The 280,278-nt window shown below is 52.0% G+C and overlaps 8 protein-coding genes, 3 long non-coding RNA genes and 1 pseudogene across 25 annotated transcripts in view; 7 read left to right on the top strand and 5 right to left on the bottom strand.

Annotated features, from left to right (window-relative positions):
• The window catches only part of PLEKHG4B (pleckstrin homology and RhoGEF domain containing G4B), an 86,800-nt gene extending 43,846 nt beyond the window's left edge, over positions 1–42,954 (top strand). The window contains exons 4-22 of the mRNA XM_042998256.1: positions 4,350–5,523; positions 9,746–9,937; positions 10,469–10,592; positions 15,394–15,487; positions 20,520–20,606; positions 22,571–22,687; positions 22,952–23,050; positions 23,710–23,852; positions 24,552–24,690; positions 28,168–28,913; positions 31,391–31,643; positions 33,357–33,446; positions 33,527–33,757; positions 34,945–35,115; positions 35,714–35,894; positions 36,464–36,571; positions 36,809–37,069; positions 40,208–40,344; positions 42,003–42,954. Coding sequence (XP_042854190.1) covers positions 4,350–5,523; positions 9,746–9,937; positions 10,469–10,592; positions 15,394–15,487; positions 20,520–20,606; positions 22,571–22,687; positions 22,952–23,050; positions 23,710–23,852; positions 24,552–24,690; positions 28,168–28,913; positions 31,391–31,643; positions 33,357–33,446; positions 33,527–33,757; positions 34,945–35,115; positions 35,714–35,894; positions 36,464–36,571; positions 36,809–37,069; positions 40,208–40,344; positions 42,003–42,008 — 4,353 coding nt within the window. The 3' untranslated portion in view covers positions 42,009–42,954. The remainder of the gene's footprint in view (positions 1–4,349; positions 5,524–9,745; positions 9,938–10,468; positions 10,593–15,393; positions 15,488–20,519; positions 20,607–22,570; positions 22,688–22,951; positions 23,051–23,709; positions 23,853–24,551; positions 24,691–28,167; positions 28,914–31,390; positions 31,644–33,356; positions 33,447–33,526; positions 33,758–34,944; positions 35,116–35,713; positions 35,895–36,463; positions 36,572–36,808; positions 37,070–40,207; positions 40,345–42,002) is intronic.
• Positions 42,955–43,449: 495 nt separating this feature from the next.
• Positions 43,450–47,613, top strand: LRRC14B (leucine rich repeat containing 14B). The gene is made up of 2 exons (XM_007087273.3): positions 43,450–44,339; positions 46,971–47,613. The coding sequence occupies exons 1-2, from the start codon at positions 43,450–43,452 to the stop codon at positions 47,611–47,613; spliced, it is 1,533 nt and encodes a 510-aa protein (XP_007087335.2).
• A 6,153-nt stretch (positions 47,614–53,766) lies between these two features.
• CCDC127 (coiled-coil domain containing 127) lies at positions 53,767–64,912 on the bottom strand. Of its 2 annotated transcripts, none has more exons than XM_007087275.3 (3): positions 64,818–64,912; positions 62,924–63,054; positions 53,767–55,042 (listed from the first exon to the last, which is right to left on the bottom strand). In XM_007087275.3, exons 2-3 carry the CDS (start codon positions 63,042–63,044, stop codon positions 54,381–54,383), a joined length of 783 nt encoding a protein of 260 aa, XP_007087337.1. In that variant the 5' UTR covers positions 63,045–63,054; positions 64,818–64,912; the 3' UTR covers positions 53,767–54,380. The 2 variants fall into 2 exon arrangements, with proteins under 2 accessions (XP_007087337.1, XP_007087338.1); XM_007087276.3 differs by having other exon boundaries at positions 64,751–64,883.
• Positions 56,996–57,914, top strand: LOC102952267 (annotated as a pseudogene).
• A 49-nt stretch (positions 64,913–64,961) lies between the features above and the next one.
• On the top strand, positions 64,962–95,098 carry SDHA (succinate dehydrogenase complex flavoprotein subunit A). Of its 2 annotated transcripts, none has more exons than XM_007087278.3 (15): positions 64,962–65,079; positions 72,234–72,320; positions 73,547–73,708; positions 75,904–76,047; positions 76,331–76,495; positions 77,367–77,515; positions 78,170–78,294; positions 80,526–80,694; positions 81,337–81,532; positions 82,346–82,517; positions 85,522–85,640; positions 90,096–90,207; positions 90,409–90,539; positions 92,763–92,876; positions 94,772–95,098. In XM_007087278.3, exons 1-15 carry the CDS (start codon positions 65,017–65,019, stop codon positions 94,856–94,858), a joined length of 1,995 nt encoding a protein of 664 aa, XP_007087340.2. In that variant the 5' UTR covers positions 64,962–65,016; the 3' UTR covers positions 94,859–95,098. The 2 variants fall into 2 exon arrangements, with proteins under 2 accessions (XP_007087340.2, XP_007087339.2); XM_007087277.3 differs by having other exon boundaries at positions 72,231–72,320.
• A 3,825-nt stretch (positions 95,099–98,923) lies between these two features.
• LOC122241733 lies at positions 98,924–100,284 on the bottom strand. The gene is made up of 2 exons (XR_006221960.1): positions 100,059–100,284; positions 98,924–99,155 (listed from the first exon to the last, which is right to left on the bottom strand). It is a non-coding gene; the product is annotated as an uncharacterized LOC122241733 (long non-coding RNA).
• An 86-nt stretch (positions 100,285–100,370) lies between these two features.
• On the top strand, positions 100,371–122,031 carry PDCD6 (programmed cell death 6). Of its 6 annotated transcripts, none has more exons than XM_042998252.1 (6): positions 100,371–100,545; positions 101,504–101,565; positions 110,671–110,715; positions 111,718–111,870; positions 117,491–117,600; positions 121,466–122,031. In XM_042998252.1, exons 1-6 carry the CDS (start codon positions 100,451–100,453, stop codon positions 121,562–121,564), a joined length of 564 nt encoding a protein of 187 aa, XP_042854186.1. In that variant the 5' UTR covers positions 100,371–100,450; the 3' UTR covers positions 121,565–122,031. The 6 variants fall into 6 exon arrangements, with proteins under 6 accessions (XP_042854186.1, XP_042854185.1, XP_042854187.1 ...); XM_042998251.1 differs by having other exon boundaries at positions 111,718–111,876; XM_007087279.3 differs by lacking the exon at positions 100,371–100,545 and adding an exon at positions 100,800–101,128 and having other exon boundaries at positions 111,718–111,876.
• Positions 122,032–133,109: 11,078 nt separating this feature from the next.
• AHRR (aryl-hydrocarbon receptor repressor) lies at positions 133,110–215,574 on the top strand. 2 transcript variants are annotated; one of them, XM_042998249.1, is made up of 11 exons: positions 133,110–133,185; positions 142,866–142,938; positions 149,011–149,192; positions 167,697–167,800; positions 195,072–195,161; positions 202,307–202,436; positions 203,885–203,997; positions 209,289–209,488; positions 213,221–213,282; positions 213,461–213,599; positions 214,468–215,574. In XM_042998249.1, the coding sequence occupies exons 2-11, from the start codon at positions 142,874–142,876 to the stop codon at positions 215,519–215,521; spliced, it is 2,139 nt and encodes a 712-aa protein (XP_042854183.1). In that variant the 5' UTR covers positions 133,110–133,185; positions 142,866–142,873; the 3' UTR covers positions 215,522–215,574. The 2 variants fall into 2 exon arrangements, with proteins under 2 accessions (XP_042854183.1, XP_042854184.1); XM_042998250.1 differs by lacking the exons at positions 133,110–133,185; positions 142,866–142,938 and adding an exon at positions 161,863–161,912 and having other exon boundaries at positions 149,119–149,192.
• Positions 212,951–217,243, bottom strand: LOC122241646. Its single transcript, XR_006221890.1, has 3 exons — positions 217,120–217,243; positions 215,568–215,717; positions 212,951–213,085 (listed from the first exon to the last, which is right to left on the bottom strand). It is a non-coding gene; the product is annotated as an uncharacterized LOC122241646 (long non-coding RNA).
• On the top strand, positions 217,237–244,553 carry EXOC3 (exocyst complex component 3). Of its 7 annotated transcripts, XM_042998246.1 has the most exons (14): positions 217,237–217,524; positions 218,305–218,375; positions 223,877–224,067; positions 224,949–225,168; positions 233,189–233,870; positions 235,512–235,629; positions 236,463–236,588; positions 237,646–237,746; positions 239,466–239,576; positions 239,669–239,819; positions 241,093–241,215; positions 242,550–242,711; positions 243,143–243,270; positions 244,034–244,553. In XM_042998246.1, the coding sequence occupies exons 3-14, from the start codon at positions 223,924–223,926 to the stop codon at positions 244,203–244,205; spliced, it is 2,238 nt and encodes a 745-aa protein (XP_042854180.1). In that variant the 5' UTR covers positions 217,237–217,524; positions 218,305–218,375; positions 223,877–223,923; the 3' UTR covers positions 244,206–244,553. The 7 variants fall into 7 exon arrangements, 5 of the variants coding, with proteins under 5 accessions (XP_042854180.1, XP_042854182.1, XP_042854177.1 ...); XM_042998248.1 differs by lacking the exon at positions 218,305–218,375; XM_042998243.1 differs by lacking the exons at positions 217,237–217,524; positions 218,305–218,375 and adding an exon at positions 222,280–222,385.
• LOC122241657 lies at positions 219,027–221,940 on the bottom strand. The gene is made up of 3 exons (XR_006221900.1): positions 221,609–221,940; positions 220,564–220,622; positions 219,027–219,715 (listed from the first exon to the last, which is right to left on the bottom strand). It is a non-coding gene; the product is annotated as an uncharacterized LOC122241657 (long non-coding RNA).
• Positions 244,554–252,475: 7,922 nt separating the features above from the next.
• SLC9A3 (solute carrier family 9 member A3) lies at positions 252,476–278,715 on the bottom strand. The gene is made up of 20 exons (XM_042957197.1): positions 278,670–278,715; positions 274,911–274,963; positions 273,803–273,881; positions 273,594–273,685; positions 272,459–272,594; positions 267,548–267,850; positions 264,178–264,338; positions 262,235–262,313; positions 261,449–261,626; positions 260,621–260,841; positions 259,497–259,699; positions 258,945–259,034; positions 258,775–258,845; positions 257,665–257,794; positions 255,435–255,550; positions 254,661–254,790; positions 254,268–254,444; positions 253,964–254,036; positions 253,270–253,383; positions 252,476–252,949 (listed from the first exon to the last, which is right to left on the bottom strand). The coding sequence occupies exons 1-20, from the start codon at positions 278,713–278,715 to the stop codon at positions 252,702–252,704; spliced, it is 2,700 nt and encodes an 899-aa protein (XP_042813131.1). The 3' UTR covers positions 252,476–252,701.
• Between the last annotated feature and the right edge of the window lie 1,563 nt (positions 278,716–280,278).

The raw sequence follows: 280,278 nt of genomic DNA, 5'->3' as shown, positions 1-280,278 counted from the left end.
AGAAAGCACCCAGTTCTCGGTGTCTGTGAGCCTCTGCTCCAACCATGGGGCTTTTGTCCTTCACACTCTGCAGTGAGAGAATTCCTCCTCTCCATCATTTAGCCAAGAGTCAGCAGGCATCTTATCACCTGCAGCTGATGAGTCCCAACCAGCATATCTTCTCATGGAGTAAGGGTTCAATGCCATCATGGATGCAAAGAGCTTAGCGTGTTGTTGGCCTTCACTCAGTGTTGGTTAAAGATGACTACTGCTATCACAGCTGCTCAAGGCCATCCCACAGCTACTACATCCCACTGCAGAGACAGAAGATGCCAGCAACACATGCTTGGCACATTTTCTCCCCTGCCCAGCCACCCGACAGAGGGAAGCACATCTGCCAGGGCTGCTGTTTCACATCTGCCCCCAGCCTGCAGTGGCATGAAAGAGCAGAGGAGGAGAGGGGCCAGCTTCTCCCCAGCCTCGGCGGTTTCTCCCTGGCAGTGCCCTTTGGGGTCTGGGCAGTAGAGCTGTTTTCATGCCAGGCGGGGGAGCGACAGGGCTGGGGTGTGAGAGCTGCACAGTCCTCCCATACTGCCCACCTTGAGTCTGCTCAGGCCACCCGGGAAGGGGTCACCTACCAGTGATGGTCGGCCTTGGACCCTCTGCTTCCAGAACTTTCTGTCATGAAGCTCATTCCTGGGGCTCACACCACTGACCCCAGCTGCATACCTTTAGGCCACAGCTCAGGTTGGACTTCTCTCCTTGGGAGAGAGTGGTCCTTGGGAATCTCACTGCTGCTGACCACAGGGCTGGATGATGTCCTGGATCTTCGTGTCCAGCGTGAGGTGGGTGCTGACCATATAGCAAGGACACTGGCCACACCTGTGGCCACCCAGATTGGTGGGCACTGGCTCCACCCCAGGGGCCCTGCCATGGCCACACCCATCAACCTGCTCCATGGCCTCAGATTCCACAGAAGCATGTGACACCCAGGTGGGCCTCCAGGCCCAACAATGGGCATGGTATTTTAATTTGTCAGAGCAAAATTGGGGGAAAATAAATATGCAGCATTGAAGTGGTCTGGGCGAAGAGTTTCTCATAGCACAGGAGAGGCTGATGAAATACCATTAGGTGATAAAATTACCATGCACTGCTGTATTTTTGTGATGTGATCTCAGCCATTAAACATACACGGGAAAAGGGGCACCTGGGTGGCTCAGTCAGTTAAGTGTTCGATTCTTTGTTTCAGCTGGTTCATGGGTTCGAGCCCCATGTTGGGCTCTGTGCTTGCAGCGTGGAGCCTGCTTCGGATTCTCACTCTCTCACTCTCTCTATCTCTCTGTCCGGCTCCTGTTTGTTCTAACGCGCGCGCGCTCTCTCTCTCTCTCTGTCAACGTTTGAAAAAATACACAGGAAAAAATAATGAAATGAAACACACATAAATGTCAACAATTCTGACTTCTGGGGGTTGGTGTTGGGATTGTTGTTTTGTTTTTTCTGAACCCTCCAGTTTCTGCAATGCACGAGTATTATTTTTCCAATCTGAAAATCTTAATTTAAAAAAATAATTAATCTTTATTCACTTTTGAGAGAGAGACAGAGCACCAACAGGGGAGGAGCAGAGAAAGAGGGAGACACAGAATCCAAAGCAGGCTCCAGGCCCTGAGCTGGCAGCACAGAGCCTGACGCGGGGCTTGAACTCACAAACCATGAGATCATGACCTGAGCTGAAGTCGGATGCTCAACCAACTGAGCCACCCAGGCGCCCCTGAAAAATCTTAATTTTTAATTAAATGGGGCCACAGGTGTGAGGGTGCCTGGAAGGTGCTCAGTAATTACTAGCTGTGTCTGCACCAGACCCTCACCTTCCTCCCAGGCCGTGGCTCCTGGAGGTTGGACAGTGCCTCCCCCTTCTGGCGACCCAGTGTGAGTACACGGCAAGGACCTGCTTAATGAGGCCTTCACTCTTAGGAATACACCAGTGTGTGGGGAGCCTGAGTGGCTCAGTTAGTCAAGCATCCAGCTTAGGTCATGATCTCACGGTTTGTGGTCAGTTTGAGCCCCACAACTGGCTCAGTGCTGCCAGCTCAGGTTCCCTTTCTCTCTGCCCCTCCCCTGCTCAAGCTTTCTCTTTCAAAAATAACTAAACGTTTTTTTAAAAATCTAAAAAAAGAATATACCAGTGTATTTAAGGTACAATTTCCAACTCCAGGTATATGAAAACATTAAGTATTTTGTAAACCTCAACTCTTAGGAAAACTAACATAAATGCGAAAGGCAACCTTCAGTAAGACATCAAACTCTAAGTTTTAAGGTGACAAAAGATACCACAAAAAAGTCAAGAAATTCAACTTGTATAAAATTTAAGCTTCTATAGGAGGAAAGAAACATAACTATAAAGCAAGTAAACTGGGACAAATATGAGTGCCTAATAGACACATAACACAAACATTTGCTAATGGTGGGTAGAAAAAAAATTGTCAATTTTTTTACAAACCTGACAGCAACTAAGAAGGCAAAAACAAGGCCACAATTCATAAAAGGAACAAAAAGACATACAGAAAATTTACAGAAAAAACAAATATCGAAACAGTGTTGGCTTGACTATCACATAAGTGCAAATTAAAACAACAATATTCCACAGTATATATACTAGTTTAGAAAAAGATTCCTCAATGTAAAGGCTTGTCCTGGGGAGCCTGGGTGGCTCAGCCAGTTAAGCGTCTGACTTTGGCTCGGGTCATGATCTCATGGTTCAGGAGTTTGGTCCCCGTGTCGGACTCTGTGCTGACGGCTTAGAGCCTGGAGCCTGCTTTGGATTCTGTGTCTCCCTCTCTCTACCCCTTCCCCGCTCATTCTCTCTCTCTCTCTCTCTCTCTCTCTCTCTCTCTCTCTCTCAAAAGTAAATAAAAAACATTAAAATAAATTTTTTTAAAAGCCTTGTCCTACTGAATCTTGGTAAAGTGACTTATCACTGCTGACAATGTGTCTTTTGATGGCAAATTGGTCATACTGCCAAGAATCATGAAAGACACTCATTCCCCTCCTCCCCTGCTTGCGCTCTGTCTCTCTCTCAAAAATAAATAAACATTTTAAAAAGATTAAAAAATAAAGGAACAAGAAATGGTATCATGGAAATGTTGCTTGCATTTCTTATTTATAGTAGAAACAGATAACCACCTGGGTGGCTCAGGTGGTTAAATGTCTGACTCTTGATCTCAGCTCAGGTGTTGATCTCAGAGTTGTGAGTTCAGGCCCTGTGTTGGGTTTTGCACTGGGTGTGAAGCCTACTAAAAAGAGAGAAAGAAAAGAAAAGAGAAGGGAAAAGGAAAGAAAGAAAAGAAGCAAAGTCCTGTAGATTTCCCACGGAGGAAAGGAAGGAAGGAAGGAAAGAAAGAAATAAGGAAGAGAAGCCCTGTAGATTTCCCACAGAGGACAGGAAGTCACCACCAGCATGGCCACTACGAAAGAGGAACATGGAGAAATGTTGGCTAAGGATGACTACAAACTGGAACATTAAGTTATATGTACATTGTTACTGCAGTTTAGAGAAGTTGTGTCCTGCGTGGATAAGGTAAAAAAAAAAAAAAAAAAAAAAAAAAAGTAAAAAACCTCAAGATATATCAGAATGAGATCACTTCTTTTTCATCTTCTCGATTATTGTAATAATGTATGTGCAATACGTCAGTGCTGGAGTGGGGAGAAGCAAAGTGTATTGTAACAACCGGTACCAAAGAGTGTGCTCCCCTGTTAGGGTGTGAGCTGCAGCTACTGATACATTGGGGGTCCCACCCCTTGTTCCCCAAATTGCCAAACACTCTCTTGCCCATGCCAGACGCTGCCTGTGTTTGCCTGTGTCTTATCCGTCCTGCCATCGAAACCTTTTCTACAGCAAGTTCTTTCCAAAGATATGCTTGGGAACTCACCTGCATAGTCTACAGCTGTGTTGTAAACTTCATGGACTCCTTCAAATAAGTAGAAGGACCCACTGTATTCGGTGGGAGATTGCAGCCGGTATTGTTGGTGTCCCTGTGGGTCCTGGCACCCCCTCACTGTGCCCCTGACCCTGTGATTCCAGAAGTAGCCCTGCTCTCGGGGGGCTGCTTGTGGGCACCTAGGAGAGCCAGAAATGCTGTGAAGCTTAGACCAGGGGCTGGCGTGGTGAGCTTGTGAGGGCCCAGACCCTTCCCCAGGTGGGGACGGCTCCTAGGAGAGACTTGGCCCAGAGCCCCCAGGCTGCCTGTGGTAGGACTGCCTGGGTGGCTCCTCCAGTGGCTTCCTCCCTCCTGTCCTATTGCCCGCCTCCCCCCAGCCTCCCACGAGGAGCTACCACGAAGGTCTAACCTCCTTCCCTCCCTCTCTCATCCCAGGCCAGGTACACAGGCCTCATCTTCTTCCATGAAGGCTGGCCACTGTGCATCCATGAGAAGGTCGTGGTGCAGCTGGCATCCCTCCGAGGAGTTAGGCTCAGGCCTGGGGACTTCTATCTACAGGTCACATCAGTGGGGAAGCAGTCAGCCAGACTGGTTTTAAAATGCCTCTCTCAGCTTGGACGGGGCTCAGAAGAAGTTACTGTCCCTGAGGCCATGTACAGCTGCGTCTTCACAGGAGAGTTCCTGGAACAGCTGAACGGGGAGCGGAACGGTGTCCCCTTGCAAAACTGCTTGCTGACCTCAGGCTCCGCCGTCTTCCGCACCCCATGGAGCAGTGTCACAGACCCCATCTTTGTCCCAACATTCAGGACCGCCCTGCCCCACCGCAGCTGCCCCAGGCCTGAGCAGCCACCACCTAGAAGTGCCTCCAAAGCTCTGGCCCCAGCACCAGTCATGGCCAGCACTCGTCCCCATGAGAGTACCCCTCCCAGTGACACCCCCACCCTGCCCCACTGTGGTGGGCAACCCAGCAGTGACCAGCCCATCCACCAGCCTTCCGCAGGAAGGGCTGGGTGGGAAAACCCTAGAAGCACGTTCTGGAGCTCTGACGGAGGCCTTGTAGGGGTTGGGCCCTCAGAGCCAGGCTTGTGGGAAGGACCAGGAGAGAGCCTGGACCCCACAGACCAAAGAGACGGTCCCCAGGCCCTCACTGTCCGTGAGGACATGGGCAGCCCAAGCTCCAGAAGGCAGTCACCCAGGGACCCAGCCTGCATGGAGGCCAGACGTTGGTTTAGGAAGTCCTATATGGAGGCCCTGCGGAACCCCATGCCCCTGGGCTCCAGTTCCGAAGAGTCCCTTGGGGATGAGGCCTGCAGCTCCGAGACCACAGGGGCTGGGGCAGCAGCCAGCCGAACCCAGAAGGAAACCCCCAGCCTCTGGGGAGACCACGGGGAGATCTCAAGTCAGGAAAGCCATCCAGGAGCCGCTAGGAGCACCCTTCCCAGGCGGTCTCGGTCCTATGACAGGTCCTTCAGGAGCTCCCGAGGTGAGGCCCAGCGGTCCTCCCACCACTCACTCGGCACCAGGCCTGGAGGTCTTTTAGGAGGACAAGCTGAGGGGACCAGAAGCGCAGGCTCCAGCGGCCCCTCCTGCACCACAGGGGAGAGTCCAGGTAACGGCCCCAATCCCGACCCTTCCTGCTCCTCCCTAACCCACCTTCCACATCCCACCCCCACCCCTTCCCCTCCTCCCTTCTCCCACTCCATGCTGTAACTTTTCTCTGGTCAGTGACACAGGAGAAGCCTGTGTCCACATCCATATCGACTGTTGAAAACAATGTTTGTGTGTGCCCCGACCCTGTGGCTGCTACAAGGAAGTAACACAGACAGTGGGGCTGAGGACATTTATCCTGTCAGTTCTGGGGCCAGAAGTCTGACATCGAGATATTGGCGTGGCTGTGCTCCCTCCAGAGGCTCTAGGGGAGGGTCCTTCCAGCTATAGGGGGCTCCCCCACCCCTCCATCTTCTCCCGATGTCTTTGTGCCTCAAACCTCCTCCTTTCTCTTAAAAAGACACCTATCTTTGGATTCAGGGCCCACCCAGCACTTCAGTTATTCATATCTACAAAGACCTTTTCCAAGTAAGGTGACGTTCACAGGTCCTGGGAGTAGACACATCCTTTTGGGGTCACTGCTCACCCTGTCACGTTGCATTAATACCCTTTTCCTGTGGGTAAGTTGGGTGCCACGCTCATAGTACAAGCTCCTAAGTTACGCACACCTCAAAGGCCCGCAAATGTGCTGAAGTACAACCCTGAGTACTGGAATCGTCTCCCATAATGCTCTGGAGGGAAGACATTATTTAAAGGAGTGTTTGCAGGGCATCAAGAACAACAAAAAAAATGACAACATATTTCTTAAGTCAGTTATTTCCCGTTTCTCGAACAAAGAAATGTTCTGCGAAGGACAAAAGCAACAACTTTGGAGGAAGTGAAGAAGGCAGGGTCAGCCCCGGCATCCCGCACAGTGAAGAAACTGTGGCTTCCTCACCTGGGCAACACCTGGCCTGCCCACTTGGCCCAAGGAGGGAGTTGCCCATGCCTCTGGGTGGGCCTGTCACCTCGGAATTGAGGGTTTCTGCTCATGCCTGAAATTCTGACAGGATTCCCACAGCATAGAGCGCACACAGACTTACTGCAAAAGATGTTAGAATGAAACTACTGGCTTAGGGGCAGCCTTTTTAAAGAACATTCCACCTCCTTGCAGTTCAGTTAAAATTTCAACAAAGCAAGAACTCCCTGGACATTGTTTCCAGGGCCTAACTTTTCTTGTTGGTATAGGGCAGAAAACGCAGTCACACACCTGCTGGATGACTCAGTGAAAACCCATGTTTGTAGCTCATCTCAGCGAGGATGGCCTCTGTCCTCACAAGAGTCACTCTAAAGTGTAATTAAGTAAATGTTCCTCCGCACAGAAATTCTGGCTGTGCAAATGCTACTGTGGACATTCAGGCACAGCATCTCGGACAGAGCGGCACATGGGGCACAGACGCTTGACCGCAGTCAGGATAGCTGGCGGTCACGGAGGTGGCGGGTTTAGTTCACACAAATCAGTGTTGCCGAGCGGAAGCGTGTTTAGCCTGCTGGCTCCCTGGGTGTCCAGTAGCACGTCTGCAAACATGAGTCTCGTCATCAGAGGCATGATGCTCCCAAGTGGTCATTGCTCCTGGGCCCCAGGGGGCTTTGCCTCCTCAGCTCCAGAGATTATACGCTAGTTTGCACTGAGGGCTGGTGGGGAGAGAAGTCTTGTCTCCCTCGCCTGAAGTTGGGCGTTCACTTCCTGGGAGAGCACTCTTCCCCTCTTCCTCCTCCTGTCTCCTCTTGCTGATGGTGCAGGGAAGGAAGAAGAAAGACCCTGTGGTAAGAGGATGCTGCTTACACCCAGGAAGCACTGGGCTGTGACACCAGAGGTCCAGGCAGAGGAGCCTCAACAATTGGTCACCCAGCAAGCAGCCAGTGGCTCGTTGATCCAGCCGTTCCCCTCCATCCTTGCTGCCTGGACACACATTTGTCCCTGGAATGCACAGTTGGTGGTGTGGTCCTAGGCCTCATGTCTTCATCAACACAGGAAAATGCCTCAGCTAGAACCGCCTGCTAACACGTAAATTGAACAAGTGACAGAACACTCATTCTTCCACAGTGCAAGCAGTTTCTTCCTCAGTTCCAGCTGCTTCTCCTCTTCTACCTGGTTCTCCTCTGTTCCAGCTACTCCTCCTGTCCTAGCTGCTCCTCCTCTGTTCCAGCTACTCCTCCTGTCCTAGCTGCTCCTCCTCTGTTCCAGCTGCTCCTCCTGTTCTATCTGGTTCTCCTCTTCAACCAGTGGTAACTGAGCAGCTATTTCTTGTGAGGTGAGGTGGGGGGAGCTATTTCTTGATTAGCCACATAAGGGTACTGCTTTTATTCCTGGCCATTTTAATATTGTAGCCCCAGGACCTCAGACCCCTCCTCTCACTCTCCCACAGTCTGCAAGCTGAATTCAAGAAAAGCCCACATGAATGACCTACTCAAACTAGGAAGCTGTCTAGTAAGAAAAGTGCCACATGAAGGTGTTATCTGCTTCCCCGTCCGTGTGAGAGAGCTTGGGCTGGGTGCAGAATTAAAACATTAAAACACTTGGGCACCCAAAGATTTTACAAGTAGCGATGTATTCTAGAAAATATTTGGACATACATGAAAAAATTCAGTCTCAAGGATACTGTAATCAATCAACTGGTAAAGGGACAGACAAAATGTGGTCCACCACACAATGGGATGAGACCCATGGAAGGGGTGACACAGGCGACATCAGCAAAAGTAGTTGTGCTGAGTGAAAGAAGATAGACACAAGACACCCTGCAGTGTCTCATTCCATGTGTACAAATGGTCAGGACTGTAGACAGGTGGCTGTGAGGAGTGGGAGTAGGGATTCCCAATACATGGGCACGAGGGGTCTTTCTGGAGGGATGGAAATGTTCTAAAACCGACCTGTGGTGATGGTTGCACCGCTTGGTAAAACTGCTAAAAATCTTAATTATATACTTGAAAGGAGTGAGTTTTATTATATGTAAAATATAGCTCAATAAAGTTGTTTTATTTTTTTTAATTTTTTTAAGGTTTATTCATTTTTCAGAGACAGAGCGTGAGTGGGAGAGGGGCAGAGAGAGAGGAAGACACAGAATCCAAGGCAAGTTCCAGGCTCTGAGCTGTCAGCACAGAGCCTGACGCAGGGCCTGAACTCACAGACTGCTAGATCATGACCTGAGCTGAATTCGGACGCTTAACTGACTGAGCCACCCAGGCGCCCCTCAATAAAGTTGTTTTAAATATATAGAGGGAAAGGGAGAGAATGCTGTAGACTTTTCTGGTCCAACTATAATGAGAAAACTCTTCACAGAGTTGTGAGACACTAGCACTGAAAGAAGTTACAGAAGAAGCTGAGGGACAGGAAAGCAAAGCCTCGATTGGCTCAGGGTGCCCCACAGGGTCTTAGGTGCCAACCAGCTCTGGCCAAGACCATCCTTCCCCCACTGGGGCAACACAGACCCTGGAGGATTGCAAGGCTGGGGTGTTGAATCTCTTTGTCTGTGTTATGGCTCATCTCCTGTGAAGTGAGGTGTGGAAACAGGGCTGAGGAGCAAGCCCAAAAGCCATGGCCACTGCCATCTCCTTCAGACTGATGTACGAACATGAGCCCTTCCCTCTAGGGTGATACAGGAGAGCCAGGTCCCCCCTCTCTGGGGTGATGCAGGAGGGGGAGGCACCCCCAACTATGATGATGCCTGCCCTCAGGGTGCTGTCACCCTCTGTGGATATATTTTGATGATACTCTTTGGGAAATCTGTATGAGAAAATAAAGTAGGATGACATTATTCAATATAACAATTTTCTCCCTGGAGTGCCTGTGTGGCTCAGTTGGTTAAGCATCCAGGCCTCGATTTCAGCTCCGGTCATGTTCTTATGGTTTGTGAGTTCAGGCTCCACATTGGACTCTGCACTGACAGTGCAGAACGTGCTTTGGATTCTCTCTCTTTCTCTCTCTCTCTCTCTCTCTCTCTCTCTCTCTCTCTCAAAATACATAAATAAACCTAAAAAAAATTCCCCTGAAGTGTGTTTAGGTACTGAGCACTCTTGATGCAACTAGAGTAATCAGTTTTTCCATATTTATTCGTGCCCTACTTTTCTAGAATGCACCTGTCCTGTAAGGTATGACATGCTGACGTTTCCCACCAAAAATGGAACAAGTTCCCATTAGACCCACTACTTTCACACATGACTCTCTCCTTGTGTTTGTGGCAAGTTGAGCAGCTGCCTTCAAACCAGAGAAACAATTCATCTTTGGGTGTCTTTCTGTTGTCCAGCCAGTGTTAACACCAACAGCAACGCTTTCCGGGCTCGTGCTGCTGGCTGGATTTCAGATGTGCTTGCTGAGCCGTTGTGCCCAGAGGGAGAAGGACAGTCGCCCAGCACAGGAGACCTGCCCAACCAGGTACCCAGGAATGTGCTGGAGGTCAGCCAGGAGCTCCTGCAGTCCGGGGTCGTCGTCCTCCCAGGTAAGCATGGCCACCTGACTCTGTTTGGGCAGCTATAACAAAACACCACAGACTGGATACCTTGTAGACAACAGACCTCTATTTCTCTATTCTGGAAGCTGATAGTCCAAGATTCCAGCACAGTTAGGTTCTAGTGAGGCCCCCTCTTCCTGGTTCATACTCAACACCTTTTCCACTGTGTCCTCACATCGTGGAAAGGGCAAGGGAGCTCTCTGGGGTCTTTTTTTAAGGCATAAATTCCATTCATGGGACTCCACTCTCAAAATGTAAGCAACTCCAAAAGGCCACACGGGGGTTAGGTTTCACCATAAGGATTTGGGGGAACACAAACATGCAGCCTTTAGCAATGCCCACCTCCCTTTTAGGTGAGCATGGCTGCCACCTGCGCAGGTGACCTCCTCTCCTGGCAGATCTCACATCTAAGCCAATACATCAGCAGTGTGCAGGCTCTAGCGTGGTATTTCCCAAGCTTGAAGCCATGCGTGTCCCCACTGGAGCTTCCCCCTTTCACGATGCCCTCTGTCTCTGCAGGGACCCGGGACCACCAAGGGAGAGCAGTGGTACAGGTCTGCACAACGAGCCCGCTCTGGTCCAGCAGACACAGCTCCAGCGCCGAGCTGACCCGCCTGTTGCGGTACCTCCACGGCATCCCCAGGTGGGACTGAGGCAGGTTCCCCCCCTTTCAGACCTTTGGGGTAATGCAGTGCAAGCTTGTGTCTTCATGCAAGGGTCTCTGTCTGCAATCTCGAGGGCCCCTCGTGGCATGGGCAGCAAGCTCCCACCTGCCCTTCGGGCTCCTGCCAACTGGCCCCACCTCCCGTCCCCCCACCCCTCTTTTCCAGGTCCTCGGCTGTCCCTCATGTGTTCCTCTCCTCCTGCTCACCCTGACCTCTCCCCACTGAATCAAGGCTCTGACACACACTCGAGCCCTGAATTCTGTGTTGCTCTGCAGTGTTCAGTACTTGCTCTAAGCATTATGTTTTACACTCCATGTCATTTGGGATAAAGACCTGAACTGATATAAACAGAATATTTAGAATAAGTAGGTGAAGAAATCATACCAATGAGCAGTACCTGGTTCCCAAAAGCAGGAAGGACCGATGCATTCTAACTGAGCCTCATGTTCAGCTTGGCAATGCCACATGCCAGGAAGCAAGTACAAGCTCCTCGAGACAGACATGACCTCCCTGGCACAAAATTCTGGGAAACCACACCTCCTGGATCCTGCGTGACAACAACGTGTGGAACAGGTCTGCATAGGTGACTTTCTCTGGAGCGTGGCTTCAGATCTCTTACCGACCAAGGACAGAGACGGGAGAGCGGGAGTCAAGGGTGGCTGAAGCGTGTTCTTTTGTAGTACTTGACCCCATCAGATGCAGGCATGCTTTGGATGGCCCTTATGGCGCCCAGACCAAGAGTCCCCTAGGTGCTGGGTGGAGGCAGCCTGTGGAGGAGGCGGCATTGCCCAGCCCTCGAGCTTGGTTCTAAGGTCAGACAGCCCGGCTCCAAATCCCAGCTGTGCCCTTACTGGCTAGGGTGGATGGTGCAACTCCATAAGCCTGTTTCCTCCGCATAACCGGGGATGGTACTAGTTGTCGCAAAGGTGCACAGAGGGATTAGAAATCATCTGTGTAAAGTACGTGGAGTCCAGAGCATCATTTTCGTGACCCATCCCACGATGCAGTCTCACTAAGTGCCAGTGACAGAATGCATATCACATGATGTGAGCTCATGTGGGGAACATGTTGCATGAAGCCTCATCACATGTGATCTTTGCTCTTTGTGCTGCCTCAACTTTATATTGAAATTTCTTCTGAAATAGCATAGGTGGAATCAGTGTGGGAACAATTAGGCAGGAAAAGAAAGTGCGCTCCCTGACCCCCCTTTCCCAGAGCAAGGTTCCCCGTTATCTGAGAGCATTGGTTTTACCGCCCTCGGATGAGCCTGGGATTTCAAACTTATCTTTCAGCACAGATTTCAAACTACAAAAAAATACCCTGAAAAAAAAAAATACAGATTCACCCTCACATTAGCTTATACTTAGTGAACCTCAGGTAAACACCAAAACTCTAAGTTAATGGCATTTTGTATTTGCCAAAAGCTTTCTTTTAAGGGAGGGTCAAGAATTGACTTGGGGCCACACTGGAGAGCAATCCTGATTGACAAGGACGAAAGCCTCCTGTACTTTTTGGGGTGTGTACCATTCTGTATGCTCAGCCTGGTTTACCTGTAAGGCCGAGTGCTGTTCTCTCCCTTCTATAATGAAACACCAACAATGGGGGCCAGGGTACCAGTAGGGATTGGCAGGGCCAAGACTTGACCTTGGTTCTGCAGCCCTGTGACTTTTCCACAGAAAATTCAGATGACCCCACTCCCCTCCCAGAGCAGATATGTTCACCAGCTCGTGAAGCTCCGGGGGAAAGCCTATGTCGAGGAAAACCTAAATTAGCTAAAGCACTTAGGGTAATTCAGGCTGGAGCCTCATGGCTTGGCTGATTATTTCTCCACAAGCATTGTAACTTGGCCAGCATCCTGGTTGCCTGTTGCACCTTGAGGAGCTGAAATCCACCTTGTGGGATATGACACGAGCCTTCGGCGGTCAGAATGAAGTACCCGAGGTGTCAGCACTCATTACTAGGAAGAGTGTCCAGCAGTGTGTGGTCAACTGTTACTGCAGCTGAGTTATAGGGTGAGCGTGCCTTGTGCATAGACTTCCATCAAACTCTTAGATACACAGAATCTTAAAATTCGAGTGGATCTTGGCTATCATCCATCTAACGTCCTGTGCAATGGAGGAATCCATCCATCCGTCCATCCATCTACCACTTACTTGGGAATACAAAAGAGGACAGGATATGGGTCTTACCCTCTAGGAGACACACATGTGAACGAACCCAAACTGTCGTGTCTCCCGACATAAGACAAGCCCACAGTGCTGGGAGGGAGCTGCAGCCTCAGCCAGGGGTGGGGACTTCCCGACATGTCTGTGTCCTTGAGCATGGCGAGGGTCTGCAGACAAGAAGGGAAGGACATTCTGAGCAGAAGGAAGAACATACACAAAGCCCCAGAGCGGCTGGTCACTTTCTGAGCAGGAGGCAGGAGTGGGGACTGAAGACTCCATGCGGGCAGCCTGTGCCCCTGGCATGAAGGCCACACTTACCCAGCGTGCTGCAGATGGAGAGGTCAGGGTGGCGCAGGAACGCAGTCCGCAGCAATGCAGACCCAGGGTGTCTAGGGCAGGTCCGCACATTGCCAGGGGCCCCAGGGGAGCCAGACTGGGGGCGGCTGCAGGCTGCCTGTGCATGAGCGTGAGGCAGGGGGCAGAGCAGTTAAGCCAGCCAGCTCCATCTACCACAGGAGGCAGGCAGAGAGAGAAGCCGGTTTTGTGTGGGGGTTCACGCTGGGTGGTCTGGGGGCGTTCCCCCCCCTTCCAATCCCGAACTGGTGTTTACACGGGAACGAGTCAGTGGGTCCCTCCCAGCCAGTGGAGGACCCAGCAGTCCTCGAACCCAGGAAGCAGCCCCCAGGGAAGGGCTGGCTTGTCCCCTCAGCGGCCTCCCCTTCAGCAGAGCCGCCAAGTGGACGAGATGGGTGGAGGAGAACGTGTGGTCTGGAGCCTGCAGGGGTAAGTTCCCACGCTGAGCGAGCCTGTGTGGCGGCGGCAAGACCTGGTCCTGCCTCTGAGGCCAGAAGCAGACTTTGAGACGCAGATGCAGGCACCACGGGAGACTTCAGGGATGAAGAGAGAGCGGGGTGGGGGTGTCAGAAGAGGGAGGCCGCTGGGGACCAGGAGGGACACCGGAAGTGGAGGTGGGCGTCACGCCCGGCTCCTGACAGCACTGCCGGGACCGCTCCCGGAGACGTAGACTCCAGCGCTCCAGCCACCCAGGAGGCAGCGTGGTTTCCGCAGCAGAGGAGGCCTGGGCACTAAGCTGGCAGGCTGAGGGGGGCGCCGAGATGGGGGTGTTCTCCCAGCTTGTCTTTCCTGAATCCGGCTTTGATGCCGGAACACCGCTCTCTACTCTGGCCTCAGTACACTCGCTTCCCCGGGAAGCACCCCCTTCGGAAGTATTCTTTAGCAGCCACGCCGAAATTGAACACACCCTGACTGTGGGGCACACTCGCCCTTTTGGCCAGGACATGGCTTTGCTGTGATGTGCAGTTCAACCAGCTTTGTGTGAGCGGGCCGGAGTGAGCATGCTGTCTCAGACCGGCACCCACACATACGGCTGAGGTAGAATATTAGTGATCCTGGAAGGTGGGGCTGGAGAAGCTTGCCAAGGAGCAGAAACTTTGGGAATAGATACATCGCCTCGCCCTAGCCTATTGTTTTGTCCTATTTAGATCTAGAGTTTAGGGGCGCCTGGGTGGCTCAGTCAGTTAAGCATCCAACTCTTGATTTCAGCTCAGGTCATGATCTCATGGCTTGTGAGATCAAGCCCCGTGTCGGGCTCTGTGCTGACAGCATGGAGCCTGCTTGGGATTCTCTCTCTCCCTCTCTCTCTGCCCACCCCCCCTCAAAATAAATAAATAAACTTAAAATAACTAAAGCTTACCATCATCACAGTGGGGAAAGAGCATTTTTTTTTAATTTAAAAAATATTTAATGTTTATCTTTGAGAGAGAGCACAAGTGGGAGAGGGGCAGAGAGAGAGAGACAAGAATCCGAAGCAGGCCCCAGGCTCTGAGCTGTCAGCACAGAGCCCGACGTGGGGCTCGAACCCACAAACCAGGAGATCATGACCTGAGTTGCAGTCAACACTTAACCAACTGAGCCACCCAGGTGTCCCCTTTTTTGTTTTTGTTTTGTTTTAGAGAAAAAGTGTACGAGCAGGGTGAGAAGGGAGGCAGAGGGAATCTTAAGCTCCATGCTCAGCATTGAGCCCGATGTGGGGCTCCATCCCACAACCTTGGGATAATGACCTAACCAAAGTCAATAGTCAGCCACTCAACCAACTGAGCCTCCCAGGCACCCCAGAGCTTTTAAGTGGGGTTGTGAAAAGCACCTGGCAGTATTTTCAGCTTTAGAGGATGTTCTGCTGTCCCACTTTAGCTCTGAAAGTGTGATGAGCCAAATGACTGGTCTTGAGAACGGCCTGATCCTTGTTCACACCATCAGAGTGAATTCCATGTCGTATTAAAGCCTGAACAAACAATCAAAGCTCTGGGGGAGGGTGGTGGGGACAGAAAGCAACTCCAGGAGATGCAAACATGCGGCCAGCTCCACTTGCCTGGAGAGGCTATCGGACAGGACTGACCCACCACAATGGGCTCCACTGCCCTTTCTCCACCCAGCAAGCAGCTTGATTCCTCCGAAAGTATAGACATGTGTCAAGAATCTTGAACTTGTAGAGCCAGGGGCATCTAGGCAAGGATGTTATCTTCCTGAGAGATGAAGAAGCTCATTTTGGAAGAGATTTCACCTGCAATGGTTAACACGGTCTTTCTCTCTCCAGGAAGGAGGTGCGGGAGCTGGGGCTGGTCATTCTGGTGGACGCTCGCAAGGGTCCGGCCACGCCTGCTCTCTCCCGGGCCCTGGCAGGACTTCAGGTGAGTCAGGGCAACTCCGGTCCTTGGGGGGCTTAGCATCTCAAGGCTGCGTGGGCCACAAGGGGCGCCCTCATGACCCAGGAGCAGCTGAGTATGAATCTCAGGATGAGGTGAGCATCCTGAGTGTAGACACCGAAAGCAGCCAAGAGCCCACTCCTGTATCCATCAACAGTGTGCTCCCTCGAGGTCGGGCAGTTACCAGGTAGGAGTTTCCTGCCCACCTCCTGGGGTCACCACCGCAGACCTTAAAAGAGGACCAGCCAGGACCGGCCCATGCAGGCATGACCCCTTCCCTCCACAGCAGCTCCTATCCAGCGTCACGTGCAAAGCACTGTGCCGGGGTCTGGGGTCCCACCTTCCCCCTCAGCTAAGAGCTGTTCTCTCTGTTGGGTCTCTGCTGACGCTGCCAGACTCGGGTCACCGCTCTATCCAGATTCCTGAGTCTGGGGACGTCGAATGGAAGTTCTTCCCGGGAAGGACTCCATGGTAGAGGATGGGGCGCATCTGGAAGTGCACGGGGTCAGCTAGAGAGCAGTGTGTGGGGAAAGGAGAGGAGAGCCCCGGGCAGGCAGGCCGACTATGCATGGAGCAGGGGCTGGGGGAGGCCAGGCCCAGGTGGGAGCGCGGCAGCGGGGAAGGTTAGCCGCAGAGGACGTGGCTGGTCAGGGTGCTGGCGGTGGTGCAACCCCTGTCGCATGCACGAGTGAAGTAGCAGATTCCCGAGGAAGAAACCGCCGACCCAGAGGTGCGGGTCAGGGCAAGAGCTGGCTCTCAGAACAGAGCTCACTGCATTTCAGTGGGAGAAGCGGGCTCTCAGCAGAAGGGCGCACAGTGCCTTCCTTCAAAGCCCAAGTCAGCAGCTCTAACGCGGAGTGACAGGTTTGACGTACTAGAATTCAGTTTCCACGAGGCACTTTGGAAGCACATAATCCCTGTTGCTCATTTCCCCTGCTTTCAACCAACCGTTCGGCTCAAAAATCAGAATCCGGGATATAATCCAACTTGATGCTCATGTTCTGCTCAAGGCTTTGAAATCCCTTTGAGGTTCTGTTTTGTTTTTTTTAAACCACGTGCAATTTTGTGTACCAACAAAGACTGAGAAGTTGCTGGAAGTCTTCTGGGAAGTTAGGGGAATGTCCGCTTTTCGAACATTTTGGGGAAGGTCTGCTGAAAGGAGGAACAGCCGTGTTGGTGACTACAGGGTTTCCTAGGCGTCCTGTGATTTTGCACAAAGAGGGTGTTAATCTGGAGGCCTGGGCGTGGCAACCAGAGTGGACAGTAGGGTGTGCTTTATGCGTGTCTGAGACGCACCCTCCTCAGGAGCGAATGCCTCACACCAGTTAATCGCCTCAGGACCCTATACGTTGCAACTTGTGAAAGCAGGGGAGAAAAACAACTTTTCTTTGGTTTTGCCTTCAAAACCAAACTAAAACGTCACTGTGGCTGACCTGAGTTTGAAGCTGCAACCGGAAGTTGTGACCGGAGTCCTAGAAAGCGTCTGTCTGCTTCCTGTCCTGATGAGGGGGTGTGGGCGCCGCCCGGTCGGCCAGCGGAGTCCAGCCGGAGCGTGAGGGAGCGTCTCTCGGCCTCCGCCTGCCTGCCGCCCGCGCTGTCTCCTCAGAGTGTCCTCCACCCTCAGCCCCAGGGGTGGCCGTGGGGAAGGGGTCCTGCTTCTCATATGCCGGGTCCCTGGGCTCCTCCTCCTCCTCGGACCTTTTCCAGCCCCGCTCATCCGGGTCACTTTTGTCCTTACTGCCTGGAGGCGGCTTTTGATGAGGAGGGCTTGAAACTTGTTTTCAGGGGAAGCCTGGAATCCAGCAGCAACTTGCCGCCGGGCCCAGGACAACACCCTCCCGGGCCAGCTGGTGGTGATGGAGCCTCTGGCTCTTCGCCGGCGGGGGTGGGGGGGCACGTGCGGGGCGAGTCTGAACCCTGTGGCCAGAGCCCTGTGAGGCCGGCGGGGGCTGTGCTGGGGCACCTTTCACAGCAAGGGACTCAGGGAACTCTGATAGCGCCTTGTCATTCCCGGACCGGTATTGAGAGCCGAGGTACGGATTCCAGGGCAGGATCGTGGGCACACACCCGGGCAGGTGCACGGTGAGGCCCTGTGCCCAGGGTGGGGCTGGTACGGAGGGATCAGTATCACCATCTCCGCTCCCGCAGGATGTCCCTGTGGTGCGCCCAGCATGGCACTGGCCTTGTGAGAGGTTACTTGAGTCCTAGGAAGAACGCTGCACACGCAGCCGCCTCGCCGTGCTGTGTCACATGCATGATGCGTGTGGGACCTGGAGCACAGCGGGGCTGCGTGACCAGGAAGATGCTGACGCAAGTCTGCAGCGTCTGCGGGCATTTCCTGAAGTCAGGACTGTGGCGGTTCTGCTGCTTCGGCACCCGATAAAAACTTGCAACTTAAGTGTCTGGTCTCAAACAGAGATGGCTGAGCCCTCCCTGCCGATGCACAGGCTTAGCGTCCGCTTGTTCTGCTGTGCGTGAGACCCAGGCAGGGCCCACCTGTAGGCCTAGAGCTCTTCAGCTGTCGACCAGAACCGCTTACCTTTTATCTTTGTAAACACACCCCTTCCCGACGTTTCTGTTTGTTCAGACTTCCCTTAAGTCCTGTGCCACTTGGGTCCCACAGCGGGACAATGAGCCCCAAGCAAGATGGCCCCCTCCACCCACAGTTCTCCCAAAGCAGAACCTAGAGAAACTTCTGCTGCGTCTGTAACTTTTTATCAGAAGCAAATCTTGTAAGGAACTTCAGGAAATCAACTTCTCTTCCGTTGTCTGGATGCTGGCATTTGGACTGCCCTGAGGCCTGGAGGCTTCCCGTTGTGGCAGGTGTCGGCCTCCCAGCCCCCTGGCTTTGGCTCAACAACAGCAGGGTTTGTACTCCGAGTGAGAGGCATGAACATAAGGTCGAGTTTGAGGGTTATGCTTCCATTCTCAATTTCATTTCTGAGTTATATACAGAAGTAGTTAAATTTTCTCACAGAAACTACCTCAAGAAACTATACTTCAGCTTTTTTTTAATTATTAAAGTTCAAATACCATGAGAAGCTTTCCATTTCAAAAAGTAACTAGTGATTTCTTCTTCTCTTGGTAGAAGAAAATGCTAACAATTGCTGATTCCTACCCCATCCACAGCACAACTTCTGCAAACTGATACCGACAGTTGTCCTAAGGCACTAATTGTGTTCTCACTTCTTGGCAATAGCAACAAATCCTAATAGTAAAAATTCACTCAAGGAGTTATATATGAGAAATATAAAACACTTTGCAAAACTGTTTGTAGTTTTGATTCCTTATAACTGAAAATTGTAGCTAAACTGCGTGAGAGAAATAGAATATGACCATGAAATAAAAAAGCAAGAATATTTTTCTATGGGTTTTTCTATGGCTTATTCACTCAACAAATATTTATGGAATGTCATCCACAAGAAGTCACATAAAAATGTAAATATATAAGATGAATCTGATACAAATAAAAAATATCAGTAAGTTCTGAGGCCTATCCAGTCAAAATAGCGGATCAAAATTGGAGATTACAAAAAGTGTAAACTCTGTTTATCACTATGAGAAAATATTAAAAAGTAAAGCTTTGGGGAATATGAGTGAAGGAGCACTATGTACATAAAAGAATTTCATTGCTGAACAATCTGGCCTCAATACAATCTAGCAAACAGAAACGGAAAAGGTTTGTTTAAAGTCATAAACACATCAAAAAAAAAAAAACAAGTAAGGTTGGAACAATTGGACATCTCTATGCAAAAGAAACAAAAATCCTCAACACATACCTCATACAATATAAAAAATTACACGTGGCTCATAGATCTTCATGTACAATCTAAGACTACAAAAGCATCAGAAGGAAACAGGAGAAAATCTTCGTGTCCTTGGTCAGGTAAAGATTTCTTAGCTACGACAACACCATGATCCTAAAAGAAAAACAGGATAAGTTGGACTTCATCAAAATGGAAAACTTTTCCGCAAAAGTCACCATTACTAAAATGAAAATGCAAGCCGCAAGCCAGGAGAAAATGCAAAACAGATCTGATAAAGTTCTGATCTGTGTATATCTGGAATATACAAAATCTCCAAACCCAGTAATAAGACAAACAACCCAATGAAATAAAGGCAAAGATTTGAACACACTTCACCAAAGAAGACATATGAATGGGAAATAAGCACATACAAATGTGTTTAACATCAGCAGTCATTGGAGAAATGCAACTTAAAACCAGAATGAGGTAACACACACACACACACACACACACACACACACACAACAAAACTTGGCAATAGCAAGGGCTTGGCGTTGCTCATGGAAATGCAAAATGGCACAGGCACTCTGGTTTCTTCAGAAGTTAGACATGCATTTATCATATGACCCAACAATCCTACTGCTAGATATTTACCAAGAGGAATGAAAACTCACGTTCACATGGAGTTTATAGTAGCTTTATTTATGATTGCCACAAACTGGAAATAACCCACATGTCCTCCAGCTGGTGAATGGGTGAATGCATGCTATGGAATACTACTACGTGGTAGAAAGAAATGAACTACTGACATCTACAGCATGGATGCATCTCAGATGCATTGTGGTAAGTGAAAGAAGTCAATACTATCTGAATCTATGTATTTGATATCCTAAAAAGACAAACTTATTGAGATAGAAAACAGATCAGTAGCTGCCAGAGGTTGGTGGGCTCAACAAAGGAGATAAGGTAATTTGGGGGACGCTAAACTGTTGTGTATCTTGACTGTGGTGGTAATTACGTGACTATAAGTTATATCGAAATTCAGAGAACTCTACATTAAAAGGGTGAATTTTATTATGTGTAAATTATAACCAATAAACTTGATTACATTAAAAATTCATAAGAGCAAGAGCAAGTACATTTAAGGCACAATTACATATTATGCATTCTAAGTACCAAGGAAGAAATAGTACCCACCTAACCTAGACAACTCTATAAACTCAATGAAGTAAAAAATTACAAAGCTAATCAGTATTTCTTTCTTATTTCAGAACACAGCTCCTCCCATAATTCATAGTATTGTGTTCTTGATGAATAAAGAATCAGCATTTAGGCCTGACAAGGATGGAATAATTCAGGTAATAGTTTCAGACCCTCAGCATTAGATATGACTCTGAGTGATGCATACAAGTAAATATTACAGTACCTACTTGAGATAAAACAAATGGGAAGCTTCATGTAAGTTGTGACTGCATCCATATAAGAGCCTGAAAACCCATCTGTGATTCCCTAATTATTTGCAGGAGCCGTACAGAGCAAAATATCAGAAAACTTGTGAAAATCTAATTTTTCTTATCCACCTCATTTGTTTTCCCTCCTCTTTCTTCTTGCTTCTTTCTCTTTTATCTAAAAACTCTTTATTATGCCTTGAAGGGTTTTTTGCTAGGTATGGGATTCTGGCCTGACAGTAGTTTTTTGTTTGTTTTCCCAGCACTTTACAGGTGTCGTTCTGTTGTCTTCCGGCATCCATAGTTTCTGATGAAAAGTTTGTTGGAATTCAAATAATTGTTCATCTATAGAGTATGTGTCATTTTCCTTTGGTTCCTTCCAAGATTTTCTCTTTCTTTTCAGCAAATTGACTATAGTGTGATTAGGCATGGTTTTCTTCATATTTACCCTGTTAGGTTGGGTAAACTTGAAGTTTTAAATTTATGTCTATCACCAAATTTAGGAAGTTTTCATTCATTATTTCTTGAAATGTTTTTTCTGCCTCATTCTCTCCTCTTGCTCTAGGATTTCAATTACACATACTGATATTGCCCCATAGGTTTTTGAGAATCTTTTTTTTCCCCCAATTTTTTTCTCTCTCTTCTTCAGATCAGATTGTTTCTGTTGATCTGTCTTCAAGGTCACTAACTCCATACTCTATTCACCTCCATTCAGCTGTTAAGCCCATCCAATGAATTTTTAGTTCAGATATTGTATTTTTCAGCTATAAAATTTCTGGTAGGTTTTAAAATACATTTGCTCTGTCTCTGCTAAGATTTCCTATCGTCTCATTAATTGCAAGCATTTTTCCTTTATACCATTGAGCATAGTCATAATTGCTGCTTTAAAGTCCTTCTTTAATAATTCTAACATCCAGGTCTTTTCTGAGTTGACCTCTATTGATTGTAATTGCCCTTGAGAACAAGTCACATTTTTTCTGCTTCTTCATACGTCCAGTAATTTTGTGTTGTATTCTGGACATGTGAATGTTCTATTGAGTATTGTTCAATATACTGACTCTGGATTCTATTACAAACCTTTAGTATGCTGTTAACTTGGTTGCACTTGAACTGAAAACTGCCCCCTGTGTAGGTCCAGCTCATTTCTTTTTGCCTTCAGCTGCCCAGAGTCTTTCCCATGCATACTTGGTTCAAGGTCAGCCAGAGTCCTGGGTAGGGTTTACATATGACTGGAGCTCCCTTTCCCTGGCTTTCCACCTTGTGGGACTCAATGTCCACATTCCTCCCTAGCTCTATTTTCTGGATCTTCAGGCCAGAAAGATGCCTGTTTTCTATCAGAGCCTTAGTCAATCCAGTCTCAATGTGTTGGCATCCCACCTTCAGGCCACAGCCATGCAAACAGGGAGCTCACCCCACACTGATCCCTTCATCCACGTTTCAGTTGCCTTGCTCACTAAGTCTGGCTTTGTTCACCCTCCAGAGCTTTCCAGTGGTTCTTATACTTTGTCTAGAGTCATCTGGGAAGGGCCAACTCTGCCCTCTCAGAGTGATGCATCTCTGATTCCTCACTATCTCTTCCTCCTCTTGCCCATTCCCATCTCCCCTGTTATCTTGCCCTCTCTTTCTTTTCGATTTTTCCATTTTTTGGTCTTAGTTGGAAGCTTTCTATCACTCTCTCTGCTGCCTTTTTCTTTCATTCTCCACACCTTCATTCCTATGCCCAACCACATGCAGCCCATTAATGCCACCAGCACTGGATCCTAAACCTGCCTCTCAGCCCTCTTGGTGGTAGTTCTCCCAGGAGTGAGCCATCGCAGTGGTCTTTCCGATGGATGCCTCTGTGGCCATAACCAATAAACACTTCTCCTTGGCAGTGTGAGGTGGTGGGCTCCCTGAAGGCCTTGCACAAACTTGTTGACAGCTCCCAGCTGACCGCAGACCTCGATGGCTCTTTCCCCTACAGCCACAGTGACTGGATCTGCTTCCGTAGGGTAAGGTGCAACTTACAGCCACCGTACCTGCCAGTGTCCTAGGACTTCTCCTCATGCAGATATTTTTACTCACACCTGAAGCAGGTGTCCCCACCCTGAGTGTCACGCCTGTCACAGCTGCCATTCACAGGCTGTTGGACAGCCACACTGTGGCAGGCTTGGGAGTGCCACTGAAGTCCAACCCTGGGTGGGGAGGGTGCTGCACCCCAGTGCATCTGTGGGCACTAACTGTATTATTGTCTCTTACCTCTACCGCCACGGTAGAAGCTGGAGCCCTTTACCACAAACTGTGAGGATGCCATTGTTTTCCTGCAAAATTCAGTCCGATCCCTAAATACCCACAGGACTCTAAGCACAGCACAGGTAGGTTCTCATGTATTTTGTTTTTTATTTTATTTTATTTTATTTTATTTTATTTTATTTTATTTTATTTTATTATTTTATTTTATTTCACAGGTAGGCAGGTGGGAACATAGAGGCTTAGCCAAATCCACCATTCTTAGCAGAGATTTTCAAACCCTTTTTGATTTGTAAATCCCTTTCACTTAGCAAAAGACTTCCAAAAAACCCACTTCCTCCCCATTGTGACCAAAAAAATCCCACCATGCCCAGAAGAGAAACAACACCACTATATTTGTTGGTGTGCCACCGAGACCTGAGTGATTGCTACTGGGACACAGAAGTGGACTGTCCAGAAGGACCTCAACAGCCCAGAGACCTGGGGCTGAGATGCCTTGGGCTTTCCAGGGTGTGTGGGTGAGGTCTGTGCATCGCTGTCCAAATGCCAGGCTCTCCTGCTGCCAAATTTCAAGCTTCCCTCCTTTCTCTTGCCCCAAGTTTCACCCATCCTTGGGTGAGAGCATCTGGGACTCCGTTGCCTTCCTGCTGGGGCCGATGTCAAGTGTGGGCACGGCCAGCCCACCCTGCTTTCAGCTTGACTGATAAACACGGGAGTGCGGGTCACACTCCAACGCTCCTCATGGAGGAGGCGGTTCTATGTATGCTTCTCCCACCCCGTGCAGGAGGTCACAGACCTAATCAGCCAGCACAAGGAGACAATGAAATGTGTGCTGGAAGACGCACTGCTGGTCGCCCTCCGCTTGGAGGGTGGCACTGTGCTGGCGCGGCTGAGGAGGGAGCAGCACGGTGCCGGCCAAGACTGCCGGTGAGTGTCTTGCTGGGGCAGCGCGTCCCAGGGGTGACGCCTGTCTCTGTCACACGCAGCGTCTCCCAGCTGTTCAAACTTCCTTCCTTCTGGCAGGCACTCTTTGGACGGGAGCCTGTCCACACTTGTATCCTCTAAGGAAAAAGTAGCAGGTTCCTTGGAATGCTCAAGTGGAGGGCAAAACTCATCATAATGGGATTCAGGGATTCAGCAGTCAGAAGTCCTGACCGAATGCTTCTCTGACTCCGTCCTGGGGTGCCACTCGTTCACTTTTCCCTACCCCTACCACCTCGGAGGCACCTGCACTCGTGGCTCCTGGGCTCGTTCCTGTTCCTGCTGTGGCTGTGGACCTCCTTGGGGCATTGTTTGTGTCAGATGCGAGGGATGCAAAGAGGGCGGTTGTGACTCTTTAACTTGGGGTATGTTTAGCATAGTAACAAGTTTCAAAACTGAAAATGCTGGATCCATTTTTCTTTTTTTTTTTAAAGATTTCTTTTTTTTTAATGTTTATTTATTTTTGAGAGACAGAGACAGAACACAAGTGGAGGAGGGGCAGGGAGTGAGGAGGACACAGATTCTGAAGCAGGCTCCAGGCTCTGAGCTGTCAGCACAGCTGTAGGTTGTCACCAATAGCACGTTCGCTGGGTGATTGCCTGTGAACAACTAGTGGTCACGGGTTGCTCTCTGACACCCTTCCAGGGATGCCATCGAGGTTGCCTCCAGGCTGTACGATCAAGTAGACGAAGAGGTCCACAAGGTGGTCCTTGCCTCCAACAGGTGTCTGCAGGAGCTGGAGAGGCTACGGGAAGCGAGGGTGCTCCAGGAGGGACAAGGGCAGGTAAGTGCTTTCAGTCAGAGGAACCAAAAGAGAAAAACGTTTTGAAACCCTGCGCCTGAAATAACCGATGTTAACGTGCAGTGTGTTATAATCCGGACTTTTCTCCGTGTACATATGCATGTAAAAGCTTTTCAGAAGCCTGCACACATTCTTGCTTAAATCCTTGTGCTTTTGTCAGCCACTCTTTCCATGTAAGTGAATGTGACACAGGAGCCCACGCACAGCCAGCGGTCAGTGTAAGGCAAGGCCAAGAATGGCTGGAGGCCCATGTGTCCCTTTGGGGCAGTTAGGGTTGGGGGGATGGCCACTGGCAGGGCATCCCCAGGCTCAACCCCCAGCAAGCACAGTGGCATGTGGAGGCCTCCCGTGGCTCCGGCTCTCCTCATATACATCAGTGACTGCATTTTCGCACTTCGTGATCGTTTGCTGTGGACAGGTTCCTAGGCTTGAGACGGCTGGGTCAGGGCCCACAGTGTCTGAGGTTTGTACACATTTGCCAAATGGTCCTGCAAACAGCCTGCCCAATTTAGATTCTCAGCAGCAGCCTGGAGCACCCCTTCCTCACTGAAGTGAAAAGAAGTACCTCCTCCTTGTTTGCATTTGGGTTTCTTATGCTAGAGGTGAACTCTTTCTTCATCTGTTTATTGTTATTTTTACTTATTCTCTAACAAATGGCTTTTCCCTGCACTGGCCAATTCCTGCAGGTCAGAAGTTTTACTACTAGGCATATTACTCACACTGAGCCTCCGATTATGTGGCAAATGTGTTCCCCAGCTTGTCATTGTCCCTCAACTTTGCTTGTGATTGAAATAGCTTTTGCTACCTTAAGGTCACAGAATGACTAATATAGTCCATCATAAGACTTTCATGGTTTGAATTTTCCCAATTACATCTTCCATCCAACCAGAATATTTTTCATGAGGTTGGAGGTGGGATCCCGTCCCTGAGGGGCCTCTGCTCCATTGATCATTTCCCACTCTTCTGCCCAGGGGCTCTCATGCTGCTTGTGTTTGTAAAAACCCAGATTGGACATTTTTCTATATGACTCTGTCCACAAAGAGTGTGTGCTGATCTCTCTTCTCTGCATGTGCATCAGTGTCACTAAGTACGGTTATGTGGCCTTGGACCCAGCCCGTCACCACGTTGGTGAAAACCTCTTCTTGGGCCCCTAACAACCAGGTGTCCTTGGCCTTGCTATCTAACGAGAACATGCATGAAAATAAAGTCTTAACCCCCAACGTGTTCACTGTTCATGAGTGATCTTGCCACGGGATGCTGTGTGGTGCAGGCAGGGCCACCATCAGCCCCTCCGGCTCCCACAGGCAGCCCCTCAGGGTCCTACTGCCACCAGCCTGAAGAGGATTCTAGGGTATGCTTAGCATAGTAACAAGTTTCAAAACCGAAAGTTCTGGATTCATTTTTCTTTCTTTCTTTTTTTTAAACAAGATTTCTTTTTCTTTTTTTTTTTTTTTGCATAGTAACAAGTTTAAAAATGGAAAGTTCTGGATCCTTTTATCTTTCTTTCTCTTTTAAAAAAGATTTCTGTTTTTTGCATAGTAACAAGTTTAAAACCAAGACGTTCTGGATCCTTTTTTCTTTTTTTTTAAAGAAGATTTTTTTTTTTTTGCATAGTAACAAGTTTAAAAACGGAAAGTTCTGGATCCTTTTTTTCTTTCTTTCTTTTTAAAGAAGATTTCTTTTTTTTGCATAGTAACAAGTTTAAAAATGGAAAGTTCTGGATCCTTTTTTCTTTCTTTTTTTTTTAAAAGAAGATTTCCTTTTTCTTTTTTTAATGTTTATTTTTGAGAGAGAAAGAGAGACAGAGTATGAGCAGGGGAGGGGCAGAGAGAGAGGGAGGGAAACATAGAATCGGAAGCAGGCTCCAGGCTCTGAGCTGTCAGCACAGACCATGAGATCATGACCTGCGCCTGAGACGGCGCTTAACTGACTGAGCCACCCAGGCACCCCTGGATCTATTTTTCAGTGGATCTTAATCTCCATTTATAAACCATGAAAAAGTTACAAATCTGAGCCATGGAGACTTGTGGTCAACCCTCTTCAACCAGAGCATGTCGATTCCCATCCACAGACTGAAGGGAGCGTGTGTGTAAAAGCAGGGGCCACGGATCTTGTGGCGTGGCCTCCGTTGCTATGCAGCTGCTTCTGATTTATTCAAGGTGCACCGCTTGTGTGCATCAGGATGGGGTGTGCGGGCTGTCGGAACCAGGTGAGCCAGTGCCTGAGTGGCATCTGCTGCTTCCTGTGTCCCCACGATCACAGAGCTGGACTCCTTCACATGGTTAAAAATAAAGCCTTGTTTTTCCTACATAGATCAAATTGTGGTTTGAAAAAGGAGAGAAATTCCTGGCCTCGTGGAGCTGCTCTGTCTTGAGAACACGCAGCAGCGGTGGGGGTACTAGACCTTCCACAACAGGCTGATGGCATGCACACAACAGAGGACACACACGCAAGAGCAGAGTAAGCACCAGGCTCATGCTGGTAGTTTGCTCCTTGGACGACTGCAGTATTGTCAGAAATATTGCAGCTGGTAGAGAACAGCTCCCAAGGCACAGGGAAAGCCACCCTGGACTTGAGAAGGTGGCTGCGCACCGTGTCCAGCTGGGCTGAGCAGAGGGAGGGGGAGCTGGCCGGGGGGCCCACCTCTCTGACTCCTGTGAGGCTGTGAGAGACCCAGCGGAATCACCTCCAGGGAATCTGCATGTGCTGTGGACATTAAGTGAGCACCGTCCCCTGCAGGCCTGAGTGGGTCAAGCTCTGAGACAGCTGGCCAGCATGCCCCAGCACTGCACCCCAGGCTCTCAACCACCATGTGAGGAGTTTATTTATTGTACCAGGCAGAGAGGCAGAACGAACATGTGAACTTTTCTCCGCTTACCGGCTCAGCTATAAAAGTCCACTTATTGCCAGAGACCCCCAAACAGTCGCTGCAACACAGCCCATGGCTGGAAATTCACCAGCACCCCAGAATTGTCTGGCTGTTAGGGCTGCCGGGGCCAGAGCCCTCAGGAGCACAGCTCCTTGAGTGGGATCCAAGTGGTCAGGGAAGGCCAGGGCAGGGGTAGGAACTCTGTCCCTCCCACTGCCACGGCCTCTCACACCCGTCAGAAGTGTGGAATCGCTGATTTCATGGTCTGTCCGGCCCTGGCATCCCGGGGCCCTGGGACAACCCCACCTGCTGCTCTTGGGGACTGTGGAGGATTCAGACCCCTTTGAGCTCATGCACAAAATCATCTTGCCTACTCTTGGGCTGAGTCTGGCTAGCAGCTGCCTCTGTGGGCAGAGGGGTCTTCCTCTTGTTCTGACCATCTGGCTCTCCCTGGTGCTATCTTGATATGGAGAACCTGGAGAGCAGAAGGAGCATGACCTGGGTTCACTTGAGCTGTTCATCGGCTACATGAGTTCGGGTGGGGCCGACAGTGCTCCACTGCCCTGACCAGCACCCTCTTTGCTGTGTAGGTGGATGGGTGGATGCCGCAGTGTCTGGAACACCTGGGTCCCGAGCCGGTCACTGAGTATCCGAAGAGCTGTCACCAGGAGGCCACAGAGCTGACTGCGTGGAGTTTCCCCGGGGCGAGCACGGTGGAGGCAGGCCTGGGCAGCTGGCGGGCACTGCCGCAATGGCACAGCTTGTGGCTGCAGAGCCAGCAGACTCGACTCTGCTTCCAAGGGGCCCTTTCTGGGGCTCCCCCCGACCCTGGGGCCCCACCTCTGAGCCCGAGCCCCCTGCAGTACGAGCTTCCCCGGGGGGCTGAGAGGAGGCACTGTGAGCCTTCTTGGATCCCCCACACTGATCCGGAGGGCCACACTGGGGAGCGTGCCCAGCTGCTGCCCGGCCTCCCTGAACAAGCCGCTCTCTGCAGGCAGGAGGGTGAGCACCCGGCCCCAGACAAGAGCCCTGCCTGCTCCTCCGAGCCCATCCACACACCCACAACCCACACCAAGAAATATCCCCTGAAGAAAATTATGAGGAAAACACAAAGCTTTGAGATTCCACAGCTTGACAGTGGCCCCCGGGACTCCCCCTGGCCAGGCCACACTGGGGTTTTCATCAGGGGCCTGGAGGTGACCAGCACTGTGGCCTCAGAGAAGCAGCCCCCACCGAGGCCACATGCCGAGAGCCCCCTGGGTACTCGGACCCGGAGTCTGTCCTCTCCCTCCAGGATCCACCCATCCGAGGAGGACAGGAGGAGGCAAGCAGGAAGGTGAGGTGAACGTCCTCCAGCCTTTGGGCCTCGCGGTCAGTGGGGTGCCAGAGAGCTGAAGCCGCTAAATGCACTTTCGCAAAATAGTAAATCCACAAACATCTCTCCAGGCATCTTGTCCTGTCCAGGCAGCACACTTGTGTTCGATTTTAGGCAAGATGTTTTTTACCTCCTGTGTTCAGGACGGTCATCGAAAACTGCTTCCTATTTCGTAGCCCACCCGCTCTCATCATTTGAGGCCAATTATAGAAAATCACAATAAGCAAATCACACCTACAGTGTGAACAAATTACCTTAAGAATTACTTTGAAAAAAAAGAAAAGCCTTTCAGCGTTGAGGTGAGAAGTAGGTGTGTGCTTTTATCCATTGCCCAAATGATGTCTGTATTAACTTGTTAAATGTTTAAGAAGATATTTGTAAAAACATACTTGTTATTCACGGTAGGATTAAAAAGTGGGCAAGAACTGTGCCCCATGCTAAGGACAGGCAGTGAGTCTCACCAGGCACCACGGCCTGCCCCTCGGGTTCTTAGTCCATTTTTATAGTGAGCAGGGTGGGCCACAGGTGGGCTGTCGTGGTCTTCCTTGCCCATTTGGTTGGCGGACGTGTTTCCTCCTCACGCAGAGAACACCTCTGACCCGAGACGATCACCGAACACTCTCCTAAAACGCACGTCTATGTTTCAGACTCCAGGCGGTTACAGTGCACCTAGTTCAGGGAGGAACCTTAGGCGGAACAGGAAGGTTCCATTTGGGAGCACATGAGGTGGGTCTCCCTGGGGGTTGGGATCCCTGGGAAGGCTCCAGGAAGAACCACTCTCCACCTCCCCGGAGCTCATCTGAAACCTCTCGGAGGCACAGAATGCCCTCCACTCGCTGAGAGCCCCCCTGGTCACCTGCAGTGGACGTCCTCGGTCTGGAGGGAACAGGTTTGGGTAGCCATCCTGCCTTGCCCCTGGGGACGGGTACCCTCTTCCACCTTACATGATCCACGGACCCACCAACCCAAGGTTCGGTAGCAGATTCCACGGCACACCAGAGACGGAGCGCTTCCTCCTCAGGCAGGAGAGAACATGTAACCCTACCTCCCATGAAAACCCTGGCCCTTCTGCCAGTTGTCCAGATACAGTTCCTGTCACTTGGTCCATTTCCCCACATCTCTCTAGCCATTATTTCCTAGAGAGTCAATTTCCAATTAACTTGTTCCAAACCCCCAGACCATGCTAGTTTTGTTTCTGAGTATTTAAGGGTGCTTATACTGGGCAAATGTTGACAGGTGGTGTGCTGTGGGTACTGGGGCCTTGGGTTGACTGGGGGCACCTCCAGGCCACATGTCCCAGCAGTACCACGAGGTCTGCGTGCTCCCAAGCAGCCAGCACGTGCCGCCCCCTGAGAAACAATAGGTATTTGTAAATCTGTTATGTGAGTGTGATAAGGAACAGGCACGCCAGCTGCAAACGGGGTGCATTCGGCAGCATTTCTGACCACAGGTGTCTTTCCTATCATTGGTTGCTTTTCATTGTTTTCCATTTAAAAAAAACAACAAGTAAATACAAGTAATGGCAAAAAAAGATCTACCAGCCCCCATTAGTATTATCGAGATTGAGTAATGTAGGGAGGTTGCTGGCAGAATGCTGTCAAACAGGGGTAAGACTTTTGTGCCTCATTACTAGCAGGGTGGGGCTCCCAGCTCACCAGCTCTTCTCGGTGCCTCCAGAAGTGCTGTGTGCAGCAGAGACATGGCCCCTGCTTGGACCACACCAGCAGGAGCCCAGGGAACCCTCTGCATGGCAGGGAAGAGACAGCCTCCCCACTGCTGCCCTCCTTTGCTCCGTCCTGGGCCCACCTGCTCCGCATCTTCTACTCCAGCAGCTTCTCTTCGGCCTCTGGGTCAGACGTCTCTACAGCATAAAGCTGAGTTTTCAGAAATCCCTTCTGGTAGGTTAGCAGTCCGTGTGCATCAGAAACCCTCTTCTCATAAATCCTCACCACAGCCTTCTATGCAGTGTTCAGATCTCCCTACTCCCAGAGCTCTCCATGCAGAGGGTGCCAGAATCAAGCCATCTGTGAATGAGAAACCTCACAACTCTGGGTTGGAGTTAGGGGGCCTGGGAATCTCTCCTTTTCACTTTCCGAAAGGATCTTTTGTCCCAAAAGGCCGTGATCAATAATACAGAAATGTTTCGTGCAACCAGTTTGTTTCTAATCACGTCCCTGCCCCGTTTTTCTCATCTCATTCATCACGTCAAAGGAGCAGCTCCAGGGAACAGAGCACACTTGACAGCATTCGTTGCTGAACAGAAAACTTAATCACAAAGGTTCTCCTGCCCACGAATAGTCATGTTTATTCCTCTGGGTTTGCAGAGCATTCTGTTTCTGTGTGAAGCAGCAACAGCGCGGACGAAGGGTCTCTCGAGGCCTGGAGTAAAGCTGTGACCCGTGCACAGCTGAGTAGCCACCTGCTTCTCTGTCTTCCAGCAGCCGACTGCAGCACATAATGGCCGAGATGGTTTCCACAGAGAGGGAGTATGTCAGGTCCTTAGGATATGTCATCGACAACTATTTTCCAGAAATGGAAAGGACAGACCTGCCTCAGGACCTTCGAGGGAAGCGCAGCATGATCTTTGGGAACCTGGAGAAGCTCTATGACTTCCACCGCCAGCATTTCCTCGCAGAGCTGGAGCGCTGCCAGCCCTGCCCCTTGGCAGCGGGCCGCGGGTTCCTGAGACACGTGAGTCCCTCCCTCCTGGGCGCTGACACCAGTGTGGTAGACCGAGGTGCCATCAGCCCAGGTCGCCCTTGGAGAGGCTGGGTCTGGTGACGCCCACGTTTCGGATCCTTTGGATCTGTCTGCAGACCAGACATAGGCAATGTGTCACTAATAGTATGTAAGACCTGCCAATAAACAGATGACCAAAATAGACAAGATGCTTGTGGGTCTGATCGTACTGGATATTTTGCTCCGTGTCCCCTGAAGGCACCCTTGGCTCCCCCAAACCGTATGACACTGGGGGCTTCACCTGCATCATCACCCCTAATTCTGTCGAAAGCCCCACTTCTCACTTAAGGTAATTGGCCAACAGCACCTCCCCCAATCAGCTTGCTTCCTGTACTTAGGAGCCCCCCTGGTCCCCCGTCAGGTGGAGCCCGGGCCAGCCCAGGGAGCTCCGAGCCAGTCCAGTCGGACTTTTGACAGAGGTTCATGGAGTGTGCACGTTAACTCGAGAAAGGCTGCTCTCTCCTTGATAAGTGTCTTCTCAGCAATGAATATGGGATGTCTCCCTATCTGCGTCTTTAATAAAATTCTTAATTCACTCTGAAAAGAAAATGCTTTCGCCAAATTACCAAGTAGTGTTCTAGGTACTGGGGACCTAGTGGCATCTGTGTTGTGGGCAGATGAGACACTGACCTCAGCGTTATTATGTAAATTACCACAACAGAAATGTCCAAGGATGAAAGAAATCCCATGTGGCATCTTGTTTTAAAATTTAAGCTCAAGTTAGTTAGCATACCTTGTAGTCTTGGCTTCAGGAATAAACCCTGCTTACCCGTCGCTTACATATGACACCCCATGTTCATCCCAATAAGCGCCCTCCTAGCCCATCCCCCACCTACCTACCTCCAAAATACCTCTCTGTATTTAAGAGCCTCTTATGGTTTGCCTCTGTCTCTTTTTATCTTATTTTTCCTTCTCTTCCCCTATGTTCATCCGGTGTGTTTCTTAAATTCCACATATGAGTGAAATCATATATCTGTCTTTCTGTGACTGACTTATTTCACTTAGCATAATACCATCTAGTTCCATCCACGTTGTTGCAAATGGCAAGGTTTCATTCTTTTTGATGGCTGAGTAGCATTCCATTGTGTATATATACCACGTCTTCTTTGTCCATTCATCAGTCAGGTGACATTTGGGCTCTTTCCATAACTTTGGCTACTGTTGATAATGGTGCTATAAACATTGGGGTGCATGTGCCCCTTCGCACCCGCACTCCCATTTCCTTTGGATAAACACCTAGTAGTGTAATTGCTGGGTCGTAGGATAGTTCTATTTTTAATTCAGCTATTTCTAAGAAGGTGCTTTTAGCCGTAAGGTGAACTCTGTTGTTTTATATGATCGACAACGGTGAGAATTTTACCGGTTGACACAACTTTGGTTCTTGGCCATTAAATGAACAAAGGCTCTCCATGCCCCTTCCCAGGCCAGCCTCATGAGGACTCCCTCTCCCTCTTCCCCCAAACCCTATATGGTAAAGACCGATTCTAGAACTCTGGCCCCGAGCCGAGCAGGCCCCGCAGGCTGGGAAGCCTAGAAGATTGTAGTGCAGCACCGAGGCTCCTTCTGTCACGCCCACAGGGGGACTGAACACGGAGGGTGAGCAGAGAGGCATAGACTCTGACCCCAGCCCCCGACTCAGATGCATGGTGCCCTCCCCTTTTGCAGGAGGAACAGTTTGGCATGTACGCGCTTTACAGCAAGAACAAGCCCCGGTCAGATGCTCTGCTCTGCAGCCACGGCAACGCCTTCTTCAAGGTCACCCCCCCCCCAACCCCGCGAGCCGCGCCGCCCCCCACCCGGCCCAGGGGCTGACCCTCTCACCCTGGCCTTTGCAGGACAAGCAGCGGGAGCTGGGAGACAAGATGAACTTGGCCTCCTACCTGCTGAAGCCCGTGCAGCGTATGGGCAAGTACGCACTGCTTCTCCAGGACCTGGCCAGGGAGGCCAGCGGCTGCCCTGCCTGGGAGCAGGAGCTGGGCGAGCTCCGGGCTGCCGAGGGTGTGGTCCGCTTCCAGCTGCGCCATGGCAACGACCTGCTGGCGATGGATGCGGTCCGAGGCTGTGATGTAAGTGCCCTGAGGCCCTGATGGGCTCTCAGGAGTTCGGGAAAGATGTGGCCTGGTGTCAGAACACATCCGCTTCCCTTTGGGGAAGTCTCCCGAAGCTCGAGAACTCTCAAGAGGCTGGCAGGCGAGGGGAGCAGAGAGCGGCTTCCCGTCCAGGTGACTGGAGCAGCAGCTGCAGGGTGTGAATGGCAGGCCATCTGTTTGTTAGGGCTCCTTGAGGACAACTGGCTGCATGAAAATGTGGGCCATCGGGCTTGGGGCAAGCCAACGTTGGCTCGTCCCATGCTGCCAGCCTCTCTGCTGGAGTGCTGAGGGCCGGCATCCATGCCCCACCCCACCCCAGTAGCATGGTAGGACCAGCAGAGGCAGAAGAGGAGCCCTTTCTCTGGCAGAGCCCCTATGTCTGACATGCAGAGGGACAGCCCCAGAATTCCCAGCACAAAATGAAAATGTGGGTGCCCTGCTTAAAAACAGCACTAAGAGTTTCATGAGCAGTAATCTGAGCGCGGGCCCTTCTGGCCACCATGATGCAGCACAGCCCCCAGGCCACCACCCATATGGATGTCCTCCTACTGCCAACGCTGGGCACCTGCAAGGTGAGCTGGCCTGTGCGTGGGCTTGGCTAGGGATGTGCCCACGTCCTGCCCTGCCTCTTCAGCCACGCAGACTAGCAGGAGCCCCGACCCTGAGGGTTTGGCACCAGTTACAATGTGTGGGTTTTTCCCCCACACATCCGAGCAATTCTCAGATACCAGCTGGATGTCCTATAATTCAACTCAATGCTGACACCATCTGCCTGGACATAGCATGAGACCCGCACAGGTGAAGGGCTCCCCTTCCTGTGGCAAAGGTCAGAACCCAGAGAAGCAGTGTACTTATGACCTCACCAGTGTACCGTAAAGGGCACAACTCAGGAACAGCCAGATGGAAGAGAGGCACGGGGCCAGGTGCATGGAAACGGGTGCAGAGCTTCTGTGCCCCCTCTGAGCGTCTCACCTCTTCACCAAGCAGTAAGCTCTCAAAGCCTGTCTTTTGGGGTTGTATGGATGCCTCATTATAGGACTCATTGATTGAGTCACTGGCCGTTGGTGATCAATTTCACCTCTAGCCCCTCTCCCCTCTCCGGGGGCCGAGGTGGGGTCAGGTCAGGTCCCACTGTCCCTGAGGGAGGCTGGTTCCATCTGCAGGTAAATCTGAAGGAGCAGGGGCAGCTGAGATGCCAGGACGAGTTTATCGTCTGCTGTGGAAGGAAAAAGTATCTGAGGCACGTCTTCCTCTTTGAAGACCTCATCCTGTTTAGCAAGACCAAAAAGGTGGATGGAGGCTACGACACCTACATGTACAAACAGTCCTTCAAGGTAACACGCCTGCCTCTCACCGGACGCCGCTGGGTGTCAGGTCCTGGTCTGCTGGGTGTGAGCAGGGACACGTGCTATCTGTTGTTTTCTGTGATTCTGTGTCTGGGCTTCGAAAACCTCAGACCTTCAAAAACTGCAAGGAGACACTTGTCCTTTATAGTTCCATGTACTGGTTCAGTGGCTGGAAAAAGTCTCCTCAATCGGAAACTCCATTTCAGATTTTGGCATGTCTATAGGTGTGGCCCTCACCTGACTGAGCTTCTGAGCTCCTGAGAGGGTCCCACAACCACAATGCCTTACCTGCCCATGCCAAGGAGCATATCAGGGAGGGTTCTGTAGTCCCATCCGGTGTGGCAACCACAGAACCTTCTAGTCTGGCCTTCCTTTCTCCAGTGGGGGAACTGAGGCCCCAAGAGGGAGCCATTGCACATGATTGGAACCCGGTTCATCCACTGGGCGCCAGGCCTGCCTCATCCCTACCATTTGATGTCTGGGTGAAGAGACTTCCAACACTGAGGTGCTGGGGTCAGTCAGCCGGGGAGTGGTCAGTTGGATCAATGGTTGCTGATGCGGCTGCCACTCACTGCTTGTGGTGCAGACAGCCGAGATTGGGATGACGGAGAACGTCGGAGACAGTGGCTTGAGGTTTGAGATCTGGTTCCGCAGACGGCGGAAATCCCAGGACACCTACATTCTCCAGGCCAGCTCTGCAGAGGTCAAGACAGCCTGGACCCACACGATAGGGCAGATCCTGTGGCGGCAGGCTCTGCGGAACAGAGGTGGGCAAAAAAGGGCTATCCAGAGCCAGCTCTGTGTCTAGGGGTCTGGCCTTGGAGTAGAGGTTTGGGGCCAGGGGTTAGGGGCTAAGTTCAGGCCAGGGGTATGGGGTCAGGGGTTGCGGTCAGGGGTTAGGGGGTTGGACCTGGGTAGGTGCTTGGGGCCAGTTTGGGCCAGGTGGCCCTTGGAGAGCTCTAGGCCCAGGTGGCCCCTGGGAGGCCCCTTCAGTCAGCACCATTTATGTGGAAGTGGCTGGATCCTTCCATCAGCACACAAACACGTATTTCCCCTTTACTCATGTATAAACAAGACCCCTGTCCCCACACCACGGCAATTCCAGAGATGTCATGACAAAGCACCATGCCCTCCTGGATGATAGCACACTGTTGTCTCCCTGAAGGTGAGGGACCTCTTCTGTAAGGCCCTATGCTCCATGTACCAGGACCCCACCTAGGTTTCTGCCCCGACATGCTCCTGGTCTGGATTGATGGCGTTGGGTGCAGAGCATCAACAGGTGTGGTGTCAAAGCCAAGCCATTGCTTGGAAAATGTCCTACCTGCTTCTGTTTTAGAGCTCAGAATGCAGGAAATGGTGTCAATGGGGATGAGCACCAAACCGTTCGTGGACATCCAGCCCAGCGATGCAGCCATAAGTGATCGGGCCGTCAAGAAGGGGGCAGGTAATGTGGCCTCAGCCCTCACTCTCACTCTGTTCCGCCGACTCAGACTCAGGTCCTGGCGCTCACTGTGGGCCCCAAGGGCCAGGACAGTGGGCTGGATGAGTGGTGGTCACATCATGCCTGACATGACTGCAGTGAGAGGGACCTGGTCAGTTTTCAGATGGCCATTTCATTCTCGAGTCTGGACTACGCTTTTGGAGCCAAAACCGGACCGACCTGCTTTCTGTCCCCTTCCAGAGTCATGGACGCGAGCACCCATAGCCGTGCCCCCCTGTGACCACGCCACCTCCTTTAAGAGGCCACACTCTACCATCTCAGACAGCAGCACCTCCTCCTCTGGCAGCCAGTCCTCCTCTGCCCTGGGGCCACCGGGCCTGCATGCCACTGCCAGCCCAGCCCTGCGGAGCTCTGCCTCCTGCCCCTGGCCGTACGACATGCGCACCTGCTTCGAGGAGGAAGATGAGCTGGAGCAGGAGACCGGGAGCCAGCCTTCCATGAGTGAGTGTACTTAGCACTGGAGCCTGCACGCCCCGGCCTCTGACAGCCGGTCCTGGGCGTGGGGGGGGCAGTTCACGGGCTCATTGATCTCCCTTGCTCCTATGTACTTCCAAAAGTTTTCAAACGCATTCTGATTTTTCTTTATAAAGAAAAATTTGTTAAAAAAACAAACACCAAAAACTTTTACTTCCACCCAAAATGAGGTAATAGGGGACAGATCTAAAACAAGCAAGCAAACAAAAACAAGACGAAACAAAACCTAAACAGACAAAAGATGAGAATCAAGATTTTGAGACATAGGACATCCAGCACCACAGGTAGTGACCTGAGAGGCAGGAATGTGATGTCACACATTCCTGTGATTGGTCCGATTTCTGCCCTGAGAGGGGTGCAGTGAGGGGAGCCTGCAGACCCCCAGTGGAGGAGGACAGACCAGGGGAGCCCCATGCAGTGTGAGCCCTCTAGGGTCTGGGCCCAGCAGAGTGCTGGTCAGCACCGCACCTGAGGAGGCCGCCCAGGCCTGAACCTCTGGGGGACTAAAGAGCCTCCCACGGCACAGACAGCAGCAGCCCCATCCCGGGGCGGCTGCAGGTCCTCGGAAGGGCTTGCTCAGGGGAGGGCGTTGGACTGAAACTGCTGCTGAGCTGCCAGCACGTCACGGATGGAAGACGTTTGCCGGTAACCTCACTGCATCCTACAGCAAACCTCAGGGAGGTTTATAGGGTCACAGAAACATCCAGCAGCCAGCAGGGTAGACTCACACTGTCCCGTACCAGGCCTGCAACGATGTAGGAGACAGACCATGACAAGGGCAGTAATCAATCAGGCAACGTCAGCTGGAACTGACGTGACTGTTAGAATCACCGATCCTGGTGGTCACACCGTCATCCTGTGTCTCTGCTGTCCACCACATTAAGTCACAACAGGGAAGATAGGGTGGACTAAGCTTAGCAAGATAAAAGGCCACAATGCCCGAGGTGAACATGTCACTGGGTGGGGTTGCCAGAAAGTAAGACTTGACAGAAGAAAAGGTTAGTGATGTAGCAGTAGAAACTGTCCAAAATGACACAGAGAATCAAGGAAAAAGAGCAGTGAGCTGTGTGACAACTTCGAGCAGCCTGACAAACACGTACCAGAGTCCCCAAAGTGGAGGGACGACAAAACTCTGAGGGAACAATGGCTGAATATTTCCCTGACTTGATGAAGGGTGTAAACCCAAGATCCCAAGAAGACCCCTGAACCCCAAGCACACAGAATGCGCGTTGTAAACTGTGGAAACCCAGTGACGACAGACATCTTGAAAGCAGCCAGGGGAGCCGGCGTGTTCTGTGCAGAGGGACTTCTCACGGCGGACAACACGTTGGGCTGGCATTGTCTGACAACCATCGAGTTCAACGTGACAGATGTGTCTTTCAGGAATAGTGAAACAAAGCGAAACAACATGCTCGTGCATATGAAAGCTGTAACTGTTCCTTACCAGCAGACTCCAAGGAGAAGGGCAGTGACACGGGGGGGGACAAAGGCTGAAGAAAGGAGGGCTCTTCTGTTTAAATCTCTGTAAGAGACAGTGGCTGTTTGAACAGCACAGTGTCAAGAGAACACGGGGTTAACACGCCGAGGCCGTGGTGTCTGTGTACATAGAACGTATGGAGATGTGGCGGTTCTCAGCTGTGTGGTTCTATATGATTGCTGAGGTGTGTAATACCACCAGGGACAGATTGTAAGTCGTTAGGTATACATTATAACCCCAAATGACCCCTAATATAACAAAGCAAAGATTTGCAACTAATATACCAACAGCGGAAATAAAATGGAACCCTAAGAAAAGCTCGATCCAAAAGAATGTAGAAAGAGGAGGAGAACAGAAAGACTAACGAGAAAATAGGGACAGAGGCTCAGCGTACCCGTGACCACAGGAGTATGCACGGGGCACAAGCAGCCTTCTGTGACTGACACACGTGTGCTGTGCAGACCGTGTCCATGCTGTAGGGCCTCACGGCCACCCACATGGGTCCCCCCCTTGTCCGACGGCGCACTGGGAGGCCTGCATTCTGAGAGCGCCGGCCTCCACGTGGAGGGACGGGTGTGTTGGCTGGGCCCACGGTGGTTGGTTTCTCGTCTCCTGTGTGTGGGGAATCACCACACACATGGTGTGGAGGGTCACAGGTGTCTGGTTTTCCACAGAAATCCTTCCCACAGCCCCAGTGAGGCCCTTCCTCGGCGACACTGCCTGGGACACACGTCCTCCCAAGCCCCCATTGTGCCACCATGACAACACCTCCGAGGGCACCGCTGACCACAAAGGCATGTCTGCCCAGATGGAGGCATCGTGCCTGAAGCCTGCTGGGGGTGCCCAGGTGTGCCAGGTGCCCCGCACCTGCTCAGAACAGCAGCAGCCACCTTCGTCGGGCCTGTGCTCTGGGCGGGCCCACAGGGAGCGTGGCTGGGGGTACACCCACGTCGCCAGCCCACAGCCACTGCGGTTTCCTGGTGCCGCCCTCCCTAGCTCCCATGTGGGCTGGTGCATCTCCCAGTGAAGCCCAGGTCTGGAGGTGGGGCTCTCTTCTCCTGCGATGTAAGACTCAGGCAAGAGTCTGTGCGGGAGGGCTCTGCCCAGCCGTCGTCAGCTCTGTGCAGAAATGGCCCTGTGATCCCCACGTAGAAGTGTGTGGGAAAGCCCACACCGGCCACACGGAGGTTGTGCCTATGCAGCAGGGCCGTGGCCGTGGCTCCGCCTGTGGTGATACGGTTCGGGCCCCCAGCAGCCCTTTAGGGCCGAGCCCTCGTCCTGTCCTATTTATTTAAGCCGTGTGGCCCTTCTTGGGCCTCATTTTTTATTTTTCCCCTTTGACTGATGTGAGCCAGAGGCGTCCTGCTGGTGGAGAGGTCACCGGAGCACCTCCCTCCCTGTCTTCTCTGATTTCAGAAAAGCAGGGTCAGGAGACACTTGCTCATAAGGGTGTCCGCTTGCTCCGGCAGCACTGTCCCATCTGTTGTGACCCAGCCTCACAGGTGTCCCGTCATAACTCTGCGTGCATGACACGTGCCTCACTCTCTATTTACACGCTTCAGGGGGCCCTGAGTGCTGCGTGCAGAGGCAAGGGGGCCAGCCACCCCTAACCCAGCCCCTCTTTGCAGTGACTGAGTGCACGTCGTTGGGGGCCGGTGGCCTCAGGCTCCCAGGGCTGTTCTCTGAGGAGGGCCCCCAGAGCACCTGCCCTGCTGTCCCCAGGAGGGGCTCCCAGCAGCAGCTCCACAGCCAGTTCACCACAACCGTGAGTACCCTCTCCTGAGACCTCCCTGTGAGAGGCCTGCCAGGCATGCTCAGGACCCGCCTGGGGACCCTGCTGGTGGGGCTTCCTGCTCAAGGGTTGGCCACTCTTTGTCCTAGTCAGCAGGGGCGCCAGGCTACCGTTGGCAGCACAGGAGAGCCCGGACGCCGCTCAGGATGTTCACACAGGCACATCGCCCCGGAGAGGGCGGGACTGGAGTGACCAGGGCAAGAAGTGGGGGCGCCACTCAGACACAGAGCCCTTCTCAACCAACCTTCACCCAGCCCCGGGTCATACACCTATCCACTGCAGGAAGCACCATCCTGGTTCTGGGAGAACCCCCATTCCCCCCGACTCGTGAGAGCCATCCCCCAGTTCTTAGGAGACACCCCCATTCCCCCACTCTGTGAGAACCGTCCCCCAGTTCTGGGGAGACACCTCCATTCCCCCCACTCTGTGAGAGCCATCCCCCAGTTCTGGGGAGACACCTCCATTCCCCCCACTCTGTGAGAACCGTCCCCCAGTTCTGGGGAGACACCCCCATCCCCCCCATTCCCCCGCTCTGTGAGAGCCGTCCCCCAGTCTGAGGGTATGCTGAGCCAAGAGTGTATGGAAGACAGGCCTTTGGCCCACGCGCCCTAGATTGCTGGTGATGACCGGTGACCTGGGCTCTCATCGGTGATTGCCTCCCCTTCTGACAGCGGTTTGACTGGCAGACAAAACAGGCCCTAGGTGTGGGGCTGTCCCGGCTTCCCCTGAAGTAATGGGAGGGTTCTCTCGTCCACTGTCACCCTCAGATGCTGGACACGCCACCACCAGCCAGGGAGCCTGGGTGTCTCCGCCTTGTTCCATATGCTCCCACACACAGTCACGTGGCTGGACATTAACAGCCCCCCGGGAGGAGCACCCTGGCCAACGAGGCTGCTCCCCTGTTACCTCTGTTCCTGGACCAACCTCCCTGGGACCTCACTGCCTGTACCCCTGGGAACCACATGTCAAAGAGGGTGGCGTGGGGCTATTTCTGAGAGCTCAGGCATTCCTCCAAGAGGAAAGGGCCCGCAGACCCAGGCCCAGAGGCCTGGCCACAGAAGCTGATGGGGACCACTCCCACTTGCCCCAACCCCCGGACACCCCTTTGGAGTAGCTGCTGGGGAACCTGGCACCCTGTCCTTCTGAGAACTGGGTACCTCCCCAACACCCACTCATATAGCCCGTGCCCTGAGCCTTGCCCTGACCTCGCCAGTGCTGGCCCCAAGTGCTTCTTCTTTTTTTTTTTTTTTTTTAATGTTTACTTATTTATTTTTTGAGAGAGAGAAAGCACAATCGGGAGAGGCAGAGAGAAGGGGAGAGAGAGAATCCCAAGCAGGCTTCACACTGTCAGCACAGAGCCTGATGTGGGGCTCGAACTCACGAACCATGAGATCACGCCCTGAGCCGGAACCAAGAGTCTGTGGCTTAACCGACCAAGCCCCCCAGGGGCCCCTCAAGTGCTTCTTAAAAATGGATGTGTGTCCATGAGTCTGAGAGCACCTTGCAGGGTACGAGGCCTCACGCAGCACCTCCCAGACAAGGACTCTGTGCTGTCCACGCCTCGGGCACCAAGCAGCTGGATTGGGGGGAGGCCTGTGGGGTACGAGTAACCACCCTCATTCTTTCCACAGCTGTGAGGTATTTGGATGAGACTCAGCCCAGGGAGAATCCCCGTCAGAGGGAGCAGAGGACCCTCGGCCCAGACCTGTGCCTGAGGTCTGGGAATGAGGCGTTCATGCTGGGAGCTCCTGATGCACCCCTACCGCAGCTGCTGGCCACCCCACCCTCAGCACGCCATGGGCCCTGCCTGCCTCGCCATCACCTGGCCTCCCTCCACTCCTTCTGGGGCTCCTCAACCCCAGTCCACAGGCTCAGAGGGCTAGCCGGCCCAGATCTCCACACCCGCACTGCTCTGAACTCCCCTGTGCTCCGAGGGCTGTGCCAAGGTTGGGGTGGAAACACACGGACCCCTGGTTCCGTTGGGGAGGTCCAAGCAGGCTTGGGGTCTCTCAGAGCAAGGTGGGCCCTCTGCAACCCTGTTTCCTGCAGTTCCAGGCCACACAGGCCCAGGGGCGACAGTCCCCTGGAGTAGCCCTCAGTGAGATGTGTCCCAGACACAGAGGGTGCCTCTGAGTATAATTGGAATGTTGGTTCTCTTTCCTTTTTAGCAAGGCATGTGTAGACAGTGGGGCTGCCGGTCACCACCTGTGGGCCTGGGTCCCAGGTTGGGGGGAGGGCACAGCAGCTAGGCCTGAGGTCTGGGGTGTAGAGAGCGCCCCAAGAGGACCACCTCTCTCCAAATGGAGCAGAATAATAATAAGCAGGGAAAGCCTAGGTAGACAGAAGACTTCAGTGAGTTTCCTGCTGCAGGTGTCTTCCCCATGAGACCCCCATTCTCCAGGCGGCAGCACCACCAGACCAGCCACCTGGAACAGGGGCGGGTGGACAGGCAGGGTCCACACCAGAGGGACTTTGCGACTTTGCGTTTCCCAGCTGCTTTGAGCTGTTTCCATTGTTACTTTGTTTCAGTGCTGACTTGTTCCGAACTCCAGGAACATAAATAAATGGGACCTGTTTTTCTAAGACACGTTCACGCTGCTCTTACTTGGTTCTGTTGTGCCCAGGGACGTCACCAGCATGCGTCATCCAGGGAGCCTGGCTCCCGTGACTCTGCGGGGACATGCGCAGCGGGACCTTTGTCTGGGGTCTCCCCGGTCCACGCCCAGGGCCACGTTGCCCGCTGCAGCTCCCAAGCACGGGCCCCCCTGTGGTGGGCACGGGCGGCAGTCTTCAGGGGCCCGGTGCTACTTCGCCAAGCACTTGGGCAGCTCTGCTTTCACCAGCTGAGCGCTCCAAGGACAGGCTGGCCACTGGCAGACGCCTCCAGGGCCAGAGGCAAATAAGCACCCACGACCAAAATAGCTGTCAGATGACCAGAGGGCCCGCTCGCCACCTTTGGCCCAAAGGCGAGCTGCTCGCAGCAGCTGCAGCTAAAAATAAGCCAGAAGGGCACCCATCTTTGGGAGAATCGCAACGGGAGAGCACCGTCCTGCCTCCGGGCCGCCACAGGCAGGCACAATGAGGTCGCTACGCTTCATTTCTGCTGAGGCCCTGGTGTCGCACCCCCAGGTGGCCAAGCAGAGCCTGGATGGCGTGGCCCACAATCTCTACCCACTCCTGTTCAAAGCCAGCTACTTGCTGGAGCAGGCAGAGGTGATCCGCACCCTGCTGGAGCGCTGGCCGCTGGAGGAGTTCTGGCTGAGCGCGCTGCTCGGGCCGCGCTCGGAACCCCCGGAGGACTTGCGGGACCGCGCCTGCCGGGCCTGCCTGGAGGCCTGTGTGCAGGGCCTCGCGGACCACGCGCTCCGGGCCGGCGGCCCGAGGCAGCTGCGGGTGGCAGACCTCACAGGCATCCGAGACGTGCAGGTGCAGCAGTGCCCCTGTGGCAGGGCGCTGGGCAGGTGGGGCCGCACGGAGCTGCTGGCCAGGACCTGCTGCCGGCTGCAGGCAGAGCCCCTAGTGGCCCAGCGCCCCATCCAGGTCTTTGCTGACCTCTTTGTCACAGAGGGCAACTTCAAGGTGGTGGTGCAGGCCCTGGGGCCATCAGGCCCTGCCCCACTGCGTGTGCGCTGCCTTTCTTTCCGCGCTGACAGCCTGGGCCCCAGCCAGCTGCTGCACGTGCTGCGTCTGGCCGGGCCGGGTGAGCTGCGCAGGCTCGAGGTGGTGCACAATGTGCGGCTGCATGCGGGACACGTGCAGCAGCTGCTGGCCCAGGTGGGCTTCCCCCAGCTGGCCTCGCTCACCCTGCCTGCCAAGGCCTTCGATGCGCCCCCCACCAGCACCCCAACCCCCGACGGCGAGGACCGCCTCCTCACCTCCATCGCCTGGGAGCTCAGCCAGATGACCCAGCTCACAGAGCTGAGCGTGGCCTTCTCCACCCTGACAGGGAAGATTCGGAAACTGCTTGGGTGAGTCTGGGGTGGCAGGACGGAGGGCAGGCCGGGTTAGTGGTGTCTCTGTTCACAGCTACTCAGCGTGGGTCTGGGTGACACAGGGCCCTCTCAGCGGCCAGGCGGAAGATGCACAAGAGACCTGCAGATGGGACCTGGCAGTTTACAAGGGCACAAGTTTCCCGGCTCCCTCCATCTTTACTCTGTGAGGGCCCAGAGCGGCAGGAGGGCACAGACAGAGGCGTGTGACCCAGGGGGGTTAGGTTGTGTGTAGCCTGGCAACACAGGGAACTCAAGGAGGACTGGTTTTGGTTAGTGGGCAGAAGAGAAAATTAGCAAAACAAACAACGTACAAGTGACTATGTTATATTGTATTAATTATCTGTCTCATAACAAATTACCCCCACACTGGCCTATGGTGGGCCACAAGCTCCATCAGAGCCCAGCACAACTTGGGTCTACTTTTGTGGTCTCCTCTGAAGGGCTTGGTGGGCCGGGAGGGTTAGGCCATCCACTTCCAAGTTCAGTGTGAGGCTGTTGGCAGGTGGCCTCTGCACCTCGGCTGCTGGGAGTCCTCACGACAGAGAGGCTGATCTGAGAACCAGAGGTCACCCAGCTAGAAGCTCTTGAGACCGATGTGTCCACACTTCTGCATACTTTGTTGGTTTGGAGCTAGTCCGTGGGACCATCCACGTGAGGGGAGGACACCACACAAGGGTGGGAGCACCAGGAAGGTCAGGGTTCCACCTGGTTGGTGACTGGCCATGAACATAGAAAATTAAACTTCTTTCTTGAGCCAGTGGGGGTGAAGATGTGGCTTCTAGTTTAGGGAGTCCTTGGCTTACAGATGTTTCTCTTTTATACAAAGGAACCCCAGAAGCTGCTGGCCAAGGGCTGCACTCACCTTTCCTTCTCTTTCCTAACCCTCCTCCTCCACCCTGCCTACCCCAGAGCCCCCCATCCCTGGTCTTCTGTCCCAGGTCTTCCAGAGAGAGAAAAATGAGGGCTCCCTTCCTCCTTTCCTCCTGTCCCCAGTCTCCTGACATAAGAAAGGATGGTTCTGAGCTCATGTATGAATAAACTCTGGCATATATATGGTGGCTGTCTCTTTGAGACCCTCAGGACAGTCCTGCATTTCTGGCCTAGGTCCTCAGCCTGGATGTGCCTTTGCTACTGGGGGAAATTGGTTCCACAAGCCAGATGACCCATCACCGGCCCAGCAGGGCCATCTTGCTAGCTCAGCCCCTGACAGGCTTTCCCGTCTCCCACCACACTCTGACCCTCCACTGGTAGAGTACGTGCTCCCATATGTGTTTCAGTCTGGCTGATTGTCAACAGCCTGGTGAGGCCCCAGGGAGGTCCCAGCATGACGTGTGTCAGGCTAAACAAGTGTGAGACTGGGGGCGGGGGGGCGGGGTTGGTGGTGGTGGTGGTAGTTGGGGAAGGCTCACTCCCTGGCGTGACTTTGAGCAGAGACCCAGAGCATTGAATAGGCAGACTGTGCAGTGGCCTGGACAGAGGCACAAAGGGCCCAAGCTGGTAATATGGAGGGATCAGGCATCAGCAGGGAGAAGGTTGGGGTTGGTAGGCAGGACAGTGTGAGAGAGGGGAGTAGGGGAGGGGAGGAAAGGAAGAGAGAAAGTCCTTGGAGGTTCTGAGCAGGAAGAAGATGTGATCACGTTCGTATTCACAAGGGCTTCTCGGGCTTATTTGGCCCACACGATAGACCTGGATGGAGGGGCCAGGAAAAGGACAAGCATGGTGGGCTCTCAGCACCCAGGAAGTACAGGTGCAGGGGCAGGGGGCAGGAGGGGTGGCAGAGAACAGGACCCCATATACTCTCCTGCACTGAGTGCTCAGCCTGATGGCACCAGACCCAGGCCCAGCATCACCCGGGCAGGGTGGGCTGAGAATGTGCATTCTTCACAAGTCCCAGGGTGCAAGGGCCCTTCCTGACTTTGAGAACTGCCCACCAGAGCAGGGTTTACCCCAGCTGTGCATTTGCTGATGCCAGGCCACCTACCCCACCTACATTAGAACACGGGAGGGTCTTTAGGTCCCAGCAAGGCTAGGGCTGGACTAGATGGCTCCATGGCCCTTCCCCACCTTAAAGTTGTGAGGGCTTCCTCTCTTTGTTCATAGTGAAGCTAGCTGTTTTGTGCCAGCTCACGTGCACCTCACTGCCCCACGGCAAGTACATGAGCAGACACAGTGAGGGGTTGACAAAACAGATTTAACATTTTAGGAACTGATGACAAAGGCCAGACCTGTCTTGGGCTAAGTTAATTCTTCTCTACACTTGGTCACACCACTGGTTCAAGACTCAGCTCTGCCATCACAGCCCCAAACTGTCCACAGACAGCAGGCAAATGAATTACCCTAGTTCTAACAACACTTTATTTATGGACACTGAAAACTGAATTTCGTATTATTTTCACATGTCACAGAGTATCTTTCTTCTTTTGATTTGTTCCAATGTTTACAGATGTAAAAACCATTTTAGTCTTAGGCTGAATAAAACAAGGCAGGAGTGGATTCAGCCTTTGGGCCATGGTCTGCTGACCCATGAGATAGAATTCACCTTTATTCCTCCCAGAGCTCCTTGCGGGGATCTCCTTTCACCTGTGCTCTTTTCCGCCCTGCCCCTAGCCCCCTGAGGACACCGCTGAGGGTCCTGGACCTGGCCAACTGCTCCCTGAACCACGCGGACATGGCCTTCTTGGCAGACTGTGCCCACAGCATGTGTCTGGAGGTGCTGGACCTCAGTGGGCACAGCCTGTTCAGCCTGTTCCCCTCAACCTTCTTCAGGCTGCTGGGCCGGGCCGCCCAGACACTGAGGATTCTCACCCTGGAGGAGTGCAGCATCGAAGACAGCCACATGAGCATGCTGATATTGGCCCTGGGCCCTTGCCACGAGCTCTGTGAGCTTCGCTTCCTGGGGAACCCACTGTCGGCCCGGGCCCTGAGGCGCCTCTTCACAGCTCTCTGTGAGCTGCCCAAGCTTCGGTGCGTAGAGTTCCCAGTGCCCAAGGACTGCTACCCTGAGGGCACCGCCTACCCCCAGGATGAGCTGGCCATGTCCAAATTTGACCAGCAGAAATACAATGTGATTGCTGAGGACCTCCGGGCTGTGCTGCTTAGGGCTGGCCGGGGGGACATCCAAGTCTGCACGCCCCTCTTTGGAAGTTTTGACCCAGATATCCAAGAAACAAGCAATGAACTTGGAGCTTTCTTGCTGCAAGCTTTCAAAACTGCTCTAGAAAACTTTTCTAGAGCGTTGGAACAAATGTAGTAGGCCCTTGAGCAGGCCAAAGGGGGCCTTGTAGTTCAGCTGCACGACACCCCGGGCATCCTGAGTCAGCAGCCTTGGGCATCCGCTCCCCGGCCACCACGATTTGAAGCATCTCTTAGTGAAACTCGTGTGTGACATCCATTAAACACTAGAGGAGTGGAAACTCTGGCTCCAGGAAAGGTGACTCAAGGCCACTTTGGTGTCAGAGCTCCACGGGGACCCACGAGCTGTCCGCCACCGTGGTAGTGGTGAACAGTGGAGCAGTGCTGGGCAGGATGGGAGCAAGGAGAGGGAGCCCAGACATCAGGCCAGGGCCAGGAAGACACCAGAACCTGTCACAGAACAGGTTGTCTGTACCACATCGGTGGTTTGAGTGATTGAGTCCTGGTGCATAAATGCTTAATTACAATGTCGGGGCTAGGTTTCTGTTAAGATCTGACTCATACGAAGGGCTGAGTGTTAGGCTGATTACATACTAATAAAACAGCAGTGTGACTTATTCGGACGTGGCTTTAATTTCAACGCAATTTGTATTTTTTTAAGTAGCTAAGAATATGAAAATGAAACGTTTTCTCAAGACAGAGGCTAGGGCTTGATGGGGCCACACCTCCTCACACCATAACCACCAAGTTCTCAATGGGGGTTTGAATGACTGTGTGAGCAGGCTCTGTCTTGTGTCCAACAGCAGGTCCCTCCTCCCCCCCGGTGAGTCCCTGTCCAGGTATGTCCCATGCCTTTCTCTCCACAACCAAGTGGGGCTCCCAAGTGACAGCTGTCTCAGGATTCTGCTTACTGAGGAAGGCAATAAGGTTCCTGCCGGGTCTTTCAGGAAAGGAGGACATCCAACAAGGGGGCAGGAGGGAAGAGGTGACGTCTAACTCCCCTTGCCCCTCAGATCTGCTTTCTGAGCCACCACCCTCACTGCACTGCTCACCCTCGGCCATCTCCACAGGTCCATCCTGCTGGCAAAGTCTCTGAACCCCATTTCAGGCACATGGAGTTTGTTATTTTAAGAAGGTCTCGAAAAGAGGGTAGTCACAGAGCAAAATTTTGCAGTGATTTCATTCTAACTCTAAAGAGTGAATAAATTGAAACTGTTTGTCTGTGGCTGGCAGGATAGGACCCAGCATGTACATGGGCAGCTGTGGTGGAGATGGGCCCAGGGATGCTGTGGTGACTGAAGCAGGAGGTAGGCATGCAGGCATCTACTGGTGGTGAATGTTCCTGACGGCTCCCGCTCCTGGTGCCCCTGAAGAACGAACGTATAAAAGCCAAAGAGGATGGTGGGGGTGGGAGGCACATTTAGAGCAACTCTGAAGCATGTGAAGCAGCCAAGCAGGACCTATGCCTCCCTGTGCCATCGTGGTGCCTGTCGTTTACTTGTTCCTGTGGACCTGCTGGGCCCCAACCCTGAAAGTGCCATTTCTGGCCACGATGGGTTTTTGCCTCACCTGCCCAGCCTGGGAATCAGAGGCTCTGACGATGCCCATGTGATGTCGGTCACAGGAATCCTGCCAGGGCCCAGGCACATCCCTGTGCTTTTCATGCTGGGGAGGGCACGGCTCCAACCCAAAGGCAAACCGTGGGGACAAGAAAACTCATCACGCAGGTGGAGAGCGGGGCAGAGGGCCGGGGGTCAAGAGGTTGCGAAGGTACCACATGGCAGCTCGACTGTCTCTCCTCCTGGTGAAGCTCAGGGGCCTATCACTGCCCAAATCTACCCGGTCTTCCTAGGGGCCAGACACCTGAATTTAGCAGGAACAGTGTGAGGACCGTGATGGACACTGGGAAACGTCTTTCCAGGACATCAGGGACATGGTCTTTGCTCCCCCCAAGTCCTTTGTGGTGGGTTAACCATTGCACATCCTCCAGGAAGTCAGCGCTGCTTCCTGTTGCCTATCCTGGCAAAGAGGGGATGCAGATTCAGGGGCTTCCACTTGGTCCTTCCTACCCTGCTTTTGTTCCAGATGTTTCTTTCCAGTTATACACTCCAGACGAGGAGAGATCGACTGATCCAAGGAACCCTCTGTGCGGGGGACGTGGCCAGAAGACCTGGAGACGTGAGCCTGTGGCTCTTAGTATCACTGACGCTGTCTCTTTCCATCTCATTTTGTGGCCTGAGCAACACCCTGATCAGTTGCCACCCACTAGACCCTATGATTCCATCTCTATCATTGGCCACCGCGGCAGCTCCCTATGGGTGAAGGCTGTCTTCTGGGTCTTGATGCCCATCACAGTGATTCCACCCACCTGCCCCTGCCAGTCCTGAATGCCATCAGCCTGGGGCCCAAACCCACCCACAACATCACCGCCACCAGTGGGCCTCACTTACAACAGCAGCCCCGGCCTGTGGGCAGCAGGCACTGCCGAGCTACTCAGTGGTGCCAGAGCCCTTTTCTCAGCACCTCAGTGGAGGCAGCAGCATCTGCCCTCGTGTGATAAACCCTCTCAACACCCCCTCCACGCCTCCATGAGCCTCTGTGCTTCTGGCTCCGGGCAGCCTGGCACTCATCCCCCACTGGCCGCAGGTTGCCCACAAGCGGCCAGTGCCCTTGCAAGGACATTATACGCAGGGATACAGGGGAGTCCCCCACGGTGGGGTGCCCTGCCCCACCCTTAGACGCACCCCCCACCCCCGCCGTGAAGCCCAGGTCCTCTTAGGTGCAACCATTTCCCCCTGGAGCAGGGACTTGGCCAGTGGCGGGGGCAGGGGGTCTGCGGGAGGGGCTCAGACGCGATGCTTCCCTGCAGTCTGCACCCTGACAAGACCCTGACTTGCCAGGGAGTCTGCAGAAGGTGGATTTCCCTCAGAGCTGCCGCAGAGGCAGTCGATGGTTGGCACACGAAGCCTCGTTTTCTCGTCAAGACTTCCTCTGACGTTAACAAAGGCCACACACCTTGACTTCCCTGCACCCTCTCCATTCGAATGCCGTAGGAGCATAGAACCCCCCCCAGTTCCCAAACTGCCACGCACGGGAATAGAACAGGTAATACGCAAGCTCAGGAGGCCCCGGAAGAGAAAGACCGAAGCAAACATGCACACGCGAAGCAGGGAAGCCACTGAGCCAAGGCTGCTGACAGGTGTTGCCGTTTCTGGCTCCTCTCTGAGGGACTGGCCTGCACTGTCCACTCCTGCCCTGAGGGTTCTGTGTCATGTCCTCGAGTAAGCCACCCCCTTGTTACTGTCTCACGTAGCTTGGATTGATCTCTGTTACTTGCAGCCAGAGTCCTAATCCGGAGAGAAAGGGAGCAGCTGTTTTTGTCACTGCTGGAAGAGAGGAGCACCTTGTGTCGGTGAGCAACAGCCCACTTAGGCGGGGCCGGGCACATCCGGAGGCCCGGCTCTGGCTGCGCACAGCCCTCCCGGCAAGCTCTGTGACATCTCTCTGGCCTCTCCAGCTCCGGCTGAGCTGGGTGGGGTCCCCTGCTCCCTCACAAGATAGCCTAGTGAGCACACGCCGTGGCTGAGTCTTTACCAGTGCCCGCGTGTCTACTGCAGATCGGCTTTCCTGAAGTGACACTAAAACGGAGGAACTAATGACAAACTTTTCCTCCCTCTCCTTAAAGAGATGATCTTGGTAAACTGTTCGGCCATCAGACCTTTGAACAATCCCACACAGAAATACTCCATTACGTAGTTTATTTATTTTTTTATTTTTTTTAACGTTTATTTATTTTTGAGACAGAGAGAGACAGAGCATGAACAGGGGAGGGGCAGAGAGAGAGGGAGACACAGAATCCGAAACAGGCTCCAGGCTCTGAGCCGTCAGCACAGAGCCTGACGCGGGGCTCGAACCCACAGACCTTGAGATCATGACCTGAGCCGAAGTCGGACGCTTAACCGACCAAGCCACCCAGGCGCCCCTCCATTACGTAGTTTAATTAAATATAACTTCTCTTTTCAAAAACACAGGTTCTTGGGTGAAGACTTCCCTGTCATAACTACGCATCGTTGGTGCGTTTGCAGAATTACTTTGTCATCATGAAATCAACAACTTCCTCTGCCAGCCCGTATACATGTTATAGACAGACACAACTGTAAACACACAAAGAAATACGTGGAAGAATTCTGATCTGTCTCTTTGAACTTTAACAAGGCGGGGAAGGCATGTTTAACATAAATTGAGTGGGATTAATCTATAGCACTGTTTCATTTTGGGGACATTCAGGTCAAACCCTGTGCCTTCCAACTTTATTCCAAAGTGAAGCACACTGAAGTAGGCACTTCCACAGGAAGCAGAGGCTGAACACAGCCCCGCCCCTGCCCCGTCCAAGCCCTTCCTGTGGAAATCACTGCAACCCCACCCCCAATAACCTGGTGTCCCCAAATCAATTAAAATCACAGGCTGTGAAATGACCCCTCTTCTTGACTGCCACAGAGACAGGCTCCCTCCAGGGACAGGAGCGTCAGTCTGAGAACTTCCAGAAAGCAGCCTGGACAAATGATGATGTTTGACTCTCAAGTCCCCACAAATCTTGCACACGTATCAAACAGCTCCTGGCTCCGATCCTTTTCCTGTTTTAAACCCTTTTCTTTCAGTAATGTTCTACTGTAGCGTCTTAGTCCACACATATTTTGCTGTATCTGTGAAGTCATCACATAGGCACGACATGGTGTAAACATTTCGAGCCTAATAAAAAATCAGCGTGAAAAAGGGATGGCATCAGACTAACCCTCAATGAAACTTGCTAATGGAAGGCAGCTGTGCCACAAGATGCAAACGTGGCCTAACATAACTTTCTGTAGAAAGTTTGTCTTTCTGATTTTGCAGTATCAAGCCAGTGTCTAAACTGCCTTGAATTATCTGAACATAGTTATCGAGCTATCGGAGGCTAGGCTGAGAGCACATTGGATATTAGAAAATAGGATGAGGGTTAATAATTCACCTTGAAAGTTACCTGCCGAATGGCTGGCTGAACTTTCCTCATTTTAAAGAAAAAACCAAGGGGAAAGAATTAAGTGGTTTATGCAAGGACACCTGAAAAATCAGAGTAAGACTGAATGTACACCACTCCAGGCAAGGATATAATGCACCAGCAAATACAAATAACCAGAGTTTTTTAGTTCAGGTTTACCTGAATAAGTTATTTCTGTTTGGATCGAGGAGTGGCAATGGAGCAGAAAGGTGACATTAGGAGTCGCTGGAGAAGAAAAGCAGGCAACTGTCCTGCGCAGAGCACAGCAGCTAAGAGCAGAGCCTGGGGCGGGGGACCCCGGCTACTCGGGGGGACTTACTGCAGCTCTGAGCCACTTTCTCATGTCTGAAATGCTCCCAGTGATTCAAAACCACACACAAGCATAAATGATGCAGATCCAGAGTGCCGCTAAGTACTCGGCAAAACTTGGTCCCTAGCCCGAATCCAGCTCGTGATATTCCCCTGCTATTAAACGTTTTTTGTCAGCCTGCATTTGTACAAGTTTGTCTCCCTACCACAGACAGGCGGGAAGGCTGGGTGGAAACAGGGTTCAAAAGCAGACCTCAATCTAGCTGCTCCTGGGCCTCTCACAACCAAGCAACTGGGTGTAAGCTACCGGCAGTTCCGGGGCCACACTGCCCGGGCAGCCTCTCCTGACCCTAGCGCAGCTGCCTCGCCTGTACGAAGGCCACAGGTCTTCCGAAGGACTGCTGCAAGGCTGGTCCCTGGCTGGCACAGGGAACCTGGATCTGGGGAGGGTCCCTCCGCCACGACCAGTAAGAGCAGCCCAGTGTCTAAACTGTGCAGTTTGAGGTAACACTGACTTCCCTTCTGCGAGTCTGCAGTCTGGGACTCCGGGCAGAGGGCACCCACATGACCAGCCGTCAACACAGACCCTGGGCTGTCTCTGGGGTCCCAGGTTGGTGACAGTTCATAGTCCTTGCCGGTGTGGGGGACAGGGGAGCACGCCCATGACCCCCCTGGGAGATGACTCTGGAAGCTGCATAAGCTCCTCACTTGGTCCCATGTGCCTTTCCTGCTGCTGCATTTACTACACACCCTTCCCATGTACTGCTAAGATTAGGGGTGGGATTATGGGGCGATGTGTGAAAGGCTGATTCACATTAGCTTTGTGAAAAATGGACCACGAGTGCCTACCTTTTTTTAGTTTGTGGCGAAACGGGAGATAATCTATGCAAAAACATTTTATAAAGAGTGAAGAATTACACACGTAAGTGGCATTGTTGCTTTTATATGGCAAGTGTTTTTATTAGATGTCATTGCAAATACATAGCATGTGTTAACTGAACATGGACACAAGCCAGATGCGAAACACATACCAAGGTTATCAACTGAATACAGGAAACACTTTCTTTCCCTTTGGTGGGAGAGACCCTCACAATAGCATGAATCCTCAATAGTATTACTATTTTCTGTCATCATCATTAGGCAGTTCTGTTACCTGACAACTTTTATTTATAATTCTAGGAAAGAGAAAATTGGAGGAGAAAACGGAATTTATTTACGGAGTGATAAAAACAGACAGAACACTACTGAGAATCAGTACTGTACTTGACTTTCTTAAAAACAATCCTACCCTATAGCGCAGATATGAGGTTACACTGTTCAGCCTAATAAAATATTACAGCTTAAAAAAAATCCTCCTGAGAAACTGCATCTTGAAGAGCCGAAAAGCATCAAGGAAGCGGGACCCTGTGTCCCGCTCAGAGGGTGGTGGGAGTGGAAGAACACTCGGTCGACAGTGCTACACGCGCACGTAGCAGAAGGAAACCAGAAAATGATACCCCGAAATGCCGCAGCGCGGTGAAGAGGCACGCCTCACTCCTGCCCTACTTCTCTAGTATGGCTTTCTCGACCGCCTTGTACTTCTTCAGTTCAACAATCAGTTCCCAGTATTTGAGATACAACCACATGAGTCTCCCATTCTGGCGTCTGTTGGTATTCCAGACATCGCCACAGTATGTGTCGTGCTTAAATATGTCGGTCAAGCCGGCTGCCATGTGCAGCTCGGCGGCAACTGGGTCAGCGGATGCCCGGACCAGTAACCTCTTCTCTATTTCCAGCCGCCTGCTGCGAGGGAGGAGCAGGCTGCAGTAGATGCTCTGTCTTTCCGTAAGAGCATCTTCAAACTCTCTCAGCACAAGCCTGGCCCTCCTCTGCCAGTCTTCTTCCTTTTCCAGGAAGCTCAGGTATGTGCTTCTCAAGGGCTGCAGCTGTCTCTTTTCTTGCATGACCTGAGCCCGCTCCTGTTCCAGAAGCTTCTTTTCTTCTACCAACTTGCGCCCCTGAGAGATAAGGGCTTCTCGGTAACTAGTCGTTCTGTTTTGTTCTTTTTCAAGTTCCAAAGACAAGTGAGCAACCGCACGCCGGTTTTCTGAGATCACGGCGTGGTACTTCGCTTCAAGATCCCGCTGGAAAGCAGCCGTTCTCTGACGGTACGCTTCTCTCTCTTTTTCTATTTCTTTCTGGGACTCCCTAGACCAAATCCAACCTGACAGCAATAAATTAGAAGAGACATTTAATGAAAAGTCAGAGTTGAAGTTCTAGAAGCTTTATTTTTAAAAAGCATGGAAACAAAAAAGCATAAAGCAGCTAAGAACAACATTTCAATAAAATCTTAAGCCCTGAGAGATACAGATGACATTTGGTATGAAACCACATAGCAAGCGAAGTCCACATCTTAAAATCAGACAGGGGTTCCCAAAAGGCAAGTGTGACAAGGCTGCTGACAGTTCCCTTTTCAGCCTCATCTCCTACAGCAAAGCAAATCTACCACTGCTTTCTTTTGCTCTCAAACCCACCGCCACTGCCCACTCTGACTACAGTGCATATGCTACTGGCAAGGTTTAAAAGTTCGGAGCGCCTGCGTGGCTCTGTCAGTTAAGTGTCCGACTCTTGATCTCAGCTCAGGTCATGATCTCGTGGTTTGTGAGTTCGAGCCCCGTGTCAGGCTCTGCACTGACAGCACGGAGCCTGCTTGGGACTCTCCGTCTCCCTCTCTCTCTAACTCTACCCCACGCGCGTGCACACACTCTCTCTCTCTCAAGATAAATAAACAAACTTATAAATAAATAAATAAATAAATAAATAAATAAATAAATAAAAGTCAATATAGCTATGCTTCATGTATTGTTGGCTGGTGATTACAGAACTGAGTAATTTCAAAGTGCACTCAGCCTTGCCTGGTCATCACTAGTAAGCAGCTGAAGTCCAAGAGGCTTGCTTCTATTCTGACGAGGGGTGCATAAAAATAAGGTGGAGTAAGAGGTTCAACCTCAAGACAGGCCTGGCCCCCTTTCCCCAGCAGGGAAACTCGAACGTCACAAACATGGGGCAGACCGAGGGGCAGCCAGGCCTCTGCCCTCTGCTGTGTGGACAAATTTCAGCCCCGGGGAGGTTCTCTGGGGGTTTCCATCCCCCAGCACTCAAGCTGGTGTCCTTGCGATTTGGTTCTCCTTCTCCCAGGTCCCTTGGGAATCTTCACTGGTCTATGACGCCTGCGGCCACCCCAATTCTATAAGCATAGAAACAAATGTATTCCTTCCTCAACTAAAAACAGCCTCTAGTCCTATTTCACTTGGTAACTGACACTTGAAAGCACATCTTTATGTCTTCCTCTGGCCCAAGTTCACAGGCAGGGGAAGTGACCAGTAGAGCAACAGTTACAATACCATTTGATCAGCACAGAGAGGTATGTGTGAAGAGGGGAGGAAAGGACTATTTCAGCGTGGAGTGCAGTCAGGGAGGGCACAGGTCTGGAAGAATGAGGAGCAGCTGGTAGGAAAGGTCCCTGTAGGTAGAACAAACAGGGGCAGGAGCGGGCACCACGTGTTCTGAGCCGACTGCTTCCAGGAGCCGACAGGCCTGGGCTGCAGGGATCATGTCAAGGAGGAGCTGGAGCAGACTCTGGACGTCAGCAGGTGCTGAACAGAAGTCCTCACAGACGCTCATAAGAAGTAGGAGAGTTGGGGGTGCAAGAGAGAGCAGAGGGTCAGGGAGGGAACCAGAGTCAGGGAGCCACTCCTGCCTTAATCCAGGTATGATCTAATAAAAGCACCACGACTGAAACACAGAACAAGTGGCGACTGATACAGAACACACAGAACTGAACATCAGGCCACGCGGTGCAGGCTGATGACTGGGAAGTTTGGGGTAGGTGGCACTGAATCACGAAGGCCTCCATGAAGAGATGGGACAGGGACAGGACACATATAGGTAAGATTACCAGGGAGGTGTGCAGAGGAAAGTGTGGAGGCAGAATGGAAGTCTGAGAAATTTTTTTTTTTAATGTTTTTGTTTTTAAATATTTATTTAGAGAGAGTGAGTGAGCAGGAAAGGTGCAGAGAGAGGGGGAAAGAGAGAATCCCAAGCTGGCTCCATGCTGTAAGCCAGAGCCCAATATGAGGCTCAAACCCCCAAACCGTGAGATCGTTACCTGAACTGAAACCAGAGTTGGGTGGTTAACCAACAGAGCCACCCAGGCGCCCTGGAAGTCCGAGAAACCTTCAGTCTGGGTCTGATCTTGGAGAACTCTGCCTTAGGACTCTGGCTAGACAAAACTGTTTGCAGTCCCAGTTTCAGAAGGCAGAGAAGAAAGTTGGGGATCCTGCTTAAAGATATAGAAGTACTCTTTCCTATTCTTCCTCCTGAGTATTGCCAGAAACCCGGGAACTCCCCTGAACACCACCCGCTGCTCCCCTTGGACGCCAGTGTGATTAAAAGTGAACTAAATGTGACTCTCACCATTTGGCTGCTACGCATGGAAAGGAAATAGGAAGCATCGTTGGGAAGAAAGGGGAGTTGGTTAAGAGGATCCATGAGGAGAGTGGCGTATGAACATCAGATCAACACCTGGGAGGAGAATTGTCCAGACAGAATCATTACTCCACCCGCCCCACCAATGTCATCTGTAAGGCCTTTGCTATGATCATTGACATGCTGGAAGAAGATATTAACAGCTCCATGACCAACAGCATAGTGGCCAGTAGGCCCCCAGTTACCCTGAGGTTGGTGGTGCCAGCTACCCAGTGTGGCTCCCTGACTGGAAAAGGCAGATATAAGACAGACACCCTGGGGGCCCCAGGTCCAGGCGGCGAGGGGCATGCTGCCCAAAACCACCGAGCGTGCCATTACCATCACTGGTGTGCTGCAGCCTGTCACCAAGTGTGTCAAGCAGATGTGTCTGGTGATGCTGGAGACACTCTCCCCGTCTGTCCAAGGCAGAGTCATCACTACTCTGTACCAGCCCATGCCGGCCGGCTCTCCAGTCATCTGTGTGGACAGCTAAGATCGGTGCAGCGAGTCTGTGGGCTACCCCCATGCCACCCATGACCTGGAGGGACCACCTCTAGATGCATACTCAATTCAAGGACAACATGCCATTTCTCCGCTTGATCTGGCCAAGCCAAACCAGGTGGCAAGACGATAGTCTCGCTTTGCCATGATGCACGGCGGGACTGGATTGGCCGGAATTCACTCCAGCTCTCCAGAGGTGAAAGGCTATTGGGCAAGTTTGGATGCATCTATTCAAACTGCCCATGAACTCACCATTCCAAATAATTGGCTGCATAATCAGGTACCAAGGCGCCAGCATTAATGAGATCTGCCAGATGCCCGGGGCCCAGATCAAAATTGCCAATCCAGTGGAAGGCTCTTCTGCTAAGCAGATTACTATCACTGGTTCTGCTGCCAGTTATTAGTCTGGCCCACTATCTAATCAATGCCAGGCTTTCCTCTGAGAAGAGCATGGGGTGCAGCTAGAACAGTGTAGGTTCACTCGTAACCCCTTTCTGCTGTTTTCCCGTGATCCAACTGTGTAACGTCTGGTCAGTGATTCTAGGTTTCAAATAATTTGTAAGTCTTTAGTTTCTACACAACTTTATCATCTGCTAAGAATTTATTTATTATTATTTTTTAATGTTTATTCATTTTTGAGGGAGAGAGAAAGAGAGGGAGAAGAGTGGGGGAGGGGCAGAGAGCAAGGGAGACACAGAATCCAAAGCAGGCTCCAGGCTCTGAGCTGTCAGCACAGAGCCTGACATGAGGCCCGAACCCATGAACCACTAAATCATGACCTGAGCTGAATTTGGACTCCCGACTGAGCCACCCAGGCTCTATCATGTGCTAAGAATTTAAATATCACATTCTCTGTTCAACTGTTAACGCTGGGATCAAGATTTAGTTTTATATGCTTTTCTCTCTTTTTAGTTTTATTTTGGGTTTTTGGCTCATGAATCTCATTTGTTGATAAGAAATGTTAAGAGTGAAATACTAATAAATTTCAGTTTAGTTCTGTAAAAAAAAAAAAAGAAAAGAAAAGAAAAAGAAACCCTGGCCATCGTACATACAACAAACATAAGAAGACTCTCGAAGGTAGAGAACCGCAGGCAGACTGGCCAGGGACCTTGGCACCCAAGGAACACCGTGATGGTGAGTCCCCCGGAGTTTCATTTGCCTCACACATCCCAGACTTGGAGGTGAAATGGCAACGGTGAAGACGTTCTTTTAAAAAGCCCCAGCAAAAGTCTGCTCTCCCTGGCCAAAGGACTAGGAAGGTGGCCTAGCAAGACAGAGAGCTTGGACGATAACCACTCTACTCCCACCAAACAGCACAGTCGCTGTGGCTCCATCCCCACCTCACTCGCTGGAGTGGAGGCTGATGGGTACCCCTCCCACTCAGGGGGATGGTGTCAGAGGCGCCATGTCCCCAGAGAATGGGGAGTAACAAGACCCTCCCACCTCTCCCAGCCAGGGAGCATTGGTGGAGACCTGGGGGAGCTGTACCTCCTGCCCAGTGATAATGAGGGGATCGATCCTTCCTTCTGCATCTGTGGACCAGTGGCCGAGTGGAGAGCCCGGACTTGCATCCATAGCGGAGAGCGAGGCGGCAGCACCACCCTTCCCCTGCCAGAGGCCTGTCCGAGAAGCCTGCCACAAAATGTCCAAATAAAGCGTCAGGCTCCTAACAGCCAAAATGCACAGGTTTCAGTTGAAAATCGCTTTTCCGGGGTGCCTGGGTGGCTCAGTCTGTTCAGCGTCTGACTCTTGAGTTCACCTCAGGTCATGACATCATGGTTTGTGAGACTGAGCCCCAGGTCAGGCTCTGTGTTGTAAGTGCAGAGCCTACTTGGCATTCTCTCTCCCTCCTCCACTCACGCTCTCTCAAAATAAATAAATAAACGTTAAAAAAAAAAAAAAAAAAGAATAGCATCCTCTTCCCCACTGAGCAGTTTAAAAACAAAAACAAAAAAAAAATCACTCTCCATACCCCAAATCGGAAATATCTCAAATTGAATTTAAAAAGAGTATTGGTAGATTCCAATACCGAGATGACAGAGACGTTAGGATTACCTGACAAAGAGTTTAAAGCAGGCATGATAATATACAGCCTAAGCAAAGAAATAGAAGATAAAAAAAAAAAAAAAAATGAAAAATTTAAAACTGAAAAACACAATAAATGAAATAAAAAAACACAGGAAAAAAAGTGTGGAGAAGGGAGAACCCCGACAAATGGCTAAAATAATAAAATGCAGATGAACACAGACATAAAACACTAACAAATGTAATTCTACAATGTGTGAGAAGGATTACATGGCATGACCAAGTGGAGATTATTCCTAAAATGTAAGACGGCTTCAATATTCAAAAACCCATCAGTGTAATCCGACATGAGTAGTCTAACGAAGAAAATCACATGATCCTATCAATTGCTACAGAAAAACATTTGACAAAATTGAACACCCATTCATGATAAAAACACAGAAAGAAACATAAAAACAGAGAGGACCTTCCTCGCCTTGAAAAGGAACACCTGTGAAGACCCACAGCTAACAGTGCACTTAACGGTACAGACTGAACGCTCTTCCTCTAAGATAGGAACTTCTCAAGGGAGGCCTGTAAACGTTAGCCAGTGCAAGAAAAAAGAGGAAAAGGAAATAAAAGACAAACAGATTGGAAAGGAAGGAAGAAAACATTAAATCTCATACCTTATACTCATAAAAAAAAAATTAACTCAAAATGGATCGTGGATTTACGTGCAAAACGTTAAGACTAAACTATCAAGAAACAAGAATCTTCAGGATCTACGGATAGGTGAAGAGCTCTCAGGAGGAAAAGCATGACCCATGAAAGAAAAAGTGACACACTGGACGCCATCAAAATTAAAACTTTTGCTCTGTGAAAGCCTCCGTTAAAAGAACGAAAAGACAAGTTACAGAGTGGAAGAAGATACTGGCAAACCAGATACCTCGCAAAGTATGAGAATCTAGAATATAGTAAAAACTCTCAAACTCAACACGAAAAGACAACACAACTAAAAAATCACTGTAAGACTGGAACAGACACTTCATGGAAAAGGCAACGTTATCAGCCATTAGGGAAATGCAAATTAAAGCTAAAATGGGCGTAAAATAAAAACAACAGTGACCTCCCCAAACGCTGTTGAGGATGCCAAGAAACTGGATCACTCACACACTGCTGCTGAGGATGCAAAATGGTACAGCCACTTGGGAAAACATTTTGGCATTTTTTTTTTATTAAAAAAGTTTTTTAATGTTTACTTATTTTTGAGAGAGACAGAGAGAGAGAGAGAATGCAAGTGGGGGAGGGGTAGAGAGAGAGGGACACAGAATCCAAAGCAGGCTGCAGGCTCTGAGTTGTCCACACAGAGCCCAATGCAGGGCTCGAACCCACAAACCGCGAGATCATGACCTGGGCTGAAGTTGGACACCCAACCGAATGAGCCAGACACGCGCCCCCATTTTGGCATTTTTCTAAAAAAACTAACCGTTGATTCTCAGGGAGGCTGACAAGAGCAAATGCTTTTTATGATTCAGTGTTCTGCACAGTGCCAGCTTCTAGGTCAGAGCCTGGGCAGACCCAAACCCAGCCCTAAGGGTGTTGCCACTTAGAAGCCTGCCATCTTGCAAAGCACTCCTAACCCTCAGGAACGCTACCTGTTGCCTGTGGCTAGGGTGAGTGAATTGGAAGGCTTAACCTTACACTGACTAACTACGATTAATTAGTTTTGAGGCTGGGACAGGCCCTGGAGGGACTCTCATGTTCCCTTTGTTTTCCAGACTCGTTAACTTTTATAGTTTTTCATAACAACTTTTACTTTTGAGGTTCTTGCCTTCTCGGACTTTTGAAATGTTGCTTTTTGTCCCTGACAAGGTTCATGGAATACTGTGCCTTTTCTTCTTGGTTGTCTTGTTTAGGTAACATGATATGAGAAAACTTTTAACTTGGCATTCTTATAAAGATTCTCCAGTAACATATTATTACATAGTTTAGAAATTATAATGCCAAATATGGGTCTTAATTAGCCTCCTGGCACAGTCAACATTACAGGTGATAAGTGAACAACTGATAAATGCTACTCTCCTCACCCTTCACTTCCTCTATGGTAAGCCCTTCGACCTGAGAAATCCAGGCACATAAAAAGACACTCCGTAAAAAGTACCACTGCTAATAGAGGGCAGCTTGGACTTTTCTTCCATTCAATTATTCAGTTTCTCATATTCTCTTTTAATTAAAAAAATTTTTTTAAATATTTATTTATTTTTGGCAGACAGAGAAACAGAGTGCAAGCAGGGGAGGGGCAGAGAGAGAGGGAGACACAGAATCTGAAGCAGGCTCCAGGCTCTGAGCTGTCAGCACAGAGCCAGATGCAGGGCTCGAACTCACGAGTCGTGAGATCATGACCTGAGCCAAAGTCGGATGCTTAACCAACTGAGCCACCCAGGTGCCCCTCAGTTTCTCATATTCTTAACTGCCAACCCAGAACTGTGGGATATGACAAAATATAAAATCAATTCCTGAACATCGGGAAATGTATCGCTGTAGTGGAAAATAAAAGCTAAGGGCTGGAATACTTATAACTGGCAATTGGTCATTTCCCCAAAGTGGTACAAAGTCAGTTCAAACTAGAAAGAATGTGGCCAAGGCTGAGCAGAGGCTGAATGGATAGTCTCCCAAAGGCTGATTTTCTAAAGACAACCAAAAAGGTTTTCTTTTATGCCTGTTTTATTTATTCTTCCCTGTCAGTCCTTATGAGGGCAACTGAAGCAAGAGAGCCCCCTTCAGAGCAGTGAAGTCTGAAATGGGAGCTAACAGTTACTAAAACTCACCCCACACACGATGCTTCTGAATATCCTGTTTTATTTAGCCTTCACAACGCATCGAGGTAATTATGATTAGCTAGCTTCAACGGATAGGGAAACCAAGGCTCAGGGGGTTGAGTAATTTGCTCAAGACTCACTGTATGGATAACACTAGAATGTACACTGGCATCTGTCCGTGCCCAAAGGCCAAAGTCTTTGGGCTCCACACTTTCAGTCCCCAAAATGCAAATGTTAGGAAAACCATGACTTACGAAAAGCAGCCAATCCCAGCATTGGAACCAACAAGGCATAATTCCATCTGCTTCCATCACCCCCATCAGCCCTGGAATTAGGCCGGATATTCCAATTTGGAGGGTCATTTAAATTATTCATGGAGATATACCTTGAAGTGAATAATAAAATCATTAATCACATGAAAGGAATAAAATACATCTGGCACAATCGTGTCATCCTCTTGGCTCAATTCTACCTATGAGCCAGCCACATAGCACTGAGTCTTACAGGATTAAAAGAAGAAAACAACAAGGCCTCAAACAATAGCAACTCCCCATGATACAGTGGGGGCAAAGACACGTCCCAAACAAGTGAAGTAGAAGGAGAAAGAGATAAGGTCTCCAACACGAACAAGCTTTAGAGTATGGCTGTATACAAAGACTATCAGTAGGAAGGTGTGAAACCACTGGCTGCTTCAGCAAATGAATGACATTGACAGGTCCAGTCAGCGGTGTGTTGGGGAAATGGGAACAGGCTAGGAAGGCTCTCCTGCCTCCCCACAAACACCACACTTAGAGCTCATGCTGTGTCTCAGTAACTAGCCTGGGGTCTAATGTTAGTATGAAATGTACCAATTTACTAAGTATCCACAGGAGGTTGGGCATTTTCACAAAATAGAGCAATGAGACTTTCAGCTTATCTCTATGTGATGGCCACAAATAATACACACTGATTACAAAAGAAATAAAGCAAACACAGGAAAAAAGGAATCTAATTCAATTTCGAAAGATTTTAATGGGGTTTTCAATAAATACTTAACATCTAAAGATAAAGAATTCTAACTGGCAATAAAGAAATGCCAAAAAAATTATGTTAAGGAGTTTGTGGTAACTATACAACAAAAAACTAGTTATCTGAAAGTACTAAACTGCAAAACTCTCAAAGTAGGGCTGGGAAGGACAGTGTTCATTTCCTTCAAGCCAGTAAAGTCCCCTTGGTGGGGGGGGGGGGCGCACAGGGCCTGAGGAAACATACAATCCTAATAAAAGCAGCCGAATCCTAAATAAAGACAAAGGGTTATACACAATTGTATTCTTTATGGTCTTATTTAGTACTAGCAAAGACTTGGAAACAACCTAAATGCCAATAAAATGGGAATGGATCATTGTAAACTTACTCAGTAAAATAATCCGAAATTATATTGCACAAAATTGTGCACGAAAAAGATGCTAACAATACAAAACGAAAAGCAGGATAACGACTAAACGACTAAAACTATTGATTTCCCATGCCACCTCCTTCCACAAAAGATTTCAGGTAACTTACATAAACACACACGAAAATTAAAAACACTTCCTAAATCTGAGGCGAAATCAGGCGACTTGGCGAAGACACTTAAACCTCGGGAGCTGCCCTCTCCACCGCTGGAGCCCCCCGCCCCGAGTCGACTGCGCCCGGGAACACTATCTCCGGAATCCCTGAACACAGCCTGGCGCCCTGCCTTACTCCGACCCCAGCGCCACCCCCGCCCTCCTGACCTGCCCCCCGGAACCCCTGATCCGCAACCTACCCCTGGCCACCCTCCGGAGCTACCTCCGGAACACCCGACACCCCTGATCCCCAACCTACTCCCGGCCCCCCTGACCTCCCCTCAGGCCCCCGACCTAATCCTGGAACCTCAACCTACCCCAGGAACCCCGAACTCCCCTCAGGCCCCCGGCCTACCCCCGACCTACCCCCGACCTACCCCCGGAATCCCAGACTTCCTCTCAGGCCCCCGGCCTACCCCCGGAACCCCCGATCTCCCCTCAGGCCCCCGGCCTACCCCCGGAACCGCAACCTACTCCCGGAACCCCCGACCTCACCCAGCCTCTCCCAAATGCAGCCCAGGCCCTGGTCCCGCTTCGATCACGGACAGGCCCTCCGACCTACCCCCGGGCGGGGAGCGCCGGGCCCCGGGTCCGTTTACCGCCACTGTCTGATCCTGTGCGCAGGCGCGAAACCCCCTCACGCCCCGGGGTCGCGGCGTGGTGCGCAGGCGCGGTGTCCCCTTGTCCGGGCCTGGGCGCTACTAGGTGCGCAGGCGCAGTCTGGCGCGGGGGTTGGTGGGACAGCACCGTGTAAGGCAGACATGTCGGGGGTCCGGGTGGTGTCGCGGCTGCTGGGCGCCCGGCGCCTGGCACTGACTAGGGCGGTGAGTCGGCGCCGTGGGGCGGGCAGGGCGCGGGGAGCCGAGGAGGGGCAGGACTTCCCACGGGGCGGAGCGGACGCCGAGTCCCCCCGGCGCCGGACCGGGACGAGGTCGCGAGGGTCTTGGGGAGGATGCGGTGAGGAGGCCGCCCGAAGGAGTGGGGCCGACCCGGAGGGCCGCGGGACTCCTTCTGAAGCCAGCGAGTCGCGTCCCGGTGAAGGTCATGACCCCGCTTGCCGTCCCCGGGGACCCTTCCCCAGAGTACTAAGGTCGCCCCCGCCCCAGCCTTCGGCGCGTGGGGAGGCGTGTTTGCCCGAGGTCACCCTGACAGGTGGCGGCCCGTGGGTGCCCCGGGCCTCTGAATCCAAAAGCGCCCTTAGATCTCCGGCGGAGGCGGGCCGGCAACCGCAGGCGCGCGCTGGCCGGGCGCTGTGCCGATCGCCCTGGGGACGGTCCGTCGGGCGCCAGCAGCCCCGAGGACCCGGCCGGGCTCGGCCCTCCCGCCCCAGGCAGGGTAGGTGGCAGGCACGTCTGACACCGGCGCTGGCGCTTGCCTGGCAACTGTTTGCAAAACCGCGCGTCTTCGGGGAAAGCGAAGACCCGTGTTTCACACCGGGATCTGGCAACTTTTGGACCTTCATCTTGGGTTTTGTGTGGTGGCCTTTTGCGCACATTAGAAAACCAGGCGAAGAACGTCAGCGCTCTGACCGCAGACCACGTTCGGGCGACGGCGCCCGGAAGTCTGATTTCCCGTGCGTTGTCTGCCCGGACTCCGGTCAGTCGTGGATGGCCGTCAGGGTTGTGCCTTCTGGAGCCCTTGCTTACCGGATTGTGTCAGATGTACTCCTTACACTTACGTCTTCAGGATCTACCTTTTCAGGTTTTATTTCAGCACTCTAAACTTGGAGGGGTTGTTGTTTGGGTTCTTTTATATGATCCGCCTGCCCACCTACTTAGTAATGTAATTACAGAGTGAAAATCCCAGTGGGAACCGAGGCATTCAGCAGTATCGACTGGAGTTATGCCTGTAATTACACCTGCAATTTTCTCCATTTTGAAATACAGACACTAAAAATTAAGTTAAATGTGAGAAGGTTAACTTCGCCATCCTGCCAATGCCAGGGAACGTTTTCAGTGCTTTCTCGTGCTGCTGTGGTTGATGCTTCCTGAGCAGAGGTCCCCACTCTCCACACCCCACCCATCTTGGGCTCTGAGTCCACAAGCTGGATGGGCAGTGGGGTATTCTTCGCAAACGTGAGCAGACTTCTTAGTGCCTCCTGCTTGTTAAGTGCAGTGGCCAGTAACTGGCGGTGCCGGGAGAAGAGCCAAACGTGTGTGTGCCCCGTCACCCCAGCGTTCTTGTGCAGACTGAGACCCCTCCAGTCTGTGGAACTCCCTAGACCACCTCCCTGCCCTTTGTTTATGACCTTGTTGTCCTTTATGTAAACTGGACTAGAATTCTAGCTCTGAGCTCTTAGCTGCAAGTGAGAAAGAGATTCTGAGCACCACTGGTCAGAGTGTGTAAACCTGTACTTTTGTATTGGCTTGATTGGAAGTTATCTTGGTTGAATCAACTATTAGCTGCCAGCATTTACCCTTCTTTTTATCTTGATGAAGATAGCTTTTCCTGTGGAAATTAATTCTGCCCCCAAGCAATATGTGTAGTGGAATTTAGGATTGGCAAAAACAAAAGCGTCAACTTAGAACAACAACAACAAAATGTATGATCACCAACTGAGAAATGTGCACGGAGAGTAGATGATGAGGGTAATTTGAAGAAAATCCACAGAGAATTTTTCTGGATTTAATTTTGTTCAATTCTCTGGTGTTTCCAAGGCAGTTTATATTTACAGCTGCTTTCAAGTTGCAAAATCATCAAACCTATTTTGCGTTGGTTTCATTTTTAGTTATCTTACTGCACTGACATAATTTGCAGACTGTTCTGGTGTATTGAAAGGAAAAGTAAAAGCAAGGTCCTTAAATAGTTGCTGGTTAATTGCTTCAGATGAGATTTTTCAAATTCTTTAACATGGATATCCAAAGTACTGTTCTAGAGTCAGTTTCTTTTCTTTGAATGTATTGTTTTGAATTGGGTTTAATGATGTATCTAGAATTACACTATTTAGGCCATTGTGGTAACCTTTTTTGTTTTCCTTTTTGGGGGAATTATACGGCTGTGGCATTCATTTCTGCATTCTGTGGGATGTTTTTCCTGGTTCACTGGAAAAATTGTGGCTTGGTTTTGATATGTAATCTGGATATGCATCTTATTTTGGAGTCCCAGAGATTTTTCCTAAGGCTCCTTACCTAGGGGGAGTGTACTGAATCTGGTGCCAGCCAGGCAGACCAGAGTTCAGACCCTGGATAGACTCCATTTCTCTTGCAGGAGGGTTCTGTGAGGTAGCCTGTGACGCCCTGGTGTGGTGATCATTCTAGCCAGGACCTACACCTACAGCCTGTGCTCGATAATCTTGTGAATTGTATTCTAAGCATCCCTGTTTTAAAAACCTTTAAACTTCTAATGAAAATAATTACACATAGTTATAAAAAAAAAACCTCAAGGAATACAGAGGCTTTATAAATGAAAAGGATTGAGACCCTCTCCTAACCTCAGACCTGTTCCCCAGTGAAATCACTTCTGAATTGTTTCTGTTACTGGCCGCTGGTGTTTACCTCCATGTCTCTAGCAAATGTGCAGGCTTATTTTCATCCATTTTGGACTTTGACTTGCGGCTCTGAATGAGGACTCAGTTACCTTAAACCATCTTCCCCCATCCTCAGTTCTTCCCATGGCCTTCCAAGGCACTTTCAGAGCCTTTATGGGCTGCTTTTCTTATTATACAGATTGTACTTACAAATAGTTTCTTGTCTGCAATTCGTAGGTGAATGCTATCAGATGGGGACCCGTACTTCGCTAGATTAAGGTTTTCAATATCTCTGCCCTTCTCTTCAGTTTTCTCCCTTTTACCATTTAAGTCATTCACTTGTGCTTTCATGTCATTAAAAGCTCTGTTTCTTTTAATTCTGCCTCCAAGGCAGATTTCCTCACGCTTCTTTACGTTTCCCTGTTGGAAAATGTTTGATAGTTTTACTTCAAAAAATAGTTTTATTTATAGACAAATTGGGTTAATTTTGGGCTCTCCAGATTCTAAAATTGCTCCTCAAATCCGATTTAGATAAAAAGCTAGTATTCTATTTTCCACAGGGAGATAGTATGACAATTTGTTAAAGATTTCATTATAACAGCTGCCAGTGTTTGAGATGGCCGTGTGTGTCTGTCTATATTTAACGTGAGCATCCTAGAAAGAAGAAATAAATACTTAGGGAATCTCACTGTTACTATTTTACTTTTTTACAGTTCAACTTAAGCAGGTAAGTTTAATGATCAGAACAAAAATGGGATCGATTAGGAAAAACTATATAAAAGACGCTTTACAGTATAATATGTCCTTTTCATGTTGATTATTTTTATAGGATTTAATATGTGATTAATCTTCAGTTTTCTGAATTAAAATTGTTCAGGTGGCCATAAAATCTGGAAACATAGACAAATATACATAATAAATAGTCGACTCATATTCCAACAAATGTTCAATGAATGTGCTGTTCCTCATTAGCATTTCATACTTTAACAAGTTATGCAAAACTGCACGTGCACCAAAGCACTGTTTCCTTCAATCCTCGTACATCCACCTACAACGAATCGCCTGAGGGGATTTGTGTGTCTCACTTTCACTGAATAAACTTGTGCCTTTAGCACACCCAAGATGTAATTAAGGAAGAAGTGTCTGTCATCTGTGTTTCTGGATTGTGTGGTCCTGTTTTTGGTTTTGTTTGTTTTTAAGTTTCACCTACTATAAGTCTTAAAAACATTTTTGACCATTCGTATTATACCAAGAAAAAAGATGAATACTAAATACGAGCTAATGGAAAAACAAAAATTCATTTGTTTTACCTTTCTATTCCACATCACAACATTTTACTGAAAATGAAGGGATTTTTAATCTATAGATAAAAGACTCTAAATGGTACTTAGGTTGTTTTACAAGTTTGATTTTAAAATCGTTTAGAATTCACAATGGGTCTTACACACAATGATTTCAATAAATCAGGCACTCCAGAGCACAATTGGAGGTGTAACAATTATGTGATGACTTCTTAACAGTCCAAGGAGATAAAGACCTTTTTTTCAAATATGGAAAGAAATTAATCTTTCTGCAATATTAACCCCTAAAAGCTATCTTCCTTTATAGACTACAATATTATTGTCAATTTCATATACTTTTATTTTTTTTAATCTTATTTTTAATGTTTGTTTTATTTTTGAGAGATACAGTGCGAACGGGGGAGGGACAGAGAGAGAGGGAGGCACAGAATCCTAAGCAGGCTCCAGGCTCTGAGCTGTCAGCACAGAGCCCGACACAGGGCTTGAACCCATGAACCCGTGATATCATGACCTGAGCCGAAGTCAGATGCTTATCTGACTGAGCCACCCGGGCACCCCCATATACTTTTAATTTTTTTTTTTCCAACGTTTTTTATTTATTTTTGGGACAGAGAGAGACAGAGCATGAACGGGGGAGGGGCAGAGAGAGAGGGAGACACAGAATCAGAAACAGGCTCCAGGCTCCGAGCCATCAGCCCAGAGCCTGACGCGGGGCTCGAACTCACGGACCGCGAGATCGTGACCTGGCTGAAGTCGGACGCTTAACCGACTGCGCCACCCAGGCGCCCCTACCCATATACTTTTAAAAAGAACTCCCAGAGGAAGAAATTTCTGGAGGCTTTCCCAAATATATACAGCTACTTTTTCTGTCATGCTTACAACATCTGCAAAGTACGGAATGTTCAAATGCAGATTCTTATGATCAAGGGGCTCCATAATTGCCTCCTCCATATACTCTTTGAGGTCAGTCACTTTCATAACTATTCCTGTAATAGGATCAATCTCTCCATGTACTGTCACCACAACTTTATAATTGTGCATGTGGCCATTTGGATTGTTGGAATTCCCAAACAATTTCAAGTTTTCTTCATTACTCAGAGATGTGCTGTGGAGCCAGTGGGTCGCTCTGAGGGAGATGAGGTGGGACAGTTGCGTGGTGTTCTTGGCTTGCCTTCCCACTTGGTTGGTGGTGGGGCTGAGACAGGCTCTCTGTTTCTATTTTGATTTCAGTTTGGTATTGTAAAATGTACTGTTCTTTTTTGGAACTATTACCTTTATCTTGTACTTTATTAAAATTTCATGAACATTTGTATTTTGCTGACTTGGTTCTTTGTTAAGATGTGATTTTTACCATTTAAAAATTATACTAAAGCAGAAGAATATTCTTTTTAAGTTTTTAAATTCGTTTACTGGACAAAAAGTTGACTTATGTCAATAAAAACAAAAGTACTTAGGGGCGCTTGGGTGGCTTAGTCGGTTAAGCATCTGACTTTAGCCCACATCATGGTCTTGTGGTCCATGAGTTCGAGCCCTGTGTTGGGTTCTGTGCTGACAGCTAAGAGCCTGGAGTCTGCTTCAGATTCTGTGTCTCCCTCTCTCTCTGCCCCTCCCTGGCTTGTGCTCTCTCTTTCTCAAAAATAAATAAACATTAAAAAATACATATATACTTAAAGTTGAAATTGGAGAATTCAAGAATATTGCATTTATCAGTTCAGATCTACTTAGAAATTCAGGAAACTTCTTTGTAATTGGAACTGTTAGCATAAAGTCAACTATTTGTGGCAGGCATCATTTGGTCTCAGTGCTTAAGAAAGTCTAAAAAAATATTTTTAAGTTATTCTTGAGAGAGAGAGAGGTGGGGAGGGGCAGAGAGAGAGAGGGAGAGAGTGAGCATCCCAAGCAAGCTCTGCACTGTCAGCACAGAGCCCAGATGCAGGCCTAGAACTCATGAACTGTGAGATCGTGACCTGGGCCAAAACCAAGAGTCAGTTGCTTAACTGACTGAGCCACTCGGGTGCCCCTAAGTGCTAAAGAAAGTCTAGAGGTTGGAGCCACCTGCTCCATTTGCTCCATTTGCAAGCGGCCAAGCCCTCCAGCCTGGCCTGAGGCCATTAATCTTCAAAGAAAGTCCTTCTGTTCAAAACCACTCAGAGTTCATTTTGTATTTTGCCAAATTCTCCTCCCTGAATTCTCCACTTGTTTGTCCTACAGAATAATTTTTTTACCCCACAGAATAAATAGCATCTCTTCCAAACTGCAGAATACTCGAAGACATCTCTCATATCCCCTTTGTCGTTGTTAAACATACTTAATTCCTAAAACTGTTCGTGAAATCGCTAAGACTTCATTTTATCAGTAGCCCTCTAAAATGCAGTCAGTAGAACAGAAAGACATGCCTTATAAGTTGGTTTTCATATAAAGAAGATGGCCTCTCAGGCTGGGCTGTGATTTCATTAATACCAATTATCTTGAGTAAACGTTCATAGGGTGGAACATTTAAGCCAACACTTGGAGAGTTGTAGAGATTAGCCAGGGAATGGCCAGGGACGAGTGTTCAGACAGGGAACAGCACCCTGGAGTATGACAGGAGAGGGGATGTGGCTACAGCCCAGCGCAGGTGTGGAGAGTGGTGGAGCAGGAGCATCTCTAGGCCTGGAGTCTTCACATTCACAGTGAAGGGTTGGTTGGTCCCACTGGTACCCAGTGTCGGGGTAAGCAGTAGAGCCTCTTGTAAAAGATGGATCTCCCAATACACTGTCCCAGGCCTTTTCCAGTGAACCACAAAACCTTGCAGACGTGTGGTGCTATAGTGTGAAGAGGGTCATGATGGGTCCAGTAAAAGTGCTTCATTGTAAACTACCACTTTCACAAAATAGATGGGTTTCCCATTGTCCACTAAAAACCATAAATTAAGAAATTAACGTGACATTGTGTCCTTTTCATTTCCTGCTGAGTCTGTGCGTGTCCTGCTTGGAGACAAGCTTCATCTAGAAGAGCTTTTCTTGGAGTGCCAACTCCTTGCCACTTGGGCCTGCCCTGGGTCCTTAGTCCGCTTCTACCCTGCAGGGTTACATAGAGGACCCCAGGTGAGCTGTCTAGGTGAAGGAGCAGCTGGATGCATAAAAAGGTTGATGACTTGGGAAATTTTGGTGATTTGTTATTCTTTTAAGACACTTACGTGCTCTCCATCTCTCCATCTCTGTCTCAGCAGTGGCCCGCGACATGGCAGGCAGGCACCTGCGGTTTTCACTTCACTATTGATGGGAATAAGAGGTCTTCAGCTAAAGTTTCAGATTCAGTAAGTTTACAACTTTTTGTTCCCTTGTAAATGATATGCTTGTCTTAGAGGAATAATGATCTATGCCAGTCTTCAATATATTGGAGTAATACACAGGTCTTATTTAAAGGAAAACATTCTGGTTCCAATAATGCTCTAATTATTTTTAGTGCATGGCACTTAACTGTAGTACAAATGTAAGCATAGTTACTAACATTTTTTGCTTATAGTTCTTAAGTATCTATAAACCAGATTAAAATTTAAAGCAGCAAAATAATAAAATACCAGTGACCACTGAACATTATTCATTGTGACAGATGACATAGGACCCTGAAGCCACTTGTGTGTAGGCTCTTGGCGTTTACCGGGTCTGTTCTGTCCTCTGCTGAAGGCACTAAAATTTGTTTACAAATTCTTTTCTCACAAGCTCACAATAGTTACTGAATACTAGTTGGCACCTTCTCAGTCCAACACAAACATGGTCCTGAAACAGGGTGGTGGTCCTCAGTGCTGAGGCAGTTGCCCAGATGAATCGGAATGTGCCTACCTAATTAAAACAACATATTGGGGCACCTGGGCGGCTCAGTCGGTTAAGCATCCGACTTCAGCCCAGTTCATGATCTCGCGGTTTGGGAGTTGGAGCCCCGCATCAGGCTCTGTGCTGACAGCTTTCGATTCTGGGTCTCCCTCTCTCTGTCCCTCCCCTGCTTGCACTCTGTCTCTCTCTCCTTCAAGAAATAAATAAACATTAAAAAAAAAAATTAACCTTTTCTTGAGAAACTTGCTGACCACAGGTGGAGAATCATGATCTGTATACTGCATTATGAGCTTAGATTCACACAAGCATGTGTATGAATATATGGCTGTCAGCGGAAAAAGATGAACAGAAAGGATAACGGAGTAGGAAAGCCGTATTTAGAACTAATATTTTGATTTGGGTCGTTGCTTTCCTTTGCTTCCACGGTTCCCTGCTTTGAGGCCGTACCTCTTGTTTTCAACATTTCACTTCATGGTGGGTGTCCCAGGTGCTAGGATGCGTGCTCCCTCTTCGTCGGGTCTGTGTTTCGGTCCCGTCGGTGTGGGGTGTGCCAGCCGCGCACTCTGGGTCCTGGCACGGGGGGAGGCCCCTCTGCTGCGGTTGCTCTTTCATCGCTTCTTCCATTTTGTCTGAGCTCTTGCGCTGCACCCACCGTCCCAGTGTGTGGCATCGGTAAATGGGTGGTTGACAGGTGAATTGTTCCTTCCAGATTTCTGCGCAATACCCGGTAGTGGACCACGAATTTGATGCGGTGGTGGTAGGCGCTGGAGGGGCAGGCCTGCGAGCTGCGTTTGGCCTTTCCGAGGCAGGGTTTAACACGGCCTGCGTCACAAAGCTCTTTCCTACGAGATCACACACCGTCGCAGCCCAGGTAAGAGAAAGGGGCCCCCTTAATGGTTTTGGCGCCTGCACAGCAGTGCTCAGTCTTCTGCCACAGGCCTTCTCACTGCACGCCAGCCATGTTCCTGTCTCTTTCTGCTCCTTGCACCCACCTGGCTTACTCGCCTTGGGAGTGTGTTCCCACACTGCCTCCACCCCCACTGCCAGAGTCCCTCCTGGGGCCTCTTATCGCTCTGCCGCTCCGGTCACACTCAGGTCTTCTCTGAGCACCCACCTAATCCTCTGGCCCCCATCATAGTTTGTCTTCACTGTACTTTCCCAATCTAAAATGAGCCTATCTCTGGACTGATTCTCCTGGCCCTGCTGCATCCTTGGCGTGGGCCTCGTTAAGTATGATGATGAGCTTTGCTGGTGGCATGAATGTGCAGGACAGAAGAACATTGGCCTTTAAATGCTCAAAATTTAGGGAAGAGGATAAAAGTAAGATGAAAAAGAACACAGTGATTTTATAATTTTGTTTTCTTTCCTGGCACACTGTAGGTGGTACGCAGGTTGTATACAGGTAGTATTCCAAAACTGGAATGAATTGAACTGTTTTTTCCAGTATTTGGAACATATTTCCTCATAGAGATAGCAGAGTGTGGGGTAACTTTCCAGGAACCAGTAAAAGCCACCCTAAATACTGTTGTAGCCTGTATTCAGTATGCAGCAACATTCTTCAGGCACTTAGCTACACAGATACTTTGTTCTAAAACTATGTGTTATAAACTGAAAAATAAATAATACATACTTTTGAAGATTACATTGTGTCTAAACGGAAAAATGGATGTAAACATAAGTCTAAATAATGAGAAATAATAGTATATTCAGATAGTGCAATATTAAAACAATAAAAAGTAAGAAATGGATAGCTTAACTTGAATGCTGGTTGGAGAAAGTAAGGTTTAATTGGGGGGATAAGACAGGTGGGGACTGGGCAAGTCTAAAGTGTACTCCTGGCAGGGGGGGGGGGCACATGGCTGGCTCAGTCAGTAGAGCGTGCAACTCTTGATCTCAGAGTCGTGAATTAGAGCCCTGGGTTGGGTATAGAGATTGCTTTTTATTTTTCTTTGAGTAGGCTCTGTGCCCAGCATGAAGCCCAGCATGGGGCTTGAACTCTTGACCCTGAGATCAAGACCTGAGCTGAGATCAAGTTGGACACTCAACCGACTGAGCCACTGAGGCGCCCTGAGATTACTTTAGAAAAACAAAATTGTATTTCTTGGGACTCCTGGAAGACCAGCTGTCTGTGGCCCTGATTCTTACTAATAGTAGCAATAAAATAATAGCATGGACATGTGCACTGGGCCAAGTATTTAGTGTTGTTTTAAACTAGGTTTCTCTCTTCTGCTACTACTCTGGTACTTAACAGTTTTTACTAGGACTGTGTTTGGGTTTACAATCGGTGGGGTCGGAGAAGGAGGAGGAAATAACTTGTGACTTTTGCTGCTTGTCTTGTTAGGGTTCCTGGCTTTGTGCTGGTGACTCTTTTCTTGATAACTGAAACATAATGGGAAACTGAGGCACAGCAGCACCAAGCGGGGAAAGAATTCCTGCATGGGTCTGCTTGACTCAGAAGCTTGATTGAGGAACATTTGCAAAAAAGAGGGAAGTCAGAAAATGTGCCTTTTCTTCTCAAAAAGAGATGAGTTATCCGGTTTTAAGTTGCGGAGGAAAAGTGTGAGTGTTACATTTGTCCCTGTACTGCCCTTTTCTGTGACTCTGAGAGACAGACACGGTAGAGAATGTGACTCTGAGTTTAGAGTTTATTCCTTGACAGTAAGTACTTCTTTAACACATGTCCATAAATGCCACTGGGAACATTTTGTCATAGAATTATCCCAGATAGATTTGCTCAGTGCCTTTTATGTGCCAGGTTTGGAGGTGACGAGCATTGCACATAAAACCTCACTTAACCCTCCAGATGGCTCTCAAGTTCAGCTTCATGTCCCTTCATGGGTAAGGGCACTGAGGCTGAGGGAGGTAAGATTTGGCATCTGTCATGCCTCTCCCTGCTCAGGACGGTCCTGTAACCAACCGGACTGCAGTCAGGTCCCTCACATGCCATTGTTGTCAAAATTAGTTGGCTTTCTCTGAATCCAGTTTTGGGCAGTGGGTGGAAGGGGGATGGGCCTGGAAGGTCCAGGGTTCCCTTTCGTAGCCTGTAAGTCTGCCCTGTGTTTACAGGGAGGGATCAATGCTGCTCTGGGGAACATGGAGGAGGACAACTGGAGGTGGCACTTCTACGACACTGTGAAAGGCTCCGACTGGCTGGGGGACCAGGATGCCATCCACTACATGACAGAGCAGGCCCCTGCTTCCGTGGTAGAGGTACTGTCCTTGCATGGTCTGTTTCTGGTAGAAAAGAGAGGTCAAGGCAAATGTGGTCAGCCCAAGGAATGGTAACGAGTTGATGTAACAAGGGAAATCTTTCCTATCATTAACCATTCAGTTCATTTAATAACAAAGTTTTTCTCTTTTCCTGAAGTGTTGAAATTTTCATAGAACGTATTGGTTTGGGTTTACAGGTTTATGTTGAAATTGTTTAGTGTAAATCAGCGATGAATATCCCGATTCCTTCAAGGTACTAGGTGTTTGTTTTCATATTTCACAGCTGGAGAATTATGGCATGCCATTCAGCAGAACTGAAGATGGGAGGATCTACCAGCGTGCTTTTGGTGGACAGAGCCTCAAGTTTGGGAAAGGCGGGCAGGCCCATCGGTGCTGCTGTGTGGCTGACCGCACTGGCCACTCGCTGCTGCACACGTTGTATGGAAGGGTGAGGCCACCCTGGGTGCATGGGGTGACAGGACATGGTCTGGTTAGGCCAGGCATGTGGTGATGAGCTGGAAACAGGCCACTCTGGGACAGGTCAGAAGGTCAGCATGTCAGCCCTGGGGTTGCTTAATAAACAGCAGACTAACATGGCAGGATGTATATTTGTTAATTATTAATTTGAAAGTGTCTATTTTAGAAAATTAAATTGATCTGCCATACTGAAAGTATAAGAACAGAGCAAGTATTTTAGGACTCAGCACCTCTGAGTTCCTGAACTAATTGATTTAATACTTAAGTGTTCAAACTGGACTAAGGTTTGGGGGACAGTAGTTACTAGATAATCAGGGCCTACTTTGGCATAGCCAAGTAATCAATATTTGGAATCACTGATTCATAATAATCAGTATTCTGAATTCTTGCTCTCAAATGGGGACAGATTCTTGATTTGCAAATGTTAGGACCCTGGTGGCAGCTTCGGCTGAGTGCATTGACACATGTGTGCCAGGATCTGCCCATCCTGCAGTATACTGTGTCATGTTGGGGAGCTGGTGGTTTTGTGAGAGCCCTTCATGTTTACTGAGCAGCTACAGCATCTTCTCTGACATGCATGACATGTGTATGTCCTTGTTACGATCTGATCATACACCTGAGAGCAGGGTACCTTTCATGTTGATCCACAACAGCATCAGCACTATGGTTGATGCAAGTAAAGTCTGTGGCTTCTTTTGCAACCCAGGGTTTACCCTGTCCATTTGTTACACACCACATCAGAGCCCTGAACTTGTTCATATGAGCAGTATTGCTGAAATGTTAGTTTCACACCCTAAATGCAATTGAAACTGTGGGATTCTTTTTTCTTTCATGTTTTTTAGTCTCTGCGATATGATACCAGCTATTTTGTAGAGTATTTTGCCTTGGATCTCCTGATGGAAAATGGAGAATGTCGTGGTGTTATTGCGCTGTGCATAGAAGACGGGTCCATCCATCGCATAAGAGCAAAGAACACTGTTGTAGCTACTGGGTAGGAGTGTAACTTGTATTTAGTTTTTCTGTAGGAAAGTTGGGTCTCTGAGTTTCTTTAAAAAAAAAAAAAAATGGAGGCAGTGACCTAACCCAGGAGCATAATAAACTTTGCCAGTCTCAGTTCCATGTCTCCAAAGGGGACAATCATAGCATCTGCCTCAGGTAGGTGAGGAAGTATCTGTCTTCAGCTTGCACCTGAGAGGACCCTTGAGGAAACGGGTCTGGAGAGTCACGTGACACTTCCTGGCTTAACCTGTCTTTTGCTTTAGTGGACACTGTGTTTATACTGATTTCTGGTGTAGATAAGTGCTGTTTGTTCACACGATGAAACTAAATTACATTTCTTACATTGTCAGTCCGTTATTTTAACCCTTTACAAGAGTGAGTCCATAAAAAGCAAAAATTTCAGCATTAAAGCAGCACACGCTTCTCAGGGAGGTCATTCAGATAGCATGAAAGTGCCTTGAAGTATAAACGAGAGTGCCTCCTCCGTCTCCCAGGCTCCTGCCCCAGTTGCCCAGGGTAGCGCATGCAGACAGCACCTGTCATGGTGCTGCGGGCTGCTCTGTCCACTCTGGTGCCACTAGAAAGGCGATCCTGACGGGACACCATGTGTCACTGCTTTCTCTCTGCTGGCCCGTCTGTTTTCCAGAGGCTACGGGCGCACCTACTTCAGCTGCACATCTGCCCACACCAGCACCGGTGACGGCACCGCCATGGTCACCAGGGCAGGCCTTCCCTGCCAGGACTTGGAGTTCGTTCAGTTTCACCCCACAGGTAGGACGGGACCACTTTCATGGGGTCAGGACTCTCATACCTCTCGATGCCCCTCTGTAGTCCCACACACTAGCACATTCTCAGAGCCCAGCTTGTCATTTGCTCAAGAAAGTTTTTTCCATTTCTCCCAAGGCAGTTTAGGCCACCACCTTGCCTTGGCGATACCTGCTCCAGTCGTAAAGCTGGAGCTTTATGTAAAGACTGTTCAGTGTCCCTCTCCCCAACTCGATTGTCAGCTCCCGGAGGTGGGGACAGGTGATGCAGTTCACAGTGCCTGGCACATAGTAGGACCTCATCAGTGTTTCCTGAGTGAATGTCCCGAGAGCTGTTGATCAGAGTTGTGGCATGGGCAGATTCCAGTGTTACAGGGAAAACATCAGGGTGTCCAGTAGAGTAAAAAGTCGGGACGAGCTATGGCAGATGTGGCCCCCTGAGATGTTAATGACTATGGTGCCAGTTGTGGGCACATTGAGCTCATCTTGCGTCCTCAGACAGTTGAGTGTGCAAATGTGGAGTTCAGACGGGAGGTCTAGGCTGCAGGTGCAGAATTGAAAGAGTTCATTATTCAGATATGAATTGGAGAGAGAGATCTGCCTCTTGGGACAGGCAAGTCTCATTCTGGACTTTGTTTCTAGTTGCTTTTCTGACCTGTCAACTGAGGGGACACCACACTTTGTGGAAGTAGCCTCACACCATGCTAAAGAACCAGACCTGGGTTTTCTCTTTGCTCTGTCAGTATATTTTTTCTGATCCCTGGCAGGGATAAAAAGTAAAAAATGTTTTAGGTAGTTTTTTAATACTGGTTTTGGGAGTTTTTGTTTTGTTTTAAAGTTTACTTATTTATTTTGAGAGAGAATATGTGAGCGGGAGAGGAACAGAGAGACCAGGAGAGAGAATCCCAGGCAGGCTCCCTCCTGTCAGCATGGAACCTGACTTGGGGCTCTGCCTCCCAAACTGTGAGATCATGACCTGAGCCAAAATCAAGAGTCAAAACACAATTGACTGAGCCACCCAGGTGCTCCAGGAAATTCTTGTTTTGTTTTTTGTTTTTTTTTTTCTTTTAAAAGTTTGTTTATTTTTGAGAGAAAGAGACAGTGTGAGCAGGGGAGGGGCACAGAGAGAGACACAGAATCCGAAGCAGGCTCCAGGCCCTGAGCTGTCAGCACAGAGCCTGACTGGGGCTCGACCTCACCAACCGTGAGGTCATGACCTGAACTGAAGTCAGATGCTTAACCAACTGAGCCACTCAGGTGCCCCTGCTTTCTTGTTCTTAAAGCAAGAAAACTCTTCTGGTGTGGTAATGACAGTTTTAACTTTCAGGTGACATTGACATAGGTGTTTGTCTCCTTGTTAAAATTCAGGTGCTTGGCATTCCTTATTGAAGGGACAGTGAGATTAAGGGCACAGACCTGCCTAGTTGCCAGGTGTGCATTTGGCTCTGCCTTCCCAGCTGCAGAACACTGACAAGTTCCTAGGCTATCATCGCTTTCTCTGAAAATAGGGATATTTCCTGGGGTTGTTACAAAACTTAGAGTTGTATACAGCAAGTACAGTACAAGTATGAACGGTGGTAATTATTGCTGTTGTTAACCAGTTTTTATTTTTTTTTAAGTTTTTATTTTTATTTATTTTCAAGAGACAGAGAGAGACAGAGCATGAGTGGGGGAGGGGCAGAGAGAGGGAGACACAGAATCCAAAGCAGGCTCCAGGCTCTGAGCTGTCGGCACGGAGCCCAATGCGGGGCTCGAACCCATAGACCGTGAGATCATGACCTGAGCCAAAGTCGGACACTCAACCGACTAAGCCACCCAGTCGCCCCATTAACCAATTTTTAGATACGAATTTTCCAAGCTGGTTTTTCTTACCTAGTCACAATTTCATGCTATAAAAGAACATTCTACAATTAAAACAAAACCTGAGATATTTAACTCATGCTTGGTTGTGCTGAAAGCTGAAAAGCTGTTGGAATTGGAATATTCAGCCAAGCTGTGTTGTTACTACATTAGCTGCCCTTTCTCCTCACTGCTGCTTCATTGGTGCTTTTTGTTGTCAAAACGTCCTACTATTCCTTACTTAACCTGTCCTTTGTCTTATTCTGTTGTGAGCATCATGCCCCTTGCATACCCTTTTCCTTTCCACCCCCAGAAATGTATTGGAAAAAAATTTGCATTTGAAATATTGACCTAGCAATTGTTAGGTTATAATCATCTAATTAACTGGGTTCTTTGCAGGTATATATGGTGCCGGTTGTCTCATTACAGAAGGGTGCCGTGGAGAGGGAGGCATTCTCATTAACAGTCAAGGCGAAAGATTCATGGAGCGATATGCCCCGGTTGCAAAGGACCTGGCATCCAGAGACGTCGTGTCTCGGTCCATGACTCTGGAAATACGTGAAGGAAGGTCTGTGTCATTCTATCCAAAGGTGTCTGAGTGCACACACACACACACATGCACACCCTCCTTTCTCTTTGGTGGCTGCTATTCATGTCTACATGTGCACATGGGCTTGTGTGGCTTCTGTGTGAGTTTTAGCAACTCACCTACCCCACCCAACTCTGCGTAGGCTACCTCTCCTCCCCTTCGATGGGCCTTCGATGCTGTTTGGGGACCCACATGCGTTCGAGACCTTCACTGTGCAGGCTCTTGAGTGCCAGTGCTGCCTTACGATGGTGATCTTTCTTGTATCTTTGATGTTATAACTTCTAGAGATTTTATATTTGGAGTGTTTGCATTAAAAGGACTTTCTAATGCATTTACCAAGGAAAACAGCTAATTGTGACTTCCTAAGACTAGAGTATGAACTCAGTGAGGGCTGGAAGTCTGTCCATGTTCTGGCTGTGTCCTACCACATTCAGTCTACCCTGTCACAGAGCAGGTGCTCAGAGGAGATGCTGTCACAGAGCACGTGCTCAGAGATGTGAAGAATGGATGGCCACAAGTGAAGGGAAATTTTGTACAGCATAAAAAAATGTGAAACTCATAGTCTCACATTTTCTATAATTGCCGTTTTTTGCCTCACACCGTGATGTCCTTTTCCACCAGAGGCTGTGGCCCTGAAAAAGATCACGTCTACCTGCAGTTGCACCACCTACCCCCAGAGCAGCTGGCCATACGGCTGCCTGGCATTTCAGAGACGGCCATGATCTTCGCAGGTGTAGATGTCACCAAGGAGCCCATCCCCGTCCTTCCCACCGTGCATTATAACATGGGCGGCATTCCCACCAACTACAAGGGGCAGGTGACCAAACCAAGACCCTTCCACGGTGGGAAAGAGGGCGGGAATGATACAGGTGCCCTTGCGAGCTCAGAGAAGACCGATGTTTTCCTCAGAAGGCACTGTGTTGTTGTACAGGCTGCACTTCCCTTGAGTAGATGCTGCCAGAGGGCAGGGGGCTCGGCCACCTTTCAGCTTTCACTTTTCACTCCATAGTGATGAGTAGTTACTGATAACTTACTGATCCCTCCATAGTAGGCAGTCATAGATGTAATATCATTGTTTTTCCCAGCTTATAATTTATTTTACCGTATGATCTCTTGTTACTTTTACTGCAGCCTTGTAAATTGTATTCTCTTTACAACAAGTACCTTCGAGGGGTTTGTAGTTCACCCAGAGCTTTTTGGTTCTTGACTTTTTTGGCCTGTCCTTAGGCGAGGTGACTGGAGATTACGTTCATAGATGAGTAATAGGCTGGAAGCATCTGAGTTACAACTCAAGTCTGCCCTACTCCCTTCCCTTCATTCGAATCCAGAGTCAGAGTGAGGGAGTAGGGGATCAGTTAGAGGTGATGAGTGAGGTTTCTCGTGAGCAGTAGGTGTGGGATTAAAATCACAGGTGCTGCCACATGGGATCCTTTGATCTCTCTTGGCCTGGGGTGGCTGAGTGTCTGGGTGCAGAGGGCGGAGACTGGACTGACACAGAGAGTTCCCTGTAGGTGAGAGCAGATCTGGCCTTCACCTGCCCTCCTCCCTCTGCCCCTGCATGCAGACACCCCACCGCAGGAAGCAGTCCTGTGCAGACTTTGCTCCTAAGTCTTCAGTCTTCCTTCCACAGGTTCTGAGGCATGTGAATGGCCAGGATCAGATCGTGCCCGGCCTGTATGCCTGTGGGGAGGCTGCCTGCGCCTCCGTGCATGGTGCCAACCGTCTTGGGGCAAACTCACTCTTGGATCTGGTTGTCTTTGGTCGGGCGTGTGCCCTGAGTATCGCGGAGTCCTGCAGACCCGGTATGTGTTTCTCCAGGCTGTTTCAGGAGGCAAGAGGTTACCATGTCTTGATTTGTAATTGGAAATTTGTTTAGTGATCATGAAGGGGGTAGTCTCTTTTTACCCCCTATAAGTGAGGAAACAGAGCAATCAGAAATTTATATGGTGATAGACTTGAGACTAGACACAGGTTGGGTGAGGGTCTTAACAATTAAGAAGGTAACCTGGTTTTGGTCAGATTCTGTCCTATAGTCCTTGTGCTCTGCTTAGAAAAGTCATTGTTAGGGAGTTATTTTAAGGGGAGGTTTATCACATAGTTGCTTGCTCGATATAAATTACTTATTTGTAGTAAAATATTTTATTTTATTTATTTATTTTTTTCAACGTTTTTTATTTATTTTTGGGACAGAGAGAGACAGAGCATGAACGGGGGAGGGGCAGAGAGAGAGGGAGACACAGAATCAGAAACAGGCTCCAGGCTCCGAGCCATCAGCCCAGAGCCTGACGCGGGGCTCGAACTCACAGACCGCGAGATCGTGACCTGGCTGAAGTCGGACGCTTAACCGACTGCGCCACCCAGGCGCCCCTGTAGTAAAATATTTTAAACAGGTATGACGATAGAGTAGTTTTCAGTACTTATGGAAAAGTAATTTAGATTCTAAAAACAAAATATAAATACCCTATTAAAGCAGAAAGGGAGGACGTAATGTACACAAACAGAGGATTGGGTCCTATCCGTCCCTGCATTGATACAGTGGATTCAAGTCAGTGATTGCGTTCTTCTGTTAAAATAATCTGCTGAGGAAAAAATGCCATGTGCTAGAAGGGTGAGTCCCACTGTGAACAGGACACTTACTGTCGCTTTGACATTCAGAGGGTCTTCATGTAGATTGTGTTGGCCCATTTGCTCAGAACAACATGTGAGGGGAAGTCACTGTTTCCAAGGGAAGTGTCGTGGGATCCCCAGGCCTCTGCTCTTCTCGTTACGCTTCATTGACGGTGACTATTTAGTATCAGTTGTGCTATTTTTATTGTACAAAAGCTTTTCGTATGGACTTTTAAGTTGGTGAAAATCTTACTATCCCATTAGTTAAACACAGCCCTTAGTATACCATGCCGTGCTCCCCTTTACGTCTGCAGTTAGCAGATATATGTAAGGAGAAGGACAGCTGTATTTTCAGACACCCTCTCCCTTGCTCTGACTACAAGTCCAGGCTGTGAAGGGCAGATGTGGGGCCCTGTCCCAGTGTTTGCTGCAGAGGCAGGAGTTGAACCCACCTGGTCTGATACCAAATCTAATGCTCATTTCACTATAGCAGTGAAGCCTGAAATCAGATCTCAGAGGAAAGCAGAAAATTCGAGGTTTCTTTTCTTTGAAAAAGAGAAAAAGGAAGTTTTGTAAGAATATCTTTACTTTCGGGGCATCTCACTCTGATCCCAGGGTCATGGGATTGAGCCCCACATTAGGGGCTTGGAACCTGCTCAGGATTCTCTCCCTCTGCTCCTTTGCTCACACACGCACTCATTCTCTCTCTCTCTCTCTCTCTCTCTCTCTCTCTCTCACTCTCTCAAAAAAAAAAACAAATTTTTTTTTAATATTGTTAGAAAAGATGAATATCTTGTACTTTTGTATCTGAAGGATCAGTATACAGTTTTAAAACGTTTTTTAAACTTAGCAGTAAAAAGGAACAAATTACTCCTACATGCAACAACACAAATGCATTTCAAAACATATGAGGTTGTGTGACCCAAGCTTAAAAGGCTATATACATACACCTAACTTTATTTACATAACATCTTGGAGGAGACAGAACTAGGGAATAACACGGCTTGGTGGTTGCCGTCCTGCTCATGGTGGAGCTTGTGTGACTCTGTGAGGCAAAATGTGCAAAACTCTACACCAAAAATGATAATTGTACTTTAACTTTTAAAAACAAAAAAAAAGGAAGAGCATCACTATATTTTCCCAAATATGAATATTTTAAACATTAAAATGTTTAAACCTTAATCTGGATCCTATTATGATGGTTACAGGAATCCATACCATGTGTCAACATTTGTAGAACTATGCACCTAAAGAAAAATAATTTTGGTAAATGATCACTTTTTAAAAACGTTAAAAACAAAAGCAGAAGAAACCACAACCAGGGGCACCTGGGTGGGTCAGTCAGTTGTGTCCAACTTCGGCTCAGGTCATGATATAACAGTTCGTGGGTTCGAGCCCCGTGTCAGGCTCTGTGCTGACAGCCCAGAGCCTGGAGCCTGCTTCGGATTCTGTGTCTCCCCCGCCCCACTCCGCTTGTACTCTGTGTCTCTCAAAAATGAATAAACATTATAAAAAAAAGAAGAAGAAGAAACTGTAACCGGCCTAAAATTGGGGCATGTCACATGAGAGACCATTGCCCTGGCCCCTTGCAGAGAGCAGCTGTGAGCAGCCCAACTTTACCTGCAAACCTTTGTTTCCTGTTTTTCATACCTTCTGCCCCTTTTACCTCTTGAAAAAAATACATTTCAAAACATGTTACCCCCCCCCAAAAAAAAAACCTTTAAAAAATCTTCAAAACATTTATCTTTATTTTTTAGAAAAGCAAGAAGAGCAAATCTTGAGGTTTGGGTAAGCAGATATAAGGGTCTGAATCAGCAAGAGACTTTTAAACGTGCCAGACCAGGTCCTCCCTCATCTTTGAATGAGGACCACGTCATGGGTGGGGGTGGGTGGTGGTGGCAGAATTGTTGGAAACTGCTCACTACCTGAAGGTGCCAGTTCTCCCTTCTGTAGAGTAATACTGCAAGGTGTCTTTGCATAAATCTAATTTTTAAGCTTAAGAATAGTTTCTGTTTTGTTCAAAGATTTCTTACTGGATACCTCCTCCTTGCCAGAAATTTTGTCTTTATATGTTTATGGCCCCAAGTCAATATGTGGTGCTTCAGTTAAAGGGTGGCTTGGGTGGAACATTCGCTCAGGTTATGGGTACATTTTCCAAAAGCCATTAAATTCTAGCTTTTTGTTTGTATATTTTTTAAGGAGATAAAGTTCCTCCAATTAAACCAAATGCTGGAGAAGAGTCTGTCATGAATCTTGATAAGTTGAGGTTTGCTGATGGAACCCTAAGAACATCAGAACTACGACTCAACATGCAGAAGGTAAGCACCTGTGCTCTGAAGTGAGCAGGCCATTGTGTCCACAGTCCTGTGCCAGGCCCGGGTTGAGTAGCAAGAGGACACATTACACACAGAAGACCGCAGGTAGCAGCCCAGGGCGGAAACTACAACTTCTACATCCCACCGTGCTTGTATGTGGCTCCTCAGACCCTCTCTTCTGTTGTGTGTATGTCACAGCCTGAAGGGGGAGAGAGAGTGGAAGGTCCAAGAAGGTCCCAGCTGGGAACTTCCTTATACCAGGCTTCCTGAAAGCCCAACACATCTCATTGCCAAGAAGTTAATCCTATCATCACACCCAGCTTCTAGCAACTCTGGGAAATGTCTTTAAACTGGGGCCATTGTATCCCCTAAATAAAGTCAGGAAGAGTGGAGAGTGTGGGTTTTGGGGGGAAATGGTAATCTGTGCACTAGTTGTCGTCACAGTATTTATCTTCTAGATCAGCATGTCTGATGGGATGTTCTCTGAGGATGGGAACATGTGTCTTTGACCACATGTGACTGTGCAGCATGTGAAATGTGGCTAGTGTGACTAAAGAACTGAGTTTTATTCAGTTTCAATTTAATATAAATCGCTACACATGGTTACTGCATTGGATAACGCAGGGTTAGATCAATAAAAGTAGTATGTAAAACAGCTAGGGATCCATCAGGTTCTTCGACTACAGAGATCCTTGGTCCATAAGTAAGATCTCTGTCCACTTGAAATTATTTGTAAGAATTTGTGGAGGCATTTTCCAAAAAGAAGCCACCCTTTGCTTTAGTCACATTCTGATAAGGAGTCCAGTGGCACAAATGCTCACCACCAAAAGTTGCACCATGCAGCTTTTATAGGACTGTGTGGTTCTGTGTTCAGGTGAGACTGGGCTTCAGGGAGGCTTCCTGGAAAGGTAAGGCAAATAGCATGTGTGAAGGACAAAGGTATGTTTAAGGAAACCAGTCAAGTGATCTGTGCAGGACTTTTGTGGGGTACTGATACCAGGAGTTGGGAGGCCAGCTAGGACAGATGTAATCATTGCACTGGATAGTAGGAACTTCCGTTTGGATATGGAAATGGTGAATCCATGAGAGATTTTGAAATAGGAAACCTTAGAGGTATTCCCACTAAATAAGGCACGTACAGATCTTTGACTCACAATGGGATTATGTCCTGAAAAAATGCATTTAACACACCTGTCTTACTGAACATTCGCCTAGCTGGCCTTAAATGTGCTCAGAGCACCTAGGTTAGCTTGCAGTAGGGAAAGTTCATCTGACATGAAGCCTATTGTATAAGAGGGTGTGGTCTGTCTCACGTAATTTATTGAATACTGTACTGGAAGTGAAAAACAGTGGTTGTGTGAGTGGAGATGGTTATTGAGCCTCAGGACCATGGGGCTCAGTGGGAGCTGCAGCTGCTACCACCACCCAGAGTCATGAGAGTGTGCCCTAATGCACACTGCCAGCCTGAGAAAAGGTGACAGTTCCCGGCACGGTTTCTCTGAATGCAGATCCCTTTTGTTTCCTTGTAAAGTGGAAAAATCATTGCTCAAACCCTCATAGGTTAGGGACCATCTGAATTGGTATCTGCTGTGTGCCAGGCAGTATTCTAGATGCCCGAGTCATCCAAAGAAAACAAAAAATCCTGCCCTCGTGGAATGGACACTTGAGTTGGGGGACGGAGTAATCATTTTGCTGATTCCAGTAAATACAGTAAGAAAGAGAAAAGAAATGACAAATGTATTGAAAAGGAATAGACAAAATTACTGCTTACTGATACAATTAAAAATTCCAAGATGGTAAGTGGAAAACTAATAAAAACAAGAATGAAGTAAAGCATCTGGATAAAAGATTCATATATGGAAATGAGTAGCTTTCCAGTATACCTGCAGGAATCCATGTGAAAATGATCTTCACGGTGCAGCCAAAAAGTTTAAAATACCTTGAATAACCCTAACCCTAAAGAGTATGACAACATGAGCGCTGAAGAACATAAAAGAATGTGTTAATTAACATTTACCAGATTCTGAGACAGCTTTTTCCCTTTGCTTTCGCTGAAAAGCCAAGACGTTTGATGGTATGCTTTATAATTTTTAAATTATGTATCTTTCTAAAGAAATAGATGAGGTATCTGTTAAATAGAACTAAGTCAACAAGCTGTGTTAGTCTGTGATAGAGAAGGAGACATCTAGATCAGTTGCATAGAGTCCAGAAGTAGGCCCGGGCACATGCTGTGATTAAGCATGGGATAAGGGGGTTTTTCAAGCGTGATGAAAGGTCATTCGGTGAGTGATAGGAAACAAAGGTAGATCCTAAAATAAATTTCAGTTTTATTTCATGTCCCATTTCTTATGAGCATAAACAAGAAAACCATACAGGAATTTGACACATGAGGAGTTTTTACAGTATTTAACCAGAAGTCCACCAGGGAACGCTCCCAGGCTTCTCACTTCTCCCTCTACTTTATGACCATCCACTCCAGGCTCACTGCAGACCACCTCATAATCTTAGCACTTCTTAGTTTGTGTCAGCAAGGAGCCACCTGCTGCTCCTAGAACATTTACCACCAGATCTCGAGGGTGGAGCAAGTCTAGGAACTGCTGTCTCCTTGGGAATTCGAAGGTGGAACCCTTACGCCTTTCTGCCACCACTCAGTACATTATGCCTCAGAAGTAAGTCTGCTTGGAATCACAGATCTTGGCCAAGTTCCACAAACTGCCTTCCCTAAATGCACAATGTTCCATTTTAAATAACGGACATGGATTTAAGACATGTACTTAATAGGAACATAGAATCATGTTTTAAAAGCATTTATCAGGGGCACCTGGGTGGCTCAGTCAATTGAGTGACTGACTTCGGCTCAGGTCATGATCTCACTGCTCGTGGGTTCAAGCCCTGCATCAGGCTCTGTGCTGACAGCTCAGAGCCTGGATCCTGCTTCGGATTCTGTATCTCCCTCTCTCTCTCTACCCCTTCCCCATTCACACTCTATCTCGTAAAAAATAAACATTAAAAAAATTTAAAAAGCATTGGTGTGCCTGGGTGGCTCAGTCAATTGAGCGTCTGACTTCGGCTTAGGTCATGGTCTCGCAGTTCGTGGGTTTAAGCCCCACGTCGGGATCTGTGCTGACAGTTCAGCCTGGAGCCTGCTTCAGATCCCGTGTCTCCCTCTCTCTCTGCCCCTTCCCTGCTCACTGTGTCTCAGAAATGAATAAACGTTAAAAAAATTAATAAAATAAATTAATAAAAAAGCATTAATCAGAACTTCATTTAACATCTATTTATGATAAAACTCTCAACAAGGCAGGTATAGAGGGAATGTACCTCAGTGTAATCAGGGCCATATGTGACAAGCCCACAGCTACTGTCACACTCAGTGGTGAAAAGCTAAAAGCTTTTCGTCTTAACATAGGAGCAAGACAGTGTTCACTCTTACCACTTCATTCAACACAATACTGGAAGTCCTAGCTAGAGCAGTCAGGCAGGAAAGAGAAATAAGAGGTGTCCAAACTGGAAAGGAAGAAGTAAAAGTCACTATTTATAGATGTATGAGATATTTGACACAGACTCCACCAAAAAAACTTAGACCTAGTAAGTGAATTCAGTAGTGTTGAAATATGCAAAATCAATACATAAAAATCTGTTGTTTCTGTATACAAAGAATAAATCTTCTGAAAGAGAAATTAAGAAAATAATCCCATTTACAACTGTATCAGAAAGAATAAAATACCTGGGAATAATAAATTTAACCAAGGAGGAGAAAAATCAGTACACTGAAAACAGTAAAACAGTTTTCTCGTATAGAATGGGAGAAAATATTTGCAAATTATATGTCTGATAAGGGGCTAATATCCCAAAATATATAAAGAACTCCTACAACTCAGTAGTGCAAAAACAGCCTAAGAAATGGACAGAAGGGCTGAATGGATGTCTCTCCAAAGAAGACCTATGGATAGGCCAACAGATACATGAAAAGATGCTCAGTGTCACTCATCATCAGGGAAATGCAGATCAGAACCACGATGAGCCATGGCTGGCTGGCTTAGTCAGTGGAGCGCGCAACTCCTGGTCTTGGGCTTGTGAGTTCGAGCCTTGTGTTAAAAATAAAATCTTTTTTGGGGCGCCTGGGTGGCTCAGTCAGTTGAGCGGCCAACTTCGGCTCAGGTCATGATCCCGCGGTCCGTGAGTTCGAGCCCCGCGTCGGGCTCTGTGCTGACAGCTCAGAGCCTGGAGCCTGTTTCAGATTCTGTGTCTCCCTCTCTCTCTGACCCTCCCCCTTCATGCTCTGTCTCTCTCTGTCTCAAAAATAAATAAACGTTTTAAAAAAAAATTTTTTTTTTAATAAAATAAAATCTTTTTTAAAAAGGTGAAATGCATAAGAAAAAATCTAAAGGGTTTAATGGTTCTTGGCATGGCTTTTCATATGAATTGAAGATTTACAAATGGTATTTTGTGTTACAGTCGATGCAAAATCATGCCGCAGTGTTCCGTGTGGGAAGTGTGTTGCAGGAAGGTTGTGAGAAAATCAGCCAGCTCTATGGAGACCTAAAACATCTGAAGACATTTGACCGAGGTGAGCATTTCTGTGGGCCCCTGCACACAATTGGGGTGCTGGGCATTTGCAAGGGAGGCTGCCTCAGGGTCCTGTGCATCCCACTTAGTGCTGACTTACCTGTCCTTGCTATTTGTGTGGATGCTGGCAAGCCCATAGCTACAGCCTGGAGTACCCATCTGACTGGATCCTGTCTCTCATGGGTGCCTTGTGTGTCCTCAGGAATGGTCTGGAACACCGACCTGGTGGAGACCCTAGAGCTGCAGAACCTGATGCTTTGTGCACTTCAGACCATTTATGGAGCGGAGGCTCGGAAGGAGTCACGTGGTGCTCATGCCAGGGAAGATTATAAGGTGCGCCTTCACAACATACCCTATTTGCACATCATGCCTTCTCTCACCTGGCCTTGCTTAGTCCCTAACCCTGTACTTTCTCTGCATTTCACTCAATTTTCCCAAAAGTAAATTTTAAAAAGTAAGCCCTTTTTTTCCCCCCCTGATAACTTTTACACTTTGGTATCACTGTGTTTACTACCAGTGTGACCTTTTTCTTGGTTTGGATCAGTATTTGCTGCTGCCAGTAGCAGCCTGAGCAAAACACACCTGAACTTTACTTGGTCAAAGGTTGCTGTGCAGTCCGAGTATTATTGCCAGAAAATGCTAACTTACTGACTTAAAATGATGAGGAAATCATCATTTGAGACCTGATCTCATCTTGGGTCACTTTTTAAAAAATTTTTAATGTTTGTTTTTTTTTAATGTTTATTTTTGAGAGAGAGACAGAGCACAAGTGGGGGAGGGACAGAGAGAGGGAGACACAGAATCCGAAGCAGGCTCCAGGCTCTGAGCTGTCGGCACAGAGCCTGACACGGGGCTCGAACTCATGAACCGAGAGATCATGACCTGAGCCGACATTGGATGCTCACCTGACTGAGTCACCCAGGCGCCCCATTGGGTCACTACTTTTTTAAATGACGTGATTTTTATGCAGAGTACAGTTGTCAGATTTTTCCAGAACAGAGCACTCAGCATATGACAGCAAAACATCAAGGAAATGGGCACTCGGGAACAAACACGAACTTAGGATGGAATATCGGCAGGACCTGAGCCACTTTCCAGACAGACAGGCTTTGGTCTGGGACAGTATTAGTGTTCCTGGTAGCAGGCTCACCAGTCAGCTGTGAAACTTTGTTAATTTACCTTCCACTGACTGGAGCTGGATTAGATTAATATTAATTAAGCACGTTTGTCACATGTACTGAGAACTAGAAGCTTCTCTAGGCTGTTGGTTGGCAGTTTGTGTGATGAGATGAATGAGCTTTCCTTCAGTGTTAGCAGATAAGCAGGTGGAAGCTGCTTCCCAGGGAGAGCTCACCTGTAGGTATGTGTTCAGAAATAAGGGAAGGTGGGGCACCTGGGGGGGGGCGCAGTGCTCAGTCAGTTAAGCATCTGACTTTTGATTTCGTCTCAGGTCATGATCTCACCATTTGTGAGATCAAACCTTGTGTCGGGATTCTCTCTCCTCTGTCGCTCCGCCCCTCTCCCCCGCTCATGCTCCTTTCTCTTATAAAATAAATAAACAAAAAGGGAAAGAAGGTGCTAGCCCCACTTGCTTGCCTTTCCCCACCACCACACTCACCTCACTCAGCAGAAACAGAAGCAAAGTGTTTTTATTTTATTTAATTAATTAATTTTATTTTTAAGTAATTTGTCTCTACACCCAACATGGGGCTCAAACCCATAACCCTGAGATCAAAAATTGCGTGCTCCACTGACTGAGCCAGCCAGGTGCCCCTGGTTTTCATTTTAAGAGGCTCTTGTACATTCTTATTCATTACTATGTGCTGGGTATTCCTTAATTGTGTTCAGCTTCTCTTTGAGAGTTTTTGAACAAAATTTTAATATAATTGCTAGAACTGAAACATTTCAATAAAAGCTGAAAGAAGATGAAAGTTCCCAGAGTACAGAGCAGAAAGACAAAGTATTTGATAAACTTTTAAGTGCATAAAAGATCTGATTTCCACACCCAAACCACCCACTGGTTGTAGAAATGGAGCTCTGAGCTCATGGTGCTGCAGACCCACTGCTAGCTCTGTGGCCTCGGTGGATTCTACCCTTGTTGGGACCCGCGCCGTGGAGGCCCTGGAGTGAGGAACCGCCTGTCTGGGAGCCCCAGGGTGGACAGGTCCTCTGGAGGACTGACCACTGGCAGATGGATCACATGTCTCATCTCTCCATCCCACCTGCATTTGGGACTCAGTTGCACTGTTTTTCACATTGTGTGTTGTTTTAGATCAGATCTACACAAAATGGTGTTTCATTAGGGATTGTAGAAGGAAGGGGCATGGGTTGAAAAATGGACTAGGAATGTCCCAGCTCAGAACAAGGTCTGGTTGGGTCCGTGAATAGCTCCTTGTTGGGTGGGATCTAGGGGAATTCATAGCAGACTGGTCTCTCATGTATCATTTCAATGAGTTTGCCATATTTTCCGGTTAAATTGCTGTTAGAGAAGTAAGAAACTTGAAGTGTGATTGTTAGTGGTATTTTCTGAAATACACTTACTTTCTCTGGCCTCAGGAGCGGATTGACGAGTATGATTACTCCAAGCCCATCCAGGGGCAGCAGAAGAAGCCATTTGAGGAACACTGGAGGAAGCACACCCTTTCCTATGTCGACATCAAGACTGGGAAGGTATATGGGGGCATGTTCTGTTCACATATCGCTGACAGATACGCTGTCCCACATGTTCTAGAGTTCAGCGTGTGATGGACTAGGAGAAGCAGCATGGATTTAAGTCGACCATTGACAGATCTGAGATACCACTGGAAAAAACCTTGTCAGTCAGCTTCTGTCTGGAGGCAGAATTCAGCATGGGCAGGTGGTTCAGAAGGGCTGGTCGTCCACAGCTTAGCACTGGGCAAGGAGTGAACACCCAAGCCTGGATAGCAGGGGAGGGGATGAGGATTCTGGAGCCCATAGAGAGCAAGATCAGGGGGTGGGGGTGGGACGGGAAAACACTCCTTTCTTCCCATTGGTCGGACCACCTCAGGGTGCAGCCTCAGGGAACCCAGGGTATGCTGTGCAGCCCTTGGCATTGGCCTGGGCACAGCAAGAAGGGGAGGGGGTGAGGGTGCTGGGAACAACCAGCTACAAGTACAATAAAGGCTCACAGTCTTACTCCACCGAAGGGTAATTCACCCATTTGACTTTTCTCCTGGGCATTAAGAGTCCGAAATAAGATACAAAGTGTGTACCCTTAAGCTTTTCAGGCTTGTAAGGGATCATCTCAATCATTTGTCTCAGTCTGCGGAAATTGCATTGTGCTTTGTTGTCATCACTTTATACAGAGTGCCTAGTGTCTGCTATTTCAGGCAGGCAGTGATTTTCATAATTTTGCATGAAGGCTATTTTCTGACAGTGTATGTAGAAAGATATCAGACTGGGGCCACCTGGGTGGCTCAGTCAGTTAAGTGTCTGACTGTTGATTTCAGTTAAGGTCCTGATCTCACAGTTTGTGGGGTCAAGCCCCACATTGGGCTCTTCACTGATAGCACAGAGCCTGCTTGGGATTCTGTCTGTCTCTCGCGCTTTCTTTCTCTCTCTCTCTCTCTCTCTCTGTCTCTCTCTCTCTGTGCCCCTCCCCCACTCTCGCAATCATGCATGCTTTCTCTCAAAAAATAAACAAACATCAAAAAAATTATTTAGAAAGGTATCAGACTTCTGTCTCAGTACAATCCTATTTTTGGTAATGTTCAAGACTTTTTACAATTATATAAGAAGTAAGTGCTCATTTTAGAAAGTATAGACAGTGCAAGATAAAGGAAATTAACATTTGTAAGATCACCAATCACAGATACCCCTTATTATTATTTTGAAATTTTTATTTCTGAAATTTTGAAGTTTATTTTGAAAATTTATTTTGAAATTTTATTTTATTTCATTATTATCATTTTGAAATATTTCCTTCAGGTTTTGCATGTATGTTTATACACTTTTCCTTATATGTATGTTTATATACTTTCCTTAAATATGAGTAGAAAAATATATAGTTTAAATGTAATTAAAGGATGACAGTATATACAGGGTTTCACCTACTTCTTGAGCATTTGTGTAAAGCGTCAAGAATTTTGTACATTGTTATTTTAATTGTTGTATTTCACTACATGGATTTACCATAATTTACATAGCCAGTCCCCTGTTGTGCTTTTAGATCCTTTTTGAGTTTGTTAGTGAAAAATACTCTAGTACATATTTGTGGTTTTAAGTTCCTGAAATTTGCCTTTTTTTTTTTTTTTTTTTTTTTTTTTTTTTTTAGTTTGAGAGAAAGAGAACAGGGGAGGGACAGAGAAGGAGACTCCCAAGCAGGCTCTGTGCACTGTCAGTACAGAGCCCCATTCAGGGTTCGAACTCACGAACTGAACCGTGAGATCATGACCTGAGCCGAAATCAAGAGTCGGGTGCTTAACCGACTAAGCCGCCCAGGTGCCCCTACAAATAAGTTTTATAGTTAATTTTTCAAAAGAGCATAAGAGAATGCTGTTTGTGTGGTTTTCTACAAATTTTGTCTATCAATTTTTCTTTTTAAGGTCTCCTTGGAGTACAGACCCGTCATTGACAGAACTTTGAATGAGGCAGACTGTGCCACAGTCCCTCCAGCCATTCGCTCCTACTGATTGGGCCAGAGGTGACCGACTTTGTACCCATGTATAATAATAGCTCATGTGTGCTTTTATATCATAACTGTCCTATTGATACCCTGTCCTCAAGGGAACAAGGGTCACCATTCGAATAGGTATCATCTACCTGGTGGCCAGAAGCTTGCCAGTAATCAATAGCCAGGAAGTGTGAGGCTTCATTCTTGTGAACTAATAAAACTGGGCATGATTCTTAAATAAACATAAATTACAAACCTATTTCTATTCCAAGTCCATTTATGAGGTTATACTGTTTGACTTGAGGCCTGTTTGTTGACCTGAAGTATCGAAATCCAGAAATTTTGTTGTAGTATATAATTAAGTAAAAATGAATTTCGATGCTGACAGCACATGAAAGAAATAAACATATTCTCCTTGTTCTTAGTAAGCAAATGGTTTAATATGTGAACATGTGTCCTAAAGTATTTAAATAACCGGATACTAAAGGAAACAGATGGATTTCTTCTTTCCCTACTTGCTTTCAGCTGCTACTTGGGGTCTCCTTCCTAGTAGTTGTCTCAGGGCTGGCTTCTGTAGACTCCAGTCCACAGCAGGTAGGGTCATTGATATTACTGTCTGTTTTTCAATTTTAAGGATGGTCCTTAAAAACTTACTTTGCAAATATGTAAAACATTTATGTTCTTTCAGAGTCCCTTATATTTGGAGCTAACCTCCTTAATTGTTCCTGCATTCTCTCCCTTCTCTCCCTCATAGCAACCACTTTAGTTATCTTCTTAGCTAAATGGTTAAAGAGAAGAAGAAAGCAAATCTGTATTTGCATTATGATGTATAGACCATTGTGCATTCCTTGTCTGCATATCTGGAGGTCACTCCTTATCAGTGAGTCTTTGTTCCTTCCTTTGGCTGCATGAGTGTACCTTACCCTCCATTGATGGGCATTTGTGTTATTTCCAGTATTACAGATGCCACAATGAGTAACTGTGTGCTTGAAGTCATTTTCTTCGCCAGTTTCTTTCAGGTGGAGTCCTAGAAGTAGAATTGCTGGGTCCAAGGGTAAATGCACATATTGTTTTGTTAGACGTTCCCAAATTCTCTTCCTTAGGGGCTGTGATGGAGGAGAGTTGCTGTTTCCCACAGCTTTGCCAAGAAAGTATGATGGCAAGTAAGAGTTGCTGATTCCTGGGCTGGGGGAGGAAATGTTTAAGATGAGCCTAAAAAGGTCTCTGAGCTGGAAACCGTCAGGGAGCACTGGGGCCAGAAACATTGGAGCCAGAGCATTGGCCCCAGGGAGCACTGGGGCCAGAGCATTGATGCCAGCAAACAATGGTGGCTGCATTGATTGAGACTGAGTGACTATATTAAAAACATGCTGTTGATTTATAATGACAGTGTAAAAACTCAGCCAAAACTGAACAAACAGAAACACACAATTAAGCAAGTTAGGCACTAACTACTAACACTGAAAATGGGCAATTAAAGGAAAATCATGATTATCCTGCCTTTTATCCACACATTGCCATTCAGGGTAACCTAGTTAATTAGGAATGTATTTTACAAAGGAATTCCTTCAGATAAATGAGTAAGGACTGATAGAATTTAAAGACCCCCTTTTTGCAATCCCTAATGTGGTTCTGGAACTTGCCTGTGAATCAGAGTCACCTGGAAGGATTGTTGAATAATTCCTTACCCCACCACAGGACTTCTGGTTCCGTAGGTCCTGGGGTTGGGCCTGAGAATTTGCATTTTTAATATGTCCAGGGACCACACTTTGAAAACCACCTGCACAGGATCATGTGGTTCAACAAACATGAAGGGGGTGATTTTCAGGAGAAAACAACAGATGCAAAGACTGCTGACAACTTCAGACCTCCATCCCAACCAGCAGATGGAACAAGGTATAGCCAAAGCATTTTGCAGAAGTGGGAGTATAAACATAGGCACCTCAGCATCATTTCAGTGTTAAGACAGTGAATGAAAAGGTAGCGAAGGCATGTATGTGAAGCATGATAAGACAACAAAAGTGCTGATTGGTTCCAAAGAAGCAACTGAGGGTGGCAGCCTCTTTATGTCTGTCTGCTACTTCTCAACATTGTGAGACCAAGAAAACCACTGGGGAGTGGCTGGTCTGGAAATGCACATTTCTATGGGACAGAATATTTCATACTGGAAATGTTTTATACATTGTGTATTCAAGGTTTCTAGGAGAACCCACACGTTGAAGGAATTGACAGACCAAAGATAATAAAAAAAAAATGCATCAAAGTAAAAAACTAGAGTACTGCCCAGAGAGATGTGAATCATTTCTAATCTGGATAAAAAGAAGCAACAAAATTAAGATACAGTACAATACTCAGACTTAAATACTGTCCATATCATTAGCCATAGCCACATAGCTATTGTTTGCTAGATTTATCTAAAATTTAAAATTAAATTCCCAAGTCACCTTGATTCATTTCAACTAGTAGCTATATGTAGCAAGTGACTCCCACACTAGACAACAAAACAATCCCATCATTGCAGAAAGTTCAATTGGCCAACACCAATATAGACATTTACTATTATCTTACATTAAACAGCGTATATTTGATAAATTGACCACTGCTCAGAAACCTGAGTTAAATAAAAAGTGGTAGGTCATTCTCTAGCAATACTAATTCTGTAAAGAATATTGATTGGATAGGATGTAGAGGGCTGGGCAGTCAGCTGTCCCCTAGAATTCTGCACCAGAGTCTGTAAAAGGGAAAGTGACAGAGGTCTCCATGTAAATGTCACAGTGTAAGCCATTGCTGATGTGAAATGAGGCATAAATAATGAATCAAAGTGGCTTCAGAGGGAAAGCTGTAAGGGTGGATAAATACAAAATATGTGTGTGTGTGCACATTCACGCACAAAAACAAATGGGCACGAAACTTATTTGGTCATCCATTTGTTCACTGTCTACTGAGGGCTTAGTATATGCCAAAGACATAAGATAACAAGAGGGTAGACTGTGAAGTGTGAGGAATCCTAGCACCCAGAAAGAGCCAACATTTAGAAAAACTCTAAGGATAGTAGTAGAGGCATTTTTCAATTAGCTCAGAGATATTACACCAAAGGAAAGACTGGCCCAACATTAGACACGTGATGTGCTAATGTTAATGGGAGGAAGAGAGCAGTGCTGTCTTTCAGTTTACTTCTCTACTTTCCCATCCAGGAGCACCACCTACATGGAAAGCTTAGAACAGACCTGGTTAGGAGGGAATTGAATCCCAAGATCGGCGAGGGGATAGGGCAAGTACATCAATACTTTAAGTGATTGAGTCAGCGGGACTAGGCAGGGGATGATCTGCCTCTTTTCTGTTGGCAGAAGGTCTCCCTGTGGCTGCGCAGCATTTTCGTAAGGAGGCAACAGGACTCCAGGCAACACTCCCATCGATGGCAGCTGGAGGGCTCAGAGGCTTGGTCCTGCCCTCCCAGTACAGCATGGGCTGTGACCCACCTGCCGTGCTCTATCCAGCCTATCAGAGCCAGAGACGTTCATTAGAAATAAGGGCCATGGTGAGGGAGGGATGCACCAGGCCAGTCTCTGCTGACGCCTTCTAGATTGATCTGTACATTTGGGTATATGTTGGTGGGAGGAGGGGGAGAATTTTCCCTAAACCTTCATTTTCTAGTCATTAATCTCTCTTTTAAGAGTCAGCCTTGGGGCACCTGGGTGGCTCAGTCGGTTAAGCGGCCGACTTCAGCTCAGGTCATGATCTCTCCGTCTGTGAGTTCGAGCCCCGCGTCGGGGTCTGTGCTGACAGCTCAGAGCCTGGAACCTGTTTCAGATTCTGTGTCTCCCTCTCTCTCTGACCCTCCCCGGTTCATGCTCTGTCTCTTTCTGTCTCAAAAATAAATAAATGTTTAAAAAAAAAAAAAAAAAAGAGTCAGCCTTGCCCTGACAGATGACGCAGGAAAGCAGAGCTAGGCCTGGCCTAAAATCTCCTTGCCTGTTTGACCGTAGGCCGGCCATGGTTTTCTCATCAGTAAAACGCAGACCTTGGTGGCTTGCCCTGAGGCGCTGGTGTGAGGGTTACTCAAAGGAACACTGACACACTAGGGTAGAGTCTCACTCCTTGTGAGCATTCAGGAAGTGCTCCTTCCTTTGGATGGTTTATTTTGCACACCTGGAACGAACAGAAGGCAGAACAGAACACTTCTAGGCCCTGCAGATGGTGCTGGCTGTGGCCATCCAGGTTGGGGACTTGGCCACAGGTTGGTGGAGAGTGACACTGTCAGGAGAGGGAGGCCAGGGCCTGCTGCAGTTGCGGAGATGGTTCTTGCTGAAGTTTCCCTACAAATCGTGTTGCAAAATCAGTTATTAATTTTGTGGAGTTAGAACAGAAAAGGAGCCAGAGATGGGACTACAGATGGATTTCAGAAGCCACAGATCAAAGACCTGTGGAAAATTCTAGAAAACATTATTCAATAACTGAAGTGAAAACTTTATGAGAAAATTAGAAACTTTTTGAATTCACTAAGTCATGGGAAAACCACACGTTAAGAGTTTTGTAGATTAGCCCTGTAGGTGAATGCCAAAGTCAGAATATTTTAATTTCCTTGAAGAACCTGCAAGAACCCTCTTCACATCGTGTGGTGGTTAGGATGCAGGAAAGCGGGCAGAGAGTGATCCCTGGTCACGTCTGTGGCCGCGCCAAGGGCCTGGATAATGTATCGGCGTCCTCAGAGAAGGGGGGCTCTGGGCTGGAGGCCAGCTCCTGGACTCTCGGTCCTTCGGGGACTGGGAAGCACTGTGGGAGGGTCTCGCCTCAAGAAACCCAGCCATGAGGACCAAACAGCACTTAAAATCCCAGGGGCTGGAACAGGCTCTGTAGCAGAGGGAACAATTTCCGGGGTCTGCGGGAAGCCTGCAGCGCGCTGCGGTCCCCACGGGGAGGGATCCCCTGCGGCGGTGTCCAGCAGCAGAACCGCCAGTGAGGTGCAGGCCGCGCAGGGGCAAGGTGACACGACAGGAGGACACGTGGGAAGTCTGACACATTCCAGAAAGACGCGTTCTTCCCCTCGGCCACGCTCACTTTGATGACTTTTTAAAAAGCTTATTGATTTTGAGAGAGAGTACGGGATCAGGGGAGGAGGAGGGGGAGGGAGAGAGAGAGAGAGAGAGAGAGAGTGAGTCAGTCCCAAGCAGGACTAACCCCTAACCCTAACTAACCCTAACTCCATCCCGTGCTCGAACCTGTGAGATCACGACCTGAGCCGAAAGCAAGAGTCCCTCGCATCCCTTTGATGACTTTTTGATGCAAAACTTAAACACGCTGGGGGGAAACCGCTGTCGCCTTGCGGGTGTAAGCGGTACCTGCGCCGGGTCCGTGGCCCTGGCAGCGCGCACGGGTAGCGCGGGATCCGCTCCCCCGCGCGCCAGGGCGTCGGTGTTGCTTAGCAACGGGGCCGCCAGGCCTAGGCCGCGCTCCAGCTGCCAGCGGGGACACGCCTCCTTCCAGCGTTCCCGGAAGTGGCGTAAGCGGTAGGCCCCGCCTCAGGAGAGGCGGAAGTGGAGCGGCCTCCAGCCTCCAGCCTCCAGCCCCCAGCCCCCGCCTGCAGCCTCGGCCCGGCAGTGCGTCTGGGCCCATGGCCGCCTACCCGTACCGCCCGGGCCCCGGGGCCGGCCCTGCTGGAGGCGCGGCGCTGCCAGACCAGAGCTTCCTGTGGAACGTTTTCCAGAGGTGAGGCCCGGCGCCACCCAGGCACTCACGAGGCTCCACCGGTCTCCCCTACGTTCTCCTTGGCCACCCACCTCCCGGCCTCCTTCCTGGCTCCCCCCCCCCCCCCACAATGCCTCTTCCTGGCTCCTTCCGGCCTCCCCTCCCCCCCCCCACGCCTTTTCCTGGCTCCTTCCGGCCTTCTCCCCCCCCCCCCTACGGCTCTTCCTGGCTCCTTCCGGCCTCCCACCCCCCAACTCCCTCCCCCCCCCCCACGCCTCTCCCCAGCCTCTTTACTGGCTCCCTCTGGTCTTCCCCTCGGCCTCCCTCCTGCTTCCCTTTGGTCTCCCGTCACCCTGACTCCCTTCTTGGCTCCCTCCGGCCTCCCCCTTGGCCTCCTTCCTGCTTCCCTTCGGCCTCTGGCCTCCTCCTTCCTGGTTCCCTTAGGTCTGGCCCCGACCTCGTGCCGGAAACCCCCCCTTTCCCCAGGCCCCTGTCGAGGTTGCGAAGCCCGTTGCAGGTGTCCAGGGGATCGCGGCCCCCACCCCTGAGCCTACAGCTCAGGGGATTGCTGCTCCGGGAGGGTCTTCGGGGATGCTTGTTTAAGGTAAACAGAAACACAGACTGCTCCAGCGCTGTTACCGTCCAGCAGCTGGGAAAGAAGCTGGAGACTGGCACTGCAGCATATTCTGTCCCCGGGTTGCCCTTCAGAGTGAATGAGTGACCAATGGTCACGGAAGGACGTCTGAGGCAGTCTTTTTGCTGTTTATGAAAAGGAGAGAATTCAGACTGTCCAAGGGAAAGAAAAGGAGAAAGGCTTGACAAGGCAAAAGGAGCCATCTCTTTGGGAGAACCTTGTTCCCATGCGGATTCGAGAGTGAGAGTTGACGTAGGCTCGGCAGAGGAATGAAGTGTTTATGCTTGACATGTTTTGCTTGTCCTGCTCTTTTATTCACCAGCTTAACTGGTCTTGATTTTGTAGGGTTGATAAAGACAGGAGCGGGGTGATATCGGACAACGAGCTTCAGCAAGCACTCTCCAACGGTGAGTGGGACCTAGTCGTCAGGACTTCTGCTGAACTTTGAGCCTGACCCACCTGTAGTAAATAACTTCTTTTCCCAAGTACAGAGGAGTTATGAAGGCCTAATTACTGTTACTGGCATGTGGTGGAGGTGCTTCTGATTTATTTTGCCAGTGGGTATCCTGCGCCAAGGACCTTGCCGAGCTGTTCCAGCCCCTGCATGGACAGGCGCAGGGAGGCACTTGAGAAGTGGAGGATAGGGTGTAGGTTTTAGGGAAGGATAGGAAGTTTAGCTTTGTAGGGCTAATATGCTTCAGGTACATCGAAGATCACTGATTCCTTTCGTGACTGTATCTCTTTGACCCCTTGGGAGAGGATCATCAAGGTGCCAAGGGCACCATGGGGAAGTGACTGGGATGTTGGGGATGTGGCTCTGGCAGGTGGATTATGGGAAGATGGTCTTATCAGTGGGAGAATACTAGGCATTCAGACAGGGATAAAGGACCATAGCTGTTACATGGCAGTGTGTTGGGGGCTCTCCATGGAGTTCTCTTCTTGCCAGTTTCAGCCTGATTAATCCACAGAAGTACTGTTTGAGACCTTTTATTTTATTAACTACCTGGCTCTTTTGCCTTTTAAAAAAATCCCTCAGATGCCACTGACTTTTCTGATTCTTAGATTTGTAGCTTGTCTTTCCAGAGGTGTGCCATTTAAGGTAGAAAGGGATCGATTCTAAGATGTTGGAAGACTCTTTTTTTTTTTTAAGTTTATTTTGAGAGAGAGCGCACGTGCATGCGTGTGAGAGAGTGGGGGAGAGTCAGAGAGACAGAATCCCAAGTAGGCGCCACACTGTCAGCATAGAGCCCAATTAGGGGCTCGAACCCACGAACTGTGAGATCATGACCTAGCTGAAATCAAGTCGGTGCTTAACCAACTGAGCCACCCAGGTGCCCCAAGATTCATTTTTATTAGTAGGAACCAGTTTGATGTTCTAGAAAAAGTAAGGATGCCGCCACCACCTCGCAGTGCTGGATATCGGGCTAAAGGAGAATACGTGCCCTCATTGTGGGTACATACCAGGCATTTAGTGTGGTTTATTGCCTCGTGATTTACATGAAGTGCAGGGTTTGTATTTACAGATTAATACGTTTAAAGAACGGTACATACCACTGACTTTTTTCCCCCCAGTATTTAACATATGTGGGCCACAGATATTGGTGTATAACTTCACATGTATTTATGTTGTTGAGTTTACGAAATTTTTCTTAAATTTTATTTTTAATTTTTTTTAAATTTACATCCAAGGTAGTTAGCATATAGTGCAACAGTGATTTCAGGAGGAGATTCCTTAGTGCCCCTTACCCATTTAGCCCATCCCCCCCTCCCACAACCCCTCTAGTAACCCTCAGTTTGTTCTCCATATTTATGAGTCTCTTCTGTTTTGTCCCCCTCTCTGTTTTGATATTATTTTTGTTTCCCTTCCCTTATGTTCATCTGTTTTGTCTCTTAAAATCCTATATAGTTGTGTTTACAAAATTAAGAAATTTCTTTATGGGGCACCCGGGTGGCTCAGTCGGTTGAGTGTCGTCCCACTTTGGCTCAGGTCATGATCTCAGGTTTCATGGGTTCGAGCCTCATGTTGGGGTCTGTGCTGACAGCTGGGAGCCTGGAGCTTGCTTCAGATTCTGTGTCTCCCTCTCTCTCTGTCCCTCCCCTGCTCTTTCTTTCTCTCTCTCTCAAAAATAAAAACGGACATAAAAAAAAAAAGAAATTTCGTTACTCTCATTTGACAATTGTGCCTTCTTGATTCCTCGCTTATCATTACTAATCTCTTTTCAATTTTTGTGTCTCCAGTACTTGGTTACACTTGGAGGAGTAGAAGATAAGGTTACTAGAACATGTCAGAAACAGCTGGAATCCAGCAGGCTATGACCTGGCAAATCTGGCTTAAAACTTTCTAAGTGTTCACCAAAACGTATGTCTTCACATTCTGTTAAATGTGGTCAGAGGTTCCAGAGGGTGGCCACTCCAGAAAGCACGCTCAGAGGTCATGCTTCAGAGGCATTCCTTCTGAGTTCTTTTCCAGTAAGTGAGGACCAACTCTTTTTGTCCATTTGCTTGAAGTTTTGAGGGTGCTGCCCAGGTTTGGGATCTCTGTGAAACCTGCCCCTCAAGAGTGATGGTCACACTCTGACCTCATTAGCATGACAGTGTCCACCTGGGGGCTCCTGTCTGAGTTCAGATCCTGGCTCTCTCCGTTCTAGGAATACGACTTCGGGCAAGGACTTGACCCTCCTGGGAGGGTCGGTAGAGGAAGTGCGCGCAGAGCGCTTGGTGCAGTGCCTGACACATAGCAGGGGGACTGCGTTGTTGGCTGAGTGGAAGAGGAGTATTGTCACCAGCCAGGCCAGGCAGCCAGCTCAGGTGCCGCATGAGGGGCAGCCACTGTTTGTAGGCACTGTGCCAGCATTTAACAAACCTGATTTCACATGAGCATTGTTGTTTGAGCCCCCGGGGCATGGTGGTGGGACCTAATCTGACCTATAGGGTTAGGCTTCTGTATTTTCACTAGAGGGTGTAGTAATGCCCCTAGTTCAGCTGGTTGTTAAAGAATATGGGTCTTTACTCTGTTAGAGCATAATCTTGAACTCAGCTCCTACTAAATATCTACCAGGAGCCTGTTTAAAAGAGAATGAATTTTCACAGTTGTCTAGAGGATGTTGGGTTCACCATTGCTGAGACCCTTTGAAATCAACACCTGCTCTAACCTAGTATCTGTCGGGACTGTCTCGGTGGCCCTGTGGAGGCCCTTTTATTGAGTTGCCCTGTGGGATTGCCTCAGCTCTTGTTCAAGACCTGTAAAAACTGGCCTCCCCGTTCACCTTGACAGAGGCATGCTCTCTGCGGGGTGACTGCCAGGCAAATGGCCGGCTCCCTTCTCCCTAGCGGGGACGGTGCCTCTGGTGTTCCAAGCACGTTTGGTGGCTGTTCTGTCTTGCTTTGTTTGCATTTTATTAACCCTGAATCTTTCAACCAGTTAGATTTGCCTCTTCAAATTAGCTGTGAAAAAGTTTAAATTGGTGGCTGGTCAGTAGCATGAATTTAGAATTTTAAGAGGGGGATTTTACTGATCTAGTCTTAGAACCCTTTCTTATCCTCCTACTTTCTCCTCCCATCCAGTATGATTAAAATTTACTTCATTCTGCTCTACTGTGGATATCTGCGTACATTTAAGTTCTTTCTGCAGTAAGGCAGGTTATGTATGATGCACATTCACAGAGTAGGTGGTATCCTATCGCTTGCGGAGTTACCCGTTGTGGCTTTTGAGCTGTAGCACAGGATTTAAACCCAGATGTGTGTTGCTGGCACCCCTCGGTGCCCGTGCTCATGTTGTGCTGTGGGTGTACTTCACAGCTAGGTGTCACAGCACCGTGAGCCCTGGTATCTTCCCATTTGTCTCCAGGAGAGTGTCCACCGCTTGCCGTGGGTCCTGTACTCCTGCCTAGAGCACCTGCCCTTCGTCAACATGAGGGGAAGCTGTGTGCATCCTGTGTTTCAGACCCCTGTCTGCCTTTGAGCCCCCTCAGCATCGCTGCTTTTTCTTGGACGCTCCCTGCTCTCCATTCTCTGTATTCTACACGATCATTGTCGTAGCTGTCTCTGGCCACTAGACTGTCCACTTCTCGAAGGAAGGCCAGACTGGGCTCCCTCCTCTGTGGAGCTGCTCTGTGTGCCCAGGCACTGCTCACTGGACGGGCCTGTGTCCATCCTGTTCCCCCCCCCCCCACCGCCCCCCGACTTCCTGGAGCTGATGCAGTTGAAATTTGACTTCTGATTGCTCTCCCAGTATTGGGGTTCTGTCTTCATATTAGAACCGGAATAGTAGGCTATTTCAGGAAGTTGGTTTACTTGGTCTATTACTGGTTAGAAATACTGAAGATACAAACTTGTATGATTTCTCACTTTAATTAAATCTGTGCCTGTGTGCTCTCTGCTAATATCCAGTTGAAGCCATCCTGAAGAAGTACTTGTGGGTCCCATACACTGACTCCTTTATAAGACTTGTTTCCATAGGAAAGTTTCTAAAATTGGCTGCTCTCAGGAAGGTTTGTGGTTAACAGGTATGAAGAAAGACAGAAGACGACTGTTCCCTTGCCTTCATTTTGAAATAACATCTCATAAACTATCTTGAGTTTAGTACCTTTTTTTTTCCTAATTTGCACATTATTTCTTGGAATTATGGGAATTTTATTTTGCTTAAGCCTCTTTTTTGTAGTTCTGCAGGTTTGTCTTAACCTAGATAGGTATTTTGTGGAGACTTTTTTAGCTGCACTTTAAAAAAATAATAATTCATATATTCTTTTTTTTTTAATCAAAATAGAGTTCTGGCTTTCTTGAGGATCCCATATTAAGAAGAAATGGGGGGGGGGGCACCTGGGTGGCTCACTTGGTTGAATGACCAACTCTTGATTTCAGCTCAGGTCATGATCCCACGGTTTGTGAGTTTGAGCCCCACATCGGGCTCTGGGCTGACACTGTGGCATCTACTTGGGATTCTCCTCTCTCTCTCTCTCTCTCTCTCTCTCTCTCTCTCTCTCTCTCTCTCATACTCACACTGTCTCTCTCTCTTTCTCAAATAAATAAACTTAAAAAAAATAAAGAAGAGAGGCACCTGACTGGCTCAGTCAGTTAAGCATCCGACTTTGGCTCAGGTCATGGTCTCACAATCCGTGAGTTTGAGCCCTGTATCGGGCTCTGAGCTGACATCTCAGAGCCTGGAGCCTGCTTTGGATTCTGTGTCTTCCTCTCTCCCTCTCTCTCTGCCCCTCCCCTGGTTGTACTCTGTCTCTGCCTGTTCCTCTCTCTCTCTCTCTCTCTCTCTCTCTCTCTCTCTCTCTCTCTCTAGTAAATAAATACTAAAAAAAAAAAAAAATGGAAGAAATGAGAGAAATCAGACCATATAAGCAGACTGTTCCCTGCACACCAGTGCTTCTGGTCCCATCACTGCTCCTGCCCTGACAGTCCCAGTTTGGTGGGTAAGGGTGTTTGCTGCTGGTAATGCAGCAGGGACACTTAGAGGTTTACCCTCAGCTTCCATCCGCCTGTGTGCGGAGAAGGGCTGACTCCGCAGTTGCTGAGTTGGGTTGCTCTGAGCCTGCTCCTTCCCAGGAAGGATTTTCATGGCCGGCTGCCTCCTGGGATATTCTGACTGAGAAGGGTGTTTGGCCCACTGAGGGCCCTGAGCTGTGTGGTACCTGTTGGCCTATATAGTTGATCCCAACAGTACGATTTATGGCAAACACCTGCTTTCCCTCTGGGTCTCTGGAGCGTCCATGCCTGCCTCCCCAAGAGAAACCCTGGGTTGTAGACTGGGGAGTTCCCTAGCTGACAGTACTTCGCCTCTGTCCTCAAGACTCCTAGCTGGAGGAGTGAGGACGTCCTGTGTGGCTCCATGAGGGGGTCCCTCTGGGCGCTGCACGGGTCTCCACCGGAATTCTCCTAGTGCCTTTCTCTGCTCTGCTGATTTTACTCTGGCCTTTCATTGTAACGAACTGCCTGAGTGTTGGAGTCCTAGTGAGTCGTGGAGCCTGAGGGTGGTCTTGGCAACTCCAGCACAGCCTGTCGTGTCTGCTCTTCCCAGAGATGCACCCCGCCAAAGTTGCAGATAGAAACAAAATAAAGTCGGGGTTCGATGGACCTGGCTTTGCCGACAAGTTTCTCCGTGACCTTGAGCACATTGCACTTCTGGCCCCAGTTTCTTTGGATGTAAAAATAGGATGACTGGAAGTTTAGATCCTTTTCCCCCTGGAGCCAAGCCCCTCTGCACCAGATCCTGCATCTGTCTGCTGTAGAACTGGGAGACCGTGTGTCTTCTGGGACTGAGTTTACAGTGTTTCACTAGTAGTCACTTAGATTGTTTTTAATTTTCATTAATGTAAATGCTGTAGTAATTTGACCCAGACTTTCATAGAACCAGTTTCCAGCTGTGGCATTTATCAGATCAGTGCTGTTGATCAGTATTTCAGAAAGGTCATGTTTCTGACTGTGCTATTTGAAGTTGTCATTCCAGCACTGGCGAAGTCTGGGACTGTGCTGAACCTGAAGAGACACCGAAGTTCTGCTGATGGTGTGCATTGGGTGCCTGTGCTGTGTGCCCGTCCCTGCAGGATTTGCTTATACCTCCTCATCTGTAGCTCCTCTCTGGCAGAAAAGGCCAGGAAGGCTGGGAGTTCTAGGTCTGATGCAATAAAGTGGAAAGAGATCACCAGTGATGATGTAGAAAAGTCTCATTCTGCTGCTGTTGTTGCCCCTAGAGATTTCAAGTAGTTAAGTGTCTCGATTGTGCAAATGCTGGATGTTGTGAACTCCTAACCCCAACCACTCCCTAAAGCCAAAGTTTAAGCTTGTGGTTAACGGGACATAATTTCAATAAGGAAAACTCTTCGGAGAGAGTGAAAAGACAATATATTACCAGAGCAGAATGGGTTTTTTCCCCCTTGGAAAATGGAGGCAGATGCAGGTCCTTGACAGAATTTGTGTGCTTGGGAGTTAAGTGGAGAAATGGTAAGGCATCCTGATGGGGGCTGTCTCTACAACCATGGATGGTTCTTTGGGCCATTGTCATTTGCTTAGGGTGGCTTCTTAAGGCTTCAGCCCTGCTCCCAAGTTATAGGTGACAAAAGTGTATTAAATTTACGTGGGAAATGACATTTCTGTATTCTTTAGTTCTTTAAGATGAAATTGAGGCAGGACACCTAGAAGTCTAGGTAAAAGTCCAACAGGCAAGCTTTTGCAAGATGACTGGTTCTGACATTCAAACATGCTGCTGTCTGGGAGAAGCAGATGGGAGTGTTTGAAATCGTAGGTGGCCCTGAAACCTGGGCTAGAGGGTTATGGAGTTGTAGGGCTTGTGAAAAAAGTCTACCTTTATAATGTACCCCCTGTTTTTAGTGAGTGTGTTAAATTGATTATTTGCGTTGTATTTTCTTACAGAAAACTGTTTTATAAACCACTTAAGAGTTTCAGGCTGACGCTCAGGTGCATTTAGTGCTTAACACAGCTGAGATATTAAATGTGTGCATGTTGCAGTTTCATTGTGGGTTGCTGAGCTTTTTATGTTTAGTCTGAGAACCAGGCCACAAGACCTAACTGTTGGCTGTCGTTACCCCTTGGATTCTGTGCAGAGTCGGGCCCCGTTTGGGTACCGAGAAGGATGAGCAGGGGTACCAAGAGGTTGCCTCCTCCGCCTTCCCCTTGCGCGATAGCCCCGCAGGAAACCTGTGGGTCTCCGTCCTTGACTCGGCGCATGGTGACCGGTTGCTCTCCGGAGCCTGGGACCCCTGCCATCCGCAGAATCCTCCAGCATGGCTGCCAGTCCCCACGGGCCACCTCAGGGATGCGCCTTCCCTGGGCACCCCACCTGTGCCTTTCCAGGTGGCTCCTGGCTTTCACCACAACAGGTGCTCACGTTTGCACACTACTCAGCTGTTGCACTTGTGTTGCTTTTGTTTCAAACTCGTTTGGCCGAGTCATTTGCGAGATGGCTTGTGAGGCTTCTGCTCACAGTCAGGATGGCCTGCGGGGGCCGCCCTCACCTTCACAGATTGAGAGCGCATCGGCCTGTAGCAGAGGTGAAGGGAAGACAAAGGAAAAGTGAATCGGAAAAGGCTTCAGTAGGTGCATTAGGTTCCTAGGGCTTCTAGTCCGTGGTGGGCTGTCTCCTGTGGACACAGCAGGTCGCTGCCTGCAGCAGCTAGCTGGGAGGGAGGGAAAAACAAATGAGGTGAGGAAGTGACACTCTCTGTCTTTAGAACTTTCTTTTCTGTTGCGTTCTCTGTAACATAGTTTCATGATACGGGTTTTCAATAACGTGCCCTAATAGCTTCGTATACAGTCTTCTGCCGGCTCTGCCCCCCCCCCCCCCCCACCCACGAACGTCTGTGAAGCCTGCAGAAGATGCTTCTCCAACCCCGATGTGCCAGGCACAGGGACAGGTGTGCCCCTGCCTTCAGGGGAAGAGCAGCCTTCACCGAGTAATTACGGTGGCACTTGTTCCCAAGGGGGAGCTCGAACCTGCGCTGATAGAGCTGACAGATTTAGCTTAGGGGCTGCGGGGAGGGACGTGGGGCGCTCAGGGAAGGCTGTGCTGAGGACGCGTTTTCCCGTGGCTTAAAGGAGAGGTGAAGGTGAAGGATGTGCGTGTGTTGGGAGGCACACCTCGGGTCTGGAGAAGCGCGTGCGTGAGCCCCGAGGTGAGCAGGCACAGCCTTTGGGAGCCGCAGCGGGAAAGCCCAGCGTGGAGGACGGTTCCCTTTGGGACCATAGTTCCGAGCGAAAGGTCACGATGCGAGGTCAGGGGGTGGGTCTCTGTGAGAAACACGGAGTTTTATACAGAGAGGGAAATATGAGGTGATTCCATGCAAGTGGGGTGTAGGGAGAGACCCTGCTTTCCCTCCACATTAAAAACACTTTTTTTCCTTGTTTTTAGTTAGTGTAAAAATTGGTAATGGTGTAAATCACTCTGAAAACAGATTTGGGGGCGTAAAGGTATCTAGTGAACATTTCATTATCAGTTGATAAACGGTTCTGTCAGATTCAGCAGTCTCTTTATGACAAATATTTGGTAATATCCCCACTACTATACGGAAGTGGACCCTAGGGTGCCATAGTCTGCTTTTTCACACTCGCGAGGAAAATACCGCGCAGACTGTAATCTTAGGAGAAGACTTTAAGGCATGGTTGTATGGTATGTTTTTCAGTATACCTCTCAACTTACCTGGTGGCTGAACGCCTGGAAAACTGAGTGTATATTAAAATACTCTAAAGCCGTATCTTGTTTACACGGTAAAGTACCCAGCTTCACGTCATTATAAACAGCTTGGCATGTTAGTCTGTTGGGGCCAAGGGACTCCTGCACAGTGTGGGATGGGACCCCAACCATGACGTGCTTACAGCCCCCCGTGGTCATGGCAACCAGAAATGTCCCCTGGGGACAGTGTCCCTGCTGAGCAGTGTGGTGCCAGGGTCTTCCCGTGACCCCCAAGTTACTTTTGTTAGGTTCAGATGGTACAGATTCGAAACCTAGAGCTTGCTGGTGTCTGACTGTAATTCCTGTCGCTTATTTTCAGGCACGTGGACTCCATTTAATCCAGTGACTGTCAGGTCAATCATATGTAAGTAAAGGTGCTATTGTCCCGCCTGTGCAGGCAGGCACCTGTCCTGCTTCATCCTGCCGTCCCGGCTGAGCACTTGAGCTCATTGTCTGACGTGTCCTTTCACATCCTGGTTCTGAAGAGTTCAAGTACCTACAGGACCGGCGCGCTTCACACACCGTCCGTATCTGGCACGATTGTTGACTGGCGGAAACACCCGATACTCAGTTTTTGACCTGAGTTTTCATTCTGTGCGCTTTCACTGAATTATAGTGTACTTCTGAGCAGCCGAGAGCGCTCATGTTTCAATCTTCCCTTAGCGTCTCTTCCTGAAAAGAAACCAAATGATTTGTCATTTTCTCAGCAGTAGTTCAGACTGAGTTCATATATATATTTTTAGCCATTTTGCAATTGCATGGAGATGTAGTTGTAGGTTCTTTCATATTTGGACCCGGAATTGGGCTGGGTTTTTTTTTTGTTTTTTTTTTTTTTTAATGAAAAGTCTTCCTAAGAGAAAAAACCTGAAGCCAATAGAGTCTTCTTGTCACTGGGGTGGGCCTGCGCTGGTGGGCGTAGGTCCTCTGGGAGAATGGAAGTGGCGGTGCCCGGAGTTGGGCCCAGGTCTGGGAACTGAGAGAGTGGAGGGGCTCCTTCGGTCTGCACTTTGCTTTCTTCCTGGCTAAGTGAGAGTATCCACCAGGTGCCGTGTCTTTGTAGCCTGCTTCGCTGTGAAGCGTTATTTGTGTTGTGGCTCTGCCCGTGTTTTCTTGCCCTTCCCTCTTTACCGTGTGCCTCACGTCTGTCTAACGCGGCTTAGGGGCTGTGGCCGGAGAGCCAGCCGGCAGAGGTGGTCTGGCCCTCCCAGTCAACGAGTGAGCATTTCTTGGCCGTGGGCACCTGCTGGCCGAGCACCGGCCTGACCCCGAGGCGGGTGTGGCCGTGGCTGTGCTGTGGTCGAGCTGCTTGCCGATGACCGACGAGATGCCAGCTGCTGCACACCACTCACGCTCCTTTCTGTCTCAGCTATGTTCGACCGAGAGAACAAGGCTGGCGTGAACTTCAGCGAGTTCACTGGCGTCTGGAAGTACATCACAGACTGGCAGAACGTCTTCCGCACCTATGACAGGGACAACTCTGGGATGATTGACAAGAACGAGCTCAAGCAAGCCCTCTCAGGTTTTGGTAATTCACTTATCTTGATTGTGTAGCATGTTTCATTTTGGAACCTAGGTGCCATTAATGTTTTTTTACTTGGTTCATTTTACTGATTTTTTTAACTATGACTTTTTTTGGCATACAGATTTATACTTTGATACTTTTTATATCACGAAGGCTTATATTTGACCTGAAGACTTTTATGTGGGTTTTTTTCGCATCCAAAATGAGATAAGGGCTATACAATCATTTCTCACTTGTGAAATGTAGTGATGTCTCACTCACATTGAGAATGAGGCAGCTTTGGAAACAGTTTAACGTGAATAAGTGAAGAGAAAATGTCGAGCAGCTCCTATTTCTTGATACATCACAACACGTGGCAGGATGATCCAGACACTCGTCGGAGATGATTCTGTAAGCTGCAGACACAGTGTCGGCAGGCGTGCAAGTGCCCGTTCTCAAGTGCGTGCAGGCTCAAGTGTGCTGTGCTGCTGGGAGTGTTCGCACGGCCTTCCAGAGTGGGTCAGTGGGCCCTCTGATGCGGGGGTGTGGGTCTGAGAGGAAGGTGGGATTTCTGGTGTGTAGGGCTATGCAGACATGGGGTATTTGTCCGGGGCTTGTGGGAGTCTCACCCAGAGTCTGGTGTGTTTGGGATGGTCTCACTCAGCCCTCTGTTCACTGGGCCCCTATTACAAAACCCCTTCTATATTTTGCTTAAAAGTCTGCTTATAAATGCCAGCTAGAAAAAAAATTAGGCAAGTTTGTTTATAATGTACTATTTTTTTTTTTTAATAATATACTGTTATGGGTTGCCTGGGTGGCTCAGTCGGTTGAGTGTCCAACTTCAGCTCAGGTCATGGTCTCGCGGTTCGTGGGTTTGAGCCCCACGTCGGGCTCTGTGCTTACAGCTCAGAGCCTGGAGCCTGCTTCAGATTTTGTGTCTCTCTCTCTCCCTCTCCCTCTCCCTCTCCCTCTCCCTCCCTCTCCCTCTCCCTCTCCCTCCCTCTCTCTCCCTCTCCCTCCCTCTCCCTCCCTCTCCCTCCCTCTCCCTCCCTCTCTCTCCCTCTCCCTCCCTCTCCCTCCCTCTCCTTCCCTCTCCCTCCCTCTCCCTCCCTCTCCCTCCCTCTCCCTCCCTCCCTCTCCCTCCCTCTCCCTCCCTCTCCCTCCCTCTCCCTCCCTCTCCCTCCCTCTCCCTCCCTCTCCCTCCCTCTCCCTCCCTCTCTCCCCCTCCCTCCCCCTCCCTCCCCCATCATGCTCTGCCTCTGTCTCTCAAAAATAAATAAATGTTAAAAAAATTTTTTTAAGTTAAAGTTATAATAATATACTGTCATAATGTATAACGTACTTCTAGGTATTTTGAGTTTTAATAATACAAAGCACATTTTTAGTTCTTATGTTAATGTGTTATTAACTTCTGTCCTTCCCCCATTTTTCCTTTGGGCACATACTTCATGGCTGTCTTTCTCTTTCTCTTAGTTTGTTGCCTTATGAATTCCGGTGGTATCCAGTTAGAGGCCCCGGGAATCCATAGCACGTTTGTGTTCTCAGCTCACTGGGTGTGGGTCAGGGTTAGGGCAGGACTTGACCTCAGGTTCGCTGCATTGGGACTGGGAATGCTTCTGACTTTGCTCTACCTATAGGTTGGGGAGAAGGTCAGGCCGAATGGAAGATCTGGGAGGGGTGGCCGGCAGCTGTCCACAGATGGTGGTCCTGGGGCTGCAGGTAGCTGGAGGCCCGGCTGGGCTGAGGACAGCTTGGGAGGAACCTGCATCCTGTGAATTACTTCCAGACAAGTGACCTTAGGTGTCAGGGAACATGGCATTTTGTAAAGTTGTCAGGCCCAGAGCCCTCTTTTTACTCAGTGCCGGTGTCCAGTGGGTCCTTGGAGCTCACAGTGGGAATGCTAGGGTGGGCCGTGCCACTGGCCTCTCTGACCTCCGAGTGCCCATCAGGCCCTGGCATCTGCAGCCATGGCTGCATGGTCACAGAGGTCATGTGGCGCTTCCTTGCGGTAAGGAGCCAGCAGGCCCTCTTGGTCTGGGCAGGGCCGGGCTCCTTCCTGACTTCTGAGCGCTTTCTGGAGAAAAGTATTCTGTGGTGCATTGTAGTTATTCTAAAAGCTTCTCCCTGTGGTTGGTTCTTGATTTCTGAGAGCCTGCTCTGGATCCATGCCTTCTATGAAAAGGAACATTATTCTCCTTTTCACATAGTCATCACTTTGGAAGATTTTCTGTAGTAACTGAACCAAAGTCTGTTCGGTTTTGACTCCTAAGGCCAGCTCTCTTGCCCTGGTCAAACAGGGGGGCTGCATTTCAGCTCTGCATGTGTGTGAGGGAGTCTGGGGGTGGGGGGCAAGCCCCACAGCGTCCTCCGACCTCTGTCAGCTCCACTTGATGTCTCAGGCTGGTCCTGGTGGCACTGGGTCACCCTCACAGGCCCCGTGCTGGGTATGATGGCTCACACATCCCTTTTGTAAACCCATTTCTAGTATGTGCTATGCACCAGGTACAGAGACCTGGAAATAAAGAGGTGTGTGGGGCATGGCCCTCACACTCCTGCTAGCGGGGAGCTGACCGCTCCCACAGTGGGAGTCTGCTCACGTGCAGGGCGGTCCTCCCCTGTGGGCAGGGCAGCGGGCACGGGGCTGCTCCCTCTCCCTCCGCCCAGCGTTTTTTGGTGAAGAGGTTATGAAAGTTATCAAGTGTCAGGACCCTCCATTCAGTCGTCACCCATCCCAGCCGCTACCATTTTCATGCTGCATTTGCTCTGTCCCCTGTTGTGTGCCAAGGCTGACGGGGCCTGTGCGCCGTGGTCCCAGCACACTTCATTCAGCAGCGTTTCCCTGGGGCGTGTGCACTACGTCCACGAAATCCGCACCATGACCCACCTTAGAGGTTAACCGTCCATTTGTGTGAGTTAGGGTCCCAGCAGGTCCACAGGCAGCCCCCACCCCTTTTTCATGCCATTGGCTGGTTGTAAACATGGGCCTGTCCCTTGCTGCAGTCTCTGTCCCCTGGAGAGTAGTTACTGAAGGTATGCTGTCATGCCAGGCTGCTGAGAATAGGTGATGTGGGGTCTTCAGGGTAGCTCTGATGTCTCACCCCTCCTGCGCCTGTTAGTTCTAAGGAGAGAACTTCATTCTCTTAAGGTCAGGGTGTGGCCCTGTGGTCAGTGTGTCAGGTCTGAAAGGGCCCAGTCCTGACCAGGGTCACAGGCTGGGGCTGCACATGGAGAGCATCTCTTTTTTTTTTTTTTTTTTTTTCATTTTATTTAAGTATAGTTGACAGACAATGTCGTGTTAGTTTCACGTGTACAACATAGAGATTCGACAACACTGTACATTACACGATCTGAGTCACCACGCAGTGTTCTGACAGTACAATTGACTATGTTCCCTATGTTATACTTTTCATTTCCTGACTCACTTATTTTATAATCTGAAGTTTGTGCTTTTTAATCCCCTTCACCTATGTCACCCACCCACCCTCACCTCCTCCTCTTTGGCCACTACCAGTTCTCTGTAGTTATGAGTCTGTTTCTGTTTTGTTTGCTCATTTGTTTTATTTTTAGATTCCACATATAAGTGAAATCATTTGGTATTTGTTTTTCTCTGCCTTATTTCTCTGAGCGTGATACCCTCTAGGTCCATCCATACTGTGACACATGGCAAGGTCCCATCCTTTTTTATGGCCGCATAATATTTGTGTGTGTGTGTGCACGCGCACGCACGTGTGCACACACCACATCTTTATCCATCTTTCGATGACCACAGGCTACTTTCATATCCTGGCTACTGTAAATAATGCTGTAATAAACACAGGCATTTTTATATATCTTCGAATTAGTGTTTTCATTTTCTTTGGGTAGATACCCAGTAGTGGAATTGTTGACTCATAGGATAGTTCTGTTTATCACTTTGGGAGGAACCTCCATACTGTCTTCTAGAGCAGCCGCACCAGTTTGCATTCCCAGCGACAGGTGCAGGAGGGTTCCCCTTTCTCCACATCCTTGCCAACACCTCTTGTTTCCAGTCTTTTTGATACCAGCCATTCTAACAGGTGTGAGGTATCTCATTGTTCTGATTTGCATTTCCACAGGGCACCTCCTCTTAATTTATGAGGGTGGGGTTATCACTGTGTGGGTTTTCACTGAAGGAAGTTCTTAGGGAACAGTCTGCTCCCAAATTTTGCCTCTTATAGAAACATCCTTTTTATAGTTTGTTTGTTCATCATCCGTTTTTCTGGTCTGACTTCCTTTGGTTTTGTTCTCACTGCAATACTATTGAAGAGCAGGGAAATTGGAAGTTAGTCCCAGGGATGATAGAAGTTGCTTCCATTTTCTGTACAGATTGTGGAGATCCAGCCTGTATGTTTGTGACTAGGCCGGAGAGCGGCACCGCAGTGGCCGTTGTCTGCTGTCCACACCCTGGATGAGCTCAACCCTCACCAGCTTGGACCTCTTATTGCCCAAAGGCACAGGTGCCAAGTGTGAAGAGAGGAGACTCGTAGGGGTCAGGGGGAGTGGTTCCCATTCAGTACCTGCTGTCTCTGTTTTCTAAGTCATGGGTCCGGTTTTCTAATCAACTGGCAAGGAAGGGGGGCCCTGGATTTAAGTCACAGACGCATAGAGTATGCTGACCACTCTGGAAGGGTGCTGTCATGTGTGTGCATGTTTGAATCATTTTGAGAAAAGTAAGTGCTTTTGCAGGTAATTAACTGTGAAATTCACTCAGATAATAGGTGTATATATATCCTCGCAAAGATTCCAACAGGACCGAAACCAGTAAAAGTATTTTGGCCCCTGGATCTTCTCTCCTGAATAAGTAAGGACACCAGAGGCACACAGGTAGTGGGATTAGTAGAGAAGGAAGTAGATGTCTTCATTTAGAGCGGCCCCGAGGGGTATCCCACAGGCACATGGCCATTGTGTCTCTCTGTCTTTAAAACCACCTCCCTGCTGGTGACCTCTTCAAGACCTATTCAGTAAATTGGAGGTGGAATCAGTGACTCTTCGTCATAACATCTGATGGCCCTCAAGTTGTTATGAACTTTGTGAGGCTGCCTTACTCCATATAATCTTTTACTGCCTAATGTCTGTGCTACTTGATGTATAGGAGTACCTATCAGTTAATCTGCTGCTTCCCTAAGTTTACATTTTGTTTACTTGGAAGCTTTCAGTGATGTTTTATCTTTCAAATCTAAAATGAAACTTACCGTTTGTAAAATGATAACTTCACTGTATTCAGGGAATGAAGCCTTGGCCGCCCTGCAGGGTGACTTTTGGGGTGCAGCACAGTAGGGTGAGTATACTTGATGTGAACTAGTGAGCGCACATAAATGACCTGCTGTGCCTGACAGCTCTGGCCTCCGGGTTACGCTCACCCTTCCAGGAAGAAGCGGTGGTCCTCAGGTCAGCCACTCACAGGACTGCAGATGGGGAGTCATGGGAGGGATCGCAGAATGATGACTTCGTTCCTAGAGTGCATGCGAATGCATTTGCGCCTTGTGTTTCCACCCCCAGCCTCGGCCACTTGTTATCAGCTGCTGTAAGAGGCTGTGGGGCCTTTTGGAAGGAGAATGTGCGTGTTGACGGGGATGTCTGCTCTCCTGGCCCTCTCTTCACTCTCTGTTTTCTCTTCAAGGGTACCGGCTCTCTGACCAGTTTCACGACATCCTCATTCGCAAGTTTGACAGACAAGGGCGGGGGCAGATTGCGTTTGATGACTTCATCCAGGGCTGCATCGTCTTGCAGGTAATTGGGGCTCGGTGGAGGCTCACAGTGAGCTGAGCTGTGGAGCAGGACAGGAGTGTCTGTGAAAGCAGAGGAAAAGGGAAGTGCCTGCATTCTGGAATTTGCAGTTTAATGGAGTAAGATCAGTTTCTGGAGCTTATAAAAGTTTGTCTTGTCTGTGGAGAAGCAGTTATTCTGTTAGGTGGCGGTATGGCCTGGTAGTGCACTGTGTCCCTGTGGAGACCCTGTGCGGGTCCATTCGTTTGCAGACTGTTTTTGTTTTTTTTTTTAATTTTTTTTTTTAAGGTTTTTTATTTATTTTTGAGACAGAGAGAGACAGAGCATGAACGGGGGAGGGGCAGAGAGAGAGGGAGACACAGAATCGGAAGCAGGCTCCAGGCTCTGAGCCATCAGCCCAGAGCCCGACGCGGGGCTCGAACTCACGGACCGCGAGATCGTGACCTGGCTGAAGTCGGACACTTAACCGACTGAGCCGCCCAGGCGCCCCAAGACTGTTTTTGATAAATACGGTGTAGGGCTGTAAATGATTTTCCTTATGGTTTTCCTAATCACTTTTTCTTTTCCTAGCTTAGTTTACACAATACGTGCGCAAGGTATGTGTGAATTGGCTGTTACTGGTAAGGCGTCTGGTCAGCAGCAGGCTATTGGTGGTTAACGTTTTGGGGCATCAGAGTTCCATGTGGATTTCGACTGCTCCAGGGCCTGTTGCCCCCAACCCCCACATTTTTTGGGGGGGGGCTCAGCTGTATTAGCAGTCCATTCGGATGAGGTCATGTCTTCCAAATCCAGTGGGTTATTTACATGTGTTCTCTGGTACTTTTGTTGTGTTTTCATTCTGAGGAAGAGGATAAATTTTCCATTTTGATCTTTACTGTGCCCTCCCTTTTTGAGTGAGGTCAGCTGCAGGGGCAAGAGCTGGCTCCTGAGCACACGGGCCTTGTTCCCATGTTGCGGCCACTGCCAGCCAGCATCTGGTGGAGCCCGTGGAACCCACTCACCCCGTGCTTGGTGTTTCCCTCCTATGGCCTTGCTTCTTGAGCTGGGAGAGAAACTAGTGCGGAGGTTGAGGACCCTTTCCAGAGACCGAGGGCAGGAGTGCCCGAGTCTGCCCTGCTGTGCCCACACAGTCCCCGCTGCTCCTGTCTCTAGGTGAGGATCCAGGTTACATAGATTGAGGCTTAGAAATGCAGTGGACCAGGGATGCCTGGCTGGCTCAGTCGGGGAGCATCTGACTCCGGCTCAGGTCATGATCTCACGGCTCGCGAATTCGAGCTTCGCATTGGGCTCTCTGCTGTCAACGCAGAGCCCACTTCAGATCCTCTGTCTCCCTCTTTCTCACAAAAATAAGCAAGCATTAGGGGCACCTGGGTGGCTCAGTCAGTTAAGCGTCTGACTCCGGCTCAGGTCATGATCTCACAGTTCATGGGTTCCAGTCCGGCTTCACGTGAGCCCTGCTTCTCTCCCTCCCTCTCTGCCCCTTGCTCACTTGTGCGTGTGCTCTTTTTCTCTCTCTCAAAATAAACAAACAAACATTAAATTTTTTTTAAAAACTGCAGTGAACTGATAAACCCATAGATAGCTTTTAAAGTTTTTATTGTGACAAATGAAAAAAAAGTAATAGAGACAACAGTGTGATGAGCCCATGTGCCCCTCACTCAGACTCAGCAGTTAGCAGCTGATGGACAGCTTGATGTCATATCTGCATAACCGTAACACTCCCCCCACCCCTTACTCTGAAACAGATTTGGGCCATGGAAAGCAACTGTTTTATCTGTACATATTTCGGTAGGACTTGCATCTAGACAATGAGTCCTGGTAGCTTATAAATTTTTTTTTTTAATTTTAACATTTTTATTTATTTTTGAGCGACAAGACAGAGCGCCATCAGGGGAGGGGCAGAGAGAGAGAGAGAGAGAGAGAGAGAGAGAGAGAGAGAGAGAGAGAGAGAGACAAGGAATCCGAAGCAGGATCCAGGCTCCGAGCTGTCAGTACAGAACCGGACGCTGGGCTCCAACCCGCGAACCGTGAGATCATGACCTGAGCCGAAGTCTGACGCTTAACCGACTGAGCCACCCATGCACCCCTGATCCTTGTAGTTTGAATTCCGGTCGGGTTATGTCATATCAGCTCTAGAGGCCGCTGAGAAATGTCAACACTGTGGAGTTTTTAAATATAATTTGGAATTTTGGGAAACATTCTCTGGGTTTTTTTTCCCATTAGAATTCTAGATCAGTAAAAGTGAAGTTTCTGTGGCATGCTAAGTGCAGCACTCCGTGACTTCCTTGCCGATGAGGCAGGGAAAAGCCCCATCCCTGTTCAGGGCCTTGTTGGAGAGCTGGGTCTGCTGACATTTGAGCTGTGGCTCTCTCAAATGGGGAGAGCCTTACCCCATCTCTGCCTCAGGGTTTGGTGAGGCTGGGTTACACTTCTTTTGCAGTGTCGTCTGAACACTTAAAAAGGTGTAATGTAAAATCTCCTTATTCTCTGCATCTGAATTGCTCTAGGGTTAGACTTTTCATTTGAGGTTCTGTCCCATAAGTAAACATCTGATCCTTTTATTTCTTCTTGAGCAAAGGTCATTTCGTGTAGGGTTTCAGTAGCTGGGGTAATGTGATCTGAGTCCCACAGGGAGCTCGCCCAGCGCCTCCGCACTCCTGTGGGCTGTGGACAGGCCAGCCAGGCTCTCCTGCAGCCCCTGCCTCTGGGCCCCATGCTGACCTGGACTTCTGCTCCCACCCACACTTCCCACATGACCTCAAACATGGGGCAGAGGTGGGCAAGCTACAAGAAAAAAGTCCTGAAAAATGTCTTCCATCTGCCTTTTTCCAGAAAGAAAAAGCCTTTTTGAAAATTAGCGTTACAAAAGAACATGAAAATTTGTAGAAATCTTGGGAAAATACAATTAAAGTATAAAGAAAGATTTCCAGTTGTTCTTCAAGCCAGGATTAACTGCTGCTGGTGTTACTGGAGTTGGTCTCACATTAGCGTCTCACGCGTGTTCGGATGCTCCTGGCCACCACCCGAGTGGACAGTCAACTGTGTCAGGGGCCCCTGTTATTGTCCGCCATTTAATCTGCCGCAGCACCCGAGGGCCGGGCTCCAGCCTGCTCTCGTGACGAACCCGTGTGTTGTTTCCTTTTCTCGTCCTGAGGAACTGTACTACGCCTGCTTCCTTTTGTCACTTACGATTCCTTAGGCCTTTTGTGGTTGTCCGGCTGTCATCCGGAACAGCAATTGTCTCTGCTTTGGGGGGCGGGGTCTCCCCTCTGCTCCTGACCTGCTGTGGGGGAGTCAGGCTTGTGAACAGGCCAAGGTGGAGCCTTCTGGGTGGGGTGTGCGCGAGGGACCCTCAGGCTGGTACAGGGAGACCTACCTTCTGTGCTCTGTGGCTGAGGCTTCATCTGTTGGGAGCAGGTTGTAAGCGAGGGGCTCAAGTCAGGGCCGGTTTCCCTGTGTCCTGAATGGCAAGTGACCAGAGCCGAGGTGAACATTTGAGTAACCCCCACGAGGTTGGTCATAGAGCAGCGGGGGAGGACCCAGGTTTACCACTGGCCCACTTGGGGAACCAAGGCCCGGACCCAGGGCTGTCGTGTATAGCCTGCAACCCACCCCTTGATCTCTTAACCACCTTCCTGTATCCACGCTCCCACCTGACCTCGGCATCCCCTACGGTGGACAGGCCTGAGAGGGTGGTCAGGGTTACCTACCCATGCCTCGCTGCCCTGGTCTCTGTCAGAGTCGGGGTCGTCTGGAGACATGGATTAATTTGGGTTCCTAAATTTTTTGTTTTGTTTTTTGCCAAATAACATTTTGTTCCTTCTGTTAAAAAATATCGAGATCTAAATGACTGTTGTTTCTTCCCCAGAGGTTGACAGATATATTCAGGCGTTATGATACGGATCAGGACGGCTGGATTCAGGTGTCATATGAACAATATCTGTCCATGGTCTTCAGCATCGTATGACACTGGCCTGTGCAAATAACAGCACGACTTACGGAAGGAAGACTAAAAATGCCAAATCACCCTTTAAAGAAACGGAACACAAATGCAGCCAGATACTGTTCTTTCTTTAGATTTTATATAATTAACATTTGGGGACCTGACTGTACATATGTGGATAAGCTGATTAAGATTTTTGCAAATGTAACAATAGTTATAACTCACATACAAACATTTGATTTGAGACTGTTCAGTTGTGCCATGAGGTAAGATATAATAATGTTTCAAGTGTCTTGCATGCAAAAAATTCATCATGTGCATTTCTAGATAGCTCCAGTTCTATAGTGGAAATACTTTTATTAGCCAATAGGAATTTAAAAATAATAGAGAACTTGCACAGAGGCTTTTATGTGCCTTACATTTTTAAAACAGGGTTTATTGTACTTGTTTGAATATGCAACATAAACAATAAAGCAAATGCGCACCCCGTCCCAGACGGCTCAGATATACTCACGTGGGAGCTCCCAGAGGTCCAGGACCCTTTCTGGGGCGTCCGCCTGACTCTGCTAACGGAATCCAAGGAGACCACTGTCCTCTGTGACAGGAGTTAGTTTAAATTTCATAAAACTTCTTTGGACATAGAAATCCAAATTTGGTCTGGAAGCGTGTGGGTTTCTGTCACTTACAGTGATTCAGTCCTGCTCTCTGAGGATCTGTTAACTGTGGTTTTTGAACATGAAAGCGGGCTGCAGACATCTGGGATGGTTGCCCACGTCACCTGCTGTCGGCACACAGCCATTCCCGGGGGGCCCTCATCCTGCGCCTGTCAGAGTCCTCGGAGCCTGCTTTCTGCCTCTTCCCTCTAAGTGTGCTGCCCCAAGCCAGAATTTGGGGTGGGGGTTGTGAAGACATTCAGATGGGCGGTAGTGATTTTAAATGGGTCTGGGACATCAGAAGTTGGTGTCCCACAGGGGTATGTTGGGGGCTCGTGTTGGTTGAGAGGGGGCCCTTTTTGGGTTTATCTGTGGCACCAGATGCAGAGGTCAGAACACCACTGACCACAATATGTGGGGTTGGGCTAAAGCATCTCTGGGGCTCATAGACTGGCCTTGTGAGCTCAGGGTGGGTAGCAGGGGCTTTGGGATTCCTACCACTCCATGTTGGGTGCCTCTCCGTACATCAACGTGCTCATGGTGTAGCACCAGCACACGACCCCAGGTTCTGTTTCAGTCAGCTCAGTCCTCTGACCCCAAATTCCTGACTCCAAGAGGCTTTCAGACCCATGGCCCACACATCCAGGTGTTCTCTCTCTGGGTTCTCGTAGACATCTTGGACTCCGTGTCTCCCAGCTAATAAACCCTATGCCCTCACTCCCCAGCCATGGGGTAACCTCTGCTGCCTGCCTGCCTGCCTCCCCTCCCCACACCATGGTTCCAAGACGTGCCTTATTTCTTCCTTGCCCCAGGCCTTCAAAGACCCCAGGCTCGGAGTGAGGGTGGCCTGTGTGGCTGTCTCTCAGCCTCACTGTGCTCTGTCCTGTGCACATGGGAGCCCCTGTGCTCCACATGTGAGCTTTGCCCGTCCACCCACGTCACCCCCTTCCCTGCACCTGGACCCCCCTCGATCTGGCCTTGGTGAGGCACCTGCCCCCAGTACACAGGTGGTATTTAAGCTTCATGGAGGCCAGACAGCAGACCCCGAGAGGCCTGTTCTCTCACTCTGTTCCCAGCCACAGAGGGAACTGTAAATGTGTCATGAGTTCTGTACCCCCGATTCAGGGAAGGGAAAGAAAGGTATGCAGAATTTTACAAAGAAAAGGTCTCATTGAGGATGGGTAAGGGTCCCCTCTTCCATCGGTGCAAGGAAGGGCTGTTGTGCTAATGCAAATAGTGTGGGGAAGACAAACAGTGCATGGTACAGATGCACAGGTGTGTGCTACTCAGGTATGGTGCGGATATCGTGTTTGGCACAGACGTACTCGTGTGTGATACAGGTAAATTCAGGTGCGTGGTACAGAAGCACTCGTCCGCAGTACAGACGCTCTCAGGTGTGTGGTATAGATGCTCTCAGGTGTTTGGCCCGATGGACTCAGGTGTGTGGTACAGAAACAGATGTGGCCCCAGCCCTCCCAGTGGGAGGCAAGGGTTTGGTCAGCGGAGGCACATTGAGGAGTGGGCAGTTTGGGAGGTGATGGTCACCGGGGACTTGGGTGGCCAGTCAAGGCTTTGGTGCGTTGGGGGTAGTGGTGGGTATGTGGCTGTGTTTCCAGAAGGCCTAGAGGCGGTGGGGCTTAAGGGGCCGGAGGGTCCGCTGGGGAGTCCAGGCTACTTGAAGGGAGCAGATGGTCCTGAGGGCCCCAGCCCTGCCCAGGCCGCCCCATCAGGGTGTGCAGAAACTCCCTTCGATGCGCTGCACCCACATGGTTTCCTGCGCCGGGAGCCGTCATTTGGCCACACGGGGGCAGTGCAGTCACGCCATGCAGGGACGCCTGCCCTAGATGCCTCGTCCACAGCATGACCCATCACGTGCCCAAGGACACGCCATCACAGAATTAACAGAAGCAGCAGAGAAACTGGAGTGAGTGGGGCTTAAGGTCTGAGGGCAGCAACACCTGTCCTGGAAAGTTGTGAACAAAGACTTAGGCAGCTTTTCACTTACTACTTTGCTTAAGCTGTGCCCTGGGTCCACTTAGACATGGGTGTTTGGGATGGGCAGGCAGAGCTCCCCTGGGGAAGATGGCCTCCGTGAGGCCAGGTCAGCTGCCACAGCCGCCCGCAATACCTGATCACTTGTCCTCTGTCCCCATGTGCCTTCCTCCCTCACCTCCCATCCCTTATTCCCTGTCCCCTGCCTGCACTCCCCCGTTCCCCCTTCCCTGGGCCCTTGATCACCTACTCTCACATACTCCCTCTCTTGCCATTTGAATGGTGTGTTGATGACCCAGCTCTCGACTTGACTTACAGGAAGACGAAGAACCTGCTGGAGACACCGGATTCTCAGCCAGCTTCAGCCTTGGGCTCTTTGTGAAGAAAATAATCCCGGAATGGTCAGAAAGGCCTGACTTGTGGCCACGGCTATGGTCACACTAAAGTTAACCTAGCCAACTGGGAGAGCCACTTGTGTCAGTCCAGAGGAGCCTGGTTGAGGAGGAAAGCAGGTGGGGGTCTGGGGACAGAGGAGGGCCTCCGCAGGGTGGGTGAGGATTGAGGCCCCTCCTGGGGAGGGGAGGGGCTGCAGGCGAGCAGATGTGCCCTCCCTCCTGTGTTGCTGAGCAGTCCCCGTGGATCCTCCTGTCACCTGAACCCCTCAGGTCCCCCAGGCAGGGGGGCTGTCCTGCTGGGCAGCATGGGCCCCCCTCATCCCTCACCCTCACATCACCTGACAGAGGTGGGCCCAGGAGTAACCTGGGGTTCACAGCTTCTCCATAGCATTACTCACAGTTGCACATGTGAGTAAGTGTGTGTAAGTGCGTGTATGTGATTGGCCAGTGTCTGACGCCCACTAGAGTAGAGGCTCTGGGTGTCTGGCCCATGTCTGCCTCTAAAGCTGGACCATACATACCTGGTGGGTAAATGGGTAAAGCTGGGGATTCTTCCCTCTTGTGTGTATATGTGTTAAAATATATATAGCAAAAAAATTTACATTTTTACAGTTTTAAGAGTACAGTTCAGTGGCATTAAGTACATTCACAGTGCTGTGCAGCCAGCACTCCCATCCGTCTCCAGAACTTCTCCTCTTTCCAAACTGAAACTTTGTCCCCATTAAGCCCTAACTCCACCCACCATGTTACTCCACATCTATGGATTTGACTCCTCTTGGGACCTCATCTCAGTGGCAGTATTTGTCTTTTTGTGCTTGGCTTATTTAACTGAGCATCATAACTCCGAGGGTCATCCACATCATAGGTGTCAGAATTTCCTTTCTAGGCTGAATAATATTCTAGTGTTATTATGGAAATGCAATGGAAACCCCACATTTTGCGCACCCATTCATGTGTTGACGGACAGGTTTGTTTCCACGTTTTGGTGGTTGACTTGTGAACATTGGTACACAACTCTCTCTTAAGGTCACTGCTTTCAGTTTTTCGTCAGACGTCTGGTTATGTACCCAGCATGGTAGCTTACGTGGTAATTCTGTGCGGACTTGTCTGAGGAACTTCCATACCACTTTTTACAGCAGCTACCCATTTTCACATTCTTCCCAGTAGTGCACAAGGTTCTCATTTCTCCACGTCCTCGCCAAGAGTTGTTAATTTTTGCTAATAGTCACCCTGATGGGTGTGAGGTGACATCCCCTCTTGGTTTCCACTTGCGTTTCCCTAACGATCAGTGATGTGGAGCATCTTTTCATGGCCTATTGGCTGTTCATTTGTCTTTGGAGAAATGTCAGTGTCGTGAGGCTTTTCTCCTGTTTTCTTCTAAATGTTTTCTCGCTGATTTCAAATCTCGGATTGATTTTGAAATAGATGTATGGAGTTAGGTAAGGGTCTAACTTTTTTTTTTTTTTTTTTTTTTTTTTTTTTTTTTTTTTGCGCATGTGCCTATCCATTTTCCTTACTACCATTTGCTGGCAAGACTGTCCTTCCCCATTTAATGGTCTTTGCACCCTTGTCAAACCTTATTGACCATGTATATGAGGGTTAATTTCTCTGTACTCTATTCTTCCATTTGTCTACACTTATCTCTTCGTGGATAAAAATTGAGACAGAGGGGGCCCATAATTTGGCCAAGGTCACATGATAAGTGGTGGTTAGGCTTCAGTTTGGACAGAGGGCACCCTAGACCATGCTCTTTCATGCATGGACATGGGGAGTGCGGAGGGCACATCTGACCCTGTCCATCCTTCCCACCAGATGACACTACAGGCCAGCCAGACTGGGCTTCACCTTGTTTAAAAAAGGATCATTTCTGCTCACAATTCAGAGGGTTTTAAGATAGCAAAGTTCCTCTTGAAATTGCCTTCAAACAACACAAAGAGCCAGAGAGGGAAACAAAGCTTCAGGGTCTGCTGGTGCAGGAGACTCCTGGCCCCACGTTCCAGGGAGAAGCTCCTCGTTCCTACAGAGTGCAGGATGGTACAGGAGGGCAGTGCCAGTGAAGGGGAGTGGGGCGTAGGCAGGGGGACAAGGGAAGGCTTCCTGCAGGGCAAGCCCCTCTGTCCCAGGGCAGGAAGTCAGAGAAACTCACCACTTGAGAACATGTCTAATTAGGGCAGAGCCTCACTCTTGTAGGAAGCAAAGAAAGTTCACTTGGCATTTGTAAAAGAAGCAACTCAGGAACCAGAAGAAACATCTTAGAACCCAATTTACAGCCAGTATCTGAGAGATGACCAAAGATACTGCATCCATTTAAAAAAGAACTATAAGCTTGGTTTGCAAACATAATTCGTTCTGGAAACATGCTTGTAATCCAAACCACTTGTATCTCAAAGCAGATTTCCTCGTGAGAAATAATGGAAACTCAGATGATTCGTTCCACAACCCCAAAGCATTCATATAAAAATGATCACAATACTGTAATATACAAAATAGAAAAGTAAACTAACACTTACCTTTGAAAATCTTCGTGGCTGGTGTGAGGGAAACGAGAGAGGAGGGTTATTGGGAGGACTACTTCCACTCTCACTAATGGAATCCCTATCTGTTGGCTCAATGGAATCCTTTTCTTTTTGTGCACCTTTAACAAGGAACCTATCCAATGACACTTGCTTTTGCCTCCTTTTCAGGATTTCGCGGAAATGTGACATTGCATTGTGGTTAAACAGATTCATTGCTCGCGCTGCTACAGCCCTGTTCGCGTGGTGCTTTTCTACAAAATTTTGCACTGTTTCCCGCATTTGACACATCTCCTTGATCTCATTTGAAGCGAGGGATTCCTCGGCCTTTTTCTCCTCCTCCCCTGCAGACGAGATCTCCCCCAGAACCTCTAGCTCTTGCTCGCGATGCAGATTCATCAGTTCGTCGGTGGTCGGCTCCTGGCCATGCTCCTCCACCAGTTCCTGAATGTCATCCTCATTCACCTCCAGTCCCCTGGTCTTCCCCAAGGACACAGTTTCATCGACAACTGGCGGCTGCTCTTCATGAGCAAGCCCCTCCAAGTCAGGCCCAAGAATGCACCCGGGCCACGGGTTTCTCCAAGCAGAACTGAGGGGTCTCTCAGTGCCCCCATCCCAGGCTTTATCGATGATCTTGAGGCGGTTCACGGTGTGGAAATGATTTTTCCAAAACTCTCGGACAGTGAGGTTTGTTCCTTCAGTCACATGAAGCATCGCTGAATGGTGCTTTGGTGTAAAGCCTTTTAAAGTTTGAAATGACTTGCTGATCCATGGGCTGGAGGACTGGAGTGGTGTTGGGAGGAAGGAACTTGACCTTAATGAACTCGAATTCCTCCAGTAAGTCGTCCTCAAAGCCTGGAGGCTAAGCTGCGGCATTACCCATAACCAGCAAGGCTTTGGATGGTAGATTCTTTTCTTTTTTTTTTTTATTTTTTATTTTTTAAAATTTACATCCAAATTAGTTAGCGTATAGTGCAACAATGATTCCAGGAGTAGATTCCTTAGTGCCCCTTATCCATTTATACCACCCCCCCTCCCACGACCCCTCCAGTAACCCTGTTTGTTCTCCATATTTAGAGTTTCTTATGTTTTGTCCCCCTCCCTGTTTTTATATTATTTTTGTTTCCCTTCTCTTATGTTCATCTGTTTTGTCTCTTAAAGTCCTCATATGAGGGAAGTCATATGATTTTTGTCCTTCTCTGATTAATTTCACTTAGCCTAATACCCTCCAGTTCCATCCACGTGGTTGCAAATGGCAAGATTTCATTCTTTTTTTTTTTAATTTTTTAATGTTTATTTATTTTTGAAAGAGAGCAAGAGAGAGTGGGGGAGGGGTAGTGAGAGAGGGAGGCACAGAATCCGAAGCAGGCTCCAGGCTCTGAGCTGTCAGCACAGAGCCCAATGCGGGGCTCAAACTCACGAACTGCAAGGTCATGACCTGAACCAAAGTCGGACGCTCAACCGACTGAGCTACCCAGGTGCCCCAAGATTTCATTCTTTTTGATTGCCAAGCAGTACTCCACTGTGTATATATACCACATCTTCTTTATCCATTCATCCATCGATGGACATTTGGGCTCTTTCCATACTTTGGCTATTGTCGATAGTGCTGCTATAAACATGGGGGTGCATGTGTCCCTTCAAAACAGCACACCTGTATCCCGTGGATAAATGCCTAGTAGTGCCATTGCTGGGTCATAGGGTAGTTCTATTTTTAGTTTTTTGAGGGACCTCCATAGTTACTGTTTTCCAGAGTGGCTGTACCAGCTTGCATTCCCAGGTAGATTCTTTTCTAAAAGGTATTTCTTCACTGCCGGACCAAAGACCTCGTCGATCCACTCAATGAGCAAGATACGTGTGCCCCAAGCCTTGCTGTTGGACCCACACATGACATTTAACTGGCTCTTCTGCACCTTGCATTTCCTGAAGGCTCGTAGATTCTCGGAATGATACCCGAGCGGGGGCTTGACTTTGAAATCACTTGTACTAGCACAAAACAAGAGGGTGAGACAGTCTTTCACGGGCCTGTGACCGGGCACTGCATTGTCTTCTTCTGTAATGTACATCCTCTTTGGTGTCTCTTTCCGAAACAGCCCCGTCGCATCACAGTTAAAAATTTGCTCTGGCAGGTAACACTCAGAAGCCATGAGCTTCTGGAACTCGGTAGCAAACACCTCCGCTGCCTTAGCATCTGAACTCGTAGCCTCTCTGTGCCCCACAACACTATGGATGCCACTTCTCTTAAAGTTATCAAACCATCCCCTGCTTGCTTTGAAGCCTTCTTCGTTTTCTGTTGACGTACCTGGCAGTTTACTTATGAGGTCGGTGTACAAGGCCTTTGCCTTCTCTCAGATGAAGTTCTCGTTCACAGTGTCACCTGCTGGTCGCTTCTCATTTACCCAAACCAGAAGCAACTCTTCTACATCTTCCAGAACGTGTGGCCGTTGCTTTGATGTTCTCATAACTCCTTTTGCTGCATTTGGCTCCCTTATTTGTTCTCTGTTCTTTGGTATCGTGCGAATGGTCAATGCAGACTTCTTATAAAATCCTGCAGTTTCAGCCAATCACATACCTCGTTCGTATGTCTCGATTTCCTTCTTCCACTGTAATCATCTCCCACCACCTTTCTTTTCAGCCTTTCCCTGCTTGGGGCCATGGTGTATGTTCACGCAGATGTTGACTACAGCATTAATAACCTCCTGTCACAGACTGCATGTAATGGAACTGGCAATGAGGCAGCAGAGGAGAGCGTCTATGTCTGCAGGCAGCCTGACCTAGAATGAAGCAAAGCATTCCTAGGCTCACTCTTGTCTGGAAAAGCAACGGACTGTCCACGGGTGCTTTGAAGTGACAAAAATACACCAGTGCCGGTTGTGGGCACCTTCCGATGTTCTGAAAAATCACTGATTTCTGCCAAACACTGTGGCCTGAGACTGCACATGGGAGACAGGCATCCACAATCCCGTTGAGAAAGAGAGGGAACAATTGGCTCGGCTGTGATGTGACGTTCGGTGTCACGTACTACTCGTATCTGAAGACTTGTTCGTTTATCAAGTTAAAACTTGCTAGATATGTTTGTTCTTCTTGCAGAACACTCACAGAATAAGTTACTTGCAATCCAAGGTTTTACTGAAATTCTATAAGAAAGAAAACAAAATGAGAAATCTTAGAGGTTAAAAATAGACTATCTGGAAGGGAAAAGGCTGAAGAACAGGAAAAAAAAAAAAAAAACTAGGGAAGAAAATTTCAAAACAAAAATGGGGCCATTTTCCAGAACTAAAGGAGGTAAGGCGACTTTGGAAGGACACTCCAGATGGACAAGGCCACGCTTAAGAGCATCAGAGCCCAGGGACAAGGAGGCCCTTACTGTCTCAGAGGAGGACAGGTGACCCTGAGACTTGAAGGGACTGGCCACACGGCAGGGACAGCACAAGGGAAGGTTGTGTCCACTGTGAATTCTGCTACTTGCTGTAAAGACAAAGTTTTCAAGACCTTTTCCTCCCGCATTCCTTTAACTAGGACACTCCTAGAAGACACGTTCCAGGAAGCTGAGTGAACAGACCAAGAGGAAGGGCTGGAATTTGGGAAATAACTGGCATGAGGACAAGTCGAAGGGAGCCAGGATGAGGGGTGATGGCAGAGCTGCCCACGTGGAGTGTGATCCGACTCGCGGACTCTGCGGAAGGCGCATTTTCAGAGCTGCTGAAGGATGTGGAGGACAGTTGCTTCAAAGAAAACCAAGCAAATGAGTCATGTTCAGTTAGGGCTGGGGGGGTTGGGAGTGGGGAGAGGCTGTACAAGAAAGGAAATAAATTACAGTAAATATGTCAGGAAATAAACTGTGGTAAATTGGCCCTCTTCTCCCCTCCCCCACCCTCTTTTCTGTCCCCAGAGTGGGTGGTTCTCGGCTCTGGGGCTGCAGCCAGGTACAAGGTGGATGAGAGTTCCTGCACCTTCCCCCAAATCCCAATGCCAGGTGGTGAGGGACACAGGGGTGGCTTCTGCCTCTAGAGGTAACTTGCACTGAGGGAAGCGAGGCCAGGCCAGGACGAGCTGGGAAGAGCCTCGCAGTCAGAGGGAATAGCACCTGTGAAGGCCGATGGGGGAAGGCCGATGACGCAGGCAAGGTGATGGGCAGAGCCTGGATGGTCTTTGCTCTGGGCTCTTCACAAGTGTGGACTGCTTGGGAGTGGGTGGCTTATGCCCATCAAGGGCAGTCTCCGGGGAGGAGGGGGAGCTGGACACTGGCTTTCCTCTGCACCGGGGGCTGTGCAGCATCGCCAGTGCTGGGCCCGTCCTGGGAAGTGGCAGCGAGGTGTTCCTCATGGTGTGGGAACAGCGAGGCTAAAAGGGAGCCCCGGGGGTGTGGAGCTGCTGTCTTCCCAGGTGGGGGAGTGCCAGCTCTTACTACAAAGGTCCAAACTGGGAGACGGTCCCGCAATTGGCCTGGACCCACCTGACTTCTGCCAAGATGTGCCCTCCCCCTCCTTGGAAATCATACACATGTGTACTTATTGAACAACAACCAAAAAAAAAAAAAAAAGTACTACATGCTTCCTGCAAAAATGTCCAGGCATTGTAGAAATTAAAAGAAAATTACAGTTCACCTGTAACCTCAGTTTTTCTCTGTGCACAATGCACATTACAAATGTTGGATCAAAATGCAACTACTGCGTTTAGCTACTTAGAAATACAATATATCGCAATAGAGCTGCAAGTTTACCTGTCACCTGCGGTAATTTCAGGTGTGCACCAGGAAAGGAGCAGGGAGAGCAGACGGACAGTGGTGGCCTTGGTATGGAGTGGGTCTTCTGAGGGCACAGGAACAGGCTGCTCCCCTGCGGGTATCTAGAGAAGAGCATTTCTGTGAGGGGACAGCGAAGGCACGGGTTCTGAGGCTCACATTCAGAGCACAGCAGTGAGTCTACGAAGGGAAGGACTTTGGGAGCGTGCGGGGAGTTGGGATTTTGCTCAGAGCCTGGTGGGGCCTAGAGAAATACCTTTGGCTGCAGCTGTGGGCCTGGACGGGGAGCCTCTACTGGACTAGATGTGGCGAAGCCCGGTGGGGCTGGGGTGAGGGGTGGGTCCTTGAGACCACCCAGGGACTAGACTTGGGATGGGGGTGGAGCGATCCCACGGCGGGCCAGGTGAGGACAGTGGCGTCGGAGCGCGCTGGGGTCTCTGGTGTCCCCTCAGACGCTGGGCAGAGACCACAGGATGTGAGGCCGGGCTCCTGGGGGGTGTGGGGGTGGTGCAAAGTCAGGACGCCCGGTGGAGCAGGGGAGGGGGCCACAGACCTTCAGGGTGGAAGAGAAGGAGCCGCCGCCGTGGCCCAGGGAGGAGGGGGGGGGGGGGGGATACGCGCCTGCAGAGTGCGGGTGAGCCGAGCAGGGCCCCAGCCTGGTGGGTTCTGGACTGGGACATCCGCAAAGACCTGGCCGGTCCTGGAAAGTTCAGGACGAACGTATTATGTTAATATTTTATAGTTTGTAAAACTTAAAAAAAAAAAATGTTTATTGATTTTAAGAGCGACAGAGAGAGGGAGAGAATCCCATCAGCGTGGAGTCCATGCCCGGCTCAAACGCCCCAGCTTTGGGATGGTGACCTGGGCTGAAATCCCGAGTCCCACACTTGCTCCACCGAGCCGCCCAGGCGCCCCTACAGTTCATAAAACTTTTTAGTCCTTTTGATTCTTCGCGATTACCGCAGGACCGAGGCCGCAGGAGAGGGGAGGGCAGGGGAGGGGAGCCCGGGCCCCACTTCTCTGCAGCGCAGGTGCCGGCTCTGCCTCCGAGGGAGCAGGTGGGTGGGGACGCGTGACTGGGGGCGGTGAGTAGAGTCTGGGGCTCCCGCCGGGAGCACAGGGGCCTCGAAGGGCACAGGGCACCCCCGAGCGGACGGAGTCCTGGACAGACCTCGGGGACGCGATGCGCGCGCGCGCGCGCCCCCTGCCGCCTCCCGGGTCCGCTGGGCCGCGGGGCGGGGCGGGGCGGCTCGCGTGCCGGGGTGGGGCCGTCCTTCCGCAGCCGCGGCCGCTGCGGGTCCCCGAGATGCGAGCGCCGGCAGCCGCGCCACCAGAGCTCCCGGCCCGGGTAAGTGCGCAGGGGCGCGCCCCGCTGGCCCCGCTGGCTCTGCCCTCCTGCCGCCCCATCCTCGCCGCCGTGGGCCGTGGGGTCCGACCGGCCACTTCTTAACTGAAAATGGAAACGGGACGTTTGAGGGAAGCCGACCCTCTGCCCCTGCTCGTGGCCCCTCGGTCCCCCCGCCCCCGCAAGCTGTGGATCGAAGCTCCTGCCTGTGACCCACCGCCTTGGGGCCGGGGGGGCTAATTGCCCTTTGCTCTCGGTCCAGTTTCTTTCAGTAGCTCTTTTGGGCAGATGCTGGTAGGGGGCTTCGCCCTGTCCCCGCCCCCCCCAGCCCTCCCCAGGGCGGCGACCTGCCCCCCCCCCAGCCCTCCCCAGGGCGGCGAGTGGAGGAGGCCGGAGGTGGGGGTCCTTGGAGCTGGGGCGGCGCAGCTTGACGCCCTCCTTCCGGGCGGGAGCACCAGCCTTGGTGCTCACACTTGGGAAGAGCGGAAGGGCCCGTGTTCCAGGAATTCGCTCGGTTTCGGTTAGCGGCACCAAGAAAGGTTTTTTCCCCAAAAGTCTTCATTCGAGTGGTCAAAAATCCCAGACTGTGGGCCCAGCACAGACCATCAGGGACCTCCCGACCCTGTTGTTCCCACTGTGACTCCAGTTGGTTAAGGGGCCACCCTCAGGGGCAGGTGAGGGGTCAGGGTCGGAGGTCAGAGGCCTCGGGCAGCTCTGTTCTTGCGTCCTCCCTCCTCTGTGTCCAGGGGCTGGGGCTGGAGGCATCTTCCCCCTTTGGAATTGCCCAGTGGGCCTTCAGCTTTGGCTGCCCCAGGTATCTCATGGGGGGTGGAGGGAAGCCCCTACGACTTACCCGTGGCCTCTGTTTGACCAGCCGTGGCTAGTCCTTGAGGGGCTTGACGCAAAAGGGGGTGCTTAAGTGTGTGCCTGGGACATCTTCTGTCCCCAAGCTCTGGATCCTTGACAGTTGTGTGCCCGGCCTTTTCTTGGCCTGGTCAGCAGCCTGACTCACTGAGGGCAGTCTTCAGACAGCCTCTGGTAGAGGCCGGCCCCTAAGCCTGGACAGCCTCCACCCAACATCCGCCATTTGGGATCACGTCTGGCTTCTGCAGGCTCCCGGATGGGAGCCCTATCATGGTGGCGCTCTTAGCACCCACCATTAAGAGGAGACCCTGTGCTGATGTGCAGGCTGTCTCCACTCCTGGTGGGGGGCTAGCAGGCAGAGCAGCCCGGCATGGGAGGCTGTGTGGTCAGCAGCGGCCCTGCAGCGGCCTGTGGCTGGCACTCACCTCCTTTATGATGAGGACTTTGCTGGTAACTGCTGGGGTTTGGGCTCAGACCCCCTGGTGCAGTTCAGCAGCACTGCGTGCCTGTGGAAAGATGGCTCGGGACACACACCCAGACAGGGGTGATGGGGCACCACTGCATGCGGAGGGGTTTTAATTTTGGGACAGTCATTGCTTTTACCATAAGAGAAAAATTCTCCTAAAAGCTCAGGTTTCTCCAAAGAAACCCACAGTCAGCTCAGCGCTTAGCAGCGATGGAAGGTCCACAAACCACCGTGTTGGGCCCAGCTCCCACCCGCGGGTTCCCCTGTGGTGCCCAGGCTTCTGGCCACCTCCCACCCCAGCGACGACCATGGTTGCAGAAAAGACCCTGGTCCAGGCCAACCGCAGGCCGCAAGGGGCCCAGTGTGGAGGGTCTCCTGCCTTCCCCCTCCCCTGCTTACTGACAAGGCGTCTGTCACCTGCATCTGGGGCAGAGACCTGTGTCTTGCCTCAGAGGGGCATTTCTTCACGGAGTTTGGTCCTATCCCAAGGAGGCTTCATCTTTTTGAGGAGAGGGCACGTATTTAGTAAAATGGAGCAACCTGCTGCCGTTCTATCCACTTCCGACATGTTGGGTTCCTAGGGCAGAAACCTCAGCACAGATGGAACCCCAAACTGTGGTTTTTCCAGCGAGTTCTGTGGGGGGTGGTGTCAATGGGCCGACTCCTTTAATTTCTTCCACACAAACCCCAATGGGGGTGGTGCCTGGAGACTTTTATCTGCCCTTGGTTGTTGCTTTTGCCGTAACCTGTGTTGTGGGGGTCATTCTGAATGCTGAGGTGGAGACATGGAGGGAGAACGCGGCTTTGCGGGGCAGGCAGGCAGTGTGCAAGACGGGGCCTGGATCCTGTCCCAGCTTCTGCTTTGGGGCAGAGGGCTGTGGGTGAAGGGTAACTAGGGGGTCAGTGCCACCCCCCGTGGGAGTGTCCCTGGCCCCCTCCTCATCTTCTCTGTCATGTCCTCCACCCCCACACCATCCCCGCTCCTGGCTTGGGGCTCATTTGAGGAATGGTGATGCTGGGGATGGGGTCTCCTTCACTTTTTTAAAAAAAATTTTTTTTTAATGTTTTTATTTATTTTTTTGAGACAGAGGGAGACAGAGCATGAGCAGGGGAGGGGCAGAGAGAGAGGGAGACACAGAATCGGAAGCAGGCTCCAGGCTCTGAGCTGTCAGCACAGAGCCCGACGCGGGGCTCGAACTCACGGAGTGTGAGATCATGATCTGAGCCGAAGTTGGACGCTCAACCGACTGAGCCACCCAGGCGCCCCGGTTCTCCTTCACCTTTGGCTTCACGGGTGGCTCTGTGGGCTGTTGAGTGCTTGGCCCCTCTCGGGGTGCAAGGAAACATCCCTGGCCTTTTGTCCCCCTAAGCTGGGGCCAGGCCTGGGATGGTGACCTGGCACTCTGGCCTCCAGCCACTGAAGGCCCGACCTGGCTTCCCAGAGAAGTGCACGCATGGTGGCCGTGGCACAGGGTGAGGCCGAGAAGGCCAAAGCATCCGTCCACCCGTTTGTGTTGTAGCCTGCAGCCGCCAGGCCACATCCCTGCACACGCTCCAGAACGCTCCTGTGCTTGCCCACTTCATCCCTGGCAGCCCAGAAATGTACATCTGTCCCCCAGGGCCCTGCAGCTCCCACCCATTGTCCGCTCCCTCTGTGCAGAACACCCTCAGACATTTCCAGTGTGCTCTATCCACTTCTCCACTCTGAAAACTCCACCTGTATTTGCATATAGATTTGTGTTGTGCTTTTCGTTGAGGTAAAACTCACATAACCTAAAAGTAACCATTTAAAAATGTATTGTTCAGTGTATTTATTTAGCATATCGCCGAAGTTGGGCACCTACCACCTCTGTCTACTTCCAAAACATTTTCTTCACCCCAAGTTAAACTCTGCACCCATTAAACAGTCATTCCCCATTCCTTCCTCCCAGCCCTGGCAACCACCGCCCTACTTTCTGTCTATGGGTTTGCCTGTCGTGGACATTCCTTCCACATGGAACCAATACCTGACCCTTTGTGTCTGTCTTCTCTCGTGTATCTTCACGGCTCATTTGTGTGGTGGTGCGCATCAGAAACCCCATTCCTTTATGTGGCTGTGTGCATAGACCACACTTCGTTTATCTGTTCATCAGTTGGTGGGCTTTGGGCGGTTTACGCTTTCTGGCTCTTTGTGAATAATGAAGCTATGAGCGTTTGTGTGCCAGATTTTGTTTAAATGTGTGTTTTCAATTCTCTTGAACTTACACCTAGGAGTGGAGTTTGCTGGGGTGTGTGGTAACTCTAACTCTTCGGGGAACTGCGCGCTGGTTCCCACAGCAGCTGTACCATTTTCCGTTGGCAAAAGCAGCCACAGTGTCCCAGTCGCTCCGCGTCCTCACCAACACTTGCCATTTTCCCTTTGTTTTGTTGGTAGCCATCCTAGTGGGGAGTGAAATGCTGTCTCCTTGTGGCTTTCATTACATTTCCCTAGTGACTAATGATGTGGAGCATCTTTTCATGTGTTTGTTGCCATTTGTATATTTTCTTTGGAGAGATGTCTGTTCAAGTCCTTTGCCCATTTTTAATTGTACTGTTTGTCTTTTTGTTGTTGTTGAGTTGTAAGAATTCTTTATATGTCCTGAATAGTAGACTTATCAGATGCATAATTTGCAAACGCTTTCTCCCGTTCTGTGGGTTGTCTTTTCACTGTGTCCTCCGAAGCACAGGTTTTTAATTTTGATGGAGTCCCATGTATTTTTTTTTTTTAACTTTTTTATTTGTGCCTCTGGTGACATATCTAAGAATCTGTTGCCAAATTTAAAGTCATGAAGCTAGAGCCCCATGTTATCCTTGAGGATTTTATAATTTGAGCTCTTACACTTAGGTCTTTAATTTTGCTGGTTTTTCCTATGGTGTCAGGCAGGAAACAACTTCATCCTCTTGCATGTGGGCACTCGGTTTACCCCTTTGCTGAAGACACTCTTCTTTCCCCGTCGAACGGCCTTGGCACCACAGATTGTCTGCTCTTATGCCACATTTTGCTTCTTTTTAATGCTTTTTAAAAACCTTTTCTTATGGAGAATTTCAAATCTTTGACGAAAAGGGAGGGAATTTTATGATGAGCCCAACTTATTCATCAACCAGCACAGATGGGCAGCTATCAATATCGAATCATCCAGTCTCACTTGGGCTCCCTGATTACATAGGAACAAATCCCTGACAAGTCATGTTTTTAGTATGTAACTTTTAAAAATCAGCTTTTTGTATTTTTAACTTAACTTCTTGTTTGAACTGAGAGACTTTGAGGAAGAAATGTCTACAATGGTGGAGTGGCTGTAAGGGTGACAAGGCGACTCTGAGGGCACTCCAGGGCTGGCAGAGAGAGCATGCTGAAAGCATGCCCTTGGACATGGTCCCTCGGGCCTGGAGAGGGTATAGTTCGGCCCCGTGGATGGTGGAGAAGGTCACTGAGTTTCTCCACCTCTGGTGGTGGTGAACCGGAGCAAAGGAAAATCTAAAACCCTGGGAGCAGAAGCCCCTTATTCCTGCAAAGTCCCTCTGGGGCCTCTGCTGGCAGGGGCCATACTGTGCTATAAAAGAAGAAATGCTTGAAGGGTCTGCCAGGCATGCAGAACGAGCAAGGAGGGGTGGATTTGGAGCCTGGAGGCAATAAATGGATACCTGGCACAACTTTTGAGGACGAGGGTACCTCCTAGGGAACAACAGCATAGGAGCCTGCCCCAGGGTCCTTCAATCTTCCCCTCCTGGCCCAGGCGCTATAGTTGCTACAGTTGCCCTGACAGCTACATATGTTATAAACCCCACCATACCTTATTATCATTGCTGTTTAAACAGTTATCTTTTGAAGACATTTAAATAGTAAGAACAAACCTTGGTTTTGTACCCAGCAGTTCCTGTTTTCTGTGCCTCCTGTTCCATTTTGTAGACCCATGTTACCATCTGGTATCATTTTCCTTTGGCCTGAAGACACCCTTTCACATTTCTTATAGTGTGGGTCAGCTGGCAGTGAATTCTTTCAGCTTTTGTATGTCTGAAAAAGTCTCTAGCCTTCAGTTTTGAAAGCTATGTTCAAACGGTGTGGAATTCTAAGTTTCAGGGTTTTTCTTTCCGTGCTTTAAAGACGTAGTCTCTACACTTCTCTGATGAGGCACCCACTTTCATTCTTACCTTTGTTTCTCTGTACCCAATGGCCATTTTCTCTGGTGGCTTTTAACATTGTTCTATATATCACTGGTTATGAGCAATTTGATTATGACTGGCCTTGCTGTGATTTTTTTAAATGTTTTTGTGCTTGGAACTTATTGACCTTCTGAAATCTGTAAGTTTATATTATGTTTGGACAAATTTTTACTATTTATTAAATTTCTTTCTGTCGCCTTCTATAACCTCCTACTCTTTAGAGCCCAGTTATACACATAGTGAACTTCTTGAAATACCTAAGTATTTCATTTTTATTTTGGTGCTATTATAAATGGTACTGCTTTTTAAAAATCTGTGTTCTGATTGTTCATTGCTACTCTACAGAAACGCACTTGACTTTTGTATCTTGTCCTTTTACCCTTTGACCTTGCTGAACTCAATTATTATAAGACATTTACCTTAGTAAACTTTTTGGAATTTTCTGTATGTAGAGTTGTGTTGTCTGGGAATAGAGTTCTGTCTCTTCCTTTCCCAATGTTCTGGCATTGCTTTTTCTCACCTTATTGCCCTGACTAGGACACACATGTGGCACAGAGTAGGAAGGGAAATGAAGGGCCGTGCCTGTGAACTCAGAGGACAAGCTCAGTTTCCCGCTGTGGGTTGTAACGCTGGTGTAGGCATTTCTGTAGATGCCCTTTATTAGAGTAATTAAGTTTTCTTCTATTCCTAGCTTGATGAGAGTTTTTCATTGTTATGAATGAGTTTGGATTTTGTTAAATACCTTTTTTTCATGTGTAAGATGGTCATATGTATTTTTTCTTTAGTTTATTAATGTAGTGAATTGCAGTGGTCAATTTTTGGATGTTGAAGCAGCCTTGAATTCTTGGATAACCCTCACTTGTGGTGATGTTTTGCCCTGTTTGTTTTGCTGGATTCCATTTGCTAATATCTGATTGAGGATTTTTGTGTCTGTGTTCATGGGAGATATCAGTCTGTAGTTTTCTTGAAATGTCTTTGGTTTTTGTATCAGAGTAATGTTGAACTTATAAATGAGTTTTCAATTTTCAATTTTAATTTCAGTATTCTTCCAAAGTTTGCAGAGAATTGGTATTATTACTCTTTTCTTTAATTGGTAAAATTTACGAGTGAAACCATCTGGGCCTAGGTGTTTTTTGGTTGTTATTGTTGTTTGTTTGTTTGTTTGTTTGTTTGTTGTTGCAATAGAGGTAGGACCAGACCAAACAGTTTTTTTCTTGAGTGAGTTTTGGTAGATTGTGCTTTTCAAGGAACTGGTCTGTTTTATCTAAATTGTTGGATTTGTGGGGATAGTATTTGTCTTAGTCTGCTTGGGCTGCCATAACAAAATACATAGACTGGGTGACTTAAACCACAGACATTTATTTCTCATAGTTCTGGATGCTGGGAGTCCAAGATCCAGGTGCCTGCTTGGTGGTTTTGCAAACTCCTCAGGAACTTCCTAGGTGTATTCTGAAATTAGCCCCTGTTTATGGAGGGCAGGGAGAGACCAAGAAAGAGGCAGCCACTCCCAGGCAGCCACTCCCAGTGGCAGCCACTCCCACTACCAGCCACTCGCCAGGTAGGTGGCAGTTTTAATAAGCAAAGAGAACTTACATATGAAAGCTTGTCTCAGATGGCAGAAAGATGAGTAGATCCCATACTCACTGGCTATATCTTAAGAGCTTATAAAGAGGTCGTAACTGGGCTCAGCCGTGTATACTTTGCATGTGTTCTCAACAGAACATCCCCAATTCAAGGCTGTGTCCTTGGACCAGCCTCTGGGAGCAGGAAAGTTGAGTGGAACCCACATCCAAGGACAGGGGAGGGGATGAGTACCTTCCTAGTACCTGGGTCCAGCTTACAGTTCAGCTGGCAGTCACGTCTTCTCCATGACCTTCCCAAAGCTTCAGATTTGGTTTCCAGTGAGAGCTCTCTTCTTGGTTTGCAATGACTCTGTAGACATAGTGAAGAGAGACCCCTGGTGTCTCTTCCTCTTCTTATAAGGGCAACAGTTCTAACAGGTCAGGTCTCCACTTTTGAGACCTCATTTAACCTTAATCACTTCCTTAAAGGCACCCCTTCCAATGCAGGATTAAGGCTCCAACATATGGAATTGGGGGGATACAAGTAAGTTCCTAGTCATATACTCTTATTTTCTTTCTAATGCCTGTGGGATCTGTAGTGATGACCCCTCTTTCATCCTGATTTTGGTCATTTGTGTCTTCTCTATTTCTTGACCAGTCTGGCTAGAGGTGTATCAATGTTATTGATCTTTTCAAGGAACCAACTTTTGATTTCATCAATTTTTCTCTTCTTCTATTTAAGTTTCATTGATTTTTCTTCTTTATTATTTCTGTCCTTCTGCTTGATTTGGGTTTATTTGCTCTTTTTCTAGTTACTAAATTGGAAGCTCAAAATATTTGAGATCTTTTATTTTTTTCTAATATAAATGCTTAATACTGTCAGTTTCCATTAAAGTATTGCTCAGCTGTGTCCCGTGTCCCACAATCTGGTATGTTGTGTTTTCATTTTAATTAAGTTCAAAATACTTTAAATTTCTTTGGCACCTTCTCTTTGACCCATAGTTATTTAGAAGCATGTTGCTTTCAAAATATCTAGGAATTTTCCATATATCTTTCTAGTTTAATCTCATTATTATCACAGAACATACTTTGTATGATTTCTATACTTTTAAATTTGTTCAGGATTGTTCTAAGTCCTGGAATTTGGTCTATGTTGATGAATGCTCCATGTACACAGAATACACACTCTGCTGTCGTTGGGTGGAGAGTTCTGTAGTTCAAGTCTGTTACTGTTTGGGTATTCTAAATCCTTCCTGATTTTCAGTTTACTTATTGTATTGATTACTGAGACAAGAGTGTTGACGTCTCTGACGAATTATCTGTTCAGTTTTATTCATTTTTGCTCCACATATTTTATAGATGCATACACATGTAGGATTGCTATGTCTTCATGCGATATCCGTCCTTGTCCCTGGTTATATCTTGTCTTACTCACATAGCTATCCCAGATTCTTCTGATTCCTGTTTGTGTGGCATATCTTTTCCTCTCCACTTACTTTACCTGCCTGTATCTTTATATTCAAAGTGTGTTTCTTATATTTAAAGCACATTTGTTACACATTTCCAATGTTCTCATGGCACTTCACACACAGGGTGAACATTGTGTGTTGGGCCTACCTCTTCTTGAGGCCAGGCGAGGGCTCTTAACCCACTCTCCAACTCTGTTTGCCCAGTGCCTAGCAATGAGTGGTCACTGCACAGGATGTTTATGAGGGTTCAGATAGCCCACTGCATGGAAGAATCAAGATTTTGATGCCCTTCTTGAGGTGATGGGTGAACTGACCAGCCTTAGGACACAGGTCTTGGGCTACTCCTTAAGGACCTACTCTCAGATACAGGCGCCACGTCCAGCACTGCTGGTGGAGGCTGGTGGGTGTGTTCAGCTGGGCTGCAGCCGTGAGTTAGTGGCTAAAGTGGAGTCCAGGGCTATGGAGCTGAGTGCGAGATTTTACATACAAAAGAGGAAGGCTGTTGGCTCAGAAGTGCAAGGCCACAAAGGGGAGGGATGGAAAGAGGAAGAAGACCCACCACAAACTCCACCAAGAGAGGGTGCATGCGGCTCCTGCCAGGGAAACAGCCCCATGAGAGCCCTGACACAGCAAACTGTTCCTTAGGACCCTGGCTGTGTCTCCTGCTCCTGGATGCCTGTGGAACAGCTTCTGTTTTCTGAGGACAAGCTCAGGATATTTAACTTTCTGAGCCAGGTGCAAGAGTGTAAGCTTTCTGAGCCAGTGCAAGAGTGGAGGGCTATTCTCTGTGTGAGTGTAGTGACTCAGATCCTCAGGTCAGGCTGGGGGACCATGACGCTGCCGGTCAAGGGGAGATGTTATGGTCAGGGCTGTGTGTCCTCACGTGGCCCTTGAGCACCTTCCTGCTGAGTGAGAGGGGGTGTGAGTGGTTCACGTGGGCAGGCTTTGTGCCAGAATCACCTTGGGTCTTGTCCAGTTGGCAAGGAGGAGTGGGACCCCCAGCGTGGGCTCAGTGTTGACTCCTTGATTAGAGACACAGCCGACCTTGGCCGATGCTGCTGCCTTTGGTGGTTTGGGGAGTCATACGGGCACTGGGCTGTCTTCAACATAACAAACTTTATGCTCCCCCCCCCCCTTTTTTAGGGCCAGAAATGATGATTCCACCAGGGGAGTGCATGTATGCTGGAAGGAAAAGAAGGAAGCCCATTCAGAAACAGTAAAGTATCACATCTTCTGCTTTTGCTGATTGTTCCTGATGAAGGGGAAAAGTATTTGCATTTTCATTGAAAGGAGTGAATTTTAGGAATAAAGTGAATGAGGGCGAGGTTTTGTTGAGTCTTTCCGATGGGTAGAGGGGCTTGCAGAAACAGCATGAGACCCAGCGCCTGGGGCTGGCGGGTGTGTTGTGGGTTCTCTGCACAGCTGGAAACCCACTGCTGCCTTTCTTAGCGACTTTGGGCTGCTTTCCTAACTTTGATTGCAAGGCAAGACAAGGCAAAGCTGAGTGACACCTTTCAGCAAAAAGTCAACACGGGGGGCCGAGATGTCACCATGGTTTTTGGTGAGCACCAGATCTCCTCCCTGCCCTGATGAAACCTGTCCTCGCAAGGACACACCCATGGCCCCTGCGAGCGTTGCCACACATGAAGGACACCGTGGGGCTTGTCCCCCTGCCTGTGGGCCTCCAGGAGGTTTACAGAGTAGAGAAAGGAACCTGTGACCCTCACCTCCTGGGCACAACACCAGTGTTCACAGTCCGCCAGCAGCCCAAAGGTGTTCAGGACAACAAGGTGTGAATTCTGTGGCAGGGGTTTGGGACTGCCCTGCTATGAGGCCAGCAGGTGTGGTTCCCAGAGCCCAGGGGCTGCCTCTGGCTCCTCCAAGGGGGTCCTGCAGTGTGTGCACTGTTGGCTGAGTTTCTGGTGTGTGTGTGTGTGTGTGTGTGTGTGTGTGTGTGTGTGTAATATAGCTCGGTTTGAGTCAGTGTGAGCATGTGTATATAAGGCTTGTGTTTGGGCCTGTGTTTCTGTGACCCAGGCTGCCCTCCTGGGCCCTGGTGGCTGCAGGGTTCTGTGAGAGGCCCCCACCCAAGGATAGGCAACAAAGGCTTGAGGGGCGGGGCTTCGGAAAGTGAGTTTGTCACCTGAGTTGGTTGTGTGGCCACCGCGGGCCTCCTGGGCTCTGCAAGTGGAGGGTGAGGCAGGAGGCGGCTGAGTGTTTCCACGACTGGGTCCGGGGCGGGGCAGTGGTGGGCCTGAGTCCTGCTTGTGTGTGCTGGACAGGGTTCATTCTGGGGAGCACACAGTCACGTTGCGTAAGGAACGGCGCCACGGGCTCCTGGAGGTGTTGGTCACTTGCATCTGTTTCCTTATTGGGCTGTAACTGAAGGCTGTGGCGCTGCACGTGGTTAAATGTGCAGTCTGGTCGGGTTGACAGGTGTATGCACCATGGAACACCACCAAAATCAAGGTCACCGACACTCGGATCGTACCCAGAGTGTCCTGTGTGCTTGCGGTCCCTGCCTCCACCTCCATCCAGGCAACCCTGACGTGCTCTGTGCCGTAGCCTGCTTTGCATCTCTGGAATCTTCCGTAAGTGGAATCAAACACCATTTTGTTGGGCTTCTTTCCTTCAGCCTGATCTTGAGGTCCATCCACGCTTCGTGTGCACGGAGCGTGCTCCTGTTTGCTGCCGAGTAGTGCTCCAGGGTCTGGACGCACCGCTTTGTTTACTCACCTGCAGATGGACATTCAGGTGCTTCCCAGGTTTGGGCCGTTGCAGGCAAAGCTGCCACGAATGTTTACACACAAGTCTTTGTGTGGATGTATGTTTTCCTTTCTCTTGGGTAAATACCTAGGAGTGGGATTTTGACTCAGACAGCAGATGTGTGTTCACTTTTAGGGAACCACCAAGCTGTTTTCCAAAGCAGCTGCACCGTCTTGCTTCCCGGCAGCGCGCAGGGGCTCTCGGTCCTCTGCCTTCCACCCAGGTCCCCTATGGGCGGTGGTGCCGCCTCAACACGGCTTGATCTGCCTCGTTCCCCACGGGCGCTGGGCGTCTGTTCATGTGCTTGTGTGCCATCCACATATCTTCTCTGCTGTCTTCTTACTGAGTTTTGAAACTGCTTTACATATTCTGGATACAAGTTCTTGTGGACATTTTCCCCCAATCTATGGCTTACCTTTTCATTTCATTTTCTTTTTTAAAAAAGTAATCTCTAGGGGCGCCTGGGTGGCTCAGTCAGTTGAGGGTCCGACTTCAGCTCAGGCCATAATCTCGTGGTTCATGAGTTCGAGCCCCACGTTGGGCTCTGTGCTGACAGCTCGGAGTGTGGAGCCTGCTTCAGATTCTGTGCCTCCCTCTTTCTCTGCCCCTGCCCCACTCACACTCTTTCTCTCAAGAGTGAATAAACATTAAAGAAATTGTGGTTTATATACACAATGGAATACTACGTGGCAATGAGAAAGAATGAAATATGGCCTTTTGTAGCAACGTGGATGGAACTGGAGAGTGTTATGCTAAGTGAAATAAGTCATACAGGGAAAGACAGATACCATATGTTTTCAGTCTTATGTGGATCCTGAGAAACTTAACAGAAGACCATGGGGGAGGGGAAGGAAAAAAAAAAGTTAGAGAGGGAGGGAGCCAAAACATAAGAGACTCCTAAAAACTGAGAATAAACTGAGGGTTTATCGGAGGTGGGAGGGAGGGGTGGGTGGGTGATGGGTATTGAGGAGGGCACCTGTTGGGATGAGCACTGGGTGTTGTATGGAAACCAATTTGACAATAAATTTCATAAATAAATGAATAAATGAATAAATGAATAAATGAATAAATAAATAAATAAATAAATAAATAAATAAAAACTGATCTCTATGCCCAACATGGGCCTCGAGCTCATGACCCTGAGATCAAGAGTCGCACGCACCACTGACTGAGCCACCCAGGCTCCCCCTTTCATTTTCTTAATGGTGATTTTCAAAAGACATTTAAAAGATATTGATGAAGATCAACTTACCCATTTTTTTCTTTTATGAGTTTGAGTGTATGTGTGTATTCTAAGAGTCCTGTGGCTATCCCAAGGTCTCAAAGATCTTATGTATTTTCTTGTAAAGTTTTATAATAGGCTATAGATTTAGGTCTGTGACCCACTTGGAGTTAATTTGGGGGGATTATGTGTGGTGACAGTTGGTGTTCACCTGTTTTCATGGGTTTCCAGTTGACCAGCCCCGTTATTGGAGGGACTTTCTTTCCCTTGAACTACCGTAGTATCTTCATCAAATGAATTGTCCAAAATCTGTGGGTTTATTTCTAGACTCCTTACTCTGTTCCCTTGTTCTATATTTCTATCTTTTCTGTAATACCAAGCCATCTTGAACAGTGTAGATTTATGACAGGCTTAAAGTCAGAAGGATAGGTCCCCCGATTTTGCTATTTCATTGGTTATTCTTGGTCCTTTGCGTTTCCATGTAAATTTTAGAATCAGTGTGTCAATTCCTATAAAGAGCATTGTTGGAATTTTGATTGTGATTACACTGAATCTGCACATCAGTTCAGGGAGCGTTGCCAGATGTACGCCAGGTATTTTATATCTTTGGTGCCAGGGCTCTCTTCCCTCTGAGCCTGAACTATCCCTGTGCTAATGGCACTGGTCCTTGTCCCCTATCACCTGCTGAGTCTCTGCCCAGGGACTTGGAACTTACTCCACATGCCCCTGGGCCTGAGCCTGAAGCCCCTCAACCCCCATCCCCTCTCGTGCCCGTGGGCGTGCAGTGGGGTGGTTCCTGCTCTGGCCCACGGGGCTGGGGAATGGGGTGGCGGAGATGCGTCACGGGACAGCCAGTGTTGTGAGAAACTTTGAAGGGGCTCTTCCAACGCCCATTTCTCCAGCAGGAGTGTCCCTCCCGCAGGTGCCCCAAGAGGGCAGGGGTAGGAGAAATATCATGGCTCAGCTCATCTTCAGGCACAGGCTGTCCGGGGAGACAGGGGAGCAGCTCCCCCCCCACCCAGCCCTGCACAGAGGTGAGGTTTCAGCAGGGGCCACCTGCCGGTCTCCCAGTGTCTCCCCTTCTCTGACCCTCACACCTCCCCTGAGTGCTCCTGTGTCTCTGGGAGGCCTCGGGTGTCTTTCACTGACTGGGGTGGGGGTGGGGGGCTCTGCTCTAGCCAGCAGGTGCCAGCCCACACTGGAGCCACTTAGTTTATCTCCAGGCCTCCTGCCGGTTTAAATTTTGCCCAGCAGCATGAGTGATTTGGGGGCATATGCCTCATTAAGGAAGAAAAACAGCGGAAAGTGAAAAAAGCAAAGATATAGGAGGAATATTTGTAAATCATGTATCTGATAAAGGGCTTCTATCAAGAATATAAGGAACTCCTACAACTCAACATTAAAAAGACAACCCAGTTGAAAAATGGGCAAAGGACTTGGGGAGACATTTCTCCAAAGAAGGCACACAGACGCCCAACAAGCATGTGAAAGGGTGACCATTACTGGCCATTAAGGAAAATACCAGTCAAACCGCAGTGAGGCACTTCTTCACGCCTGCGAAAATGGCTGTTCTACAGAAAAAGGAAACTGATGTGTCCACGAGGGTGTGAAGTGCCGAACCCTCACCCGGTGCTGGTGGTGATGTCTTTGGGTGCAGCCGCTACTCTGGCAGCTCCTCAGAAGGTGAAACGGAGTGACCACACTGACCCGGCTGTGCACTCCCGGGCGTGCACTGAGAGAACTGAAAATTAGGCGTGAGCAGGGTCTTAGGGTCATACGGCATCGTGTACGATGTCCGTCGAGTGAAAGCTGGCCGGACTTCCATCGAGTCGTGAACAGGTGAGCAAACGTGGTCCATCCACACGACGGAGTGTTATTCACCCAGAAGAAGGAATGCGGTCCTGATAGACGCTGCACCACAGCTACTTGGAGACATGATGCTAAGTGGAAGAAGCCAGACGTGGAAAGTCTCACACTGTGTGGCTGCACGTGTGTGAAATGTCTAGAACAGGCAGAGCCGCGGAGACAGAGGGCAGCTTGTGGTTGCCAGGGGTGCTGGAGGGAGACCGGGAGAAACTACTGAATGGGTTAGGGTTTCATCTGGAGCCATGAAATGTTTGGGACTTGATGGAGGTGAATGTCCATTTTGAAAGGCTTAGTGTTATGTGAATTGTACCTCAAAGCAAACAAAGAAGTGGCCTCTGGGATTGGGGCATCGGGCTTCTCTGTGCTTTTGTGGCCAGGGGCCCTCAGACTCTGCAAAGTAGGTTTGTGCTGCGGGCCCCTCCTGACAGACGGATTGCTGGGTCTCACCACACTTGTAAGTGAACACACAGGGACAAACAGGAACTCCTAGACAAAAGAGACCTCAGCCCCTAAAAACAGGAGCCCTCCAGCCTCCCAGGTGCCATGACCCCAGGGAGGGTTGGCCCTGGGAGCCAGGCAACCTGGGTCCAGCGCCAACAGCCCCTCCCCCTGCCGCGTCTCCACCCAACTCTGGCTGCCACTTTAGGTTCAGATGCTTTGATGTGGGTGATGTTTAAGAAGGGCCTGTATGGAGCTGTTTCTGTGAGGGCAGTTAGGGTCAGAGGAGAGGGACTGTCATCCGGCAGTGGGGGGGGGGTGGGGTGGTAAGAGGGTCAGATGAGGAGGTCAGCTCTGCCCTCTACCAGGATGGTGGACAGGGAAGCCCTGGGCAGGGGGATCCCCCTCGTGGGGGAGAGCAGATCTGTTGTGGGGCAAAGGGAAATGGAACCCAGGCCACCAGCCACCTCACAGAGGCACAGCCCATGACGTCAGGGCTTCAGAAGGGCGGGTGGGACAGCGCCCAGGAGCCCAAGGGTCCTCTGTTACCCCCTCCTCGGACCCGTTCAGCCCTGCTGTGTAGAGGAGAAACTGAGGCCCAGAAGCATCCGTCACACCCGGACTGCAGGTCCTGAAAAGGTCCTGCGTTTAAGAAAAGCCTGGAAGAGGCTGAGCACATGCAGCCTGGGGCCAGGGATCCTCCTCACACTTGGGGAAAAGTTAGCACAGAGAGGTCAAGAAATGTGCTGGAGCCACACAGCTTGCCTGCAGCTGTGTCCAAGGAGACCTGCTCTCTGTCTCTGAGCGCCCTTCCTGGTAATGGATCCCAGCTTCCTTGTGTGCACAGTACCAGGAGCCTTTTGTCCTTTTCAGCACCTTTTCTCACTTAGAAGCTGATCCACGCCAGAAAGTCACTTCTGGGGACAGGTGTGTGCTCCATGGGGTGACAGCCCCTGGCGGGAAACCCCGAGTCTGATGGCGCTTGCTTCCCTGCAGGAGGCCGGCCACGGGGGCTGAGAAGTCAAACCCGTCCAAGCGGCACCGGGACCGCCTCAACGCCGAGCTGGACCACCTGGCCAGCCTGCTTCCGCTTCCTCCTGACATCGTGTCTAAGCTGGACAAGCTTTCTGTCCTGCGTCTCAGCGTCAGCTACCTCAGGGTGAAGAGCTTCTTTGAAGGTAGGACTCTCTTCTGTCCATCTTTGCTCGGCTGGGTGTCACCTGGGCCCACTTCGGTCTCACCCGGGCCCACCCCACTTTACTGGGATGGACCAGTTTGCACCCTGTCTTGGGTAATCATTTAGAGCAGCGGGCACTGAGTGCTGATGACCCAGAGCAGCTCTGTGCAAGGCTCAGGGGCTGGCCCTCCCCCTGCTCAGCTTCCCCACAGCCTCAGGGCTTCAGAGGACCAGGCAGGTCCTCTCTGTGGGGAAGCAGGACAAGGGCTGAGCTCAGGAGGCCGTGTTCCCCCATTAGCCCGTGTCACTATTGGGTGGCCATCCTTCCGTGTTGTTGCTTTGTCTGTCCCGGGGATGCTGTGATCCCAGCCAGGCACCAGCCCCTCTGCACAAGGGGTCCCTGGTGTGTCAGTCCCTTGCAGTAGCTGGGGATGGGTGCTCTCCTATATCTGATGCTCCCAACCAGGCCTCATTCTGCACGTGTCCTGGCTCAGTTCCTGGTAAAGAAATGTGGCTGTCGCCACCCTGTTTCAGGGCCCATGACTGCCGTCATCGTCCCGAATTAAGTCTGAACTTCTTACCAAATCGCAACTTACTACATGTCTTTGGGAGTGGGTAAGACAAATGTGTAAAAGGGGCAGGTCTGGGCACTAGGGAGTGGTGGGGGCTGTGGCCAACAGCAGAGTCTGTACTCTCTACCCAAAGGCTTTGGAGGTCGGTTTTTGCACATCCTCATTTTGCTGCACAAAACACCCTGGGCTGCAGTGAGGACGCTGGCCAGGGCTGAGGTCCTCGGGTGATGTGAACCCAGGTCTGTCCCAGCTCCCACACCTGTGGGGACAATTTGCCCTGAGACGATCATGGCAAGGCCCGAATGCACCTTAATCAGACACGTCTGAGGTGCGACTCGGCCACTGTGCATTGCTGGCCTTCTGCAGCCCCCCAGGAGAGGGAGGGCGGTTTTCTTGAGGACTTAGCCTACCTTCAATCCCAACTTCCTCCAGAGACCCCACCATGAGGAAACATTAGGGGCCTGCAGGCAGTTCTGCCCAGTGCATACTCCACCTGGGCACCTTGCCGACTGACCCCTCCAAAGGGCCCCACACGTTGGCCTCCATTTTCTCTCACGGAGCAGGAATCCCAGATCCTCTGACCACTACTGGGCTCGGAGAGCCTGCTCTGTGTGTGAGAGCTCTGCATGGAGCTCCCTCCCAACCTCCGTCTGACACCCCAGAACCCTGGGGGCCCACCCATGTGTGTGCCCTCTCTGCTCTGGGGTGTGGAGCCCAGTGGGTAGTCTGGGCTGGTCCTGAGCCACACTGAGATGTCCCATCATGGAAAGGCCACCTGTCATCATGGGGAGGCCGAGTGCACTGGGCTGGATGGCCATGTGGCCTGCTGAGCCAGGCTTGGTCCTGAGGGCTGGTGGCTGCCACATCGGCCATGCCCAGGACCCCTCTGGGGCATCCCTGCTCCCCTGTTCCCCTGTGCATCCCCGTGCTGCCTCTTCCATCCCTGACGTGGCCCCGTGGGATTCGCAGCCGGGGCTGGAGCTCACCCAGCGCTCAGCCCAGGTCGGTCTTCCTCACTAAACCTCGCACTCTTCCTTTGGGTTAAAAGGGTGCCACCTGGGTGTCCGTCACCCAGACTTCCATGGCTGGAGCCCAAGCTCACAAAACACTCCCGCTGAAGTATTCTGTAGGGTGACAGAGAATGGTGCGTGGCACTCAGTGGAGGTCACCAGGAGGGTCTTGTGGGCTGGTGGGCTTCCCACAGGAGGCAAGGGGTAGGCGCTGTCTGCAGGCTGCCCTGAGGCAGCCCCTCACCCCAGTCTGTCCAAGGCTCTGGCCCCTTGCTGCCAAGGTCCTACATCTCGGGACGGGGCAGGGGCGGGGGCTGCTAGTCACTTGTATTCTCCCTGCTGTGGTCTGGGCCCCTTCCCCATGGGACGGAGGGGTTTTGTGTTCCTTCCCCAGCTGCACTGGGGTATCCCCAGGCCCTCGGGTGACAGGACCAGCTATATGCAGTGCAGTCCTGTCCCCCAACCTCCATAGCTGCGGCTGCTGTGTTTTCTCACTGGCCACATTCAAAACCATGTCTGTTGTCTGGATTCTCCTTCCCGGTGTCCACATGTCTGGCTCAGGCCCTCTCTCCTTGAAGTGCTGGAATCTTAAGATTTCAGGTTCTTGGTGGCTCTGGGACCTCAGGTGAGGGGCCAAGAAAGGCCCGCAGATGGGAAGACCGGTGTAACTGGGGGTGCTCTTCCGAGCATCTGTGCTCTGAGTAGAAGCTGAGAGCCCCAGGGGTCCCCAGCCCCATGCCCCAGGGGTTCTATCCCCATGCCCAGGGCCTATCCCTTTGCCCTGGGGCACATCCCCAGGCCCCAGGGGTTCTATCCCCATGCTGGGGGCCTACCTCCTCATGCCCATGGCTATCTGGTAGGCACTCTGAGCCCCAATGGTAACAAGATCAGTTCACTGAGGTGACTTGGAACATTTTCGTGTTGTGCAGGATAAGAGTGCTTTTCTAGGAGGTTTGTGATGTGATGAGTAAGTCGACAAAGTCATACAAAATGTGCCGGAGAGCCAGGTGTCCACACCAAGGGCGCGGTCCCCAGACTTGCCTTTGTGAAGCCCCTCTGTTACAGACGGCCACCTCAGCTTCCACGGTGGCCTCTTTAGGCAGCTCGGGTAGGTTTGGGGCTGCCCTGGGTGGGGTTGGTGGTTCACCTCCTATTGACACACCCTTGCAGACCTGACCTCCTGGCTGGGTGGTTGGGAGGGAACCAGGTCACTTCTCTGGATGGGTCCAGCTGTTCCCAGCCAGGCCAGGGTTGGTGGTCTCTGAAAGGCTCCCGTCTGCTGTTTCTAGGGGTTCAGGCAGCTGTTCAAGTATCTGCCTGAACGCCTCACTTCTCTTCACTAGCGGTCAGTGATGTTCCTGACCTGCCACCCCACGCCTCCCGCCGGTGCACGCGGACGCCCTTCAGGTCTGTCCGAGCAGCTAGGGCTGACCCCAGGTCCTGCAGCAGGTGGGCCAGCCCAAAGCTCACGGCTGCCTGGCCACTGTCACAGTCAGGTGTCAGAGCAAAACTTGGTTTCTCCACAGCCCCGTTTCCGTCAAGGTTCTGAAGTGTGGGATCCCCTTGAAGCTGCACAGTTCAGAGGAAATTGTAGGAAGTTTCCTGAATTCATTTTCACTGTGTAGTTAGAAAAAAGTCAGCCTGCAAAAAATCGGATCTTAATCTGCACTTCCTGACTCAGAAATAGATGAGTTAATTTCATTAAAGCTTCCATAAAATGTCACCTTTGGGAAGGATGTGACCTGGAAAATTTCAGCTTCAGATGGTAATAAGGCCTGAAAACTTGCCTGTGATGTTTCCTTTAGTGCTGGCTTTTGTGGATTTTTGAAAGGCAGCAAATTTTTAATTTTTTTTTTATCTGGTTTTTGCACAGGCAAGGGGCCAGTCAATGCTTCTACGTTATCAACCCCTCTGCTCAAATGCAAGACTGGGATTTTCCAGTCTTGTGGATTTCATCGTTCACACGATAGGAAATTGGGGGCTGAGAAAAAGGGGGAAGTCAGGACAAACAGGACCCTCGAGGTGGGCTCCCCCAGGATGTGGGGCCTGAGAAGCCCCAGCACCTCCTCACTTAAGCCTGGTAGTTGGTTAGGGCCACCCTCCCAGGCATTAGCTCTGCAGTGTGGGCTCATCTGGGACACTTGCTGGCCAGAGGAGCAAAGCTCAGGTGGTGGAGAACCACCACTCACAGGTAATGGACCCGACGTCCACATGGTGTGTCCATCCCGTGAGTCTTGTGATGGGAGCATCAGCCAGGGCTCCTGACTCTGTGGAGAGAAGTGTCAGAGAGGGCAACAGGGGCAATAAGCAGAATGAAGTGAGAAGGGGGAGGTGGAAACGCAGTTTCAGCTGTCTGTGGGAACGTCGAGATTCCGACCCTGGGTCAGTGCTGCCCATGGGTCGTGTCTGGGCCTCCCGTCCCCTTGCGTTTTCTCCGCTCAGCTTGTGGGGCTCGATTCTGCACATGCCAAATGGAGCCCTGCAGGGGTGAGTCCTGGCCCCTGCTCACCTGGTGGGCGGGTCCAGAAGCCCACATGTCAGGAGGGTGTGCCCCAGAACCTTCCCGAGAGGCCTTGCCCGCGCGCAGCATGTCAGGAGGGCAGTTTGCCTTGATGGTCTTAGGACCAGCAACGGAAGCGTGTACAGCTAGCTGAGTGGTACCAGTTTTCAGCTGTCACTAGAGTTATCCTTCTCTCGATGAGCCCTGTGCATCCCTCCAAATGCACACACCAAGGCCCTCACCCCGGTGTGGCTGTGTTTGGAGATGGTGCCTCTAAGGAGTATTAAGGTTAAATGAGGCCCTGCGGAGGACCTGACCCCACAGGATTAGTGTTGGTCTGAGGAAGCCAGGAAAGATTTCACCAGAAACTGAATCTGCTGGTGCCCTGATCTCAGGCCTCAGCCTCTACAGCTGTGAGGAATACTTATCTGCCGTTTACACGCCCGTGCGTTGTGTCTTGTTACAGGGCCCAGGCCGACTGAGATGGGCCTTCTGGGGGCAAGAGGGTTGGGACCTGCCCCCTCTCCTCTCATGTGGAGCGTCCAGGGGCTTTGTCCCCCAGGCACATGGATATGGGTCACTGCTGCCTCTCACCTCATCTGCTGCTGGAACCACCTTCCTTACCCCTTCCTTCCCAACACTGACACCTTCCAGAATTGGTTCCCTGGGGCATTTCCAGCAAAGACACGCTAGCGTTGGGTCATTCAGGATAGAGTGTCCTGTCCTACTGTCTGTGGCCACCAGCTTCTGACGCCGCAGGAAGGGCCCCCAGCACTCCTCAGATCACTCTTGATTCTTCTGTGCACTGTTTTATTTACCTTACCATATCTTAGCTACTTCCAGGAAAAGGAGCAAGCACTCATTGGTCTGTGCACCGATTCACTCCCTCCCTCTGGTACCTGCATCTGCTCAGACCTGATAAGGAGCCAGAACTCAGGGTCAACACAAAACAGCTTTGATTTTTTTTTTTTCTCTCCCCGTCCCAGCAAATCTCCTTTCTGGTTGGTTCCTCCACTACCCATGGAAGAACCAGGGCAGCTATGGATGTTTCTGGTCCCTTCCAGGGAATTCAGTGTCCCCTCCCCACCCCTTCACTCCATCATGTTGGCTTCCTATGCAGGCTGAGCTTGGTATTAGTATGATCTGTCTTTCAAGTGTGAGCCTTCTCCCAGCCCTCACCTGGAGCTCCAGCAGGCAGAAGGGCGGGGGCTCAGGCTGGCTGCTTCTCCTCTTGGTCCTGCCCCACTGGTAGCTGTGGTTTCCTGCCCTTCTGGTTCAGAGCAGCAGCAGGGAGGAGAGGCGAGGGTTCATTGAGGTCCTACGTGACTGGCATTGCCGTGAGCTGGCCGGCAAGGCTCAGTGGGGGACCCAGAAGGGTCTTCTACTGCGGTTGGTAACACTGGCACTCTGTCCTCTCCAGCTGGTCCCTGGCACCTTCTTTCTTAGCCTCAGGTGTCAGAAGGTACCTCTAGCCTCTTCTGTTGCAGTCTCTGCTCATGGCTCCAGGCACCCTCTTGGAGGACTTGAGACATCCCAGGCCAGTGGTTGGGCATTTCCTGCTCCCCAGGAAACACTCACCTTAGACCCACTAGGTTGGTAGATGGCACTTCCCACGTGGATGCAGCCCAGGTGCCTACCAGGAGCCTTAGGCCCCACCTTTGTCCTTTGGATTTCTTGAGTGTAGAGAGACGCCAGTCTTCAGGGTACAGGTGGGGGCATGCAACTCACAACACAGACCCTCCAAGGAGATCCTCCCCCATCCTTGAGCATCTCTTGTTTCTGACACCTCCTTTGTAACCCTGCCTAGGTCACCTGGAATCTCACTTTGGGACTTGGGTGTAGTTGGCACTTTGTTGTCTTGGGGCCTCAACTCTTTCAGACAGAAAGAGTTCCATATTAACAACCTGTTACATGGCAAGAAAACAGAAGATCCACCATGGTCCCCATCCCCGGGCGTTTAGAGTCTAGTGGGAGAATTCTGCTACCAAATATACGCCTTCTTCCATTTCCAACAATACAATAGGCCAGTAACTAATCGGTCATCTTGCTACTAACAGCCAAAAATGCAAGATAAAACGATCTGAAACCTGTCAAAATATATCAGTGGGCAAGCAGGAGATTAAGGAATACTCAGAGACCAAAAACAAAATGAAGCTGAGAACCCAAAGAGAGTTTTATTAAAGGAAATTTTAAATGTTTATTTATTTATTTTTGAGAAAGTGCATGTACACAAGTGAGGGAGGGGTAGAGAGAGAGAGGGAGAGAGAATCCCATGCGGGTTCCATGCTGTCAGCACAGAGCCTGATGTAGGGCTCGATTCCACAAACCATGAGATCACGACCTGAGCCAAAATCAAGAGTTGGATGCTTAACCAACTGAGCCACCAGGCGCCTCTATTAAAGGAAATTTTGAAGGATGTACTTCATGCAGAAGGAAGGGCATTCCAGGTGGGAGACCTGGAGTGGAGATGAATGGAAGAGCAGGAGGGTGGTGACCGTGTGGGCAGATTGACGCAAACACTGACAGTATGAAACAGTGGTACTACCATGTTGGAAGAACAAGAGAGAGAGAATAAATTCCTAACCATAAAAGTGGAGAGGGAGACTTGAGCCACAGACTTTGCTGGTTCTTGTGTTAATGTCCTATGGAAGCTGGCTAACTACTTCATCATAAACTGTCCATAATAATCATCAGGGTGAAAGAAATGGGGTTTCCCTTAAAACTAGTGGAGAGACAAAGTAGAATAAGTAGATGTAATCAATATTCTTAGACAAGAAAGAAGAAAACAGAGATGTGGAAGGGGGAGTAGAAACCACAAAATCCCAAATATGTCATGAATTACAGTAAATGTGAATAGACTAAACATGACAACTGAAAGATAAGGATTATTAGGGTGGATTACTCTGTCTGTTTACAAATGGCATGGAAAGGTTGAAAGAAAAAGGATGGAAAAATGCTAACTGAAAGAAATCTCATGAAACCATTTTAATGTAAAAAAAATTTAGTTTTTGGTTAAAAAACATAACTGGAGATCATGAGAGAGTCACTACATAATGATTTTAAAAATTTATATCAATAAAAATTTTTTAAATTGAAAACATTTTATCAAGCACCAAAATGGTTTTTATTTATTTATTTATTTATTTATTTATTTATTTATTTAAAGTTGATTTATTTGAGAGAGAGAGAGAACAAGCAGGGGAAGGGCAGAGAGAGGGAAAGAGAATCCCAAGCTTTGACCTGGGGCTCAAACTCATGAACTGTGAAATCATGACCTGAGCTGAAATCAAGAGTTGGATGCTTAACCAACTGAGCCACCCAGCACTGAAATGATTTTACATTTATGTGCTTCCAGTAACATAACCTTGAAAATATATAACAAATATTGACAGAACTATACAGAAAAACAGATGAATTCATCCCCATGAAAGATTTTAAGTTATTTTCTCAGTGTTTAATAGATCAAATAAATAAAAATCAGTAAAGATTCTAGGAGATTTCACAATGCAAAAAGGGTTAATCTAAAGGACACACATAAAACACTACTCTGAAACTATAGAATTCACATCTTTTCAAGCCCACGTGGAATTTATAAATATACTGAAAACATATTGGCCAATGAAAGCAAGTCTCAATAAATTTCAAAAGACAAAATCATGACAAATGCATGTTATAAGACCTCAATGCACTTGAGCTGGAAATCAGTAATAAAAGATGACTTCAAAACCCTTATATTTGGAAATAAACACACTGGTAAATAACTCATAGATAAAATAAGAAAACATCATGAAACTTAGAAAATATTTACAAATCAAAATGTGGGGCATGCAGCTAAAGTAATCCTCAGAAATAAATAACCCTATGTGTTTACATATGAAAGAAGAAAGGTGGAAAATTAATGAACTAAGCATTAGGTTCAGTAGTTCTGATAAAGCAAAGCAAAATAAACAAAAAGAGACCAAGAAAGCAAATAATAAAAGAGAAGATATTGGTGAAACAGAAAAGAAACATACAATAGAGTTCCTCTAAAATGATAAAATTTGTAAATATCTAGTGAAACTGAATGAGGAAAAAAGAGTAAATAGTATTAGGGACCTAAAGGGAACACGATTCTAGGCGCTGCACACATTTGAAAGGTAACTGAAGGCTATCATGAACAAATTTTTGTCAATAAATTGGAAAACAAATGAATACATTACTAGAAATATAGCTCATTAGAAATGACTCAAGAAGAAATGGAAACCCTAAATAGTCATATGACTATTTTGAAAAGTCGAATCAGTAGCTAAAATGTAGACCCAGAGGGTTTTAAAGCAATCTCTACCAAATATTAAAGGAATTAATATTAAAGGAAAAATAATTCCACTCTGTACTGAATCCTGTGATGTTGGATTAGAATTGGAGGTACTGGTGTGAGCTCATCATTTTCAAAATACAAAGATAGCTATAGACATAAATACGTGTGTATAGGTGTGTGTTCTGCCCACTGGCAAGGTCTAAGGTTGCTGTGAGCATAGCTCACACTCAGATCTTGGTTTCTAGGTACTGTTCACCATCAAAAGGAACTCAGGCCTCCTTCCAGAGTTGGAGCAAGGAAAGCTCAGAGCATCTCAAGCCAGAAAGTGAGGCAGTGCTCAGAGAGGAATGGAGACATCCCACAGGACACAGCCATCCCAAGGGGCCTCTCGCTGGCCAAATCTGGACCATTTCAGCATTAAAATGAAAAAGAATAGTAATAGATCATAACCCAGTGAATAAAATAGGATTCCATAAGCCCACACTGATATGTATGCATAGACGAATGAATGAATGAATGAATGAGTGAATGAATGAATGAATGATAAGACAAAGTTTTCCTGGGGCACCTGGGTGGCTCAGTTGTTTTAAATGTGTGACTGGTTCTTGTCATGATCTCATGCTCGTGGGTTTGAGCCCTGTGTCAGGCTCTGTGCTGACAGCTGAGAGCCTGGAGCCTGCTTTGGATTATGTGTCTCCCTGTGTCTCTGACCCTCCCCTGCTCCTGTGAGTGCTCTCCCTGTCTCTCTCTGTTTCTCTCTGTCTCTGTCTCTCTCTCAAAAATAAACATTAAAAAAAAAAGACAAAATTCTCCTTAGGACAGAGTGCTGATGAAGAAGCCCGGGCTGTGGAAAGGTGACTGGAGACAGATGTGACTTACAAAGTCATCAGTCATTCACCGTTGTAGCAATAACTCAGGCAAGAAATTTCTGTACTAAAATTAGCGGGTGAAAGTGGGCTCAGGGGTGGAATTTTTATAGTCTCGAACCGTCTCCCAACAAGTATGAGTTCATACCTAAGGGAAAAACTTAGAATGGAGAAACCCACCACCTGCCTTAGGCCACCAAATCTGACCCCTCACATGCTGGGCAACAGGAGACAGAGAACATGTCCTCTTGGGTGATGTTCCTGAGAGGGTGGGTAGACCGTGGTCTAAGCTGAGGAAACACTGGACAACCCCCAACTGACGGGCAGTTTGCAGAGTTGCTGGCAATGATCTTCAGGGTCATTGAAGTCAAGGAGGACAAGGAGACTGCAAGGAGAGGTAGGACCGACCCAGCTGAAGGGTGTTTGGGGGACACTCAGTGGAGTCTGGGCAAAGCCTTCGGTGCACATGGCGCTGTTCTTCCCGCTGCTGTGAGAAGAGGGAGGAGGCCCGAGGAGTGGTTCTGGGGTGTGGACCCGGGTGGCTCCGGAGCGGGTGTGAATGGGGGTGGCTCCGGAGCCAGTGAAGAGCACGTGCCTGGGGGAGCTGGTGGGGCCGGGGAGGGCGTGGCACACCCGTGTGTTTGTCAGGCAAGTCCCATTGGAACCTTCCCGAAGCACTTGGCTCTTTGGGCACCCAGTCCTTGGTAAAAAGCAAGAGAATTGCTAGCACTTTCCGCAGCCACCGTTAGCATCAGCCGTTTTGCAGGCGGGGTCTGAGCGGTGCTGGTGGTCGGGGGGAGCAGGCCAGTGGGCAGCTGTGGGGACTGGGAAACACCGGGGGAGCAGGGTGCCACAGAGCGAGCAGAGGGGTCGCCCCGTGTCTCACCTGGGGGATACTCCCTTGGTAGCTCTGCGCGCCTGCTGGGCTCATTTTCTTGCGGCCAGGCCCCCGCGGCGCCTCCGCTCCTCCAGCTTGTTTCTCGTGTCAACCCCAGACGGCCTCCCCAGGAGGTACACCCCCAGGATGGGCTGGCATCGTAGACGCCGAAAAAAGGGGTGCCTGCTTGAGCAAGGGAACGACCACATCCCGCAGAGGCCTGTGCACCTGGACAGCTCTGGGCACCGAGGCCTCCACATCCTTTCAGCCTGTAGCATCCACCACGAGGGAAGCATGACTGGTAGAAAGCGCTTCCTTCACAGTGACGTGTGGTGACGATTCACACAACCACCTTGTCAGGTTATTTGCAAATTTGAGGTTACGTAACTGGAGGCTTCTTTACAAATATATTATAAGTTCATTCTTTATACATGAATCAGACGTTCTCTGGTAGCTTTGCTTCTCCAGAGCTCAGGACACTGGACCAGTAGGTACAGCCCCAGACTCTTTGCTAGCAAAGAGTCCCCCAGCGTGGCGGCTCAGAGCACCCAAGGGTAGGCCAGGGCTCGCTGACTGTGGGTGTGACCATGGGTCCTGCACACTGGCTCGTGGGCTGCTTCATGTACCTGCACACCACGCAGTTATTTGTTGAGAAAGTATTGGACTTTCTCAAAGCACCAGCATGCTGTGTGGGTTATGTTTTGTCGTGTTTCACAAAATGTTCCTTGAACTCTTGGCTTGACGCTGGTGTACTTCTCTCGTGATGCGTTGAAACTTAACAAAAACGCCTAACGAGTGGGCTTGTCCCGGATGTTTCACACCATGAAAAGGATATGGATCCCCAATGTGTGTAAGTTCCCCTCTCCTTTTCTTCCCAAAGAGCTGTTTTTGGTTATATCTTGCTTTGGGGATTTAAGGAAAGAGTGCACTTTCTCTGCAGGACATGTGACCCAACTTACGCAGAAGTGGTTGGAAATGTGTTCTTTTGACCAGAGAAGGTGGATGGGGTGGCCACTGCCTCTCTCTCATCACTGGCTCTGAGGAAATGCATTTTCTGTGGTGCCTTTCCAGCCGTACTAAAGTGTGAAATCTCTAAAGCATGCCTGGTACATTTTGGAAAATACGGAAAGTTTTTACAGAAAATCAACAACTTGATGCAACGTACATCTTGGAATGTGCTCTTACTCCCTAAACGCAGAGCTTGCAAGAAACAAGCGTGTTTCTTTATACTCGTGATGTTTTTTCTTGCCTAGGGACCTTGAGGCTTTGAATGGCAGCTTTAACCCTTCCCCCTCACTGGCTGCCACTGCAAGGGTCCTGCAAGGACACGCACCTGCCAGTCTGCACCTGCTGGGACCCTTGCCCTGGCTGCTGGTTCTCCTCCCCTCTCCACGGGCCACAGACATCTTCGCCTCCTGTTAAAATGTGCCCATGCCACGTGTCAAAAGCAATGTTTCTCCTGCCCTCCCTCGTTGTCTAGGCCCCAACATAGAGCATATACACCCTCGCACAGGACATGCCGTGTGTGCACACACCCTTGGTTACTTCTGCTCCATCCGCCCCTCCGGGCCTGTTTTCTTACCTGCTGGGCCCACCTGGTTGGTTGGCATGATGCAGGGAATAAGAGATGTAAATGTCAGTCCCCGTGTGCCCTGCCTGTGGGGGCCCCCGTGTGTAATCATGAAATCATTTTGTGATTCATAGGAGGGGGCACTGCCTGGGAAGACTGTGGGCACGTGGCTGGGGTGCACCCCCCACCAGCATGGGGGAGACGTCCAGCCTCAAACGAATGAATGGATCACCCGAGAAGGGAAGGCCAGCAGGCTTGCCCTCACCCCGCCCCCATGCTGCCCCTCAGGGGATCTCCTCCGGCCAGGCCTGCAGCCTGGGTGAGGTGGAGTGTCACAGAGAGGGGCCACGGTGCACATCCCTCCAGAAACCCCCATCTGCCTGCAGAGTTGGAGCAGGTCATGGACGAGTGCCCTTTGGAGTGGGCGAGGTCCCTGCAGGGCTGCAGAGGGAACGTGCAGGTTGAGGCAGCACATCTTTTCATGGGAACCTTAAGAGACTCTTGTCTGCACATGCCCCAGGCTTGAGAGGCCTGCCCTCCCAGGGATGGGGCCAGCTCGTCCTCACTCTGGGGGTGCAGGACAGATGGGCCTCTGTGGATGCCCCAGGAAGGGCAGAGCCCCCAGCCACAGGAGCAGCCTGGCCAGCGCTTTGCCCCTCTCAGTTGGTACCGCCTGTTTTCTGCGAGGACTGGGGCTTCTCCAGACCCTCATCGTCTTGGCCCCTTCCCAGACACCTCTTCCCACACATGCTTTGCACACAGCTTGCTGCTCTTGGCTGCCAAGGGCCTTCCCAGAGCCACTCTGTGCCACTGGGCCCTCTTCCCTCTCAGCCTGCCACCCACCTGGGCACTCCCCACTTGTCGTCAGGACCGCCCCCCCCCCCCCCACCCTTTGGTGGCTAGATGAGGCTGTGTTTGTCAACAGCCTCCTGCCCAGAGAGCCTAAGGGCGGTGTTTCCCTTTGCCCTTCCCTGTGCAGGAGCCGGGCAGACCTCTGCATCTGGGTATGGAGAGCAGCCTGTTTAGAAGGTAAGGGCAAGGCCAGGAGCGACCTCTGTGAATAGCCTGAGGCCGTCAAGAATCACTGCAAACCCTCCCTCCCAGCGCGCGTGCGCTCCATTTGCCTCTGTCAGAAGCAAAACGAGGAGTTAATCTTTTTGTCCTCGAAAAGTAAAGGGAGGGATGGTTTGAAAGCTCGACAACTGTGAGGTGATGGCCCATTAACTTGATGTAGAAACTGATGTAGAGCTGCAGATCTGTAGACCCTGTTGGGGAGCCTGTGCCCTCCCATGGGCGCAGCTCCCCACCCACCATCTCCCCCTACTCCTGGGAAGCACCTGCCTAGCTCTCTGCCAGGGCCTTGGTCTGGTTGGAGAGACCGGGTGTGGGGAGAGGTGAGCCAGGGCTCCCGGGGGCACCCATCCACTCCCAAACACACGTGGGCCCAGAAACCTCATGCTGGCCCTCTAGAAGGGGGCCTGGCGGTGGATGGAACCAAGTCAACACAGCCAACCTTCCCTCGTGGCTGGCCCTCCACGTCCTACACCTGTCAGTCTCCAGGTGGGCAGCCCAGGCCCCCAGGTGGCGTGCCAAGAGCACCTTCCTGGTGTGCTCATGAAGCCTGTCGATGTTGTTGGGCCTGTCTTATAGGAGGGTGAGGCTCCCAGAACTCCCTGCTCTAAGCTCTATGCTCTCCTCTGCTAAGCATGTCTCTGAGGGGCTCTGGGACGGAGGTTAGCTTCTGATGAGAATTGGGCAGAGATAGGAGGGCACTCTTGCTCCTCGGGGGTCCCCAGGGTGCTTCAAGCGCACTTGTTTCCCCTCTACCCCTGACCTCTGGGTGTAGCACGGGGAAGAGCAGAGCAGAGCCGTGGTCACGTCATCTGCCTCCATAGGGACATGTAGGCAAGTGTGGAGATCGGCTCTGACCCGTGAAGGCGTGGGGCAGGCCTCTAGCGGGAAGGCCTGCTAGACTGGGGCCGGAGGAGGAGGAGGAAGAGGAGGAGGAGACGTGCCATGGGTGCTACCCAGAGTGTGAAAGTTGGGACACACTGTGCAGGGCCCCAGGGCTCAACTCCGAAATGAAGCCACGTTTTACCAGGCAGGTGTTTGGTTCAGCCGGCCAATGGACATGGGCCCGTCCACTCCAGGACCTGCAGATGGCCAGAATCGGGGTTTCAGTCCAGCCTCCAGTGGGGCCCCTGGCTTTTAATCACTCTGGGTGGCAGGAGTCCTACCCAACCTCTAGACGGCTCTCACATTCAGTGCACCCTGCACCTGGACCCACCTGCCCTGCTTACCTGTCCTATCTGCACTGAAAGGAGTTGGCTTCACCTGAGCAGGGAACAAACTGGCTGTCACTTTCTGAGCATCACAGCACCATCCAGAGGCAGAGATAGGGGAGTCTTCTAGCTTCTCCTCCGCCAAAAACACTTGGCACCTGTCATTGGCCGGACCCAGCCACACGACCTCTAAGCAGCTACTGTGGTGGGACACCAGGCCCCAGTGGCATGTGGTTTGGCCCAGGGTGGCACCTTGCTGAGCCTCCCCTGCGTGAGGGAAATGGAGGTCTCATAGTGGAGAGGTCGGGGTGCGGGGTAGGAGCTGGCAGGGTGCAGGCGGTCCCAGTCAGCCTCGAGGGAAGTGGGGAAGTGTCCCCTCCCTTCTGAAGTGTCCCCCCGCCCCGGCTTGCATGGAGACAGGGATGGCCACTGTCTCCATGGTTTTTCGGATTCTCTGTGTCCCAAATGAACCTTCTCGAGGGTGTAAGAAGCCAATGAAGTGAGAAGCACCAGTGGTTGGAGAGTCTCATTGTGGCTGGTGCTCTGGGGTCGCTGGGTGACTCAGAGTCGGGGAGGAGCTGGCTTCTTCAGGGTTCAGGCTGAGCCGTGAGCCCGAGGGAGTCCGTTTGTTTCTGGGAGTGGGCAGCCTGGCTCATGCCTCCTCTGTCTGCCACATGGCCCCGAGCTCTGTGTGACGGACCGGGTGCGGAAAGCTGGCTTCAGGCCAGTCCCCAGGGCTCTCAGAGGCCCCCGGTTGCCCCTCAGAGTCCAGGCAGGGCAGGAGGACTAGCTGCCCACAGGGCGGGGCCTATGGGACGTGGTCCTGGTGGGAGCCAGCGCACTCAGCCCGGCCTCCTTTCTGTGGGCAGGGCAGCGCCAGCGGCTCACGAGGGGTCTGGGCCACTTGTGCGTGGATGGGCCTCTTGAGCCCCTGCTGGTCTGTGGGGGCTCTCATGCCTGGAACTTCCTCTTCGTGGCCTTCTTGACAAGCCGGGCCTTCGGAGGGCCCCCGGCAGACTCTCCCCACACTCTCACCAGCTCCCCAGAAGGACACCCTGCACCCCCACCTGTTCCCCAAGAGCCTTTCTCCCTGACCTGTTACCATGGGCAGTCAGGTGCAGAGGGGGCAGTGACAGGAGCCAGGTGGTGGGCTTGTCCCTTGTCGTGGAGGAGGAGAGGGGGGACCCCCCAGGGCAGACCCAGCAGTGGGGCTGAGGTCTGTCTGCAGAGGTTTCCAGGGCCCTGGTGGCCTTGCCCACAGCCCCAGCCCCTGTTGCACTCCCAGCTCAGGCCTTCAGGTGAGACCTGCATTCAGTGGGGACAGAGAACGCAGGACAGGAGAGAAACCCTGAGGTGGGGGAGCGGATCCAGGGCAGAGCTGAGCCAGGAGGGCTGAGGAGGGGGTGCAGCTTACCGGCTGCCTCCTGCCCTCCTTACCGGTTGCCCCCCTCCCCGGGACCCTGCTGCTCTGCCCTGCCTGGCCACCTGCCCGTGGGAGGCACGGTGGGACCCTGGCTGCGACCCCACACCCCACCCGAGCTGGCTGCTCTGTTTCGACTCCCTGAGAGCCCCTGAAGTGGGGGACCTGGGAAGTGAGCGGCAGGCACTGTCAGCTCGCATGGATTTCCGGGAAAGCTGGCCCCCACCCCCCGGCTCCTGCATTCGGTTTCTTTCTGTCTTGCCACAGGCCTGGGGGTGGGGCGCGTCTGCGGCTGTGCTCGCACGCGAGGCCCTGGCTTGGGTCCAGGTGGCTGTCACTGCAACGCTGATGGCCCCATCGCGTGACAGGAGCCCAGAGGAGGCCCCGCTGGGCGTGCCCCGCCGGGATGTGGCTGCAGAGGAGGGGAAGTGGGGGTGCCCAGCTGGGGGGGGGGGGACACGCGATGCTCGGGGGCCGGTGTCCCCGTGCAGAGAGATGTGGGTGGGGAGAGAACTTAGAGAGGGTGTCCCCCACTTCTGCCTCTAGTGGGTACAGGACGGGATGTAGCCCATCAGGTTGGGGGGCAGTGAACACCCCACAGGGCAGTGATGTCACCATGCTGGGATTTTCCCCCACCCCAGCTTCACAGCTGTGGAAGTCATTGCCCCCAACAGGGTCTGTAGGGGCAAGAGAACAGGCAGGCAGGGCAGTCCAATCCCTGCCTTCCCCTGCCCTCAGTTTGAGGGGTGTGTTGGAGAAGGCTGGGGGCAGGGAGCTGGCTTGAGCTGGGGTGGGGGTGGGAATGACCCCTCCACAACGGAGTTTGCTTTGTGGAGGGCCTTGGTGGCCTGGGTGTATGGGCAGGCGGCCCAGGATGCACTGAGGTGGTGGGGGGTCCTGTCTCTGCCCAGCCAACGGCACTCCTGGCCTTCATTGAGCCCCAAATTCACCACAGGTGCTGCACAGGCCCTGCCCATACCCTGGTGGAGAGCTGTGGCCTCCCTGCTGTGGCAGCAGGATAAGACCCTCTGGCGGGGGAGGGGAGGGGTGGGACAGGGACTCACATGCCAGTGTTTTTCCTCCTTTATCTTTCTGGGCCTCTGAGAGCATGGGGTCCTGTGTGACCCCTGGCAGAGGCCCACCTCAGCCTTCGGGGTGTTCTGAGACCGGAAGGTTCCCTCAGGGGACATGGCATTCGCTTCACTAGGGTCTGTTTTCTGCTTCTGTGTGCTGGGGGTGGGGAGCTGTGTGAGTTTAGTGAATTCAGACCTTTCAGCTTTCTGAACGACAGGGTTGTGTTCCCAAAGGGAGTAAAAATAGGCACCTCTAAATGTCCCTGGCTTTCGACACATCTCAAAGCTTAGTGAGCGGTGGGGCCTTGATTGCTGGTGAGGTTTTCGTTTGGGAGAGGGGCCTGGGCAGTCTGCAGCACCGACCGCCCCTGTGCCTTTGCCCAGCAACCCCCAGGTGTGACTGTTCTTGTTTCCTGCTTTCTGGCCAAGGAAATGCGTTCATTTCTGGGAGTATTTAGAGCAGAGAACAGAGTCCCAGTGCTTCTTAGCTGTGGGAGAGAGGTTGATAGAGCAAAGCCCTCTGGGCGAGGGAAGGACCGGGGGGGGGGGGGGCCAGAGAGAGACCAAAGGCCCCAGTGTGACCACCGTCTGTGGGGCTCTCCTGAGGGCCACCTCCCTGCACCCAACCCTTTGCCTCTGTGGACACTCGGCTCAACAGTTTCCCTGCACCTGGCACCAGAGGGCTTGAGTGAAGGGGCCCAGCGTGGCCTCTGGTGGGGGGCAGGAAGCTGCCAGTCCGGCAGTGCAGCCGGTGTGGGGTGAGGGTCCCACCAGGGAGGGCAGTCCGTGCCTGACAAGAGGTGTGGACAGAGCGTCTCGCCTGGAGTGCAGACATTGGGGTCCTGCAGTCCCTGGGCTCTGGGGACCTGGGGGCCTGAATTTCTATCAAACTCCGTGGCGGAGCAGCTGCTGCCCATAGCTCACTGATATGGGGGGGAAGGTACAGTGGATGTGGGGCAGACCCTGGCTCTGAGTGCGGCTCAGGGGGGTGTGAAGGTGCTGATGAAGTAAAAACTACCTGGGTAGCACAATCACTACGACCCACGTGCCCTGGAGGAGTTCAGCACAGCTTGGTGGTTTTGGAAGAGAAAATGCGGGAGATTTAAGTGCCCGTGTTTGTATTTTCTCCCAAGACCTGGACAAATGCAAGGGTTCTGCCTGCCCCAGGCAGGGCCCTTTGACCCCCAGTTGCACTGACATCACCTGCAGCTTCAGTCTGGAAACCGACCTGAGGGGCAACCGGGAGGCCCTTCCTGGTCTGCCCAGCCCTCCAAGGAGGCTCCGGGCGGCCCCCTTTCCGCACCCCAGGGGTCCTGCCATAATTCTCCATGTGGCTGGGGACCCTGGGCATGCAGCTGGGGGTCCACAACAGGTGCCAGTAAACGGGGATGTGGATGGCATGTCTGTATGTCTGAGCTTTCACCCCAGAACGGAGATGGGGCCACACTGGGGTTGGGGCTGGGGGAGGGCCAGGAAGCTGCCACCCTTGGGGGGCACCTCAGTCATGCCAGGGGGGCCTTCCGTGCAGTGTGGGCCGCTCCACACCAGGTTGGGGGCTGGGGAGCGGTTGGGGGAGCTGGGGGCATGATGAGGTCGCGTGGGCACTTCCAGGGTGGTCTGAGTTAGGGAGACCAGCAGTGCCGAGTTAGGGCACCTACTGGAGCTTGGGTCTCCAGAGAGGACCTTGGGGACCCCTGGGCGGTGTCCCTAAGGCTGGGCGGGATTCTGAGGGGTTTACAGGAGGGGGCAGAGAGCAGTTTCTGCAGAGCAGAGTAGGGGTGGGGTCCTCGAGGTGAGGCCCAGCCCCGATGGTCTGATCTCCTGAATATCACACTTGGTGCTCCCACCTGGCTGCCCTGGTCGGCCCGGGTCCAGTTCCAGCTGTGCTGCCCCCATGCGTCCCACGGAGGAGACCCCAGGTCAGCTTGGGAATGCAGCTTGGGAGGGTGGCGGCCAAGAACTTGGGAAACAGAAGAAGGTAAGCAGGTCTGGGGCCCAGGAAGGGTGCTGACAGACTTGCTTCGTTCTTCTCTGACAGCCGTGCAGAAGTGCCCACGGCAGCCGGCGACTGGTACCCCCTCACCAGAAGACAGCGGTCTGAGCGGAGGGTCCACCGTGCTGGAGGGAAGGCTGCTGCTGGAGGTGAGTCCCCTCGTCCTCCCATCACATGCCTGTCACGCCACGCGGGGTCTGTCTGCCCGCTGGTCGTCAGGTTGGACTGCTAACAATTTACTGGAAATGCGGCCCTGGGAGCAGCAGGGGGTCAGACACAGATGCCCAGGTGAGGCGCGGCAAGTTGGGACAGGGAACCAGAGGTGGCCTTGGCCCATACACCTCAAGTGTAAAAACCGTTTCTCATTCTGCATTCTCTGGTTTTACTTGTCAGTCAATTCAGCAGGGTTTTTCAGAATTATTGTTATTATTAATGACAGAGAATCGCACGAGTTTTGCAGGGTGTGGCAGGTGCAGGCTGGCCCAGCTGTCCATATTACACGCACGGCATCTGGGGCCTGGGTCAGCCTTTTCCCTGACCCGGGGCCTCTCACCCCTGGTGACTCTGAGGCGCCATGCCCTTCCTGACCCTCTCCCGTGGCCCGCTTCTCGAGGGGCAGGGGCATGCGTGGCTCAGTTCCTCAAGCAAGATAGGACAGCGAGGTGGAGCTTTCCGGGCTGGGTCGAGTCACTGTGTACAGAGCAAGGGGGTCGCTGCCTCCACCGTGGCTGAGAGACCCTGGTTTTCCCCACCTTAGGAGGGGCCTGTAACCAGCCGCTGAGGTGCCCCCGAGGCCGTGCTTCCCCTGGCAATCCCAGAGGGGCCGGGCCCCATGTGTCCCCCTGCATGTCCCCTTTGGGACCCCAACACTGGGTTCCCAGTGCTCAGCCCTGCTTGGTGGCAGTCCCGTCCCCCCAACGTGAAGTGTCCTCAGCTGCACACACTCGCCCGTCTGTTGGGCTGACGCGCTAAAGGCAGAAATGGTGGCGCATTGGCTCCTTTTATGCTGATGAAATTGAGTCTGCTTGGAGCCCATCGGCCCCTTCTCGGGGGCCCCCAGCAGTCTCGCTCAGTGTTCTGTTTGCACCCCAGCTGCCCTGCGGCAGCCAGAGCGGCCTGTCCCAGGCGGGTCCTGAAGGGCAGCCCCGGGTCCTCGCCCACTGGCCGGCCCGTGCGCTGCCTGATGGCCCAGCTGCTGCCCTGGTGCCTTCACCGCAGGAATGAGCTCAGAGGTTTGTTTGCGAGCTGGCGCCCCTCATGGAGGACAGAGGACAGGGATCTTCTGCCTGGTTCACCCCTGCCCGAGTCTCGCTTCCCACCCTTCAGTCTGCTTCCCCCCCAGGCGCTTTCCCTGACCCTCTGGGTGGCTTCCTGCTGTCTGCGTGTGAATTCCTGGGTGCTCAGCTGTTTGGCATGTAGGCTTTGGTGGTGGGGATGTGCCCCTAGGGCACCTCAGCCAAGATGTCCCCACAGTGCCTCACCTAAAGGGTAGGTGGAGGGTGGGGTTCTACCATCTGCTGACTGACAGGTGGGCAGATGGAAAGCATCTGGGCTGGTTGGAGGGGAACCAGAGATGCTCCTGCCTCGGATCTGGGGGTTCCTATCTGCCCACCATGACCCCTGACCCCCCATGGCTCCCACATGACCCCCATGCCCCCTACGGTCCCCACAGGGACCCCCATGACCCCATGATCCCCCATGACTTCCTACAGTCCCCCATGACTCCATGCCTCCCATGGTCCCCACAGGGATCCCCATGACCCCCTGACCTCCAGTGGCCTCCCATGACCCCCACATGGTCCCCCAGGGACCCTCACAAGCCCATGACTTTCCACAACTCACCATGGTCCCCCATGATCCCCATGACCCCCAGTGGTCCCCAAGGGAAGCCCCCATGACCCCGTGGCCTCATGACTCCCTGCAGTCCCCCATGATCCTCCAGGACTCCTACAATCCCCATAGGAGCCCCCATGACCCCGTAGGCCCCCTGATTCCCCACAGACCCCATGACCCCTCTACGCACCCATGATCCTCACAGGGACACCTACAGTCCCATGTACCTCCCACTGCCCTCCAAGGCCTTCACGCCTGCTGAGGCGATGGTTCTCATGAAGATCACAGAATTCATAAATCACTTCCTTTTTAAAAAACAAAAATACAAGCAACCATATACTTGCAGTTTGCTGGGTTACTGTTGGATTTCCACGAAAATTCTGTATGGCGGGCACCTGGGGACCCCGTTCTTAGAGCCCCTGTATCTTTCCGTCCCGTCTGGAGCAGAGCAGGGGTCCTAACAGCAGAGTAGCTTTTAGAAATACTGTGGTTTCAGGAGAGGAAATATTTCCATACCTCACTATTTACCATGTTTTTCGGAAGTGAATTCTTAAATATTAATTTTTCCTTTAAAGTTGGATTTTTCCAAGCTGGTGAGCTTGGGGCTGGAAAACATTGTGCCAGCTTGAGTTTTATTCTTGGCAAAATATAACTGGCATGACTCTTTTTATAATTCATGTTAAAAATTAAGATAATAAAATCTTAAACATGAAATCTTTGTTAAACTGTGTTCCGACTATAAATACAGAAGCATGTGCACACAGTCCCCCCATCTCCTGTGAGAGCCCAGGGGACTGTTCCACACGTGTCCACACCACTGCCCTCCAGCCCCTCTGCTGGCCCTCGGCGGCCGTCCTGCTCTCTGAGCAGGACCAGGTTTCCCCCGAGGACCTGGGGACCTCAGGACATGGACGCAGCACGGTAGTCCCAGCACAGCTAGAGACTAGGAAGTGGCCCAGCCTGACCTTCAAGAGCTGACCAGCTCCCTGGGGGCCGGAGGGCGGCACCCAGCCCCATACCTCCTGTTGGCCCAGTGTGTGCGTTCAGAGAACTACCCTCTGGGGTGGGACTCGAGGCTACTGGTCAGTTTGCCGCGGCACAGGGGGCTGTACGGCCATCCCCTGGCCCCACTCCATCTTGAAGACAGGGCCAACAGCTCCTGAAGCTTCCTTCTGCCACCTCTTGTAACACGTTCTCTGTGACCACAGAAGTTTCTGGAAGTTCCCTTAGATTGGAAGCAGTCTAGATTGTATGGTGAGGGTTCTCCTCACCACATTTCTAGTGTGGCAGTTCTCAAACTTTGTGATTAGAGACTCTTTTTGAAGTTTAAAAATATTCCCTAACAGCAAAATAAACAAATCAAGCAGCAATAACAAGAAAATCCAGCTTTTATTTCTAATCTTCAGTCTGTTAAAGAGAAACTGGAAAAAATGAGAGGTTTATGACAGGCATCATAAATTCATAAAAATGTAGTGCTGGCACAGACTTTAAAGGGCCTGTGGTCTAACGTCCACTATTTTAAGACGAAGAAACCAAGATTTGGAGCGGTTGGGGGTCCAGGATCCCTGTTGGTGTTGGGGCTGGGCCTGGCGTTTCTTTATCCGTGGTTAGTGCTCTTGGGCCCCTGCCTGCCTCAAGAAGCCAGGGTGGATGGCCAGAGGGGCCGCCAGGTGAGCACCTTGGCACAGACGCTAGGCATGGGACAGGTGGGTTCTGGAAACACACACATCAGATCACAGTTAGCAGCGTCCTGGGCTTCTATTCCCACTTTTAAGGCGGTCTGTAGTGTTTGGTGTGGACAGAGCAGCTGGCTAGCAGGAACTGTGGATTCGGGCCTAGGAGGGGCCGGGCTACGGGCCACCTGACCCTGACTAGAGTTCTGGCGTGCCGTGGGTACATTTTCTCACACTTATTTTTAAGTTCACGCATGCTAAAACGTGTTCTTATTGGCAGTGTGGTGTGGCCACCATTGCGAAGAAGACAGCAATACCATCATGCCTGAATTCCCCTGGTGCTGCCCGTGTGTGGGGCCCGGCCACCAGAGCCACGTTCTCCGGCCCCTGCGGCCTTCTCCGACCGCTGTTCTCAGGGTGCCTATAGGTGGGCTCCTACAGCGGGGAGCCTGGGTGCCAGCAACACGCACCGGACCCAGACACGCGGCTGCCTGGAGCGCAGTCGGTTTTGTCCTTCTGTGGTGCGAGGGCATCTCAGTGTGCTTGTCCACCCGACCACTAAAGGACGTTTGAGTTTCCAGGGTTTGTGTATGTGGATAAAGCTACAAGCAGCCACGTGCAGGTTTTCTGGGAGCATCGGCTCTGGTTCTCTTTGGGTGATACCCACGTGTGTGGTTGCGGGGTCGTGCGACAAGAGTGTTTTTGGTGTCGTGGGGACCTGGCGTGCTGTTTCTCCAGGTGGCTGTGCGGTGTCCCCAGCAGCGGAGAACAGGGGTGCCCGTGTCCGTGCCCTTGCTGTTGTCCTGTGTTCCCCCTCCTCAAAGCTGTTTTAAGAGACTCTCATCACGGTTTCGGATTGCGCTTCCTTCACGACCAATGACCCAGAGCCTCTTGTCAGGTCGCGGTTGTTCGTCGAAGGAGCCCCTTGCGAGCAGCCTGCTCAAACGTTTGCCCGTGAAAACAGGTTGTTTCCTACCTCGCTTTTGACTTTGGAGCTCTTTATGTGTTCTGGACACATGATCTTTGTTCTGTGTGTGGTTTGTAAGCGTCTGCCTCTAGTCTGGCTTCTCTCCATTCTCTTCAGAGTCTTGCAGAGAATGAAAGTACTTAATTTGGACAAAGCCCAGTTTATCAGTTTTTAAATAGGTCATGATTCGTGTCACATTTGAGAACTCTTTACCTCACCTGGGTTGCAAAGATTTTTATTTTATGCTTGCTCCAAAGTTTTATCGTTTTGTGTTTTACATTCAGGTTTATGGTTCATTTTTAGTTGACTTTGCTACAGGCGAGGGTATGGGCCGAGACAGCCTCGTTCTGCACATTAAGATCCTGGTGTCTCAGGATTATGTGCCCCTTCTCCACTGAATTGCCTTTACGCCTTGTAAAAAAAGCTTGTGGCCCTATGTTTGTGAGTCTGTTTCTGGACTGTGTTCTGCCATTAGAACAAGCACCAGCCGGTTTCAGTGTCTGCAGCTTTACAACAAGTCTTGAAATCGGAGAGTATGACTCTTCCAATCTTCGTTCCTTTTCAAGATTGTTTTGGCTATTCTAGGTTCTCTGTCTTCCTGAATATATTTTAGAATTCGCTCGTCGCTATCTACAAAACTTCCTGCTGGAATTTGGGTTGGGTTGTATTACATCGGTAGGTCAGCTTAGGAGAACTGAGACCTACAAGTACTGACCCCTAATGCACGAGCACACCATCTCTCTCCATGTATTAGCTCTTTTCCTGCTCTCGTCCATATTTGTAGTTTGTGGCAGGGAGATCCTGTGTCTATTGATAGATTTATACCAAGCATTTCATATTGTCGTTGTTATTGTAAACAGAACGGCAGTTTCATTTCACTTTCTACTACTGTATAGAAATACAATTTATTGTTCTGGGTTGACTTTGTATCTGTGAACTTACTGAATTCATTAGTAATTCTTGGAGACTTTTTTGTAGATTTCTGTGCGAATTTTACATAGATTATCATGTTGTCTGAGAATAGAGACCGTTTTTATCTACTTTTTCAGTCTATACACTTTTTTTTCCTTGCCGTACTGCCCTTCTGAGGCTTCCTGAGCAACACAGAGGAAGAGGGGGACATCTGTGTCTTGTTCCTGGTCTCCAGGAGAACCCTATAGTCTTTCAAGGTTAAGTATGTTATTAGCTTGGAGTTATTTTCCGCTTTTTGTTTGTTTTGGTTTTTTTTTTTTTTTTTGGTAGATGCTTTATATCAGATTAAGAAAATTTTCTCTATTCCTTATTTTCTGGGAGTTCTTATAACAAATGGGTATTAAGTTTTGTCAAGTGCTTTGTCTGCGTCTACTGGGATATGATCATGGCTTTTTTTCTTCAGTCTGTGAGTACTATGAATTACCTTGATTCATTTTCAACTGTTGGTCCAAACTTGCTAGTTTGAATAAATCTTACTTATACATTACTGGATGAAATGTGGTTATATTTTGTGGGGGCTTTTGTTTTTATGTTCATGAGAAATATTTTTGTAGTTTTCTTGTAATGTCTTTGCTTTTGGTGTCATGCTGATGCTGCATTAAATTAGTTGAGAGTGCTTCCTTCTCTCTTGTTTTCTGGAAGAGACTGTATAGAATGGGTGTTATTTTCTCCTAGAAAATGTTTGTTAGACTTCACCAATGAATATAACTGGTCTGGTTTTCTTTGTTAGATTTTAAATTATGAATTCAATTTTTTTAACCAACAGAGGACTACTCAGTTATCTATTCTAGTGTGAATTTTAGTAGTTTGCATCTTTCAAGGAATTGGCCTGTTTCCTCTACTTCATTGAATTTGTGGGTACAGAACTGTTCAAGGTTTCCCCATGTTGTCCTTTTAGTGTCTATGAGAGGTTCCGTAGCTATATATCCTTTCTATTTTCATTGGTAATTTGTGACTTCCATTTTTTTCTTAGTCAGTTGGGCTAGAAGCTTATTCATTTTATTGATTTTTTTCAAAGACACAGCTATCGGTTTCATTGATTATTGCTCTGGACTGAATATTTGTATCCTCCCCCCAATTAATATAATTCAAATTCATATTAGACTGGAAACTCGATGTGAAGGTGTTAGGGGTCAGAGCCTTTGGGAGGTGCTTAGGTCATGAGGGTGGAGCCTCATGCATGGGATTTATGCCTTATAAAAGGGGCCCGAGAGAGCACCCTTGTGCCTTCTGCCCTGTGCAGTTATAGCAAAAAGCCATCCATGAACCAGGAAGTGGGCCCGCACTTGACTGCTGTCACTGGGTGAGGTGTTCTACAAGCATCAGTTACATCAGCTTGGTTGACAGTGTTTAAGTCTTTTATATCCACATTGATTTTCTGTCCGGTCTCAACCTGAGAGACAGAGTTAGCATCTTCTAATGTAACTGTGGACTTTTGTCTTTCTCCTTTCAGTTCTATCAGTTTTTGCTCTATGTGTTTGGGAGTTCTGTTGAGGGGTGCATACACATTTAGGATCATTACGTTTTTTTATGAATTGACCCTTCTATCATTACCATTATATAACATGCCTCTTTATTCCTAATTTTCCTTGCTCTGAAGTCTACTTTGTTTGATACTAATATAGCCACCTCAGCCTTCTTTTTTCTTTAAAGTTTATGTATTTACTTATTTTGAGAGAGAGAGAGAGAGAGAGAGCGCGCTCATGCACACGCCCATGCACACATGAGCAGGGAGAAGGGCAGAGAGAGAGGGAGGGGGAGGCTCCCAAGCAGGCTCCACGCTATCAGCACAGAGCCCAACACAGGGCTTGAACTCACGGACTGTGAGATCATGACCCGAGTCGAAATCAAGAGCCAGACACTTAACTGACTGAGCCACCCAGGCGCCCCAGTCCTTCTTTTGATTAATGTTTGCCTGGCATATCTTGTTCCATCCTTTCACTTTTAATTAGTTTATATTGATATATTTAAAGTGTGTGGTTTTCAGCCACTAGGTCTGTAGTGATTTGCTGCAGCAGCAAGAGGAACTAATTCAGATTGAGCCCTGGACTTCCCACACGTGTTGGGAGCCTTGGGTGTCACAGCCTCAAGGTGGGTGCTTGTCTTCGGTCCTGTGTTGGCAGCGGCCGTGCAGGGGGCAGGTTTGGCCAGCAGGCCCGCTCCTTGAGAGCACGCTGCCCGTGCCAGCTTGGCTCTCTGCGCAGGCTCTGCTGGTCTGCCCCTCCGGACGTGCCCCACACACGTACCCCTCGGACTGAGCCGGGACTACGTCAGCTCACACACAGAGGTGAGCCCGGGTCCCTTCCCCGCCGTCTCCTCTGCAGGATTTCCTCCACACCTGCTTCCTCCTGGGACCCTCTTCCTGGTCCTCTGACTAGAACTCCTGTGTTTCTCTTAGAGCTTAGCTGCCACTGTCCGGTGGTGATTCTATGCATGAGCACATGGTCAGGGCAGAGAAGGGAGAGAAAATGGGGTACCGAGGACCAGGCCCCTGCTCCTCCCCGGTGGCAGATTTCCCTCGGGCACTCGCATGCACACAGGCATGCTCACCTGCCTTTTGGGCTTGTTGGTCTGAGGAGTGAGGTCTGTCCTCCCAGAGGGCACAGGGCTGGGGCACTGGCCTCCACGTGGGGCTGGGGCACCTCTCCTCCAGCTCCTGAGGACAACAGTGGCCCCAGCAGTGTGTGGTGGTGATGGCAGTTCAAGTTCATGACTGAATGCGGCTCAGACAACAGAAATGTACTCTTCATAGTTGTGGAGGCTGGGAGTCCGAAATCAGTGTCATTGGGCTGAAAGCAAGGTGTGGTGGGCGAGTTCTTTCAGATACTCTAGGGGAGAGTGTGTCCCATGCCTCTGCCGACAGTCAGTCTTCCCTGTGTCTCTGTGTCCCTCTTATAAGGACACCAGTCATATTGGATTTGGGGCCACCCTAACCCAGAGTGACCTCAACTTAATTTATTACAGCTGCGAAGATTCCATTTCCAAATGAGGTTGCTTTGCAGTCCCTGTGCGCCCGTGTCTTTGGGAGCCGCTATTCAGCCCGTACAACCGTCCATTTTGCAGGGGACGTGCTTCAGGTGAGAGCACAGACTGGGGCAGAAACTCAGGCCTCTCCTGACTCCAAGACCCCAGCCCTGAGCCAGGGCTCAGCTCCAACACGCCAGGGCCGCTTGGAGCCCTGAGGACTTACCTGATCCTTGACAGGTATACGAGACAGATGCTGTCATTGCCTCCCTTTGCAGATGGGGAAACGGAGTAGTTCTGTAAGCTGCCCGGTGTCACAACGCTAGCAAGGACAGAGCCGGGACTGGCCCCCACTGCGTCCCCTTGAGGGACTCCGTCTGAGCCAGGGTCCTATCCAGGTGGTCCTGTGGCCCTGGCAGGTGAGGGGCTGGTGTCAGAGCCAGAGGCCTGTCTTGCTGTCACCTGCAGAGCACTCTCAGGGCTTTAGTTTCAGGCCTCAGAGCCTTTGGGGATGGCTAGACAGAGTGGTGTGCGTCAGGCTCAGGGACACAGTCACCGAGGCCTTCTGTTCCCACCGGCCAGACCAAAACAGGAACGTGGCAGGAGCGTGCCATGGCCCGTGAGGCTGGGTGCCTGAAGGACACTGGTTCTCACGGGCAAAACCGGCATCGCAGAGGGTTTCCCCCGAGCGTTTCACACAGAAACCAAAGGGCAGAGGACCCCAAGCATCTGACGTGTCAAAGGGAAGGCTGGCCGGGCCGAACCACAGCCGGGCGTGCACCCAGCCTCACGGTGCACCGAGGGGCTTCTCCGGGAAACCAGCCCTTATGTGAGGTCAGAGGCGATGTGCGCACGGGTCCTGGTGAAGCCTAGGTGTGGGGACACAGGACAGCCAGAAGGCAGTGTAGGCTGAGAGGCAGCATGAGCGGCTGCTTGGGGGACAAATGGGAATCGACTGCAAACGGGCCTAACTGGGTGAATTTAAAAGGAAAAGCTGTGAACCAGGGAGGCAGTACCTCCTTCTTGATTTTGCAGTCCTTGGCAACTGAATGAGAGAGATAGCTGTGGCAGTCGTGTGGACAGTGGTGACCAGGCGCTGGACCCTGGACCCCTGTCCTCGAGAAGATTCTACAGTTAAAGGCGGGACACAACCAGCACGCCGGCCCCTCTGGTCAAAGAGACTCAGTGCGGGCACGTGGCCTGCAGCCTTCCCACGCTGCACAAGAGCGTCGGGGTCTCCAAGTGTGGCGAGGTGGGTGGTGGGGCTGCACACGGGGCACTGACCCTGGCGCAGCCCCTCTGTGGAGCCCAACAGCCTAGAGGAAGGACCCGAAGACGCCGATGTTGGGGCTTCCCCACCAGAACTCTGTCGTGTGTGTGGACGTCCTGGTGGCTCTCCCACACCTGCTTGTAAACTCCAGCACGTGAGGGCCACAGACCCTTGAGACAAGAGGCTCACTCAGGATCCAGCAGGAAAGGCAGCTCGGGTGACCCAGGGAAATAAACCAGCCGATGTCGGGCTCCTTGGGGAGAAGAGCAAAGACACAGTGTCCGTGAGATGGAAACAGGTGCCAACAAAGGGAATATTCTGAAGTTTGGGAAAGAGCGCAAGAATTACAAGTATGAGAGCAAACGTAGGAGCTGTACGAAGATGGAGAGTTGACGCTGAAGGGTCACTTCAGTTTCCCCAAGAGGGAGAGGAAACTAGGTGGAGAATATAGTCCCCGAGGGCCCCATAGGCCCCAGTTCCAGAAAGATCGGGGGAGGAAGCTGTCAAGGAGGGTTTCCCAGAACCACGGGCTGGGTTTCCGGCCTGAAGGTCCCCCTGCGTGGCCAGCACAGTGGGTGGAAAGGACCAGGGTGTTCCGCCTTTCAGAGATTCCACACCCCAGCACAAGAAAACCCCAAATGCTCCCAGAGAAAAGGAGCAGGTACCAAGAAAAGCACTGAGCCTCAGGAGTCCAGGCCTCACCAGGAGCGCTGGAGCTGGAAGGCCTTGCAGAAGTGTGTGCAGAGGCAGGAGCAAGGTGATGTCCTGCTAGGCCCCACAGGCCTGCCACCTGCCGGGTTTGGAGGGTGAGGCGGAGAAGAGCAGCCTCAGACGGGCTGGGCCTGGAGAGTGGCTTCTCAGGACGAGGGTCTCCTACTGGAACCAGGGCAGTGTGGAAACACAGGCGTGGAGCCTGGCGCCCAAGGCCCCACCATCAGCAGGGGAAGAGAGGAGACCGGACGGAAAGGCCTCTGCACGAGACAGAGCTGGGTACGTGAGTCGGTGTGGGGGCGCACAGCCGCCTGGCTCAGCTCATGGGTTTATGCACAGTTGGGACATGGCCACGCAAGGACAGCAGGGCTCGGAGCGGCTGCTCTGGTGTGGGCCTGGCGGGCCGGTTCTGACACAGGCTCTTAAATCTCGCCCACTCGACTTCTATCCTTCGTCCCACCAAATTCTGTTGCATCAGAAATAAACCTGCTCCTGGCTTCCTTGTGGATCCTTGCTGCTGGGCGGATCTTCACCACCCTCTGGTCTCGTTTTAAACGTGCCTCCTGCAGACGTGTGTGGGGGTCCTTTCCCCACACTGTGTCCTGTCGCGGGTGCGTTTAGCCTCTGGGTACTGCAATCACCCTTATTTGGGGCTGCTTTGTGACATCATATTTTGTCTTTCACACTCAGGGCTGTGGCTCCCTCCTCCCTTCCTCTCCAGGCTTCCATGAGCTTTCTTGTGCTAGTTTAAAAGTTACACATTCTGCCCTGTCTTTATGGGGATTGCCCTTAGAAAAGACCTGTTCAAGTTGGTTTTCTCTGATTCTTGGGCTCACGGCATGCTCTCAGACCTCTGGTCTCCTGGACACTGCACGTCAACTCTTGTCTTGAAGTTGAATCCTGCCCGGCACGGGTCGTTGTCTTTGATCCTTGTGGCCTGGGTGTGTTCCTCTCTGGAGTGCTTCCCCTGCAGTGCGTCCACTGTGGGCCTGGTTCTGACATGTCCCTGCGTCCACTGTAGGCCTGGCTGTGATATGCTCCTGCGTCCACTGTGGGTCTGGCTGTGACATGTCCCTGTGTCTACTGTGGGCCTCGCTGTGACATGTCCCTGCGTCCACTGTGGGCCAGGCTGTGACGTGACCCTGCATCCGCTGTGGGTCTGGCTGTGACGTGACCCTGCATCCACTGTGGGCCTGGCTGTGACATGTCCCTGCGTCCACTGTGGGTCTGGCTGTGACATGTCCCTGCGTCCACTGTGGGCCTCGCTGTGACATGTCCCTGAGTCCACTGTGGGCCTGGTTCTGACATGACCCTGCATCCACTGTGGGTCCAGCTGTGACATGTCCCTGCATCCACTGTGGGTCTGGCTGTGACATGTCCCTGCATCCACTGTGGGTTGTGCTGTGACATGTCCTTGAGTCCACTGTGGGCTTGGCTGTGACATGACCCTGTGTCCACTGTGGGTCGTGCTGTGACATGTCCCTGCGCCACTGTGGGTCTGGCTGTGACATGTCCCTGCGTCCACTGTGGGCCTGGTTCTGACATGACCCTGCATCCACTGTGGGTCCAGCTGTGACATGTCCCTGCGCCCACTGTGGGTCTGGCTGTGACATGTCTCTGCGTCCACTGTGGGCCTCGCTGTGACATGTCCCTGAGTCCACTGTGGGCCTGGCTGTGACATGACCCTGCATTCACTGTGGGTCTGGCTGTGATGTGTCCCTGCGTCCACTGTGGGTCTGGTTGTGACATGTCCCTGCGTCTACTGTGGGTCCGGCTGTGACATGACCCTGCATCCACAGTGGGTCTGGCTGTGACGTGTCCCTGCATCCACTGTGGGTCCAGCTGTGACATGTCCCTGCGCCCACTGTGGGTCTGGCTGTGACATGTCTCTGCGTCCACTGTGGGCCTCGCTGTGACATGTCCCTGAGTCCACTGTGGGCCTGGTTCTGACATGACCCTGCATTCACTGTGGGTCTGGCTGTGATGTGTCCCTGCGTCCACTGTGGGTCTGGTTGTGACATGTCCCTGCATCCACTGTGGGTTGTGCTGTGACATGTCCTTGAGTCCACTGTGGGCTTGGCTGTGACATGACCCTGTGTCCACTGTGGGCCTGGTTCTGACATGTCCCTGCATCCACTGTGGGTCTGGCTGTGACGTGTCCTGCGTCCACTGTGGGTCTGGCTGTGACATGTCCCTGTGTCTACTGTGGGTCTGGCTGTGACATGTCCCTGTGTCCACTGTGGGTCTGGCTATGACATGTCCCTGCATCCACTGTGGGTCTGGCTGTGACATGACCCTGCGTCCACTGTGGGTCTGGCTGTGACATGACCCTGCATCCACTGTGGGTCGTGCTGTGACGTGTCCCTGTATCCACTGTGGGTCTGGCTGTGACATGACCCTGCGTCCACTGTGGGTCCGGCTGTGACATGACCCTGCATCCACAGTGGGTCTGGCTGTGACGTGTCCCTGTATCCACTGTGGGTCTGGCTGTGACATGTCCCTGCGTCCACTGTGGGTCCGGCTGTGACATGACCCTGCATCCACAGTGGGTCTGGCTGTGACGTGTCCCTGTATCCACTGTGGGTCTGGCTGTGACATGTCCCTGCGTCCACTGTGGGTCCGGCTGTGACATGACCCTGCATCCACAGTGGGTCTGGCTGTGACGTGTCCCTGCATCCACTGTGGGTCTGGCTGTGACATGTCCCTGCGTCCACTGTGGGTCTGGCTGTGACATGTCCCTGAGTCCACTGTGGGTCTGGCTGTGACGTGACCCTGCGTCCACTGTGGGTCTGGCTGTGACATGACCCTGTGTCCACTGTGGGTCGTGCTGTGACATGTCCCTGCGCCACTGTGGGTCTGGCGGTGCTGGCTCCTTCCATCTGAGGTCTGTGGTCCTCAGTCTGGACATTTTATTTCTGTCTTCACGGCGGATAAAGCTCTTCTCTATTGCTTTCATCTTCTAGAGCTGCTCTTATCCAGATGTTGGTACTTCCACAGCCACCCTCCCATCTGCTGGTTTTTCTTCCACGTTCTGTTTGGTCTCCACCCCCACCCCCGCCCCCCTCCTGCCCGCTGCCCTTCAGGAGAGGGGGCTCCTCCCGGCCGACTGCCGGGTGCTGCCCGTCACACCAGATCCCGGGCTGGTTTATTTCTCTGCTTCCAGTTTCATGCCCGCTATTTCCATTTGATTTGTTTGTAATGCTTCTTGTTTTATTCTGCTTATGTCTTTTCTTATTTCCCGAAATGTACTTTTGAAATTCACGCTCCTCTCTATCCTGAGCCCCCTGTGTTGCCCTGCATGCCTTGTGCCTGCTCTGCCGGGGAGCTGTGTGCTGGGGCAGGCAAGACTCAAGGAGGGGAGGGGATGCCGGCCCCCCCTTGGGAGGGAGCCCCCACCTGGGCCGCTTCCTCCAGCTGGCCCTCTCCCTCTCACCCCTGCCTGCCCCACCAGGGGAGGCGGCCCCTGGGCAGTGCGGGGAGGGGCCACAGCAGAACAAGACCTCTTCCTTCCACCTTTCTCTGACTGCCCCCAAGCCCCTGCCCGGGCTGCAGCCCCAGTCGCCTCCTCACCTCCTCACCCCAGCCCCAGATGGCCTTTCTGGAGCTCCTCCTTTTCTCCTCCTGGGCCTGATTTTGGGGAGGAGGAGTCAGGAAGCCCTGTGTCCATGTTTTATTGAACCAACTGCATGTGGGGATGTGGATGAAAGGGGTTGTGTTTAGGGTATGGAACTGCGGGCTGCAGCATGTCCTCAGGGGAGGGGTCCCAGCAGTTCCCGGGCACTCCCGGGGCCTCGGGATGGTGGCTCCTGCGGGGTACCGTCTGGGGGCCTGGCAGGAGCTACAGGGAGTGCTGGCATGGCACGGGGACTTCCCACCTCCAGGTCGTGGCTCTTCTAAAGAAAGACCTAGAAACTCACTGTCCCCCACATCGGACCTCAAGAGACACTGGAGCCTATCTCCCTCCGTGGCTCTTCTACTCTGCTGGCCTAGAGACTAGTCCCCAGACACACAGGCTGGGAAGAGCAGGCACAAAACCCCAGCAAACTCATGGCCAGGACTTGGGGTTGTCTGGTGCAGAAAGAGGGGCACAGTAGGAATTGGCTGGGAGGACAGGACAGGGCCTTCAGGCATGGGGGGAGAGCACAGTAGCTGGGGGTCCCAGCCCCGGCCCACCAAGAAGGACTGGGACACAGACAGAGGGGCCCTGGGATTGGGGCCTGACTCCTTGGCCACCTCCCACCTGCTCAGGCCTGGCCCCCTCAAGCCAACAGGCTTAAGAGGCGCGAGTCTGTCTCTGACTTTTGAAGGGTGTAAGTGGGGTTACCAGGGCAGGAGCTGGTGTGATTCTGGGGGCCCATGGCAGGTGATGGAGTGCGGGCTGCCCGGCCCTTGAGAGAGCCTCGCCTGTTTCTGTCTCCCTGCGGAGCAGTCTGCAGCACCAGCGGCTATGCCTCCTGGGTGTTCCTTTGGTCTTTCTCCTCCAAGGAATCTGCCTTTGATTATCTTCTGTTGTGGCTGCTGAACCCACTCTTCTGAAGCCCCTTTCAGTTTGTTTCAGGGGCTCACCAGACATGAATAAGCATGGAAAGCAGAGGCCTCATGCCAGGAGGGCAAGCTTGGCTCCCTGCCCCTCTAGTACAGCCCTCCACCTTACCTTCCTTACTTTCTGTGGGCCCGTGCCCCACTGCCAGCCTGATGATATGCATGGAGTGTCCCAGGCTTACCTGAGGACCCTGCCCACAAGCTTGTGTCACTTCTCAACCTTGTCCTGCCCTGGCCCGTGAGGTTGTGCCTTCTGCCCATCCAGTGGCCTTCCTGTGGGGTCAGTGCATGGATCCTGGTCCCATCTCTGAGGATGGATTGGGTGGCTGGGACTTGACTGGGCCTGGCCTTTTTGTGGCTTTTAGGTCATCAGGATTCTCCACTGTGAACCATCCCCCCCCCCCACCATCTGTTAGCCTGTGACCATCCACCATTTGTTCTCCGACTTTCCACCATGAATCCCCAACTGTCCACCATGAACCCCTGGCCATCTACCATGAACCCCTGACCATCCACCATAAATCCTGACCATCCACCATGAACCCCTGACTATCCACCATGAACTTCTGACCATCCACCATGAACCTCTGACCATGCACCAAGAACCTCTAACCATCCACCATGAACCCCTGACCATCCACCATGAACCTCTGACCGTCCACCATGAACCCCTGACCGTCCACCATGAACCCCTGACTGTCCACCATAAATCCTGACCGTCCACCATGAACCCCTGACTGTCCACCATAAATCCTGACCGTCCACCATGAATCTCTGACTATCCACCAGGAACCCCTGACCATCCTAATAAACCTCTGACTATCCTCAGCCACTGAGTTGGGCTCACTGGGTCCCTCTCACTTAGTGACCATTGTGCTTACTCTGGTCCTGCTTGGTTGTAGGGTCTCCTAGGCTTAGACACATGTGTCCCAGGTCCTGCCCCCACTGAGCTCTGAGTCATTGAGTGGGTCTCCAGCAGGTGATTTCAGCACAAGGTGAGGAGACTGGGCCAGCCTCTGGTAGGGAAGCCCCGTGGAAGGAGCATGGGCCATGCTTACTTAAGATGCCACGTGTTTAACTCTTGTTCACATTACCATTTCAATGTTTGAATCTGTGGAACACTGAAGAATTGCAGCCCTGAGCCATCATGTGGAGTTTTGATTACTATGGGAGGAGCCAGCATTTGTGAGGACCTTCCAGGCAGTTCTGTGTCATCCTGGGTTCATGGGGCAGCAGCTGAACCTCTGGGAACCTGAGAACCTTCCTGTCACCTGGATGCTGGCGTGCCTGTTCTGTCTCAGAGCACCCCTCTCCGGGCATGCTGGGGGATGGCCCACTGCCGGCTCAGGCTCACACCTGACTCCCCCCTCATGAGGAGGCTGCCAGCGCCCTGCGGGTCTACAGGTTACCCTTGTAGCTCTCCCTCCTGCTGGTGGTGTTCGGCCTGGAGGGCTTTATCCCCAAGCCACCTCAGGCCCCAGCACCACCCCTCCTTCCTGCTGTTCGGAAGTGGTGGGGGGCAAAGTGGGGCAAAGCTGGATCAGGCTCTCCTGGGTGTAGAGCTGCCCACGTGTGAAGGAAAGGTCTGGAACTTGTCCAAGGCAGGCTCTGACCCAGAAGGTCTGGAGTGACCCATGGTAGCCAGGCCAAGGCTGGTGGTCTAGAACATACGTGGAGAGTGAGGTCAGAGATTTCAGGGTCAGTGAGTGCAACCCTCCAGCCATCAGGACGCCTGCGAGGACAGGCCTGCTTCCTCCAGATGGACCCTCAGACTCATCAATAGCATTTATTTATTGATTGTCCCTAACTGGGCTGGCTTTTAATGAACCAAACTTCACGTTAAGATGTTTGTACTCAGGAAGTAGATCCCAGTTTTAAAATATAGGCTTTGTTCTCACTTTAGGAAATGATTTCAACACTTCTGGTATCAAATCACATGTCCTGCATTCTAATTATAGTACAGATTCTATGGGTTCTAGTACAATATGGATTCTTTGCTCACTCTGTGCTGGGCAGGGCTCATTTAACCCTCCTCGGTGGTCACTGCTGTCATTCACATTTTTCAGAGGAGGAGACTGAGGCCCAGAGAGGTTAATTAACTTGGCCAAGGTTGCACAGCTGAAAAGGCAGCACATGGTTGAAGGGTCCGTGAAGAAGCAGCATGGTCCCAGAGAAGGGAAGAAAGTGGATGCTGGACATGGCAGTCGGCACCTAGTTCTGGGCTCCACCCCCGCTGGGCACGGGGAGGCCGGGACGGCTGCAGAACGGTGGTTCTTGCTGAGAGCCCCGTCCCGGCACCTCCCCTCCCCCGGTTTCTGTGGTTCCCGTGGAAAGGAAGGCCCCAGGGAGCCCAGGGCAGCGGGTTACCCAGAGCCGGGCCCGGGTTAGAGCGAGGGAACGAGGGGTCAGCCAACTGCGTCTTTCAAGAACTGTTTGCAAGCACCGTTGCTGCTTCGTGGCAGAAATTCAAGGCTGAGTTTACTGTTTGTGGGATCTATAAACAGCCAGTCATTCCGTTCCCTCGCACGCACGCGGGCCCCATGGAGAGGCCGCGAGTGATCTGCCTCCAGCAAGGCCAGGCAGCTGCCTGGTGCCCGCTCGCTCGCGTGACTGGCGCGGGCTGGGCCTTGTGTTATTGCCCCGTAGCCATGGCTGCGGCTCTCAGGGGAGTGCTTGGCTCCCCACGTCCCTTTATTCTAGGGAGGAGCGATGAGGGGCCGTTAGAATTGTTCCATTTTCCCTCGTTGTGTTCCTCTGCCGTGACCTTGACAGAACGATCTTTGAAGTACTTGCTGGCTGTTTTTTCTGCCGCGGACTGGACGAGATCAGGATATGCAACGGGTTTGCCAAGGGAAGTCCCGGGCTTTTCGCACGTTTTTGCCTTTATCCCCACAGAGGGGCTGTGGGCGGCAGGGCCAGCAGCGTGGGAGGCGCGGGCACCCGGGGCCCTCACCTGCCGTGACCCCTGCTGCCCCCTAAGTTGCAGGTGCACGTTTCGTGACTTTCAGTAATTGAATAGAGATGTGACTTTTTTGCCCCTTAAAAAAAGTTCAGTCTTAAGTTTGGGACCAAATCCTTTTTTCCACTTGGAAAAGTGACCTCATTTTCCATGTACCATGTTTGAGAAAACACAAAACTCTTGTAGGATTAAAAAGAGACCGGGAGAAAACAAACGTTGGCGATGCATATTTGAAAGATGGTCCCACATGTGTAAAAGTATTTGGCATGATACTTCTGGACCAGAACGTCAATCCGATATTGAATCCATATGACTCGGCAAACGGCATTTTATGGTCCTTTTTCTTTTTTAAAAAATTTCTGCCTTGTGAGTTAAAATTAAGGTTGTTTTTTGGTTGTGACTAATCTTATAAAATCTTTTTTAAGAAGGCATTTTATATACTCGAGCCTTGAGCCGTCGTTCGGTCTTTGAACCGTTGCTAGCACGACAGGCTCAGTGTGCAGTAGTCTCCCCGCAGGGGAGCCATTCAGGGAGATGGCCGAGCAGCGGGCGCTCCAGGAGGGGCTGGGGCTGAGGGCCACGCACCGCCCGCCTGCCAGACCCCTCTGAGGTCACCGCTGCCAGCGCCACATGGCAGTTGGTCTGACTGCCCACCCGTTGAGCACGTCACCCGACCTCAGGGTAGTGGCAACAGCAAATAGTCACTCTGATTGTCTATTAGCATGATCGATGGTCTTCCAACCAGCCCTCCGTGGACCCCAGTGTGGCCCCACCTACCTCCGTCTGAGTCCCAGGGGTAGGACGGCAGGGGCTTCGTGGTTGGCTGCTCCCATCCTGGGAGGCTGCGCCAGCACCAGTGGGTGCGATCCGCTGTGGCGGCAGCGCCCTGACTACCCAAGTGTCCCCGTCACTGCACGGAAAGTGGGTGGTACCAGCCCGTTCTCCCTGCCCCGCCACCCGGAAACCCACCAGCCCCTGTGGGCGCCAGCCCCCAGGGCCTCGGCTAAGCGTGGGGCAGGAGGGAGGCCAGGTCACGTCCAGGCAGAAAGGGGCCCAGCTCTTTGGTGGTGAGTGCCAGGTGCCGGGTGCCCTCACTCCTCTTAGCCAGGCCCCCACCCTGTAGGCTGGCAGTGTGTTTAATGTCGTCACATGCCTCCACACTTCTTTTGTCTCAGGCAGTGAAGGCAGGTCTTTTGATAAATGATGTAAACAGACAAATTCCAAGTGTTCATAGGTGCCTCCCCCAAAACACTGTGTGTCCAAGAACAGAGGCATTGGGGCAGGACATTAGGCAGGCGCGCATATATATATATATATTTTTTTTTTTTTTTTTAATTTTTTAGAGAGAGAGAGAGCATGGATGGAGGTTGTGGGGAGGGGCACAGGGAGAGAGAAAGAGAGAGAGATCTTAAGCAGGCCCCACATTCAGTGCGGAGCTTGGACATGGGGCTCGATCCCACAACCCTGGGATCATGACCTGAGCCAAAATCAAGAGTTAGACACTCAACTGACTGAGCCCCCTGGGTGCCTGATTTAGGTTATTTACAAACTTTCAAATAGCCCCCTAGGATGAGAGCCAGGCAGATACTGGACTTTCTATTCACCACTCAAAGGTGTTAGGATATGTGGGACCACACACTTTTGTCTGGAGCTGGACATTTATTCAAATGACAAGTAACACTGTTTGATTCTTAGAGGTGTTTTGGTGGACACCTATGTTGTATGAGGTCAATTTCCTGTTCCTCGGAAGTACGTTGGGGTTCAGGGGCGGGGGGGCTTTGCAAGGACCATTTAAGTCCGTGGCCACGGCTGCAGGGCTACGTGAGATGGGGATTTCTTGCCCAGAAAATTCAGCACAAAATCTGAGTCCTTTGCAGAGTCATCGCCCCAGTGTGTGTGCCTCTGCGTCAGAAAATTGTCCAAAACTTTGAAGCTCGCAAGTCACAGAGGAGCCAGGCCACTCCAGGGTTGTCTGGAGGGGGTCATTTCGCATCAGAAATCCTATCCTGACTGCCTGTGGGCACCTAGCTTCTCGGGCGCATTTGGGGCTGGTTTCGGCATTTTACCGCATCTCTCTCGAAGAGCTCTGACAAGTGTGTTTTACATTTTCATGAGTGCTGTCACTTCCCTTTTTGAAATACTTTGGTGACTGGATGTGTGGCTTTGTAGCAGAGCGGGCTGTGTGTGAAGCTGGAAGGCTTGGTCCTTTGCCCTGAGGGTTTTCCTGGGACCTTCATGTGACGTCGTCCCATCACCAGAACACGGCAGAACACACTAGCTCTGGTTGGCAGGTGCACTTTTCCTACACCTCTACCCCCAACACAGAAAACACACATCTGAGGCAAGAGTCACGTTGTACCTTGAACGAAGTAGGCAGAAAACCTACAATGGTGTTATCTGAAAGCAAAGTAGAGAGCAAAGAAAACGACAAGGCATCACCCAGAAGAAGACACACTCTGTGGACAGGTTCTGCGTGGCTCCACGAGACGGAGGCCTGACTGCAGCGCCATGGAGGATCATGATGTTGGGGGACTCTGGCTGGTTCCATCCTCTGCCGTGCAATAGCTACATTCCTGCAGGAGCAGGAGCGGGGAGCAGGGAGGCTCCCCAGAACCCAGCTTCCGCCCTGTGGCAGCTGGGAGGGAGCTGTTCATGGGTACATGTGATGTTACTCTGAACAGAGTCAGTCACACTGGTGAGAGGGAGCGGAGCTAGGGGTGGGAGTGTCTGATCCACTCGTTTCTACAAGCAAGTTTTAGCGAACCTGAATACAGAAAACCAAGTTCCAGAGCACGGAACGGAAGGGGAGAGGGTCGCGGCTAATTCTGTGAGGTCAGAAAACCGTGCACTGAAGCCTGATGGAGGGCACAAAGGAGAAACCAACTCATCTCCTCGAGACACTACGTGAAAGAACTCTAAATAAAGCAACTGCGAGTTGACTCTGTCTGCAGCAGAAGGAGCGAGCCATGGTGGCCATGGGAATAAGGTGATTCTCCATGTCAGGAGCCACTGTGAGCTCATCAACCTGGTGACCCTGAAGGGGCAAACACCACCTTGAAGATGATTCTCCAGCCCTGACGGACAAACGGACGAACACAAAGCACGATAACAAAAGCTTCACAAAGCACCATTTATTGAAAAGCTCGTTCTGTCCCAGTGGTTCCGGTGACACCTGCTTCCTATGCCACATTTCCGTCTAAGCTGGGGCCTGTTTCTGGACTCGCCACGCAGTCCACTGACCAGTCACTGACACCAGCACCAGCCGTCGTGACTACAGAGGTCGGCCCCACATTTCGGTGTGTGAATGAGACAGCCCTCCCTCCTCACTTTTCCTGTGTTTTGTTAGCTATGACTGCACGTTTCCTGCCTGCACATAGCATCGACTCGCCTGCTCCCAAAACAGAGTGGCAGTCTGTTGGGGGGTTCACTTAGGCAGAACGGGCATTTTTGCAATGCTGAATTGCCTTGTCCAGGAACAAAGGATGTCTTTCCATCTGTTCAAATATAATTTTGTGTCTTGAGAAGTTTTAAAGCTTTCTGACCCTGTGTTTTACACTTTCTTGTTAAGTTTATTTATAAAGTAATGGATCTTCTTTAATGTGTTTGTAAATGGGGTTTTATCTATCATCAGACCCTCTAATTTGGTTATTTTTCTAGTATGTAAAGATTATTGAATATGGTATCTAATTTTATATACTGCTTCCTTACTGAATTTTTTAATTTTTTTTACTTTTTAACTTGTTTTATTTTTTAATTTTTTTTAATTTACATCCAAATTAGTTAGCATGTAGGGCAACAGTGATTTCAGGAGGAGATTTCTTAGTTCCCCTTGCCCATTTAGCCCAACCCCCCTCCCACAACCCTTCCCATAACCCTGTTTGTTCTCCATATTTATGAGTCTCTTCTGTTTTGTCCCCCGCCCTGTTTTTATATTATTTTTGTTTCCCTTCCCTTATGTTCATCTGTTTTGTCTCTTAAAGCCCTCATATGAGTGAAGTCATATGATTTTTGTCTTTCTCTGACTAATGTCACTTAGCCTAATACCCTCCAGTTCCATCCACATAGTTGCAATGGCAAGATTTCATTCTTTTTGATTGCTGAGTAATATTCCATTGTATGTATGCCACATCTTCTTTATCCATTCATCCATCGATGGACATTTGAGCTCTTTCCATACTTTGGCTATTGTTGATAGTGCTGCTATAAACATGTGCATGTGTCCCTTCGAAACACCACACCTATATCCCATGGATAAATGCCTAGTAGTGCCATTGCTGGGTCGTAGGGTAGTTCTATTTTTAGTTTTTGGAGGAACCTCCATACTGTTTTCCAGAGTGGCTGCACCAGCTTGCATTCCCACCAACAATGCAAAGGAGATCCTCTCTCTCTGCATCCTCGCCAACATCTGTTGTTGCCTGAGTTGTTAACGTGAGCCATTCTGACAGGTGTGAGGTGGTATCTCATTGTGGTTTTGATTTGTATTTCCCTGATGTTGAGTGATGTTGAGCATTTTTTCATGTGTCAGTTGGCCATCTGGATGTCTTCTTTGGAGAAGTGTCTATTCATGTCTTTTGCCCATCTTTTTTTTTTTGAGTTATTTTATCATTGGCTTTCTAGGAGTTTCCAGATATCCAGTGATAGCATCTGTAGACAGAGACCATTTTACTTTGCCCAGTTCTTATGCCTCCTGTTGGTTTCTCGTCTCGCTATAACAGCTAACACCTCCATCTGATGGTGGTCCCTGTAGGATAGGAGTCAGCCAACATTTTCTTAAAAGGCCAGATGCTAAATATTTTCAGCTTTGTGGGTCATACAGTTGCAACCACTCGGCTCCACTGTTACAGTGCAAGAGTGGCCACAAACAATAAGTAATGAATGAGTGTGTCTGTGTTCCAGTAAAATTTTATTCCCAAAACCAAGTGCCAGGCCATAATTGGGACTGTAGTTTGCACACACTGGAATGGGAGATCATGGATATCTTTGTGTTGCATCCTGGTATTACTGGAAACACCTAGAATATTTCCCCACTAAGTAAGTTGGTGACGTAGAAATAACACGCACCCACATAAACACTATCATGTTAAGAATGTGCCTATAATTCCTCTTTTCTTAAGAGTTTTTATAGAGAATAAATGTTGAATTTTGTGGAAAGCTTTTTTACCATCTATGGAGATAATTATAATACTATCCCCCGTAGATCTATAAATGTGTATTAAGCTAATGGATTTCCTAATGTTGAGTCAACCTTGCATTCCTGGAATAAGTTCACTTGGTCATGTGTATTGTGTTTCCTTAATGTGAAATTGGAATCTGTTTGCTGATATTTTATTTGTACATTCTCATCAATAACTAAAGGTCTGTAATTTTATTTTTTATTGTACTTTTCTTTGATCAGAGTTAAGTGTCAGTGTTACACTTCTAAAAATAAGTGGAAAAATTCCCTGACTTTCTATGCTCTGGGACAATTTATGTGGCATTGATGCGATCTGATCTTTAAGACTTGGTGGTTACGTTAAAGCCATCTGTGGGCTGGATCCTTGGTAACTTCCTCTGTGTCTTCTAGAGAAATCGGTCACGTAAGGTTTCTGTCTCTAATGGATACATCGTGTTTTCCTAGGGAAACATACACTTATTTAGGGTTTCAAATTTATTTGTGACTTTCTCCTACTTTCATTTAATGTGGTTCCCTCTGCCACCACCTGGGAACTGCTTTCTGGTGTTTATCCCATTGCTTTGTTTGGGCTGCCCCTGGGCTCCCTATAAATAGATGCACAGGCCCCAAGGTCAGCAGGGTGCTCTTTTTCTCTGTGTGATAGCCCTCATGTGGGGCTGGTAGCTGCTGGGTTATTTCCAGAGCGTGACTGTTGGGAAGGAGGCCGCTATGAACATTCTTGTTAGGGTGTTTTTGTGAGCACACCCATCTCACTTGGGTAAGCACTGGAAGGGTAAGCAGTGGAATTTCTGGTCATGGGGAGAATGCATGTTCATGTTTATGAGGAATCTCAAAGCCGTTTCCCAACGTGATTGTCACATTTTGCGTTCTTACTGGTGATGGTTCATATCCTCACCAACATTTCGTGTTGTCTGTTTTTTTGACTGTAGCCATCCCAATGTTTGTGAAATGGTATCTTAATGTGATGTTTATCTGCATTTCCCTGATGACTAATGATGTTGACACATTTTCATCATAGGCCTTTCTTCCATCTCCCTAGGAAAGTATCTGTTCAAGTCTTTTGCCCATTTAAAAAAATTGGGTCGTTCATCTTTTTACTATCAATTTATGAATTTTATATATTCTGAATGAGGTCCTTGGTCAATGTGCTGTGAATACTGTTTTCTTGCCCTGTGGCTTGTCTCTACATGTTTAAATTGTGTCTTTTAATAAAGTCCAGTTTATCAAGTTTTTCCATGAAGGGCTAGTGTTTTTGTGTCCTATCCACATCTGCCTATTCCAAACTCATGAAGACATTTTGTTTTCTTCTAGAAACCTTATGATTATGAGGTTTGATCTTTAGGCCTAAGCTATGTCTTGAATTAATTTCTGTGGAATTAGATAGGAGTCCGTGTTCATTTTTTCCATACAGGCAACCAGCTGTCCCAGACACATTAATGCCATGTTGTCCTGGCTAGCACAGCTTTATGCTAAGTCATGAAGTCACTGTAAGTTCTGAAATTTTGTTCTTCTTTAACATAGTTGCTTTAGCAAATATGGGCCCTTTGCACATATAGAATTTAGAATCAGCTTGACAATTTCTGCAAAGAGAAGAAAACCCTCCTGAGATTGTGATTGGGATCATACCACACCATAGACCGATTTTAGAGACTGGGCTCTCTAAACCATGTGGAATCTTCCAATGCAGGAGCATGGCATATCTCCTGGATTATTCAGGCCTTGTACATCTTTTATTAGATTTATTCCTAGGCATTTTATGGTTTTTTGGTTTAAAAAAATTTTTTTAATGTTTATTTATTATTGAGAGACAGAGAGAGACAGAGCATGAGCAGGGGAGGGGCAGAGAGTGGAGGAGACACAGAATCCGAAACAGACTCCAGGCTCTGAACTGTTAGCACAGAGCCCAACACGGGGCTTGAACCCACAAACCACTAGATCATGACCTGAGCCGAAGTCAGATGCTTAACCGACTGAGCCACCCAGGTGCCCCATGTTTTGTTTGTTTGTTTGTTTTTTAATTTAGGTCTGGAGTTTTCTTTGTGGGAAGGTTTGTTGTTGTTGTTGTTGTTGTTGTTGTTGTTGTTGTTGTTTTTAAGTAGGCTCCATGCCCAGTGTGGAGCCCAATGAGGGGCTCAAACTCACAACCTTGAGATCAAGACCTGAGCTGATGGACGCGTGGGTGGATCAGTTAGCATCCAACCTAGGCTCAGGTCATGATCTCGTGGTTTGTGAGTTCAAGCCCTGCATCAGGCTCTCTGCTCTCAGTGCAGAGCCCACTTCAAATCCTCTGTCCCCCTCTCTCTCCGCCCCTCCTCCCTCTCAAAAGTGAATACACATTTAAAAAAAAAGAAATTTGAATTTGTTACCAAAAAAAAAAAAAAAGACCTGAGCCAAGATCAAGAGTAGGATGCTTAACGGACTGAGCCACTCAGGTGCCTGGCTGTGTCATGATTGTAAATCCCTGGTGTCAGTAATTTGTATTTTTCTTGATAAAATTTGCTAAGGGTATATCAAATTTATTGATCTTTTATTGATCTTTTATCAATCCTTTCGAAGAACCAAATTTGACTTTGTTGATGATGTTCATTATTTGACAATTTTAAACAATATCATTGACTTTTTCACTCTTGTTATTTTCTTTCTTCCATTTACATTGGATTTAATTGGTTCTTTTACTCTAGTTTCCTAAGGAGAAACTACACTCTCTTCCTTTCATAGCTCACTAGGATTTGGTACTCTCTTTTCTGCTAATATGTCTCTGCAAGTTACCAGCTCCCTGTGGTCTCATCAGGACAAGGGCATGGATTTGTGTAGTGTCACTTTTCTTGTTGTTTTCCATCATTTATAAGCGAGGGTATTTGGGGTTAGGTGGCTGCTGCTGTCCTAGGATGCCTAGAGATCTTCAATATTAGCAATTTAAAAGCTCTTGGGAATTGATATTTATAAACCCGGAGTGTTTATAAACTTCGAAGTTTATATCCGAAGCAGGCTCCAGGCTCTGAGCTGTCAGCGCAGAGCCTGATGCAGGGCTCGAACTCAGGAACCATGAGATCATGACCTGAGCCAGTCGGACGCTTAACCGACTGAGCCACCCAGGTGCCCCCAGCTATCATTTTCTTTATCGTAATGATGATGATGGTGAGCAGGAAGAAGATGGACAGATAGATAGATAGAGGATAGATGAAATGCTCGTTGATCATGTAAATCGGTGGCTGTGTTCTCTTGTGCATCTTCACTACTGGTGATTCTGGGAAATCACTGCAGGGCGGAGCTACAAAGCTTGCCTTTTGAATAAAGATTTGAAGTCAGGCACAGCATAGCCACATGCCGCACTTTTCTACACACATGCACGCACACCAAATAATTATGGATATAACTGATTTAATAATCATCAAAATATTGTGAATATTTTCACACTAACAAATTTAAAATGAAGAGGAAAATATTTTAAGATGCTCTAATTGATAAAGAAAAAATTAAAAACCTGGATACACTAACAACCATTACATAAACTGACACGGTGCTAAAACCCTCCCCTTTTCACTTGCTGTCTCCCATCATCCCCAAGCTGAATGCTCCTGGAAGTGAAACCAAACTTCCGAGGTGCACGTTATCCTTGCCTTCAATAAGTAGGTCCAGGAAATGGAAAAGAGGGAGGGGGCCTGACTCGTATCTAGTGATCCTGACACCAAGATCAGGAGGGACGCTCGTGGGCCAGCTTTTCCTTAAATACGGATGAGCGTCTCCGCAGCAAAGTGAGTTACTTCCAAGAGCAAATGAGAAGTGACGATAAGGCTTATCCTGTAATATGCAAGAATGATTCATCATCAGGGACCTATCATGAAATTCTCCACATCAATAGACTAAAGAGATGTTATGTTATTGTTTCAGGAGATGTAGAAATAGCACTTGATGGAGTTCGATATTTATTCATGATAAAAACTCTTCGGAAAACCAGAACATAGTCTGGAAGAAAGTGCGTGAACAGGGACAGTCCATATAGTGAAGTGAGGCTCCTGTTTTGTTTCAGGTACTGCTGGGAGCCTCATCTCTCCATGAGGATATTTGTATTTTGTACAAGATGAGTTTTATAATCATTAGCAAAAGAAGAACACAGTGTTGAGGCTTATAAACCATGATGAAGTTCCCCTGTCATCTGCACACTTGGGACCTATTGCAAAACGGCCATAAATAAACAAACAAATAAATCAACAGTGGGTGTTTCTGGAGGTTATACATACAGACTACAGAACAGAGAAGTGGTCGAAAATGCAGCAGAGACCATGCTTGCGCTTTCTCATTGTGAAGGTTCTGAGAATGTGGGCAGGAGCCAACTAAAGTTCTCGTTTCTTCTAGTCTCTCGATGGCTTTGCCCTGGTCGTGAGTGCGGAAGGCATGATATTTTATGCGTCAGCAACGATCGTGGACTATCTGGGCTTCCACCAGGTAAATACAGCTCTTCAGCCTGCGGCGTGGTGGGTCCCACTGTTTGCACACGCTTTCTGTCTTCCAGCCTCACACACCTGTAAAACCAGGCTTTTCTTATCACGCAGGTTTTATCAGGTAAGGATTTCCACATCCCAGCTTGGTCTAGGGCTCGAGGTCACAAGAGAGGTGTAATGGTGTCCAGGGTGTCACAACTGTATTGGGCACTGACCTCTGCTGGCCGCGACCTTGCCACGGCATCACTGTCTGAAACCCCAGAGATGGGGCACATTCGGGAAAGAACGTGTTCTGGAAATGCCCTTATTGATGTCCAGGTAATTCATTTGGTCTGTTGCCGCAGGCCTGCCCAGGCTGAATGATTCCAGACATTGGGGCAAGGCTCTGGGGTTGAGACCCACCAAACGCTGGATCCTCCTCCAAGAAAAGGTACAATTAAAAAAAAACCCACCCATGGCCCAGGGAGGGAAAAGGAAACTTCAGGGCCTGGCCTCTGGGAAGGAAAGGAGGTCGCTCATGAGAAATCCAAAGTTTGAGCTTCAAGTCCAAATCGAAATTCATACTTAAAAAAAAAAAAATGTAATGCTTATTTATATTTGAGAGAGACAGACAGACAGACAGACAACAGAGCATGAGCAGGGGAGGGGCAGAATCCGAAGCTGGCTCCAGGCTGTGAGCTGTCAGCACAGAGCCCGATGCGGGGCTAGAACTCACAAACCGTGACATCATGACCTGGGGCAAAGTCAGACGCTCAACCAATGGAGCCACCCAGGCGCCCCGAAACTTACACTCTTGTGTAGCTCAGAGCCCCAGGTCAGAGCCAGTGGTGGACAGATGAGAACGTGGGGCACCAGGAAGCAGAAACATGACCTTAGCTGCAGGGCCACAGCCGTCCCCAAAAAGATGTCCCCTGTGAAGAGGGCTTCTTCGTGCAAAATTATAAACACACTCGATGCAATATACAAACAGGCAGATTGGAGAAAGAACAAAATAGAACTTTGAAAAGTGAGGTATACAGTGTATCTGTCTGTCAGGGTCCTACCTGGAGACAGAAACTGTGAAGTGATCTGACTGGCTTAATATAAAGATTTAAAATGAGTTTCGTATAAAGAATCATTAACACAGGATCCCAAGGGGGTACAGCCGTAGACAGAGACACAGCGAGCGGAGGGGCCACAGGGCCCACAGGAGGCTGGGCACCCCAGCAAGGAGCACATTCTGGAGACACCCTCATGGGTGAGGGTGAAGCCATGGCTCCTGGGTGGCGGAGAGGTCACCGAGGTGCCCCAGGCCAGGGCTAGCCAGCAGGAAATGCCCACTGGGATGCTGGCCAGACTCTGGGGGAGGCTACCTGCCGGCGGACCTGGCCTGGGTGTGGTCTCAGAGGACCCAACCTCCCTCCTGCGGTGCCCAGAGCACCTTTGCCAGCGGAGGGGAAATGTGTGCAGGATCCGGGATCAGAGCCAAGCGATGAAAGCTGAGAGGCAGTACATGGAATTGGAAACAAAGATCCCACAGGACGGGCGGAAAAGCAAAGGGATGCCCAGAAGCAAAGGGCGGTGGAAGCCAAGATCTGAGAATGGGGGTCCCTGACACAGGAAAATTCAAGTCTGCCTGAGGCCCCTGAGGCTGATCGGAGCATTTGCTGTAATTTCCATGAAGACTGTCACTTTGAATCATTCCCAAAACTGAAGCGTCTGTCACTGCACAGATGACTCCGAGAAGTGTCTCGTCTTACACACGCCTCTACATTTGCTTTCCTGCCGCCTGAACCTGGGACCGATGGCTGACACTGACCAGGCCTCTCCCTGCCGCTGGCCCCGGGACAATCTTTGGACAGACAACGTGCACACACCCACTCTTCCACAGGGCAGCCGCTGGTGACAGCCGACCCTGTGGCCTGGACTGGCCCCTGCAGCACGTGGAGGTGTGGCTCCGGCAAGGACCCCACACACAGGGCCACCGCGTGGCAAGTGGACAAAATGCCGTGGGTGTGATCTCCAGGAGGTGCTTCCGGGGCTGCCCTGCACACCACGGGGACAAGCCGTGGCTCCGCTCTCTCTGAGCCTCCTTTTCTTCCTCCATGTGCAGGGCACGGGGCATTGGCACCTGGTGACACTCGGCGGGGGGGGGGGGGGGGGGGAGACGTCCCCACCACCAGCCACGCCTCAGGGAGGTGGCCCGTGGTTCTTCTCCCACTGGCTGCTCCTGGCAGTGGGTGACAACTGGGCTCCATCACTGTGTCCTTGTGTCCACCTCCACCTCCTGAAGACATGCGGGGCAGGTGTTGGGGGATGTGAAGTGGGGGGAATGCATCACCCGCCCCAGACACATGAGCACCTGGATGGCCAGCTGAGGCCCTTCCTCCCCTCTTTAGCCCTCCCACGTGTGCTCTCAAGGTTGCTGTGCTCGCACAGCTCTCTGGCCTCGGGGCCCCCTCGTGCAGCTTGGAGCTCAGGGACCCACAGATGGCCAGCACCAGGCTGCGGACACGACGTGATTCCAGCCCCCAAATGGCAAACTCTCTGTCTCCTCGATTGCGTGTGCGGGGTCTGATTCTAGAAAAACGTGGTCTGGGCTGCCTTTTCCATGCTCAGAACTCAACTTCAGTCCCTATCACTGTCTGCTGAGTTGCCCTGCAAATTCTCCAGACACACCCAGAACTGCCTACCTTTAGCCATAATCCGGGAGGTGGCTTTGGTGATGTGCAAGTGTCCTGAGGCGAGGCTTTGGTCCCACGTCTGAACGTGCTCACTAGAGTCTGTTTTTTGGAGCTTGGTTATTCTGCAAGTGCTGGATGTAAAATAAAATTTTGCCTTCTATTATAAAGAAATTGTTTCCAAATGCCATTAAATCAGGCATTGCCTCTATTTATGTAAAACATGTTGAGAAAATATCAGAACAGTTTTGTGCTGTCGTGAGCTCCTTGTGCAAAATACGTAAGTCAGGAACCAATTATTTTAGTATCTTCAGGTTCAGCAGTCATTTTGATGAACAGCTAGGTTTTAGATGCATATTTTCGTTGCCGTTGACATTTATTGATTCAAGAAGGGCTCCATTCTCCCCCAGGCTGGCAGCTGGGGGAGAGCTGTCCCCGTTTGAACCAGGGCAAGGGCATGGGCGCAGTTGGGAATCCCACAGGCTAGGTAACAGGTGCGTGTGCAATTTGCACAAAAGGATGAGGGCTGCGGGGATGGGGCTGTAAAAACTGGTCATGACTTTATTCTTAACTCTAGAAACGGTAGTTTAGAGCTAAAATAAGGCTGGCTTTACTTGACCAAAGCTGTGTCTGTTTTTCCACATTTTTTTTTTTTTTGAGAGAGAGAGAGAGAGAGAGAGAGAGCGCATGTGCAGAAGCACATGCATGCATGTGCGGGGGTGGGGGTGGGGCAGCGGGGCAGAGAGAGAATCCCAGGCAGGCTCCGCACTGTCAGTGCAGAGCCCGATGTGGGGCTTGAACTCAAGAACCACAAGATCGTGACCTGAGCCAAAATCAAGAGTCAGACGCTTAACCGACTGAGCCACCCAGGCGTCCCTGTTTATACATTATTTGAATACTTATTCTACTGATCTCTCCACCACTTGTCACTGACCCTGCTTTGTAGGGAGCAGACTCCGGGAGATTAAGGGAGACTAAGACCAGTCAGATATGTCACAGTAGTTATTATACCTTTGTTGCCCAACCTAGAAAGTGTCCACATTGGCTATGTCTTTCAATTTGCCTGAGTCAGAAATGTCTTTTCCGGTTTTCTCATGCCCTCGCCATTGGTCTCTCTCTTGTTTTGGTTAAGCCACAGAGCCCCTCTTACATGTTAATCCCACACATCCTTTCCATTAATTAACTAAGGTGTGGGGAGACATGAACAGGGTGTCCAAGGACGCAACCTCCTGGGATTCTACAAAGCGTGGGGTCACCCACCAAAGCTCGCTCGCGAGAGAATGACCGAAAGACAGTGCCTGTTACAAACTTCCCATGGGAACTACGACGGCCCAGTGCTCAGAGGTCAGCAGTCTTTTCCATTCATCAGACTGTAGAGGGGAAGATGCCATCCATTTGCAGCAGGGGGGAAGAATACAGAATTCCCAGTAATGAGTCAACCAAGTGGTATTTAGTACCTCACACAGAAAATATAAAACATTATTTATAGAAATTAAAGAACCAGATAAACAGAACGACATGCCATATCCATGAATCAGAGGACTCCAATTATCATTATAAAGATGTCAGATCATGTTACAGAGGTAATGACATTATCATAAAAACTAAGCAGCTCTTCTAGGTAGAGATAGACGAGCTTTTGGGAATGCAGAAAGTTGGGAGTCTCCAGGGCCAGGGGGCAGGAGTAGTGATTACTGGGACTTACACACCGGACACAAGACTTCCTGTAGGACCCAGTTGCTAGATGAACAGACCCCAAGACAGAACTGGAAGCTCACAGCAGGCACGTGTGCACCGGTGTGGGATTTACAATGAAGGGGGCGCTGTCCCGTGGTGGGGAAATAGCCATCTTGCCAACAAACAGAGCTGGGTAAACTGGATTTACACGGGAAAGAAATGAATCCTGGGGGCGTTTGGGGGGTCCAGCCAGTTAAGCATTTGACTCTTGATTTTGGCTCAGGTCATGATCTCACGGTTCATGAATTTGAGCCCCGCATTGGGCTCTGCGCTGTCAGCATGGAGACTGGTTGGGGTTCTCTCTCTCTCTCTCTCTCTCTCTCTCTCTCTCTGCCCCTCCTCTGCTTGTGCTTGCTCTCTCTCTCTCTCTCGAATAAATGCATTTTAAAAAACTTAAAGAGAGCTTGGTCCTAGCTCTTACCTCATAGCATGCACAATAAATAAATGGCAGAAGTTTCTAGAAGCTTCAGGACCCAGTTAGGAGATGGGTGAGGATGATGAGAGCAAGACCCCACCCATGAGGAGACAGACAGATGAACTGGCCGTGTGAGGTCCACTAAGAGAGCAGAAAGGCAGGCCAGGGAGTAGTGACTCTGGCATCACAGCCCACGCAGTAGAGGACCCATGTCCAGAGCAGATGAGGAAGCCACAAATCAGCAAGACAGCTCAATGGAAATTTGAGAGAAGGACACAAACAGGCGACACGCACACTCCCACATGGCACGCGTACATGTGCTCACACGCACACCTCAAGACCAAAAACGTGAGAAGATGCACAATTTCATCGGTTCTCGACGCACGGGTGAAGACCACGGTGCGGAACCGTGGCAGCCGCCACAGCGGCTCAGATGAAGAGGGCTGGGGACACCTCGCGTCGGCCGCAATGTCAAGCGACTGCGCTGGCACGCACCGCCACAGTGGCGTGTGGATCTGCGCCCTCGCTCGGGAAGGGCGCTTGGTGGCATCCACTGATGCTGGCCCTCTGCCACCCCTGACCCAGGAACCCCACTCCTGGGCGTGACGCGCTCAGACACAGCAGCGGCGTGTGGAATCAGGTGGAAATACCCACCCCGCGGACGCGAGAAACTGGCGCCACACACGCGGCGTGGGAGAACGTTACAACTGTGATGTTCAACCCCAGAGGACGGACACTATGTTCCATTTACGAACATAACCGGCCTACGGAGTGGGCAGTCTGTGCCATGACCGCCCCAGGGGGGTGGAGGGAAGGGGCTCTGGGAAGCTGTTGTGTCCTGTTTCCTGATCTGGGAACTCACGCATCCAACTGTATGCATATGATGTGGGCACTTTTCAGCCAAGTGCTATACTGAATCACACTTTATTAGGAAAGCATCCTATGGGAAGGGCACGCGTGATCACAGGGCCACCAGATGAGGTGGGAGCTGGCAGGTGAGTGGAAGCCATCAGGTCTTGAGCTGGAGGGAAAGCCTGGTGCCCTCACCTCCACCAGGAGTTGGTCTCTGCCTGTTGGCCTGACGTTCACACCCAGAGCCTCTGACGTGGACAACCATGACCAGGGACAACAAGCATTCTGACCTGTGAGCACTTGTTTCTCTGAAGACATCTCTTTGGACTAAGGAGTGCACAGGTAATTGTAGTGCAGCCTTCGAGTTACGGTCGTGTTCCTTTTCTGCTTTCCTGAGGTTGTTTGACCTGTAGGGATCCCAGTGAGCCTTAGCCATGCAGCTATGGGCAAGAGTAGGGCCCCTTGAACAGACAGCGGGTCTCATCCATCTGGGTGAGTATACTGGTTACTTTCTGAAAAAGTAGCCTCATTTCTGGACTTGATTCTTCAGGGACTTTCCCTCCGTCTAGTTTTCGTAATGATCCTGTTGAGAAATGATGCAAACTTAGAAATGGCTGTTTCCAAAGAGGCCAAGGGCACCTGCCAGGTTATTCAGGTGTTGTTGGGCCAGGCTCTCCGTGTGGATAATGAGTGAGGGAAGGTTAAGGGAAGGTCGCGGGGAGATGTGCATGGCCTTCATCATTTATCAACATACTCTGAATATGTCTGCTAACGGTCAGAATAGTCACGTTCCTGGGAAGCCAGTCTTCGTAGCCCACAGTTGTGGCCGCTGTGCCCTGAAATGCAGCTTCCAAGTGTGGACCCGGTGCCTTCGAGGGCTAGCCTCTGTGTTCAGAGCTCAGGTAGGTGGGAGGACAGAGGAGCAGAAAGAGGGCTAGGGACCTGCAGGTCCTCGTGGTACCATGGATGGGAGCAGCGGCCAGGCACAGAGGAGCCAGGGTGAAGGAAGTCCCTGGCCAGGAGGCCTGGCCGGGCTCTCGTGTGCTCTGATGGCTCCCAGTTCACCTGGAAGCTCCCGTCTCACCTTACGGCTCTGGTCTCACCTGGCGGTTCCCACCTCACTTCTTAAGGAGACTTTCCTAATAAACTTTTGTGATATGACACAAAGTGTCCCCATGATAGACACACAGCTTGATGAGTTCTCCAGTCCTGGAGAAAAGTGGCTACCCTGGGCCCAGGTGTTTGATCTCTGAGCCTCCTGCTCTGCCCTCAAGGGCACTGCCTGGTGGATGAGTGGGGGGCTGCGGGCGGGTGGGGGGCCTGGCATTCCAGGCCGGACACCTATGTCCTCCCAGGGAGGAAGTCTCCTCCAGCCAAAGGCCTGCCTTTCCTGCGAGACTTCTCTTCACAGCTGTGGCTGAGACAGCTCTTCAGTGACTAATCACTGGAATAAAGCAGGTTGGAACAGTTGTTGCAATATTGCAGACGGACGTGATGCACCAGAACATCTATGACTATATCCACGTGGATGACCGCCAGGACTTCTGCCGGCAGCTGCACTGGGCCATGGACCCTCCCCAGGCGGTGTTTGGGCAGCCCCTGCACTCAGACACAGGTGGGTCTTCGGGTCCCCAGTGAGCCTGAGACTTGGGGCCGTTCCTGGAAAGGCGTGGGCGCCTCCGGAGAACTGACCACCATCCGTTCTCGTCCTGCTTCGCCTTCCTTGGGAGACCCCCCCCCCCACTCCGAATCCTCCTCCCCTCTCCAGCCCCCCCTCCCGCACCCTCCTCCCCTCTCCAGGCCACCCAGCACCCTCCTCCTCTCTCCGCACCCCCTCCCACACCCTCCTCCCCTCTCCAGCCCCCCCTCCCGCACCCTCCTCCCCTCTCCAGGCCACCCAGCACCCTCCTCCTCTCTCCGCACCCCCTCCCACACCCTCCTCCCCTCTCCAGCCCCCCCTCCCGCACCCTCCTCCCCTCTCCAGGCCACCCAGCACCCTCCTCCTCTCTCCGCACCCCCTCCCACACCCTCCTCCCCTCTCCAGCCCCCCCCCCCCCACTGCAGCCTCCTCCCCTCTCCAGGGCCACCCCTCCTGCATCCTCCACACCTGAGGAAATGAGGCAGTGCTTGTCTGTCACCTGGCAAGCTCCCCTCTGGAAATCCTAGGCCCAAGTCAGATTTACCTGTAAAAAATCCTGTTCAGAGACACTGCCCCTTGTGGGCAAGTGTTTCCTCCTGACCGTGGCCCCTGACCCATCACGACCGGGCCAGCTCCCCTAGAGGTCGTGGAGCAGACAGGAGGCCAGGGGAAGGGGTGGCGTCCACGGGGGTCGCCGCTCTTCCACACCCTCCCCCAGAAGTTGTAAACGACTCAAGAAAAGCTTCCACCACAACCTCAGGCAACAGCAAGATTTACCCCACAAAGTTGAGTGAAAACAAAAAAACCCAGGTGCCAACACAGTATCATTTTATAAAGCTCAAAACACACGACAGCTGACCCATGACAGCTGACCCCCAGTCACCCCTGCAGTCGTACTGAAGGGATGTTTCTAGGGACAAAGGACAAGGAAGGCCAGCTCGGTCAGAGCGGCTGTGTCTGTGACGACCAGGGTGGGGAGACAGCGGGATGCCAGTGGTGCTCAGGGGAGCACCCGTGCACCTGTGTGTGCTTGCAAGGGGGTGGGGGGTGGGGCGGTGTGTGTAGAGGTGGGCATTTGTGTGGACGGGGTGGGCGTGTGGGGATGCGTGGCGGGCAGGTGTGTGTGTGAGTGTATGTGTGGCGAGATGTGTGAGCTGGGGTGTGGGTGTAGGAGGCAGGCTGTGTGTGTGTAAAGTGAGCTGTGTGTGAAGCAGGGTGTGTGCGCGCGCACACGGCAAGGTGGGCAGGCGTGCGTGTGTGTGTGTGTGTGTGCGTGTGTGTGTGCGTGTGTGCGCGCAGGGGGGAGCGCGTGTGCACACCGCAGTGCTGTCAGTCTGTGTTTACGGTCTCTCGGTCTCTCTCCTCCTCCCCCCACCCCCGCGCCCTCACCCCCACCCCTCACCCCCGCACCGGTGCCGGCGCAGAGGACGCGGTGCTGGGGCGGGTCCGGGCGCAGGAGGCGGACTTCTCGGCCTTCCTGACGCGCTGCTTCGTGTGCCGCGTGCGCTGCCTGCTGGACAGCACCTCGGGCTTCCTGGTGAGTCGCGCCCCCTGGCGCCCCGCGGCGCACGTGCGGGGTGGAGGACGTGGAGGGGGCGGGCGGGCACGCGGGTCCGGGGGTGGGGGCGGCGGGGGGTGCATGCGGACCCTGGGGGAGGGGGGTGGCGAGCGGCGCACGAGGACCGGGGCGCGGCGGGGCGCACGCGGGCCCGGGGGCGGGGTGGGGGGGGCGGGACGGGCGGCCGGGAGGAAGCCTCCAGACTCCGCTCTGGGCTTTACTGGCTTGGTCGCGCCTTCCCTGAAACCCCCTTAGCAGCGTGTCGTCAGCACACCCCGCAACCTGGCGCGAGCCCCCACGCCGGCTTGCCGTTTTCACCTCTTCTCTTTCAAGTAGAGGCTTGGGGTGTCCGTCTCCGTTGCTCTTCGGGCTCCTCGGCCAAGGGCTGAGAGGGGGGCCGCGGACGTCCTCCTTGGGGCTGGCACAGCGGACCCTCGCCCACCCAGACCTGTGCCCACCCCGCACCCCCGCAGCTGTGCTCCACAGAGCGTCTCCCCCGCCCCCGCTGCTGCACCTCCCAGCCGGCTCTACGCAGCCTCCTGGGGTTCGCGCTCCCAGCAGTCCCATCGTCCCCACCCTCCGCAGCAGTTCAACACCATGACCTCTGACCCCAGGACCCCCTCCCCCTCCAGCTCCCCCCACTCCCGTGTCCTTCGGCCATCAGCGCCCTGGGCAGGGCCCTCGGATGTGTGCGGAGCTGCCCCCACCCGCATGACGGCGTGTCCTCCTCCCCAGCCTCCACCCTTGGACTGTGGGCCCCTCAGGGTTCTATCTCCCCACCTGGGCCGTGGTCCCCAGAAGAGATGCGCCTCCAGTGCTCCGCAGGGCTGGGCTGGGGGTTTCCAGAGGGGCTCAGCCTGTGTTGGAGGCAAGGCGAGCAGAGGACAGTGGGCGTTCCTCCGGATTGGGTTCCAAATGGCTCTGAAAAGGGGGAGCCCTAGAGAGGCACCCACAGACCAGCGGGAGCCCACACCGGCCGTCGGCGGTCAACAGCAGCTCTTGGGTGTCCTGCCTGCTGGCTTGTCCCACCTCGTGTGGGCTCCTCTCCATCGTGTTCACACTGGCCGTGTGCACCACCGTGCAGACCGCAAGCCCCCGAGGTTCCTCGCTGCTTTCTGAGGGGCCCCCGGGAGATGAACGCCCTAGCGGTTCTACATCTGAGTGGTCTGTGGGTGCCGGGCTGAGGAGCAGACTCCTGAGATCAGAGACCCACTGACTGCATAGCCCCACCACAGGCTAGGCTGGGGGGGGGAGACAGTATTTTCCATTAACCCTCTCCTCTTGGCTGGTCTTTATGCATTAACAATTTTTTTTTTTTAATAAAAACATTGCTCGTACATGACACAGATTTAATCACTTCAGAAGAGCAGAGGAAATAAAAATGTCCCTCCCTTGTACACCCAGGCCCCTTCCCAGATGTCAGCACCCCAGTAATGTCCTTCCTGAAGCTCTTCTTGCCCAGCCTCCCCAACTTTCTGCTCCGCCCTGACCAGCGAGAGTGAGTTGAACTCGGGGTGGTCTTGGGGACTCTCCCCAAGACTCAGGACCCCCTCTGCCTTCACATGTGCTTCTCCGGGAGCCTTACCTGGCTGACCCCTCTCCAGGTTGGAGGCCTCACCCAAGATGCTGCCCTCCCAGGGTCCCACATCACCCATTGTGGGAACCCAACCTGCCAGGTGGCTGTGCATTTACCCAGAGGGATGACAGCTGAGGGAATCACTCCATCCAGGCTGCCTCCCAGTGGCCACGTGTCATTTGTGGCAATATTTTGGCCTCAGTCATCCGCTACTGCGATGGCAGCTTCACGCTCCCTGGGCTTATTTTCCTGATCCAAGGGGATAGGGAAGAAGGTTGTTGGTGGGTGACAGTGGGAATGTTTCTGGAACCAGCTCTGAGGACCCAGGACAGGCCCAGCCCTACGGCAGATGCATCCCACACGACTGCACATTTCTGCAGGCCTTTTCACCCCACCGGGACCTTCACAAGAGAAGCAGCTTTTTATTTGCAACATGGTCCCAAGTCTGCTGCTACCAGGCATATACATAATTGCTTATCTTTTATTTAGGTGATTGGTTGAGCATGAAGTCTTTTATTTTGATAATATTTTGTTCCATCTATTGGCTGATAAGGAATGTTCACTTTTTAAAATTGGATAACCGATTCCTAGTAAATTGGAAATTCTTATTTCCAGATGACATAAAACTGGAGGGATTTTGCTAGACAATCATGCATAAATTAAAATATAGATTAAAAAAGAGGGCACCTGGGTGGCTCAGTCAGTTAAGCCTTTGACTTCGGCTTAGGTCATGATCTCGTGGTTTATGGGTTAAAGCCCTGCATCAGGCTCTGTGCTGACAGCTCGGAGCCTGTAGCCTGCTTCAGATTCTGTGTCTCCCTCTCTCTCTGCCCCTCCTCCTTCACGGTCTGTCTCTCTCTCCTTCAAAAATAAATAAACATCAAAAAAATGTTTTTTTAATAAAATAAAATATAGGTTAAAATGAAACTGTAAAACGATGCACTGAATAGAGGAAACAACCCAAAGACACTTATCTGAAAAAAGTTCCACTATATTAATTTGTGAAACTCATTTCTGCACACACTGGAAACGCCTCAGGCATTTACAAGGAATGCACTGAGAACAGGGGAGCGGGCATGACTTAGGGCTCTTCCCGGCACTCCCTTGTGACTCTCTGGAAGCCACTCTGTTTCCACTGGCTAAGGCTGCCCGTGAGAACCCAGTGTTACAACATCAGGAATTTGGAGGTCTAGTTGATATTTAGTTGGTAGCTTGAAATCAGCCATGATGGGAATATTTCTACCAAAGAAATTGGCAAACATAACAAATCAGGGCTTTTTTTTTCCCCCTCTGGTGAGCTGGATGTTGAACACAACTGCCTTGGATCCTCCACACCAAGCACATGACTAACAAGCAGTGGGTGCTTTGCAAATGTTTGTTCATTTAGTGAATCCATAGATGGATGGAAGATGGGAAGATGGGGGAATGGATGGTGAAAATGGATTGATGGAGGGATAGAGGGGTGGATGGATGGATGAATGGATGGTGGATGATGGATGGATGGATGGTGGATGGACGGATGGATGAATGGATGGTGGATGGATGGATGGATGGTGGATGGATGAATGGTGGATGATGGATGGATGGTGGATGATGGATGGATGGATGGATGGATGGATGGTAGATGGATGGGTGGTGGATGGATGGATGGATGGTAGATGGATGGATGTTGGATGGATGGATGGTGGATGGATGAATGGATGGCAGATGGATGGTGGATGGTGGATGGATGGTGGATGGACGGATGGATAAATGGATGGATGATGGATGGATGGATGGATGGATGGATGAATGGTGGATGGATGAATGGTGGATGATGGATGGATGGTGGATGGATGGATGGATGGATGGATGGTGGATGGATGGTGGATGGATGGATGGATGGCAGATGGATGGATGTTGGATGGATGGATGGTGGATGGATGGATGGATGGCAGATGGATGGATGGTGGATGATGGATGGATGGTGGATGGATGGTGGATGGATGGATGGATGGTAGATGGATGGATGTTGGATGGATGGATGGTGGATGGATGGATGGTGGATGGATGGATGGATGCAGATGGATGGATGGTGGATGATGGATGGATGGTGGATGATGGATGGATGGATGGTGGATGGACGGATGGATAAATGGATGGTGGATGGATGGATGGATGGATGGATGGATGGATGAATGGTGGATGATGGATGGATGGATGGATGGTAGATGGATGAATGGTGGATGGATGAATGGATGGCAGATGGATGGATGGTAGATGGATGGATGGTGGATGGATGGTGGATGGATGGATGGATGATGGATGGATGGTGGATGATGGATGGACGGATGGATGGTGGATGGATGAATGGATGGTGGATGGATGAATGGATGGTGGATGGATGGTGGATGGATGAATGGATGGCAGATGGATGGATGGTAGATGGATGGATGGTGGATGGATGAATGGATGGTAGATGGATGGGTGGTGGATGGATGGATGGATGGTGGATGGATGAATGGATGGCAGATGGATGGATGGTGGATGATGGATGGACAGATAGATGGTGGATGGATGAATGGATGGTGGATGGATTAATGGATGGTGGATGGATGGTGGATGGATGAATGGATGGCAGATGGATGGATGGTATATGGATGGATGGTGGATGGATGGATGATGGATGGATGGATGGTGGATGGATGAATGGATGGTAGATGGATGGGTGGTGGATGGATGGATGGATGGTGGATGGTGGATGGATGAATGGATGGTAGATGGATGATGGATGGATGGATAGATGGATGGATGAGGGGGTGGATGAGGGGAGGGATGAGGAGAGGGTGGAAGGACAGGGGAGAAAAGGACACATTGTGGGGTTGTTTTAATGTGTATTTACTTTGAAAGAGAGAGAGAATGATCAGGGGAGGGACAGAGGTAGAAGGAAAGAGAGAGAGAATCCCAAACAGGCTCCACACTCTACACAGAGCCTGACCCAGGGCTCGATCTCACAAACTGAGATCATGACCTGAGCCTAAATCAACAGTTGGACACTCAGCCAATGGACTGAGCCACCCACGTGCCCTGTGGGGTCATTCCATCAGGAATGCCCTGAAGTCACTTAGTAATTTAGATTAGCTTTTCCACTGTAAAAGGATCTTTTATTTTCTTTTATCACAAACTCCGAAATTACTTGTTGGCTGTTTAACTCACGTTATATACTCTGGATAAAATGAACTTGTCCCCAAGCTTTATCATCATGAGTGAAGGAATGACAATTCTGAAATGGAGAGTCAAATCTGGAACAGCCCTCAGAGACTACCTCCTCCAGCAAATCCTGCCAGGGGTGGCTGACGGCTCTGCGATGGGCCAGTGACATCTCACGCTGATGCACACGAGCGCCCAGAGTGTGAGGCTCAGCTCCCACACCCACACCCCCACATACACATAAATGTGCACACGAGAACATGCTTTTCAGTTAAAGGAGATTATGGAGACTCCAGAGAAACTGTGACTTGTCCTGGAGGCCTGGGGATAGTCCACATCCCCAGGAGGCCAAGTGTGGAAGAACTGTTGGTTTGTGTCTCATAAGTGGCGCAGGATAAGATTTTTCTCCACATTTCTATTCCTGAGAATGTAAGTTCTACATTCTCTGATGGTGTTGCTAATGTGCTCTGTGACCACACCTCCGTTTCTGTCTTTAACACACCAGACAATGCAGTTTCAAGGAAAACTAAAATTCCTGTTTGGACAGAAGAGGAAGACTCCATCAGGGACAGTCCTGCCCCCTCGGCTGTCACTGTTCTGCATCGTGGTGCCCGTCCTCCTTCCTTCCGTGGCGGAGATGAAAATGAAGAGTGCGTTTCTGAGAGTGAAGCACAGGGTGGACGTCTCAGGCTCAGTGGACACAAAGTGAGTGAAAGTCCCTTAGAACACAGCCATGCTCACTGCTGCTGGCGGTTAAAACAAGAGCCTTGGCACTTAGAATCTTCTATTCTTTCTTCATTTCCAGCGAGCAATAACTTGAGAAGTTTGGTGCTTTTAAAGCTAGTACGTTATGTAGGAAAGAACGTGCAGAGGAAGTACTTTCACACTAATGTTTGCGAGTGGTGGTACCACAAAGCGCCTGCACCACTGTGTCCCCAGCCCCCCAGTTACAGCCTCGAAGCAGGTGCCCTGAGCGCTGGTCATCATGGGGTGGGAGGTGGGGGGCCGCAGCCTTCTTTCCTCTGTGCAGTCCCTCCGTCCACGCACAGGGCTTAGTGCAGGGACCGATGCAGGAGGCACCGGTGCCCAGGCAGTGGGGACACGGCTGCCGCTTCTGCCCAGCAGAGTTTTCTCGGCTTTTCAGTGCTAGAAAACAGTCCACATCGAGTTTTCTAGGCGATTCACACCTAAACTTTGTGGAACAGACTAGGCCTGTGTTTTGTGGGTCAGTGTCCTGAGAGTGATTCAAAATGTGCATCTGTGAATTGTGTTTTCCACACAGTATGAGTAAGACCAAGGGAGGGGGGTGGGGAGGCAGGGTGTCTGAGATCTGACTGTACCTGCTACAGATGCAATATGTCAGACCTCTGAGTCCCCAACCCACTTCTTTATCCCTCAGTGGCTGTCCCTAGAGTGGGGCTCAGCCAAGCCAGCAGCTCCCCGCTGCAGGGCTGCAGCGACTAAGACCCACCAGGGCTTAGACCCAATCGCTTGGAGGAGGGCTGGGCTCTCAGGTTGAGTTACATCAAAGTAGTATAGCTTTCCAGCTGCAAAGACCCCTCTGCCAGGGCCACAGGGCACTCACCCCAGGAGGGAGGCTTTCTCAGCACCCTCCTCGCCAGCATGCTGTCACTGTGTGTTTTGCATCCTGCCTGTGACGCTGTGCGTACTGGCCAGACCTCATCTCCTCCTCTAGGAACCCCTGTCCCCCCTCCTGTCTCCCACCAACAGGGAAAGCCTCAGCCTCACTCAGATCCTGCCCCTTAACCCCGTTGGGCCCTTTTAGGAGGTAGGTGCACAGCCTACGTCTTCTCCCCTCCCTTGCCCAAGAGTGTCTGGCTTCCTAGGTCCTGGTGCCTCCCCAGGGAAGGTATCGGTCCCTTAAACCACTGCCTGATGGGGATGGGCCTGAGTGCAGAAGGGGACTGGTCCAAACCCCTCAGCTCTCAGGTCTGTGATGGCAGATGAGGTTTAGTTCTGTGACAGCAGCATCTGACACGTTTGCTTGCCTCCCTCCGTGGGTCACTTTTGGTGCGGTGTGTGTGCCTCTGTCCTGGAAGCCACATCACCGGTGGGAACACTGCCTCCACCAGGATCCCCTTCTTAGCCCTGAGTCCTGTGGTCCTACTTACACGTCTGCTGACGTCCGGATGAAGAGTCTTTGGCCAAGCATCTCCCCCACAACCGGGTTCCCTCCAGAAGAGTCCCAGGGCTCTGTGGCCCGTCTAGGGGATTCCTGCTTGCCTGCCCACGCAGCGCCAGGATGGCAGGTAGTGCCCAGGGGTCTTCTCTTTGTGACTCTCCCTCTTGTGGGTGTGAGGGTCCGTCCCTCTTCAGTGTCCACAAATAACCTTTGACTAATTCCAGTTGACCTTTAGATGGTGAGAAAATCTGACAGCAGCTGCAGTGGAAGGAGGGCCCCCATTCCGGGGAGGGGGCTCAGAAGGCTCTCCCTTCTGCCCGTGTGGCATGGTCTGCCTTGGTCTGCAGGTCACGAGCCCCCACCTCCCTGCTGCTGGTCTCCGGTGCAGGGCCAGGGGGTGGCTTCCAGGAACAGAGCCACCCTGAGCAATGGCCATGCCAGCATGCTGAGACGGCAGTTACGGAACGTTTAAAAATAAACATATATGCCCTCTGAAAGATGCACCGTGTCCTAAACATGCCCTACCCAAGGGAGAAGACTAAAAGCAGGCGAGGGAGGAAGCAAGCTGACTCTCCAAGGTGCCAAACCCCAGAGGGTGCTGCCTGAGACGACCTGGGCCCACAAGCAGAGGCCACCAGTCTCCACACCTGCTTTCTCCCTGTCCCTCCCCTCCCCCGCCAGCCCCTCACTCTGAAATACTCCCACCTTCATTTACCGTCCCAGAACTTTCTGTTTTTAACCTTTTTTTTGTTTTTTGTGGGTTTTTTTGGCTTGTCATAATTGAAACCCATACTGAGCTTCCTCTTTCCCATTTTTCCAGCCCTGAAACCAAGTAGAGGGAAATCTTATCTTACCCTCCCTTGGCTTTTCGCTCCTGGGGGCATGCAAGGAGGACTCCTACTGCTCCCTGGCGCCCGCGCCGGAAAGTGCAGGCTGATGCCAGAGCCCCGAGCACCTGCGGCGGGAGAGGGGGGGTGGGGCGCTGTGGCTCACAAGTCACCCAGCGCTCCCGCAGCTGGCATCAATTCACGAACTCACTAAAGTATTTGTCCTCCAAAGTCCTATTCAAGGGATTTAGCAGTCATTTGTGAACACGCAGTGTGCCAAAGAATTTGTCACCAGATGCTCTTATTTGCAGATGAGGATGACAATGTAGTCCCCGTCTCTGCTCCCCGGTCTCTGCTCCCCTGTCCCTGGTTCCCCACCCCCCATCTCTGCTCCCCTGTCTCTGGTTCCCCCCACCCGTCTCTGGTTCCCTCATCTCTGCTCCCGTCTCTGGTTCCCACCCCCCGTCTCTGCTCCCCTGTCTCTGGTTCCCCCTGTCTCTGGTTCCCTCATCTCTGCTCCCCTGTCTCTTGTTCCCCCGTCTCTGCTCCCCTGTCTCTGCTCCCCAGTCTCTGCTCCCCAGTCTCTGCCCCCCTTTGTTTCCTCTGTCTCTGGTTCCCTCATCTCTGCTCCCCCGTCTCTGCTCCCCTGTCTCTGGTTCCCCAGTCTCTGCTCCCTGTCTCTGTTTCCCCTGTCTCTGCTCCCTCATCTCTGCTCCTCTGTCTCTGTTTCCCCTGTCTCTGCTCTCTCATCTCTGCTCCCCCATCTCTGCTCCCCCCTCTGTGCTCCCCGGTCTCTGCTCCCCCATTTCTGGTTCCTCATCTCTGCTCCCCCATCTCTGCTCCCCTGTCTCTGGTCCTTACAGCTATGGCCAGAGGATGGAGAGGGACCAGCATATAGGATAGGGATCTGTGGTTCTGAGGCCCATTGGCCTGGACTTGAGTCCAAGGCTGACATCTGCTAGAGAGGCGGCCTAAAGGAAGTCACTTTACACTTCTGAGGCTTGTTTTGTTCTTTGGAAAATAATGAAATAGTGTCTATGAGGCTGAGTTTGCTTAGAATCTAAGACGAGGAGCTCTGTGATTTGTGTGAGTGAGCGTGTGCTCACTGCCCTAGGAAAGACGGTTCCATAGTCACTGAGCGTGCATGGTGAGTTAATGGAACACAATTAGTGGAAATCACAAAAATTGACTGTATTTTCATTCTGGTCCTGCAGAGAAAAACAAAAGCGCATTTTATGTGTAAGTTTATTTTCTGAAGCAATTTCTTTAGCCCTTTATTGGCTTGATGAGTGATGTGAATTGGAATCTTTAGCCACGGAGAGACTTCACAGTCTAGAAAGAACCGGAAAGTGTGAGTTATGATTGTGCCCCCTCCCAGGCATGGCAGCAGCACCGGGCATGCTGTTAGTTCCTTCCGGCAGCAAAAACGCCATCTCCACGCATTTTGCTATTATCTGTTCTTCGCAGAGCAAAAGCCGCCTCGAGTCTGTGTGACCCAGCATCGCATGGAAAACCCCACTGCCTAGCAGGTACTTTTACAAATGCACCGCGTCACTGTTTTAAACGGGTGAAATGTGTCTGTGTCCCTCAGGGGCTCTCGCTGCCTCCTGATGCTGGGGTGCATTCCCGGGAGACGCCCCGGAGGGTGTGGGTGTCTGTGCTGAGCCACTCATGGTGACTGCTGTTCCCCCATCTAAACCCTGACAGGGAGGAGCATTGGAGAAAACATTTCAGTGCTCAAGGCACAAGCGGATGCAGGCTGCTGGGCCCGGGTTCCAGCCAGAGCCCCATGTCCCTGCCTCAGGAGCAGCCCGGACCTCGTTTCTGACCCCGAGGGGGCCGCAGGGTAAGTGGTGCTGTGGCCCAGCTGTGCGTTAAGGGAGCAAAGAGCCGCCGTCTGCTGGTCTGGTGGCTTTGTTCATGACAGGTGAGCCTCACCGTGAGGGAGTGCGGCGCACAGGGGCACACCTGGGAGCTGTCCTCACATGTCTCAGGTGTGGCAGGGGACAGCAGGTGCTTCAGCCGGGGCTGTCACGACCTGTGCACTCACCCTCAACCTGAAGCCGGGACCGTGGGTGACCACCCTGTCCTCTGCCCTCACCTTCACTCAGAAACCCTCTTCACTCCCTCCTCCCATGGGCCCCCGCCCCAGCCCCCACCCCGACCAGGGGTCTCCTCTTGGAGGACTGGCCTGGCTGTGTGGCTGCAGGGCTCCACCTGCTCCTCTGGGGCACCGTCTCCCCTGTCACAGCAGGTGCCAGCCCTGACACCGCAAGGCGTGGTGAGGTGGAGGCCTGAGTGCCAGCAGCAGGGTCTGGCTCACAGAAGCCGCTGGAGAGAGGGCATCTGTCTGCCTTACAGTTCGACGGGGCCCTCTGCGTCTGGGTTGGGTGTGTCTGACCCTTGACACATGGCGTATGCCTCATCGAGGTGCCTCCCTAGGGCGGGGTGAGTGGCACACGCCCTCCCTGCTCCTGCCTGGCACCCCAGGTCATCCAAGAGGCCAGGGGAGGCTCATTACGGGAGGATGCCGGTGGCAGGGTCATAGGGCTGCTGGGTGTGCCGAAAGCAGGGGTGTGGCTGGGCCCCAGCACACTGCAGCCCTCGCAGGTTCAGCCAGTATCATGCCAATTCAGTGCCTTCCCTTGGAGACCCCACCCAAGTCGGTGCGATGATCCTCATTGCTGCTCTGATGGGTCCTCTCCTCTCTGCAGGGACAGGGGAGGAGAGGAGCACGGGGGGGTGCCTGGCAGCACTCCCGGAGCCAGGGGGCGGAGGGAAAGACCTGCGTATAGTTGCTGCTTTGAGGCGCCTGGACCCGTGAGGCACCTGAACTGGATGACAGGGAAACATGGTCCAGATGGTGGCACCAACGTGAAGCTGGGACCCAGTAAGAGTGACCCGTTCTCCACACACACTGTGTCCCGTGGCTCCTGCGTGTCCTGCCCCGGTGTTCAGGGCACTGTCCATAGCAGTGGGGTTACTGCTTTCCGGAATTCACCCGGCTGTCACCCAGGAAGCCACTCTCCCAGTGCCTATGCCAGCCGCACGAGCAGAGCCTTGCAGGACGGCTGCAAGGGGCCCCCTCTGCCCAGCTGCCCCTTCCCCCAGGGGAGCCTGGACAATGGGCTCCCTCCGCCCAGAGGGCAGCGTCTCGCAGCGGGAGGCTATTCCACCGAGGACGCCAAGTTTCGAGGGGGGCCGGTGCCCGCGGGAGCCCCATGCAACCCCATGTTGTCACTTGATGTGCCCGTCAAGCTGGAGAACGACTCTGGGTCTGAGGACGCAGCAGACGGCTACCTCGTGTCCCCAGGCCAGGTGTGGCTGGGAGCCAGTGGTGTGGCCAAGAGACAGCTGGTCACTTTCCCTACCAGGATACACCTGAAGACAGAGTCAGACTCCAGACCCCACCTCTATGCTCCACACCTGGGGCACAGCATGCTGGGGGCTCACCTGAGCGGCAGGGCTCCACTCAGACCCGGCAAGGAGCCGGCGCCCTTACGCCCCGCACACTGTGCCTGCCTGCAGCATGTGCATGGCCTTCCCGAGCCAGATCCTCCCCGCCACCTCTGTGCACACGGTCACCAGCCCCCTACACTGGGCTGTGACTGCAGAGCTCCCGGCACCACACCCGTTGTCAAGCGCGAGCCCCTGGACTCACCCCCGTGGGCAAGCCACAGCCAGGGTGGGGTGCCCGGCATGTTCCCCAGAAGTGCCTTGCCAACACTGATGCCCCCCAAAGCCCCCGAGTGTGCTTTCCTGCCGTAGGGCGGGTGTTTCTAAAAGCTAGCCTCTTCCGCACGCCCAGACTTACCCCTCAGCTGCGATGGCAGGTGGGAGGTCAGAGCCGTTCTGCAAAGCTGCATGAGTCCAGGCCTCCTTAGGTGTGGGCAGCGTGTGCAATAGCATATTGTGTACTTTGTAAAATGTCACGCAAGTCCTTCAATGCCACGTGGTGTTAAGTCTGTTCACAATTTTCCAGAAAGTGGCCAGAGTGAGACATGTCAGCCTGGCAGGGCACACCCCTCTCTCCAGGACGCAGTGGGCACCTGGCCAGTCATGTGGTGTGGTCTCCCGGGATCCCCATGCTCACCTCCCAGCTCCGCCTGCGCCGTGGAGGCGGGTTGACGCCTCCACGGAGTGGACTGAAGAGAGCAGCCACACCCTGGGTACAAATTAGGGATATAATCTTTTGAGCCACAGGTGACCATTCACGGAAGGAATCTGGAAGGTTCCAGGCAAAAGAGCCTGTCTGCACCAGGTCCTGCCCTCACTACTACACGCAGCACGTGCTCCTCGACCTCACGGTGGAGGCTGAGGCCACACCCAGAGTGGAAATTGACAGGATGATATCCTGTTCCTTCTGGAAGTCTCTGGGATTTTTAATGGGCCTCTGAAGATGGTTTATGCTAATCTGTCTCCAGTACATTGTGTAATTTCGAGTTTACAGACTCTGGGTTTGGAAGCAGAGAGAAGGACGAAACGTAGAGAAAAGAGGTAAAAAAAAGTCAAGTTGTCCATGGAGGCTGTGTTGCTGGCTGTATACAGGTTTTCAAATGGGGATTCCAACCACCACCTCAGGAAGAATCATTAGAGACAAGACAGAAATTGTTTTCTAGAACTGTACACCCACACATCCCAACTGTAGGATCCCCAGACACAACGTTGTGAATCAGAAAGTGGAGTCCCAGTCACCCCACGGTCACCACCAGAGATGGGCCCCCTCCGCGCCCCGCCGGTGCCATCAGCGAGGGGTGTGCCATCAGGGTATGAAGGTCTCCACTGAGCCCGCTTGTGCCGTGGTGGACGCACACCTGCTCCTCAGGGACAAGGGCATCTGTTCCTAAAGTCACCCCCATCTGGGAGTCTCAGGAGGTGGCGGGAGCCTCCAGGCAGGGACTTGCTGCTCCGCCAATGGTACGTTCTACCCTTCAGTGTGGGGCCTTCTTCTCCATCACCTAGGGCTTTGGGGTATCAATGTTCAGCTGGGTTAATGCTGAAGCCTTGTTAGAATTCGGGGTTTAGCTGGCAGGACCCTTAGACACACCCTGGGGCACCGGTGCGCCTGTTGCCAGCTTTGTGGAGGGTCCCCCATGCGGGATGCTGGGAGCTGAGGGCTTCTTCCTGGGGCTGACATGGGAGGTCACCCACTGGAGCCCAGGGTGTGGAGTGGTCAATGCGTGGCCCTCTGGGACACACAAGGCCAGCCCAGCAGCCTCTCCTCACCCACCGAGGCCTTGCAAAGGGTGACACTGGTGCTGTGCTGTCTTCACTTCTACTGCCAGAGTCTCCCCTGACCATTACGATGGTGGCACAACCACCCAGGGACACCTGGGGACCTCTGGCTGGCCCCAGGCCCTCCTCACCCGGTTCTGCTGCAGGGCACAAACGCCTGTGCTCTCTGGGCATCTGGAGACTTACTCCCTGAGACCTGGGGTGGACTTGCAGAATCTTCTTCCTTCTTTCCTAGTCAAACCCAGAGCCCAGGTCCTGGCCCTCTGTGAGATGTGACTGTGCACCTGTCTGGGGTCCCCATCTGTGAGGTCACTGACCCTCTCACTTCATCAATGGAGAGGCCACACCCCAGGCCCAGGCTGGCTGCTTGGGGCCATGTCCTGCGATGCACTAGGCCTCCCCCATGTCAGGATGCAGTAGACACACATCTAGCAGGTACCTCAGAAAACACAGGACTGAAAAGGTGGAATTCAGAGACATCATGGCATGCTTGCACATTGTAGCCAGGCCCCAGCATAACCAAAGAGGAGCGGCAGGTGAGAGCCTCAGGCGAGACGCCGCCCTGAAGCAAGTCACGCCTGTCCCCGAGGGCTGTGGCACCCACGCCACCCCCTCCCCACAAGCGGTCAGTTCGCAGGTGGACAGGTCCCGCTTTGTTGACAGAGAGTCTGGCCCCTGGAAGTTAGCTCTGCAGGTCTTGTGTTCTGGAGATGCCCATCCTACACCCGGGGCCTTGAACTCAACGGGCCCAGGTCCCCTCCTGAGATGCCCCTCATACACCCGGGGCCCTTGAACGCTCTGGGCCCAGGTCCCCTCCTCTCCTGGGTCAACACCAGCAGAACGACCCTGAGTCAGCACTTTCGTTATTTCACAGCCACACCCTTCCTGAAACATGTGGGAAGATGATGGCATGTAGGAGGTGCAGATGTGGTCACTTCCTCTTTAAACGTCATTACCAGTACCAATTACAGGGTTAGGGTTTTCTGTGTCTTGTAGCTTTTGCTTATGTAGCTGAAAACATATGAAAATCAAATGTAACATGAGAATGGATGGACAGGAGGAGATGAACACAAATTGTATATTTTTATAGTTTCTACTGGAGGAGAAAAGTTTTTAATATCTAGACTGACTTGCTGAATTTTTTAAAATGGAAATATTATAATGTAACTTTTTATACGGTTTTCTCAGTGCCTTTAGAAACAGCTTTCAAATATATTCCTGATAGTAGGGTTTGTATTCAATATGCAATATTGATATAAAATAAATCACATTAGTTCATGTTTACCACAAACAGAAATGTCTACTTGATTTTCCAGATGAAGTAACTATTTCCTTCAGTGTGTTGATTCATTTCATTCTAAGGCAGTCCTTTACCACTGGATAAAAGGTAAAAATAAAATGCTGGGGCCCAAAGATGCAGGCAGGAGGCTGAGCGCTTGGCCCCGCGTGCTGTGGCCTCAGCAGAGCTCCCTCCCTCCACCCACCAGCCCCCTCTTACCCATCGTTGAGGGGTGGGGGACCCTCCCAGGTGCCTTTAGGGTCCCCCAGACTTGACCTGTCCTGCGGGAGCAGGCACCTGGCCCCCGTGAGTGTGTGCATGTGTGAGCGTGTGCAGGTTTGTGATTAGGATGCTGCAGGCCTGGTGAAGGGCCATAAAGTCACTGCACTCACGTGGAGAAAGAGGCTGGGGAGCTCTGTGCAGCCTCTTTGTTCGGGGCACTGGTCCCGTCCCCATGGCCCAGCAGAGCAGGTCTCAAGTATGAAGTCTGAGGGACATCAGTCCACAAGCCCCCCCCAGCCCCCACCAGGCCTCTTGTCGCTGCGACACTTGGCATCACTGGGCACACTGGTTTTGTCCACCTGGGGCAGAATGGTAGGTAGTTGTTTTTTGTGGGTTTTTTTTTTTTAAATGTTTACATTTATTTTTGAGACACAGAGAGCGCATGAGCAGGGGAGGAGCAGAGAAAGAGGGAGACACAGAATCCCAAGCAGGCTCCAGGCTCTGAGCTGTCAGCACAGAGCCCGACGTGGGGCTTGAACTCATCAACGGTGAGGTCATGACCTGAGCCGAAGTCGGATGCTTAACTGGCTGAGCCACCCAGGCGCCCTGGTTGGTAGTTGTCTTATGTCCACCAGCGGTGCTGTTGAGGTTCTGCTGAGTGCCAGGCCTGTGACGGTGCCGAGGACACGGCAAGGAAAGAAAGAGGTCGGTGTTGTGCTGGAGCTGACATCCCTGAGTGTGCACAGGGACAGGGTGCTGACACGTGACCACAGAACCAAGTTCTGCAAGGCAGAAGGACACGGGCACTGCACAGACTGGGGCAGGGTAGCCCAGGTGACCAAGGCCACACTGAGAGTCACAAGAACAGCAGCCTACAGGGCTGGGGCTAGTCTGGGAGCCAGAGGGCAAGGAGTGGGTGGGACAAGGTCACAGAGGCCTGGGTGAGAGGGGACACAGCAGGGCCCATGTGGGAAGCACCCTGGGCTGCAGTCTGAGGCTCATGCGGGCTGCAGGGCAGGAGGGGGCCCCGAGGCCTTCCTAAGGACACAGGGAGGCACCACTGGTCTGGCCTCCAGCCGGGAGGGCTGCTCGGGCCCTTCCGGTCTCTCCTGCACTCGTGTGCCCATCTGGTTGGTCTCTGCACGTTCTCGTTATGTCAGGATAGCAGCGTCTCCTCAGTTACAGATTTTCTCTGTTTGTGGCTTGTCTTTTCATTTAGAGATTCTCTAAAATAGCATAAAAGAGGTTAAAATTTTAAATGTCTTTTTCTTTATGGCTTATGCATTTAGCATCTTAAGAAATAACTGAGTGCCTCTGACATAAAGCCTACTTAGTCTGATATTATCTTGCCCCATCAACTTTCTATGGCCCTGACTACACGTCAGACTCCTGCACACTGACCATCCCGTTCCTTCCATGTTCGGCTGTTTTACAGTCCATTTACTTGTGCTCTGATAATTGGTATATTTTCATGTGTTTCTACTTCTCGTGTCTCTAGTTACACAGGCCCTCTGGTATTTCTGGCCTTTCCTATGTCCCTAGGGGATTGCCTGTGTTTCCTGTGTTCCTTCCCCCGATTTGTCTGGAAGTTACAATTCTGCTTCGGTGGCTATCGTTGACATGTGCTCTTAATGAGGTGTAAGTTAGAGCGAATCAAGGTCCCTGTTCTCCCAGAACAGACAAGGACCAGCTGCTGCACCCCACTCTGCACTCCTGCCAAGGCCGGGGTCTTTCCTACAAGCATCCTTGGGGCTGCTTCTGCCAAAAGGTTTCAGTGAGAGCTTCCAGGATGAGGAGGGGTCACTCCCAAGTGAAATGCAGGCCCACAGCTATGAGCTCCTGGGTGGGGAGCTTCCCTGACTCAGGGTTCCCAGTACCTGGGAGAAACTGTTTTGGGGCTTCGTTGTTTGTTTGCGCCATCCACTCTTACACTGAGGCTGCACCCTTGGTCCAGACCCCACCTGTCCCACGTGGATGTGAAAGCCCACCCTGGGCATCAGGTCCCTCCCACCCCCACCTGTCCTTGCCCTAGGGCAGTTGCCCATCATGCTTCCCTGAGCTTGCTTGGGCTCACCTGTGCATTTCAAAGGGGCTTGCTATTTTCATCCAACATTTTACAGGAGGCTGTTCGGTCTGCCAAAAAGAGAAGTCAAAAAAAATTTTAATCGAGATTTGGGTTTTTTAGTTTTAAGGAGGAAAAAGCATAAAGCCCTTTAACAACCATCTCATTTCTACCCATATTGGCTGAGGAAGTTATTAGGGAGCCCTATCTCCAAACGCAGATGTCCACAGCACAAAGCTCCAGGTGGTATGTTAAATGTTGCCGAATTTGAAATAAGTCCTAAAAGCTTTGATAAATTTGGCAAATTTTTTATTCATTAGTTTCAAAGTACCTTTACATTCACAATTTCAAACATAATTTCAACTTTTTGTGTACATCCATTGTTCAACTTAGTAATATATTTTCATAAATTACTAGGTACAGATGAAACCACAAAGGGGTCAACTCTCGGAGTTAGTATCGTGCCACAGTACTGCCCCTCCTCAGCCGTTCAGCTGATGGCAAGTTGCGGTTTGTACGACCACAGCAATGGCGGGGGGGGGGGGGCTCACACACCTGCATCCCCCTCCCCCACCCTCCTTGGGTCCAGGTGTGTGCACACGCTTGTGCGCCCCACCCCTGCATTGCTGCCCCCACTCTCCTCCCTGCTGGCTCCCATGCCTGCCATGTTCTGGTCTCCTTCCTGTTTGACTGATCTTGGCAGGATTTCAGGAGGTGCCCATCTGTACAGTCTAATAACTGTAATGTTGCGAAAGGATCTGTTTTCCGTCAGTATAAGGCAAATAGCGCTTCTTACCACAACAGGCAAACCCTGAAATCTGAGTGGCTTAACACATGTTCTCGCTCATTCTGGAGGTTAGTTCTGGCCAGTGGGCCTCTCCTCACACAGTAACTCAGGGACCTGCTTCCTCCTCTTCTTTCCAGCTAGTGCAGCCCCCCCACCTCCCACCCCTGCACCTCTGCCCAGTGACACTCCTCATCCCCAAGACCCACCCCCCACCCCCCACCCCCCAGCTTGGCCTCCACCCTCTTAGCATTTTGTGACAACCAGTCTTACTGTGGGTTGTTCCCAGGTGGGCTTCTGTTTTGTTTGTACTCATTACAAGGGGTGATCTTGAGATGTGCTGATCCTGAGGGGCTGGGCTCATTTTTGATTCCAAGGTGTAACAACAGCTAAGAAGCTGCGAAGTAACAAGCTGGGTGTTGATCTTGACAGTCAGATGTGACTGATTACCAACCGTTACCCACCTTGTTCATTAATTTACTGAACGTCTGCCCTACGCCAGTCACGGGTCTGGGGAGGAGCTGGGGCACGGGGAAGGCCACAAAACCCCTGGCACATTGTGACAGGAAAGACAGATGTGGACAAATAAATACACAGAGCCCCAGTAATGGAAACCATGGCGGAAATACTCAAGATGAGGCGGAGCGATGGAGGGGCACAGTGGCTCCCTCACTGAAGGAGGTCACAGAGGGTTACAGAAAGGACACACGGGGAAAGAGACCATAGTGAAGATGAGTACTGAGAACGGTGCCCAAGGAGAGGCGCTGGCAGGTGCACAGAACAGCCGGCCTGGGGCCGCGGAGGGGAGAGGACGGGAAGGGCTGGAATAAGAGGGGCTGAGTGAGGAAGGGACCCTCCTCACTCCACCCCCGTGGGAGCGACCCGGGCCGGGACCCGGTCCTGAAGGCTACCTTGCCCGGTGGGAGGAGACAGCCACCCTACAAGTCTGACAGCTCAGGCCCCGCCTTTCCGGCGCGCGGCCGGAAGCGGAAGTGTCTGTGGTCGGCTTACTTCCGGGCCCAGAGCCGGGCGGCGGCGGCGGCGCAGGCGGTGAGTCGTAGACGGCGGCGGAGGAGCGCGAGCTCCCGGGCGGTGGTCGGCGCGGTGCGAGGACGGAGGGGACGGAGGGGACGGAGGGGGGAATGGCAGGGGTCGGGCTGGGAAACGGGCAGCACAGCCGGGCTCTCGACTGTCGCGGCCCGGTCGCTCTGTGGCGCGGAAGGCTTGGTTGAGGCCGCGATGTCTCCCCTCACCCCGGTGGGTCGGGGCCTGTCGACTCCGAGAGCGCCGCTCGCTGGGGGGCTTTCGGGGGGCACCGAGTCAGCCGCAGGGGGCCGTCCGAGCCTGCTGTGCGCACCTGCGACCGGCTGGAGGCCCGTTTCTGCGGTTACCGTCCCGCCCCGTGCGGAAAACCGTGCAGGTGTGCGGCCGGTGGAAGCGCGGGTTACCTCTGCAGTGAGTGTCGGCTGAGGAGGAAACGCCTGCCTTCGGATGGTGGAATTTAAGGCTGGTTGCCTTTGGCATCTGCGCATTTTTCTGTCCCGTTAGATTCTCGGCATTGGTGGGCATTGGTGGGAAGGACTGGTTGCAGCGTAGTGCCTTTCGAAAGAGGAGCAGAAAGGCGCATCCTGCACCCAGTGATTACCTGATACAGAGCCCATGGCGGAGATAGTCGGTGCAGTTCTGGGTTCTTCTGAAAGCTGTGGGAATGAGGAGTCAAGTATTAAGGGAGAGGATGGCCCTTTCGCTGTAAGAAGCTGTATACAGCAAACATGCGCAGAAGTAGGAGTTCAGCAGCTGAGGTCAGGGGATCCCGCGCGTATGAAACCCTCTCATTTGGCAGGCCTCCCCAGATACCCCTGTTGGTGCCAGGAATAGAGCTCTGGAGCTGGGTTGGAAGGTAGGTTTGCCCGGCAGGCAAGCGTCCGTGCTCTGCACGTTGTACCTGAGCACAGGTGCCTTCTGCCCCTCATCTTTGTTCATTGGGCTGTTCAGTGCAGGCAGCAGAATGCTGGGTATTACAGACGGCAGTGAGTTTTGAGGGGAACCCGAGGGCGTGGGCTGGGACTTGAGCAGGGGAGGGGTGAGGCATGTCGAGGTGTGTGCTGTTCCTGTGCCTCCGCGTCCTCACCGAGGCCTCTGGGCACAGCCGCCCCACCGATGTGGCCAAAGGGTTCTGTGAAGGCTCCAGAAATTGGCCGTGTCTAGGGAAGAGAGGTCCCTTGGAGACCGACATCTGACAGGATGAGGGGTCTGAAGTCCCCACGGACACGTTCTCTGTTCAGAGATCAGAGTTCATACCTGTGAGTGCCTCTGCTCCACTTAGGGGTAGAACTGTCTTCATATCAGAGTGCTGAAGGTTTGCATTTCGTATTAAGGAGCTCGTGATCCCGGTTCAGCTTTCAGGTTTAATGGGTTAATGATCTCAAACGCTGTCTTTACAGCTCCGTTGTCAACAGCTGCCTGTTAGGGGAATGAGTTCTGAACCTGCTATTTCTCCCTTCCCTGACCTCCTCCCGCACTCTCCCCCCGCCCTCACAGGACACCTCTAGCATGACAGGTGCAGACATCCCACCTGCTTTGTAATCATGAAGGAAACAGACCGGGAGGCTGTTGCGACAGCGGTCCAAAGGGTTGCTGGGATGCTTCAGCGCCCAGACCAGCTGGATAAAGTCGAGCAGTATCGCAGAAGAGAGGCCCGGAAAAAGGCCTCTGTGGAGGCCAGATTGAAGGTACGAGACCAGAGAGGGCATGGGCGTCGGCTTTACTCCCAATCAGGACGGATCTCTTTCTTTTGAGTTCTGGGTTTCTGCACAACATCTTCATTGTAGTTTTGCTAAATTAAATTGGATTTTGTGACGATCTGGAAAGAGGCAGAATGGAACATCACCTTTCCTTAACACATTCCTTCCAACCCTGTATTGCCAAGCAGTAGATTCACAAAGGAGATTGTGGGAATATTGGAAGTCCCAAAGGAACACCCTTAAGAGAATGAGGCTGCAAGGTCACCTCTTCAGTCGAAAACGCTTTTAGCATCCAGGTAATGGCAGGCTTGATGAGACAGGTGAGGGTCATTCATTTGTCCCAAAATGAAGCATCTGAAGGCCGGTTAGACTTATTTAAAATGGTAGTTTTCCTTTCATTTAAAAAATAGTTTGGACCCGCTACATTTTTAGTCGGAATTTGTATCTGTTCCAGAAACTTGTGGGATTAACAGATGATTATCACTGGTGACTTAGGAACCTTGTGCCGTCTGTTACCATCGTCTTAATGATTTCTACCTGCAGTTTATGACTCCTGGGTCAGGTGTGTTCCTGGCTTTGATTGTGCCACCTGGTCTTTCCCTTCTCTGTCCCCTCCCTTCTGGCTCTACAGCTTGCTCGTGGCCATTCGGCATCACTGGCGGAGGGAGTCTGAATCTCAGATGTACCAGTTCTGCACAGTGGCACTGTCCATCATGAGACATGAGCCAGAGAGAGGGCCGGGGGGGTGGGAGGGGGGAGAGACAGAGAGAGAGAGAGAGAGAGAGACAGAGAGAGAGAGAATGAATAAATATCTTAGGCTCCAGGCCCAGTGCAGAGCCCGACACATCTCCCCTGGGTGTCTGCCCTAGGCTGCGATCCAGTCCCAGTTGGATGGTGTGCGTACAGGCCTGAGCCAGCTCCACAGCGCGCTGAACGACGTCACAGACATCCAGCGGTCCCTGGCCGACGTCAGCAGAGACTGGAGGCAGAGCATCAACACCGTTGAGAGCCTCAAGGATGTGAAGGACGCTGTCGTGCGGCACAGCCAGCTTGCTGCCGCCGTGGAAAACCTCAAGAACATCTTCTCAGGTGGCTGGGGGGACAGCTGAGGAGGGCGGGGGCCTTGGGCGTCAGGGGCAGCGTGCTGTCTGTGCTCTTCCCCACAGCTCTGTGGGTGATGCGGGGGTGGACCCAGCTTTCGTGCAGGGTGTTTTGTAGACCTGCCTCTGCACGGATAGTGGGTTTGCTTCCCGCCTAAGCAGTTGACTACTTGTTTGGACTAAGGACGAAGGGACCAGTTGCAAAGACCGGGAGAATGCTTGTAGTTCTGTTTGTCAGGACAGAGGCACAGAAACGGGTTAGTCAAATAAGCCACAGTGTGGCTGTTAGATCAGGGGGCCCTGACAGGCCAAGGAGAAGATGCATCCTGGTGAACAAGACACAGGGTCCAGTTCCCAGAGAGAGGTGACGCAGGAGAGTAGCGTTTTCCAGGTGGAAGAGAGTGCTCTCAGGCCAAGGATGGGGAGGGCAGAGGAGGGACTGCTCTGCGGCGTCAGGCAGCTCAGCGCTGGGGACCTTGGGACCTGGTGGGGGTCTGGGGGCTGGCGGAGTGGCGCAGGGAAAGGGAGTATGGAGTGGCCCCTTCGGAGCCCTGTCCCGACACCTCATTACTGAGAAGAAGTACACCCCACAGCCTTCTGGAACAGTGTCAGCCACCTGGGCGGGGCTCTCTGTCCACTCTGCACAGTCCAGAGTCTGTCTCCCGCCACCCTCATCCCCTCCCCTTCATCAGGGTCACCAGCATCCCACCCAGAGGCCTTGGGATAGTCTGAGCCCGAACCTTCCTTTATCCCATGTCTGGTGTCCGTCCGTGCGTTCTTTGTGTCCTTCCCTAAACTCTGCTCGACCCCTGAACGTCACATGGCCGCGTATCTCCCACCGCTGTGAAACCGCAAGGCACCGTGGCAGCGTGCATCCTCAGGCTCTGCCTCCTCGGCCCTCTCACGCCTGGTCCGACCCCTCGCTCTGCACTCAGCCTCCCAGGGTCTGATACCTTGGGCCACCTTCCAAGTTGCTTCCCACATAGCTACGCGAACGGCACAGCCGTCGCCGGCCCTGCAGCGGGTGCTAAGGAGGCAGCTCCTCTTGGTGGCTGTCCCCAGGACTAGCATGGAGTCCCCACGCCCGACTCTCCTTTGTGACACCCAGCTGGCACCTTGCTAGTTAATCTCTCTCCTTATGATTTCCTTCCAGTCTTGTAAAACTAACGCCAGATGACCAGAACGTGACTTTACTGGAAGCAGTCCATCCACAGGAGTTGAAAATAATTTCCTTCCCTTGAGGAATGAATGAGGCTGTGTTACATATGTATTTTTGTTAGGAGTAGATCTTACTGGGAAGATGTGCTGGTGTTTTGTTTTTCTTTTTCTTTTTATAATTTTTTTAATATGAAATTTATTGTCCAGTTGGTTTCCATACAACACCCAGTGCTCCTCCCAAAAGGTGCCCTCCTCAATACCCATCACCCACCCCCCTCTCCCTCCCACCCCCCCATCAACCCTCAGTTCTCAGTTTTTAAGAGTCTCTTATGCTTTGGCTCTCTCTCTCTAACCTCTTTTTTTTTTTTTTTTTTTTTTTTTTTTTCTTCTTCCCCTCCCCCATGGACTTCTGTTAAGTATCTCAGAATCCACATAAGAGTGAAAACATATGGTAACTGTCTTTCTCTGTAGGACTTATTTCACTTAACACTCTCCAGTTCCATCCGTGTTGCTACAAAGGGCCATATTTCATTCTTTCTCATTGCCACATAGTATTCCCATTGTGTATATAAACCACGATTTCTTTATCCATTCGTCAGTTGATGGACATTTAGGCTCTTTCCATAATTTGGCTATTGTTGAGAGTGCTGCTATAAACATTGGGGTACAGGTGCCCCTATGCATCAGCACTCCTGTATCCCTTGGGTAAATTCCTAGCAGTGCTATTGCTGGGTCATAGGGTAGATCTATTTTTAATTTTTTGAGGAAATTCCACACTGTTTTCCAGAGAGGCTATACCAGTTTGCATTCCCACCAACAGTACAAGAGGGTTCCCGTTTCTCCACATCCTCTCCAGCATCTATAGTCTCCTGATTTGTTCATTGTAGCCACTCTGACTGGCGTGAGGTGATATCTGAGTGTGGTTTTGATTTGTATTTCCCTGATGAGGAGCAACGTTGAGCATCTTTTCATGTGCCTGTTGGCCATCCGGATGTCTTCTTTAGAGAAGTGTCTATTCATGTTTTCTGCCCATTTCTTCACTGGGTTATTTGTTTTTCGGGTGTGGAGTTTGATGAGCTCTTTATAGATTTTGGATACTAGCCCTTTGTCCGATATGTCGTTTGCAAATATCTTTTCCCATTCCATCGGTTGCCTTTTAGTTTTGTTGATTGTTTCCTTTGCTGTGCAGAAGCTTTTTATCTTCATGAGGTCCCAATAGTTCATTTTTGCTTTTAATTCCCTTGCCCTTGGGGATGTGTCAAGTAAGAAATTGCTGCGGCTGAGGTCAGAGAGGTTTTTTCCTGCTTTCTCCTCTAGGGTTTTGATGGTTTCCTGTCTCACATTCAGGTCCTTTATCCATTTTGAGTTTGTTTTTGTGAATGGTGTGAGAAAGTGGTCTAGTTTCAACCTTCTGCATGTTGCTGTCCAGTTCTCCCAGCACCGTTTGTTAAAGAGACTGTCTTTTTTCCATTGGATATTCTTTCCTGCTTTGTCAAAAATGAGTTGGCCATACTTTTGTGGGTCTAGTTCTGGGGTTTCTATTCTGTTCCATTGGTCTGTGTGTCTGTTTTTGTGCCAATACCATGCTGTCTTGATGATTATAGCTTTGTAGTAGAGGCTAAAGTCTGGGATTGTGATGCCTCCCGCTGGTCTTCTTCAATATTACTTTGGCTATTTGGGGTCTTTTGTGGTTCCATACAAATTTTAGGATTGCTTGTTCTAGCTTCGAGAAGAATGCTGGTGCAATTTTGATTGGGATTGCACTGAATGTGTAGATAGCTTTGGGTAGTATTGACATTTTAACAATATTTATTCTTCCAATCCATGAGCACGGAATGTTTTTCCATTTCTTTGTATCTTCTTCAATTTCCTTCATAAGCTTTCTATAGTTTTCAGCATACAGATCTTTTGCATCTTTGGTTAGGTTTATTCCTGGGTATTTTATGCTTCTTGGTGCAATTGTGAATGGGATCTGTTTCTTTGTCTTTCTGTTGCTTCATTATTAGTGTATAAGAATGCAGCTGATTTCTGTACATTGATTTTGTATCCTGCAACTTGGCTGAATTCATGTATCAGTTCTGCAGGCTTTTGGTGGAGTCTATTGGATTTTCCGTGTATAGTATGTCATCTGCAAAAAGTGAAAGCTTAACTTCATCTTTGCCAATTTTGGTGCCTTTGATTTTGTTTTGTTGTCTGATTGCTGATGCCAAAACTTCCAACACTATGTTAAACAACAGCAGTGAGAGTGGACATCCCTGTCGTGTTCCTGATCTCAGGGAGAAAGCTCTCAGTTTTTCCCCACTGAGGATGATATTAGTTGTGGGCTTTTCATAAATGGCTTTTATGTTTAAGTATGTTTCTTCTATCCTGACTTTCTTGAGGGTTTTTATTAAGAAAGGATACTGGAAAAAAAAAAAAAAGGATACTGAATTTTGTCAAATGCTTTTTCTGCATCGATGGATAGGATCATATGGTTCTTATCTTTTCTTTTATTAACGTGATGTATCACGTCGATTGATTTGCGGACGATGAACCAGCCCTGCTCCCAGGAATGAATCCCACTTGATCATGGTGAATAATTCTTTTTATATGCTGTTGAATTCGATTTGCTAGTATCTTATTGAGAATTTTTGCATCCATATTCATCAGGGATATTGGCCTGTAGTTCTCTTTTTTTACTGGGTCTCTGTCTGGTTTAGGAATCAAAGTAATGCTGGCTTCATAGAATGAGTCTGGAAGTTTTCCTTCCTTTTCTATTTTTTGGAATAGCTTGAGAAGGATAGGTATTATTTCTGCTTTAAATGTCTGGTAGAATTCCCCTGGGAAGCCAAGATGTGCTGGTTTGACGGCCTTCAGGCTTTTCTCGTTACCTGTAACTCAGGAGTACTGTGCACACAGCCTGCCCCCCCCCCCCACTTTATTTTAATGTAAGATACACAGGGTGCAAAGTTCATCAGCCTGATTGTTTGCGTGTACAGTTCTGTGGTGTCGAGTGCTTTCACGTTGTGCAGCTGTCATGACCACCCACCCCCGGGACTCCTCTCGTGAAACAGGCGTGGGACAGTGTTGCGTGCCCGTCACATGCTAGTAAAACTGAAAGAAAAAACAAATTTTACACCCGTTCAATGTTAGCTCCCACTTCCCCTCCCTTTACTAGTTATGGGTCTGTTTAGATTTTCCGTTTCTTCAGGGGCGCCTGGGAGGCTCAGTTGGTTAAGGGTCCCGCTCTTGGTTTCGGCTCAGGTCATGATCTCACGATTACGAGATTGCGCTGACATCGGAGAGCGTGCTTGGGATTCTCTCCCTCCCTCTCTCTCTGCCCTTGCCTGCTCACACTTGCTCTCAAGATAAATAAATAAACTTAAAAAAAAAAAAAAAAAGATTTCCTGTTCTTTAGGGTCAGTCTGGGTGGGTTTATGCCCCTTGTCTAGGTCGTTGTACAGTTTCCAGGACTCTTGTGGTCGTATTTCTGCAGGATCGGCAGCCATGTCCCCACTTTCATTTCTGATTTTAGTATTTGAGTCTTCTCTCTCTTTTTAAGACCATTTAGCCAAAGGTTTGTCAACTGTTTATCTTTTCAAAGAACCACCTTTGTTTTGTCGATTTTCTGTGTTCTTTTCCTGTTGTCTGTTTTGTTTCTCTCTGCTTTCCTCTTTACTGCCTTCCTTCTGCTGACCTTAGGGTCACCCTGCTCTTCTCCTGGTTCCCTAAATTATAAAGTTCGGTTGTTGACTTGACATTTTTCCTTTTCTTTGATGTAAGCATTTAGAGTTCATACACTTCTCCTTTAAACTGCTTTCCTTGGTCCCATGAGTTTTGGTGTGCTGTGTTTTCATAGGTATTTTCTAATTTCTTTCGTGATTTTTTTCTTTGATCCAGTGATTGAATATGTTTAATGTCCACAGATTTGTGAATTTTTCTAATGTTACAGATTTCTAACTTCATCTATCATGGTTGGAGAAGGTATTTTGTATAATATCTGTCTTTTAAAATCTGAGATTTAATTAGTGGTGTAAGACATGGTCTGTCCTGGAAAACGTGCTCTTGGAGGAACAGGTGTGCCACTGCTGGGTGGAGTGTCCCCTGGGTGTCTGTTAGAAGTCGGGGCTTGTGTGGTTCAGGTCCTCTACGTCCTTACTTCTCTCCTGACTGCTTGTCCTGTCCGTTACTGTGAGTGACATCGAAGTCTCCCAACTATGATCACAGGACTGTCTATTCCCCAATCTTGTGGATTTCTGCTTCGCGTAATTCGGTGGTCTCTCGTTGAGTGCGTAAATGTTTGTAATTGTATCTTCTGGCTGTAAAGAGCTTCTTATTAACATCTAATGCCTTCTTTGTGTCTTGTAAACTTGTTGATTTGGGGTCTGTTTTGCCTGATACTGGTAGGGCCACCTGCTCTAATCTGGTCACTGTTCACATGAAGTGTTCCCTCCGGCCTCTCATTTCACACGGTTTGTATCTGTGGATCTCAAGTGAGTCTCTTGTAGATGCCAGGTGGCTGCATCTTGTGTTTTTGTCCATTTTGCGGTCTTGGTCTTCTGATTGGAGAGTTTAATCCGCTTACATGTAGAGTAATCCCTGATAGTGGGTGCCTTACTTCCGTCATTTTCCCATTTGATTTCTGTGTGCCTTACAGCCTTTGTGTCTCTCGTTTCTGCATTATTGTCTTGTTTTGTGTTTAGTTGATTTTTTTGTAGTGAAATGGTTGAATTACTCCTCGTTTCCTTTTTTTATATATCCAGTAGCTGTTTTCTTTGTGGTTACCATGGGGATCACATTTAAAAAATAAAGTTAAAATACTCTGAATTTATCCTGGCTTAACTTCAATAACAGATGAAAACCCTCCTCCTACATGATGCCGTCCTTACCCCTTTTCAGTTGTCGATGTCACAAACTTACATCTTTGTATGTTGTCCAAAAACAAACTCACTGGTTGTTGTTTTTTTTTATGTATTAGTGTCAACCTATGTGGAATTATAAACCAGTTATAGTAATATTATCTTTGAACAAGTAATTTGTTTCCTAGCTGTGTTAGTCTTTTAAATTACTTAGAACAAAAAGTAAAGGTACAAACCAAAGTTACAATAACACTGGCTTCTCCAGCTACCCATATATTTACCTTACCGAAATCTGTATTTCTCGACCCAGCTTTGCATTACTGTCCCGCATCCTTTCCTGTCACCTGCAGGGCTCCCAGGAGGTCTCCGGGCAGGTTTTGGGGTCACGAGCTCCCTCAGCTTGTGTGTGTCTGGCAGTGTCTTCATATCTCCTTCATTTTGAAGGATAGTTTTGCTGGGTATGGGACTCAGGTGACAGTGGTTTCCTTTCAGTCTTCGACTGTCCCCACCCCCTGCCGTCAGGCCTCCACGGTGAACAACCTTCTTGTCTTACTGAGGTTCCCTCATAGGCAGCCAACTGCTTCCCCCTCACGGCTTTCAAGGTTCTCCCTTTGTCTTTGGTTTTCAGCAGTGTGTTTGTAACATGTCTTGTTCTAGATCCTCTGAGTTTTTTCTTCTTGGAGTTTAGTGAGTTTTCAGATGTTCATAGACCTGTCTTTGATCAGGTTAAATGCAAGTTTGACCACTAGTCAGATCATTTCTCTGTCCCCTTTTCTCTCTTTCCCTCTTCTGGGACACCCACAGTGTGCGTGCCGGTCACCTGATGGTGCCCCACAGACCCCCGAGGCTCTGGTCACTCTCCTTTAGTCCTTTTTCCTTCTGGTCCTCTCACCTGGTAATGTCCATTGTTCCATTTTTGTCCGCAGTCTTCCTTCTGACCATCAGACCCGCCTTTGTACACTTGAGATAAATGTTTTCACTTTCAGGGTGGTTTTTGGTTTCCTTTTAGGGTTCCTGGCTCTTCATTGATGTTTGCATTTTGTTCCTGTATCATTTTCTGGACTTTCTGCACCTCTTTCTTTAGTCTCTGGAGCACATTTAAGACTTGCTTTAAAGTCTTTGTCCGGTAGACCAACCACCTAGTGTTTCTCACGGATGGTTTGTGTTGGGTAATTTTTTCCCCTGAATCTCCATACTTTCCTGTATCTTTTGATGCCTTGTGATTTTTTTTTTTCGTTGGACCTTGGGCATTTGAATCTGATAACCTGAGAACTCTGAAATCAGGTGCTCCTCTTCCCCAGGGGGTGTTTTTGTTTATTACTTGTGTTTTGGTTATTGGAGGCTGTCCCTGTGCCGCAGATCAGACCAAGAAGTATTGAAGGTCTTCTCAGGTCTGCTGAGCCCGGGCCTATGTCTGGAGGGAGAAGGGAATAAAAACAGAGGGGGAAAGAGGTACTGGCTCTTTAAATCCCCCAGAAGTCACCTGGTGGAAGGGAGAAGGGTTACAACATTGGTGGTGGGCCTGTAGTAACAGTGGGCTCCACCTCCGTGTCCGCATCTCCTTGATCAGCCAGCAGTGGGGACACAGATCCTTAGTATTGGAGGACGTGGTCCTTTCTGCTCACCCAGGTTCTCTCGGGCTGTGTGCGAGCTGCTTCAGGAGCATGTGGCGGGCTGGGCCGGGCCTGGGGAGCTGCTCCTGTGCTCAGAGCTACGACGGACCGAAATTAACCTCAGTTTACCACCGAGCCTTCTCTGGGAAGTTGCTGGCCTTCCGCAGACTCCACAGTCCAAGCAGTTACCCAGCTTCTGCCAGTGCAGTTGTCTGGGTGGCAAGACAGGTCCCCATGCTGTGTCTTCTGTGTCCTTCCCAGCATCCCACACAGACAGGTGCCCGTGCTCCTCCTTCCCAGCATCCCGCACAGACAGGTCCCCATCCTCTGCCTCCTTCCCAGCGTCCCGCACAGCCTTTTGTGTGGTTTTCACAGTGCCATCTTGTGCCTTTTTCCCTAGTGCCCGAGATTGTGAGGGAGACCCAGGACCTCATAGAACAGGGGGCACTCCTGCAGGCCCACCGGAAGCTGATGGACTTGGAGTGCTCCCGGGACGGGCTGATGTATGAGCAGTACCGCATGGACAGTGGGAACACTCGTGACATGACCCTCATCCACGGCTACTTCGGGAGCACACAGGGGCTTTCGGACGAGCTGGCCAAGCAGCTGTGGATGGTGCTGCAGAGGTCACTGGTCACTGTTCGCCGTGACCCCACCTTGCTGGTCTCAGTTGTCAGAATCATCGAAAGGGAAGAAAAAATTGACAGGCGCATACTTGACCGAAAAAAGCAAACTGGTTTTGTTCCTCCCGGGAGGCCCAAGAACTGGAAGGAGAAAATGTTTGCCATCTTGGACAGAACTGTGACCACTAGAATTGAGGGCACACAGGCAGACACCAGGGAGTCGGACAAGATGTGGCTCGTCCGCCACCTGGAAATCATACGGAAGTACGTGCTAGATGACCTCATTGTTGCCAAAAACCTGATGGTTCAGTGTTTCCCCCCGCATTATGAAATCTTCAGAAACCTCCTGAGCATGTACCACCAGGCCCTGAGCACGCGGATGCAGGAGCTCGCGTCCGAAGACCTGGAAGCCAATGAGATCGTGAGCCTGTTGACTTGGGTCTTGAACACCTACACAAGGTAACTCCAGGTTCACTCTTGCATTTCGTTCACATAGAGTTGAGTTGTTTTGCTCTGGTGTGTGCTCGGCACCCTCAGACTTTGTTTTCTTGCCGACGAAAGTCTCCTCTCTGGCCTGTTTGTGGGCTTCCCCTGAGGTCAGGGCCCAGACTCTGGTTGTGTGAACGCCCTTGTGTTTACGTGGTGCCCTTGATGCCCAGGCCCTATTGAGCGGCTCTGTGTTGCGCTTTTCTATGATACTGAGCCCGCTGTGCACTAACCCATTCCCTCCTTGCGGTGGCACCCCGATTGTGTGATTTCACCCCGTTGGACAGGTGGGGATGCGTGGGCACAGGAGGTCCCGGGACCTGCATAGTCACATGGCTGGTAAGGAGGCACCACTCCGTCCTCCTGGCTTCCGGTGCCCCCAGTCTGGTTTACTCTCACCAGTAGCCGAGAAAAGTCTGTTTTCTTTGCATTCCAGCCTTGTGGTTTTATCACTTCACAAAAGGAATGAGCGATTTTGTGCTTGATTGGTTTGAGGTTGATCTAAGAATCTCGGGTGAGGGGTGCCTTGGGGGCTCAGTCGGTTAAGCCTCTGACTTCGGCTCAGATCACGATCTCACGGTTTGTGAGTTCGATCCCCATGTCTGGCTCTGTGCTCACAGCTCAGAGCCTGGAGCCTGCTTTGGATTCTGTCTCCCTCTCTCTCTGCCCCTCCCCCACTTGTGCTCTGTCTCTCCCTATCTCAAAAATAAATAAAACATTAAAAAAATTTTTTTTCAATTTTTTCTTTTTTAACGTTTATTTATTTTTGAGACAGAGAGAGACAGAGCATGAATGGGGGAGGGTCAGAGAGAGGGAGACACAGAATCCGAAACAGGCTCCAGGCTCTGAGCTGTCAGCACAGAGCCTGATGCGGGGCTCGAACTCACGGGCTGTGAGATCGTGACCTGAGCCGAAGTCGGCCGCTTAACCGACTGAGCCACCCAGGCGCCCCTAGACCTTGTATTTCTTACACATAGTGGACTAGCTGTTAGTACTCAGCGTTTTCATTGTAAATACACATTTAGGGAACACGGCATAAGGTGTGTGAGTTTTCTGAACATTTAAACCTTGGACTTTTGAGGACTAGCCACACGTAGATACTAACTTCTTTATGGAAACTTTTTTCTGGAACTCAGTTCCCATCCGTGTCTTCTTAAGCACAGTCGCCTGAACATATTGACACTTTTTGCTGACTCATGTTCGGTTATGAACCGCGTAGATTAGCAACACTAACTTCAGGGTCTGGTTTCTAAGTTATTGTACTTGGGTGTTCCTCCCTTGTTTGATAGAACCTGTCTACTGAGCACCTTGTATTTGCCAGGCCCTGGCCTTCCCCATGGGGAGGTGCTATGGGTAGAAAAAACAGTTCTTCCTCTCACAGGGTTTCTTTCCTGAGTGACGTGGGTGCAGCCGGCTGAGGCCAGGGAATGAGCCGCCTCATGTGGCCCCTTCTCGCCCAGCACTCTCCCCAAGCCCTGCCTCCCCTCCCCGGTGTGGCATTGTGGGGCGGGGGGGGGGGGGGGCGCTTCGTGTATGACAAGACCCAGGAGCACTTACTTGAGTGTTTTCTGTCTTCCTAGTAATTATTCTTTCTCGTACCTGGTTTTGCCATAGTGCAGAGATGATGGGGAACGCGGAGCTGGCCCCAGAAGTGGATGTCAGCACCCTGGAGCCTTTGCTTTCTCCAGATGTGGTCTCTGAGCTGCTTGACACATACATGTCGACTCTCACTGTGAGTAGGTGCTGTGGTCCCGAGCCAGGCTGTGTCCCTCAGGTAGACGACGATGTGGGCTCTCTGGGTCACGCTGCCGTCACCGAAGCCAGTGGGCAAGAGAAGGCAGGGGAGAGACCTGTTTTGATGTTGGCTTCCTCAGGATGTGCAGGCTCTGTTTCTGAGAAGTTGGGTCTCGAAGTGCACGTGGCCGGTTAGATGAGGAGGGCGGCTTGTCCTCTGGCCACTGGGTCTGGAGGTTGAGGTATGTGTTTGAACCTCCTCCGGCTGGAGTGAGGAGTGAGCCTGTCCTACCCCTGGAGGCTTCGGGAGGCCCCTGGATGTCCTGCTGATGGACAGCGGTGCCAGCCAGCCTCTTAGAGCTGAGCCCAGGAGTGGGAGGGTGGTGGCAGTTGGGGACCAGATGCCGCCCAAGACCCCCAGGTGGCCTGTGGTGACAGGAGGAGGTCAGGGTCTGCTTCCTTGGACAAGGTGAGCCCGAGTAGCAGATAGCATTGTGACTGAGGTGCTGAGCAGGGTGGGGTCTGTGTCCTGAAGTGACAGTGCTGGTGTGCGGTCTTCGTGGACGGGTCTGCTGGGAGCATGGCGGCCTTTGTGCTTCTGTGTACTTCTGACCGGCCTGGCCTGGCCTGCAGTGAGGTTCTCGCCCGGAAGATTGTCTGTGGAGGCCCCACCTGCCGTGGTGGTGGCTTGTGGTACGGCTCGTGTGGGAACGGGGACTCCCGGGACCCTGAGTTTGGTTTCTGATGCTACACCCCTGAAGAGAGGACATTGCCTTGCTTCAGAGGGACCTGTTCTTCTCTTCTTTCTCTGTGATGCTGGACTTCTTTTAGTCAAACATAATTGCCTGGCTGAGGAAAGCACTAGAAACAGACAAGAAAGACTGGCTGAAAGAGACGGAGCCCGAAGCTGACCAAGATGGGTACTACCAGACGACACTCCCTGCCATCGTCTTCCAGGTACTGTCGCACCATCGAGGGTCATTCCTGGGCTGTCCATGGGCTCTGTGGGTGCTGCAGATCAGCATGAAGCCGCCCCCGTAGTAAAGACAGAGGGAGCCCCACCTCGTACTTCAGGCCCTTCTCCGTCTGAAGCAGTTGTGCCCGCAGTTGCTTTAGTTTCCGTAAGGTGTTCGGATTTGAACTAGAACCTAATTACGTGTTATTTGCGTATGGTGCTCAGATAGGAGTTTGCTTTTTGACATTTCCTCATGTTGGAAATGTCCAAGATTTGTCTTCATAAATGCCGCCTGATTGAACATCGCCTGATGGATTTGGGAAGGGGTCCTTTATGTTTTGGCCATAATCATGCCTTCTTATGATTACTTTTTGATGCCTGGCACTTGCTGGCGCCCTCCGGCTTCTTTCCTGTCGGCTTTTCTTCCTGGAGGAAGCTTTCTGGCAGGAGGGGGGGCTGAGCCGTGTTCTGACACTTGTGTGGGACCGTATCAGTGGCATGTGCTTGGGCACCAGGTGGGCACAAGTAAGCGATGTGGGCGTCTGTCTCTGGGTGACAGCATCAGCATCCGATGGGGCCCCACCCTTTCCCTTATTTTGGAAACTGGTGTCCTGACAGGCCTCGTGTGCCACGGGCCTGGAGTTGGCTTGGCCGTGTGGCCTTTCTCTGTCTCTGTACATCTGCCTCCCCTCAGTCCAGTGTATACCCTCCTAACTCTTCGTAAGGAATCCCCATGGCAAATCATAGCCCAGCCCCGGGCACCCATGTGACCCCAGCCACACCCAGCCTCCCTGTCTTTGTGGAGACCATTTCCCTCTTTGTGGAGACCATTTCCCTCTTTGTGGAGACCAGCCTGTTTGCAGGTAATTAGGAAGTGATTCACTTGGTTTTTTTCTATCTAGTGAGAAAGTTGTTTGACTAACTTTGTTATTTTTCAAGCAGTTTCATTTTTTTTTTTCCTGAATGTGGACTGTAACTACCAATTGGCAGATAGGGGTTTTATGTAATGGGAAACTCTTGTGAGTTTATATGACAGTTGATAAGTTCTCCAATTTTTAGATGTTTGAACAGAATCTCCAAGTTGCTGCTCAGATAAGTGAAGACCTGAAAACAAAGGTACTAGTTCTGTGTCTTCAGCAAATGAATTCTTTCCTGAGCAGGTATGTATTTTTGCCAGCGTGCGGATTTAGAAAGTGTATGTTTTCAAAACTTAAAAGCAAAATTTTGATCCCGATGCGCCTGGTGTTAAAAAATGCTTGAAGCCCGGATTTGCTATAGTGACCTTTGTTATTTTGAAACAAGCCTTTTCTTACTGTCTTCCTTTGGAATGGACTGTGCCATTTTCCTGAGAGTCTGGACGGGTCCGCTGGGCAGTGAGGTCTCCTGGGCAGCGAGGTCAGGGCCGCGTCATTAGAGTCTCCTCCAGACGCGTCCTTCCTGTTGCCTGAACTGCCCCTGACCCAGGAGGGGGAGACTCCTTCGGTGGTGGCTGCACATTCCATCGCTGGGATCGGCCCTCCAGGGGGTCTCGGGGTGTGTTTCCAGGACCCCTCCCTCCCTCTGCATTGTTCACAAAGGAGATTTTCAAACCTCTACAGAAGTAGAAAGGTGTAAAAACCTCAACCCGTCATCCGTCTTCAAAAGCTGTCCCTTTAAAGCCCCCGTCACCTCATCTGTACACCCCGAGGACTTTAAAGCAAATCCCAGACATCCAGGCACCTCATTTCCTGCGTTCTTATCTCACTGGAGGGCCATCAACCCACGTACACATGAGCATCCTTTCTTGGGATCATCTGACACCAAATTTGTATTTGGGTCCCCCCGTCCCCCTGTTGATCCAGGAAAACCTCTTTCAAGTTACATATTCAGACGGGGTAGCGGCAGGGTCTGCAGTGCGAGGTCTCGGGTCCTCGAGTGCGGCCTGGCCCCTCTTTCAGCCACTGGCCTGTGGACACGTGTCAGATTATCTCACAGTGCCTAACCCTGACCGCCATCCACCTGCCAACCACGTGTTGGCTCTAAAGGCTGTGGGTTTCATCTTTATCACCTTGCCCTTTGGCAAGAAGCCCGCACAGGCAGTGTGTACACGAGGAGATGCACGTCCCTGTGTCCTCTGCTGGCTCAGGCGCCGACAGCTGGGCCCCTCACTGAGAGTCCCCGTCAGTCACCCCCCTGCGCATCATGGCCTTATTTAGTCCTTTTGTTAGCAGAAAGAGGAAACTTTCCTCATCAGCCTCAGAAGCTTGATTACCTGAACCACATGTCGGACAGAAAGGCAGAATAAATGCTTAATTATTTCTCTGTAATTGGCAGTTTTCAGCTTGCTTCTTTCTTAAGGTCTTTTAAACGTACATACGGTACAAACACAAACAAACGTATAAACGTACAAACACTACTCCTGTACGTGTTTGGGAATCTCTGTAACAAATTCAGAAATAAAGCGTGTAGTGATCTCACTTGCTTGTTTTCTTGACCTCAAATGAGTTATTTATTTTTGAGTAACTTTTTGGTTCTTCAGAAAGTGAAATTTTATCTAATATTTGATAATGTTCTCAACACTATCGTATGCATTTCTAGGCAAGTCGTATGTCCGATGAAATAATAATTTCCCATTGACTCAGAAATATTTCTAAATATTTGTGTAATGAGAATACTGAACCATATTTTAAAGCCCGATAGAAGATTTATCTTCAAGAGTCCGTTTAAAGTGATCAGCTTCCCTGGTCTTACAGATCATCCCAAAACTCACCTTATTCGTAAAGACTTGCCTGCTCAGGTGTCAGCGGTGCCAGATGTATTTATGAGGTGTGATGTCAGCGTGGCGCCCGGCACACCCACCTGCCCCTCGACTGATGTTTACTGGGGGCTGTGTGTTCCAGATACAAGGACGAAACCCAGTCGTACAAAGAACAACACCTGAGGGACCGGCAGCACCCGCACTGCTACGTGCAGTACGTGATCGCCATCATCAACAACTGCCAGACCTTTAAGTAAGTGACCGTGGACAGGGCGGCCCAGAAACAACAGAGGAGCGGGTAAGGGCGCTCGGCCACTTCACGGAGCCGTAACTGTTGCCTCGTAGAGAATCCATAGTCAGTTTAAAGAGGAAGTACTTGAAAAGTGACGTGGAAGCAGGCGTGTCTCTGAGCCAGCCAAGCATGGACGGGATTCTGGACGCCATTGCGAAGGAAGGCTGTGGCAGCCTGCTGGAGGAGGTCTTCCTGGACCTGGAGGTGGGAGCCGCTTCTTTGCCGTTTCGTTTCTAGGCTGAACACGGGGCTCCCGTCCTGTGTGCCCTCGGGGACACGCACCCAGCTGACACTCGACTTCACCTCTCCCACTGTCAAAGGGCTTTTTCCCTCTCTGTGACGTACGCCTTGTACGACAGAGGCCCAGGTTTGGGGCCCTTCCCAGGTACAGCTGAGCAGAGACCCCGTGAACTGTGAGGAGACTCAGTGGGGGCAAGTGTGCAGACGGATTACGTTCATTAGCGAGTTCTTGAAACCAGAACCAAATTGAGAATATGTGCACACTGCCCACGCATCACGTAGACCAGTCTCAGCTTTGAGTGAAAACACAAAACAAGCCATTAACAAAGTGCGTTTCGCATCACATCTGAGGGATAATACACCGAGAACAGCAAGTCAGGTTAGAGGGCTTGGCATTATCTAGATATGTTCGCAGAAACCAGAATATATTGAACAAACTAAAACTGTGATCGATCTCAGGTCCTGCTGGGAAGGAAGTAGCTGGAAAGGAGCTTTTGGGGTGATTGGTTGGGATCGTTCTGTGAGGTCTGTAACTTTCTTGAAAATGGCGTAGAAAACAGATGAAATGTATACGTTTGAAATCATTTCAAAATAAAGTAACAACTCTAAGAGAAAAGTAAAGGATGACCAAGTTTCACAGAAAAGGGTTTTTACAAGTGTCCTAAATACAAAACAAAATTGCCTATCTCCCTGACCTTCAGGATATGCAAATGCAAGCCAAGTGGTATCTGTTGCTTAGTGGGACAGCAAGGGTTAAACACGGCAGTACCTGTCCGTGTTGTCGCCGGCCTGGGGACAGACGTGCAGACAGCAGTTTCTGGAGGGCTACTGACGCTTCACTTGGCACACTTGTGGACTGAGTTACGCTCTTGGGGTTTCACCTGCAGAAACAAATTCGTCGCAGCCTTCTTTGTAATTGCCAAGTGTGAAAAACTGTAAGTGTCCGTCAGGCTGGGGTAAATAAGTTGCAGAGTATCAAGCAATAAATGCACGTGAATGTTAAAGGCAGCACGTGTACTGCAGGCGTGCGTAGAGGACGCAGCCCAGCACAACGGTCACGTGCGGCGTCCACCTCCCGCAGCTAAGGTACGCGTTCGCGGATCGCGGGCCAGTGGGGTTTCCCGTGAGTGTGTCTGCTGTCACAGAACGGCACCAAGGCTCTGAGCACCTTCCTCCCGATACACGTGACTTGGGGACAGCGTCCAAGTGACGTTTTTCTCTGTCCTTCACTTTTCAGCAACATCTCAGTGAGCTGATGACGAGGAAGTGGCTGTTGGGGTCCAACGCCGTGGACACCATTTGTGTTACCGTGGAAGACTATTTCAATGACTTTGCCAAAATTAAAAAGCCATATAAAAAGGTAAGGGCACGGGCACAGCCACTTGGTGTTGGCGTGTGCTCACCTGCACGTTGGAGCCCACATGGCATCTCGTGTGGAACTCAGTGTCCAGTTCTTCTGTGACTGGGTGTTCACAGGTGGTTTCAGTAACCTGAGGCAGGGAGGACACATCAGCGTCTAAAGGGGTTTCTGTTGTTCCTTTAGCCTTACTGCCTCCTGGCACCCCACCAAACCGTCTTTGGCACAAGGCCACACACCCAGGCAGTGCTCGTGGTGGGGACCCCTGGCAGGGAGGGTGGAGGCAGTGGCTGTGGACCAGGGTGAAGCAGCCGTTCCCTCTCCGGATCCCCGTCCCGGGCACAGGCAGCCTGGCTGTGTTTCCACTCCGGCAGAGGCCCAAGGGTTCTTCCCCGTGCGGCCGGGCCCTGCGAGGACCTGGGAGCCCTGCTGCAGATGGGCGAAGGAAGGAGCCGTGTGCCCGAGCCCCCGTGTCCCTCGGCCGTCTGCATGAAGTCCTCCTGCAGGACCCGGGCGTCTCTCCTCACTCCCTCCTCGCGTGTCCTGCCAGGGCGTTGGGCCGTGTTTGTGTACCGTAAAAAGTGATATATTTTAAGAAGTTTGCTTCTGGCTTATGGAAGTGGTTTTAATACACTGACCTCATGTTCAGATATTGTAAAACTTTGTGAGTGTTTCTAGGATTTGTCTCTGGACCCTTTCAGACCTGTACATACGTGGTTGTGTCATTTTAACAGAGACACTGTTTTCGTTTCTGGTCCTCACACCTTTCGTGTCTTCCTGTCCTGCTGCGTTGGCTGGGACCCAGTATAGCCCTTGTCTAAGGACTAATTTTACAGGGAATTCTCGTGACTCAGCCACTAAAAGTGATACCTGTAGGGAGGCCCGGTGGTTGGAACCCCCGACTGACTGCTCCCCTCACCTGCCAGGAAGCCTCTGGCCGGTCAGAGGTCGGCGTGCAGCCCTCTCGTCCGTTGCTTGCACAGTTTTTGGTTCCACTGTTTACTTCCGTAAACATCTGTTGTGTCGATTGAATGCCGGTGTCTGGCAAGTGCTGTGTGCAGGCCTCCGGATGGTAGACGGGTCTTGTCTGGACGGCTCCTCTCGGGCGGCCGGCGGGCGCGTGTCTCGTGAGAGAACCTTGCTTCCAGTTTCCTTTCACCACTTAGTGGAAAGCACCATAGTGAATGGGGTTGTGGTTCAGCGAGGTGATGCAGTGGAAACCTCGGATGTGCACCTGCTGGAGGGTTCTGCCGGCGATTGGCGACGGCTCGCCCGCCCGGGTCTCCACAGAGGGTGGACCTCCGCAGGGACCTCGCTGACCCTGTGTCTGCCCGCAGAGGATGACGGCAGAGGCGCAGCGGCGCGTGGTGCTGGAGTACCTGCGGGCCGTCATGCAGAAGCGCATCTCCTTCCGCAGCGCAGAGGAGCGCAAGGAGGGCGCAGAGAGGATGGTCCGGGAGGCCGCGCAGCTCCGCCACCTGTTCCGGAAGCTGGCCTCCGTGAGTGCCGCCTGGGCCCCGAGGCTTTCTCATTGTCCCCACCCCCAGGGCCATAGGCCAGTTGGTCAGGGACCGGGTGACCTGTCGGTCCCTCTTGTGTGAACGGGAAGGTCTGGTGGACCCTGTGGCTGAGGCTTCGTGCACTGGGGCGTGGCTTCTAGACCCTTGGGGGGCAGCGCTAGCCAGACGCTGGCCTGACCCTCATGGGCAGTCCTGGGCTCACTCCCTGTCGACTGTCCCCGCCCTCCTGCCGGTAGCACCGCCATTGAGTGCTTGGTGAGGGCTCCACTGTGGATCCTGAGCTGGATCCAGAGCCACCTACGTAGGAGGTGGGGAGCCAGCCAGGCGGCCTCTGCCAAAGTGAGGGCTTGACAGAGACTCGTCAGGGGTCCCCCTTTGTGGCCCTCAGCCGCTGGCGCCCTGTCTTCCAGGGTTTTGGGGAGGATGCGGATGGGTACTGTGACACCATCACTGCCGTCGCAGAAGTTATTAAGCTGACAGACCCGTCTCTTCTCTATCTGGAAGTCTCCACGCTGGTCAGCAAATACCCAGACATCAGGTAAGGGCCAGTGTGCCTTCCTGTTCCAGCTAGAATTCATGGCACAGAGCAGCAGGCTCATTCCTAGGGTCACTGGGAAGATGGGAGAGCCTGGCCGTCAGGTGTGAGCGCCACTGGGGGGGCGGGGTGGGGGGTCTGGGCTCCTGTGGGGACAGACTGGGGGGACGACCGCCAGGAGTAGAGTGGACTGCAGAGAACAGCAATGTCTCTGTGCCTCCCCTGGCCCTCCACAGGCCCTGGAGCCCACAGGCCCCCAACATGGGACGCGTCTCCTGGGGTCAGCACCAGTGAACAGGTGGGGCGTCGGTCACGCTCTGTTTGCTGGGGAAGGTGCACAGCAAGGTGGCTTCAGGAAGCTCCTCTTGTGCTCCTGGGTTCAGAGAAGAGGGGACACGTGCCACACTCGACCAAGACACTCGGCCAGTGTCTTCCCTTTCTGCCAGTGCTCTGGGCTTCAAGCAGGAGGGCCTGGTGGTCCTGTCCTCCCCAGGGTCCTCCTGCTCTAGGCAGGCAGTCCATTAAAGATTTAGGAGAACAGAGTCTAGAAAGCTTTGTGCTTGTAGCTTGAAGAAACGGCCACAGTGAGAGGAGAACTCTGGTTTCTCTGCTGTTATGAGTGGTCTGCAGCTGTCCAGCCCCCTCTAGGGCCTTGGGGTTGGCTGAGCCAGGCGTGGGGAGAGCACTGGGGGAGTTTGAGTCGGGCCTGGGGGCCAGTGGCTGTGTGTGCACCCCTGACGCAGCCCTGGTGTCCCCGCATCCACAGGGATGACCACATCGGTGCACTGCTGGCCATGCGGGGGGACACCAGCCGGGACATGAAGCAGACCATCATCGAGACGCTGGAGCAGGGCCCGACGCAGGCAAACCCGAACTACGTGCCCATCTTCAAGGAGATCGTGGTCCCCAGTCTGAACGTGGCGAAGCTCCTCAAGTAGCCCGTGGGCCCCAGCCTCGCTGTGGCGCTGTGCCCGTCCCCCACCCGTGGCCCCGGCCTTGTGACGCTGTGCCCGTCCCCCACCCTTGGAAATGCGTGGCGGCCAGAGGGACATGAGGCGCCCAGGTCCCGCATGCCTGCCTCTGGTGGGACCGCGCTCGTGGCTTCTTGATGAGTGAGCTCTCTGATGGCCATGGCTCTTCTGGTTGTCTCCTCTCTTGTCCTTTGAGGGGGCCTCATGGTGCCTGTCCCCCTTAACCCCTGGGTCTCCCCTCATTTCTGCACGGTGTAAACACCTCCAAAACTCTGCTGCTGAATAAAAGAGTCTGAACTCTTGCAGGAAAATGAAGACTTCCTGGTTGTGAAGGGTTTCTTCCTCGGGGTGACCTGGTAAGGTTCCAGGGCCCGGAAGCTAGTTTCTGGTTGACAGGTGTGCAGCCCAGGGACGTGCGTCAGCCCGGACCAGGGGGCCTGTGTTCCGCAGCTCTGCGTGGAGCCCCCTCGTGCCGAGAGTCCTACGGGTGAGGTTGGACAGGCGTCCCTCTGGTCCGCCCTCCCGCAGGAACAAGCCTGGCACCCGTGGGTATGGCCGGGCAGGTCCTCGCTGGAGACGTCGTGAGCGTCAGGTCTGACAGACTCGAAGTGAACGTGAACGTTTAGCTGGTGCGCGCTTCCGGGTCTGTGCTTACGCCTGACGCGGGATCCCGTAGACCCCCGTTGTGTAACCATCTCCACGGCAACTGCTTCAGCAGTGGCTTCGTTTGCACATTAGTCTTTAATCTCACGACAGATTAACAAAGAAGCCACGCCAGAGTGAACGGCAGGGCCTTGTATGTGGGGTGTGAAGGGTCCTGACCCTTCCCCACGCTGCCGTTCGCCAAGGGGGTTCCTCAGATGCGCCGTGCGGTGCCGGCCACGATGAGGGACGGGGTGTTCCCCTGCTCCCCCGCCCTCGCGTCAGGGGCCCAGGGACTGCAGACCCCTCGGGAGTGCGGCGGGGGCCACTCTGAGCAGCCGCGTCTGAGTCTCTGGGACGTGGGCTTCCCTTCCTCTCCAGCCACATTCAAGGTGCAAAGCTGGTAACCGCCTTCATTTCCTCTTCGCGAGATAAAAAAAATTCACACGTAGGACTTTTTCCGGAAGGAATCCACGCCTAAACGGGATGAAATAACTAAACATGGGATGCACTTCCTAGAACCGTTACTGGTTCAGGAGAGGCGTAACTTTTCGACAAATGCGTAGTAACGCCCTGTCTCTTCGTGTACATGCTAAGTATGACGTCTTCATGCCTGCGTGGAGCAAGTGCCCAATGCTTTTTGAGCGCATACAGTGAAGAGTTAACGATCGTTAGTTATTGTCCCTATAATAATAAAAATACATCTATTTTTCCACCAGCTGAGAGAATTTTCACTCCATGTTACTTTGGAGCAAACATCCGGGGTGAATCTTCACACGATGACAGCAGACCCCAGTGGTGCACATGGTTCTGGCCGGTCCCCTGCCCTGATCGTGTGGTGGTCACTCCGGTGTCCGCGGCCCCTGCTCACACCTGCTTCCGGGATGCCTGCGGCGATGGTGGGCTGAGCATTGGCTGCCTGAAGTGAATGCCAGTTGCCGGCGCGTCCCAAACCCTGGGGACTCGTGGTTTTGAAGGCAGCACTTCGGCCGGGATGCGGTGGGAGTGGTGGGGACAGCAGAGGGCCGCGTCCTGGTGGTTGGGTGACACCCGGGGGAGGGTCACCTCCAGGCCAGTTGGTGCCAAGCGTCCATTGGGGAAAGTGGGCTTAACGGGACAGCAGCCTCCAGCCAGTACCGGAAACAGGTTCGCGTCGGGCCGCTGCAGACTCGCTGAGTCTCGGGGCCGCTCTCTTGCTGTTCCGTTGGAAGAAGATGCGTCCAGGGAGGAAATTTCCTTGATCTCAAGTTTCATTCACAGGGCTCCTGGCTTGTTTGTCTGACTGGGGTGCAGTCTTGCGAGCTGACGCTCACCTGGGGTGCTGTCCCTCTCGAGTCCGCCACTGTACCGCCCAAACAGCTGTGACCCCAAAACACGGAGCCTGGAAGCACGGACACTTCTTTCTGTCCAGAGGAAATCTTCCAGGGAGGGTGGGCCACGTGGGGGCTTCTGGCTGCCCCACCCTCCCTCCTGCGTGGGGCGCCCGTCAGCCAGGCATGCCACGGGGACACCAGTGCCACCTGGGAAGAGACGCGGGACTCGGCGAGGAGAAGCCCGGAGATGGGCTCCCTGGACAGCCGGTCTGGGAGAGTGCAGGTGGGGCCCTGACGGACATGGGTGGGGTCAGGTGGCGTCCCTCCAAGCCCCGGAGCACCGGACGCTGCAGAGGCCAGAGGACTCCCCTATGGGACTGGACGAGCGAGGCCCTGCCCACACCTGGATTCCTTGCTTATAAGGCAACACGTCTATAGTATTACGGCGGTCCTAGAACCCACACTCCTTGAGACCATCCTATCAGGTTTGAAATGGCTGTAAATTTACAATAAGAGGTTAGATTTTTCTTACAAAAAAAGTATGGACTCAGCATTGGTGTGCCATTTTCTTTTATAATAAACATCTAAAATTTTAACTATTAAAAGATGTGTGCCACAAGACTTCAAGGATGACCTGGGGGTGTGAGATCCACCTGGGGTGGGGGGGCTCCACCTGGTGGGGGCAGGAGACAGGAGCCACCTGGGAGGGGCTCCACCTGGTGGGGGGTGAGGCAGGGGCCACCTGGGGGGGTGAGATCTACCTGGGAGGGGCTCCACCTGGTGGGGGCAGGAGGCAGGAGCCACCTGGGAGGGGCTCCACCTGGTGGGGGGCAAGGCAGGAGCCACCTGGGGGGGTGAGATCCACCTGGGAGGGCCTCCACCTAGTGGAGGGGGAGGCAGGATCTGCCTGGGAGGGGCTCCACCTGGTGGAGGGGGAGGCAGGAGCCATCTGGGGGGGGGGGCTTCACCTGGTAGGAGGGGGAGGCAGGAGCCACCTGGGTGGGTGAGATCTACCTGGGAGGGCTCCACCTGGTGGGGGGTGAGGCAGGAGCCATCTGGGGGGGGGGCTTCACCCGGTAGGAGGGGGAGGCAGGAGCCACCTGGGAGGGTGAGATCCACCTGGGAGGGTGAGATCCACCTGGAAGGGGCCCCACCGGTGGGGGGAGGCAGGAGCCACCTGGGTGGGTGAGATCCACCTGGGGGGGATGAGATCCACCTGGGAGGGGCCCCACCTGGTGGGGGGCGAGGCAGGAGCCACCTGGGGGGGGTGAGATCCACCTGGGGGGGATGAGATCCACCTGGGAGGGGCCCCACCTGGTGGGGGGCGAGGCAGGAGCCACCTGGGGGGGTGAGATCCACCTGGGGGGGATGAGATCCACCTGGGAGGGGCTCCACCTGGTGGGGGGCGAGGCAGGAGCCACCTGAGAGGGTGAGATCCACCTGGGGGGCGGGGACAGGATTCCCCAGGACATTCAGGGACACGTGCACAGCTCCATCTCATGGGTCTCCCTGCACTTCGGCCGCCGCCATCAGCCTCATGATGACCCTTCAGAGACCCTCCTTGCTTCCAGGCTCTGGACCCTGCCGTCCCTGCTCACCTCTTTTCAGCCCTGGGCCACCCCTCCTCTTTAATGTCTCGGGTGCTTCCTCCCCCGACTCTGGCCGGGTGGGTACTGTTCTGCCCTTTCTGGGCACCTGCCCCGTGTGCAGTGACGAGTTTGAGTAAGCAGGTGAGCGGTAGTGTCTCCTTGTCTCTGGGAAGAACCAGTTCTCAGAGGCCTGGGTGGGCCACAATTCGCGTGTCCAACAACCTCCTCGCACCAGCCAGAGGGGCTGCCTCTGACCCACGGGCACGCACCCGCACGCAACTGTGTCGACGTTCATTTTAGTGCCAGAGCAGTGTTTGCCTGCAGAAACTGCTCCTTAAATTCTCCTCGATATGATTTCTCATTTATAAACAAAGTTTGTGCCCAAAGTGCCTTGAAACATTTTTAATAGACTTGATCATGCAGGCTTGACAGGGTCTGTGATGGGGCCCCTGCCCAACACGTCCGGGGCAGCGCTCACTGTAAGGCACATCGTTCTGTGATCAGGGTTACACAAAATTTGACTTAATTTACATTCACAAAATTAACATACACAATTTTCACCACTCCTAATTAACATACATTTCCCGCTTCAAAGAAATTCTTTAAATCTCCTTTCACAATAGAAGACCACTAGTACACGGTATAGAAGCACTGTAACCAAATTATTTTCAAGAAAATACAGAAGTGAGAAATAGCGACTCCTACAGTCATGTTCCTTCGTCTACCATAAAGTAGGCCAAGGTTCAGTATTAAATAAATAGGAATTCTTTTCTAATAAAAAATTTTACAACAGTTTTCCTAAGGAAATACATTCATAAGACTTTGTTTACATTCTGTTTTACAATGACAAGGACAGCTAGGATTCTCATTTATGAAATGTATCCACAGCACGAGGGTTTATAACACCGTGTCCACAGAGGAGACAGCAGACCTCTCTCGAGCGCTGCCGCGTGAGATTCTGCCAGGGAGGTTTCCGACCCGGAACTTCGGTTCCCTTATGGATGTGGTTGGCCCTGTGCAGTTCAACAAACTGCCCGCCCACCACAGAAAACACCAGCCAAGAGCTGAGCCATGAGACATTTGTCAAACAGATGCATCACCAGGCGGTTTACTGTCTCTGGTGTTGAGTGGGGTGCCCCTGAGTCGCTTTCCCTGACTCAGCCTCTGGCTCCGCAGCTGGGAATCGGATCCGGGTCCAGCGGTCCAGGTGAGTTGTTAAGGCAGCTAGAGATGCCGGACCAGCTGGGCTGTGGCCCCTGGGGCCCCAGTGCGCCAGGACCCATCCTGCTCTAGACGAACTGTCCGCGGGGAGTGGCCAGAGTGTGTGCCTTCCTGGGGATGTGATCGATGGCTGTGGCTGAGCAGTGAGGCTGGGCTGGGAGCAGTCCGTTGGGCTCACTGACGGGCAGATAATGGGTGAATTTCGTGCTCACAGGGTTGGTCAAAGTGGTCGCACAGTGTAGGGAAAGCAAGCGCCATCCTGTGTGTGTGATTTACGGAACGCAGATCGCGATGGGCTTTGTGTCGGTGAAGAGATGCTACGGGGACTCTTCCTGGTTTTTCTCAACACAAAGCCATGAACAGCAGGTTATATGCAGACTCTTTCCATCAGGGACTCCGTGTGCATTACTGCAACACTACAAACTGCTGGCAGACCTGGCCCATGGTGGTTGTGAGAATCTAGAGCATGAGAACTTGGTCACAGCACAGCACAGTTTCCTCTCCTGAACAGGCTGAGCCTGGCCTCTTTAGAAAAGCTTCTAGGAGAGTCCTGAGGCCCCTGAGGTCCTTAAACACCTCTTTCTCATACAAAACCCTGTCTGAGGAACAGGCAAGGGCACAGGAGGCCCCCCCACCTTCCGGCTCCCTGTGGCAGACTCCTCAACCCTACGCTCTCGACCACTCCCCCCAAGGACGGCCAGACAGTGGTCTCCCTCCAGAGGACGGGACAGCGGTGGGGGTCGGAGGAGGAGGGACTCTGTCCAAGGCCATGTCCCTGAGACCCTGGAAGGGGTGGAGGGGGTCTGTGCCACAGCACCCTCAGGGCAGGCCCAGGGATCCTGTGAAGGTCTGGGTCCCATTAAGCTGCCGTGAAGGCCCCGTTCTCCTTGGCAGGAGCTGGGCGAGCCCACGTGGCCACTGCAACTTGTAACTCAGCGGGGGCGTCAGGCCAGAGACCAGGTGTGTGGGGGTGGGGGTGGGGCCACACCTGGAGCCCAGGGGCTGCCACACTGACACCTGGGCCAGGGCCAGACGGGTCGCAGCACAAAAAGGATAAGCAAACAAAAGATGTTTCTGCAATCGTACCTACAGTCCTAAGGTGACAGGTAGTTCACAGATCTGGTAAGTGGACATTAAGACATCACACAGGGCCTAGGCTGCCCACATCCCCAACCCCTGCAAATTGCTCCTGGAACCAGGGCCCCTGGTCTCCCTGGGGGTGAGAGCCCCGCCTGGGCCCAGAATCATGGGCTGGCATCAGGATGGGCAAATCCCACTTTGTCTGGGTCTCAGTTTCCCTGGCAGTGCTGATGAGAGAATGGACACAAAGTGGCAAGAACTCAAACACAGAGGCAGGCTTCTGGGGGCGCAGGGCCCTTCCTGACTCAGGGGTGAAGGTGGAAACATAACTCGCGAGCGCCAGGTCAGTTCACAACCAGGGCAGGTGGGCACAAGGACCCACAACAGAGTCTCCTGGCAAGGGCGCCAGCCCAGACCTAGAAGCTGGAGGAGGCCCTGCCCGGGTCCAGGTCCACTTCTGGCCCGCGGGGGCCTCTCTGCAGGTGGCTCCGAGGAATTCCCAGGGTCAGGCCTCGGGGGCACATCTGGTCCCCTGGGACCCATTCTAGCCCACAGAGTCCGGCTGGCGGCCCTATCCCAGCACCTAGACTCCGGATGCGGGAGACCTTAGGGCGGGGCCGTCACAGCGGGGTCTCCTCCTGCTCCAGCGCGTGCGGCGGCGCGTGGCACGAAGGCGGCAGGGACGAGAGCTTGAGCAGCGCGGGGCGGCGGCGCGCGCGGGGCCGCTGGAACGAGCGCCGGCTGTGCACGCGGCGCGCCGCCGCCGAGCGCGCGTGCGCGCCCGGCAGTCCGCGGCGCTCCGGCCCGGCCCCCGGCTCGCGGTCGGGGGGCGCTGTGGGCGCGGCCTCGGTGGGCGGGGCCTCGGCGGGCGGGCCCTCGGTGGGCGGGCCCTCGGCGGGAGGGGCGGGGCTCGGGGCTTGCTGCCACTGGGACCGCGCGGGGAGCGGGGGCTTCTCGGCGGCGGGAGGGGACGAGCGTCCGGTCAGCGGCACGTCGGAGCCCGTGTCACCTGCGGGAGGAGACGGCGTGAGCGCAGAGGGCACCTGGCAGGGGCCCTCGGGGAGGAACGGGGGCACGGGGTGGGAAGGGGAGACCGGGACGCTGCGCTGGGCGGGTTCCCCGCCCCATCCCAGACCGTCAGGCCTTCGGCACAAACTGCGGGTAGGGGGCCATCGCCAACCCTCCAAGTTGACTGCTGGCGCCCCCACACCTGGAGGCTGCCACATCCCCTCAACGGGCACGTGAATCACAGGGACCCTCCAGCCCACGCCGTGGAACCTTCCCTCTAATCTTCCAGGATGGCTGTGCAGCCAGGAGGGTCCCCAACAGACCCAGCCCGACCCCCACCCCCACTACCTGAGGGGTTCCGGGGCACTTTCAGGCCACGCCCTGGCTGTGTAGCCAGCACGGTCCACAGTGACAGGGTCGGCTGAGGACCTGACCCTGCAGCCCCTCGGCAGGTGCCTGTGCTGCAGGAAGGTGCTCAGTGTAAAGACCACCCCAGAAACAGCTACCCTGCCCAGGAAGTGGTCCTAGCCACGTGGCTTCTCCGGACACCGGTGTCCTGCTCCAGGGACAAGCAGGGCTCAAGGAAGAGAGAGGGGAAGGTTAGGAGGTTCAGAGGCAGAAGCCAGGAAAAAGCAGGGGCTCTGCCCACGTGGCCTCTCCCACAAGCTCACTTGGAGTCCCCAGTGGCATACGTCCCTGAAGAAATCTCAGCTTATGCCTAAAGCAACTACTGCACCAGGCAGGGATTTGCTAGAACACTCTACAGTGAGGGGTGGACTGCCGCTCCCCCGCCGGACTGGTAGACACACCCCTGTCCACGTGTCCACAGGAGACAGAAACAGGACTTTCCTGCCCTCCTGAGTGAGAGCCCCTCGGGTACCAGCTCCTGTTTCCTGCCTCCTCCCAGGTGTCTACCAGACACCAGGAGGAAATGTGGAATGAGCCCGAACCCTGCAGAGGGGCTGAATCCCCTTCCCTGTGGACAGTAGGGTGAGGACAGCACCCAACAAGGAAGCCAGAACACCTGCACTTAGCTACACCTGCCTACCACCCTTGCCTTGCCCCCTCACGCCCCGTCTTCACCACCACCCCCCCCCCCACCTTCTCTGCCCTCCTCTCCCGGGAGAGCTGCTGGTCTGGTCGGTGGGCTCGCCGGCTGTGTGGCCGGCCCCTCCGCTGCCTGTGCCCTTTCCCTGAGCTCTTGAGATGCTGAAGGGGGCCTGTTGCTCTCCTCCACTCACTTCTGTCGCATGGGCTTTAAGCAAAGCCCTGGGGCCTTTAGGGACAAAAGTGTGTTCCCCTTCCCACGCGACCCCCGCCCCACCTCCCCCCCCCCCCCATGCTTAGCCCCTCTGAGATCATGACTTAGATTCAAGGGCTGAGCACATGGGTTAAAGAGATCTTGAAACAGCTCTGGATCCTGACATCTCAGTTGGAGGAGCTGAGGCTCAGACGATCTCCTAAGAAACATGCGGCTGGAAAAGAGGCTTAGAAGGAGGAGGAAAGCTTCTGGAGAGTCTGCAGATGTTCAGGTTCAGAGCAAGAGAGGCGGCCAGCTGAGGGAGAGGAGCTGAGGAAAGAGCAGGCGTCAGGGGGGTGGCGGGGGGGAGTTACATGTGCGTGGACTCAGGGAGGGTTGTGCGGGGCTGCTCCTCGGGGGCGTCGGCCTGCAGAAAGGAGTCCACGGACTTGCTGCTGAGGCGGAAGGGTGCCAGGCGGTGGAAGTTGCCCGGCGAGCAGGGGATCTGCACGCGGGCCCTCTGGGAGGGCACCACAGTCTCCCCTGGCGACAGCCAGGGTGGCACCCTGGAGAGGGCGCTCAGGTCCTCATCCGGGGAGAACACGGGGTTGTCAATCCCTAGGAGAAAGGGCAGCAGCTGGTCAGCTCCCCAGGTGAAGCCGGGGCAGCAGGGAGGGGGGGTGCCACCCCGGGGTCACACACCAGCTCGTCCTGCAGCCAGCACCCGGAAGGTTACCTGGAAGGTCTCGGGTTCTATGCTCTGCGTCCCATGCCGTCCCTCTACACGTGGCAGGCGGGGCGAGTGCCGGCTCCCTTCTCTGGAGCAGAGAACCCCGCCTGCCACTCACACCCCGCATGGACCCAGAAGTCCCCATCCAATGACCAGCGATCATGCTCACTTCCGGGACCTGAGGGGGGCCAGCCCGCCTGCCCCTCACCTGAGGGGGAGTCTGTCGCCGTGGTGTCCTGTGTGACGTTTGCCAGGAACTCGATCCCCCCACCCATTTCAGCACCGTAGTCCGGGGCCTCCTCTGGGTCTGAAAGTTCCAAATCTGGTGGCAAGGAAGGCAGCATGAGGGAAGTGGGCTGGGTGCACAGACGCCCCCATTTAGTGGCCTCGACTGACACCCTGACCAGCTTGCAGAGTGCCCCGAGGGTTGTCATGAGCCACCCCCTCTGGGTAGCTTGCTGGGTGGCAGTGCCCGGGTGGCCAAGCCAGCACAGGGCTGTACGAAGCAAAACCACACCAGGAGGTCTTCCCTCCTACGCAGGGGCCGCGGTGAGTGCCACCCCTCTGCCCCGGCCCCTCCTCCCCAGCCAGCCTGGCCCTTTGGAGGACGGAGCACCCTGGAGAAGGGGGCCTCCTCGGGGCGGTGGGGGGGGGGCACTAACTTCTTGTGGCTACAACACGAGTGAAGACTGGGACAGGGGATGTGGAGCCCACCTGAAGGGCGCTGCCCAGCGGAGTGGCTGGGGCCCTAACAGCAGCTCCTTACCCGAGGCAGGACAGGCAGGACCCTGCGGGCAGGGAAGGGTCCCCCTGGCAGGACGGTGCTCCCTGCACCTCTCCCGCCCCATCACACGCCCCTGCGTCCCCGCTGGTGAGCGCTCTGCTGTGGCCCCAGCCAGTACCTTTCTCCTTAATGGTGAAATTGTGCACGGGGCTCTCCATGGGCAGTTTCCCATTGGGAATGCTGCTGTTTCTCTGAGAAACAAAAGGGAAACTGTTAGCAGGTGTGGGCACAGCGACACCAGGACCCTGACTGCCCCAGCCGTTCCGGGGCCCTGCTGGGGCCGCCTGGAGCCGTCCAGGGCCACTCCTGCTCTGTGAGGGGGCTACAGAGGTGAGTGGTGCAGAGTCTCTGCCCAGGCCTGTCCCTGGGGGATGCCCTGGTGTGAGCCCACGGTCCCTCTGCCAACAGCCTGCCGCCCTCACCCGCTTCTGGGCACGTTCCCTCTTGTACAGCTTCGCTGCCTTCTTGTTCTGATTGATCCCAAGCTTGGCCGACTTGAAGGATTCCAGGCGCTTCCGCATGGTCCTGTGGAAGATCTCCTTGTCCTGCTTCTCGTCTTCGTTCGGAGTTAGCTCGTGCCGACTGTAGAGATGCTTGTACTGGGGGAGGGGCAGCCGGGGCGGTCACAGTGGGGACACCTTGCATGGCTGGGTCCCCCCTGCAAAGCCAGCCAGACAGAACTGGGGACGTGAGGGCCCAGGCTGAGCCCCCCCCGCCCACCTCCTGCCAGCCGTCTGGGCCTGAGTGTTCTCTGCACTCAGGACAAGGACCCCCGTGCCAGGGTGAGGACCCCACCCCGGGCTCGGCACACCCACCTCCTGCCGGGGCTTGTACAGGTACTGCTGCAGCGTGTGGTGAGTGGCCATGTCCTCTGTGTCACGGATGCTCCTCCTTCTCTGCTCCAGGGACTGCATATCCAGGCACACGGCACTGACGTTCTCCCTCCTACATGGGGGTCACAGTGATCGCCCGCCCCTCCGGCCCCTCCCCCCGTGAGCCCGGACACCTCCGGCCTCCTGGAAGGCCTGTCCTGGGAGTCTTCTCCCTCAGGGTTTCAGCCAGACCCCAAGAGGACTCCCCACCCTCCCCCGGGGCTCCCTGACCCCCTAACGCAGCCCAGCCCAGCACCTGCACAGCAGCTGACGAAGCCCCAGCCAAGCAGCACAGCCCAGCACAGGAGGGAGGTCCTAAGTCCAGGACCAGTGTGGGGGCGACCAGGGATGGGGCTTCAGCCCCAAACCTCTGCCCTGCCGGCTTCCTCTTCCCTTAGTCTCACACCAGGGCACACACTAACCTTTACTGCAAGTGTATCTGTGCAGGGGAAACTCGTGGCACCCGTGTCCACACCCTGCGCTCCTCTCTGCGCCCCTCCCTGGGGTCCAGTGCACATCCCATTTACACTCTCAGTTGCCTCAAGATGCCCACTGGCCAGTGTGTGCCCAGAGGGGCCCTGCTGCCTGTGACTAGGAGAGCCTGGGAAGTGCAGGTCAGGGGAGATCCCCGCCCACGGCAGCCTCCAGGGTCATGGTGGGAGGTGCCCAGGTGAGGGGTGGCTTCTGGACGAAGCCCGTGTAGATGTGGGCACGTACAGGAGATAGGAGACAGAGGCCTCCACAGTTGAGGGCCGCGGCGTGCTGAAGTCCACGTTGACCATGTTGTCAGTGCTGGGGGAGCGGATGAAGGCCAGGGACCCACGGCGTTCTCCCTGTGGGGAGGAGGCAGACTGTGCCAGCCCACACCGTGGAGTGCCCGGAGGCCAGACAGCCACCAGCCTCTGGAGAGCTCAGGCCGCAGGCAAGGCCTCGCTTGAGCCGAGTGGTTGGTGGCTGGTGGCTTGAAAAACTAAAGACAGAAGCAAGTGTGAAGAACCCAGCCCCTCAGCGGGCACGGCGCACCAGGGAACACCGCGGCTCCCCACAGGCCTGGGGATGTGTCCCTTGTCCCCACTGGGGGTCCCAACCATCTGCCCTCAGTTACCCCAGAAGGCAACCCCCAGGCCTCTGTCCAGAATTGAATCAGATCAGAACTACGTACAGCAGAGCCCTACATGAATGAAAGTCAAAAACAGCCACTCTCCTTGGGTGGGAGTGTGGGGCTATGTGCCAAGGGGGCCACAGAGAGAAAGCAAGGGCCCCTTAGGGGAGGGCATGGGGCTGTGAGGGCACCAGAGTGAGGGTCTGACGTGGCCGTGCAGGAGACTCAGAGGCACAGCCCAGGAGGACACATCAGCCCTGCTGTGACCTGAGCCGGCAGAGCCAGGCCTGACCAGGGAGGAGCCCACGTCACGGGCCAGGGGCACTCAGTGTGCTGGGCAGCAGGGGCCCTGACAGCAGCCTGCACATCCCACGTGGGGGCTGGGGGCCTTGGAGTGTCCAAGGGACATAGAACTTGGCCAGAAGAGAGGGACAGCCCCTCCTGCCAGTCCCACCAGGCTCTAGGCCACGAAGGCCTCTGCAGTCCCACCAGGCAGAGGTTCGTGCTCTTAACTTCCCCAGCCCAGGGTCAGAGGTGCAGACAGACGACGGCCTTGTCCCTGCTGGTGCCTGGAGCTTCTGGATTGGGATTTCGGGGGGACCAGGGTCGGCACTAGCCCGGCGGGCGGTGTAGGGGCCCTTCCTTTTCCTCATCTCCCTGTGTCCCTGCCCCTCTCTGCCTTGTGGTGACCCCAGGCTGTGCTGGGGTGTCAGGCTATATATTTGGGGTGGACAAGCCCACTGGAGGACTCGCTTTCTGCTCTGAAGGGACAGATGCTTCCAGGGCTCTGGCTGTGCTCTCCGTGTGAGGTCCATGGGGTTTGCCAAGGTGGCCCCGTCCCTCCAGATGAAAATGCGGACCCCTAGCTCACCAGGCTCTGTGTAGGCCTGAGCTGATGAGATGCCCGTGACCTCGGGGCCTAAGGGCCATGTGTGCGGACACACATGGGGCAAAGGCAGCTGGGTGATCAACGCAATGGCCAAGAGATGGTCACACGTGTGCACTGAGAAGCCAGGAAGCACTGCCCGGAGGCATGTGGCCACTGGGGAGGGGGGGCGGGAGGAGTGGGATTTGACCTGAGCCCTGCCATGACTGAGTCACTTGGACACATCCTGTACTGACCAAGTGGCTGTGAGTTGGCACAGGGCATGTGGCATCAGAAACAGCAAGATCCAGAGCGTCACCGTGCAGCAGGGCTAGTCCCTAACCCCCCACATGCTCCCGAGCCCGCTCGTTTTCCCCACACCCTGGACGCACCCACCAGCCACTAGCTGGTGGGGAGCTTTCTCTGGCCCATCAGCCTCAGGGACACGGGAGCGGACTCATGTGCCTGCGGAAGGCAGGGGTTCTGTGGGTGCAGGAGGGTCCTGCTTACCTGCAGGGCCGGGGGATGTGGAGGCCACCTCAGAGCCACAGCCTGTTACCATGTCCCATGTTGACCCCACAGGACTCAAGACCTCCTTGCTGCATTCCCCTTTGCGCGCATGCGCGTACGTGGATGAGCGGGTGTAGGCACGCATGTGCATGTCTGTGTGCACTATGTGGGGGTGGGGGGAGTCACGACTCCATAATGCCCTGCCTGGCCTCAGACCTCAGACCCACCAGGCCTCCTGCAAGGAGCTGTAGGAGAGGGCTCTGTGCCCCAGCTCCCACAGCCATTCTCAGGGCTTTGCGTCATGAACATGTCAACCCCCGCATGGGGCTGCCTGGGCCTCGGGGTGCAGACAGACGTGCACGTGAGGTGCAGGCCCACTGCCCTAGACCCCATGGCTGGCCCCATCCCATGTCTGCGTGTTGTTTTAGCCCCCAACTCCAACAAAGAGAACAGACAGAATGTTCTGGTACCTCAGCCACATAGCTAATGGCATCTTTCAAGTTGAGTTCGTGGAAAACATTCAGAATCCGATCTCGTGACTTCTGTGCCGACCTTCTCATAAGGATTTTGCTAAGGAATTTCCTATCGAAATTGGACCACCTGGGGGGTCAAATCAACACAGATGTTAACACTTGGGAGGATCGTGGGACCCTGGCAGCCTGTGGGGGGCAGGGAGCAGCGGGCCCCCTCTCCCACTCCCAGACCTGGAATGGACGTGGTCTCCCAGGAGCTGAGACCCGGGAGATTCCCGCCCCTCCCCTCCGAAATTTATTTACGGTAACAACCTTGAGGGTGAGATTTAAAATAAGAGGAATAACCCTCAGGGGCTCTATTTCCCCATCAGTGTTCTTCCTGTCAGAAGGTAGAATTCTGAATTCTGTTCTCTCATTTGATACAATATTGCAACGTTTTCCACCTGACCGTTACCTAACACTCTGGAAAGGGTAGGGCAGGCTGAGGACAGGGCCCTGGGGCCCTGGCTACAGTGAGAGAAACATATTTTACCTGCAGAGGGACTGGCTAGAGCAGGAGGAACCTCTGAGCTCCCACACTTAGAGAGAACCAGGCTGGCCAGAAGGAGGCTTTAAATCCAGCACAATTAGAATACTGGCCAGTGGTCTGGGGCAGAAGAGGATGTGGCCAGGCCAGAATTGCAGAGGAACATCTAGCTGAGGTCCAGTGGGCCTTGAGCTAGACATTGAGGGGGAGGGGTTGCCCCAGGAGGAGAGGTCTGGGGGGGGGCGGGGAGTCCCAAGGGGAGGGCGCTGCAGGAGGAGGGCCTCCTGGGGGAGAAGGATCCCAGAGGGAGAGGGGTTTCAGGGGGAGGTGGAGTCCTAGGGCAGTCGGGGGTCAAGGGGGTGGGGTTCCTGGGAAACAGGAGTCCCAGGAGAAGGGGGTCTCAGACAATTTGGCAAGTATCCTTGTTCTTCAGTCAGCCAGTGCTTTGTGAGGTTGGTTTACGGGGAATGTCAGCCGCCCTTTCTACCCTGTGGGTCCTCCAGTTAAAACTGAGGGCAGAGACGAATGTGCCTCCAAATTTCCCCATTTCAGTCCAACCAGGGGCACCTAAAGCCACTTACTTATCTCTGAGATAGTTGTGTCCAATTTGCCCTGATATATCCTCGATGGCAGAGAGGATGTGGTCGAAAGCCTTTCACAGGAAAGAGAATTGGGCTGGCATCACTCGGAGGGCTACCCCTGCCTTGCCCTGCCTCGCCCCTGCCCCCCCTCCCCCACCCCAGTCCCCTACCCGGCCATGCAGCTTCTCATTGAGTTTGGGCTCCCGGTGCTGGCTCCTTTTCACCTTCAGCCACTGCACCAGGGGCTTGATGGTCAGGCCCTGGAAGACAGGTACTGACCCAGACGGCGGGCAGGCTCCCGCCCAGGGCCCACCCTGGCCCACGGCACCCCCAGTGTGCGAACCCGTACCTGCACCCCCTCCATAGGCACACAGGGTGAAATGGGCCGCCCTTATCCACAGACCTGACCTGCTCGGAGGGTCCCCCCAATCAGCTCCTTAGACTTCCTTCCCCAAAGCAAGGAGAAGTGGGACACCTTCCTGGGCGTGTCTGGTCAATAAAGCCCTAACTGGGGCTTCGTCAACCAGCGGCAGCACAGGAAGAACATTTTCAGGCCAAATCGTGCTGCGTCCCCTGTGGGGCCACACGAAAACCTACAAAACGTCTCCTAGTTACTAAAATTACAAAAACCAATTAGGGCCCGGAGGCTGGAGAGGCTAGAAACGGAGCGCCCGCTGGCGTGGAGAGGTCGGGGCGCGGCGGCCGCGTGCCCTCCACCCTACCTGGAAGACGACCGTGAAGAAGACCACGATGATGGTGGTGCTGACGAAGAGGTTCCGCTCCTTCACCTTCCGCTCGTCCAGAAGGACGACCAGAGCGAAGGCCACGGCCCCGCGCAGGCCGCCGTAGGACATGACCACCTGGTCTATGATTTCCAGCTGCACCATCCGGTACCGGTTCAGGACCCAGGTCTGCAGGACCACACCTGCGGGCCGGGAGCGCACTGAGCTCCAGGCTCCCCGAGGGCCTCGGGCCGGCGGCAGCCACCGCCCTGGGGGCACAACATGCGGGACTCCCCTCCGAGGGCAGTGACGGTGACAGGTTCTGTCCCGGGCAAGGGGTCGCGGAAACTGCACGCCGTGGCCCTACTCTCCCCAAACCCTCTTGTCCACACCAGTGCTCTCTCCTGGCCACAGGTCCAACCTGCCGCTGGGGATACTCCGCACCCCGAATTTGTGGCTGGAAGCTGCTCCCCGCAGCTCTGGGAATTCGCAGGTGTCCCTGTGACCGGGCTGCAACACCGAGGCCTTGTGCTCTTGCCTCCAGGACCAGGACCCTGCTCTGCTCTGTCAGCCGCTCCCTGGAGCCCTCAGGCCCTGGTGAGCTCAGGCAGAGTGGGTGGTGGCCTCGCCCCGGCACTGCACACCAGGGAGGGGCAACCAGGGCCGGAGCAGGCAGGGGGGCTCCTGCCTCACATGAGCCTCAATCTGCTCATCGGCGGCTGCGTCCGCAATGGGTCGTCAGGAAACCAGATGGATTCCTCTAGGTTCTAGAACCTTCCACCCTGACCCCCAGCTATTCTAACTCCATCCCAAGGTGCCGAAGCCGTGACAAAGCCTGGAGTTTCGATGAAGATAACCCACGGCCCGGCCGTGGTGAGGCTCCCCAGCAGCTCCCAGACCCGCCGCTCACCGGGCAAGAGGGCCGGGCGCGAGCACCGCGTGCCTGGTTTCCACAGCCGGGCCCCAGCGCCTGCCCCCACCGTGGCCAGCGTCCCTCAGTCATCCCCCCTGCCCCCCATGTGCTCCCGCCCCCATCTCCCCGCCCCCCGTCCCCCCCACGTCCCTGTCATCGCCGCCCGCCCCCTCCCCCCTCCCTGGTCCCCACCATCCCCCAGCGTCCTCACCAATGGCCCGGTACACGGAGATGAAGACGAGCGTCAGGAGCACAAAGGCCGTGTTCCACTTCCAGATGCGGGGGTTCACGGCTGAGATGCCCAGGAACATGAAGATGATGGTCTCTGCCCCACTGGCCAGCATCTTCATGGTGTAGCGCACGGTGGTGGCTGACTGTTCCGAGATGTTGGCCTTCACGTACTTCTGACAGCAGATGCCGCAGAAGGTGATGCTGGAGGCGGGACGGGCACAGTGAGGCTGGGGGCTGAGACCCTGGCCTGTGTCTGGGCACGTGCCCACCCTACTGGTCGGCGTGCTCGGCTCTGCTTAGGACCGGGCGCGGTCCCGGCCCCCGACGCCCCAAGATCTGAACCCTGAGCCACCCGGTGGGCTGCCTCAGCGTCTGTCCTCAGCCGGGCGGTGGCTGGCTCTGGGGGGAGGTGCCAGGGCAGATTCGGGTCATGGGGGTGCCAGCCAGCCTCCCACCCAGAGCATCCGGAAGGGGCTGGGTGTAGGCAGAGCTCACGGACAATTCTGTGAAAACACCAACTCCTTATTTAAAACCTGAATAGGCCAGATTCTTCACCCCCACAGTGGCTTCTCACCCCTTAGAGGGAAGCGGGCCAGGCAGATGGGGGCTGGGAAGAGAACCACAAGGTTGTGCCCCAGGAGGGAGGGGCCCCTCTCCCTCCGCCCGTCACCCCCCCGCCCCCTCCCAGGCACAGCTGCTTGGCTGTGCTGTGTGTGGGCCCTGCCCTACCCCTGCACACCAGCACGGCCCGTGGCCCACAAGCTGTGTGGCCCCGGCGCTCTGGGCCGTGGGAGCGAGGGGGACTCACGCCAGGATGGCCGACAGTGACAGCATCTCGGAGGTGAGGTAGGACAGGTAGGAGATGACGAAGACGAAGCCGGGCTCGATGATGCGCACGTGCTTGGTGAAGCGGGTCACCAGCGACAGCAGGAAGGCGAAGACGACCCCCACAAGCGTGCCCCCCAGGCTCACCACGAAGAAGGACACTGCGGGGCCGAGGACACTGGCTGAGCCGCCTGAAAGGCCCTTTGTGGCCGGGCGTGGCTGGCCCCTGCGTGTGGGCACGGCTGACCGGCTGTCCTTCCAGACCATTCCTTTCATCGTGGGTTGCCTGGTAACCCCCACAGAGGCGCCAATAACTCAGCAAACAAGCGTCCGATTCTCCCCCTGAGAGGCCACCAGGCACGTGGAGAGCTGGGAGCCCTGGCTCCCCTCCCCCATCATGGAGAAAGCCCGACAAGGGGGCCTTGGGCAGGGTTGTCCCTGCACCCCTGATACAGCCAGGCTGTCATTGTCCCTGCCCAGAGGAACGTTTGTCCAGAACCACCCAGGACACCAGGGCCCACGTCCTCCAACCAGACATTCTGGTGGGCCTAACGGGGCTGTAGCCCTTGCCTCCCCAGGGTGGCGGGACCCAACAAAATTGTTTTCATAAAACACGCTGGGGACAGGAGGGATGGCCACCGAGACTTTGCCCACACAGGCTGTGGGTCCCAGGGGCAGGCCTGGTGTCAAAGCCTGGAGGTGGTCCACATGCTGGAGAAGAGACGTGGCCCCCACATTCCCCAGGTGTGCGGACCCACCAGCCACACACCTATGCCTTTCACGCAATCCACGCCAGTCACCTTGTCACCACCCAGCGTCACGAAAGATTCAAACACGTTGTAGAGGACCTGGGGGGACAGAGAGGCAAGCATGACATCGGGCCGGACCTCGGCCAGTGCTCACCTGATCTCAGGCCTCGGGCCTTGAGGACTTGGTCTGGGTCAAGCAGGCCATGGTGGCCTGTTCAGGAAACAAAAAATCGCCAGGAGGAAATCATCACAGAGCATCACGGAAAAGAAGATGAAGGCCAAAGACGAGCCAGCGGGTGGGATACGAGAGGCAGAAGAACATTCTAGAGGGAACTAGAACCTTTACGAGCAAACGTCGTCCTTTCCTACTATCAGCAAAGCAGGGGTGACCACAAATTTAACCCGCTACATTTAATTCTGTTTCATGTTCCAAGATGAAGCCAGAGTTTCATTTTTAGTGACTCTGCTGTTGCATTAACTCCCGATTATAGGATCACACCCCTTGGTGTCTTTGCATGTTGACGTTTAAACCTCATTCCACCAAGATGTTGCAGATGAAAGGCTCAGGAAGGGCATGCTAGGCCACAGCTGTGGAGGCTGTGCTGTGTGTCCTATGCTGAGCCCTCCACACCCAGGGGCCGAGGGCAGGACGCAGGTTCCTGGGGAAACAGCTGGTCTCTGAGCCCCAAGCCTGAACTCTCCGGGTCTGCTCAAGGGGACAGAGGACCCCAACAGGCGGGGTGTGGAGCTGTTTCTACCACAGGAGGCGCACAACAGGCCTGATGACACTCGGGTGTTGGGCAGAGTGTGGGCACACAGCCACCAAGGGTGCTGGGGGCTGGACCACAGCCTGGGTGTCTCCATGGAAACGCAGGTGGGAGGGGAGACGAGGCTCAAGCCAGCTGTAAGCGGAGAGCTCCGTGGCTCAGGCATGAGTTAGAGCTTCTCCAGAGAAACGGAGCCACGGCATAGAGCAGCCCAGCCTCGAAGGAGCTGTGTCTTATATTTCTGATTAAGTTTGAAATTAATTCTCAAATTCCCCCGAGAACATCTTATCTGCTACAGAAGAAATCTGGTGCAGCACAAGCTTAGGGTCTGTCACTCTCCTGAACCCTGAAGGAACACGAAGAGGGAGAATTTCTTAGGCCACAGGTACTTTTAGAGCAAGAGGGACCTTCACGTCCTGCTGTGCCTGCAAAGCCCTTGGGGAGAGGCGACAGGCTGGTGGGGCTGGCCCAGAGCAGGCGCTCGGAGATGCAGCACGCGGCTGACCTGTGCAGGGAAGGCGCTCTGTGCGTGCCTCCACCTTACCTGTAACGCACTCGCACAGAGGTAGCGGCCCAGTTTCGGGCTGGGTTTCGACAACTCCGTGCTGGCCACCGTGATGCTGAGACAGTGCTCCCACATTTCATGAACCTTCTGTTCACTTTACGGAGCTGTTGTGGCCTCACACCCTAACCGAGAGTCCTCCCGCCCCCGCCCACCCACCCCGGCCCCGCCGAGCTCCCGGGCTCTGCCTCCCTCCTGGAGACCGAGGCGCTTCATGGGTGCGGTCAGTGCTCGATCGTCTTCCCTCCTAGGTTCTGGCGAGATCTCACTGTTTGTCTCTTTAGTGGCTCCCTTAGGGAAATCAGGGCCGGGGGCATCGACTCCGGACCCGGAGTTAGAGGCGTCCTGCTCTGGCAACTGCTGGTGGGGTTGGCAGTGAGGTGTTATCAAGACGGGAGAAGAGCGTTCGAAGACCCGATTGAACAGGCAGTCATTCGGAGTTGGGAGGAAGTGAGAGAGGGGACAGCATGCGATGGGGCTGCGGGGGAAACCTCCTCCAGTCAGAGCGGCGGGGGGCGGGGGGCAGAGGGAGAGCACCCCCCACACCCACTCTCAGGCTTCTCGCGGCACCTCCTCTAGGCTGATTTCTCCGCCCACAGCACCGAGGCCCTGGGGCTGCCCAGCACCCGCTCACCACAGTGACGGCGTCGTTCAGCAGTGACTCCCCAAAGACGATAATGAATAGGACCTCGTTGACGTGCACCTCCTCGAACACAGCCAGGACGGCCACTGGATCCACGGCGGCTATCAGGCTCCCGAACAGGAGGAAATCCAGCAGCCCGACCTTCAGGTCTCCTGCAGGACAGGCGGGGCCGTCAAGGAGAGCCCTTCGGGGCCCGGGTGAGCGAGGACCTCTGAGCCCCGCACACTGACTCCCCTGGCCTTCTCAGGGGCTTCTTCAGGCTTCCGTCCTGCTGACTGCCGGCTTAGAAGCCTCTCAGATGGGACTCCCTCTTGGGCCTGGGGCTGGCTGGTTGTGGAACCTGGGTCAGAGCTGCCTGCCTGCCTCCCATAGGCTCCCACAGCCTTCAGGAAAGGCTGGTCTCACCCCCATTGGGGACTGACTGCCCCTCGTTCTTCCCTTCATCCACCCTGGGGCCTGCTTACTCCCTCCTGGGGGGCCCACCGGGAGGCTGCTGTGAGCAGATGAAGGACCTGGGGGGCTCGGCCATGCACGGCATGGCATCAGACCCCTGCCCTGGGCCGTCTGGGGTCCAGGGTTAGGGCTGAAAAGGGGGGTCAGGGGCTCAACAGGCATGGGAGAAAGGCTTCCCTGGAAAGTGATGTCTCCGCCCAGATGAGAGCCACCAGGACCCAGCCTGGGGGGAAGTGATGGAAGGGGGCAGGGGAGGGGCAGGCCTCACAGGGGCCTGGGGGCCACAACTGGCCCGGGGAAATCCTGGGGGACTCCAGTAGGAGGGGCCACCAGGGAGGTTTGAGGGACAAGAAGGGAGACGAGGGCTCAGAGTGGGGCGGGGGCGGGGGGAGGGGTAGGAAGGGACCTTGGAGGAGCAGGTCCTCAGAGTGAGCTCAGCTCTGCTTCTTGAAATGGCCCAGTGGGTTCCTGGTGCCCTTGGGGGCGAGGGTCGTGCTGAGATGCACTTTCCAACATTCCAACATCTCAGTCTCCAAAGCGGCACCAGGCTGCACTCATAGCCGCACGGCAGTCCGCACTGGACACACAACCTCTGGGACCCGAGGATGGTTGTCTCATCCCGGCTCTGTCCAGGACTCACACCTGCCGTCAGCTGGGCTGCTCCAAGGAAGGCCTTGTCCGGGAGCCTTCCTGGCACTGAGCCGCCTTCCCGGCCTGAATGCACCAAACCAGACCTCAGGCCTGGAGGGTATGGGGGAGGCCCACGTGGGTGGGGAGACACAGAGGCCACGTGTGGGCTGGACCGCTACCCCTCCAGGCACTTGGGCCCTCTCCAGGTCTAGGACAGGGCTTCCGCAGAAGCCCAGCTCTCCCTCAGGGCCACGCAGGGCCCCCTGGAAGGTTGTCTCCTCGGAGAGACGTGGCCCTGGAGGGAGCTCCCCGTGAGCTCTGAAAACCCGGCAGGCAGCCTGGCTCCAGAGTCTGTGTCCCGAAGAAGTGGCAGGTGTTAGAACCAGCTTCCAAAGAGTTTAAAATGTGCCTTTTGAAATGGGAATCGTAGGGTTTGCTTTTCTACCTCCAGGCACTGTTGGTGAGGCAGAGGTGAGAACACAGTCCCTCCTGGCTTCAGACACGGGACTCCACACGCACATTCCACATTTTGGGGCGTCCCGTCTTTAAACGCCTCCTGGCTCGTGGGTCTCTCACTGTCTAAGGGCCCAGACAGACCCGGTGGTACATTCTGGAAGCCAGCCACTCCAAGCAGGAAGTGTCCCGGGGCCAGCCTGCTCTCCTCCCTGGGGCAACAGTCTACCACCCACTGGCCCTCTCTGACTGCCTGGAGCCTCTGCTGGGCCTAGCGCCGGCTGGCCCGTCCAGACACCCATCCAAGATACCCACTGCCAGCCCTACCTATGGCCTGGCCTAGGGTGACTTTTCCTCAGAGAGGTGCCCCCAGCCATTGGACTACAGAGACCGATTGGTCCCTGCCTCCCCAACTCCTCAGATGCCTTGCTCCGGGCGTCTAGGGACAGAATAGGCTCATTGGCCCCTGGGTGCTGTTCTGATCTGTGATTTTGGCTGATGCCTAGCCTTGACCAGCTGCATCCTGAGGACCGAACACAGGTCCCCTTAGGGACTCCTGCTCTAAACCCTGAGACTCTCCCCTGTGTCCAGTGGCTAGAGATGGCCCTGCCATCCTAGATGTACCCAACCACCTAGAGGCATCACCAGTAAATGCACCCGGGGCTTACTCACCTCCAAGGCCCGGCCAGACGTGTTTGGCCCCATGTCAACCTTAGGGGGTTTCTCTGGGCTGAGCCTGGAGGCGGTGCCAGATGGCAGTGGGGGCTCCAGGAAGCATACGTGCTCCCCATGGGGTGAGGACAAAGTCCCAAGGTGACAAATGGGACAGGTGAGGTGACTATTCCTGTCAGGGGACCTTTGGTCTCTCTTTCTCAATGCATGTCCTTTGTCATCAAGGTTTTGAGGCCTTGATCCACACAAAGAATGCTGTGCAAGGCTGTTCCTTCAGCCGGACGGAAACCACCGGTCCGGGCCCGTCCCTGGGAGTCTGGTTCGGCAGGTGGTGGTGTTTGGGGCCTGTGGTGCCAGCACCCACTTCTCATCGGTCGCCCCCAGTGCCGGAAGCTAACCCCGTAGACCCACGATGCAAGCGGCCAGCCACGGCAGCCCCGGAACGGGCAGCGTCGAGGGCTGCGTGCACATCTGCGCAAGGCCTCAGCTGAGCCCCTGGCCTCACCTGTTCCAGTTTCCCAGGTAGATAATGGCCAGCTCCCAGGTGGGTGGGGCGCACCTCGGCCGTACGCCAGGGCTGAATTAAGTAACCCAAACTGCAGGAGACACTGGCAGGGGCAGGAGGGGCACCGGTGACTGTGCAGAAGCTGGCGCGGCTTTTCTTGCAGGTTGGGTGGGGGCGCCCGGGCCGCCGCTGCTCAGGTGGGTGTCTACCAGGCTCCACAACCGGCCTCTGCCCAAGGGGCCTTCTCCTCCCTCTCCCTGGAGGCTTGCTGGCAGGGGAGTGAGGCCCACCCCCCACCTTCTTGCTGAGGGGGAGGGACAGCAGCTTGGCCGACTCACCCACCCCACCCACCCGCCAGCCTGGTTGGACAGGGCGTCATTCCCGGGCAGGACGCGAACCTCAGCCTGGGGTTGCCTGGACAGGCTCTTGTTCATTCATCAAACCTTACTGTAAACATGCCAAGCGGGTTAAGTGGACCCACCGGTGACATCTGTCACCCCAACCACTCGTCCCCTTTTTTCGTCTGTGTTCTGTACCGAGCGTTGTTAAGGGGAGTGCCCAGAGCCTGCTCCCACAGAGCCCAGCCCAAGGACCCCGCACCGGGGACCCCACCCCGAGGACCCCCCTGCAGACGGCACGCCCACTCACCCATCAGGCCGCTGAGGAAGACGCCGTAGAGGGACAGCCCGGTGGTGGCCGCATTCCACACGGTGCCCACGACGGCGTACAGGAGGATGGTGCCCAGGTTGCCAAAGAAGAGCCGGTTGGGCATGAAGTAGCCGGCGTCCAGCACGATGGGGGGCAGCAGGTAGAAGAAGAAGACAGTGGGGGTGAGTGTGAAGGAGGCGATGTGGTCGGCCGCCCAGACGATGCCGCCCAGCACCAGGCCCAGCACGATGAGCAGTGCACTCTCGGGGACGACGCTGGTGACCTTGTGTGACAGGTGGAAGCCTGCGGGGGAGGGGGCCGTCAGGGGCGCCGGGACCCCTCCAAGCGAAGCCTCTGGTCCAGGGCCACCGCGGGCCCCTCCCACACGGGCAGATTTCATTCTGGAAACGCAGCAGGCTCTGGGGCTGACGGAGACCGGAAGCAGCTCTCCCTGTTCACGCCTGGGAGGGGGGGCTGCCTGGTGGCTCTGTGGACAGGCCGGCCTCCTAGGAGGGGCTGTCCCAGCCCACAGGACAGACACGGGCCTGGGAAGTGAGGCTCCACGTCTGCGTCTGTGGACGCTTCCCTCCGGCCCCACTCATGTGGCCAGGAGGCCCTGCCAGTCCACTGTCGACTGCTGTCCCCTCGGGACCTGGCCCCTGGGACACCCTCCTCAGGGTCTCTTTGCCTTTGAGGGGTGGGTCTGGGGCAGACAGAGACTCCCATGATAGTCGGGCTGCAGGGGGCGGATCCTGAGCCCAGGGCACCCTCATCCCAGGCCCCGCGTGGCCGGTCCCCTCATCCTTCCATGCTGCGTCTTGCCCACCCTCACCCAGCTTGTCTCAAGGTGCTGGAGCCTGAAGTGCGGCTGCCTTTTAACCTGCCCTGGTGGGACTCGGGGGCCCCGGAGGTCCCCCTGCTGACAAGCCGGCTGCCTGGGCCCCGTGGCCCATCACCCTTGCAAAGACCTTAGGGTGCAGAGGCCTGTACTCTGAGTGAGACAGGCTCACAGACCTCCCAGGGCCCTTTTCTCCTTCTGCTGTGTTTGTTCTATTTTAAGACTCAGAGAAAAGGCTAGAAGAATTCCTAGGATGTGTTCCAGGTGGCAGCAGCTGCCTGGCCAGTGAAGCCCCCCATCCGGGCTTCCGCTGCCCCTGGACCGTGCCACTCTGTCCACCCCAGGCACCACCTCCCTGCTGTCCGTGTCCCCTCCCCTCTCCCCCCGAGTCTGTGGAAACCTCTCAGACCTTCTGGTTCCACCAGCCTCTCGCTCTAAGGTCTCCTACCCTTGGTCAATGATCTCTCAGGTCTAACAATGGGTGTTGACCCATGAAAATCCTCTTTACGATTTCCCCGTTTTGCCGTCCTCGCTGGAGTGCCCGTCTTACTGAGATTGTGTTGGCCCTTTTCTGGGAGGTTGAGCTCTGTGGGGACTTCCTTTCCATTTCTTGGGTCACATTTTACCCCAGGTGTCCTCCCCCTTCTCTTTCCTACAACATCGTATGGCCGCCAGCTGCTTCTTCGCCCTAGTCGTGCCTGACCTCACTTTATGCGCACTCACGGCGCAGGGCAACTTTCTGATTCCAGCTTCTGCCTCATATGGGCTCACGTGAGCTAGAGTTTGGGGCGGGATGTTGCTGTCCTTGTCCTGTGGTCTGGGCGCCCTCCTGGGACCCTCGTTCCATGCTCTCAGCTGGCATCATGTTGGCAGCCGGGGCCGGGCCTTCTGGGCTTCTGCACTTCCGGCCACCCAGCCCAGGCACGAGGGAGGGTGACAGTTTCAACCAGCAGAGGCCTCTGGTTGATGGGAATTCTTGGTGAGAGAAGCCAGCCCTGCAGGCGGGCTCTCCCCAGGCCTGTGACCCCTTCCAGAAGGCAGCTGCACTGCAATGAGCTAATTAAACGGAAGACTTGATTGACTCTTAAGTGGCAATTTGCTGGTGGTTCAGCTATTAAGCATATAATGGGCATTTTAGGAGCCAGTAAGCTGAGTTCCTGTGGGGGAAATGCCCTGTGGTCACTGGCCCGAACTGCAGGGACGCAGTCAGGGATGTGGCTCCCAGTCAGGCTGAGTCACCACAGGCAGACCCCTCCTTCCCGCACCAGGTCACTGTGAAAAATCCCTGACTCTAGGGTGGACGCTCAAGGCACAGCCATGGCCTCTGCTGCAACCCCACAGGGGGGGGGGGGGCTGGGCCTCTGGGAAGTGGGGAGGGAGAGAGGGAGGGGGAGCAGGAACTGAGAGGCACATGCCTCACCACGGCCACCAGAAAACCCAGCACCCGGCGTGCCCAAGTGGGCTTGGCCACCGAGACTCCACTGGCAGGTGGAAAGACCCGATTCCCTCTCAACCCTTGTTTGCTACACCTCGTTAGAGAAGGATCCAGCAAAGGCAAATCTGAGCAGTGACCCGACGACCTCCTCAGGACCCACAGCTCGGGGCCTCCACATCTGGCCTGGCCCAGAGCCTGAGCCATGACCATGGAGAAAGGCCCTGCGTCCTAAGGCCATGTGCCCACAGGGTGGCTGTGACCTTGGGAAACGATTAGGTGGTGCAAACTTCCGCCTCAGAATCCCACGGCATTTTCTGGGGAAAAGCCAAACCTCATAGGCTGGACAGGCAGGGAACGTCTGAGCCTTTGAGGAGCCCACAGAGCTGGCTTTCCCATGTGCCCTGCCAAGGGAGAGGGCAGACAGCGATTCAGTATGTGCACCAGCCATGCTGTGCTGACCCCGGGCCCGGCCACGGGCAGAAAAGCTTTGCGGAAAGACAGCGGCTCCCCACATGCCTCGAACACTGGAGAAGCAGCAGCTTAGCGGCGTAAACCCCAGCTCGGCAAATATTTGAGCTGCTGATGCAGGCAGGGCACGTGGTGCGTACTCCTAGGACTGACAAGACAGAGTGACAAGGACAGTAGAGGACAAAATCAAAGTGCACCAAGATGCACAGACTACGGGGAGCTGAGTGAGGCCGGGTCCGGAGCTCCCCTGCCGGGGCCGGTCCCTTCCGACAAGGGAACGTTAATGAAGCGACTCCCAAACCCACAGGTAACTGATTGCCGAGGCCGGGAGATTTACAGCTAATTAAGCACGAACGGCCTGGCTGCAGGGTGGTAACCACAGGGGACACACACTTTTCATTCTAATTACAAACCCTCTGACTGATGTTAAAGGTCAGGAGGCGTCCGCCTGCCAGCCAGCCATTTCTGGAGCAGGCCCTGGACAGAGTGGGTGCCGAGGCCCCCGGGAAGGTCATCGCTGACGTGCGTCACGCCCCCTCGGGATGCAGCTGGGTACCCAGGACCTGGGGTCAGGCCCTATGTGGCCACAGCCTCCAAGGATCTCTCAGCAAGATTCAGCTGAGTCCACGCAAATGCAACAGCACAGTAAATCCTTTGGTTTTACTTTAACGCGCACGAGCCTTGGTCAATGAAACGCTGCCTGACAAAATAACCAGACCAAGCAGTGGAAACATTCCCAGAGAGAATGAGAAGCACTGGGAGTACACAGGGGACCCACTTCACCTGGGGGGCAGGCGTGTAGGGGGCGGGCCTGAAATATCACACACTCGGGTCCACACACAGGTGCTCAGAGACACAGGTGGGCACACACAGACACACACACACACACACACACACACACCCGCACGTGACTTCCCCAGCACGGACTCCACAGACGAGCGTGAGGTTCTTCCCGCGCTTTCCTAGGACAGGACTGGCTCTGAGCCCCTCCCCGCCACCCACGGGGAGAGGAACAGACCCCCTCTCTCTGACCTCCATGCTACCTCAAGAGGCACCAAGGTATGAGTTAGTTACAGCAAATGTGTCAGCTGCCAAGCCCAGGGCAGGAGCTGAAGATATTTATAGTGTCCTCAAATATTACCTAGCTGACCCCACGCCTCCTGCCTGCAAGGATGTTCCAGATGAGTGCTCAGAGTTGTTGTCAGACAGGCCTGGCCTCTCCCCAGGGAGGGTCTGTTTCCGGGACCCTGAGTAGAGCTTCGAGAGCAAAGGAGGCCTTTCAGGATTGGCCCTTCTGCTCACAAGCCATGAGACACTTTAGACATTGCGTGCCTACAAAACTCAAGCAACCTTTGTCAATTTTTAAATTAAAAAACGAAAATTGTTAATAGCTTCCTAGGAAAGCATCGGATTCTTTCATTTGGAGCCATCGTGAACAGAAGTGAGGACAGAAGGAAGGCTGGGCCCCAGCCGGCTTCAAGCACTGAGCCCAAGCGTGCATGTCCGAGCTGAAGGCGTGCGGGGACAGGAGCCGGAGCCGGAGCCCAGCGAGCACCAGGACGACGTTCACAGCAGCGTCCTTCTCCCCGAGCAACTCCCTCCTTCTCAGCCCTCCTGGGCCAGGCTGCTCCTGTGGTAGTCCACATTAAAGGATGCCATGCTTAAGCTTTGCTTTCTTATGGTTTCATGACTGGCTCTAAACTAAATAAAAGTATGGGAGCAGGATCTGTGACAAGTATACCTTCGGGGCCGGGCACTGGTGGGGTAGCACCATTGTACCAACTGTCCCTAGGGAACAACCATGAACTCTGGAAGAAACGTGTCAAATGGCAACTTAGGCACTGAGGAGAGATGGAGAGAAGGCAGACGCTGGCGGGCTCCAAACCTTGAGGGAAAGGGCGGCAATGGGCGAGTTCCCTGTTTTCTTTTTTGTTTTCGTTTTCCTGACTTCCCTGTTTTTTATGGCTTTTTCCAGAGAGCAGACCCCAGCTGGGGTTGTCCAGGGCACTTAAAACTGTAGCCTTACTGGCTGGGAAAGCGGAGGGCAGAGATGACGGTGACCACGGCAGCTGGGCAGCGAGAGGCCAACATTCCATGTGTGAACTCCTCCCAAATTCCTGGCTGATCCTTGAATTACACACGAGAGAGGCAGGTACCAACTTCCCGTCACCACAGGGAGACCTCTTTGGAGTCTCCGTCCATTCCTGGTCAAATGACAGCACAGCACCAACCACCACCACAGAAATCAAGGCTCTCCAGAGGAGCACAGCGGAATACAGAGTCTCTACAACGTACGAGCTATAGTCCTGGAAACAATCCCAAATCACCAGACACATGAAGACACAGGAGAATGGGACCCAGACATCACTGGGGATCTCAAAGTGATCCAGACATTGGAATTAGCAGACAAGGGTTTAAAAAAACTACTGTAACTATGCTTAAGGGTGTAAGGGAAGATATACTCGTAATGAATAAAAAACTAGTAAATCTCAGTAGAGAAAAGGAGTTGGCGATTTGTTTTCAATAAGAGCCAGATAGCAAATTGCTTAGGCGTGTAGGTTCTATGGTCTGTTCGGCAGTTAGTCAGCTTGGCCGCTGCATCACAAAAACAGCCATACACCCACGAACAGCTGTGCTCCAAGAAAACTTGATTTACAAAAACAGGTGGCCAGCCCACGGGACATAGTCTGCTGACCCCTGACATAAAAGAAACCTAAAAGAACCAAATGGAAGTTCCAGAATCGAAGAATTCAATATCTGAAATAAGAGATTCAATAGACAGTCCTGACAGCAGACAGAGAGAGGAGAGACAGTGAACTCGAAGTTAGATGAGTGGACATTGTCCAGCATAAAGAACAAAGATGAGAAAGATAAAAACGTGAACAGAGCATCAGCCACCAGTGGGACAGTGTCGGAAGGTCCAATACATGTGTAAATGGAGTCCTGGAAGGCCAGGAGACAGAGGAGGGGGTGGGGAAAATCTGAAAAGAGAACGGCCCCAAATGTCGCCCATCTGGCAAGAGACATAGATTTGCAGATCTGAGAAGTCCCTCAGATTGGATTTATATCTGATTTCTATTTCTATCGATCGGTCTGCAAGTGAAGTCGGAATAAGTGTGAGAAAGGCTGAGGGTCCAGGGAGAAGCAGTGGGGGCGGTGGGGCGCCTGGAGGACATGAGATGGGCACCTGGGGTTTGGGGAGGGCTGGGGACGGGGCTGGGGCCAGGAGAGGACCTCAGGAGAGGAAGGGCGGGGGGCGGCCCAGCCTGGGCTGCGTAGAGCCCCACGGATCCAGCTGGTGGTACCGATCCAATGGCACACAGGGCGTGACTGCTGCAGGAAGCTGGTGGCCCGGTCACGGAGACCCCGTTGAGCAAAATGGCTCGCGGAACCGCAGCTGCAACAGCAGGAGGAAGAAAGGGTCCACAGCAGAGCCACACAGATCCCCGCGCCGGCACCACGGACGGACCCCCAGCTCCGCTCAGGGTGTGACGGGCCACCGGGCCCCGTGTACCTGGTGCCTCCGCTTCCACAGGACCTGTGGCCCCGGAGGCTTCACAGACCAGAAAGGCGTTGTTCCTCAGAGCTTTCCGCTTCAAGGACGTGGAAAGTCAGTCTTGACCTGGTGGTCGCCTGGAGGCTCGGAGATTGACCAGGGTGGTCACACTCGTTGTAAAATCCACCAGACAAAGATACAAAGATGCTTCACTCTGGGGTGGGGCTGGGGGGCCGCGAGGGGCCCTCGAAAGGCTCCAAGGATTTTACGAACGGGTTCTCTGTGGGGGAGCAGGTGTAGGTCTCGTTGACCTTTTACCCCTTCGTGTGAAAATTCCAGCGAGGCTATTTTCTCTGAGGACATCTTTGGTGCAGATAACGTGTGGGCAGCGTCCCAAGGTGTCGTAAACCAAGCCTGTGCCCACTCACGTGGCTGCCGTGTCGCCACGGTCACCACTATCAGGGCGTTCCTAGCACCGTCCCCCGAGGCTGGGACTTTGTCATGGGCCGCTGCCCGGACACAGAGCAGCAGGAAATGGTGGGGACTATTGACTCTTGATATGGACGTGGTGCTGCAGGAGGGTGAAGGGCTCCCCAAGGTGGGAAGGCCACAGGGCAGCTGACGGCCGGGAGGGCCCCGCCGAGGACAGCAGCACTGACACACGCCAGCTGTTCCCGGAGGCACATGGGGCCGCGGGGACAGCCTTCAAGAGGACAGGCACAGCCTGCTGAGTGGCCTGGCCAGGCGCTGCCCCTGCAGACCCCTCGTGCCCGGTTCCCCACGGAGCAGCGCCTCCACGGTTTCTGCACGTGTGAGGGCTTTCTGTTCCGAGGGACATGTCCTGCCACTTCTCGAGCTACCGTTATCTTATCCCTCCAGACTCGATTTCCTCAAGGTCAGATGACAGTCTAGAGCTTTCTGGGAAGTTGGACGATGAAAATCAGATTCTCACAAGGAGGGTGACTGAGTGCGTCTTCCCCGAGCCTGATGAAAACAAAGGGGAAAAGGGGGGAGGGTGGGTGTCACTCACTGTCTTTATTTTTCATTTTTTGGCCAAAAGGAAGGAGAGATGCGAAGACACCGGCACCCTGGTGTCTCATCCACCGCAGCCCACGCTCCCACATACATGGGCCTGGCCCAGGTCGGCTACTGGGGGTGTCTTGGGCACAAAGCCCACAGCTGAATCACAGGAAGCACAGTCAAGCGAGCGAGGGAAAGTTCGAATATCACCATCGCTATCCACACCGATGAAAGGAGGGTCGCACCCTTGATAAGAAAGTACATCCAGAGATTTCAAACCTCTTTTCAAATATGAGAGCAGAAGTACTTGACAGAGGAGTTGAGGGGACAGAGATAGAGGGAAAAGACAAGGACACAAAACACAGGAGAGGAAACCTAAAAGGGAAGAACAAGGGACGATCGGGAGACGAGAGCAGAGGAGACGGGCACTGACCCGACAGCCACAAACACCCCGGGCGCACAGGGCTCCAGGGACTCTGTCTCCAGGGACTCAGCATGATGGCCAGTTGGATCCCACCCCCAAAGAGGGGAGGAGTGGGAGGAGACCCCACACGAGGGAGGAGGCTGGGTGGGGGGGAAGAGGGAGGAGACCCCACACAAGGGAGGAGGCTGGGTGGGGGGGAAGAGGGAGGAGACCCCACACGAGGGAGGAGGTTGGGGGGGAGAGGGAGGAGACCCCACATGAGGGAAGAGGCTGGGGGGGAGAGGGAGGAGGCTGGGGGGGGAGAGGGAGGAGACCCCACATGAGGGAGGAGGCTGGGGGGGGAGAGGCAGGAGACCCCACATGAGGGAGGAGGCTGGGGGGGGAGAGGGAGGAGACCCCACACGAGGGAGGAGGTTGGGGGGGAGAGGGAGGAGACCCCACACGAGGGAGGAGGTTGGGGGGGAGAGGGAGGAGACCCCACACGAGGGAGGAGGTTGGGGGGGAGAGGGAGGAGACCCCACACGAGGGAGGAGGCCGGGAGGGAGAGGCAGGAGACCCCACATGAGGGAGGAGGCCGGGGGGGGGGAGAGGGAGGAGACCCCACATGAGGGAGGAGGCTGGGGGGGGAGAGGGAGGAGACCCCACATGAGGGAGGAGGCTGGGTGGGGGGGAAGAGGGAGGAGACCCCACACGAGGGAGGAGGCTGGGTGGGGGGGAAGAGGGAGGAGACCCCACACGAGGGAGGAGGTTGGGGGGGAGAGGGAGGAGACCCCACATGAGGGAAGAGGCTGGGGGGGAGAGGGAGGAGGCTGGGGGGGGAGAGGGAGGAGACCCCACACGAGGGAGGAGGCTGGGGGGGAGAGGGAGGAGACCCCACACGAGGGAGGAGGTTGGGGGGGAGAGGGAGGAGACCCCACATGAGGGAAGAGGCTGGGGGGGAGAGGGAGGAGGCTGGGGGGGGAGAGGGAGGAGACCCCACATGAGGGAGGAGGCTGGGGGGGGAGAGGCAGGAGACCCCACATGAGGGAGGAGGCTGGGGGGGGAGAGGGAGGAGACCCCACACGAGGAAGGAGGTTGGGGGGGAGAGGGAGGAGACCCCACACGAGGGAGGAGGCCGGGGGGGGAGAGGCAGGAGACCCCACACGAGGGAGGAGGCTGGGGGGGAGAGGGAGGAGACCCCACATGAGGGAGGAAGCTGGTGGGAGAGAGGGAGAAGACCCCACATGAGGGAGGAGGTTGGGGGAGGAGAAGGAGGAGACCCCACACGAGGGAGGAGGCTGGGGGGGAGAGGGAGGAGACCCCACACGAGGGAGGAGGCTGGGGGGAGAGAGGGAGGAGACCCCACATGAGGGAGGAAGCTGGTGGGGGAGAGGGAGAAGACCCCACATGAGGGAGGAGGTTGGGGGAGGAGAAGGAGGAGACCCCACACGAGGGAGGAGGCTGGGGGGGAAGAGGGAGGAGACCCCACACGAGGGAGGAGGCTGGGGGGGGGAGAGGGAGGAGACCCCACACGAAGGAGGAGGCTGGGGGGGGAGAGGGAGGAGACCCCACACGAGGGAGGAGGCTGGGGGGGGAGAGGGAGGAGACCCCACACGAGGGAGGAGGCTGGAGGGGGAGAGGGAGGAGACCCCACACGAGGGAGGAGGCTGGGGGGGGAGAGGGAGGAGACCCCACACGAGGCACTGGGCCAGGGGCAGGACACCAACTTTGGAGGGGCCTGGAGTGATGCCTCCTTCCTGGGCAGGGAGTTGATTTCCAGGCTTCACCCAGAGGGGTCAGCCTGCTCCTGATGCTTGCTTGTCAAGGCTCAGCTTGCTGCACAGCCAGTCCCCAGAAGTAACAGACGGAGAAACCACATTTGGTGGAGAATGAACCCACCAAACGGGGGTTCTCCCCAAGACAAGAAGGCACGAGATTCAGGAGATGGGGTGCCCAGTGTGGGGGAGCTGGTGTTGTGCCCGGAGAGGGGAGGGGCCCGGAGCACATTGCCACATGCAGCAGCCTTCTGGGAGTTTGGGGCCGAACCACTTAAATCCATAGAAAACTGTGCCAACAACAGATTAGTCAATGACTTCGGGTAAAACAAAAGGATGTACTGGGAATGGAAAAACAGTCCCATGCTATCTCACGGCTGTGAAGACAGTTTGTGTAGTCACAACGTTCAGCACCGAAATTTTGGTGGAAAACACCAGAACTTAGAGAGCAAGCATGTGGGGGTGGGGCAGGCTTTCTGTGCTAACTCCCCTGGCCAGAGACCCACAGCTGCTGAGTCATATCACAACCCCTTCCCGCCTTGTGCACCCACATGAATGGTCCTGGCCAAGATAGCCTAACATGCCCAACGTGTGCTAGCAAAGCCAGGCACACAAGACAAGGCGGCTGGCCCCCTGGGCAGGGAGGGGTAGGGGCAGGGGCAGAACGAGTCCTAGATGATGTCTGTGCAGAAAATCCCAGAAAGTGATGGAAGACTTCAGGGTATACAAAGTCCATTACTCTCCCATAAACCAGCAATAAAGGTATGGAATTCGAAATGTAAACCATAACACCATTTACATCAACACCAAAAAAAGAAAAATAAACAAAAACCAAAAAAAATCTTAGGTAGAAATCTAACAAAATGTGTACAGAACCTACATGAAAACTTGCAAACTTGGACGAAGAAATCAAAGAAAACCCATATAAATGGAGAGATAGTCCACGTGCACAAATGGCAAGACTCAGCACGGTCATGCGGTGAGTTCTTCCTGGCACGATCCACGGACACAATGCAATCCCAATAAAAAATTCCAGCCTGTTACTTTATCATACGGAGGCAAAAAACCCAGAGCAGCCAGCACGACCTTGAAGAACATTTGAAGACTGACACTTCCCGACTTCAAGACTCAGGTGAGACCACGGTGATCGCTGAAAGGACAGACGAGCAGATCAGTGCAACGGAACAGAGGGCCCAGAAACAGACGCACGTGATCACAGTCACCGGTCTTTGACGAAGGGGCACGGGTAACACAGTTGAACAAAAGTGGTCCCGTCGGCGACTGCTGGGACGGCGGGACGTCCCCGTGAAGAAAAATGAGTCCGGACACAGACCTTACAGCCTTCACAACAATGAACTCTCAACGGATAGAGACCTACAAGTAAAATGCAGAACTATACGTCTCCTGGAAGATCGTGGGACAGAAAACCTAGCTGGGTTTGGTGATGACTTCTTAGATCCAGCACGATCCCTGAAAGAGGGAAGCCCGACCTCACTGAAATGAATGAACTGCCTGAGAAAGACCACGTGAAGAGAGCAAGAAAACAAGCCACAGCGGGGAGAAATTATTTGCAAAACATGTATCTGATAAAGGATTTGTGTCCCACACACACGAAGAACTCAAATCTCAGTAAGAAAACAAACAATCCAATTTAAAAATGGGCCAAAAACCTAAAGAGACACCTCACCAAAGAAGATATGCACGTGGAAACGTAGCTCGATATCATACGTCATTAGGGGATCGCAGATTAAAACAACAAGGTACCACTAGACATCTATTAGAATTATTAAAATCCACAACACAGACGACTGGAGATTCTCGCTGGTGGGAATGCAAAACGGTGCAGCCACTTTGGAAGACAGTTTGGCGGTTTCTTGCAAAACCAAACATACCTTCACCATACGACCCAACAATCATCTCCTTGGTGTTTACACAGAGGAGTTGAAGCCTTATGTCCATACAAGAGCCTGAAAATGGATGTTTACAGCAGCTTTACTCGTACTTGCCAGATTGTTCTTCAGTAGCTGGATGGATAAAAAGCCGTGCTACATACACAGTGGAGTATCATTCAGCGCTAAAATAAACGAGCCATCGAGATAGGAAAATCCGTGGCTGAATCTTCGATGCACGTTACTGAGGGGAAGAAATCCATCTGAAAAGGCTACCTCCTGGAATCCTCACACAGCAGCATTCCAACTCTACGACATTCTGGAAAAGGCAGAGACTACGGAGGCAGTAAAAAGATCAGTGGTGTCCAGGTGATGGGGAAAGGGAGGGATAGGTGGAGCACAGAGGATTTTTAGGGCACCGAAAATACTCTGTATGATCCTATGATGATAGATACACGTCATGACACATTTGTTCAAACCTGTAAGATACATAACACAAGAGCAAACCGCGATGTAAACCATGGGCTTCAGTTAATAAGGATACATCAATATTGGCTCATTAACTGCAACAAATATATCACAGCAATGAAAGATGTCAACAATAGGGACACTGGGGGGTGGGGAGAGGGGGGAGGGGGAGCCGGTGGGTATGGGGAACTCTCTGTGCCACCTGTTCAATTATTGCGTACATTTTCACCTTCACTAAAAAACTGGGTCTATTAATTTTTGAAAATCAGCATTGCTGAGGTGTGGGGGATGCCTTTGCGCTGTGAGGTAGGCTTGGGAGGCCAGGCCCGGGACGGAGGTGACGTGACGGTGTTTTAGGGACGAGGGAGGGAGGTGGGCAGGCCAGGAAACACCCTTGCTCCTCGCCCTGAGGGACGACCGGGGGTGAGCGGCCTGCGGCTTTGTGCCGGCCGGGGAGCGGTCTGTCGTGACTCTACTGCGCTCGCATGCTGCCGGGTTTCGTCGGAACAAAACCAAGTTTGTTCAGTTTCACCGAAAAGGGTTTATTGCCACCCACGGGGAAGGGGCAGCTCCAGACTGGGGTGGTGAGGTGTGGGGTTCTGGCTGCCAGGGTGGCACCGGGTGGAGGGCGCCACGGTGCCCGGAGCTCTCCTAGTGCGTGAGGCAGGAGCGGCGGGGAGGCCAGGTGCCAGGAGAGGGCACGAGTGGGTGTGCAGGGTGCAGGTGTGAGCACGCGTGGCTGTGAGCTGTGTGAGCAAGTGCGGGCAGGCGGGCGGGAGAAGCACCCCCCCCCCCAGGAACCACGGGACGTGGCAAAGCTTGTGGCAGAGCCAGGCCCGTGTGACGCCCGTGCGGTGTGGCGCGGCTGGGGCTTCAGGTCTACCCTGAAGCTGGCCTCAGCGGACAGCCGCACGCTCCTCGTGACGGGTCAGGCGAGAG

This window comes from Panthera tigris, chromosome A1 (genome assembly GCF_018350195.1).
Source record: "Panthera tigris isolate Pti1 chromosome A1, P.tigris_Pti1_mat1.1, whole genome shotgun sequence".
In the NCBI taxonomy this organism is placed as follows: domain Eukaryota; kingdom Metazoa; phylum Chordata; class Mammalia; order Carnivora; family Felidae; genus Panthera; species Panthera tigris.
The sequence above is the reverse complement of the archived record's forward strand: the minus strand, read 5'-3'. Positions and strand labels throughout refer to the sequence as shown.

Coding starts and splice junctions, on each gene's coding strand:
- LRRC14B (XM_007087273.3), top strand. CDS start 43,450: ATGAGGTCGCTACGCTTCATTTCTGCTGAGGCCCTGGTGTCGCACCCC. Junction 44,340..46,970: donor AAGATTCGGAAACTGCTTGG/GTGAGTCTGGGG, acceptor CCCTGCCCCTAG/CCCCCTGAGGACACCGCTGA.
- CCDC127 (XM_007087275.3), bottom strand. CDS start 63,044: ATGAATAATTTAAATGACCCTCCAAATTGGAATATCCGGCCTAATTCC. Junction 55,043..62,923: donor GCTGGGATTGGCTGCTTTTC/GTAAGTCATGGT, acceptor TATTGCTGTCAG/GTTGGATTTGGTCTAGGGAG.
- SDHA (XM_007087277.3), top strand. CDS start 65,017: ATGTCGGGGGTCCGGGTGGTGTCGCGGCTGCTGGGCGCCCGGCGCCTG. Junction 65,080..72,230: donor GCCTGGCACTGACTAGGGCG/GTGAGTCGGCGC, acceptor TCTCTGTCTCAG/CAGTGGCCCGCGACATGGCA. Junction 77,516..78,169: donor AACACTGTTGTAGCTACTGG/GTAGGAGTGTAA, acceptor TCTGTTTTCCAG/AGGCTACGGGCGCACCTACT.
- PDCD6 (XM_042998251.1), top strand. CDS start 100,451: ATGGCCGCCTACCCGTACCGCCCGGGCCCCGGGGCCGGCCCTGCTGGA. Junction 110,716..111,717: donor GACTGTCAGGTCAATCATAT/GTAAGTAAAGGT, acceptor TTTCTGTCTCAG/CTATGTTCGACCGAGAGAAC. Junction 117,601..121,465: donor AGGGCTGCATCGTCTTGCAG/GTAATTGGGGCT, acceptor TTTCTTCCCCAG/AGGTTGACAGATATATTCAG.
- AHRR (XM_042998249.1), top strand. CDS start 142,874: ATGATGATTCCACCAGGGGAGTGCATGTATGCTGGAAGGAAAAGAAGG. Junction 142,939..149,010: donor AGGAAGCCCATTCAGAAACA/GTAAAGTATCAC, acceptor GCTTCCCTGCAG/GAGGCCGGCCACGGGGGCTG. Junction 203,998..209,288: donor ACAGCACCTCGGGCTTCCTG/GTGAGTCGCGCC, acceptor TTAACACACCAG/ACAATGCAGTTTCAAGGAAA.
- EXOC3 (XM_042998248.1), top strand. CDS start 223,924: ATGAAGGAAACAGACCGGGAGGCTGTTGCGACAGCGGTCCAAAGGGTT. Junction 224,068..224,948: donor CTGTGGAGGCCAGATTGAAG/GTACGAGACCAG, acceptor TGTCTGCCCTAG/GCTGCGATCCAGTCCCAGTT. Junction 242,712..243,142: donor TGTTCCGGAAGCTGGCCTCC/GTGAGTGCCGCC, acceptor CCTGTCTTCCAG/GGTTTTGGGGAGGATGCGGA.
- SLC9A3 (XM_042957197.1), bottom strand. CDS start 278,715: ATGACGTATGATATCGAGCTACGTTTCCACGTGCATATCTTCTTTG. Junction 267,851..272,458: donor TCCAAAGAGGTCTCCCTGTG/GTGACGGGAAGT, acceptor CCTCCCCCGCAG/GCTTCCACCTGTCACACAAG. Junction 257,795..258,774: donor CACAACTATCTCAGAGATAA/GTAAGTGGCTTT, acceptor TTGACCCCCCAG/GTGGTCCAATTTCGATAGGA.